Here is a 275,727-nt window from a genome sequence, read left to right as displayed (position 1 = left end):
GCCGTTGCGATCACTTAGGGAGTAATTATCAGATGGAAGATCTTCCTCTCTGTCTCTCCTCTTCGCTGTATATCTGCTTTTCCAATAGAAAAATAAATAAATCTTTTGAAAAATTGTGCTCATTACTTTCTATAAGAAAATGAGAAACATTGAAGAAAATATTTAGAAAAAAATGGTTACATGGGTCATGGGATTAGAAGTGAAGTTGATCTCTTTTTTAGATTCAGAGATGATTATGAAAGGTGTACATGAAAAATTCGACAGTCAACCAGAAAGATTGTATTCTTATCCTTGTCTCTGTTTTCAGTGACCTGGTCACTCAACCCTGACTGTTAAAAGCAAGGACTCCGTGCAATGACTCAGTGGCTAAATTGTTGCCTTGCATACATCAGGATCCCAAATGGGTGCCAGTTTGTATCCCAGTTGCTACACTGTCCACCCTAGGAAAGCAGTAGAGGATGGCCCAAAGCCTTGGGACCCTGCGTGCATTTGGGGGAGACCCAGAAGAAGCTCCTGCCTCCTGTCTTCTGATCAGCTCAGCTCTTGTCGTTGTGGCTACTTGGAGAGCGAACCAGCAGACAGAAAATTTTTGTATCTCCTTCTCTCTGTTCATCTGCCTGTCCAATAACAATAAATCTTTTAAAATAGTTTGAATAAACACAATTAGAGAAATTGTTAGTTCTCATATATCTGTCTTAAACTGTGCTCATTACTGGGCCCGGTGCAATAGTGTGGGCTTCAGATTAGCCTTTCCATTAAAAAAAAATTTTTTTTTTTAAGATTTATTTTATTTTTTCATTGGAAAGGCGATATACAGAGAGGAGAGACAGAGAGGAAGATCTTCCATGTGATGATTCACTCCCCAAGTGAGCGCAACGGCTGATGCTATGCCGATCTGAAGCCAGGAGCCTCTTCCGGGTCTCCCACACGGGTGCAGGGTCCCAAAGCTTTGGGCCGTCCTCCACTGCTTTCCTGGGCCACAAGCAGGGAGCTGGAAGGGAAGCGGGGCTGCTGGGATTAGGACCGGCGTCCATATGGGATCCCGGGTGTGCAAGGCGAGGACCTTTAACCACTTGCGCCACCGCGCAGGGCCCATCCAATAAAATTTTTTAAAAAATCTTTAAAATTGAAAACAAGGCCAGATCTTACATCCTGAATGCATGTTGAATCATCCTGTGTTTTCAGGCAGCACTAAATTTAACAAAAGCAAGCTTGAAGAGGCTGATTGTGACCTAATGAGTAAAGCTATTGCCTGAGGCTTCAGCAACCAGTATTGAGTGTAAGTTCCAGAACCAGCTCTTGACTTCCTATCCAACTTCCTCTTAATTGTGTCTGAGAAAACAGCAGAAGATGGCCCTAGTCCTTGGGCCCTCACACCCACAAAGGAAACCTGGTGGAAGGTCCTGGCTCATGGCTTTAGCCTGCTCCAATCCTCGCCATTGTGGCAATTTGGGGAGTGAAACAGCTGGTGGAAGATCTCATTATTTCCATGTCCAGCCCCTCTCTCTGTCACTCTGCCTTTCAAATAAATAAATAAATCTTAAAAAAAAAAAGCAAGCAGACTCACTGCAATGTGTGTACTTATATGTATATATGTATGTATATTAAAAATAAATGCAGGGCCCTGCACAATAGCCTAGTGGCTAAAGTCCTCACCTTGAATGCGCCAGGATCTCATATGGTCACTGGTTCTAATCCCAGCAGCTCCACTTCCTATCCAGCTCCCTGCTTGTGGCCTGGGAAAGCAGTCAAGGATGGCCCAAGGTCTTGGGTCCCTGCATCCAAATGGGAAACGCAGAAGAAGCTCCTGGCTCCTGCCTTCAGATTGGCTGAGCTCTGATTGACTTGTGACCACTTGGAGAGTGAATCAGAGGATGGAAGATCTTTCTCTGTGTATCACCTTGTCTCTGTATATATGCCTTTCCAGTAAAAATAATTAAATCTTGGGCCTGGCACGATAACGTAGTGGTTAAAGTCCTCACCTTACATGCGCCAGGATCCCATATGGGCACCAGTTCCAATCCCGGCAACCCCACTTCCCATCCAGCTCCCTGCTTGTGGCCTGGGAAAGCAGTCAAGGATGGCCCAAAGCCTTGGGACCCTGCACCTGCGTGGGAGACCTGAAAGAGCTCCTGGTTTCAAAATGGCTCAGCTCCAGCTGTAGCAGCCACTTGGGGAGTGAGCCATCGGACAGAAGATCTTCCTCTCTGTCTCTCTCCCTCTCTGTATATCTGCCTTTCTGATAAAAATAAATAAATATTTTTTAAAAATTAAATCTTAAAAAAAAGAAGAAGACACGAGAGACACAATCTCTCGGGCCCATGTGACAACACAAGGAGAACACAATTGGTGTTCACACAGCAGGAAGTACACCCTCGCTGGACCTAGTTATGCCAGGGCCTCCAGCCTCGGGTTTCAGCCTGCAAGATCTACCCAGGTACCATGTTACAGCAGCCGGCAGGGACTAAGACGCTGTGTTATTGCAATGTTCTTGATCCCAGTTTGATGTAAATGTACACGTCCTCATGCGAGTAGGATCATATTCTCTTGAAATTCCTACATTCGAGTCCTAACCCCAGGACCTTGGAATATGACTGTGTTGGATGATGGTGCCTTTACGAACATGATTAAATTAAAGGGAGGGCATGAGGGCGGGTCTGAATCTAATCCAGCTAGTGTCCCTAAAAGCAGTCACTTGGACACCCAGGGCATGTGGACACACTGAGACATAGAGTCAGAGAAACAGGGAGGAAAGCTGTGAGCCTGGAAGAGAGACCTCAGAGGAAGCTTAGCCACAGGGCGAGGATTGTGGTATAGCAGGATAGGCCAGCATCCCCTAGGGGGACTGGTTCCAGGCCTGGCTGATCTACATCTCATCCAGCTCCCTGCTAATGTGTCTCAGGAAGGCATTGGAAGATAGCCCAAATACTTGAGCCCCAGCCAACCACATAGGAGACCTAGATGAAGCTCGTGGCATCTGGCTTCAGCCTTGGCCCCAGCCCCCTCAGTGGCTTTGAGGCCATTTATGAATAAAAGATAGCCACACGTTGGTGTGGGACTTCTAGTCTGTGGATCTGTGAGGGAATACATTTCTGTTGTTTAAGCTGCCAAATCCATGATGCTGTGTACTGGTAGCCTAAGGAAATAAACGCACTCTATAGAGTTGGTTATTGCTTTTATGAAATGACGGTGTTAGCTATGGCTGTGCATACTGAGTCTCAGGATGGAGATGCATTTTTTTTTAAAGATTTATTTATTTTTATTGGAAAGGCAGATATACAGAGAACAGAGACAGAGAGGAAGATCTTCCGTCTGATGATTCACTCCCCAAACGGCTGCAATGACTGGAGCTGAGCCAATCTGAAGCCAGGAGCTCTTCCAGGTCTCCCACAAGGGTGCAGGGTCCCAAGGCTTTGGGCCGTCCTCGACTGCTTTCCCAGGCCACAAGCAGGGAGCTGGATGGGAAGTGGAGCTGGGATTAGAACTGGCGCCCATATGGGATCCCGGCGCATTCAAGGCGAGGACTTTAGCTGCTAGGCCACTGCGCCAGGCCCGGTTTGTGTGTGTGTGTGTGTGTGTGTGATGCATTTCTTATTGTGGGGTGCAGGTCAAAAAGTCTGACAAACACCAAGCTGCAAGAAGCAAATGATTCTGCCTATTGTTTTGCAACAATTGGACCAGAAGCTTCTACAAGGTCAATCTAGAGAAACTCTGGCCTCATGTTTCTCAGGGTCTGTTGGGAGAGAATATACTAAGGGGAAAGAAATGGCTTCTGTGGCTTGGAGTTCTGTGTGAGACAGGTCCAGGTGCAGGTGTACCCAAGTGGATAGATCCTAAGGGGATCCACTTGCACGGACATAAGTTCCCATTGTTTCCACCAATAGTTGCCTAGAAATTGCCAATTCCTTCTTTGATAAACTCCAACGTCAGATTTCTGTGGTCTCACCAGTAGCTGCAACCAGTGGAAATCACATGCAACTGTGCCTCCATAAGATGTCACAGCCACTGAAGGCCTGTTAGCAACTAGATTTCTTGATAAAGATTGCTGTTTAATCGGCCAAGCATGATAGCATAGTGATTAAAGTCCTCACCTTGAACGCACTGGGATCCCATATGGCATCCCATATGGGTGCCAGTTCTAATCCCGGCGGCTCCACTTCCCATCCAGCTCTCTGCTTGTGGCCTGGGAAAGCAGTTGAGGATGGCCCAAAACTTTGGGACCCTGTGCCCGCAGGGGAGACCCAGAACAGGCTCCTGGCTTTGGGTCGGCTCAGCTCCAGCTGTTCCTCAGAGGCTCAGACAGAACTGTAGACAGTATATCCAAGTGCACATGGAGGATAAAGCAGTTCATTGGAACCTGCAGAGGACACCTGTTGCACAACAGAGGATGGAGGACGGAACAAACTGATCATCTACCCCAGCCATGCGTTGGAAGTGAACATCTGGGCGAATGAGACTCTAAGGTAGACAATGTCAGCCAGTGGATACTGAAGAGCTTTCATCAAGCTTGGAATGGCGAGATTGGCAGCAATTCAGAACTGTTGACTATAAAAACCACTTGAGAAAGACCCTCGGAGCATGCTCTACATCGTGGACCTGGGATGGGTGAGAGATTGGGTGGGGCTTCTCTCTTTATCTCTTCACTTATCCCAGATCTAGAAAAAAAATAATAATAATGTGGAAACAATTTTCTTACCCACTGTCTTGTAGCCCTTGACCCTTTGTGCCCTGATCAACTATGTAAAGATTATAAAAATAAAGTAATAAATAATAAATAATAAGGCAGGGGAGGGTGGTGCAACAGCTAAATGCCTAAAATCCTCACTTGGAAGCACTGGCATCCTTAATGAGCACGGGTTTGAGTTCCAGCTGTTCCACTTTCCATCCAGCTCCCTGCTTGTGGCCTAGCAAAGCAATAGAGGATAGCTCAAAGCCTTAGGACCCTGAACCCACATGTGAGACTCCTGTCTCCTGGCTTTGGATCATCTCAACTCTGGCCATTGCGGTCATTTGGTGAGTGAACCAGCAGATGGAAGATGTTTGTCTCCTTCTTTCTGTAAATCTGATCTGCGTTTCTAATAAAAAAAAAATCTGAAAAAAACAAAACAAACAAAAAAAAAACTCTACTATTTCTTAAAAGAGAGAGAGAGATCCTGTACCTTATTTTTTTCTACAGTACCAATGGTTGCTTTTTGCTTTATTTTGCTTTATCACATTTATTATGCTACAAATCCAAGGAGAAGGGACCCCAGCAGCTGTGGCTCTCTTCCAATGCTTCTGGCCAAGTGGGCTGCTGTGGGCGCAGTAGGCTGGTGCTCTAGGGAGAACCAGGTGCCTTTCTTGCTCCCATCTTCTCTCTCATCTTCCTTCACTCAGTTCAGGGAGCTATCTTGGATCTTAGCGTGTTTAACATATACAAGAAGCATCTTGATTTTCTCAGTGAGAGTCTTGTCCTTAATGTTGCTCACTACAGTGCCCACAGCATGCTGGGTCATGGCTCAGACTCTGCCAGTTTGGTCATGGTGACATTCCTCTTTTATTTTTAAGTTTTTTGTTGTTGTTGTTTCTCATTTATCTGTAGGGCAGAGCCATGGAGAGAAAGATAGGGAACGACAGAGAGAAAGGTCTTCCATCTACTGGTTCACATGTAGCCGCAATGGCCAGAGCAGAGACAATCCGAAGCCAGGAGCCAGGAGCTTCTTCCAGACAGGTGCAGGGGTCCAAGCAATGGACCATTTCTGCTGCCTTTCTGGTACATTAGCAGTTAGCTAGACTGAAAGTAGAAGAGTAAGGATTTGAACCAGTGTCTCTATTTGGATGCTGGTATTTCATGCAGCAGTTTAGGCTGCTTGCAACAGTGGGGATTTGAACCAGTGTCTCTATGGGATGCCGGTGTTTCTTGCTGCAGTTTAGGCTGTTCTACCACAGCTTTGCCAGCGCAGTCCTCTTTGAGCAGTGCCCATTCCTGGATGTGTACAATGTCAGCTCTCATGTAGACGCTAATTACACAGCCAAGCCAGCAGCTTCAGAGAACGTGTGTCAGGTGCCTTTGCGCGTCTACTTTGTGCTCATCATCTTGGTAAGTCACTGGAAGACCAAGGCTCCTTGTGAAAGGAAACAGGGACAGTGATGAATTTGGATCTTTCCTCTAGCTAGTCCTTTGTGGTGTGGTGCTCTCTTCCAGCGCTGGGGGGAGGCCGAGAGCACAACTTCAGCTGGCCAGGCGTCCCATCCCCAGAGGCAGCAAACCCAGCTCTTCAGTGCGCTGTGTTGCTGAGCTGGGATGCGCAGCTCATGCACAAATGCTGCTTCTGCTTCTCCTGCTTCTTCTCCTGCTTCTTCTTCTTCTTCTTTCCATTTATGATACTTTCAATTTGTGATGGGATGCGCATCCCAAGTCAATGAATATCTCTGTATTATTTCTCTCTACTACCATCTCATTTTGAAATATTCCAAAAAACAGAAAAGATAGAAAGAATTATTTAATGAACAGCTTTGGTCTCCCCACCTAGAGTAACAACTTTTAGAGATTTATTTATTTCTTTGAAAGAATAGCAGAGAAGCAGAAACAGAAATCTGTCATCCCTTGGTTCACTCCCCAAATAACTGCACTGGCCAGGACTGGGCAGGCTGAAGTCAGGAGGCCGGAGCTACTGCCAGGTCTCCCATGCAAGTGCAGGTGGCCAAAGCACTTGTCTGTCTCATCTTCTGCTGCTTTTCCGGGCATATTAGCAGGGAACCAGATTGGAAATGAAGCAGCTGGGACTTGAACCGGTGCCTATATGGGATACTGACACTGCAGAGACTTAGACTGCCATGGTGCAGGTACAGATGCACCAGTTTTTAACATTTGGCACATCTGCTTCTTCTGGGCTTCTGCCTCTTCCCCACCAGGATGTGTGTGATTGGGGATGCTTTTGTATACCCATTGGAAAACAAATTCAGGTCCTCTAAAATATTTCAAGACGCATCCCCTAAGAATAGTCATCTTCTAGAAAAACATTAAGTTTGATGGGGATCTTCGGAGTCCCCAAGGACCCTGGGTTCTTGTTATTGATTTTGCCACCCAGGTGACATGCTTACAGGTAGATCATCAGCAGCAGGCAGCAGGTGCCAGGCTGTTGGTTCCAGCTGTCCCCAGGGCCAGTCATCAAGCCACAGCTGATTGGGAGGCCAGACTACCAGGATCCAGGCTCCCCAGACACAAACAATCCAGCCATCTTGCTATTTTCTGTTTTGAGTTTTATTCTTTCAAATAGGACACTCACAAGGTTTTCCTTTCTTTTTTTTTTTTTTTAGACTTTTTTTTATTGGAAAGTTAGATATACAGAGAGGAGGAGGGGCAGAGAGGAAAATCTTCTGTCAACTGATTCACTCTCCAAGCAGCTGCAATGGCTGGAGCTGCACTGATCCAAAACCAGGAGCCCAGAGCCTCCTCCGGGGCTTCCATGTGGGCGCAGGGACCCGAGTTCTTCCGCCATTCTCTAAGGCTTTTCCGGACAATAAGCAGGGAACTGGAAGGGAAGCAGGGCCAGGGGGACTAGAATCGGCACCCACATGGGCTCCCAGCGCATACAGGGCAAAGACTTTAGCTACTAGGCTACTGCACTGGGCCACTCACAAGGTTTTAAAGCATGCATAGGGCAAAGTGCTGCCCAGTCCTGCATCTCAGCTCTTCAGTTCCCCTCCCTGCAAGAAAATGATTCATGCCACATGGCTAAGTTGCAAGATTGCCCATGTGTTGACAAGCACATCTGTGTATAGAAATGTTGCCCTTTCATTTCACAAAGAGTGGCACATCACACACTGTTCTGCTTCTGGTTCCACTTGTATTTAAAAATATGCAACTAATTGGGGCCAGTACAGTGGTACACACGCTAATCCTCCACCCTGTGGCGCCAGCATCCAATATGGGTCCCAGGCTGCGTGCCAGCAGTTACACTTCTCAGCTAGCTCCCTGCCTGTGGCCTGGGAAAGCAGCAGAGGACAGCCCAAAACCTTGGGTCCCTGTAGGAGACCTAGAAGAGATTCCTGGCTCCCATCTTCCTACCAGCTCAGATTCCCATGTAGAACCGGGCAGATTCCTAACGGCCCACACAGCAGTGTCATAATGCAGCATGGGATCTGTATTGGCACACGTTCCTGCTACCATGTCAATTTCCAACCAAGGTGGCCAAGTTTCCCAGTTACCATGGGTCCATCAGGAGTTGTCTCAGGTTTGAGTTTTTTTAAAAGTTGATCTATTTGGGCCCGGCCCGGCGCGGTGGCGCAAGTGGTTAAAGGTCCTCGCCTTGCACGCCCGGGATCCCAAGTAGGTGCTGGTTCTAATCCCGGCAGCCCTGCTTCCCTTCCAGCTCCCTGCCTGTGGCCTGGGAAAGCAGTCGAGGACGGCCCAGAGTTTTGGGAAACTGCACCCATGTGGGAGACCCGGAAGAGGCTCCTGGCTTCGGATCGGCATAGTATCGGCCCGTTGCGCTCACTTGGGGAGTGAATCATCGGACGGAAGATCTTCCTCTCTGTCTCTCCTCTCTGTATATCCACCTTTCCAATTAAAAAATAATAAAAATAAATCTTTAAAAAAAAGTTGATCTATTTTTATTGGAAAATCATATATGCAGAGAGAAGGAGAGACATAAAGAACTTTTGTCTGATGGTTCACTCCCAAAGTGGCTGCAATGGTCAGAGCTGAGCCAATCCGAAGCCAGGAGCCAGGAGCTCTTCTGGGTCTCCCAGGTGGGTGCACGGTCCCAGGGCATTGGACTATCCTTCACCATTCTCCCAGACCAGAAGCAGGTAACTGGATGGGAAGTGGAATAGCCAGAACATGAATTAGTGCCCATATGGGATCCTGGCACATTCAGGAGAGGATTTAGCCACTAGGCTATTGCACCGGAACTGATGGTCTCAGTTTTGAAACCCACATGTTTCCACATGCTGGTCCAGGATTATACCTGCTGACACAGAAGTATGGGTTCGTATTGCCCTACCTGATGATTTTTTATTTTTATTTTTTATTTTATTATTTTTTTAAGATTTATTTTTATTATTTTTTATTGGAAAGGCGGATGTATAGAGAGGAGAGACAGAGAGGAAGATCTTCTATCCGATGATTCACTCCCCAAGTGAGCGCAACGGCCGATGCTATGCCGATCCAAAGCCTGGAGCCTCTTCCGGGTCTCCCGCGCGGGTGCAGGGTCCCAAAGCTTTGGGCTGTCCTCGACTGCTTTCCTAGGCCACAGGCAGGGAGCTGGAAGGGAAGCGGGGCTGCAGGGATTAGAACCGGCACCCATATGGGATCCCGGGTGTGCAAGGCGAGGACCTTTAACCACTTGCGCCACCGCGCCGGGCCCCCTGATGATTTTTTTAAAAGATGTATTTATTTGTATTTGAATGGAAGATTTTTACAGAGAGAGATGAAGATATGGAGGTTTTGCAATCAGCTGCCTCACTCCCCAAATGTTTGCCATGACCAGGGTTGAGCTGATCCCAAGCTGAGATTCAGGAACTTATTTCTACCCTACTACACAGGTGCAGGGTCCCGTCGACCATTGCCCAATGTTTTACCAGGCCGTTAGAGGCCATTAGCAGAGAACTGGATGAGAAGTAGAGCAGTTGCTGGCTGGTAGGGTACACATTAATTGGAAGCTGGAGTCGGGAACTAGAGTGGGTATCAAATTCATATGGACACGAACCAGCGCCCATTTGGAATGCTGGTGCTTGAAAGTGAAGAGTTAGCCAGTTGAGCCATTGTGCTAGGCCCATGAACAAATTATTTTTTCCAGAGAGAATACATGAATGAGCAATATGCTTACAAAAAGGACCTGGAATGGTAGACCAGTGGCTAAAGCCCTTGCCTTGCACGTACAGAGATTCCACATGGACATTGGCTCATGTCCCAGCTGCCCCACTTCCCTTCCAGATCTCTGGAAAAGTATCAAAGACAGCCCAAAACCTTGGGACTGCGTCTGCAAGGGAGATGCAATGGAAGCTCCTGCCTCCTGGCTTCAGATCGGCTCAGGTCCGGCCGTTGCGGTCACTTGGGCAGTGAATCAGTGGATGGAAGTTTGTTTTCTTTGTCTCTCCTTCTCTCTGTATATCTGACTTTCCAATAAAAAAAAATCTTAAAACTAAAAGACATACAATATCATTAATCATTAGACACGTTCAAGTCAAACCACAATGAGATATCATTTCAAATCTTGAGTGACTAAAGGAATAGGGGAAAATTACATGTGTTGATGGGAGGGCCTGGCATGATAGCCTAGAAGCTAAATCTTCACCTTGCATCTTCTGAGATTTCATATGGACACTGGCTCATATCCCGGCTGCTCCGCTTCCTATCCAGCTCCCAGCTTATGGCCTGGGAAAAAAGTAGAGGACAGCCTAGGACTTTGGGACCCTGTACCCATGTGGGGAGAACTTATGGCTTGGAATATCTTTGTCTCTGCTTCTCTCTGTGTATCTGTCTTCCCAATAAAAAGAAATCTTAACAGAAGTTTACAAAAACTCCAAATGTGTGTTTGTATATAAATAAGTGTTGGTGGGTAATTTGAAACTTCTTCTATTGCTGCTGCAAGTGTCAATTGGTCTAACCCCTTCTGATTGGTCTAACCCTAACCCTTTGCAAAGTCAGTTCCTGAGTCATCAAGCAACAGAAGGTCCATTCAGATATATCTCAGTGAGAAACGTAAATATAGGCTCTGTTGGACAGGTGTGGAATGACCTCTGAAGGGTTCCAAAGGCCAGGCCACTGCACTTGTGGGTAAATAAGAAAGCTGATATGTGGTGGGCTAGAGAGAGGGGAGAGCAGAGCCCATGTCTCGGTCAGGCCAAGGTGCCTACTCACGTAGGAGATCTGGGCTTGGCTGAGTAGCATCACCCACCTTGTGCATGCAACAGCTGGGGTGTGGGGCATGAATGGGAGAACTAGACTGCAGTACCTGCCTCTGAGTGTTGGGCCAGGAGGTGGGCCACATCAAGCTGGACTGCAACAACCACCCGCACATGAGAGACCATGATCTGAGGACAGGCAGATTCTGTAGGGCACTTGTGGGCTCACCCCTGGGGGACTGCAGCGCCCACCAGTGAGGGCTGGGTGTAGCAATGGGCTGAGACACGGAAGACTTCAGAACTCATTGATACAGAGCCAAGCCTGGGAGGGCGGCTGGGCTGCGTCAGGCTACAGCACCCCCCAACATGCAAAGGCTGGGTCTTGGTTAGGCCATGCCAAGCAGGGTTATGGCCCTTTCTGGCATGTGTGAGATATGGGACTGGGAGCAGGACTGATAGGGGAACTCGGGGCACTCCCCTACAAGGCTATAGTTCCCACTGGTAAGCATGAGAGCAAGGTCTGATAGGGAGGCCAAGTCAGCCAAGGCTGCAGCACTTGGCTGACTGAATCTAGGGGCAGGCTAGGCTAGGCTGCAGCACCTGTTGGCACAAACGTGATCCAGAACAGGGTGTAAGCTGTGCTGTACTAGGTTGTAGTACCCACTGGTTCACATGAGAGCCATGGCCAGGTGCAGATTGCCCTGAGCTAAGCTATAAGACCTGCTAGTGAGAGTTAAAGATTAAGAGCAGTCCAGGCCAGCCTAGGCTGCAGCATCCACAGGCAAGTGCCAACACTAACACCTGACCATGCCAGACTGGATCAAAACAACAGCCCACACACAAGATCCGGCGCTGGAAGCAGGCCTGGTAGGAGAACGTAGGAGATTCTCCAATGGATCGGTGCTTCTACTGGTAAGCATGAGAGCTGGGACTGGGTTGTACCAGGTGAGGCTAGACTGTGGAATCCACTAGCGTGTGTGGGAACCAGGATACATGCTGGCCAGCTGGACGGGGCTGCAGCACTCACTGGCAAGTGTTGAGACTGGCTGCTAGTCATGTCAGACTGGACTGCAATACCTCCTGACAAGTGCAAAATCAGGAGCTGGGAGAATGTCTGGGACAGGAACTACAGGCACTCCCCTGCTGGGTCTGTGGATGTACTGAGGTGGACTTGGTCAGTCAACAGACCCTTGAAAGATTTTCTCAATCCTGGTGCAATAAAGTCAACAACTTCTCAGAACTATCAATACCATTCAAATAGCACCGTGGGAACATTCTTCCCCACATCGGGGTCTCTATAGTGTCATAAAATGGCTGTCTTCCCATTCCTGGGTGCGGATGTAGTTTTTATTATGTTTTTTTTTTTTTTTTTTTTTTATTGGAAAGGCAGATATACAGAAAGGAGAGACAGAGAGGAAGATCCTCCGTCCGATGATTCACTCCCCAAGTGAGCCCAACGGCCGATGCTATGCTGATCCAAAGCCAGGAGCCTCTTCCAGGTCTCCCACGCGGGTGCAAGTTCCCAAAGCTTTGGGCCGTCCTTGACTGCTTTCCTGGGCCTCAGGCAGGGAGCTGGATGGGAAGCAGGGCTGCCGAGATTAAAACAGGCGCCCATATGGGATCCCGGGCGTGCAAGGTGAGGACCTTAACCACTTGCGCCACCGTGCTGGGCCTGCGGATGTAGTTTGAAAGCAAGGAGTGGGTCCCTTGCCTTCCCCACCATGGACACAAGAGGAAGGAGAAAAAAGACCGAAACATTTATCCCACCCACCTTCCTCTATACCTCAACCCTCCCCAGCCTAATTAGAGGCTCACAAGGGCAAGTATCCCTCTCAACTAAGTAAACAATATTGAAAATAAAAGTTAAAAGTTTTGAAAAGAAAATGCACACATACCGCAGCACCCAACCAACACATGTGAGAACCAGGAAGGGGGCCAGAGCTGACAGGGGAATAAGGGGTAATCCCCTTGTTGGATAGCTACTCCCACTGGAGAGCATGAGTTGGGACCAAACTAGTTAGGGCTGCAGCACCTGTGTGCCGCATATGGACCAGATCAGGGAAGAGTCAAGAAGGGTGGGCTATCCCTACTAGTGTCAACAAAACTGGAGGGGGTAAGAACAGTTGGGACTTAGCCGTAGCAGAAGTTGGTACTAGCGGCCATTACTGCAAGTCCAACCACAGGGCCACCTGGAGAGAGCAGAAACCGAGCATGCTAGTGACCTGGGAGGGAAATAGTGGGCCCCCCCTCTTGGATTAACACTCCCATGGGAGGACAAGACAACAACTAGGACAGGGGCTGGGGTGGCTAGACAGAAAGGCACTCAACAACATCTGTGAGATTAGGCAGTTGAACTGGTTGGATGGAACTAAGCTCCAATACCCCTCGACATTTATGAGAGCCCAACGGGATATGGGGCAGACTGAACTAGGTTGCTACACATGCTGGCAAATCAGGGCAGGGGTGGGCCAGGTGGGGGTTGTTGGGGATCGCTCCCACTAGGCTGCAGCTCCCAGTAGTTGATGTGATGGTCGAGTAAGTGATGAGCAGAACCAGGAAGGACTACAACACCCATTGATTCCACTGTAAGTCGAGGCTCAAGACGGAACCAACCCAGCAATTGCAGCCATCAGCTGAACGAGGACCACAGAAGGTCTCCCCAAGAAGCTGTTAAACTTATCTGGACTGTAAGATGCTGGGCTCTATGCTTGGTATATGCTTGCAATGAAAATTCTTAACTGAACTTGAACTGTGGTTACACAACAAGGTGGTGGAATCCACCATGGGCGGAGAGTTAGGGGAGGCATGGGGGGAATATCCCAGTACCTATAAAACGGTGCCACATAATATAATGTAATTAATAAAATTTTTTTAAAGATTTATTTTTATTATTATTATTTTCTCATTGGAAAGGCAGATGTACAGAGAGGAGAGACAGAGAGGAAGATCTTCTATCCGATGATTCACTCCCCAAGTGAGCGCAACGGGCCGATGCTATGCCGATCCGAAGCCAGGAGCCTCTTCTGGGTCTCCCACATGGGTGCAGGGTCCCAAAGCTTTGGGCCATCCTCGACTGCTTTCCCAGGCCACAGGCAGGGAGCTGGAAGGGAAGCAGGGCTGCCGGGATTAGAACCAGTGCCCATATGGGATCCCGGGCGTGTAAGGTGAGGACCTTAACCACTGTGCCACCACGCCGGGCCCTAATAAAATTTAAAAAAAAAAAGAAAATGCACACATAAAACAGAAAACATGCTCACACAAAAACTGTTTGAAAGATTTTTCTATTTTTTAAAGATTTATTTTTATTGGAAGGGTGGATATACATAGTGGAGGAGAGACAGAGAGGAAGATCCTCCATCTGATGATTCACCCCCCAAGTGACTGCAATGGCCAGTGCTGTGTCGATTTGGAGCCAGGAGTCAGGAACCTTCTCCACGTGTCCCATGTGAGTGCAGGGTCCCAGGGTTTTGGGCGGTCCTCCACTGCTTTCCCAGGCCACAGTGGTTGTATTAGCCTTCACTCCCACCAGCAGTGAAGGATTGAAGGAGAGTGCCTTTCTCCCTACATCCATGGCAGCAGGTGTTGTTAGTTAAGTTCTTTTTTTTTTTTGCTATTTAAAAAAATTGATTACATTGCATTATATGACAGTTTTATAGGCACTGGGATTTCCCCCCCCCTCCAAATTCCCTCCCATGGTGGATTCCTCCACCTTGTTGCATTACCACAGTTCAAATTCAGTTGAGATTCTTTCATTGCAAGCATCTACTGAGCATAAAGTCCAGCATCTTATTGTCCAGCTAAGTTCAACAGTTTCTTGGGGCGACCGTCTCTGGTCTGAAGGTAGAGCTGACAGAGTATCATCCCAATCAATTAAAAGCCCCGACATTACTTCAGTAACACTTTCTAACATTATGGAATTAGTTGACATGGTATTGAGTAACCAATGCAATAACAACCAGGTGTTGTTAGTTAAGTTCTGAATGTAGACCAGTCTCATTGGAGTTAGGTGATACTTCAACATGGTTTTCATGGCTAGAGAGCCTGAGCATCTTTTCATATGCCTGTTATCCATTTGAATCTGTTTTGAAAAATGTCTGTTCATTTCCTTTGCCCATTTTGATACAGATTTTTTTCTTTCTTTTTCTTTTTTCCCCATCGCTGGGTTTCTGAAGCTCTTTGTAAATCCTGGATATTAGTCCCCGATCACTTGTAGTGCACAAAAATTTTCTCCCATTCTGTTGCTTGCTTCTTCACTTTGTTAATTCCTTTGCTGTACAGAACCCTTTTACTTTGGTGTAGTCCCATTTGTTCATTTTGGATTTGATTGCCTTTGCTTTTGGAGTCTTCTAAGAAGTCTTTCCCTGTTCCTATATATTGGAGTGGGCAGCCTATGTTTTCCTTTAATAGTTTGATGGTTTCTGAGTGTTCATTTAGGTCCTTGATTCATTTAGAGCTGATTTTCGTATAATGTGACAGGTGTGGAACTTGCTTCCTAATTCTGCTATCCAGTTGTCCCAACAGCATTTGTTGAATAGACCAGGCTTTTTCCCTGGATTGTTTTCAGTTTTCTTGTCAAAGATTAGTTGATGCTACATGTGTGGATTCCCTTCTGGTGTTTCTATTCTGTTCCACTGGTCTTCTTACTGTTTTGATAACTGCTGCTCTGTAGTATGTCTTCAGGTTTGGAATTGTGACTCCTCCAGTTTGATTTCTATTTTTTAGGATATCTTTGGCTATTCATGGTCTTTTATGATTCTTGATGAACTTTTGTATTATCTTTTCTTTTGCTAAAAAGAATGTTGTTGGGATTTTGATTGGGATTGCATTGAATCTGTATATTACTCTGGTAATATGGTGATTTTGATTATGTTGATCCTGCCAATCCATGAACATGGTAAATGTCTCCATTTTTCAAGGTCTGCTTCTATTTCCCTTTTAATGCTTAATAGTTTTTGTCATAAAGGTCTTCCACATATTTAGTTAGCTTAATTCCTAGGTATTTAAGGTTCCTCTTCTCTATTTTAAAGGGGACTGTACTTACAATTTCTTTCTCATCCATGGAATTATTTGTGTACACTAATGCCATTGACTTGTGTTCATTAATTTTGTAGCCTGCTACCTTGCCAAAGTCTCTTATGAGTTACAGTAGTCTCTTGACTGAGTCTTTTGGTTCTCCTGTGTACAGAATAATGTTGTCTGCAAATAGAGATCATTTCAATTCCTCTTTTCTAATTTGTATTCCTTTAATTCCTTTTTTCTTGACTAATAGCTCTGCCAAGGACTTCCAATACTATATTGAAGAGTAGTGGTGACAGTGCCCCATACCTGCCTAGTTCCAGATTTTAGTGGAAGACTTCCAATCTTTCTCTATTTAATATGATGCTGGCATTGGGTTTTTAGCCTTTGTCTTGGCCTTTGTGTTTGGTTGCTGTAGCCTGGCCTGGCCAAGCTGGCCCACAGTCTCAACCCTCACTGGTGGGTGCTGGCACCTGGCTGTGCTCAGTCTGCTCCCATCCCTGGTTCATGCAAACCAGCAGGTGTGAAAACCTAGCCAGCCATCATATGTGCTCCAGCCTGCTTTCTGCACTTGCCAGTGAGTTAAGGTTTGCTCATCCCTGCCTGGTCCTTCACTTTCCAAAACCAACCCACACTTGCCAGCAGATGGAGCTACCTTGCTCAGCCTGCCCAGGCCTCAAGCCTGGACCGTGTGCTCATCAGAGGAAAGTAAGACCCACTAGGGGAGTTTCTCACGTTCCCGCACTTGGCCCACTTCCAGACACAGATCTCATGCATGCCAGCAGGTGCCAGGCTCTTGCCCAGCCCAGCCTGCCCCTCCGTCTTGGCCTTTGTATGAGCTGGTGAGTGTTGCAGCTCTGCCTGCTTCACACCCAGTTTTAGGATACACATGCGGGTGCTGCAGCCTGGACCTGCCCAGAATTTTTTTGGCCCCAGGATCTGTGAGTGTTGGTGGGTTCTATGGTCATACCTCGCTCAGCTCATCACCACCCCAATTCTTATGCTAACCAGCAGGACTTATATTTCCAGAGGGTTGGGCCCACATATCCCTCACAGAATGTACCCAAGGACCTGGTTCTCTCACATGCTAGTTAGTGTCAGCTCCCTGCTTTCCCAGGCCACAAGCTTGGGACAACCCAAAGCCTTGGGACCCTGCACCTGCATGGGAGACCCAGAAGAACTCCTGGCTCCTGGCTTTGGATCAGCGCAGCTCTGGCCATTGTGGTCACTTGGGGAGTCAATCATCGGAAGGAAGATCTTTCTCTCTGTCTCTCCTCCTCTCTGTATGTCTGTTTTTCCAATAAAAATCAATAAATCTTAAAAAAAAAAAGTCAGGCTAGGCCACGTCCCCTCTTCCCACCAGCCCAAAGCGGCCAGGGAAGTGGAGGTTTTGGTTCGCATGCCTAGCCCGAGCCAAGATGGTGCCTGCTGCTTTTAAGCAGTCAGGCTGGACTGCACACCCTTCCAAATTGTCAGCCCTACCAGCCACAAGCAGCTGGTGGAGGGAGGGGTCCCGTTTGCATGCCCAGCCCTCCCAGTCTGGGCCAAAATGGTGCTTTTAAGCAGTCAGGCTAGGCTGTCCCCTCCCCTCACCGCACATTTTTCATGAGACAGATTTAGAAGCATAGGCATTCCTCTCTTCCCCTCATCCTTCCTTATCTCTTCCCCTTATTATTTTTCCCAAATTATTACAATAGCATAATCATTCACGTCACAGTAGCAAGCTTAGCTTTCCCATTAAAAAAAAAAAAAGATGTATTTGATTTATATTGCACAGGCTTTCCGGGTACCTTAGGAGGGAGCTAGACTGGGAGCAGTGCAGCAGGGGCTTCCACCTGCACTCACATAGGATGCTGGCATTGCAGCGGGCAGCCCTACCCACTGCCACAAAACCTAGGGGGAATGGGACGCCCTGTCTTTTGTGGTTTATTTTGTTTTGTTTTAAGATTTTTTTTTAAAGTCTCTTGTTTTGCCAGGGAGACCCAGTTTCACTCAAATGTGCTGAGAACTATATTTAAATAAATGAAAATGAAAGGGAAAAAAAATAAAAGAAACAAAAAGGGAGCTTCCGGTTCTCTCGAACCGGAGTTCAGTAAACTCTGCCTACACTGCAATCTCCTCTGGGATACAATGCCGGCTTGTGCAGGATGCACTTTCTCAGCCTTTAGGGACGCAGCAGGCGTTCCACACAGTTGAATGTGTGGTCCTGTTTTCAAAATTCTTTAAGAACGCCACCAACAAAGAAATCTCACAGCCATAAAGCCATCACTGTTCTCTGAGTGTGTAATAGTAATCCTGCAGTGTGGGACCAGGATTCCTGGATGCTGAATGGTGAGGTTTCTGATCTCTCTCCCATGGCACCCCCACTCTCCGGTCAATAGAAGCAGGAAGCTTTAACAACCCAGATGATGGGCGCTGGTTCTAATCCTGGCAGCCCCGCTTCCCATCCAGCTCCCTGCCTGTGGCCCGGGAAAGCAGTCGAGGATGGCCCAAAGCTTTGGGACCCTGCACCCGCGCGGGAAACCCGGAAGAGGCTCCAGGCTTTGGATCGGCATAGCATCGGCCGTTGCGCTCACTTGGGGAGTGAATCATCGGATAGAAGATCTTCCTCTCTGTCTCTCCTCTCTGTATATCTGCCTTTCCAATAAAAATAAAATAAATCTTAAAAAAATAAAAAAACCAACACCCATGACTCTATTGGATTCACCCCACGTCTCCCTTCTTGGATCCCCCAGAAATCACAGAAACTTGGGTTCATCTGATTGCCAGCTGTGGGGAAAGGGGTGAATATAACAGAAGTCAGAGTGCTCACACATTAATCGGGAATGGCTACATGTCATACAAGGTGTCACCTGAGTGGTTGAGGTCACACCTTAACCATTCAGCTGGGGTCTTCTAAAGTGGACATACAGGGGTTTTGTGGGGTGTCAGTTATGGAGGCCCCAGTTATGGATGCTGGAGGAGTATCCCGCAAATGGAACCGTGTCTAGCCATGTCAATCATCAAGAACTGGGGTCCGTGCTGATGTTCCAGTGGGTTGTTGCAGTGGGTTATACCAGAGAACTAAAACACCACCTTCTACACTGGCATCCCATTTTGGAGTGCTGTTTTGAGTCCTAGCTGCTCTACTTCTGATCCAGCTCCCTGCAGAAGATGGCCCTAGAACTTTGGTCCTTGCACCCATGTGAGAGAATCAGATGGAGTATTGGGCTTCTGGCTTTTTCCTAGTCCAGACCTGGCTATTGTGGACATATAGGGAGCATTAGGGGAGTGAACAGGGAGATGATGGAAGATCAGAAGATTATCCCAACCCCTCTCCGCCCCATCTCTTTCTTCCTTCCCTTCCTTCTTTCTTTCTTCCTTCATCCCAGGGTCCCCAGTGTTGAACATGCTGTGAGGATTCTACTCACATGGTTTCAATCATTTAATTGCTCTGAAATGCTGTTGATCTCACTGATCCAAGGATGAGGAAATCTTTCCAAGGTCCATTGGCTGACGTAATCCATCTTAGAATCCCACTTTGCCCAGATATTTGCTGCCAATGCTTGGCTGGGGTAGTTGACCAATTGGTTCTGCCCTCCTTCCAGCGGTTCAGTTGGGGTGATCCCCAGAGAAACCTCATCTGAGGTGGTCTCAGACATGACTCTTGTGTGTGCTTGCCATTATGGGGTCTGGCTCTATAACCTATATCAGCGTTTGCACATACTGGTAGCTGCAATTGCTGGTTGGTTCTGTCTCTAGCCCCATCTCTTACATAAACCAGTGGATATTGTGACCTACACCAACCTGCTCAACACACTCGGCCTTCATAAGCACTAGTGGGAGCTGCAGACTAGTCAGAACAACCCCCAGTGATCCCCACCAGGCCCACCCCATAACCTGGTTCCTTTGCTTGCCAGTATGTACTGTAGACTGATCCAGTCTGTCCCACATCCCATTCAACTCTCCTACATGTCAATTAGCATTGAACCCTAGCTCAAGCCAATCAACACCACTATTCAGCCTTCATTCATGCTGGCGGCTGTCATCACCTGTCATGACAGGTCCACCCCAGCCCTGGTTCTGATGCCCACCATTGTATGTTGCAACCCATCAGAGAGATGCCCATAGTTTTCCTATTGGGCCCACTCCCAGTCCCTGATTATGCACTCTCCAGATCATTCTATAGTTAACCTGAAAGGATTTGTTGCCAGTTCTAGCACTTGTGAGCTGATGCTGCAGCCAAGCTCAACCAGCCTGCACTTATTCCATCTCATGCATGTACCAGTGTGTACAGTCGGTCCAGCCTGGCTCTCCCCATCACCTAGTTCAAATGAGGCACATAGGTGTTGTAGCCCTGTCTCACCTGGTCTGCCCCCAATCCATTGTCATGCTTCCTGTTGAAGCACTGGCCCAGCTGGGGAAACCCGCCACAGTCCTCCTACCGGGCTCATTCCTCGTCACCCGGGTCCATGTGTTCTGATGGGTGCTGAGCCCAATTTGCATACTCTGCTTCACTTTGGTTTTTGCTGGTGGTTCCTGAAGCCTTGTCTAACCCAGTCAGCTCCCAGTCCTGGGCCCTAGTGTAAACTGGTTGGTGTTGCAGTCGACCCAGCCTATCTAGCACTCATCCTGGTTCTCAGATCTGCTGGTGGGTGTTATCAACCATCCCAGCCTGACCCACACATGTATGTTGGCAGGTACCATAACCTGGTCTAGTCTGGGCTGCTCCCTGCCTTGCTTCTTGGGCTCACCTGCCGGTACTGCGTCATGACAGAAGAGTCCCCCAACTTCTTCTATTGGGTCTCTTCTCAATTGTGGATCTCGCACATACCAGTGGGTCCTTGGCCCAGGCTCTTAGTCCACCTCTTGTCCTAGGAGGTACAGTGGCCTTGCCCAATTGGACCACACCCTTTCTGGTTCCTCCTGCTTTGTGCTACAGTCCGGCCATACTCCGCTGCTTTCCCACACACATCAGCATGGAGCAGGATCAGAAGTGGAGCAGTCAAGAAATCAAGCCAATACTCCTATCAGATACTGATATTGCAGGCACACCTGATGTGCCACAATGCCAGCTCCGCCATTATGAGAAACATCTTGTGGTTAATTATATGTCAGCTCTAACTGCTTAATATGATCCATAAAATGATTAAGCCATAAAGTTGATGAATGTTCCACTAACACAATATCAAGTGGAAATCCCTATAGATTATGTACATGAGGCGGTGCCTGAAGACATCCTGAAGGGCATAGGTAAACAGCTTAGATTGTCACAGTGTGCACCCCCAGCATGATGACCTTTTGAGGAATTCTGTATGACCAATTACCAGAGAGAGACTGGGTTACAGATAGCTCTGCATGACGTTTGCTGAGTGCTAACCTTGCTCTTCATGTGTAAGAGAATATTTCCAAGGTACCTATAGGAGGTGGGTGTTTTGGGTGTTTTGCCTCAGTGGCTTGGGCTGTCCCTTGGATGCCTACAGCACATAATGGAGTGACTGGAATCAAATCCTGCTTCTGCTTCCAATACAGCTTCCTGCTGTTGTGTCTGGGAGGCAGCAGTTGATGGCCTGATGAAGTGAGCTCTTGTTCCTCATGTGCAGACCAGTATATGGCCTGGGCCAGACCTGGCCGTTGCAGGCATTCGGGGAATGAACCAACAGATGGAGGATCTCTTTGGCTGTCTCTCCCTCTCTTTTGTCACTCTGCTTTTCAACCTTAAATTAAAATAAAATAAAAAAACAACTGTAAGGGCAGGTGTTTAGCCTTGTGGTTTAAAGGCCCACATTCCACATTCACATTCTGCTCTGACTCCTGACCTGAGCTAATTGAGACTCTAAGAGACAGCAGTGATGGCTTGAGTAATTGAGTTGCTGCCACCCACCTGGGAGTCCTGTGACTGACAGCGACCCTTAGTACTTGCTTTGCCAGGCACAACAGCAGGGAACAAGATTGGAAGTGGAGCAGCCAAGACTTGAATCTGTACTCCAACGTGGGAATGCCAGTGTCACCAATGGTAGCTTAACCTATTGAACCACACACTTAGTCTCCTTCATGGTTTTTTCAATATGAGAGGAAGGGCTGTATGCAAGCTCTGCTTTCCAAGCAGTGGACCATGTCAGACAGTCTGTTGTTAACTTGTCAAGGTTACGGCTGCCTTGTGTAGCATTTTCTACACCACACAGGGCTAGAACTGCACCACGCAGCATCACCTCCCCTGTGTTTCTCCAGGATAGAATCTACTCACACACACACACACACACACACACACACACACACACACACACACACATACACACACGAATCTACTAATTAAAAGAATTTTTGGGCCCGGCGCAATGGCGCAGTGGTTAAGGTCCTCTCCTTGCATGCCCGGGATCCCATATGGGCGCTGGTTCTAATCCTGGCAGCCCCGCTTCCCTTCCAGCTCCCTGTGGCCTGGGAAAGCAGTCGAGGATGGCCCAAAGCTTTGGGACCCTGCACCCGTGCGGGAGACCCGGAAGAGGCTCCTGGCTTCGGATTGGCATAGCATCGGCCGTTGCAGTCACTTGGGGAGTGAACCATCGGACGGAAGATCTTCCTCTCTGTCTCTCCTCTCTGTATATCTGCCTTTCTAATAAAAATAAAATAAATCTTTTTAAAAAAAGAATTTTCACAATAGTTCAAACATTTTTATATTAAAGTAATCTTAGCTTGGGCACGATTGGCTAGTCTGTGCTTTGTAAGCACCAGGATCTCATGTGGGTTCTGGTTCATGTCCTGGATGCTCTATTTTCCCATCCAGCTTCCAACTTACGATTTGGGAGGGCAGCGGCAGATGGTCCAGAATCTTGGTACCCTGCAGCCACTTGGGAGATCGGAAAAAGCTCCTGGCTCTGGTTCAGCTCCGGCCATTGTGGCCATTTGGGGAGTGAACCAGTGGATGGAAGATCTTTCCTTCTGTCCTTGTCCCTGTAAATTTGCCTTTCCAATAAAAACAAATAATTTTTTGAAGAAAGGTCAGGCTTTCAAAAATTTGTGAAAAGAATAAAGCATTCTTATATACTGCATATTAGCACTATTTGTAATTTTGCCAAATTCTCCCTCATGTTGGTTATAACCAAAGTATAATGAACAAAATCAGAATATCTATAATGCTATAATATTTTAATGAAACGACATGACTTTATATTATCCATGTTTCAGAAGTCCTTTTTGTCTTAAGTTGTATCTATTTAGTTGAAAAGCAAAGTGTCAGAGAGGGAGAGAAACAGAGATAGATCTTCCACCTTCTAGTTCGTTCCCCAAATGGTCACAACAACCAGGGCTGGATCAAACTGAGACCAGAGGTCAGAACTTCCAGCCAGGCCTTTCATATGCGTGGCGGGGAGCCAAACACAGGAGCCTTCATTCATTGCCTTCCCAGGTGCATTAGCAGGGGGCTGAATCACAAGTGAAACAGGCAAGACTTGAACTCAGACTCAGATCTGGGTTGTCAGCACTGTGAGTGTAGGCTGAACCCACTATGCCAAAATGCCTACCCCTTCCTGGATGTTATCTCAAAATTCCTAGATTGAACTCAGAGCCCCACGTGGGGCTTTTGGTATTATTTTCCTCTTCCAGAACGCTTTTCCTTTTTCTAGTCTAATTTCCTTGTCTGTCATGGACTTGATGACTTGTAAAATGTCTGTATTTGGGTTTGTGGGATATGTCTTTATGAGCACTTTACAGTCATGTTGTTCTTTTCTGGAAAGCCCCCCGGGAGGTGCATCATGGTCACTTGGTGTACATCCTCTCAGCCGAGTGTCTCTGCTGTGAAATGGTCATTTTCCCTCTTGATGTGACATGACTACCTTGGGGGAACTACGTGGAGATTATGCTAATTCACTGTTGTGCCCACAGATTTTAGTTTCCCTTGGTTGATGTTGCCTGCAACAATTCCTGCTACAGTGTTGGCCAGCTAGTACTTTCACATTTCTTTTATTCCTAAATTGATGTTTGATGTTCTTCCCTAAGGAATGGTGGTCCCTTCTCTCCCATTAGTTTGTTTATTCCATACTGACTTATATCAATATGGAGACAAAGAGACTGACTTTATCTGGTGAGTCATTATCCTTTCCTATCATTATTTGTTTTTCAGATTGTTCCTGTGTTGGCCATTTAGAAATCTTTTGATTGCCAGTATGTCTTTTAATGTCTTCTCGTATTAATGCAAGAATTTTCGTATTTCATGTTATCAAAAGACATTCCAGTTTCATCTTGAATTTTCCCTTGCAGAAGATTTCAAGGGAAATCTGATCTCAGAACCCCAACCCTGAGGAGACTATGGCAGCCTGTGGATTCTGAAGAGGTTTCATCATGCTTGGAATGGCGAGATTGGCAGCAATTCAGAACTGTTGAACTATCAAAACTGCTTCAGCAGGACCCTCGGAGAGTGCCTTACATCGGGGACCTGGGATGGGTGGGAAGGTGGGTGGGTTTTTTTTTTTAGTTCCCCCCGACCCCAGAGACAGGGGGAAAAAAATGATACTAGTGTGGAAACAATGGTATTACCCACTTTCCTGTAGCCCTTGACTCTTTGTACCTAATCAACTAAGTAAGATCATTTTAAAAAATAAATTAATTAAAAAAATTATTTATTTATTTGATGGGCCTGGCATGATAACGTAGTGACTAAAGTTCTTGCCTTGAATGTGCCAGGATCCCATATGGGTGCCGGTTCTAATCCCGGCTGCCCTGCTTCCCCTCCATCTTAAAAAAAAAAAAAAATTATTTAATAATTTGAAAGGCAGAATTACAGACAAAGACACACACACACACACACACACACACACACACACACACACACAGATTTTCCATCCTCTTATTTACTTTCCCAATGGCCACAGTGGCCAGGGCTGAGCAAGGCCAAAAACAGGGTTCTGGAACGCCATCTAAGTCTCTGAAGTGGGTGAATGCAGGGTCCCAAGGCTTTGGACCATCTTCAACTGCTTTCCCAGGTCATAAGCAGAGAGCTGGACGGGCAGAGGAGCAGCCCGGACTAGAACCAGCACCCATATGGGATTCTGGTAGGTGCAAGGCGAGGACTTTAGCTGCTAGGCTACCATGCTCAGTCCCAAGGTTTAGCCTTGTGGTGCAAGACTAAGTTACCACCTATGATTGTATGCAAGACTACCACCTGTGAGTTTGGCATCCCATACTGAGGTGCTGGCACCATTACTGGCTGTTCCATTTCTGATCCAGCTCCCTGCTAATACTACTGGGAAAGTAGCAGAAAATGACCCAAATGCTTGGGCCACTGCTACCCTTTTGGGATATTCAGATAGAGTGTTCGAGGTGCCTGGACAAGTTCCAGCTGTTATAGCTATTGGCAGAGCAAATCAAATCCTCAATTTGTTTTTATTTCAAAGATTAATAGATTCATAAACCTCAAGCAAAGCTCATAAAAAGTTAGGGAGAAAATAAGTTATCATCAAATGATGCTGAAATGCCTACCTGTATGAATGACCTACACAAGTCACAAAAGGATTTGAAATGGCTAAGAGGCTTTAATATATAAAGGAACTACATAAAGCTTCTGGAAGAAAACCTTGGAAAATATTTTCAGAATTTTAGTATACGGCAAAGATTTTTTTATGCAGAACATAAAAAACAGTAACTGGAAAATTAGGAAACTGGTAAACTGCGCTTCATCAAAACGCAAAAGACATTCTAAGAAAGTGAAAGGGGAAATGGTGCCTAGCTGGCTATGATGGGAGTGCCAGGATCTGAATCTGCTCAGATATTTTCAAAAGCAATAAAGCTATCAGCGAGTTTGTTCCAAGGTTTCTGGAAGCATCTGCTTCCTGTATGAGAGAACAGCTGGTAATTTTTGTTTCATTCTTGTGCTTTTTTGGCAATGTTTACGCCAGAATTGTGAAGCTGGTTTAGAGATAGTGGATGTTATTGAGGCAGTATTTGTTTTGAAAGAGGGATGGACATGGGCACGGGGGCCTAGTGGCTAAAGTACTCGTCTTGGATGTGCCAGGATTCCATACGGGTGCCGGTTCTAATCCTGGCAGCCCCTCTTCCTGTCCAGCTCCCTGCTTGTGGCCTGGGAAAGCAGTCGAGGATGGCCCAAAGCCTTGGGACCCTGCACCCGTCTGGGAGACCCAGAAGAGCTCCTGGCTCCTGGCTTCGGATTGGCTCAGCTCCAGCCATCGTGTCTGCTTATGGAGTGAATCATCGGATGGAGGATCTTCCTCTCTGTCTCACCTCCTCTCTCTTTATATCTTGCGACGGACCGGCTCGGCCGGGAGCAATCAGTCCGACGGGAACAGGACCCCGGGACAGTGGGCAAGGATTCGGCGAGTGACAAACAGACACGACAATTCAAGGAAGTTGTATCTGAGTGCATTTTGCAAAAGCAAGGCATCAGTTTATATACAATAGATTATTGCAAAGGGACATTTTCTTTGTTTATACATGTGGTTACATTTCTACAAGCGATTATTCCAGGGAGGTAAGCAGGTGTGTTGAGCAAAGATTGTTCTCTAATAGCCTGGTGACAGTCTGCAGTTGCTATTTCTTGTGGATGCAGTTTGGCACCATTTGACTTTTAATCATTAAGCAGTTAGCTCTCATTGTGTTTTGTGCCTTACACTCGTTTTAATATTAACTTGCCTATATTTCTAGTTTTTCTTCCTGTATGGCTTTTTAAGCTATAGATTTCTACTACAATCTTCTTTTTAGGAATTCTCAAAAACAGTCCTAAATAGGTTCACTAAAGCTAGTAACTTGATAGTTTTTATCTCAGACTGCTTGCTATCCTTGTCCAATCTCCTGTCAGAAGGCTTCATAGAACTATAAAGGAACATTGAGCCTTTGCTGCACATAAATAGTATTATTCCAGTCATAAAGATAAGAGCAAAGAGAGTACAGCTAGGAACGCCAAGACCACTAGAGATGCAGCTGAATCCAGGAGGCATCCTTCCTTGAAGCTTCCGCCTCGGCCCGGTGATTTCTCACGCAGGCTCTACTGGAGGTGGCGTGACAATATCTGCCTTTCCAATAAATAAGTAAGTAAGTAAGTAAATAAATACATAATTCTATCTTTCTTTTAAAAAGCCTGGTCTGGTAACCTATTGGCTAAAGTCCTTGCCTTGCATATGCCAGCATCCCATATGGGTGCTCGTTAATATTCTGGGTGCTCTGCTTCTGGTATGGGAAAACAGTAGACCTAAAGCCTTGGGACCCTGCACCCTTGCAGGAGACCTGGCAGAAACTCCTGGCTTCAGATTGGTTCACTTGGGGAGTGAAACAGCAGATGAAAGATCTTTCTCTGTAAATCTGACTTTCCAATTAAAAAAAAAATAATAAGCAACTATGCTGTCATACTACTAGATTTAACACAAATTTTGCATTCACCAGTCTCAGAATGCCTGCCAGCTTCTGGCAGCACTGCAACAATTCCGTAGGTACTAGGCAGCCTAACCTGTTGCCTATAGCTGAAGCTGTTTTAATCTCAAAAAAGAATGTGGGGAGCTTGAACAACAGACACTTGAAAATCTGTAACTTCTACAGACTGACATGATGTGGTTTGGGGCTCCTAGGAAGTGATTCCGGAATTAAATGTCCTATTCAGATGTCCAGGACCTTCAGTGAGCCTGTCAGTTCCACACAGGCTGGCCCAGGCTGGTGTCCATGTGGCGAGAAACTTCAGGCTAGGACTGTAGACTGGAACATGGGCCTACAACCCACAGCGCACTGCTGCCTCCTTGGAATTCTGTGTGACCATATATCTTTATTTCATTCCCAGAACCTGCATGCCACTAACTCAGCAATGGAGAGTTCAGTCATTCCACTACCCGCCGAAACACCTGCCTTTACAACAGCCAAATCCCAACGCTGCCCTGCAGACTCATTGTATCCCATGGGCAGGTTTTGCTTTCCAGAGCTCACAGTTCTCAGCAAAGACGGCCTGTGATGTGTCTGTGTTTGATCTGTAGCACTCTTCTGCATTTACACATGCATGTGAGCCCTGTGCGCGATTGTGTATACTCTGATGTAACAGAAATTACAACACCATCTGGAACAGCAAATGGCTCTTGAAAGCCTTAGAAGACTGTGCCAGATGGAGGTTTTCATAAGACTCTTGTTCCTGACAGTCCAGTATCTAAAACATCCTGGAGCATGATAAAGAAACAATTCGTTCAGTGATTGTAACCCTGTGATTCAGGCTTTATCACTATAGTAGCTGGGAGAGGTGGTACAGGGAGGAGAAAGTTTTGTTCCTGTGTGCAGCTTGCAGGTTCCTCGTCTGAGAATGGATCAGGTCAGTGGATGGTGGAGGAAGAGCCACAGGAGGCAGAGAAAGAACAGAAGTGTAGCTCTGAAGCCACCATGATTTAATCATCAGGGTCTCCTGCCCTGAACACTTAATGCCATTCAATGACTTCACAAAGAAGTCTAATGACCACCTCCAGATGCCACACCTGGATCTTGTCTTTGCCTTTAATTCACTAGCCATGATCATTGAGCCATTAACCATGAATGTTAAGATTTTGGAGACAGGGCTAGCAAGGTGGCTCAACTGGCTAATTCTCTTCTTTAAGTGCCAATATCCCATAACAGCACCAATTCATATCCTGGCTGTTCCACTTCCCAACCCACTACTTGCTTACACCCAGGGAAGAGGCAGTGGAGCATGGCCCAAAGCCTTAGAACCCTGCACCCAGATGGGAGACCCAGAAGAAGCTCCTGGCTTCGGACTGGATCAGCTCTGGCTGTTGTGACTATTTGGTGAGTGAAACAGGAGATAGAAGATCTTTGTCTCCTTTTCTTTTTTTTTTTACATCAGCCTTTCCAACAAAAATGAATAAATCTTTTAAAAAAAAAAGTGTGTGTGTGGGGAGACAAGAAACAGAGATCAAATTCACATTAAATCAAATTCATTATCAAAGGGAGAAATAAAGAGGTGGCCATTTTCCCCAGGCCTAGATGGAATGACCATGTGGCAGGGACCTAGTCTTTCAACAGGCTGAACTGTCATACTCGGGGTCTGGCGGTGTTCCCAGGGGTAGAGGAATTACAAGAAAAACGGAGGAGTGGGTGCAGACGGACCAGTTTTTGTAGGCATTTTAACCCTGATAAATCCTGCTCTCTGGGGACATGCGGAGAATTGGGTAGGGACAGGTTACACCAGCGTTATGAAATGAAGTAGTGCCCCTGGGGGGAGAGTCTCTATTTATTATCCTAAGGACATAAGGTGCAAACTTGTGTTCTTGCTCCTTTCATCTAACACATGGATCTTTGGGGAACCATCCAAACTCATACATCTCCACTACAGGGAATATCAATGTAATTGACATATGTAAGCTTGCATCTGCATCAACAGCGTGATTAACAGAATAACTTCAAAGTGGTTCACACCTCCCCTGCTGGACCACCACTCCCACTGGAGAGCATGAGTTGGGATGGGGACAGAGCAGAACAGGCAGGGCTACAACACCTGTGGGTCCCATGTGCGCTGGATCAGGGAAAAGCCAGGCTGGGCTGACTGTTCCTACTGGTACATGCATAAATCAGAGTGGATGAGGATTGGTTGGGCTTTTGCCGTAGCATCAGCTGGCAGAGGCTGGTACAGGAGGCTAATTCTGTCAAATCAAACTGTAGAACCACCTGGGAGTTCATGATCCGGGAGTGGGAGTGGGCTAGGAGGGAAATAGTGGGCACCTCCCCCCTGGGTTGCCACTCCCTTTGGAGAGCATGAAAACCAGGATTGGGGCAGCAGCGGCTAGACAGAAGGGACCTGCTGGCATGTGTGTGGGCTGGATAGTGGGGCTGGTTGTGTTAAACTAAGCTTCAATGCCCATTGACTTGTAGGAGAGCTGAATGGGATGTGGGACAGACTGGACCAGTCTGCAGCACATACTGGCAAGCAAGGACTCAGGGCTGGTGATGGGCCTGGTGGGGGTTATTGTGGGTTGCTCCAACTAGGTTGCAGCTCCCACTGGTGTAGGTGAAGGCAGAGTGTGTGGTGGGCAGGATCAAGCTGCACTGCAACACCCATCGGTTCGTGTAGAAGAGAGCTAGAAACAGAACTCACCTAGCAATTGCAAGCACCAGAATAGTCAGCAGCTGATTGGGGTGACGGATTGTGCTGGGCCATGTACTGGTAGGCACACACAAGAATCAGATCTGGGATCTCCTCAGATGAGGTTTCTTTGGAGAGCCCTCCAACTGGACTGCTGATCTTAGAACCCCAACCATGAAACAGGTTCCGTGGTCTGACCATGGAGTGCATGTGTCAAATCTGAGCCTCCTCAGAGGTTCAGATGGAACAGTAGACAGTATATCCAAGTGCACATGGAGGATATAGCAGTCCATCGGAACCTGCAGAGGACACCTGGTAGCACAACAGAGGATGGAGGACAGAACAAATCAATCAGCTACTGTTGGTTATTTAAAACGGTGCTAGAGTTCTAGTTCTTAGGATATTACAATATTTTACACCCAGCTAATTCCCACAACCTGGTTCTTTATTCCTGGTTTCCATGGTACCTGGCCTTGGGACAAAATGCCCAAAAAGGTGTTACTGGTGAACTTCCTTAGTTTCTTTGTAATGATAAAGAGACCAGTCTGATACTACTTTGGCAACGGCCAGAGAACTATTTGGGCTGACAATTTAGGTGGAGAACTATTATGTTAACGTAGCCCTTGTCCCTTGGGGAAGCGTGTTCATGATATGTTAACTATGCACTTATTTCTTTCTTTTTTTTTTTTTAAAGATTTATTTTTATTATTATTTTTTTTTTATTGGAAAGGCGGATATACAGAGAGGAGAGACAGAGAGGAAGATCTTCCGTCCGATGATTCACTCCCCAAGTGAGCGCAAAGGGTATGCCGATCCGAAGCCAGGAGCCTCTTCCGGGTCTCCCACGCAGGTGCAGGGTCCCAAAGCTTTGGGCCGTCCTCGACTGCTTTCCCAGGCCACAGGCAGGGAGCTGGAAGGGAAGCGGGGCTGCCGGGATTAGAACTGGCGCCCATATGGGATCCCGGGCGTGCAAGGCGAGGACTTAACCACTTGCGCCACCGCGCCGGGCCCTATGCACTTATTTCTTGAGAGAAAGGTGTTCTGGTGTGGGCCCAGTGGCAGTATGGCCTAGTGGCTTAAGTCCTCGCCTTGAACACGCCAAAATCCCATACGGGTGCCGGTTCTAATCCCAGCAGCTCCACTTCCCATCCAGCTCCCTGTTCGTGGCCTGGGAAGGCAGTTGAGAATGGCCCAAAGCCTTGGGACCCTGCACGCATGTGGGAGACCCGGAAGAAGTTCCTAGATCCTGGCTTCGGATTGGCATAGCATCGGCCATTGCGTGGAGAAAATACCGTTTTATATTTGAGAAAACGATGATGACTTGGGGACCCAGAATACCCTAACTGCCTACTACCCAGTCTAACTCCTCTCACACTTCATGCCAAGCCAAAAAGTCTGTCAGTGAACATGCTTTCTCTGCTTCATGGTTGTCATGGAGACCATGCGGTTCTGCCTCCTAACCTTTGACCCCTTCCATCCCAGCAATCATCTGAATCTTGCCCAAACCAAACACCCTTTTAGGTGATGATAAGCTCAAGTTGCATGTCATTGATAATTCTGTCAAAAACAGAGAGCCTTCCCTGTGAAGCACTAACTATAATACACAAATAGGCTTCAAAAGTGTCTGCAAAAATGGGCTAAGAAGATAACATGAATTCTTATGAACTTTAAAAATATATTTTTATTTTATTTGAAAGGCAGAAAGGAGAGTCGGAGACAGACCTTCCATTTGCTGGATTACTCCCCAAAGGGCTGCAGTGCTTGTAGCTGGGCCAGTTTGAAGCCAGGAGCCAGGAGCTTCTTTGGGGTCTTTGATTCATTCATTCACTCCCCAAAGAACCAGAGCTGAGCTGATCGCAAGTTGGGAGCCAGGAGCTTTTCTACCAGGTCTCTCACACCATGAGCAGGGAGCTGGATAGGAAGTGGAAAAACTCAGATTTGAACTAGCACCTGCATGGGATGCCTGTGAAGAACTGCAGTTTCAAACTCCCAAGCATTTGTTTATGGCTCATTGCTGCTAAGAAACTGAGCTTGCAGACCAAAAGGCCTATGTGACCTTCAGCAGCCTATCTGACCTTTAGCACTGATGGGCCCAAATTCTCATGAATCAAGGCCCACCTAAGTCTGATTATCTCACAGGTGGCTCCAAGTAATTGAGTGGGTGCTTGCCCTAGTTGCTGGAGGCATGGGCTGTCCAGCCTAGATTAGCTAGGGAATGTGTGGTAATTCCCCTCACCTTGCAGACTATTTTGAATTTCCCCTTTTAAAGCTATTGTGAACTGCCCTTCTAAAAACCCTATGAATGAGCTGTATGGACTATGTTCCAGTAAGGGGTGTTGGTCAGCGACCTGCCTACTCTCAACCAAGAACCCAGGCTCAGATGTGCTGAGTTTCAATAATTCATCCTTGTGCACTTGGATCGATTTCAGATTCCTGATGATTTCTGCGGATCTCAAAATCTGGGCACAACAACTTCCACCATGAGATAGAAACCTTTAGCATAGATATCGGCAAAGATCTAAACATGCGTTATTTTTGGTGTTTAGATACTGTGTTTTTACTGAAATGCACATACATGTCATTAGAAAAGGCCCCAGAAATAGCTGCCAACACATTTTTGGCAAATATTCAAAGTTTTTTTTTTTTAATAGTAAGAAGCTACTCTTTAAAAAATAATAATTTATTTTAATTGGACAGTCGGATAAACAGAGAGGAGGAGAGACAGACAGGAAGATCTTCCGTCTGGTGATCTACTCCCCAAGTGGTTGCAACAGCTGTAGCTGTGCTGCTGTGAAGCAAGAAGCCAGGAACTTCTTCCTGGTCTCCCACACAGGTGCAGGGTCCCAAGGCTTTGGGTCGTCTTCCACTGCTTTCCCAGGCCACAAGCAGGGAGCTGGATGGGAAGCAGGGCTGCTGGGATTAGAACTGGCGCCCATATGGGATCCCGGTGTGTTCAAGCCACTAGGCCACACTGCCAGACCCAAGAGTAAGCATTTTTAAAATGAAATTATTTCATTTTTTATTTGAAAGGCAGAGTGACAGAGAGGAGAGACACAGAGATCTTGTATGTGCTGGTTCATGTCCCACATTGCTGCAACAGCTGACTATGGTTGAGCAGTTTGGGAGCTGAGGACCAGAAGCTTACTACAGGTCTCCCATGTTGGTGCAGGGGCTGAAAGGTTTAAGCAATCTTATGCAGGGCCCGTCTCCTAAGGGTTGACTCCACAGCTTATCTTGTTTCTCAAGAGGTGTAACAGGACATGCAATCTTGGGATGACACATTTAGCTCCTGGTGTAACCACAAGTTCCTGCTTCCTGATTGTCAAGTTATGCCCCTGGGGGATTTTAGGATGGCTGCTTGAGCATGGGATAATGCTGAGTGGAACTTGGCAGCATATAAAGGCAGCCTGAAATTTGAATACATGGCATTCTCCTTACACTAATGACCCAGTGTATGTTGTCTTCTTTTCAACCCTTGTCTCTGCTCAGCTCGGGATATACGGTGAAGTGGGCATTGCCGGCAATCTTACATTGCCTTCCCAAGTGATTAGCATAAAGTTGGATTGGAAGTGGAGTAAGTGGGACATGAACTGATTTATGAGCATGAGATGCTGGTGCTATAGGCAGAGGCTTGACCTACCATACCATGGTGCCAGCCCTGTAGACTAGAAATGAAAAAAAAAGAGTTTTCACTAAATCCTTGTATAATGGCTCAATTTTCACTTTGCAAGCACTGGAAATGTTTCCAATCACATATGATAGCACTCTGCAGAGTAAAAGTTTAGAAAAAGAAAAATCCAATTTTCTGAAAGACTCTCTACCACATGTATGCTGTAACTGAACAAACTTAATTATTTTAAAAATTATTTTCATTGGAAAGTGCGATAGAAAGAAGGAAGGACAGAGAGAAAGATCTTCCATCTGCTGGTTCACTCTCTAACTGGCTATAATGGCTGGAACTGAGCCCATCAGAGGGCAGTCCATGTAAGGCTTTTAGATCATCCTACTGCTGTCCAGGCCACAAGCAGGGAGCTGGATGGAAAGTACAGTAACTGGGATACAAACTGGCGCCATTATGGGATCATGATGCTTACAAAGGGAGAATTAGTCGATTGAGCCATTGTGTAAGGCCTGCCAACTTTGTTTTTTTCACAACACAATGCAGAATATAACAACTGAAAAAAGGAGACAACTGTGCAATGTAGGTTCTGTGATGTAAAGTTTATTTTTGTTGTGGGGTACGAGCGAGATCACACCAGACATGTCTAAAGTCTATTAAGGAGTCTTTATTAATCAAGTTTGATGATAATAGAGCACACTAGAAATAGCAAATCACAAGTCCATGTGGCGATCCAACCAATCATAATCCAACCAATCATAATCCCAAGAGGAACAAATGGCCATTACCCTGAAGTCCATCCATTAAACTGAAGACCTATGTCCCAGCTTCCCCAACAATATAAACTATCCTAAGAGAGACATGCAATGAATAATCTGGACACACTTACACAGCTGCAGACATTCACCTTTCCCTGGCTTCTCTGCCCACATTCCATCATGCTAGACCTCACCTCTCCTGGAACTCCTGATAGTACACAAACCAGAAATAACATTACTATATCCGTTGTCCCATCTCAGCAGTACACAGGGACCATGCTCAGAGTGTCCCCACAGGCCTACCTGCGGCAATGCCCACCCTGCTCAGCTGTTTTTCATTCCTTTATGGATCTACCACCTGAAGTGACTGAGAGGGTTGGATAACACATCACCTCACAACACTTCCTTCCAGAAAGGAAATTTCCTTCTTTGAAATGAATTTGGACTCCTTTCTCTCCAGCAAAGAACAAATGAAAACTCAGCAGCTCGCTATAGTATTTTTCAAGCTCTTTCAAAGGTATAGCTGTTAGGTTAACCAAAGGTTTTTTTTGTTTGTTTGTTTGTTTTGTTTTTAATTTTTGGTATTGACACCAGAGTTGTTTGTCATATAATTCAGGCTCAGTAAAAACCCTACTTTTCACATCTGGGTTTTGGCTTTTTAATTCACTGTGACATAACTGCTTACAATATACTGTCGAAGGAGATATATCTGTTTGTTGGGGCATAAAATGATCTTCACAGGGCCCTGCATTGCAAAGATATTTAAGACAGTGAGGTATATTTCCATGGACAAGGGATCCCAGCGAAATTACATCCATATAAACTAAACGAGCTCATCTAATTTAAAATCTTCCTTGTGTTTTCTGGAACGGAAATATGAAACGATAATCTTCAAGATAAACTCTACGAGGCTCAGAAATTCTCACTTCTCCTTTATTTTTCTTAGAGATTTATTTTTTGTTATTTTTATTGGAAATTCAGATATACAGCGAGGAGAGATAGACAGCATCTTCGGTCCAATGATTTACTTCCAATGGCCGGAGCTGAGCCGATCCGATCGGAAGCTAGGAGCCCAGAGCCTCCTCGGGCTCTCCCACATGCGTGCAGGGTCCCAAGGCTTTGGGCTGTCTTCCTCAGCTGGATGGGAAGTGGAGCAGGTGGAACTAGAACCAGCAGCCCTACGGGATCGCGGCGCGTGCAAGGCAAGGACTTCAAGCGCTAGGCCCCGGCGTTGGGTCCACTTGTCCTTCACTGTACATCAGGGTTCCAAACAGTAGCCAGAAGCCGAGGTGCATCCCACCCAGGACCGCGCAGAGAGGCGGGAGGTGGGACCTCCCGGGAGAAGATGGCGCCGCGCGACGCTCTGGCCCCGGCGAGCTCGGTGGCCGGAAGTCCTCCGCCCGGCGCCGTGGAGGAAGCGGAAGGCGAGGGGCGGCCGGCGGCTGGCTGCAGCTCCGGCGAGTCCGGCTCCGGAGGCGAGCCGCGGGAAAGGCGCGTGTCGGCCTCTCACTGGCGGCAGAGCCGCGGCCGCCCCGCCCCGTCCCGGCGCTCCGAGGGCACGCAGCGCCGCCGGGGATGGGCAGCGAGGGGCTCGCCGTGGCGCGGCGGGTGACAGGTACGCCCGGGGCGGGCGTGGGGAGGCCGCGTGCCCCGGGAGACGGCGCGGGGGGCGAGACGGGGCCGTGCCCCGGTCACCTTGAGCGTGCACCTGACTCGGTCTCCCCTCGGGCGAGCGCCTCGGGGTGGGGAGCACCTCCGAATCCCGGTGCAGGGAGCCGTGGGTCAGCGCCCTCAGACCGGCTTAAGTGCAAGCACTTTGCACGATCCTGGTTTGCAGATGGACCTGCCGCCTTTCCTTCTTCCCCAAACCCCTTCCCCCGATTTATGTTATAGGTCGTACTTGCCCCCTGCACGGAATTGGGGTGATGGCAACGTGGCTTGTCGTTTTCGTTTCATTTGGGAGATCTGTGTTGGCCCGGCACGGGATGTTCCGGTTTCACTTTTGAGTTGTGGGACCTGCCTGGAGAATACCAACCCGCGCGGATCAGGGCGCTGAAATTACCGCCCGTGCGTGGTGGTGGCTCTGCCGGCATCTGCGGCTGGTTTGTTGGCCATGCTTCGCCAGCTTGGAGAAAGGTTCCGATCTTGGGATCTGAAGCCTCGCTAGGGTGAATTTGTCTTGATGCACTTACCAAGTCAGGTTTTTCTTTTTTTGGTGCAACCTCATGCCCACTTAACTTGTACATTTGCAAGCCTTTGAAGGCATTTCCGATGGCTGTTGGATACTTCCATCAACCCAGCGCGATTGTAGCCTGATTGTAGCCTTTTCGTTGGGGTTGACTTACGATGCCTTCAGCTGAAACTTCCTCTGAAAGGAGTCAGTGTTACACTTTCTACAGTAGCATGGTGCCCTGAATACGAGGGGAAACTGTTGAAAGTTTTCTCTACTCTTTTGTGGCTAGTCACCCCTTAGCTGGAGTTAGAATTATGTGACTCACAGCCCACCCTTTGCTTAGAGGTGTAGGGGTGTGTGGTTGTAGGATTATGAGGTGAATTTCTCAAAAGCGTTTCCTAATGCCTTCTCGTTAATATCATACATTTGGGAACTTGGATGGCCAACATGTTTACCAAGGTGCAGATCACAAGCTGTTTTTTTTTTTTTTTTTTTTCTTTTGAGAGCGACTGTTGGCTACAGTCTTTAGTTTAAAAATGGAAGAAGAAATGGTTGGTGATAATCTAAGATTTTTATGCCCGTTTTCCAAAAAGTGGCAAAATATTTGACATGCATACTTTTTATTGACATTTTGGATACCTTTATTTAATTTTGGATGCCTTGTTTCAGATCAGGTAGCCAAGAGATAAACATAACTGGATCCTACTGAGAGCTGAAATGAACTGAGGAGTATTTTCTTTTTTTTAAAAAACATTTATTTTATTTTTATTGGAAAGGTAGATATACAGAGAGGAGAGACAGAGAGGAAGATCTTCCATCCGCTGATTCACTCCCCAAGTGAGCGCAACGGTCGCTGCTATGCCGATCCGAAGCCAGGAGCCTCTTCCGGGTCTCCCACGTGGGTGGAGGGTCCCAAAGCTTTGGGCCGTCCTTGACTGCTTTCCCGAGCCACAGGCAAGGAGCTGGATGGGAAGCGGGGCTGCCGGGATAGAACCGGCGCCCATATGGGATCCCGGGCGTTCAAGGCGAGGACCTTAACCACTGCGCCACAGTGACGGGCCCGAGTATTTTCTTTTTTTTTTTTTTTTAAAAAATTTTGTTGAAAAGACGGAGAGAGACAGAGAGGTGTTCCATCTGCTGGTTCATTCCCTAAATGGCCATAGTGAATGGAACTGGACCTGTTAGGAGCCAGGAACCAGGAGCCAGGAGCCAGGGGCCAGGGGCCAGGAGCCAGGAGCCAGGAGCCAGGAGCTGCTTCCAGGTCTCATGTGCATGCAGTGGTCTGAGTTCTTGAGCCATACTTCTGCTGCTTTCCCAGGATGTGTTAGCAGGGAGCTAGCTGGATCAGAAGTGGAGCAGCCGGGGACTCGAACTGACCCCCTTATGGGATACTGGCACCACAGGTGGAGGCGCAGTGTGCTCTGCTGGGCACTCGCCCTGGGAGTGTTTTCTGTTCACTGAACATGTTGCAGCATTATGCACATACTGTGTTCGTAGTTGTGTCTCAGACTAAAGACAGGTGAGCTCAGAGCGCTGAGGGATGCATACAATAAGATCTTCAAAGGAAAGATCACTTCAGGGATATGGTCCTCTGTGGTTTCTGCACAGCCTTGTCCTCTGGGACTCTGAGACTGCAGGGCAAGGAGGCAGAGCTGGTCTTGGCCACACAGCATTGTCCCAGGCTTGTGTCTGGCGGTGCTGGACCTGTTGGTTTCGTGTTACCCAGTGCAGGGAGACCTCGGGGTTAGTCCCAAGTACCTAGGATTTTCATTCTACGCTCTTAGCAGGCCTGATTTTTGGATGATGAAACTAACTCTTGCTGCCACATTCATTTTTTTTTTTTTATGTTTTCTTTTGTTCACCCCTTGGTAAATAAAGCCTATTTGTATTGTTTGGAAAGCCTTCTCCATTTCAGGCATCACACAGGGAATGGTGACCGGGACAGACAAAAGCCCTTATTGCTGAGCTCTCATTCAGTCCCCTAAGCTAATGTAAGGGTGATTCCGTTGGGCTTGTTGGCCTGGGGCCTGGTATCAGGTCCATGCCATTGGTTTTAGGTTGAAACCGTTTTCTCTCTCAGCCTTTTGTGTCCTGAGGTCTTGGCCTGGAGATGGTCCTTGGACTTGCATTGGGCCTCACGATAGAGCAGGTTGCTCTGCAGTACCACGTCTTACCTCTTCTACAGGTGGAGGACCCGGGAGAGAGAGCATGTCTTCTTGAACTTTACAAAGAGGCACGTGTAAGTTCCAGGCATTGTGGCACATCAGTTGCCCGATGGGCCCGGGGTACCGGCCTCTCCCAAACTTGCATCTTCTTAGTTTTGAAGTGGAGATGTTGCTGTTTCATCCGGCCCTGCAGCATATTTATAGAGAATCTGCTGGTTGCCAGGCACTGTGCCACTCACCGGGGTGAGCAAAGTGGATGTAGTTACTGTGCTCAGGGGCTTCAGTCTCCCGAGCGTTTCTGAGAAGGGTTCCATAACTTGAAACATGGAAAGCACCTGATGCCATGCTTGGCACAGACGCCTTGCTCAGTAAGTGCTGAGGTGACCCAGGGGACTTCTGTTGTGCTGTGGGCTCTCTCACCACTCCCAGCATGGCTGGAGCTTGCACACCCAGGCCGTTTCAGGATAGGTTATTAACACAGCCAGTAGGGTACTGCCTGGGCACAGTTCCCGTGTTCCCTGTCCAATTTAGAAACACAGTGACTTTTGGGAAGCGTTTTTTTTTTTTTTTCCTCCTAACCTTAGGGGATGCACATATATAATTTTTTTTCTGTGCCTATATGTGTATATATATCTTTATTTATTTATTTTTGATGATCTTTACATAGTTGATTAGGACTCAAAGGATCAAGGGCTACAGGAAAGTGGGTGAGACCATTGTTTCCACAGTCTCTTTTTTTTCCTTCTTGTATCTGGGAGAAGGGGTGAGACAGAGGGAGAAGCCACACCCAACCTCCCAGCCGTTCCTGGGTCTGGGTCAGATATACAGAGAGGAGGAGAGACAGAGAGGAAGATCTTCCGTCTGATGATTTACTCCCCAAGTGACTGCAACGACCAGTGCTGTGCTGATCCAGAGCCAGGAGCCAGGAACTTCCTCCAGGTCTCCCAAATGGGTACAGCGTCCTAAAGCGTTGGGCCATCCTTGACTGCTTTCCCAGGCCACAAGCAGGGAGCTGGATGGGAAGTGGAGCTGCTGAAATTAGTCCTGGCGCCCATATAGGATCCCAGTATGTTCAAGGCGAGGACTTTAGCTGCTAGGCCACTGCACCTGGCCCGCAAGTAAGTTGTTTTGATAGTTCAACAGTTCTTCATTACTGCCAGTCTTGCCATTCCAAGTCCAATGAAATGTCTCCAGAATCCACTGGCTGGCAGTCCGCCTTAGCATCTCCACTTGCCCAGGGATGCAAACATATTTTAAAGCCTTATTTTTGAGGCCATGTAATTGCTATAATATATCATTTAATAACTTAGAAGACAGTTTTTCTTCTTCTTTTTTTTTTTTTTTTAAAGAATTTATCTTTACTTGAAAGGAGAGTCTTTCATCCATTGGTTCACTCTCCAGATGTCTTCAGAAACCAGAACCAGGCCAGTCCGAAGCGAGGAGCTTCAAATGGATCTTGCACATGGGAATGAGGCCCACATACTTGAGCGATTTTTCACTGCTTTCCCCAGACTATTTGCAGGGAGTTGGATTGGAAGTAGAGCACCTGGGACTCATAAAGGTGCCCATATGAGATGTTGGCACCACAGGCAGAGGCTTAACTTATACGCCATGGAGCACTGGCCCCTGAACTTTCAAAACTTAAAAACTGCTTCCCGCACCCCCCCCCCCATTTGATGTAGCTTATTTTGCTTTTTGCCATCGTTCTCCAGGGATAGGGTATGTAGTGTAGCCTAGGAGGTTGGCACGTATGCTTAGGCTTTTTATTTTTTTCCAAAGAGGATACTAGCCAGCTGCATGACATTGGCTGCTGGTCCTCGGTGGAGGGTTCTGTACCTAGTGCTCCTAAGCACAGCAGTGGTGGCTCAGTGCTTCCCACCGTGGTCACCTCTGGGGGTTTCATTCAAATGGGTAGAGCTCGGATGCTGACTTTTTATGTTTTTTATTTTTTTATTTTTTAAAGATTTATTTTTATTATTTTTTTTATTTGAAAGGCGGATATACAGAGAGGAGAGACAGAGAGGAAGATCTTCTGTCCGATGATTCACTCCCCAAGTGAGCACAATGGCCGATGCTATGCCGATCCGAAGCCAGGAGCCTCTTCCGGGTCTCCCATGCGGGTGCAGGGTCCCAAAGCTTTGGGCCATCCTCAACTGCTTTCCCGGGCCACAGGCAGGGAGCTGGATGGGAAGCGGGGTTGCCGGGATGGAACCGGCGCCCGTATGGGATCCCGGGCGTTCAAGGCGAGGACCTTAAGCACTGCGCCACCGCGCCGGGCCCTGGATGCTGACTTTTTAGATAGCTCAGGGGGAAGCCTCGTTAGACTTGTGTTAGGCAGCCTGCAGGTATGAAAAATCCAGTGGGGAAAGCCTGCCCCCTCTGTGCTTTCCGCAGGGATCTTGGTGTGCTTAGAGAAGATAGTTATTATTATAGGAAAGGCAGATTTGCACAGAGGAGAGACAGATCTTCCATCTGCTGGGTCACTCCTCAAGTGGTTGCAATGTCTGGAGCTGAGTCAATCCAAAGCCAGGAGCCAGGAGCTTCTTCCAGGTCTCCCGTGTGGATGCAGGGTCCTAAGTCTTCGGGCCGTCCGCCACTGGCTTTCTAGGCTGCAAGCAGGGAGCTGGATGGGAGGTGGAGCAGCCAGAACGCGAACCTGCACTCAGTTAGGATCTCAGTGTGTGAAAGGCAAGAATTCAGCCACTGAGTCATTGCACTGGGTCCTTTTTATTGTCTTAAATTAATGAACATCTTGAACTTCCTTGAGAGAACACTCGCCTCTGCAGGCTTACTCTTCCAAGGCCTACCATGCCTGGGGCTGTGCCAGGCTGAAGTTAGGAGCTAAGCATTTCATCCAGGTCTCCCTTGTGGGTGGCAGGAACCCAGTTAGTAAGCCATCTCTGCTGCCTTCGAGAGTCAGTTATAGTGGGAAGTGAGAGAAACATGAGCTGAGAGTCGAACTTCAGAATTCCGAAATGGGCCACAGCCTCTCTCTCTGGTGTGTGAGTTGCAAGGCCAAATGCCCACTTCCTCTACAGTGTATCTCAGAGCTACATTTTAGACCTTGTATCAGTTTTCTGGGGCTGCTGCAATAAAGTGCCCCAAACTGGGTGACCTACAACTTGAATTTACTACTTCCTGCTTCTGACGGCTGCAAGTCCTGAGTCAAGGTGTGGCAAGGTATGGCAAGACACGTTTCTGACGCGTTTGGCTGGAGATCATTGCCTCTTCCAGCCTCTGGCAGCCACAGACATTTCTTAGCTTAAAGTGTAGTTTTAATGTCTGTATCAGTCTTCACCTGTTCATTTCCGCACATGGTTGTGTGCAAGCTGCTTTGCCACCAGGCGAGTCTGCTCCTGCTTTGTAGTGTGGATGCCCCTGGAAAGGAAGTAGTTCCCCTGTGGAAAACTGTGAAAATGAGCTTCGTGTGCCTGGTTACCTGTGGGTCATTTAGCAGGCATCTGTAGTAACTAGATACTCTGTGTGGTTGCAAAGGCTTATGAAAATGGGATTAAAAAATGTTTATGTTGGTGCAAAAGCAAGTTTTGAAATCTATGTGACAGGTCTTCAAAAAGTGCTTAAGAAATATACATTTGGAAGAAAGCATGCATTTCAGAAATATTTTGCACTCAAACTTAACCTTTTTTTTTTTTAAACATTTATTTATTTTTATTACAAAGTCAGATACACAGAGAGGAGAGACAGAGAGGAAGATCTTCTGTCCAATGATTCACTCCCCAAGTGAGCGCAACGGCCAGTGCCGATCCAGAGCCAGGAGCCAGGAACTTCCTCCAGGTCTCCCACGTGGGTGCAGGGTCCCAAGGCTTTGGGCTGTTCTTGACTGCTTTCCCAGGCCACAAGCAGGGAGCTGGATGGGAAGTGGAGCTGCTGGGATTAGAACCGGTGCCCCGTGGGATCCCGGTGTGTTCAAGGCGGGGACTTTAGCCGCTAGTCCACACTGCTGGGCCCTCAAACTTATATTTGAATCCCATTTTCCATAAACATTTTGAGATACTTTCTTAGTTCAAAGCATTTATTTCAGTTATTTTGTATCTCTGATTATTAAGACTATTGTTACTTTGTGTCTGCAAGTATTCAGGTTTGTAACATGACTTTGTTGCCAAACTCTGTTTCAGGGGCCTGCGGTAAGATGGGCCTTGTGCTTCTGCTCAGTGGACTGTGGCTATTTTCGTCAGTGAAGGCAGATTCAAAAGCCATCACCACCTCTCTGACCACAAAGTGGTCTTCCACGCCGTTGTTGTTAGAAGCCAGGTAAAAGGACTCATGGGGAAGTGGGGTACGTGGGAGCTGGCCTTGACGCTGGCCTAAGTACGCAGGAGCCTGAATCTCCCATGCCCGGGCTTTGCCTCCCTTTTCTCAGCAGTGAGAGGCCAATGCAAAAACAAAACCCAGGCCAGAAAGGGCCCCAGCCACAACTCAGAACCTCCCTGCAGACACCCACTGGATAAATGGGTTGAGCTCCACAAGGGTCAGTCTCCTCTGGGTGAGCTCTCCCAAGGTTGCTACGGTGTCTGTGTAGGGGGAGGCACCGAGAAGCTTCCTGTGTTGTGATAATGGGTGTTTTCAGAAACCTGTTTTTAGAGAAGTCACGCATTCCCAGGAACTGTTTCTTACTTTTGCCGTGTTTCTGTGTCCAGCTGTGGAGTAGAGTGAGTGTTAAGCAGTAACAGGGAAATCTTGCTTTGGCTAGGTAGGCCAGGACCCGCACCTGTAGCTTGCTTACATGCAGTGAATGATCACCATGGAGAAGCTCATTGGCTTATGCAGAGAATTCAGCTACACACATTGGCTTTTAGGAGTTTTAGACTATTGAATAAAGGAAAATTTATTTATTTATTTTAAAGGTTGATTTATTTTTATTGGAAAGTCAGATATACAGAGAGAGGAGGAGAGACAGAGAAGATCTTTCATCCATCTGTGGATTCACTACCTAAGTGGCTGCAGTGACCGGAGCTGAGCTGATCCATACCCGGGAACCTCCTCTGGGTCTCCCACGTGGGTGCAGGGTCCCAAGGCTTTGGGCCATCCTCCACTGCTTTCCCAGGCACAAGCAAGGAGCTGGATGGGAAGTGGAACAGCCGGGACTCACTGGATATGAGTCCTACAGACCTAAAGCTTAGCCTGCCCCCTAGTGAAGCCAGCCCCTGACAAATTGTGACAGTTGATAACAACTGCACGTATTTTTCCATTTGTCTTCACACACTCGTGGGCGTGTGCACTCACACACCACACCTCTGTAGGAGTATTTCGCTCCTAAAGACTTTTTTTTTTAGATTTATTTATTTTTATTGCAAAGTCATTTATATAGAGAGAGGAGGAGAGACAGAGAAGATCTTCTGTCCGATGATTCACTCCCCAAGTGAGCGCAACAGCCAGTGCTGTGCTGATCCGGAGCCAGGAGTCAGGAACTTCCTCCAGGTCTCCCATGTGGGTGCAGGGTCCTAAAGCTTTGGGCTGTCCTTGACTGCTTTCCCAGGCCACAAGCAGGGAGCTGGATGGGAAGCGGGGCTGCCGGGATTAGAAGTGGTACCTATATGGGATCCCGGTGCGTTCAGGGCGAGAACTTTAGCTGCTATGCTACTGCGCTGGGCCCTTAAGGAAATGAAGAATGACCCTTATTTTAGATTAAGAGCGTAAAGTTGAAAAGAAATGTTCAGATGGCAGTAGGCTCTAGGATTAGCATGGTTAGGTCACTGCTGATTTTAAACTAAAAACTTGTGATTTTGAAGATGTGGGTATATAAATGCCAAAGATTATAATATGCTGCCTTGTAGTATCCTAGCAGTCTTTGTAAGATTCACCTTTTACTCTGAGAGAACCTTAGCTTCTCATTTTTTGTTTGTGTGTTTGTCACGTCCTTCAGAAAACGAGTGAGCAGAAGTAGTCCTGGAATTACCTGTTCCTAATTCTGCTTCTAATCCTGATGGCAGTTTTGTTAATGGGTTTGATTAACTTTGTTTATGTTGGGACATACCTGTTTTTATTGTACTTTTATTATTATTACGGGTCTCTTAAAAGCTTTCAAACTAATAAATAAATCAACTATTAAACTTCAACAAGTTAATGTTTAAGAAGTTTTTAACAGCTTCTTACCGCTAGCAAAATCTATGTTATGCATCCTTGTGTGTAATTCATATTAAAAGTTGAGGCTCAACCGGGGACATTGGGAAACTTCCCAACTCTTCTTCAGTCTGTTTGGTACTATAGTTCCTTTTGAATGGTTTTATAATTAACTTTTCCCCTGACATTTCTCTCTTTTCACAGTGAATTTTTAGCAGAAGAGAGTCCAGAGAAATTTTGGAATTTTGTAGAAGCCAGTAAAAATATTGGATTATCAGATAATCACGGTAAAATTTGAAGCAAATGCTTTTTTGACTTTGGGATCTGGGAAGATATTAGGAAGCATTAGTGTCTTCTGGGATGTGTGGCGTGGCAGTAATGAAGAGCATTTTACTTTATAATGACCCGAGTTGTGGTGGCAGCCAGGAAGAGCCAGCTCAGCCGCAGTCATTGTTTTTGAAGCAGTGTATAATTGTGGTTGTAAGCAGTACGGTTAGTTCTTTCCTTCTTTGTTTCTGTTCTTTGGTTGTTCTAACTCGTTTAGTATTAACTTAATAAGCATCTGATGTGTCTGTGTTCCGCTGTGTTGTAAACTAACTAAATGATCCGTTACCTGTTGATTGTTGTCGCTAAGTCAGTGTCTTCCAGAATGTTCTCCATTATTTCTGCCAGCCACACACAGCCTGAGTGTCAAGACATCAGCCTGTGTCACTCACTTATACTTTCTCCTATGCTCTAAGACGCTTTCTAACCTAGGAAAACTTAATATAGGATGTGAACATTAGGAGTCAACAATGATACTGATAGGTTAAAACCTTTTCATATTACACTGACAAGTGCAAGTTCTGATTGAAGAGGAAATACTTGAAAATTGTCTCTGCTGTTAGTTTTAATACAGTCATTAACATTTTTTATTTCATTAATATTCTGATTTTAGAAAAATGTGCTGTTTTTTGAAAATCTGATCTATTTTTTCCTGAATAAAGGCTTTGAAAAGCTATTAAATTTTAGCTATGTAACTTAGTTATTAAAAAATCACTTTGCTTTGAAAAGAAATTTTTTTTTAAAGATTTACTCATTATTATTGCAAAGTCAGATATACAGAAAGGAGGAGAGACAGAGAGGAAATTATTCCATCTGATGATTCATCCCCTAAGCGGCCGCAATGGCTGGAGCCGAGCCCATCCGAAGCCAGGAGCCTACAGGCCAGAGCCTTCTCCAGGTCTCCCACGCGGGTGCAGGGTCCCAAGGCTTTGAGCCGTACTCAACTGCTTTCCCAGGCCACAAGCAGAGAGCTGGATGGGAAGTGGAGATGCTTTCAGGATTAGAACCAGCGCCCATATGGGATCCCAGTGCGTTCAGGGCAAGGACTTTAGCCGCTATGCCATGGTGCCAAGCCCACTTTGGAAATTTCATAGGACAGATTTGTCTGCGTTTTACAATGAAATTTGAAATGTGACATTCAAAATGAAATATGTTTAGTATAAATGATCTGTGTCCTGTGTTAAAGTTATGGGAGTATAAATTATTAGAAGTGATTATAAAAGTATCTTAAATGTTTACTTTTTAGAAATATTACTCATATTCAAACAACCAAAAATTGACATTGTTAACCTTCCACAACTTAAGGCTTGAAAATATGAAAATTAAAGGATAAAATTTATTTTTTTGTAAAAATTGTTGAAATCCATGTATATAAACTGTCTTTAAAATTTTTATGAAAAGATGTGTATTATGAATAAACTACATATAGATTTTAACTTTTGTTTTTTGAGAATTTATTTATTTTTATTGCAAAGTCAGATATACAGAGAGAAGGAGAGGCAGAGATGAAGATCTTCCATTCTCTGATTCACTGCTCAAGTAGCCGCAATGGCCGGAGCTGAGCCGATTTGAAGCCAGGAGCTTCTTCCTGGTCTTCCACATGGGTCCAGGATTCCAAAGCAATTGCTTTCCCAGGCCAGAAGCAGGGAGCTGGAAGGGAAATAGAACAAGTGGGGCATGAACTGGCACCCATATAGGATCCTGGGTGTGCAAATTGAAGACTTTAGCCATTAGGCTACTGGGCTGGGCCCTTCCAAATTTTTTCGCACCAAAATAAATTTACCTTACAATTCTATTACCCCACATGTAGAAGGTACTAAAATCAGTCGGTCAGGACCTCTCTGTGTATGGGACAGGCCAGAGACTAGCTGGAGGGGTTGGTGGACAGTTCGTCAGTCATTTAGTAAAAAGTGCGATAAGTGGAAAAGGTAGAATAGTGGATTTTGCAGCTGACTCCTTCTGGACAGAGGAGCAAGTGAAGGCATCTGGGTAAGGTGGGCATGGCTGTCTAGGGAGGCACGGTTTGAACAGGGGGCAGAGAAGCAGGGGTCTACCAGAGTGCCTTCTGTGAACACCGAGTGCTTGGCAGCAGCTCAAGTGACCCTGCTGCTCGAGTGCGGCCGTCGCTTAGCGTGGTGACACGCAGTCTGTCTTCCTGGATGAGACAGGCCTACTTACCATCTGAATTTCTTCCTTAACAGCTACTGATTATTCCTATTATCAGGCAGTGTTGGAAGCTGCATTTCGCTTTCTGTCACCTCTTCAGCAGAATTTGTTGAAATTTTGCCTGTCTCTGCATTCTTACTCGTCTACAATCCAAGCCTTCCAACAGGTAAGCGCAGCGCACCTGCAGGCCTCCGCGGGGAGTGTGACAACACGCCGGCTTAGATTGTGGCACTCCTGGGGTAGAATTACACCGCTGTCACTTGGTGGCCTCACATTTTTTTTAGGACTTAAGATTTGTCTTAAAAATCGTAAGCAAAACCCATGTTAAAGCCTACAAATCACAGATTTGTAAAAATGTATAATTTGCACGTATTTTCATCTAAGAGGACAAAGACTATCCACACAAAGGGGACAAGCAGAGTTTATGCGGCAGAGCCTGGGAGAGAGAACCTCAGTCTGGTGATCAGCCGCAGGTCTAAAGGTAGATGACACAGGCGGGGAGGAGTGCGAGGCAGCACTGCCGGGGTGCAGGCGGGCAGGGCAGTGATCTGGACTCTTACAGAAGGAGCAGCGCCGTGACTCTGCCCAGGTGGGAGAAGCATGCCTCCGTGTCTTCCCTCTCTTAGCTTCTGGTAGAGTTACCTGCTGTAGTTTTTTTTTTTCATGTTATTGCCTAAGAGGACATCACTACACCGTGGTTTGGTCTTGCTCAGTTCTGAAAAATTGATCTTTGACCGTTAGTCTTAATTGGCAAGTTCCCTTTCCATCTCTTTTTCTTTGTGTGACTCTGAACATTGGCATTGTAGATATTTTCACTGTCTGTATTTTTTTTTTTTAAGATTTTTTTATTTTTATCACAAAGTCAGATATACAGAGAGGAGGAGAAATAGAGACGAAGATCTTCCGGCAAATGATTCACTCCCCAAGTGAGCCCAACGGCCAGTGTTGTGCCGATCCGAAGCCAGGAGCCTCGGACCTCCTCCGGGTCTCCCACGCGGGTGCAGGATCCTAAAGCTTTGGGCCGTCCTCAACTGCTTTCCCAGGCCACAAGCAGGAAGCTGGATGGGAAGTGAAGCCTTGAGATTAGAACTGGCGCCCATATAGGCTCCTGGAGCGTTCAAGGCAAGGACTTTAGCCACTAGGCCATTGCGCTGGGCCCTCACTGTTGTATTTTGTTAATCACATATGCTTTAACTTATTCCTCCTTGTTTTTGCTGTTTTGGTTAAAAAAATGTTTCATTTCCTTCTTTGAAAAAGTTCGTAGAGAAAGAGACACAGACATGCAGAGAGGTTTTTCATAATGGTTGCAACATCTACAGCTGGGCCTGACCAAAGCCAGGAGCTTCTTCAGGGTCTCCCAGGTGGATGCAGGGGCCCAAGTGTTTGGGTCATCCTCTGTTCCTTTCCCAGGTGCATTAGCAGGGAGCTGGATCAGAAGTGGTGCTGCTGGGATTGGCAGTGGCACTCACATGAGATGCCGGTGTCAAAGATTGCAGCTTTACCCACCGTGCCGTTAGTGTGTGTTCTGTTTTCGGCACGTTGGTGCGGCTGGATCTAGAAGCCTGTTCGGAATTGCATCTCATGACTCTGGCAAGTTTTTATGTGATTCTGCTCTTATTTCCTGTAGGAAGCCCCTGATATCTGGTTTCTTGTATTTTCAGTGGAGCAGCCATTATTATTCTCTCCTGTTATTGCACAGTAGTGTCTCATTCTGTCATTTCTTGTTTGTTTCGGGGCCAGAGGTTCCAAGAGGCATCTCTCCTCTTTGGCATGGTTTGGTTGTAGTGTAGACACTGGAAGAAGGCACAGCATATGCTTGCTTCCTTGCCTGTATTGACCAGAGGTTTGAATGGGTTTGTTTCATTAACATCCTTTTAGTTTGGCCCTTTAATAATTTTTCCTCTCTGCTTTTTTTTTTAATGGTAAAATGTAAGTATATGTGACATAAAATTTACCACTGGAACCATTTGTAATTGTACAGTTTGATTTCATCAAGTATGTTCATGTCATACAACAATTATCGCCATTCATCTTCAGAATTGAAATTCTATACCCATAAAGCGGTGAGCCCCCCATTTTCCTTCTTCCCTTTACCCCTCTAGCAGTATCAGCCTGTTTGTGCCTTTGAGTCGTCTTTTTAGGTACCTCAGTCTAAGTAGACTTTTGCATGTAGCCGTTTGTGTCTATGTTATCTCACATAGCATGTTCTTATGCTTCAGCCATGTGTCGAACTCATTAGCGTTCTTCCCCGCACATTGGCAGAGAAGTAATGAGCATCTGGAACACACACGGGATCCCATGGCGGATTCTGGCACTGCAGGCGGAGGCTTAACTACAGTGCCAGCCCTACTCAGGTCTTCTTAAGATGACTGGTTTGCTTCACTCGCAGCATCTGCTCAGTAGTCTCAGTAGTAAAATGCTGCTGTCATCACTTACATTCCCTGGAAACTGTTCAAATCTTTTCTGCCTCTGAAAAAGATGACTATATTCTACCTGAAAATAGCACAGAAGTTTCTGTGACCCTGACTTCCCTTTTGCCGTTCTTTTGTCTTAGTTCTAGAGGTACTTCAGGTCTTAATTGCTCACTTGCCGTGCCTCACACAGTGTCCTCGGTTGGCTTTCCTGATGAGTACCCTCCCTCTGAAGACGTCAGGAAGGATTCCGGGGAAGAATACTGCCATTCCTTTTGCAATTGTTATGTCATAGTTCTGGTGTGTACTCTGTACTTGCAAAGTCTAGATACAAAGTCGTGGTTCCTGTTTTCTTTCCTTGCCTATATTAAGCACAGACTGTTTTCTTTCAGCGTAAGGTTGCTTTCCAGAAACCACTGATGATAGCCTTCAAGGTCTCTCGCTCTTTTTAGCCAGAGATGACATGGAACTTTCTTTGAAGGCGTAACGTATCAGATCGCGGTTTGATGCTGCTAGCTCTGTGCCAGTATGCTCAGGTGGGCAATGTATCCTTTTAGTGAAGTGCTTTCAGAGCAGCCTTGGGTCGGTGGCTCACACCCAGCTGGGAAGGCCCATGGCCCATGTCACAGTACCTGGTTTGACCTCCAATTGCAAAGTCCTGCTGGAGTATTCTTTGGCAGGCAGCAGATTATCATTGCAACCCACATGTGAGATCTTTTTTTTTTTTTTTTTAAGTTTTTAAAAATAATCTTACTTAGTTGATCGGTACAAAGGGTCAAGGGCTACAGGAAAGTGGGTAATACCATTGTTTCCACACTAGTATCATCATTTTCCCTCCTGTATCTGGGGTCAGAGGAAAAGCAAAAAAAAAAAAAAAAAAAAAAAAAAAGAAAGAAAAATACACAAAACCCACCCACCCTCCTACCCATCCCAGGTCCTCGATGTAAGCTCGCTCCGAGGGTCCTGCTCAAGTTTTGATAGTTCAACAGTTCTGCATTGCTGCCAATCTCGCCGTTCCAAGCATGATGAAATCTCTTCAGAATCCACTGGCTGAAATAGTCTCTTCATGGTTTGGGTTCTGAGATCAGCAGTTCAGTTAGAGGGATCCCCAAAGTAACTTCATCTGAGGTGATCCCAGGCCTGATTCTTGTGTGTGCTTGCCAGTGCAGAGTCTGGCACAGTCCATCACCCCAGTCAGCTGCTGCATATGCTGGTGCTTGCAATTGCTGGGTCAGTTCTGTTTCCAGCCCTGTCTTCCACGCGAACCGATGGCGTTTGCAGTCCAGCTTGATCCTGCCGACTTCATACTCTGCCTTCACGCAAACCAGTGGGCGCTTCAGCCTAGTCGGGGTGACTCCCCACAACCCCCAGCAAGCCCATCCCCACCCTGGTTCCCATGCTTGCCAGTGTTGTCTGTCCCACCCATATCTGAGATCTTAATGAAGCACTGGTCTTCTGGCTGGTTTGGTCTAACTTTGGCATTGTGGGCTTCATGGGGTGTGGACTAGCAGATGGAAGATCTTTCTCTCAGTGTCTGTTTGCTCTTTCACTGTCTTCCTCTCTGCTTTTCAAATACAATAACGAATACAAACATTGAAATCATCTTTTGTTTCAGGAATGTCTTCTTATGTTAGAGTTATGTTACCTTGTTTCTGAGCTTTTTGATTCTGACTAGGTAATCTTTTATGTTATATCATCTCTTTAATGCATTATAATTTGCTTGTTTTATCTGTGTTCTGTCTGTATAGGATCTCACTGGCTGTGACTACACTGCCCAGTATCGTAGCTTCAGGCCTTAAAAGGCTATTTAAATAAAAATTAACCAAGTTGTTGAAGTAAAAAGCTACCTTGTGGGGCCCAGCACGGTGGCTTAATGGTTAAGGTCCTCGCCTTGAATGCGCCAGGATCCCATATGGGCGCGGGTTCTAGTTCCAGCAGCTTTGCTTCCCATCCAGCTCCCTGCTTGTGGCCTGGGAAAGCAGTCAAGGACAGCCCAAAGCCTTGGGACCCTGCACCCGTGTGGGAGACCTGGAAAGAAATTCCTGGCTCCTGGCTTCGGATGGGTGCAGCACCAGCCGTTACAGTTGCTTGGGGAGTGACTCATCGGATGAAAGATCTTCCTTTCTGTCTCTCCTCTGTATATCTGACTTTCCAATGAAATAGAATAAATCTTTTTAAAAAAAAAAGCTGCCTCTTGTCCAGTGCTCAGCTGCCAGATGAGGGTTTCCATCACTGCTGTCAAGTCTCTTACCTAAATACTGGTCTGCTCATTGTCTTACTGTAGCTTGGTAGAGGATTTGGCATAGGCTTGTGCATGTTTTGATGTGAAGTTAGCTTTGCTTATATTTTAGAAGTGCAGTGTCAAGAAAATAAGGTGGCTTCCAAATTGATAGTTACTCACGGTTTCATTCAGACCCTATCTGCTGTTTGCCTCTCTGTCCTATCCAAGTTTTAGCTTGCTCTCAGCAGGTGTCTTCCTGTGAGTTTGGGGAGAGCAGAGTGCCAAACTCCCCCATCCCTGGTGAATTTTACTTGGGTGGCCCATGTTCAGCTGATTCTGATGTGAGCAGAGCTCGATGGCCGCCACACCTCTCAGTTAGCACCTGTTGCTTGGGGTTTTTCCTCCCTAGGGGTGCCTGTGCTGTCCGCTGCATCCCTGCCTGCCTCGTTGGTGTGTTGGGTGTAGGGGGGGTGTTCCTTTCTCCCCAGCCTTATCAGAAGTGCCATCTGTGTGGCCCTGAATCAAGACCAGCAGTGTGCCGAAGCTGTTGGTTTCAAACAGGAGCCTAAAGAAATGTCTTTCCATGGTCTGTTGGCCATTTCAGAACTTTGGAACATGTAGTGGCCAATTCATTGGAAAGAAACACCAGAATACGAGTTTTGGGGCTTGCTTTCAAGCTGCTGTTTTTGTAGGGGAACTGGGGGAGGTTGTAAACTATGTTGCTAGTTGCCATCTCCATGGAGTTCTGTTGACTTTTTGGTAGGAAGTGTAATGATGATATATTTAAAAATACCTTTTAATGCTACATATTTAAACATTATACATGATAAAAAGTTGTTTGGGATTTGTTTCAAAGTGTTCCCACGAGGTATGATGGGAAGATAAATAAGATGGGCCATGCTTGATAATCATAAGGTTTGTACTTTTCTAAAGTAATTTACCAAAAAGCAATTGAGGATGGCCCAAAACCTTGAGACCCTGCACCCGCCTGGGAGACCGAGAAGAGAGGTTCCTGGCTCCTGGCTTCGGATTGGCTAAGCTCTAGCCATTGCGGTTGCTTGGGGAGTGAACCATTGGATGGAAGATCTTCCTCTCTGTCTCTCCCGCTCTCTGTGTATCTGCCTTTCCAATAAAAATGAATAAATCTTAAACTAACTAAATAAATAATAGCAGTGCACACAGATTTACTTGTCATTATGTCCTTTACTTATCCTATTTTGCTTGACTTTCTCAAAATGCCTCTGATTAACATTACAAATTGACTTGTCCCTTTAGGTCTTGGTGTAAATAAATAAGTAACTCCACAAATAAACTGACATCCCATTCAGCCTTTTCCTAGAATGCCTTGCGTGCACTTTTGATCATTTTACTTTATTGTGTACATATTTTTTTGTTTTTTGACTTTTTTTTAAAAGATTTATTTATTTTTATTGGAAAAGTAGATTTACAATGAGAGGGAGAAACAGAGAGAAAGGAAGGTCTTCCATTTGCTGATTCACTTCCCTAATGGAAGCATCGGTCAGAGCTGAGCTGATCCACAGCCAGGAGCTTCTTTTTTTTTTTTTTTTTTTTTAGATTTATTTTTATTATTTTTTCATTGGAAAGGCGATATACAGAGAGACAGAGAGGAAGATCTTCCGTCCAATGATTCACTCCCCAAGTGAGCGCAACGGGCCGATACTATGCCGATCCGAAGCCAGGAGCCTCTTCCGGGTCTCCCACGCGGGTGCAGGTTCCCAAAGCCCTGGGCTGTCCTCGACTGCTTTCCCGGGCCACAGGCAGGGAGCTGGAAGGGAAGCAGGGCTGCCGGGATTAGAACCGGCGCCTATATGGGATCCCGGGCGTGCAAGGCGAGGACCTTTAACCACTTGCGCCACCGTGCCGGGCCCCAGGAGCTTCTTTTGAGTCGTAGGTGCGGGATCCCGAGGCTTTGGGCTGTCCTTATGTGTTTTCCCAGGCCAGAAGCAGGGAGCTGGAAGGAAAGTGGAACAGTGGGGACACAGACCAGTGCCCAAATGGGATCCCGGTGGTTGCAAGGCGAGGATTTAGCCACTGAGCCATCAAGCCAGTCCCTGCTTGGTTAATTTTAGACTCTATTATGTATTGCCATTTCCGTGAGGGGTTTCAAGTTAATTTTCGTGTTTGGATAAAGTTGAACATTGTTACACTTTGGGGTTTGAATTGGCATTTGTAAGCTTACTTTTCCATAAAGTGTGGCTTTTATTCTCTGGACTTCTTTTTCTGTTTTCTTAGTTAGAATTTCGATGAAACTTTCCACTTTAGCTCGTGGCTGACGGGAGTTACCCAGTGAAGTTAACACAAAGAGAACTCTGGCCTGAATGTTGGGTAGTTGTTCATGTCTGCCTTCGTTGCTGTTATTTGATTATATTCTGATCGCCTGTTTCGAATGTGCATGCCTTCATGGACCCCCTGGTTGTGTCGTGTGTGACAGATAGCGGCTGACGAGCTCCCGGCAGAAGGCTGCAGCTCCTTTTTCTCAGTGCACGGAGAGAAGACGTGTGATTTGGATGCCGTTGAGACTCTCCTGCCGACAGCGTCTGAAAGGTAGGCTGCACGTGTATTTAAGCGTCATGCCTCTTACACCTGCTGTGTTAACTCCGCCTTCTCCTTTTGCTTGTGTATCTTGTCATTTTGGGTGTAATGGACTCTGGAGCTGGGCACACTAGATTTGAATCTCAGCTCCATCTCATGGAACGAGAAGTGTTTCTTTTTCTCATCTCACTTCAGAGTGGAGGTGATAGGAACATGTAATATGATGGGTTATTGTCCAGTAACAACTATCTGAGATCAGATCTCATAGGCCTGTCGTTAGCTTTGGAGGGAATACTGTGTGTATTGAGGCCAGTGCCTGCAGTGATGATATTAATTGCAATGATCGCTCAGGATATTATTAGCTTCAGACAGAAGAGATCATTCAGACAATAAATACAAGCCTTATTTGGGTATTAAATTGGTAATTAACATGCCCACATTTTTTACCTAAACACAGAGTTCCCTAGTGAAGGGCTGGGATGGACCACTCCGTGCCGTGTGCTGCAGCAGCACGCCATCCTCACCTGCTCTGACACTCTGAGCAGCGTGCCGACCATCTGTTTGTTGCGTGGGTTTGCTCGTTCAGAAGCACTGATGCCTTTGTAGGTGGCTTAGGTCTGGAGTGAGCTTGTCTGCCTGGCGTCAGTGCTTCTTACCTAGGATGAGACCAGAAATGCACTGTCTGTTCTAGTCCTCTCAGGCTCAGGGTGTGGACACTGGTAAAGGGGCAGACAAAAGCAAAGGCATTGTAATCCTTAACAAACAAAAAGCATCCGTTAATGTGTTACAGTAACAATGCAGGCCTTCATGAAGAATGCTATCATGTCCTCTTCTGAGAGGTGGTAACTACTTTTAAATCTTTTCCATAGTTTTAAATTTATGAACGTAGGTAGGTTTATTTTTACAAGAGACATCTTTTCATTTAGTGCAAGTAGGTGTATCTCATTATCTTTAGCAGATGTGTAATAACTTATGTAAGTGTGTCTTGTGTTTAGTTTTAACTGATGATTTTTTAAGGTTTCTTTTCTCCTCTCTTTTTTCTTTTTTTTTGCTATTGTAATGTCTGCTCTGTGTCTTTACTTTCTGTTGAATATTATAGCAGAGATTAGTAGGTTGTAAAGTCTGTGACTTGTATCTTGAAAATAATTAAACCTCAAGAATTTTTTTTGAGATGTTTTATAAGTTGTTAGGCGGCCCAATGCAGTAGCTTAGTGGCTACAGTCCTTTTGCCTTGAAGGCACCGGCATCCCATATGGCCACCAGTTTGTGTCCCTTTAGCTCCACTTCCCAGGCAGCTCCCTGCCTGTGGCCCGGCAAAGCAGTCGAGGACGGCCCAAAGCTTTGGGATCCTGTACCCGCGCGGGAAACCCAGAAGAGGCTCCTGGCTTCGGATCGGCAAAGCATTGACCGTTGTGCTCACTTGGGGAGTGAATCATCGGACAGAGATCTTCCTTTCTGTCTCTCCTCTCTGTATATTCGATTATCCAATGAATGTTAAGTCCATTAATAGAAAGAGCATGTTAGTTACAATGTGAAGAGAAAGGAGACCTGACTGTAATTGGCAAGTTACAAATTTAAAGTTATCCATTATCTACTTTTATTTGTTGATTTTATTTATTTATTTATTTATTCTTACTATTTGTACCTAATATTTTCCAATGAAAGAATAACCACATTTCATTTATAAGGGAGAAAATAAGCAAACTGAAATTGTCATACTTCAGTTGGGTCCGTATTCGCTCTCTGGCTTTTTTTTTCTCTTCAGTAATTGGTAACAATGACCAATAGAAGTTTACTTTATGCTTGTTACATGTATTTGATTTGCTTAATATATCTTTTAAAAATCATGAAGAGGTACAGGGGGTTTCAAAAAGTTGGTGGAAAAGTGGGAGGAAAAACTGGATATTGTGGTGCCAAAGAGTGTGTAGTTCCCGGGAGCTTTTTTCAGAATAGGCTTTTCCACAAAGTTTTTGGTGCTCATGTGTGAAACCTGGACTTATCATTGATCTTACTAAGTACATCCTACCTAAGGCTGTGATACTTTTGATATTAAACTGCCTATAATCTTTACTTAAATAACCATAATAGTGCTTTTATATTTTGTATGATTTTCATGAAGCTGTTTTTCTGTTACCATTTTAATCTTGTCGTGTTTACTTTCCAGGCCCAAACCTTTTCTGTTCAAAGGAGATCACAGATACCCTTCCACTAACCCTGAGAGCCCTGTGGTGATTTTGTACTCTGAGATTGGCTCTGAGGAATTTTTTAATTTCCACCACCAGCTTATATCAAAGAGTGATGCAGGCAAAATCAACTATGTGTTGAGACATTATGTATCTGTAAGTATTGGCTGACTGTGCAACTGTTTTTTTATTTTTTAATTATATTTTTGGCAATCTTTACATGGTTAATTAGGGTAAAAAGATTCAGGGGCTACAGGAAAGTGGGTAAGACTATTCTTCCCACATTGTTTCCTTCATGTATCTGAGGTAAAGGGAGACATTGAGGGAGAAGCCCCACCCAGTCTCCCATCCACTCATCCCAGGTCCCTGATGTGGCGCATGCGCCGAGCGTCTTGCTCTTGTGGTTTTGATAATTCAGCAGTTATGAATTGCTGCAAGTCTCGAACTCCAAGCACTATGAGGTCGTTGAAGAATCCTCTGATTGACATAGTCCATCTCAGAGTCTCTGTTTGCCCCATTTCTCAGTGCCAACTTATGACTGAGGTGATTGATTGACTTGTTCTGTCCTCTGTCTTTTCATGGTTAGGGTTCTGAGTCCGGCTGTTCGACTGGGGAGATCCCTAAAGAAACTTTGTCTGAGGTGTTCCCAGACCAGATTCTTGTATGTACTAGCAAACACAGGGCCCAGCACAGTCCCTTGCCCCTATCAGCTGGTGGTTGCAATTGCTGGGTCGGTTCTGTTTTCACTCCTGACTTCCACCAGAACCAATGTCCAGCCTGGTTCTGCCCAGCACATACTCGGCCTTCACATAAAACCAGTGGGAGCTGCAGCCTATTTGGAGCAACCCACAATAACCCACACCAGGCACACCCCCTACCCTGGTTTGCCAGTATATACAGCAGTCTAGTCCAGTCTGTCCCACATCCCATTTGGCTCTCCTACATGTCAATGAGTATTAAAGCCTAGTTCCATCTAAATAGCTCAACTATCCAGCCCTCATGGATGTTGTTGGGTACCTACCTCTCTGTCTAGCCACCCCAGCTGCTGTCCTAGTTTTTGTACCCTCCCATGGGAGTGGTAACCCAAGAGGGAGGTGTCCACTATTTCCATCCTAGGCCACTCCCACTCCTGGATTATGACCTCTCCAGGTGGTTCTGCACTTTAACTTGACAGAATTAGCCCCCAGTGCCACTTCTGCCAGCTGGTGCTGTAACTAAGCCCAACCAACCCTCACCCACTCTAATTGTAGTTTGCACCAGTAGGAACAATCATCCCAGCCTGGCTTTTCCCTGATCTAGGCCACATGAGGCGCACAGGTGTTGTAGCCCTGCTTAGTCTGGTCTGGCCCCATCCCCGCTCATGCTCTTCAGTGGGAGCAGCTGTCCAGCAAGGGAACCCCCCCACCCATATCTCCCCTGCCGGTTCTGTCCCCTCCCTTCCCGGTTCTCATGTGTGCTGGTTGGGCGCTGCGGTCACATCCAGTACAGATAACCTCACCTTGGCATTCCGTAAAGTGTACTAGTTTTTGTTGTGACCGAACCTGGCTTGACCCACACTGTTCTGGTGCTTAGATTTGCCAGTGGATGATGTGATCTGATTCAGCCGGGTCTGCCCCCGACCCATGCCTAATGTATGTCAGTGGGAAACTTTCCATGGTCTGTTCTGGGCTGCTTCCTATCATGCTTCTTGCGCTTACCTGCCAAGTCTGTGTCCTGCCAGAGGAGTTGCCCAGGCTCTTCCTTCAGAACCTCTCCCAATGCCAGATTTCATGCATATTGGTGGGTGTGTGAGCCAGGCTTACTCGGTCCACCTTCTGTCCTAGCAGGAACAGTGGCCTTTGCTGGATGGCCTTTAACTCAATCTGGTTCTTACTGTTGGATGTTTCAGCCCAGCCACGGCTTGTCCATAGTCAGACACAGCTCACACATGACACAGTAGGGGCAGAGATCTAGCCTAGTCTGTTCTATATCTAGCCTTGATTTCATGAGCAACAGGTGGTGCTGGAGTCTAGCCCGACTTGGTGCGTCCAGTCCCAATCCACACTTGTGCCAAGGGAGACTACAACCATATCCTGATCGGAATGCAGCCTCCATTCCAGCCCCTGCGCCTCCTCCGTGGGACTCCCATCTGAGTCAGCGTGTCCTCTTAGCTCCCCAGCTGGGCCTGTTTCCAGCCATAGATTGCACGCATGCCAGTGGTTACTTTTTCTGTGATAATATCTGCTGTGTATTATGTGATCTTGTTGCGCCTGGGGAAGAGTCAGGTTTTAATGATGGATCCTTGGTTTGCTTGCAGAATCCCAGGAAGGAACCCGTGTATCTCTCTGGCTATGGTGTGGAATTGGCCATTAAGAGCACTGAATACAAAGCAAAGGATGATACTCAGGTGAAAGGTGAATTTGTAAAAATAAGAGCACCGTGTTCTCTTTCCGTTACATACAGGTTATAGGAGAATCTGTTTCTGTGATGAAAAGATTAGATTTAGGAATAAGATGGGCCCTTGTGGAATTCTTATTCTGTCACATTTTATGGGTGACTTTAAGCAAATTTTCAATGGTTTTTTTTTTCCCCTCTGTGGAATGAAGGCAATGATATATGCCTCTTCCAGTATTTGGAAGGAATAGATAATGAATTTAGCAATGAAATTGCGCAAAACTTTAATTAGCAATAGCTATTATTGATGTGGTTAATAGCCATTAATTTGCTACTCTAAGGTGAAATTAAACTCCTGTATTGCTAATGAACCGTTTTATTTATATTTTCTGTGCATAGAATGGTTTACTCTACTACCTGTTGTAATACTCCAGGATTTGAATTCATTTTCTCAACCGCAAGTTTTAGACTTTTATTTTCTTCTAGCTCATTTTAAGCGAATGGAATTACAAAGTAAATAGAAAAAAATCCAGTACCTCTGATTCTTTTTTTCTCAGTAATTTTATTTAGGATTACAAATTATGCATAATTTTGACATCATAAATTTTTTGTGTAGCTATTAATTTTGAAATTTTTAGCAATGAAAATTTTCCAAAATTAAGGAGAAAAAAATACATTTGTTTTCCTGGAACATAAGAAATGGTAGAACACATTCTGTTTGTTCAGAGAATCATTGTAAAATGCTTAACCTCTTCAATGACATTGTAATTTCATGTGTTTTTGCCTTGTTTTAGCATTGCTCAAACTTTATTTAGTGACATTTTAATTTCTCATCTGAGTGTTTAGCCTTGCATTTGGTGTGGTTTTACAGGAACTGAAGTAAACACCACGGTGATTGGTGAAAGTGACCCTATTGATGAAGTTCAGGGGTTTCTTTTTGGAAAATTAAGGTATGCCTCTCCTATGTATTTTGTGAAGTACCCTTAATGCATCACTGGGTGAGATTTATTTATTTTCATTGGAAAGGCAGATTTATAGAGAGAGGTGAGAGAATAAGAGATGTACTGCTCACTAGTTTACTCCCCAAATGGCTGCAATGGCCAGAGCTGAGCTGATCCAAAGCTATGAACCCGGAGGCTTCTTCCGGGTCTCCCTTGTGGATGCAGGGGCTCAAGCATTTGGGCCATCCCCCACTGCTTTCCCAGGTGCATCAGCAGAGAACTGAATCAGAAATGTAGCAGCCAGAGGCTTAACCATGACACTATTCCCCGGAAATGGTTTTATTCTCTTTAAACTTGTAGTGAATGAGACTGTCATGCATTGGTTTACTCTCCGTATGCCTACAATGCTCTATGCTTCAGGCTGAATCTAAGTTCTGGGAACTCAGTGCAGATTTCCCAGGTACAGTAGCAGGCAAGTGGAGTTGGGAACAGAGCTGGGTATCCATTCAGCTACTCCCGCATGGGACAAGTGATCCCAAATGGTGTCTTGACCAGCAGGCCAAGCATCGTAATGCCGACTGTTGTCTGAGTTACAGATCTCCTTGCTATTACATTTTATAAGTATAGTATGAAAAATGAAGATTTATTTCTTTGAAAGGCAGAATGAAAGAGAAAGAGATCTTCCATCTGCTGTTTATTCCGTAGATACTGGAATGGCTGGGCTTGGGTAGGCTGAAGCCAGCAGCTCAGAGCTGTCTTGGTCTCCCATGGCAGAGGCAGGGGCGCAAGTACTGGGTGACCTGCTGCTGCTATCCCAGGCACATCAACAGGAAGCCTGAGCAGGACCAGAGTAGCCAGGACCTGGACCAGTGCTCCCATGTAGGATGCCAGAGTCAGAAAGTGGCATGCTGAGCAGTAGTGTCGTAGTGCCAGCCTCGGAAGCCTGCTATTTTAGAATGATGCTGTCATTGCCTTTCTGTTCTCAATTTCCCTTTCTGGGAGTCTCAGTTAATGGGATATAGTTATGTATCAGTTTTTGATTGACATAATAGGAGAAATCAAATGTTTGACTTAACTTTTTCTGAAGCAAAAAGATGCGTTTTAAGTTCAAGTGTCATGATTGCTTGTGTCAGACATAGTCTGAAGGAAATGTAAAAGAGTTATACCTACTTTGATGCATGTTGAATTGAAATACATTTTATTAGAACTTGCTTTATATGAAAAGGGAAAATAAATGTCTTTATTGAATTTTAAAAATTCCTTAATTCCATAGCCATTTTATGAAAAAATTTAAAAACATTTATTTATTTGAAAGAGAAGGTTATAAACATATCATATATGTATTTTATTGGAATGGCAAATATACAGAGAGTAGGAGAGACAGAGAGGAAGGTCTTCCATCGCATGATTCACTCCCCACACAGCTGCAACGGCTGGTGAGTGGCAGAGTTACCCCAAGAAAAGGAGAAAGAGAGAGAGAGAGGTCTTTTACCCAGTTTCATTCCCTAAATGGCTGCAATGACTGGATTTGGTCTCACTTGAGCTGGGATTCCCACGGCTTTGACCGTCTCCTTCTGCTCTCCCTGGCCGTAGGCAGGCAGGGAGGTGGAGTGGAAGTGGAACAGTTTGGGTGATGAACCAGTTCCCCAAATGGAATGCTGACTACGGTGGGTGGTGTACAACCCTTCTGCTCCCGGAAAGTATTTTGTAGTTGAAGAGTCTTTTTGGTTTCTGCAGTTATTTCTTCCATGCTTTGAAAATTGTTAATTAAGACATAGGAAGTTTTTTTTTTTAAGATTTATTTATTAAATATTTGAGAGGTAAAGTTACAAAGAAGAGACAGAAAAAAGAGATCTTCCGTGTACTGGCTCAATCCCCAGATGGCAGTAAAAACTAGGACTGGGCCACGGAAAGCCAGGAGCTTCATCTGGGTCTCCCACATTGGGGGGCAGGGACCCGAAGGCCTGGACCATCTGCTGCTGCTTTCCTCGTGCATTGTCCTGGAGCTGGACTGAAGCAGAGCAGCAGGACTCAAGCCAGTCTCTGCATGCACTGCTGGCCTTCTACATGTGGCTTGGTTCATTGTGGCACCAGGCTGGTCCCACTCTTCTGACATTTTTATCATGAAGAGTTTGAAGGAAGCAACCGTAAATGGATAGGCTGGATGGTGAAGGGTTGAGCACACATTTTAATTTCCTGCTGGTGGCATTTAAGACATTTTGAGGTCCTGGCATTTACAAGAACAAAACTAATCTACCAACCAGCTGTGTAGTTCATCCAGCTTTCATAGCTCTGCCTTTGATGACCCATTTGGTTAGCTTTAAATGAAGTGCATTGTGTTTTAAGATCATACAAAACCAAATAACTGGAATTATATTTATGTAACTAAAAGGTTTATAAGCATTTAGCCTGAAAAATTTCATTTTACAACTGGCAACATTTTTCTCCTTTTTATTTTGAAAAGTTAAAACTTCAGAAAACTGAGCCTGGTGTGGTAGCCTAGCAGCTAAAGTACTCATCTTGAATACACCGGGATCCCATATGGCTATTTATTTATTTATTATTGGAAAGGCAGTTATACAGAGAGGAGGAGAGATAGAGAGGAAGATCTTCCATCCAATGATTCACTCCCCAAGTGGCCGGAACAGCTGGAGCTGAGCCAATCCGAAGCCAGGAGCCAGGAGCTTCTTCCAGGTCTCCTACACGGGTGCAGAGTCCCAAAGCTTTGGGCCGTCCTCAACTGCATTCCTAGGCCACAGGCAGGGAGCTGGATGGGAAGTAGGGCCGCCGGGATTAGAACCGACGCCCATATAGGATCCTGGTGCATTCAAGGTGAGGACTTTAACCTCTATGCTATCCCACCGGGCTCATCCCATATAGTTTGAATCATGAAGGACCCACTTCCCTTCCAGCTCCCTGCCTGTGGCCTGGGAAAGCAGCCGAGGACGGCCCAAAGCTTTGGGACCCTGAATCCATGTGGGGGACCTGGAGGATGCTCCTGGCTTCTCATTTGGATCTGCGCAGCTCCAGCCATTGCAGCCAGTTGAGGAGTGAAACATTGGGTGGAAGATCTTCCTCTCTGTCTCTCCTGCTCTCTGTATATCTGCCTTTCCAATGAAAATAAATGAATATTAAAAAAATTCTTTTCACAAAACAGTGGAGGGCCCGGCTTGATAACCTTATGGCTAAATCCTCACCTTGCATGCTTCAGGATCCCATATCCTGCACCTATGTGGAAAACCTGGAAGACGCTGCTGGCTCCTGGCTTCGGATTGGCTCAACTCTGGCCTTTGTAGCCACTTGCCAAGTGAAAGCTGAATGGAAGCGCTCTCTCTCTCTAAATCTGTCTTTCCAATTAAAAAAAACAAAAAAAAAAAACAAAAAGAAAAACTATGGAAAAAATAAGGTTACTTCAAAACGTTTGATATATGTAGGATTAAAAGATAAACTTGTTTTTGTACCAAAGTTTTTGATTTTCATGTATAGTTTTTTACATTCCATGCACTTTCCGAATACCACGCAGAAATGATTGTTGCTATCATACTTGCTTTTTTGTTCCCGATAACTGGTTATAACGTTATCTGTTTTTCTCCACACATAAGCCATCTTTCATTTAAAAAGCAACGATGAGGCCAGCATGGTGGAATAGCTGATAAAAGGCTAGTTGCAGTGCCCGTATCCCACAGGGCACAGAGGCGCTCACTCCTGTCCTGGTTTGCCAGTTCTGATGCAGTTCGCAGTGAAGGGGTACCCCGCATGTATAGGCCTGGGAAGAAGCTTTTGGCTCGCCCTGATTAAGTGGCCATCAGAGGAGTGATCTGTTTTTCTCACTGCCTCTTCCCCCTCTCCATGTAACACTGACTTTCAAATAAGCAAATGAATCTTAAGAAAGAAAATAAATTAGCATTAAAAAAGATAGGCAAGTGAAGCCCTGGAGGGGAAGTTGATATCTCCTTGGTTACCTGCTGTGTGTGTGTTATCACCATGCTTTTCCTCTTACTGGGATCACCACTGCAGTGGTGCTTTTCAAATATTTATTTATTTTTATTGGAAAACACAATACAAAGAGAGAAGGTGAAACAGAGGAGGAAAGCGCTTCCATACCTCAGTTTACACCCCAAATGGCCATCCCGGATGGAGCTGAGCCACACTGAAGCCAGGAGCCAGGAACCTGTTTCATGTGGATTCAGGACCTCAAGCCCTTGGGCCATCCTCAGCTGCCTTCCCAGGTTATAAGCAGGTGGCTGGATGGGAAGTGGAGCAGCCAGGACACAAGCCAGCGCCCATAATCACATGTTGGCATTTGGTGGTAGAGGATTAACCAGATTAGCCATCATATTTGCCAATAACTAATTTATCTTTTAAGTCCCTCAAATTTATGATTTTTTTTTTTAACTTACAGGGAAGAATACCCTTGGATTAGACAAGGGAAGTTAGAGTTGTTGCCAGCTTCCTTTTAAATTTGCTTTGGGAAAGAACGGATAGTGGAAAGAACTAACAGACTTTTTTTGAAATTTTTGTTTTTGAAATTTAATGTACGATTAATTCTGTATAGTCTGTAATTCCCCTCCTTCCAATTTCCTACCCCTGATTGATTTTTTTCCCATAATGTCACAACTCTTCATAAGTAGTCACAGTTGCACCAGTGTGCTATTTTAGTGTGCCCTGACATCGCTGGTACAGACAATGTCAGACAGTCCATCATCGCATTGTCTGCATATTGTATGATTTCATTCTTTTTAATAGTTGAGCAATATTCCATGGAGTAGATCGCAGTTTCTTTGACCACTCCTCTTTGGATTGGCATCTGGGTTGTTTCCATGTCTTTGCTATTGTAGACTGTGCTGCTGTTGTAAATATAAGATTATAGATCCAGTTCACATTGGTAGTTTTAATTTCTTTTGGGTCTATTCGTAGGAGCGGGATAGCCGAGCCTAATTGACTATTTCTTTCAGAGATCTGCACCCTGATCTGTCAGTGCAGCTGAAGGAACTCAGAAAGCATCTGGTGGAGAGCACCAATGAAATGGCGCCTTTGAAAGTCTGGCAGTTGCAAGGTAATAGTAGCGTAGAGACATCACTCGTCTGCTTTTGGGTCAAAGTTTGTGGTACTGAAAAATGTAGTGTTTGAATTTAGCTGTATCTAATCATGGGATGTCGCAGATTTTAAAGACATCCTTTGCCGTGATTAGTCAGGTTTGTGTACTCTGGTAGTGCTAGGGAAGAACAGCACATGCGTGCCAGGATTTTCTGTCTCAGGCTTGTAGCACTGAATACTTCTCAGTGCCTTCATGTTCCTGTATGTGCGCATTTCCTACGCTGCGTCTCAGTAGAGTGTTAAGGCACGATAATGTGCTGGAATGTATCTACTTCCTCCTTCATAGATTTCTCCCTCCCTGTCTGTGTTCCTGAAAGTGTTAATGTCATATTTTAGAAATAGAAATGAGGGAAAACAGTTTGGGCTTGATTTGTCCTCTGCTGATTGTGTTAGTGCGAACTGTAATGTTTTATTGGGGTGCTTCAGGAATGGTTTAATAAATGGGGATCTGTGAAGGGAAGACCATCTAAAATTAAACCATGGGTACTGTGCAGTGATTTCCATTTTGTTTTGTTTAGTGAAATGCCATTTTTATTTCAATTCATAAACAGATGAACATCTGAATTTAGTTCACTTTTCTTAGCTGAACTGCAAATATTTTCATAAGAAAGCAAAACCAACATGGATCCCTTTAAAACCTCTAGCTTCTCATTTGCTTTTCCATGTGCACCAAACAAGTATTTGGAAATTCCATTGTCTACTGGGAAATGTGAACAAAGTCAGGAGATAGCTTAGTGTTATTCTTCCACATTTTGATTTCTTAGGAACCCTAGTACATTTTCCTCATGTAATGACCTGCTTATATTCGGTGCTTTCCTGTATTCCTTATAAATTTCAGATCAAATGGTTAGTCTTATTAACCACACTTGTCATTAAGCACAATTTTTAGGGAGCTCATTATGCAGAGTTTCCAGTAATGCAACAAATATTATTCAAAATTTTTCAAAACAGTTCTCTTTACCATGTATCAGCTGTTGGTGCATAAAGTGAAGTGTGATGGTTCTCTCCACAAACACCCTGTTTGGAAGCATGAATGAATTTTGCAAAATAAAATACTGATTTATCAATACAGTGACACCAACAGGATGAGTTTTAATGTAGATTGAGTGCCCCCAAGGGCTGTTTCCTGCATGGTTCATCTCCTCAGTCGTTGTCCACACCACTCTGAGAAGTGGTAAGAATGTTTAGGCGTGGACTCCGGGCCAGCTTATCTCCTGTGTCATCAGAATGATCTGTTTGTCACGGGGCAGAGCCCCATGTTCCCCTGTCCTGTTAGCCCTGGGCCTCAGGAGAGTGGCCTCCTGGAGAGCCATGCTGGATCACAAGAGCTGCTTTCTAAGGCATCGTTACCATGAAAATGACGATAAATGAATGTGAATTTGTTTCTGCCTTTCATTGCGATAGGTGAATAACGCTCTACATTTTATCTGGCATTTTACAGATCTGAGTTTCCAGACTGCTGCTCGAATCTTGGCCGCTCCTGTTGAATTAGCTTTAGTGGTTATGAAGGATCTTAGTCAGAATTTCCCTACCAAAGCCAGGTAATACAAAGGTTTCAATTTATTCTTCTCTTTAATATAGTACCCATTTATCTTTGTGTTTACATGCCCAATGAGGTCAGTGAAATACAAAAGTGCTGAAAAACAGTACCTTGTTCCCCCCACTAATGTTCTACTGAGAGGGCAAGCCCAGTGTGTGGGGATGGTCCTAGTTGGTTCTTATTACTGCCAGTTACTAGATGTGTGATCTCTATAATTAAATGATCTCTTTTATCTGACCATGCCCATCAGTAGAGGGCATGGTAGATAAGTAGATGAGAAGGACAGTCTTGACTTTAACAACTCGGCAGCATACCAAATTTGCCAGTGTAACCCATCTAGGTGATGGGGCCTTGCTTCTTCAGGATGTAGGTGCTGAATTTTGATGAGTCAGCTGAGTGCTAGAGTCTTAACAACTTCCTAGTGGCAGAGGTTTTGAACTTTGTAACATCACTTTTGATTCTGTCATGTTTCTTTACATGTCGCAAATGCATGGCAAAATGGCTTAAAAGTTTTATTAGGAGTTAATTGAAATGGTTGATTTTTTTTTTTTTAACTTGCAATGCTGAATTGCAGAGGTTAGGGGAGGGAATAGATAAAATATAGAAAAATCTTTGAACGATAGGTTTACTCATCAAATTCCTAAAATATCCAAGACTAGGCCAGGATGAAGCCACAAGCCAAGAATTGCATTCTGATCTCTCATGTGCACGTCATGGGTCCATCAGAAATACTGGCCTCCTAATACAGCTTTCCCAGCTTGTGCTGAATTGGCAGGAAGCAGTATTGGGAGTGGCATATCAGTGACTGATGGGGTGTGGGGCCCCAGCAGTGGCTTAATTTGCTGTGCCATGATACCCACTACGTATAATTGTGCCCCCCTCTTTTTTTTCCCTTGAGAAATCTGCATATGATGTTTTGATTTCAGACTTGATATTTTGTAAACAAATTTGTTTTTTAACTTGTAAAGTCACTTATATTGATTACAAATCAGAGTAAATCCATGTTTGCCACATCGTAGTACTTAAACAGGACACTTTGCATCCTCTCTGAGTCGGACAGCAGCCTGCAGCCTCCTTTCTCTCTCATCCTGCGGTGTGTGAGTGTAAAGATGGTAAACAGGAGGACAGATGGAAGAAGGCACGGCTCCTGCCTCAGTGCTCCTGCAGCAGCCTTCCAGCAGTGCCGCGCCCCTCCTAGAGGGGGAAATGCATGCTTCACTTGTAAAGGTTTGACTTGTATGTAGTTTCTGGAGCAAGAGAGTCTTCTTCAAAGTAGGGAAAATGAAGATGAAGACATTTGTATCAAACATTAAGCAATTGATCATATTTTTGATCCTCAGGGCAATCACGAAAACTGCTGTGAGTTCAGAACTTCGAGCGGAAGTGGAAGAGAATCAAAAGGTATGAACAGGCGCAAAATACTGACCATTTTTCTGTGATCTGTCTTGAAACGTGAGGACGTCTGAGGTTAATCCTGTGGCGTTGAACAGTATAACCGTCAGAGATGGCAGCATTGTAGATTTCTGTAATGGTCACATTTTTAGCTTGTCATCAGAGTTGAATATAACTACAACTGGAAGCATGGAACAGTGCTACCCCTTGCTTCAGAAAAGGAACACTCCCTAAATGTGTGTCACCCCTGTTGTTCCATTCTTTGCCAAGGCAGCTCCTTGCAACTCTTGGCAGTTCCTCTTGCCATTACTTCTACCCTACTTGGATTGCAATCTAGTTGTGCATTGGCGTCTTGTTTTGAATGTGAAGTCTTTTACTTCCTTCCCACCCGTGTCCCTGCATTGCTCCTTACTGTCATTTTTCCTGTCTTACTATTTTATGTTGTGATTTTTTTTTCCAGTTTTGATCTGCTCTAATATCGGCTGGTAGCTTTTTATGCTGTTATACATCCTCATACTGTCCTTTAACCTCCTTTATTGGGGTCTGTTTTTGTTTTTTTCTTTCAGTGCAGCACATTCTTTATGAGAATTCATTTTCCTCTTCTGCTTGTATTGAAAGCTTGGTGGGGTATGCAAATTTAGAGTGCAAATTTAAAGAATTGAAGACACTGTTACCTTTGCTTGGGATTTTGGCTTCAATTATGAGTGGTCTGAAGCCTTTTTATGAAGTGTGTTTTACTGTCTGGAATTATATAGGATTTTTTTCTTTTTTCTTTTTTTTTTTTTTTTGCTACATGCTCATTGGAAGACGAAAGTCTCTGTACTGTTGGATAAGTGATGTGTCTCTTAAATGTGGAGAAACATTTTGTTTTGTTTTAGAAAAATTTCTAGAATTCTTTGCAGTTCTTCACCTTGATTCCTCTTTGCTAGGTAATCTTTGTTTTTGTTTTTTTTTAAAGATTGTATTATTTTGATTGAAAGTCAGAGTTACAATAGAGAGAAAAGGAGAGACAGAGGGACTACAACCATCTGTTGACTTACTCCCAAATGGCCACGGTGGCCAGAACTGGGCCTGTCCAAAGCCAAGAGCTGGGAACTGCTGCCAGGTCTCCCACATGGCTGCACCTGTGGACCTGCGCCATCCGCTGCGCCTTTCCTAGGTTGGTCGCTGTCCAGCGGCGATGGAGCCTGTGATAATGTGTGCAGACTACTGACTAATGGTCAGTAGCCCAAGTTTATTAACGACGTTAGACTTTTCAAAACTGAGGATCACCTAGGTATCAGGGAGGAGGGTTTGAGGCATTAACATTTCAACAGTAAGAGGGAGACTACCTTTCCTTGGTCTGTTAGCTCTTGTTTCCCTGTCTTTGAGGTTGGGAGGGGAGTGGGGGAAACACCTTCCCCTGTTCTGTGTATACAGTTGTTTTCATGCAAATGGTATCCAATCAGTTGTCCTCCTACATTGGGCTGTTAGCTGGGAGCTGGATCATCTGAGAATTAAACTGCTAGTGCTGCAGGCAGAAGACTACCCTCCTGTGCCACTACGCGGTCCACCATTTTTCTGTACTTCCATTAAGCTTGGTAGCTGTAAGATTTTTCTGTTTAGTTCTTTTGTTTGTTTTGGTTTTAAAATATTTTTATTGGAAAGGCACATTTACAGACAGAAGGAACGGCAAAGATCATCCGTCAGCTGGTTCACTCCCCAAGTGGCACAGTGGCTAGAGCTGAGTCAATCTGAAGCCAGAAACCAAGAACCAGGAGCTCCTGCTAGGCCCCCCATGAGCACGCGGGGTCCCAAGGCTTTTGACCATCCTCCACTGCTTTCTCAGGCCACAAGCAGAGAGGTAGAATGGCAGTGGAGCAGCCAGGACACAAATTGATGCCATATGGGATTCCAGCACTTGCAGGGGAGGATTAGCCAGTAAAGTCATTGCACAGGGTTCAGATTCTCCTTGTGATATCCGTACCTGCATTAGGAAACAGTTAAGACGATCGTGATAAAGCTGACAGAGGTTGGAAAGAAACAGGAGCAGTGTGCCCTGTTGAACTTGCAGTCTTCGGTTCAGTTAGGTCCTAAGAAGTGTGTGGGAGTACAAAGAAGGAAATATGAGTCCACCTCAGGTTGTCAAGATTTTTTTTTTTTAAGATTTGTTTATTTTCATTGGAAAGTCAGATACACTGCTGAGAGCAGGAGAGACAGAAAGATCTGCCCATTGACTTACTCCCCAAGTGGTCACAATGGCCAGAACTAATCCAATCTGAAATCAGGAGCCAGGAGGTTCCTCCGGGTCTCTTACTGGGGTACAGGGTCCCAAGGCTTTGGGCCATACTCTGCTGCTTTCCTGGGTCACAGCAGGGCTTCCAGGATTAGAATCATCGCCTATACAGGATTCTGGCACATGCAAAGCAAGGACTTTAGTTGCTAAGCTCCCACACTGGGCCCTAATAAAACCCAGAAATACTGTGGTTTTGGAAAATGTTTTCTCATTGCTTTTTTTTTGTTGTTGTTGTCGTTAAGATTAATTTTTATTTTTATTGGAAAGGCGGATATACAGAGGAGGAGAGACAGAGAGGAAGATCTTCTGTTCAGTGGTTCACTCCCCAAATGGCCGCAACAGCTGGAGCTGAGCTAATCCAAAGCCAGGAGCCAGGAACCTCTTCCGAGTCTCCCACACGGGTGCAGGGTCCCAAGGTTTTGGGCCATCCTCAACTGCTTTCCCAGACCACAGGCAGGGAGCTGGATGGGAAGTGGGGATGCTGGGATTAGAACCAGTGCCCATATGGGATCCTGGTGCATTCAAGGCAAGAACTTTAACCACTACACTGTTGCGCCGGGCTCTCTCATTGCTTTTTAATATATTATTTCTTTTATGTTTCAGTATTTTAAGGGAACTTTAGGCATACATCCTGGAGACTCAGCTATTTTCATCAATGGACTTCACATTGATTTAGATACACAAGACATATTCAGGTATGGATGATGCATCTGTTCTTTGTAACATATAGCCCCTTGTGGCATGTGCAGGTCACTGTTCCTATGGTGAGATGGAAATCCTGGTGGCTTGCCAGGCCCCACTGTGTGTGTGAAGGTTGGCTGAGCAGTGTGAGTGTTGCTGTCTGCTGTCGCAGTGTCCACTCAAGCTCGCAGTGTGTTTCAGGGATGCCCTGTTCACCACAGGAAGGGAGAAAGGAGCAGGCTCTAGGGCATCTGCACTCCAAGTAGTGGAGGCTTATTTATTTTTTTTTTTTTAAGATTTATTTATTTATTGGAAAGTCAGATATACAGAGAGGAGGAGAGACAGAGAGGAAGATCTTCCATCTGATGATTCACTCCCAAAGTGAGTGCAACGGCCGACGCTATGCTGATCCGAAGCCAGGATCCAGGAACTTCTTCTGGGCATCCCACATGGATTCAGGGTCCCAAAGCTTTGGGCCGTCCTCGACTGCTTTCTCAGGCCACAGGCAGGGAGCTCGATGGGAAGTGGAGCTGCTGGGATTAGAACCAGCGCCCATATGGGATCTCAGCTCGTTCAAGGCAAGAACCTTAGTCAGTAGGCTACACCGCCGGGCTCTATTTATGTATTTTTAAAAATTTATTTATTTTTTTGCTTAGGCAGATTTACAAACAGGAGAGACAGGAAGAAAGATCTTCTGTCCGTTGATTCACTCCCCAAGTGGCCACAACTGGCCAGAGCTGAAGCCAGGAGCCAGAAGCCTCAATTGGATCTCTCCTGTGGGTGCAGATTCCCAAGACTTCGGGTCTTTCTTGACCACCCTGCTAGGCCATAAGAAGGGAGCTGAATGGGAGGCGGGGCAGCCAGGGTACGCACCGGTGCCCATATGGGATCCTGGTGTAGGCAAGGTGAGGACTTCAGCCGGTGAGCTATCATACCAGGCCTAAAGGAACGTTATTTACAATGCCATATGTCATGTCCAGAAGGCGTTCTGCCCACAAGTATCATTGCATGCCCACCCTTTGGGTTATCCAAATGCAGTTTAAGATACACTTGCTCTATTTTATCTTCATTACCCCTGAATGAGCAGTCCCACAGAGCTCTGCTTTTGTGTTTAAAATTTAATCAACAGGGTTGGCACTGGCTACATCAGAATAAAGATAACAGGACGTGCTGATGCTTCCGAACAAGGCTCACTTCACTTCGGTTCCGTTGGCTGTTACGTGCCTAATTGCATTAACATGCCAGTGACAAGTTAGTAAAAGCAGACGTGTTTACTGTAAGATTGTGTATCTGTGCATATACACACGTTGCAGAGCCTGTGTACTCTGCGCTTGTTCCATGTAAATACTTTGCACTAATGGAGATAAAGAAACCAAATTTTACCTCCTGATGCATTTCATGCACCTGTCCTTCTACATCCCAGGCAAACACTGAATTCTTTTTCCTGCGGTTTACATGTATGTTGCATAGTGTCTTTGTAGATAGACACTGATATTGAATCCTATATCCTGTAACATCTTTTGCTGATTTATTAAAATTCATTTTCAGGTACTTATAGATTCATATGCAATTAAACAATACAGATTAATATTGGTTTTTATTTTTATTTTTTTATTTATTTTGATTGGAAAGGCAGACATGCAGAGAGGAGGAGAGACAGAGAGGAAGATCTTCCGTCCGATGGTTCACTCCCCAAGTGGATGCAAGGGCTAGAGCTGAGCCAATCCGAAGCCAGGAGCTCTTCTGGGTCTCCCATGCGGGTACAGGGCGCCACAGCTTTGGGCCGTCCTCAACTGCTTTCCCAGGCCACAGGCAGGGAGCTTGGTGAAAAACAGGGCCACCGGATTAGAATCAGCACCCATATGGGATTCCGGCACTTTCCAGGTGAGGACTTTAACCACTATGCTAATGCGCCAAGCCCGGATTAATACGGTTTTTAAAGCCATGCAGTAACAAAGTAAGGTTTATGTCATCCTTGTGCTAAGTGTTTAAACTTGGAGATACTTTGTGCATTCATTGGTAGGCATCGGTGAGCAGGTCCTAGGTGCTTTGTTCAGTGTGTTTTGATGGGATAAAGCAAAGGTTAGCTTCTGTTTTTTATTTCCCTGCTAATCTGATTTAGCATTTAGTTTGAACTGAGCGGATGTTTTTCATAGCAAGTGTTTTTTATCCTACTGAACACCTGTTTGTTTTCCCCCAGTCTTTTTGATACCTTGAGGAATGAAGCTCGAGTGATGGAGGGCCTGCACAGGCTGGGAATAGAGGGACATTCTCTGCACAAGATTTTGAAGCTGAACATCCAGCAGTCCGAGTCCGACTACGCGGTGGACATCAGGAGTCCTGCCATTACGGTGAGTTAGCTGAGCCGGCTAGGGGCTTGCTGCCTGGGGATGTTCTGTATGGTTTCCAGTTATTTTTTTCTTGGGGATTTCTTATTTCATTCTTTTATTGTGGTTGGAAGGTTCGCAGCCAGCCGCTGTGCACATATGTTGGATGGTCGAGTGTTTCCCAGTCGAGCTATTGAGGATAAAGTGGTTAGGACCGTTGTGATGCTCCAGGTCTCAGCTGAACATCCTGCGACAGTGTTTCTTCTGTGTTTCCTCAGTTGCCTACAGGCCTTGTCTGTTTTTTGTGACAACATGTATAGCTTAAAGCTATTTTTAACATTGTGAGTTTTTGATGAACTCTCTTTATGGAACTTTAGTTCTTGCCTGCTATATGATCCTCAGCGCCTGTCTATCAGCTGTCAGAGAGACCGGGTCATCTTGGAGAAAGTGAGATTGGAACAGAGCTGATGTGGCAGCACTCTGTAGGCACCCAGGCCTGGGTGCTGCATTGTACATAGGGTAGAGGAATTGCATTGAAAGAGAATGTAGATGATCACTATTGAAGACTTACTTGGTCAAACGCCTTCTGTGTACTTTGACAAACCATGCTGTGTCGTTTGTTCTTCCGTTAAAGATGCCCTTAATTATGATGCATAAGTATGTTTAGGTTACTGTTAAGAAAAAGTCACAACCATGTGACACATCTCACCATACTTAGTAATGATTTACATCAGTGTTAGCATTTGACCTTGCTGTGTGAGATCAGTTTGGAGGGGATATGGTGCTACATGTGACAAATCGCTGTTTATATCCCTCTGTAGTTCTGCTTCTTGCTTGCTGGTCATTCTTTATTGCGAGGTGATGTGCAGTCCCTCCACCCGGTCTCCCCTGTTACTTTATCTTTTTGTTCCCTAGTAAATAACGTAAACATTTGGATAATCCAGTATTCCCGCAGAATCTCTTTCGTCAGTTTCCCTTTTTAAAAAAATTGAAAGATTTAACTTAATTTTTATTTCAAAAACAGAGTTACAGAACGGGACTAGAATTGGCGCCCGTAAGGGATATCAGTGCTACAAGTCAAAGATTAGCCTGTTGACTCACTGTGCTGGTCCCAAGGACTTGAGTTTTTAAATTGATACGTCTCACATTGGTCTTGGTGGTTGCAAATATCTTCACCTGTTGCATTGTTTTAGTCACTTGTTTCTCTGCTTGATCTCTGTAAATGACCTTTAATCATGTGATTCTGCTTAACATAATTTAAAATGTTTGTTACTGTACATTTCACTAAAATGTTTGCCCCATGTTGTGTTGTTTTGTCTAGTGGGTTAACAACCTGGAGCTTGATAGCAGATACAGTTCATGGCCTTCTAACCTACAAGAGTTGCTTCGACCCACTTTTCCTGGCGTTATCCGGCAGATCAGAAGGAACTTGCATAACATGGTAAGGAAGCTGCCCCTTCCTGCCTTAGCTCTGAGCCCTCTCCCTTGCCTTCCCTACGTTAGTGTCCTGTGCAGGGTGTGTGCTTGTGGACCACCTGCTTCCCCTCCTGCGATGACCACATGTGCTCGGTATTCACAGTGGAAGCCTTTGGCATGTTCCAGTCATTTATAGGGCCGTGAGCCATCATAGCAGTGTGGCATTGTCCAGCAAGCGTGTGAACAGGTACTCCTCATCTTTGAGTTAGGGATTAGAATGTGCTGTCTGAAAAAAAGTTGTTTTTGTCTTTTTTTTTTTTTTTAATTTGAGAGATAGATTTTACAAAGAGAGAGGAGACAGAAGGTTTTTCATCTGCTGGTTTGTTCCTCAAATGGCTGCAAGGCCGGAGCTGAGCAGGTCTGAAGTCAGGGGCCTGGAGCTTCTTTCTGGGTTTTCTGCATGGGTTCAGGATCCCAAGGACTTAAGCCATCTGCTTCTGCTCTCCCAGGCTGTGCTCTTTGTGTTTCTTGTTGTGTTTTGTTTGTTTATTTCATTTTCATTGGAAAGTCAGATATACAGAGAGAAGAGTGACAGAGAAGAAGATCCTCCATCTGCTGATTCACTTCCCTTCTCCCCACAGGTTTTCATGGTTGACCCTACACATGAGAGCACGGCGGAGTTGATTAACACGGCTGAGATGTTCCTCAGTAATCATATACCTCTAAGGTAACACTGGTATTGTCTTAGGATGTATCCGCTGTCACTGAGATTTTTCTCATTCTAAAATGCATGTCTTGTGCTCCTGAGTTGGAGGGAAAGTAATACTTGGAATCATTAATGGAAGTTTGATTTTTCCTTGAAATAAGGTCACTGTTTTTTAGGACAATGAATTTGATTGTCAATGAACAGTAGCTTTTCACCATTGAAGTGTTAGTGAGTAGCCCCTGTCAACAGTTTGTGGTCTCAGCTTATTCGCCAGGAGAGGGAATTTTCATGAGTGGGTTTCCGTGTCACAGACCCTGTGGCAAAGTGAGCTTTGCCAGTTAGCTTTGTTACACTGCCGTGGGCTGACTTGTGTAGAGGCAGCAGACGCACGGTTCAGTTGATGCCAGCTCTCCTCACATGACACTGAACAGCTAGAAGAAACTTTTACAGATTTACATATAAGTGTTAAGACGTTTGAACTTGCCTTCTGAAAAGTTGTGGTCATTTTATATGTTGATGAGGTTTGAATTCTTAGGAAACTTGGAAACAAAACGAGCGTTAAACCAGCAAGCACTGCTGCATGTTTCCCGGCCAGCACTGAGCTAGCTGCTGAGGGTGATGGCTAAGCCATGTGGCTAGGGTCCTGGCAGAGAGAATCTCTGAGTGCTGTACACGCTTCAGCAAGGCATTTGACCGAGAACTTTTGTGCTGCTGTTCATCAGGTGCTTTAGGAATTGAATCACCTGAGAAGCTGAAGTTTCAGGGGGAAGTAGGAATTTGGGCATTGAGTAAAGCAAAGTTTGATGGCTTGGCAAAGCAGAGGTTTGGAGTTCAGTGAAGGTTTTCTTATATGACTGCCACTTGGCTGGATGCAGCACTCAGTCATCAGCCCCCGAGAGCTGTGTTGCAGGAAGTTGGTGAGAACCCCAGGCCTGCAGCCTGCTGTACTCACTGTGAGCTGTCGTAGGCCTACGTGGAGGTATTGGCCTAGGCTGTGGAGACCAGGCATACCTCTGATGAACTCTCCAGTAGTGCTTGCCATGAGACTGGACCCAGGAGAAGCTAAATTCTGCAATTTCTGGTCTAGCTAATAGAAAAAGTCTAATGTCTTTTTTCAAAACTGAAAATGTAAGGAGGGGAATTAGTTTATGATAAGAGTCTGATAGTCTAATTAGGTTGTGGCCCATTTGTTTATTTTCATAAGACTGTTTAGGCTGCTTCTGTCCATAGCATACATGTGCAGTTTTCATCATAAGAGGATTGTTTTTAAATCAATTTATTTATTTTTCTTTATTTTAACAATCTTTACATGGTTAATTAGGCACAAGGATCAAGAGCTATGGGAAAGTGGGTAAGACTATTCTTTCCACATCTACTTCTTTTTCTATATCTGGAGTAAATGAGGAGATAAAGGGAGAAGCCCCTGGCTGGAGTCAGAGCTCTGGACGTGGAGATGGCCCCAGCCTGGAACCTACCAGCAGCCAACAGACATAAGAGGGTTTTAAAAAACAAGGATAATTTTCATTTCAAACTGACCCTTTACTGCCACCTAGTCACATATGAAGACACTCTAAAAGTTTGTGGAAGATGGAGCTAAAAGATAAATCTGCTTTGTTTTTGAAATTCATTCAATTTTATAGTGCACATTTTGCGTGAACTTTAAACATTTTTATTTGAAACAGAAGCACAGAGAAGGAGATATAGATTTTTCTCTTGCTGGTTCGAACACCCCTTCCCCTCTGCCAAATTAATTCAGTGGTCAGGATTGGGCCAGGCCACAGGTTTTAGTCTCACACATAAGTGACAGGGACCTAAGGTCTTGAGCTGTCCTGCTTTCCAGGTTATACATGTAACGGATTCTGGAATCAAAAGTCATGCTGGAATGGGCTGTATGAGCACCTGTTCAAGTCTTAGCTGCTTCAGTTACGATTCATCTGCTTGATAATGTGCCCATACAAGCAGTGAAAGATGGCCCAAGTGATTGGGTTCCTGCCACCAGTGTGGCAGATGTCGCACAGCCATGGCCTTGGTGGCCATTTAGAGTGATCAGCAGATGGCAGGTCTCTGTTTCCCTATCTTTTTGTAATTCTTCGTTTCAAATATATAAATCTTAAAAAGGGGCGGGGGGCCCAGCATGGTAGCATAGTGCTTAAAGTCCTCGCTTTGCATGTGCCCGGATCCCATATGGGTGCCGGTTCTAGTCCTGGCAGCCCTGCTTCCCATCCAGCTCTCTGCTTATGGTCTGGGAAAGCAGTTGAGGATGACCCAAGGCCTTGGGGCCCTGTACCCGTGTGGGAGACCTGGAAGAAGCTCCTGGCTCCTGGCTTCGGATTGTTACAATCCTGTCCATCAGTTAATATTGGCACATGACTTGACTGAGCTGCATGGTCCATAGTTGGATTCATTGCTTGAGTTGTATATGTGTGGAGTTTGACAAAAGGATAATGTTTTACAAAAGGATCATGTTATTAAGTATCAGTATTCTAGATCCTCTATCTTAAAGACCCTCTCTGCTCCTTCTGTTTGTCCTTCTTTCCTTCCCCCAAAACTCCTGACAACCACAGATCTTTGTCACTGGCTCCGTAGTGCTGCCTTAACCAGAAAGTCACATAGTCAGAATCCTGCGATAGAGAACCTTCCAGATTGGCCTCTTTGACCTAAATATGTGTTTAAGATTTGTCATGTCTTTTTTTTTTTTTTGCTTGGTGGTTTATTTTCTCCTTTGTATCCATTCATCCATTATAAAGGGGCATGTGTCTGACCCAGTAGTGAGGACAGCAGAGGGTCCCTCACATCCCATACCAACGTGCCTGGGTTTGTGGCCCAGCTCCAGTCACCATCAAGCTTCCTGCTCTGGCACAGTCTGGAAAGTGGCAGGAGATGGCTCAAGTACTTGGGTCCTTGCTATCCATGAGGGAGACTGTGAGAGAATGCCAGGCCCCTTGCTCTGGCCTGATCCAGCAGTGGCTGTTGTGAGCAAACAGAAATTGATAATTGCTGAATAAATTCTTAAAAAATTAATTTTAGGGCCCGGTGCGATGGCACAGTGGTTAAGGTCCTCACCTTGCATGTCCGGGATCCCATATGGGCGCTGGTTCTAATCCCGGCGGCTGCGCTTCCCATCCAGCTCCCTGCCCTGTGGCCTGGGAAAGCAGTCGAGGATGACCCAAAGCTTTGGGACCCTGCACCCGTGTGGGAGACCCGGAAGAAGTTCCTGGCTTCTGGCTTCGGATCAGCATAGCATCGGCCGTTGCACTCACTTGGGGAGTGAATCATCGGTGGGGAGATCTTCCTCTCTGTATATCAGCCTTTCCAATAAAAATTTAAAAAAAAAAGAATTTTAAAGTTATACTTCAGTTGATATATTCATTGATTTTGGGAAACTATAGTACAAAAGTCTGTATGTGAATTTTTAAATATACATGAGATTGTGAGCTAAGTGCATGCTGAGTTTCACTAGAAGCTGCCAAAGTATCTTCTAAAAGGCTGTACCATTTTGCATTCTCAGCAGGCGTGGGAACAAGGATTTGATACCCTATCCAGTGTTTGGTGTTATGAGTACCTATTTCTGTTTTGGTCGATACATAGCAATGTGCTACTGTTTTCACGTGTAATTCCTTGATGGTGTACTATCCTTCAGAGTCTTTTCATGTGTTTATTTGCATCTGTTTTAGGTTTTTTTGGTGATGTGTCTGTTGAGATCTGTTGCCTATATTTTAGTTTCATTGGTTGGTTCTTGCCTTGGTGCTTTAGGAGCTGTTGAAAAATGTTGGGATACTAGACCTTCTTCAGATAGCTGTCTTTAGAGATTTTCTGCCAGTTTGTGGTTTGTCTTCTCATCATATTAGCAATGGTTTTTGTAGATGTGAAGTTTTAACATTAATCAAATCCCACTGTTTTTTTTTTTTCCTTCCATGGATTGGGCCTTGGGATCTCTGTGTCATTCACAGACCCAGGGTCACCTACATTTTCTTCTCTGTTGCAACTTCTTGGAATTTTATAGTGTTGTATTTCACATCTAGGTCTGTTATCTACTTGAGTTAATTTTTTGCGAAGGGCAGAAGGTGGGTATTTAGATAGGTTATTTTGCATGTGCATGTCCAGTTCTGGCACCATTTGTTGGAAAGACTGTCTCTAGTGAATTGCTTTTGCTGCACGATGATGGCTCGGGGCTTTCTGAAAGACTTTCCAACCAGTCCATAGAAGTGATGTCTGGGTTTTGCTTCTTTGTTTGAAACTTTAGATTCTAAGAAACTTTAACCTTGATTGTAAGGTTTCACCATAGGATAGATATTTTGTTCCTTACCCCTGTGATTCTCTTGTTGCTTATATGATGACTCAAAATTCCCTTGTTTCTGTTTAACAGTCTGAGAATTTTTGTTTTCGCCAATTTTTGTTTAAAGCTATATGATAAAATTCCCACTTCAAATGATAGCAGTGCCGTATGTGTCAGTAGAGGATTCTTTTCTTGATGTGCACACTGTTGCTAGGCCAGTGCAGTGGGCCTTTGCGAGCCTGCTGTTGGACAGGTGGTGTGGGTTTCCCTTTGCTGATTGCTGCTGGACAAGTGCAGAGGGCCCTAGTGCGCCTGCCGTTTGACCGGAGGTGACCTTTGCTGACCTTGCTGGAGGAAGATGCTTCTTGCAGGAGCAGAGTTTCCCTCCGACTGAGCAGGGGTTGCCGTAGGGGTTGCCATTCCTCGTAACCAGTTGCGTTCTTTGAGAAGTTTCTTTTTCTTCTTTCCTCACCCCCTCCAGAATTGGTTTTATCTTTGTGGTTAATGACTCTGAAGATGTTGATGGGATGCAAGATGCCGGCGTGGCTGTTCTGAGAGCGTATAACTATGTCGTGCAAGAAGTGGATCGGTATCATGCCTTCCAAACTCTGACACATGTATGTTGTTGTCCTCAATGGCAAAGCATTCTTTTACTCTAACTTACTCTAAAAAGTAGTGTGTGGTAAGCAGACTGACTCATTATTTCTGTGAAAAGGAAAAGTAGAAGTTGTGCATAGATCCTCAATGTGTTTTGTATTTCAGGATTGACTTTACTTGAAATTGACACATTAGTATTAACGGTCAGTTGCTGGGGTTTCAGCAAACCCCATGGAGCCCTCCAGCTGAGTCGTGGCTGTTTTTTATTGATTTGAGATCAGTAAGTAAGGTCTTTTGTGCAGATGAGACATTGTCTACTTTTTTTTTCTCCCCTCTTTTGAAACTGTCATATTTTGTAGAACTTCTTTTAATATCCAAGTTATAAGATTTGATATGATTTTTTTTCCCATTTTTTTACTGTCAACTTTAAAATGCCCTGATTTGTGTGTGACTTGCTCAAGTTCAAAAAAGAATTCTTGTCTTATTGTTTTTTTTTTCTTCCTGTTTTTATGTATACTCTGCTTTAGAGTTATTTCGTTTTAAGGACCCTTTCTAAAGGTATTGATTTTTACTATTTTTACCCCTAGATGTGATGTTAGTCTGCTGATTTTTTTTTTAATTATGCTTGCTGGTTAGGGATTGGTTATTGATTGATTCATTTTTTATTAGAATTTGCATATTTCTCAGAGTATGTTTCCTGAAGGCCTTCTACTACGTGGCAGACCGCGTAGCGGTATGAGGGGTGCAGTGTGTAGTAACACCTCACCCCATCCTCTGAGAGCCGCAGCACGTGTGGGCATGTGCACAAGCAGCTGGGGTCATGCACACGGTGAGACAAGAGCGGTCCACGCACCCACCCCATTAGCACAAGCTGGGAGTGGCAGTAGGCATTTTTTTTTTTTGGAGTGAGAAATTGTGCCCTTCAAGCCCATGACTAGTGGGAGTCAGTGGAACCTGGCTGCAAATGAGGTGGTGATGACAAATGGTTAGGGCGGTTGCTACAGAGGACTGAGGGCCAGACAGCAGAGGGGCTGCTCGGTCCTGGACACCATTGTGGGCTAGGCAGCAGGGATGTCCACAGGATAGGGCAAAAGATCCTCTACTGCACCGTGGAGATGGAGCAGAGGGTGAAGGAAGTGACAGGGCTTTGGTTGATGAATTGTTGGGAAGATCTCCAGAATAGACAAGGAAGACGTTAGTTAGCAGTGACTCGGAATAATCAGTATGTTAATTTGACTTTAAAAACCTTGTCGCTCATAGATATGTGTATGAAGGAAGGGATTATTATGTAAGCTTTCATTCTTTCCTGTTTTTATTATGAAAGTAATATATCCTCTCTCTGAGAAAAACTAAGTAAATGCTTATTAAAGGCGGACACCATTAAAGGGTTGCCTGGTATCCTTCTCTAGGATATAACTATACATATGCACACGTTGTTATTTTTAATAGTTTCTTTTATTTTTTTAAAAGAGATTATGCCATACATACTTTAGGACTCCTTCCCTCACTGAATATCATGGATTTTTGTTCTTAGTTTAAGAATTTTAAGTAGTCCTGTTTTTCTTAATGCGTGTTTGCTTTGGGGACTTAACATGGTTTTGACCTAATTTGGGATTTTTTTTTTTTTAATCTGTGTGAGAAAGGGAAAGCCCAGGACTGGGCAGAGGCCAGAGCTGGGGACTGGGGACAGGATCCAGGTCTTCCATAGGGGAGGGGTCGGAGACTCGAGCACTGGAGCCGTCATATGCTGCCCTCCCGTTGTTATGCATTAGCAGGAAGCTGGAGCTCCGAATATGCAGTGAGTCCTAGTTGGTGTCTTAGCCTGTAGGCCAAACACCCTCTGCTCAGATCATTTTCAGAAAATTAGTGTCAATTCTTGAGAGGATATCTTGATGAAATATCTGAAAAAAAAAAAAAAAAAGAACTGGCTAACATGTTTCTTAATTTTTACAAAAAATCGGCATGTTTTCCCATACATTCAAAAATCTTTGGTAATGAACATGTTGACAACGATTTTAAAGTAAATCTGGTTTTCCCCTCACTCAGATCTATAATAAAGTGAGGACTGGAGAAAAAGTGAAAGTGGAACACGTGGTCAGTGTCCTGGAGAAGAAATATCCGTATGTGGAAGTGAACAGCATTTTGGGAATTGACTCTGCGTACGATCAAAGTCGCAAGGTAAGAGATTTTTCTAACAGTCTACTGTCCCTAACTCTCCTTGTTTTGTTTTGTTTTTGTTGATTATTGTGCTTACAAAGTGTATCATCATTTAACATCTAAAGCTTTGGAAAACAGATCACTTTTTAAAGATTTATTCATTTTTATTGGAAAGGCAGATTTACACAGAAAAAGATCTCCTATCTGCTGCTTCACTCCCCAGTGGCCAATGGCTAGAGCTGGACCTGTCTAAAGCCAGGAACCAGGAGCTTCCTCCAGGTCTCCCACACGGGTGCAGGGTCCCAAGGCATTGGGCCGTCCTCGACAGCTTTCCCAGGCCACGAGCAGGGTGCTGGATGGGAAGCAGGGCAGCCAGGACACAAACTTGCCTGCAGGTGGGATCCTAATGCTTTCAGGGGGAAGATTAGTTAATGAAGCCATTGCACTAGGCCCTGATTATTGTCATTTTGTTTTGCGTTGTGCTCATTGGGCCAGAGCGAAGATTTTCAAATATATTAAAATTGTGTTTTGAGAACATTTGTAAAGTAGTTGGGATTTCAAAAATTTTTCCATTGATGCAAGGAAGTGTCTGGGACCAACCTCTAGGCCTCTTCGGCTGTGTCTCATTCCGTCTCAATTAAATCTGTGTGATCATTTGTTACCATGGTGAGGTCTGGCTGTGACTGGTGTTAGTTGCCCAGTTGCAATCTTTTTCTGCTTCTACTATCTTAAACAACGGTCATTATAAACAGTTCTACAATTTTCAGTAAAGTTAAATGGCTAGGTTCTTTTTTTTTTAAAGATTTATTTTTATTATTTTTATTTATTGGAAAGGCGGATATACAGAGAGGAGAGACAGAGAGGAAGATCTTCCATCCAATGATTTGTTCCCCAAGTGAGTGCAATGGCCGATACTATGCCAATCCGAAGCCAGGAGCCTCTTCCGGGTCTCCCACGCGGGTGCAGGGTCCCAAAGCTTTGGGCCATCCTCCACTGCTTTCCTGGGCCACAGGCAGGGAGCTGGAAGGGAAGCAGGGCTGCCAGGATTAGAACCGGTGCCCATATGGGATCCCGGGCGTGCAAGGCGAGGACCTTAACCACTTGCGCCACTGCGCCGGGCCCTCAAATAGCTAGGTTCTTAACTAGAATTTTGAGAGCACTATTCTTTACATTGCAAGTGGTGAGAATGGTTTTGGAATTTGGAAAGCTGATCTGAGGAACAGTGCCCATGTTCATAGTCAGGGAGAGTGACCAGCTCCATTTTATCACCCCACCATTTGCCTGTTGAGTAACTGCTTTGGTCATTTGGAAGGAAAAAGATTGGGATTTGTGTATGTTGGAGCAGTTTGGGGGCACTGTTTGCCCACCAGCCTGCTTTATTTTGCACAGGTGCAGCTTCTCTCTTAGAGGTAGGGGTGTAGATATTTCAGCTCAGGCTTTTCTGCCTAAGGGCACTGTCGCTGATAGCCAGCTGCAACTTTTTAAGTGAAATCAATTAGAATTAAATATTTAGTTGTTGAGTTCTACTAGCTTGATTCCACTTGCTCCGTTGCCACATGGTTTTTATTTGATACTGTGCTAGATAGCGCAGATTGAAGTTTTCCATCACTAGAGAAAGCTCTGCTGCACACGACTACCCACAGTAGATGTAACTCCATTTTGGTAACCTAAACTACACACCTGATAATACACATACAACACATGCACCGCTTCTTAATATTCGGGGTTTTGTCATCTAATAAAAACTCAGTAATTCAGTGTCAGATATGCCCAGTAAATGTATTAACTTTATTAGTGATTTTCTCTCTTGCTGTTTTTTTTTTTTATTGTTTGAGATTGTTTGTTTATTTCAAAGGCAGAGTTACAGAAAGAGAAAGGAAGAAAGAGCTAGAGAGACAGGTCTTTGATCCACTGGTTCACTGCTCAGATGGCTGCAATTGCTGGAGCTGGATCAGTCGGAAACCAGGAGCTTCTGGGTTTCCACGAGGGGTGCAAAGATCCAGGCACTAGGGCCATCTCCTGCTGCTTTCCAGGCAAATTAGCAGGGAGCTGGATTGGAAGAGGAGCAGCTGGGCCTTGAACCAGCACCCATGTAGAATTCTGGCACTGCGAGTGGAGGCTTTATATTATATGCCACAGTATCCTCTCCCCCACACCTTTTTTTTTTTTTAAAGAAATATATTTAGTTATTTCTTCTTTACCGTTACTTCAGTTAATTTTTCTTCTCTGGAACAAGCATGTATAGTTATATTTTGTCTCACTAGTTTTATGAAGAGCAAATACATGGTGTTTCTGTGCTCCATTGTGCTTTAGGAAGCAAGAAGCTACTATGAGCAGACTGGAGTCGGTCCACTTCCTGTCATCCTATTCAATGGGATGCCCCTTGAAAGAGAACACCTCGATCCTGATGAGTTGGAGACCATCACCATGCACAAAATCCTGGAGACCACAAACTTCTTCCAAAGAGCTGTGTACTTGGTAAGTGGCATTTCAAGCGTGTTGTTTTGAAACACACACACACACATACACACACACATATATACATACACACACACCTATTTGAAAGATAGAGAAGAAGGGAGAGGAGGAAAGAGGGAGAGATAAAAGCATCTAATGACTGCTGGTTGACTCCCCAAATAGCCAGAATGACCACGGTTTGGCAAGTCCAAAACCAGGAGCTCCAGGTCTCCTATGTGAGTAGTAAGCACAGGCACTTGGGCCTTCTTGCACTGCTTTCCCAGACGTCTTAGCAGGGAGCCGGACTGGACGCGGAGCAGCTAGACCTTGAAGCGATACCTGTATGGGATGCCGGTTTGGCAGACGGGCCTGACTGCTGTGCCATAACGCTGACCCTCAAGGCTGGTTTGGAACGAGAATACTTTGTTTTTGTAGCCTCTTGTAGTAAGCAGTAAGATTACTTTAGCATTACTGTTCTTTATTGTCGTTAACTATTGGTTAGATTCCTAGCAAGTCCTATTAGTTTGAAAATAATCATAAAACTTCTGTATTTAGAATTGAGATAATTGATTTTAGATTTAAGATGAAACATTTAAGAATTGTAAATTTCACTGATCATTGTATTGGTAAGGAATTTTGACTTTAGAAAGACTCATTGTTTTTATATACGGAAGTTAATGTATATGTAGTTCATGTGTTAGTCACATACCGTGAAACTCTTCTTTGTGAAATTTTTTTTATGATTTTTAAAAAATTTCCATATTGTTTCCTTCATGTATCTGAGGTAAAGGGAGATATTAAGGGAGAAGCCCCACCCAGTTTCCCACCCACCCAAGGTACCGGATGTCGGGCATGCTCCGAGATTTTTTCTCAAGTGCTTTTGATGGTTCCTTTGTGAATATTTTTGAGCTGTGTGGGTGGTTCATATGCCTGTTATTGGTTCATCTTGTCATGGGAGAAATAGCTCAAACAATACCTGATGGAGTTTCGTAGGCTTGAATGTGTGTATTTCATTCAGTTCTATCTTTCTCAAGAAAATGAATTTAAATTTGTTTTTATTCTAAATCTTGTGCTTACCTGCAGGGTTCCATAGTTATTGGCAGTTGGCTAAAGATTACCTTTTAGAAGTACAACTTTTTTTGTTTTGTAGATGTTGTTTACATAGTTGATCAGGGTGGGAAGGATCCAGGGTTTGGGAAAAGTGGGTGTGATCATTGTTTTTAAGCTTTTTGTATCTTCTTCCCATTTCTGGCCGGAGGGGGTCACATAAGGAGACAGGCCGTACCTAGCCTCCCACCATCCCAGTCCCTGAGGATGGGGCAAGGCCACCCGATATCACCCCAGATCACAGTGGTGCATGTTCTGTAGTTCTGCCCAGGAAGATGCAATAGTTTTGAAATGCTGTCAGTCTTGCTGCTCAGTGGATGAGGAAACCCTTCCACTGTCCATTGGCTGACACATCGACCTTATAGTCTCCAATCACACAAATATTTGCTGTGATCATTTGGCTAGGGTAGTTTTCCATATGTTCCGTTTTCCATTCTCTGCTATGGTACCAGATGTCTTCTGCAAGCTCCAGTGAGCTACCATGTCCTCCATGTGCACCATGATCTGCTGTCCAGAGTAGTACAACCATTGTTATAATAAGTTACATGAAAGGAAAGAATGAATGTTCAATGAGTTCATCTTTTCTCAGTGTAACTCTGACTTGAAAGCCTGGAGTGATTTTTATTATACCATCTGTGAATTGTTGGAGAGAAGAGTTGGTTGTCTCCATTAGAAAGCAGCACAGGATGCATTGCCGCTTATGTTGAGGCTTGCATAATTTTGAAGAGCTTGTTCACTTCTGGAGAAGCATGCTGCTGTGTGGAGTGGATCTGTGATGGATGCGTGTTCACTCTGTGTTAGCTCACGGCTTTCAGTTACCCGTCCTCTCATTGCCTCCACGCCCTCATCTTTATGGTGAATGTCAGGAGCCCATGCTGTGGTGCAGCAGGTAAAACCGACCTGTGGTATCAGCATCCCATATGAGTGCCAGTTTGCGACTTGGCTGCTTCACTTCCCATCCACTTCTCTGCTAACACATTAGAATATAGCAGCAGAGGATGGCTCAAGTGCTTGGGCCACTGCACCCACATGAGGGATCTTGAAGCTCCGGGCTCCAGGGTTTGGCCTGATCCGGTCGTGTTTATTGTAGCCATTTGTAGAATGAACCAGTAGATGGAAAATGTCTCTATAGCTCTGTTTTTCAAATAAATAAGCAATTTTTTTTTTCCTAAGCAATCAGTTCTGTGCTTGGTAATGACAGTGGCCTGCAAGCATGGAAACTTCTGTTCTAAGATGGTATTGAGCAGAAGTTGCGTTTTTAGTTTCTGATGAGTTGTTATTGAATACGCCTTCTCAGTGTCTCCTGGTTTTTTCCCCCTATAGGGTGAACTACCCCACGATCAAGATGTGGTGGAGTATCTCATGAATCAGCCAAATGTTGTTCCTCGAATCAATTCCAGGATTTTGATGGCTGAGCGAGTGTATCTGGACTTAACAGCAAGTAGTAAGGAACATTTCAGAAATAATTTTGGTTCTTTGTTGTTGTTGTTGTTTGGTTTTTGTTTTCTTGTTTTGTTTTGTTTTTGTGTGTGTGAGTATGTGTGTGTGTGTGTGCACTTCAAAATCGTTGCCATTTGTTAGATTGCAGTGTTCGGAAGGTAATGCCAGAGTAAGATACAATCTTGTAAACTTGCTTCCCCTGAGTTCATAAGATGTGGGGGGCCTGGCACAATGGCTCAAGTGATTAATCTTTCACCTTCAAGCACTGGGATCCCATATATGCACCAGTTTGTGTTTCTGCTGCTCCTCTTCCATCCAGATCCATGCTTATGGCTTAGGAAAGCAGTCAAGGATTGCCAAAAGCCTTGGGACCTTGCACCCATGTGGGAGACTCAGAAGAAGCTCCTGCTTCCTAGCTTCAGATTGACTCAGCTCCAGCCATTGTGGCCACTTGGGGAGTGAACCAGCAGTTGAAAGATCTTTCTGTCTCTCCTCTCCATAAATCTACCTTTCAAATAAAATGAATCAATCTCAGGAAAAAGATTTTAAATGTATGTATATGTGTGTGTGTGTATACATATGTGTATATGTATATATTTAGTTAGTTAGTTGAAAGACAGAATTAGAGAGGGATAGACAAAATTAGTAAGACAAAGATACTCTGTCTGTTTCATCCCTAAAAGGCTATGTCATCTGGGGCTGAGCTGGACTGGTGCTGGGAGCTTCATCTGGATCTCCCGTGTACCTGGCAGGGAACTAAGCACTTGTGCCAGCCTCTGCTGCTTTCTCAAGTATATTATCGGGGAGCTTGATTGGAAGTGGAGTAGCCAAGACTTGGACTGGCACTCTTACATGGGATTCTGGCACTGTAGGTAACAGCATAGACTACTGCAATGCAACATTAACTCCTGACACCCCCTTAAAACCATTGAGTCTCAAGTTCACTGCCACAAACTCCCAGAAATAAGCTGGAGCTGTCGTCACTTGTCCATGACTCACTCTGGGGAATTTGAAACCAAGTGTGTTTGTTTGTTGTAGTTGAGTGTTATGGATAGACATATATCTTTATAGTTATTTTATGATACTATTTCTATCTAATTTATGTAAAATTAATTTCTTTGAGCCAATAAAAATAGCTTTATGTTTTTATGTATACACATAAACATACACATGAAAATGTAAATGGGGATGTATGCTTATGTTTGAAAAAGAAATGTTTCTTCACAATTAGGTGTTAGCTTTTTGCTGGAAGTCTTAATAAATCAAAGCAAGGTATATTATTACTCCTTGTCCTAGGGTTTTGTTACTGTTCATCATTTCAGATTGTACGTGTGAGTAAAGAGCATGCTGGTCCCCAGTGTGGCAGTAATGAGCTGTGAGACAGTGAAGCTTGTTCTCTGACCTGGTGCAGCTGTCAGAGTCGCAGGCTTGCACCCTGGGGGCCAAGTGGTGACAGTACCACTGCCCAGGCTTCTCTGACCTTAGCCATTTGGGATTCTCCTGGAAAGACACTCATTTTTTATGACCATGATACTGTCTCATTTCCTCCATATCATGTTATGGAGTATGTCTGTCTGACTCACTGTTGAGTGAAAGGATACTTGGATAAAGCAGCTGCACAAATGCGGAGATGGATGGTAGGCAAGTGTGCCTAGCAGACAGTGATAGGAGTGGCACCTGTTGTTGGGTGCAGTGATGCTTGCTGTTGGGAAGATTGCTGCAGGCAGAGGACCACTTATCCTGCACTAGAAGCTGTTCTATAGCTAGGAAGTAATTACTGGGTAGGTTGGAGCAAGGGCATGACTTGATGGAACTGAATTTGTAGCATAAGTGATCTAAACAGAAGTGGTTAGAGTGTTGTCCTTGGAACCTAACTGGAAAAGATAGACATCTGAAAAAAAGTGAAGAAGTCCTTTTATTTTTGTTAAGTTTAAAAAATATTTTGTAACCTGGTGTTGTGGTATAGCAAATTAAGCTAGCTTATGTTTAGAATACTTCCACTCTAAAGTGGAACCCCTGCTAACACTTGAGGGCAGTGCCTGGGTTCTTGGTCACTCATATGGGAGACCCAGGTAAGTCTTCTCACTCCTGGCTCTTTCAGGCATTTGGGGAGTGAGCCAGCAGATGAAAGATCTTTGTCTTTCTTTGCCTTTTGAATTAAGAAGTTAAAAAAAAACTGGAAAACAATAGTGTGAAAGTCATGGAAAAAAAGAAACAGAGTTCTCATATTTTCTGTCTCTTTCATTCTCCTCTTCCAGTGTAATAAGGGAAAATTGACTCTCATGGGTGATCCCAGGAGAGAAGGAATGAGTTAAAGATCCTTTTAAGAGGTTTTTTATTTAGTTGTAAAATGATAGGAATGGGATTGTATGGTCATCACTGTGTGAGAGATCTATGTTGTTCATTAACTGTGCTTTAAAATTTTTTATTAATATAATTTTAATGTATTTTTAATATAATTCTAATTAATATCATTTTAATTAATATTTATTAAATGCATTTCTTACATTTTATGGATACTGTTCTAATGGAGTAGGGTTCATGTTCCAGTTATCACAGAATTTATTTAACTTTTTTTTAGTAATATTTATTTGAAAGGCATAATGCCAGAAAGAGGGAGAGAGATCGTCTAACAATTGGCTTCCTTTAGCTGGGCCAGGCTGAAGCCAGGAGCCTGGGATGCCTTCTGGGTTTCCAGTGTATGTGGCTGCAGCATCTTCTGCTTTCCCAGGCACTTTAGCAGGGAATTGGATTGGAAGAGAAGCGGCTGGGGCCCATAACAGCATTCTGATAGGGGATGCCAGGATCATAAGTGGCAGCTTCACCCACTGTACCATGATGCCAGCTCCACTCACCAATTTTTATAAATGTTAGATTGTGGTTAAGTCTGCTAAGCAGCTGAGCACGTTAGACTGAAATGTAGCGTATTAATTATATACCAACTTCAACTTTGTTCCCTTAGATAATTTTTATGTGGATGATTATGCTAGATTTACTGTCTTGGATTCCCAAGGAAAGACTGCTGCAATAGCCAACAGTATGAACTATCTAACAAAGAAAGGTAATCCACTTGGGACCTATCTTGGAATTAACTGTTTTTAATATTTGGGAATATGTTTATATCTGTTGGGGAAATAAATTCCTTAGTTTCTTTTATTCTTGTAGTGCTTTGAAAGTACTGTTTGTTTAAAAGTCAACTCTTTATATTGTGTTAAATTTATTTTAGTTATTTAAATCAACCTACAAAATCAGTCATGATTCAATGTGGGAGACATTTATAATTTAGAATTGGGGTAATGGCTCAGGGAGCCTATAAAACTGACACATAATGCAGTGTAATTAATAAAATATATATATATTTTTAAAAAAAGGATTGGGCTAATGGGCTGAAAGTATGACTTGGCTTCCTTCATCGGGGCAATATTAAGATTATACTCGGTTTTATAACATACGCCTGGTTCTAAAAAGCTTGGTGTATTTTTAAAGCTGATGTTATCTGGGGTTACACTGTTGGACTAAGATGCTGTGAGATGATGCCTTGTCAGGTGCAGACCGATTCTGCTGTGTGTTGGACTTTCAAAGGCCTGCGAGCTGTCAGGGAAGCCACCTGTGTGGGTCCTAGCTGTGATCTCCCAGAAAGGACATCTGGTTTTTGGGTACAGGAACCAGGAATTCCTTCATCTGGTTCCTCAGAGATAATTATTTCCAAGGGGCCCTGGAGTCATGTGGTAACACTGAGAAAACCAGGGAGCAGACAGATGCATACATCATGTTAGTCATAATTTAAACTTTTAACTTGCTTAGTGGGCATTAATTACAGAAATGACACTTTCTTTTCTTTTACTCTTTACCCTGTCCAGGAATGTCCTCCAAGGAAATCTATGGTAACTTAAAACTTCAGAATGTTCTGTTCTTTTTCTTCATCACTTTATGTGGCTTTGGGGATCACTATTACTCGGAATTCCCTGACTCTTAATTGTGAGGCTTCTGGAACCTGTGGGTAACCAGTTGACTCCATCAGTGCCTAATCCTTTTGTATAATTGCTTGCCAAGAATTAACTTTGCAGAAAGTTACAAATTAGCATGATTAAGGACTATCATATGTTACCCACATTTTCAGAACTCTTTGTACTTGCAGGTATATACCTAGATTAGAAGGACTAATTGGTGCATGTTTCTAGTCTCTAATTAAGCCACTTGGAACACTGTCCCATTTTTCCTATCCTTAGAGAAGTTTTCACTATTTTTACCTTGGATCTTTATTAAACTTGTCATTGTCCTTATTGATTTATTTGCATGGTTTGCAAAAACTAACTTAGTTTAACAATACCATTGAAACAGACAAAGTATGTTTATCCTCTAGCTCAGTTTGCTGTGTTTATTTTTCTACAGATGAGTCTTTCATTCGGCCAGTGACTTTCTGGATTGTTGGGGATTTTGATAGCGCTTCTGGGAGGCGATTGCTGCACGATGCTATCAAACATCAGGCAAGTATCTACGCTGCATTCTGTGTCTCCTTCAGGACAGCTGTGCTGCTGTAGTTGTTCTGGTGTGCAATGGGAATCCTGCTTTCTTCGTATTCAGGGAAAAGATTGTTGTGTCTTCAGAGGTTTTTCAGCTTGTGTGGAAGAGATGGGCTTGAGGAGGACGGGGACAAGAACAACTTTGTCATTCTGCCCCTACATTCTTGATGTCCCAGGTGGGGCCAGAGGACGAGGTTACGATGCATATGACAGTCTCTTTGAAGTGATCTTCCCTTTGAGGATGCGCTTGTTTCATGGCGTTCCTTACCTTCATCCCATGTGGTTGGCAGGATCTCCAGTCTGTAGGCCATCTCACAGCCTTGTCAGGCATTTTAGTAGGGAACTGGACTGTTGGTGGAACAGCTGGGACTCAAATCCCAAACTCTGACAACAAATTCTAGTGCTGCCAGATGGTGACTTAACTTGCTGTACCACGAGGCTGGTCCAATAAGCTTATCTTTTTGTTCCATTTTTCTATGAAATTTTTAAAGGACTGTCATATTCTTAATAAAAGCCTCTTTGTTGGTTTGATGGATTCCATATGCTTTCTCCTGTGTTGAGTCCTGCCTTTGTGCAAGGAGAGATTTCATTTCTACCTGGAATCTGGAAAAGCATGTGAGTGAAGAAAGGTTCAAGCAGTCTGAAAAGTGGCTCCACTTCCCATTCAGCTCCTTGCTTTTGGCCTGGGAAAGCAATGGATGATGGCCCAAAGTCTTGGGATCCTGTGTGAAGCTCCTGGCTTCAGACTTGCTCAGCTCTTGCTGATGTGGCAACTTGACGGGTGAACCAGCAGACAGAAGATCTTTCTCTATGTAAATGTGCCCTTCCAGTAAAAGTAAATAAATACTTTTATAAAAGTGTGAGGCAAGACATGTGCTGAATGAATATAAAATAAATACACTGCAGAGAGAACTTGGAGGGTCTATAATCTGCCAGGGTGGTAAGAAATGAAGTTGGGAGAAAAATTGGCTGGACTAAGTTCTTACAGGTTTTTCTGACGGCTTGAATGAAGTTCTAGAGTTTTATTCTGAATGCAGAAGCCAAAGTCTTATAAGAGATGTTATTTGCTGCTTACAGAATGTAACTGATGCCAGTACTGCTTTTAAAGTTTTGAAACTTTTCATTTTCCACCTAGAAATCCAGTAACAATGTAAGGATAAGCATAATCAATAATCCCAGTGCAGAAATAAGCCACAAGGACACTCAGATCGCCAGAGCAATCTGGGCAGCCCTCCAGACACAGAGCTCCAACGTGGCCAAGAACTTCATCACCAAAATGGCCAAGCAGGAGACCGCAGAGGCACTGGCCACCGGAGCAGACATCACGCAGTTCTCAGTCGGGGTACGTCTGGCTCTGTGTGTTCCAGAAGGTAGCCCCACCCTCCTTAACACAGACAGTCACTCCCTCGGGTGCATATTTCTCTTTCAGCATTTTAAGATGGTTTCTGAGTCTCAGGAATTTCGCTTGTTGTTTTTTAATTTAGAGGATTCTTTCCAAGAAATAATTGTGTCACATTTTAATGTCAAACTTACCTACATTTCGAGTTAGAGGCAAAAAGGCAACAATTTTCTGTGTTTTACACACAAAGGCATTTAATGCACTTTTTTTTAAAAGACAAGTAATTTTAATTGGTTTCGAGAATAATTTAGAAATTTAAGCCACTTACAGCTTAGAGGTTTACATGCTTTTGATGTTTTTCCAGTATAAGCGCAAGTTCACTGATGTAATTCCGAGAATGTTTTCTAATTTGAATGTCACTGACAGGATTATGTGTAATTCTGAACTTTCAGTTAGAATAAAACAGGAGCCACTTGAACTCAGCAAGATTTTGAATGTGGAAAGCTTCGGGTGTTTGCTATAGCCACAATGAGATGGCCATATTTGAGTTACCTGGATTTGAGTCATGTCCCTGCTCCCTCTTCCTGCTAGTGTATGACCTGCCTGGGAGGCAGTGATGAAAGCTCACGTACTCGTGTCCCTGCCACTCTGGGGCAAGGCCTGGGTTGAATTCCTTGGCTGGCTTTAGCTGGGCCCAAGGGGAGTCAGCCAGAAAATAGGGCTCCCCCAGTGTTTCTCCCTGTCAGGTAGGTAGGTAGGTAGATTGGTAGTTTTAAAAAAATAAAATGCAGAATAAAGGTACCATGAAAGACTCTGCCATTTGAACATGTCACAAGAGAAAATGGAAATAAGAAATGAACCGTTTTGTAATGGAGGAAGATTAAATTGTGAGAGCTGAGATGTCATGATGACTGAAAATTTGTAATTACTTTCCACTAAAAGAGCATTTTATGGTTTGTTCATTATGATTATTCGTTCATATGGTCTGTTAATAACAGCTACTTTTCCTTAATAATGATTGCTTTCCTAGGGCATGGATTTCAGTCTTTTTAACGAGGTCTTTGAGTCTTCCAAAATGGATTTCATTTTGTCTCATGCCGTGTACTGCAGGGATGTCCTGAAGCTGAAGAAGGGACAGAGGGCAGTGATCAGCAATGGAAGGGTGAGGATCTGCCAAGCTGCCACACGCTTGGCTTCACTTAGTTCCGGGAGCAGTGTTTGCAGCCTTCTCCTCTGCAGCTAGTAAACTCTTCCAACAGAGCCACTCTGTTTGCAAAGGTGATTAGGGCTTGCCAAGTGTCGGGGACATTTCTGCCCCTTTATTTCCCTGGAAGTGTGCTTTGGACACACCAGTCCCGGTGTGGAGCCTTCTTGCTGTTTGTGTCCTGCTGTCAGGGGAGGTGGTGAGAGTGTGGGACCTTCCAGAACACAAACCCGTCTCACCTTTAACCACGTTGGTGGGATTTTGTTGTTTACACTCAGTGAGAATGAAAACTACATTGCTAGTTTATATTATGTCAGTTTACCACGGTAAAATGACATCAAGTGGACAAAACTATGTTCTACTTATGCGATAGGTAGAGCTTTCTTTTTAAATTAGTTTTATTGAGGCGTGTACCTGTCTCAGTTCTTTGGGGGAGGTTTGGGGTGTAGGATAGACCACCCAGGACTGCTGGCACCTAGTGACTGCAGATGCTGTCCACACTAACCATCTGCTCTTTTCCTCCCAGATCATTGGACCGCTGGAAGAAAGTGAACTCTTTAATCAAGATGATTTCCACCTTCTGGAAAATATCATCTTAAAAACCTCAGGACAGAAGATAAAGTCTCACATTCAGCATCTTCGAGTAGAAGAAGATGTGTAAGTCTTGCTGTAGAGGACGCTAACTAGTCCGTGCCCTGACATTCATGTTAATTGGACTTTCCTCATTGGTCAAAGGTGTGATCGTGTATGGTCACATTCAGCTGCTGTTCTAGGACTTTTGGCTTCCAGCTTTATTCTGTAATGATATTAGCTCTTGAAATGTTTAGCTTACGTTGCTGCTGAAACAAGCTAATTAGCTTAGGTGGCTGCTATTGAAAGCACTGAATTATTTCTCTCCATTTTTAATTAATTTTTTTAACTATTGGTCCTGGAAAATTTCAAACTCATACGTAAGAGAAGGACCAATTTACTTATTACATGGGATCCTTACATAAAGACAGATTTCCTTCATTGTTTAGTTCTTTAAGTTCGCTCAGGAAGGGGAAGTGAATGTTTCCTTTTCTTGACTTACTAAAACAAAATTCCGAGTTGTTTATCTTGCATCCTCTAAAAGGGTGATGATGATTTTTTTTTGCTTGCTGTTGATTTTGTTAATTTCTTCAGTGTTTTTCATGAGCTTTTGTATTTTACTTGACTTACTGGAAGAAATGGACTTGAATGGTCTATATCCTTGCTGAGTAACTAGAGCCTATCAGTTATATGCACCTAGATTCTGTGTTAAAGGCCAAATGAATGGGCTGCCCTGTTTTACATTCCCATCAACAATGTATTCCCATTTTTGTTCTCCCCGGTCATTGTAATGGGAATGAAGTCATGTCACAGTGTGGTTTGGTTTGTGTTTCCTTAGTGAAGGGTGATGTTAAGCATCTTTTTATTGGGACATTGACCATTTCTCTCTCTCTCTCTCTCTTTTAAACTTTAAAAAGGTTTATTTGGGCCTGGCATGATGACTTCATTGGCTAAATCCTCATCTTGTATTCACTGAGATCCCATATTATGCTGGTTCATGTCCAAGCTTCTCCACTTCCCATACAGCTCCCTGCTTGTGGCCTGGGAAAGCAGTCGAGGACGGCCCAAAGCCTTGGGACCCTGCACCTGCGTGGGAGACCCAGAAGCAGCTCCTGGCTACTGGCTCCTGGCTTTGGATCAGCTCAGCTCCGGCTGTTTCGGCCACTTGGGGAATGAACTGGTGTATAGAAGATCTTTGTCTCTGCCTCTCCTTCTCTCTGAAAATCTGCCTTTCTAATAAAAATAAATAAATCTTCTAAATAAAATGAAAAAATAGAGATTTATTTATTTATTTGAAAAGCAGAGTTAGAGAGACAGACAGAATAAGAGATCTTCTATCCACTGGTTCACTCTTCAGATGGCTTCAATGGCCAGGGTTGTGCCAGGCTAGAGCTAGGAAACTATATCTTCTTCCAGGTTCCCCTGCTCAGTGCAAGGGCATGCTGCTCTCCCAGGCACATTAGCAGGGAGCTGAATCAGAAATGAAGCAGCCAGGTATCAAACTAACATCTGAAATGCCGATGCACAGGTTTGTCCATGGTGCTGCAGTGCCAGCCCCTCTGCCTTTCAAATAAATGCCTGACTCTTAAAAACTAAAAGCAGGAGCCAGTGCTGTGGCATTGCAGGTTAAGCTGCTGGAAGAAATCTTTATGTAACTCTGCTTTTCAAATAAGTAAATTCATCTTTACAAACCCAAGAAGAAAGAAAGACAGAATTAAGAAAAAAAAGAGACAAACCATCTGCTAGTTTACTTCTCAAATGGCAGTAGTGGCTAGGACTAAGCCGGGTCAAAGCCAGGAGCCAGAAACGCCCCATTGTGTCTCCCAAGTGGGTGGTGGGGTTCAAGCACTTGGACCATCTTCCCCAGGTGCTATAGGAGGGTGCTGGATCAGAAGTGGAGCAGCCAGGCCTTCAATTGGCATTCATTTGGGATACCAGTGTGACAGGTGGCAGCTTAACTTACTGCAGCATAGCTTATCATACCCATAAGTGCTCTTGCAGAATTCTTATTCGGGATGTTGTCTGTTCAACCGATTAGAGCGTTTCATTCAGGTTCAGGGTTTGGTTCAAAATCTTCCTTGATTGATAAGAAGCTTTGGAAGGTGTAGAGAAAACAAATACTTTTCTAAATTATTTACTGCGGTATGGGTTATAAAATTGGGGTGGGAAACAACATAAAGGTTTTTACGTCTGTGTGGATGTTCCCAGAAATATATCACAGTTATTTAAATGTATTGATACATCCCTGTACTTAACTGACAAACAAAAAATTTTTATGCTTTTAAGTGAAAAGGTAGGTTACCAAGAAATATACTCCTACTTTTGTCTTTGGGTATACATCCTAAAATATAGCATTATTGATCACGATGTCAGAGCTTGTTTCTAAATAGTATCTGTAATCTTCATTTCCCATTTACATGTTTTTCTGAATTACAACAGTATTGCTGCAGTGATCATAGAAAGTAATGAGTTCCAGCTCTCTCTGCCTCTCAAGTAAAGAAATGGACTTATTTGAATTATGTGAGGAAGAATGCAAATGTTAGTGACAGTCCATAATGGGCAAGCCCTGCATTGGGCGCTGCATGCTTGGCCAGCTCAGTGAGTGGAAGAGCCATGCAGGGTAGGTGCCAAGAAGGAACTTACACGTGGTTGTGTAGCGAGGCACTTACAAACTCAGTACTTTTCTCATGCCTGTCAGCTCTGAGCTAGCGCCTCGCTGGCATGCCGCCCTGGGCCTGATGGCAGGTCTAGTGAAGACTGGCCAGCGTGAGGATGAAAAGCTGCTACCCCTTGACCAACCCTCATCTTCCAGGGCAAGTGATCTGGTGATGAAGGTGGACGCACTCCTGTCAGCTCAGCCAAAAGGAGAAGCACGAGTTGAGTACCAGCTTTTTGAAGACAAACACAGGTAGGGAAGGGAATTAATGTTGAATTTGTGTATGTTCTTGAATATTAAGCTAGATTTGCCTTTGTGTCAGTATTTTTGTTTTTATTTTCCTGTAAGACAATGTGTATACGATGCAGTGGAAGTGGAAAATATTTAATGTTAATGTATGCATTCATGTTCATATGCAAAATTCAAGTGCAAACATACTTTAGAAAGTTTAGGAAAATTGATAATTCAATTCAAAGATTTGTTTTATTGAAATAACCTTACATTTTAATTTGACATTATGCAAACTTTTTTTCCTTTTTTTTAATTATATGTTTGACAATCATTGCATAGTTAATTAGGGTAAAAAGGTTCAAGGGCTACAGGAAAGTAGGTAAGACTATTCTTTCCATATTGTTTCCTTCATGTATCTGAGGTAAACGGGGATGTTAAGGTAGAAGTCCCACCCAGTCTCCCACCCATCCCAGGTCCCTGATTTGGGGCATTCTCCGAGGGTCTTGCTCAAGTGGTTTTGATAGTTCAGCAGTTATGGATTGCTGCCAGTCTCGCCACTCCAAGCATGATGAGGTTGCTGAAGAATTCACTGATTGACATAGTCCATCTTAAAGTCTCCGTTTGCCCAGTTTTTCAGTGCCAACATATGGCTGAGATGCTTGATTGACTTATTTTTGAGTCTTTAATTCAGAAATTTCGAGCCCAGAAATAGTTGTAAGTTAAAAAAAAAAAACACCCAGGTATGGGTGTCTTTATTCTGGACCATCAGTTGTTGGCACATTTGTGCTGTTTATAACATTTGTGTGCAGTCGCACACATGTGGGTGTGCGTTCATTACATCTTTGAATTTGAGCACACACTCTTCTTCACCATTTGATAATGCCCTGTAGACCTAAGCCTGCTCTAGGTCTCAAGACTAAGACACACACCTCCCATGCAGCCCACGGGAAATCCAGCTGACAACAGTGTTTACACATCGACGCAATTCACCTTTTTCCAGTGTCTGAATAGGAACCTCTTACAGCTGTTTTGAGGTGTGTTTTGTTCAGTTCACAGATTACAACAATTCTGTTTCTTTCTTGGTCTTTAGAAGATATCCTCTGTCCTGCTTTTCAGTCATTTATCTTTTATGCTGTTAACATTTTTGGATTCAAGACAGTGGTCCTTGGCGTGCCCCGCAGCTTGGCCTTTTCCTCGTGCCTAGACCTGGCTGGGTTCTAGGGAGATCCCGCACTGTTATGATGGGTAGCCCTTGCCTTGTCTGGCAGGTGTGCTTGTGTCTCATGTTGTGTCCCACTGGGCTTGGTCTGGTGTGTGGGTTGGTTTGGTGGCTTTGTCACAGCCAGTCCTGGTGGCAGTATGGTTTGTGAGTACAGACCCTTTGATGTCTGTAGGCTGGGATGCAGACCTGCTGCTGGCACTGCTCTGTCTTCTGATTCGGCAGGTCACCAGTGGCAGCCATTTCTGTGGCTCCTGCCCGACCCTTTCTGAATTAGCACATGCAACCTTCCCAGCCACCCTCCAGCTGCTGTAAGAAAGTAACTCATTAATTACACAACAAGCATGTCCTGAGTGACTTGCCTCATGGCCAAGTTAGTGAGACCAGAGCAAAAGAACATCCTTGTTCCACGAGACTCCATAAGTATTTAATGATTAAAGTGCCCTAATTGCAGATACTATCAGGGTAAAAATTACATTGTGCATAGAGTTATTCTTAATGGGGTTGTGTTGGTGAAAAGAGCAATGATTACATTCAAATCAGAAGTTCCTCATGGAAAGATCTGAGCTGTCTGTGCATATACCCCAGATCTTGCAGTGCTCTGAGCTGTGAGGAGCAGCCCAGCAGCAGGGGACAGCCTAGGAGCTTGTGGGGAGTGACAGCCCTTGGCCCTGTTACTGTATCAGCATAGATCTCCCTCGGTGATTCCTGTGAGCATTATCCTTGGTGAATGCGTCCGAGCCTCCAGTGCTTTTGATTTTAGTCTGGTCATTTCTGTAGCCAGCATAAATTGATTGGTTGAAGCAGTGATTTGTTTTTGAATTAAGCTGAGCCCCTGCCATCGGGGATTGCATGTTGGTAAATGTGCACTCCCCCAGACAGCTTAGATGAGCAGATAGAAGCCTAAGCAGCTGCCAGTGTCCACTTTACTAAGAACAGATGAAATACGTACCGGTAATGCTGCTGAGAACGTGGTGCACATTTCCATTGGCTTGTAAATTGGCTTAGTTCTTCAGGAAATGTGATCCACATACATATTAGCCACAAAAGTATTCAGATCCTGTGGTTCCATAATCTCATGTCTTCATATTCTCTTTCTCTTTCTATGAAGAAATTTCCAGATAAAGAGAAAGCTAGGAAAGCTAGTTATACAAATTGCTTGCAGACCAAAAGTCTTCTAAATGTCTAATAAGAAAGAATAGCTTAGGTTAACTGTGGCACAATCACTTGCTTAATAAAATATTCCTTACTAATAATGTGTAACACATAAAAATATTTGAGTATCTTTCCACTAAAGTAGTAAAAAAGGAACAAAGTTGGCTTAAAGTTGCTTTTATTTTATGCCTGCAGTTACCTTTTGTAGAATCATCTGAAAAAGATTATGTAAAATTGCAGTGAAGTGATTGGACTAGGATAATGATATTTGATATTTCCTCTTTCTGTTTTGTGGGTTTTCTCGAATGCTCTTATTTTCCCTTTATCATTTTTTAAAGATTGCACCCTTCTTGCCAAGGAATAAAAGTCGGCATGATATTCAGTACCTGTCAGGAGCTTTTAGCAGTTATTGCCTGAATGTAATTTCAAACTGCTTTTCTGTCCTCATCCAAATCTTTCAAGCCATTCACGTGAGCTCCCATTATTAGGGTTTTGGTGACTTTGGGATATGTCTAATCAATGTAGCTGGCCACCGTTGCACCCTAGCTGATCTAGATCTAGAATGTTCTGAGGTGCTAAAAGGCCTGATGGGATCCTGTGGATAAGGCGTGGGCCACTCACGCTTACTTTTTTTTTTTTTTTGCCCCTCTGTCCTCCACAGTGCGATCAAGCTGCGGCCCACAGAAGGGGAAACGTACTTCGACGTCCTGGCTGTCATCGACCCTGCCACCCGAGAGGCGCAGAGGCTCACCCCGCTGCTCCTGGTAGGGATGGCTGCGCAGAGGTCTGCATTGTCTCTGGCGGCGTTACGAGCCCCGAGATTCGGCAGGGCCTCCCAGGCAGCTCGGCACTCTATACGTCAACAGTGGCTCTAAGGACACTGGGCTCAGTGTCACTGGCTGCCTCGTGGTTTTGAAAACTCAGTAACATCCTCACTCTAGAGCAAAAATAACTGCATTAAGGTGATCTGTGCTGTAGCTATGAGGCATTTTTGGGTGGTGTCTTATCATTCAGGTATGCAAAAGACAGTACTATTTCAATTCATAAAAAAGAACTCTGGCAAAAACATAAGCGCTTGCCAGTTCTTTCAGTTGAGCTTTTTTAAGCTTGTGTGTGTGTGTGTGTACACATGTTGTTGTTAAAGTGTAGTCACCTAGCCTTTTTTCAGTGTTCTGATACTTTATTTGGGAGTGGCGGTGATGAGCCCTGACATTGTCTTTTGCAAACAGATGTCCATTTTCTGTTGCTTTCCTGAAACTGTGCGTGAAACTGTGTGTATGGGAGGATCAACCATCTGCACTTGCTTACTTCATGGCGGTTTGTTTTTGACCAAGTCATCATACTCACAAGCATGGATTTCACATTTTTCATGCCAAAATTGGCTTATCTTTAAATTACGCTTTTCACTAGCTCTTGAAAGAACTCTTGATTAGAAATGATTGAAGTCCTTGACTAGTAATGATTTCTAGAAAGTTCTTCAGTGTATACTTTATGGTACTAATTGTTAATGCTTTTTTAAATTGAAGCAATGCTCTTCCTTAATTAAGTGTAAAGCCATAATTTTGGAAGAGAAAATGTAACTATTTTGCCACCTGGTTTGTCCTTTTAGGTTTTGGTACAGCTGGTAAACATGAATCTAAGAGTGTTTATGAACTGCCAGTCTAAACTCTCCGACATGCCTTTGAAAAGGTAAAGCGCTGTTTACCTTTTAAGAAAAAACAATTCTGAATCCAAAAGCTGATACTTGAAGATCAAGTGGGTTCATAGGTAGACATCAAGTTTGAAGAGATCATTTAGTACAAGTTCGGTTTCCCCATTTTTTTTCTTTTTTCTTCTGAAAACATTTTACGGCCACAGGAGCATTTGGGGGCCTTCACCCCAGGCTGCCTATCTTTGTACTTTTCATCTCCAGAGTCCTTTCAAATTGGAATACACGGATTAGAGCAATGTGGCTTAAGCTCCCGGGTTCGTGTCTTCAAAGGGAGGATGGCTTTATGGTGTGAGGAGTTTCGGAGTAGCCACCTAGGGAAACATAAAAAGGCTCAACATTGGGCATGTCACGCTTGTTGCAGTGGGCATTTCCTTACCATGCCACCTTCTGCAAGTGTTTGCTAATGTCTGAGGGTTCCCAGCTCCCCCTCCCTTCTCCTCATAGGTGCAGTGTTTGCACAGATCACCCGCGGGGTTTTTAGCCTGGGCCCAAGAACCTGTCTTTGTGGGTTTTCCCCCCAATATTTATTTATTTTTATTGGAAAGTCAGATATACAGAGGAAGAGAGACAGAGAGGAAAATTCTCCATCCCGATTCACTCCCCAAGTGGCCACAGTGGCCGGAGGTGAGCTGATCCAAAGCCAGGAGCCAAGAGCTTCTTCTAGGTCTCCCATGTGGGTGAGGACGGCTTTGGGCCGTCCTCGACTGCTTTCCCAGGCCACAAGCAGGGAACTGGGTTGGAAGTAGGGCCTCTGAGATACAAACCAGTGCCGATACGGGCTCCCAGCGCATGCAAGACAAGGACTTTGGCCACTAGACTACTGCACCATGCCCAGTGGTCTTGGTTTTTTAAGAGAATAATGACTTCTCCCTGATGGGATGAGAGTTCCCCAGGAACTTTTTGGGGCACGTGACCCTGACAGCTGCTACCCATGTGAGGCAGTGGTCTCCCCTCAGTTCTAGCCCTTCTGTTATTGGTCCCACAATAACCACAGGACACATGATCAGGTTGAAAGATGTTTTGGGGAACGGAAGGGGAGTCCTGGATATCTGGGTTGTTGAAACAGTCATTTGTTTTTCGCTGTGGCTGCTGGTAAGCGCCAGGACCACGGTCACACAGAAGCTCCTCTGACACATCCCTTTTGATTGCAGCTTCTACCGTTACGTCTTAGAACCAGAGATTGCCTTCACCTCAGACAAGAGCTTTGCTAAAGGTCCAATAGCGAAGTTTCTGGATATGCCACAGTCACCGCTGTTCACGCTGAATCTGAACACACCCGAGAGCTGGATGGTTGAATCTGTCAGAACGCCCTACGATCTTGACAATATTTATTTGGAGGAGGTAAGATGGACCTTATTGTGTATGAAGCCATTTGTGATGCAGTGGTGGCCGGCTCAGACCGGATAGGTGGGCCTCTTAAGGCATCTGTGTCTCAGTCTGATGTACCTGTTACACTAAGAGCTGTATTCAGTTAGGATTCATATACCATGAACTTTCCCCTGGTCTTTAAAGGTTGATTTTTTATTTATTTGAGAGGCAATGTGACAGAGAGAGGAGAGAGACAGAAAGCACTCTTCTAATCCACTGGTCCATTCCCCAAATGACTTCAAGAACCAGAGCTAGGCCAGGCTTAAAGCAAGAGCCAGGAATTCCATCCTTTTCTCTCAGATGGGTGGCAGGGTTTGTCATCTACTGCCTTTTCCAGCAGCTAGCGGGAAGGTAGATTAGAAGGGAAGCAGCCATTGCTCCTCAGTCTTCTGGCTGAGTTTAAGCGAGAAAGAGACATAGCCACGATGCCAGTATTGTGATGCAGTATTGCATAGCAAATGGCTATGCTTAACATGCTGCACTGCAATGCTAGCTAACCTCTTTTAAACTGTACAGATTAAAGGTTCTAGTACATTCTGAGAGTTGTGCAACCAGCACTCTTACCTAATTTTATAATATCTTTGTCACCTCCAGAAGAAACTCCATCCTGTTAGGAGTCACTTCCCATTTCCTTGATCCCAGGCAAGCACTCATCTCGTCTCCATCCTTGTGTAAATACACATTCTTACATTGAAGATTCTCACATAGAGAATCCTACGCTATGTTGGCTCTTGTGACTCACTTTCACTTAACAGGTTGTTTTCAAGATTCAGACGTGTTAGTACTTTATTTTAATATTTTTTATTGTCTGTGGAGTTTTTTGTTTGTTTGTTTTTGTTTTTTTTAAGTTGTATTTACTTGAAAGGCTGGGTGACACAGAGGAAGAGATCTTCCATCCACTGGTTCACTCCCAGTACGTTCACAACCAGCAGGGCTGGGTCACACTAGGTCTCCCGTGTGTGTCAGGTGCCCAAGTACCTGGTCCATCTTCCCTTGTATTCCTAAATACGTTAGCCGGGAGCTGGATTGGAAGCAGGGCAGCTAGAACTCGAGCCTGTGCTGCAGTATGGGATGTCAGTGTCCACAGGGGACAACTTAACCATCTGTGCCACAACACCTGTCTGTTGGGTTTTTTAAAATTAATATTTAAAAATTTTTAACTAACACATAGTAATTGTATATGTTTGTGGGATTCAATATAACATTTAAATTCATTCCTACAAAAACTGATAAGATCTGCACAATGAGTATTTCCATCACCTCAAATGTTACTTATTTCTTTGTGTTGGGAACATTAAAAGTCATTTCTGGGGCCCCGTGGCGTGGCCTAGGGGCTGAAGTCCTCGCCTTGAATGCGCCAGGATCCCATATGAGTACCAGTTCTAATCCTGGCAGCTCCACTGCCTGTCCAGCTCCCTGCTTGTAGTCTGGGAAAGCAGTCGAGGACGGCCCAAAGCTTTGGGTCTCTGCACCCACATGGGAAACCTGGAAGAAGTTCCTGACTCCTGGCTTTGGATCAGCACAGCACCAGCTGTTGTGGTCATTTGGGGAGTGAATCATTGTACAGAATCTTTGTCATCCTTTCTGTATATCTGACTTTCCAATAAAAAAAATAAAAATAAATTAAAAAAAAAAAAGTCATTTCTGCCGGGGAGTTTGAAATAAACAACCGCAGTTAATCTGCTGTACTGTAGACTCTTAGAAGTTATTCTTCGTGGGGCAGGCATTTAGCTTAGAAGTGGAGGTGCCTGCATCCCACGTCAGAGTACCAGAGGGCTCTTCGCTCCAGCTTTCTCCCAGTTCACATGCTGAGAGTCAATGGTAATTACTGCAGGTCCCTATCACCAGCAGGCAAGACTGCTGTGCGTCTCCAGTTTCTGGCCTTGGCCAAGCCCAGCCCAGCCCATTCCTGGCTTTTGTGGGCGTTTGGAAAGTAAATAGGTAGATGCCTATGTTCATTGCTTGGTGCCTATCTTTAAAAAGGTGACAGTGGGCACCGCTGTACTCATTAACCGAGTCTTTTCGCCATCTCCTCTCCTAGGACCTTCTCAGGCTTTGGAAACTGCTACTTTTTTCATTTTCACAAATGATTAATAGCCGTATTTGTTGTTCCATATCTCATTTACTTCACCTACCATAATCTCCAAGTCCATTCATGTGGTCACAAATGACAGATTGTCTATAGTTGAATAATGTGTTCACATGCTGCATTTTCTTTATCCATTCATGAAAAAACATTTAGGTTGTTTCTTTCCTTTTTTTTCTTTACTATTATGAACACTTTCGCTATAATCCTGGTGCTTTTGTACCATTGCACAAACACAGACATCTTTATTAACCGTCACCACAGCCGAGGTGCAGTACATTTCATTCACCCCCAAAAGTTAACTTACCACCTCTTTGCAGGCAGCTTGCACCTTCCCCTGGTTCCAAGAAGCAACTGAAATGTTTTCTCTCATGGTATAGTTTTGTCTTTTCTTGAATATTCTCTCTTTTTTTTTAAAAAAAAGATTTATTTATTTTTATTGGTAATTCAGATTTAAGAGAAGGAGAGACAGAAAGAAAGGTCAAAAAGTCTTTGGTCTGCTGATTTACTCCCCAGATGGCCACAACGGCCAAAACAGCTGATCCAAAGCCAAGAGCCTCTTCTAGGTCTCCCACATGGGCACAGGGTCCCAAAGCTTTGGGCTGTCCTCGACTGCTTTCCCAGGCTACAAGCAGGGAGCTGGATGGGAAGTGGAGCTGCCGGGATTAGAACCGGTGCCCATATGGGATCCCATCACATGCAAGATCCATTAGGCTACCATACTAGACCTGAAAATTCTTGAAGTATATGGTATATGTGTCTTTTCTGTCTGCTTTATTCATTTTGTGGAGTGCTTCTCAGATGCATCTGTGTTGGTGCAGAGTCTTCAAGTAATTCCATCTCAATATTGCAGGTGGACAGCATAGTAGCTGCTGAGTATGAGCTGGAGTACCTGTTACTGGAAGGTCATTGCTATGACGTCACCACAGGTCAACCCCCCCGAGGACTGCAGTTTACATTAGGAACTTCAGCCAATCCTGTCGTCGTGGATACCATTGTCATGGCCAATCTGGTAAATAAGCACTTCATCGGATGGTATTGTGGTCATTTGCATACCATAGTTTATCGTGAAACAGTTGGCATGCTGAACCATAACGTGAGATTAAAAATTCATAATTGATTTGATTCATTTTTAAAAATCGCTAATTCAGTTCAATTTGTGGATCAAAATTAAGTTAACCCAAAAATAATGTAATGTCTACTCTAACTGAATGGACCTGTTAGAAATTAATTGCTCCTGATCTAAAAGCTTTGTTTTTCTGCTCTGCAGCTTCATAGCTGATTCATGAAGCACACCTAGATTCTTTTTGAATGTCTATTTATGTATTGTTATTACTTTGGAAGGCAGAGTGTAACAGAGAGGTGTGGGAGAGATATCTTCTATCCTGTCTACAGATTTGCTTCTCAGATACCTAAAATACGCAGGGCTGCAGCAGGCCAAAGCTAGGAGCCCATAATTCCATCCCAGTCTCCCACGTGGGCGGCAGGGGTCCCAGCACTTGAGCAGTCAGCTGCTGCCTCTTGGGGTGCAGCAGGGAAGGCTGGATCTGAGGCAGTGCAGCCGGGACGTGATTATCCCAGGCCATACATAGAGGTCCTGGGGTGCTGAGCAGTGGCTTATGCTGTTCCCCAACACCTGCCCCTCTTTAATTCTTCGCTGGTAGGCGGACTTCTTGATTTGATTGGCGTGTGCTTTGCTAGAATTTCCAGGATACATGAATACACCAAACTTTTGTTTTTGACTGAAAATGAAGGCGCTGTTCCTCGGAAAACAGCATTTCGATGTTTTGAAGAGACCTAACATCTGGCTTTTCTTGTGGCAGGGCTATTTCCAGCTGAAAGCCAAGCCGGGAGCCTGGTTCCTCAGGCTGCGGAAGGGGCGCTCGGAGGATATCTACAGGATCTACAGGTAGGGGCGCGAGCTGCGGGTGCATTGCTTCAGGACCTTTCGAACTTAGGATCAGATCTAATTGAAAGCAATCCTGTTGGGTAGCTGAGGAACACGGCTTCATAAATCTGTGTGGAACGAGGCAGTGTTTTTCCAGTAAATCAAATACAGAATATTTATTATGGTAAAATTGGATCATGAGAGATAGAAATAAGATGTGAAATCCATGCGTAGTTTTTTCATAATTGCATTTTAACGCCCATAGGAACTGATCTCTCGATTCCATTTTTCATGCATTTTTCTAAAGGACCCTTGAGTTGCCAGGCTTTATTCTTCAGTGACTCCTTTGCATGGCTGGAATGAAATCATGTATTCACTGTAATGCAGACCATAGGCAGGTGAAAAGTTTAATTTTGGGGGAAAAAAAGGAAAAAAGCAAACTTGTCTACTGAAAGTACGTGTCTTGATCTGGAAGCTTTATGGTTGGTCTGCAGGATCTTGACAAATTCTTTGTAAAACTTGCCAGCAGGAGCCAGTTTACTACACGTGCTTATCAGCTGAAGTTCAGTGTCAGTTCTGATCACCACGGTGTAAGTTAGTTTTAAGCCGTGTGAGGTCTTCCCTGGGAATTTTCTGGGGAACGCTTCTCATTGGAGATGGTTTGAGACACTGCTTTGTGTGTCCTTTCCTTTGCTCCTGTCCTGCACGAAAGCAAGGCGCCAGAGATCGTTTTTCTATTGGATTTTGCACCATAACAGCATCGGCATGGTAAACAGGAGACATTTCTCCACATTTTGCCTCTAACCTCTCTTTGTGCCCTTGCTCCCCAGTCTTCCCCCTTCCCTTAGCGTGGGCTGATGCTCCCACGTTTAATGTCTCTGGTTCCTGTCCTCCTGTGCTTGCCAGTCTTGGGAGTTTGTGTTACTTTGGGTTCCGCCCCTGTTAGAATCTTACTCTTGCCTGAGAACTCTGTTTTGCTGGATGACAGCAGATGCAGAGAACTCGTATTATTCCTGTGACTTTGGACCCTGGTGTGTGATGGGGAAGTGTTATTTGTGAGTTTCCTGCCTCTGCCCCGGTCTGCCTGCACATAGAGCTGAGGGTCAGCCCCGGCTGACTGTGTGTCTCTAGGCAGAAGGGGACAGTAGATTCCTTCACAGTGCCCCGCCCAGTGAAGAGTAGATGTGTTGTGGTTCCAGGGAGGTCGCAGAGATCCTTCCCCATCACTGTCCTTCATGGAAGGCACCTCGCCTGGCTCAGATCTGAGGGCCTGCACGGTTGTTCAGTGTTTGTTAGGGGTGTCCCATGCCTGAGAGCATCCCACTCTGATGGATCACTTGACAAGGATCTCTTAGGGAACTTAGGCACCCACTTCCCGTGAAATTCAGGATTGGGACAAGTGCTTCCGTGAAGCTTCAAGTGGCTTCCTCCGGGTGGCAAACAATGTTTGGTTCTGAAAGCATCCTTTACCAGGAGGAAGGTGAACAAGCATGGCAGTTGTCGTGCCTCTTGACTGCCTTGCGAGAACTGGGATTTGTAGTATGTCTCCTGTTTTTCTCTCCAAGCCACGATGGTACCGATTCTCCTCCTGACGCTGATGAGGTTGTCGTCATCCTCAACAACTTCAAAAGTAAAATTATTAAAGTGAAGGTGAGTTTGTTACCCCGAGGCACTCACTTGCTTACTGCTGGCAAACTTAGCCGCTTTTTGTCATTAGGCAGTCACTGTGTAGACTCAGATCTTGAACGCAGCCCCCGGTTCCCTTTGGAGCTTACCATTGCAGTTACAGGAGTGCCGCTCTGAGTGTCTCCTTGGATGCCCGTGGCTTTCTGGAACTTGGAGGTCACACCTGCAGAGGACCTCAGCCGGAAGAAGTCCCGTTTCATGTGCAGTGCTCTCAGTTCACAGTGTTGTGGAGCTAGTTACTCTCCAAATAAGTAATGAAATGATAGTCTTCTTTGATTTCTGCTCACTTTGGCTTTTTCTTAGCATTTGCAAGTTTTTAGAGTGCCATAAATTCACATAAAATGTACTGCAGGATAAATGGTGCTTATACATAATAAACCCCGAAGTCGGCCATGCTAGGGTGAGCGGAAAATGGTTCCTGTGCTTTCAGCAGTGAGCCTGTGTCGGTGCCAGGACATCCTTCAGATTCTGACCCGAAGTGCTTCCTTCCTCTCAGCGCTTCTGGTTTAACTCACAGTTTAATTTCATGTCCTTCATCCATCTACTTGGCAAGTTGTAGATGGCTGCTGTCTCATGAAGAGGTTGTAACTCTTGGCCTGAAGTTCCGATGGGAACATTCTGCTGACAGTGTCCGGGGCCTGGGTCGGATTGTGTGACAGTGCCTTGTGTCAGCAGCATGCGCAGTGTGCGTCTGACTTGCCTGTTAGACCTACGTGGGGGAATGAGCCCATGACATGTGATTGCAGGTTCAGAAGAAGGCGGACATGGTGAACGAAGACCTGCTGAGCGATGGGACAAGTGAGAATGAATCTGGATTTTGGGACTCCTTCAAATGGTAAATTGGCAGCATAAAGAGAAGCCACGTTTTTAAGGGAAGTTTGAGACATATCTCAGTATTGTCTTCTCCTTTTTAATATAATGATGCTGCCTAGGCTTTTAGCCTTCTGCTTTTGTACAGCAAATCTCCCACTTACGTTTGAAGTAGATGAGTGCTTTCACCCGCGGCTGCCTAAGGCGGCTGCTCTCTCCTCGCGGTGAAGCGACTTCTGTTCCCGACTTCCCCGTTGTACATACTGTGTATAGTATCGATTCCCAAAAGAGCACAATGCCTCGGCGTGAGTGTCGTCATCTCTGGGCACGGTGCTGCCGGCCCGGGCCCTCACGGTGCATAAGGGTCTCAAAGCCAGCTACGGCTGCATCCCCCCAAGCAGGGTGGGAAGAGGCGAGCAGCATCTCTGGCCTGCTCCTGAAAGCGCTGCCTCTACCTGCTTTTCATGCCGCCTTACTCTCACCTTTGTTACCACAGGGGCTTCACAGGAGGACAGAAGACGGAGGATGTGAAACCAGATAAAGACGACATAATTAATATTTTCTCTGTTGCGTCCGGTCACCTCTATGAAAGATTTCTTCGGTTAGTCTTGTTGATCTCTTCAGTGTGCTTGAATGATTTTGTCACACAGCTCCTTCGTAGAGAGAAAAGGTTTTGTGGAATTCTGCCCTCTGTGCCTGTGGTGTATGCTTGAACCTGTGTGGGCGTGGTGCCTGGCTTGCCTGATGGGTCTCTTTTTGTCTGTTCAATGCCAGGGAGTTGAGCTGTGCAGTGCGTGCTCTGTGTGTGTATTTCGAGGATACAGACCTTTGCTGTCGCCACGCACGTGTTGTGGATGGGGTCTCCTCCCCCCAGACATTGTTTAAAATTAGGGAAAATGAGAAAGTAGAGAGCAGGCAGACCTGTGGCCCCCTTCACTGTCTCCTGCTGCTTCTTGGGGGCTTTAGAGCCAGGAGATTCAGTCTTTATGTAAGGACGTTCCTGACTCACACAGACTGAGGCCCAGAGCATGAGGGCCTGGCCTGCATTCTCACAGGTGGAGCCAGGAGCCGCGCGCTTGGGCTGGGTGACGTGCTGGCAGTCAAGGGGAAGGCACATGTGAGGGCCTTGTGGTGCTAGGAAGGCTCAACTCTGAGGAGACACCATTTATTTTCAGTGTTTGTTTATTTATTCCTGTGTAGTTGGAAGGGGGAAAGACAGGTATCCCAGCTGCTGCTTCCCTTCCCGAATGCCCACAGCAGCTGAGGCTGGGTGAAGCTGAGGCCAGGGGTCAGGAATTCCATGTCCTGCTGTCCCCATGATGTGCTGGCCGAAAGCTGGTTCAGAAGTGCCGTTCCCGGCACTTGGGCTGGCCCCCCCAGGACTTCCCACACGGTGCCTAACCCCTCTGCACTCCCCCGAGGGATGTTTTTGCCTGGAGTCAGTTCTTCTCATCTCCATTATAGTGACTTTTCACTCTTCGCTACAATGCTAATAAGAGAAACAATAATCAAAATGCCACTTTGTTCCTTTTAGCTCTCCTGTTTCCAAGAATAATATTTAGCCTAACATAATGACAGTAGTAATTACTGGACTTAATTAGATCCCTTCATTTCAACACTTTTTTGGTTTGTTTTCATAGGGGAGAATCCTGAGCTTGTACCTTCGCCTCTGCTAGCTCTCTCTACCAGGCCTCTTTGTCCACGCAGTAGGAGGCAGTAAACTTACATGCCCGTTCCTCAGTACGTGGCTTGGGGTGGGTGGTTACGTACAACCTCCAGCATTTTGTACTGTAGTCTAGATAAAGGAACGAGTGAGTCGAGCGTTGTGGTGTAGTGGGTTAAGCTGCCTCATGGCACACCTGCATCCCTGAAACAAGTACCACTTCAAGTCGGATGATGACTCTGGATGAGCAGGTGATGGTCCAGGTGCTTGAATTCCTGCCACTCATATGGGAGTCTTGAATGGAGTTTCTTGCTCCTAGGGTCAGCTTGGCCCAGTCCTGGCTGTTGTGGGCATTTGGGAAGTGAAAATCAGCAGATAGAGAATCCCTGTCTCTGTCTCCCTCTCTGCCGCTCTACCTTTCAAATAAATATAAAAGTCTTTTGTGGGCTGGCATTAATTGTAGCAAGCTGATTTTCTGCCGGCAAAACTGGCATCCCATATGGGTGCCAGTTCAAGTCCTGCCGGGTTCACTGCTGACGCAGCTCTGCTAGCACACCAGGGCAAGCAGTAGAAGATGGCGTGTGCACTTGGGGCCCTGCCATGTGGGAGACCCTGAAGATGGCCCAGGCTCCTGGTTTCAGCCTAGCCCAGCCCTAGGCCTTTGTGCCCATTTGGAGCGTAAACCAGCAGCTGTAAGATTCTCTCTGCCTCGCCTCTTCTCTTTAATTCTGCCTTTCAAATTAAATAAATAAATGAATCTTTTTTTTTTTAAGGTTTATTTATTTTTGTTGGAAAGTCAAATATATAGAGAGAGGAGGAGAGATAGACAAGAAGCTCTTCCATCCGATGATTCATTCCCCAAGAGACTGCAATGGCCAGAGCTGCACTGATCCAAATCCGGAAGTCAGGAACCTCCTCTGGGTCTCCCACGCGGGCACAGGGTCCCAAGGCTTTGGGCTGTCCTCTACTGCTTTCCCAGGCCACAAGCAGGGAGCTGGATGGGAAGCGGGACTTGAAGGGATTCGAACCGGTGTCCATATGGGATCTCGATGCATTCAAGGCGAGCACTTTAGCTGTTAGGTCACCATGCTGGGCCCAATAAATAAATCTTGTTCTAAAAAAAAATCTTTGGGAGTCTGGTGCGATAGCTCCGTGGCTAAATCCTCATATTCCAAGTGCCAGGGTCCCATGTGGATGACCATTTGTGTCCCATGTGCTCCACTTCTGTTCCAGCTGCCTGCCTTTGGCCTGGGGAAACAGTAGAGGATGGCCCAAAGCCGCAGGACCATGCGTCTGCGTGGGAGACTGGGAAAGCTCAGCTCTGGCCGTTATGGCCTTTTGGAAAACCTTTCTCTCTTCTCTGTAAATCTAATCTACCTTCCCAATAAAAATAAATAAATCTTTAAAAGAAAATCTTTGGGGGAAGAAAAAGCAGATTTCACAACAGAATTATTTATGGGTGATAAAGGCCCCTTCTGTCCCATTCACCGACACCTGATTGAACAGAAGTAAGGGCCCCGCCTAGTCGAGCCGTCCTTTGGCTCAGCCTTGACGTTGTGCTTGTTGCGTTGACCGTATTTACTGCTGACAGTAATGCCCAGCAGGATTTGTTACCATCTGCTTTTCACTTGGCAGTATAATGATGCTGTCCGTGCTGAAGAACACCAAGACTCCTGTGAAGTTCTGGTTCCTGAAGAATTATCTGTCCCCTACGTTCAAGGTTGGTTTCTCAGGGAACACAATGGCATTAAGGAGAGGTTTGGTTTTTTGTTGTTGTTGTTGTTTTGTTTTTTGTGTGTGTGTGTGTGATAGATACGTAGGTACTTGCTGCTTTCTGTTTGTTCATTTGCCTTAATTTTATTGCCTATATCTATGTTGGTTATGCTTCCAGTTTGTTTTATGATAACAGTCATTGTAAAACCAAGCCAAAATTACTGACCTGTTTGAAGCTTGGATAGGGTGAAGAGAGATCATCTGTATTGTTTTTTGTTTGTTTTTGAAGCGAATTTTTGATGGAGTAATGTTCCCTTCGTTTAGAAAACTCAGTGCCAGCTTTCGTTGAGGAGAGTGACTGGTTTGATCGTGAACCACTAACTCCTGGCGATGTAATGATTCATCCACGTAAAACAAGAGCAACAGCCTTGCAGAGACTGTGGCTTCATTTACGTCAGCCAGAATTTGTCATCTGCAGTGATTTCTGTGTATTCTCCCTCCGCCCCATAACATTTAGTAAACAACTCTTAATGAATTCATGAACAAATCTGCCAGGTGACTGATACATTGCCAGTTCCCTGAAGGTGCTTGTATTAGAATCTGAAAGCCATACTCATTATTGGCATCAAATTTGTCTAGAACTTTGACTTTGCCATGTTGTTTCTTGGACTGACCCTAGCCTTGAGGACGTCTCATAATCAGACTCAAAAATGGTTAAATGGACTTGGAAGTGACACACAGAGAGCTATACATCTAAAAGCTTTTGCGTAGAAAGACTTGTATCATTTCCCGTGCCAGTTCTTTTGGTGGCTGCATTTGACATGGGTCTTAATTGTGGGGATTGCCTTACATTACGATGCCAGTTTTCTTAATGAGAGCAAATCGTTGTTTGTTTTGTTCCCCATATCTCAAAATAGGAGTTTATCCCTTACATGGCACGCAAGTACAATTTCCAGTATGAACTTGTGCAGTACAAATGGCCCAGGTGGCTTCACCAGCAGACGGAGAAGCAGCGCATCATCTGGGGTTACAAGATCCTCTTCCTGGATGTGCTCTTCCCACTCGCGGTCGACAAATTCCTGTTTGTGGATGCTGATCAGGTGAGCTCTGAAATGGGCTGGGTTTTCCTAGTTGTAATAAAGGTAGCAGCTTTCCCGTTCTTTTTTTTTTCACAAGGCATTTTTTCCATTTGTGGAAATGACCAGTTTGAAAATATAGGCACCAGCGTAGTCGCAGAGCAGGTTAAGCTGTTGCCCGCAGCATCAGCATCCCATTTCAGAGGCGCCGTCAGAGTTCTGGCTGCTCTGCTTCTGACCTTCTGCTCATGTGCCTGTGAAGGCAGCAGAAGATGGCCCCTGTATCCGGGCTGCTGCCACGCATGTGGGAGACACAGAGTTCCTGCATCCTGGCTTCGGGCTGACTCAGCCCTGGTCATTGCAGCCACTTAGAGAGTGACTCAACAGATTTTTTTCACTGTGCCTTTCAAAGTAAGTTTTTTTTGTAAAAACATAAGGAAGAACATCACTCAAGATAGGATCACTTTAATTTTGTATTGCGTATTTGTCATTTTCATTATCGTAACAAAATTATCATAGCATTATATACTCAACCAGGAAGCATCCTTTCCTGCTTCCGGTATGTCCACATCTAATCTTGGTTGAGTACATAGCCACTGTTTCCCCTGTTCACTTACATGATCCAACTCTGTGACCCTGTGACAGGAGTACTGTCATTCCCATTTGCAAACAAGGACATTGAACTTCCTCCTAGGCTAGGTTTTACTTGTTAGTCGGCAGAACCAGCTGTGCGGGGGATCCAGGCTGGGCTGGCCTTCTTTCCCACCGTGCTGCCTGAAGGGAGCTGCTGCCCCGGAGCTCTCTGCATGGCTGCTCACCAATGCCTTGTGCTGTTCTTTCCTCCAGATTGTGCGGACAGATCTGAAGGAGTTGAGGGATTTCAATTTGGACGGTGCCCCTTACGGCTACACTCCTTTCTGTGACAGTCGAAGAGAAATGGATGGCTACAGGTTCTGGAAGTCGGGGTACTGGGCCAGTCATTTAGCTGGGCGAAAATATCACATCAGGTACTGAGAAAGGGGTATGCCTCATGATGCTGTGCTGTCTTAACTTTTGAGATGTTTACACTGTGAATAAGTAATACATTATGTTAGTCAAAAGTAAAAAAATTGTATTTTAAAATGTTAAGTTTGGGTTTTGCGGTAGGCATTTAGCCCCGCTGTTAAGATACCTATATCCCATCCAAAATATCATATACGGGGAGAAAAAGATCCTAGTCCTACCTTGCTTCTACTCAGTCTCACCCCTGTATCAGGTGTATTCTCTGGTTTATTTACGGTCTGTCCTTGCATAAGCAGCTATGAGTGCATGTTCTTTTTTGCTCAGAATGTAGCATGCTATTTACATTGATTTGCTATTATTTTTTCTTAGTGTCTAAACGCATGGAATATCAATATATGGGGAAGGACTTGTGTTGCTTTTTACAATTGCTTAGTATTCTAGTATGTGAGTATTATTTATAATGATTTGTAATATGTTATCTATCGAATACACGGTGGTAGTTAGTTATATGCAGTTCAAGTGTGTTTTTTAGGTCTGTTCCTGGAAGTGAAACTCAGGTCACATAGTGGATGTGTTTGTTTATGTTTCTCGTGAGCACTCACTCCTCTTCTCTGGGAAAGGCATGCTCTGAATGATTTGGAAGTAAGGAGACTGGTGGAATGCAGGAGGGCACTAGGAAGTGTTCCTGGAAGCCTGGGGCTGAAACTGCGAATTCATGGGGCCGACCTGGTGGCATAGCTAGTCAAGCCAGCATCTGCCACACTGGCATCCCATATGGGTGCCGGTCCAAAATCCATCTGCTCCATTTCCTATCCAGCTCCCTGCTGATGTATCTGGAAAAGCAGCAGAAGATGTTGCAAGTGCTTGGGTCCCTGCACCCATGTGGGAGGCCTTCAAGAAGTCCCTGGCTCTTGGCTTCAGGCTGGCATAGCTCCAGCCATTGTGGCCATTTGGGGAATAAACCAGCAGATGGAAAATCTGTCTTTCTCTCTCCATAACTTTGCCTTTCAAGTAATAAATTACAAGTTGATTTTTATGCCTTTTTTTTTTTTTGGAAATTTATGCCTAAGTTGCTTTTTTTTTTTTTCTTCATAATATATATTTTTCATGTTTATTTAGAGCATTATTTTTGGCACCAGAATAAACTTTTCTTTTTGTCAGAAACATTTATTTTTTATTGAAAAGTGAGATTTACAGAGAAAAGGAGAGACAAAGAGAAAGATCCTCCATTGGCTGGTTTACTCCCCAAAGTGGCCATAACAGCCAGAGCTGAGCCAGTCTGAAGCCAGGTGCAGAGTCCCAAGGCTTTGGACCATCCTTTACTGCTTTTTTACTGTGGAGCAGCTGGGACACAAACCATTACCCATAGGGGATCCGGAAACGTTCAAGGCGAGAACTTTAGCCGCTAGGCTACCACACTGGACCCTCATATTTTCTTAAAAAAAAAAAAAGCTGTTACTGATTTTGAGGTCAGAGATGCTGGGTATTCCGTCTATTGTTCAGTCTTCAAATGCCCACGGTGACCCCAATTCGGGGCCTAAGCCAGCAGCTAGGAATGTAACCCACGTCTCCCAGGTGGGTAGGGGGAGCCCAGCGTCTTGCTCCATCACCTGCTGCCTTCCAGTTTCCACAGTGTTGGGGAGTGGAGTCAGGGATGAAGCCTGGGGACTCCAGTGTGGGCTACGGAATCTGAGCTGCTGGGCCAAATCTACACCTGATCTCAGCCAAAAGGCTGAGAAGCGATTGCTGGGCCAAATCTGCCACAGAGCTTTTGAAGTACCTTCCTACAAGCAGAAGTGTTGGCGATCGGGGACTTCAGTGTCACATTTATATTCCCTGTCAAAAAGAATTGATAACACTGGGTTTTTCTACCACAACTTTGACTAATAGTTATTTTTTTTTTGCGGCTGAATCCACTGCATTTGTTGCACTGCATTGTCCTTTGGAGTACAGTTCAATAAGGAGCAGTGACAAATGTTAGCTTCTGGTGGCAGAGTATGGATTTTGCAGTAACCTCTTAAACACCTTTGAAGTCCTGCATGGCCGTGAGCTGCTGTGGGGCTACGTCTCAACTTCTCCAAGACAAGCCAGAGCACTTGGCAGGTGGCCTGTTGCGTGCCGTGGCGGAGTTAGCTTTTTCTGCCATGACCCATGACTGCTCATAACAAATGTGTCTTCCCCGTTCAGTGCACTGTATGTCGTGGACCTGAAGAAGTTTAGGAAAATAGCTGCCGGTGACAGACTCAGGGGACAGTACCAAGGGCTCAGCCAGGATCCCAACAGCCTTTCAAATCTTGATCAAGTAAGTGGCCATTCTTCATGGTTAGCACCTTGCAGCAACAAAGATACAATGTTGTGTCGGAAAATGAAGCATGGTAGTCTCCGGAAGTCTTGTTTCTTTATGGAAATGGGTGTGTGTTTGCTAGTGTAAGAGAGGTTTTTCTTTTTTAAAGATTTATTTTATTTTTTATTGGAAAGGCGGATATACAGAGAGGTGAGACAGAGAGGAAGATCTTCCGTCCGATGATTCATTCCCCAAGCGGCCGCAATGGCTGAAGCTGAGCCAATCCGAAGCCAGGAGCCTATTCCGGGTCTCCCACACAGTGCTGGGTCCCAAAGCTTTGCTCTGTCCTCGACTGCTTTCCCAGGCCACAGGCAGGGAGCTGGATGGGAAGTGGAGCTGCCGGGATTAGAACTAGCGTCCATATGGGACCTTAACCACTACACCATTGCACCAGGCCCAAGAGACTTTAAAAAAAAAAAATTATTTACTTTATTTGAAAGGCAAAGTTGCAGAGAGAAGGAGAGACAGAGATCTCCATCCGCTGTAGAATTTGTACATACCTCTTACTCAGACTAAAGAAATTCCTCTTATTATTCCTCTTATTCCTAGCTTGCTTCTTTGATTAAAATCATCTGGGGGTCAGCGTTGTGGCACTGTGGGGTAGGTCTCTGCCTGCACAAATAGCAACATCCCATACCCGAGTGCTGATTTGTGTGCTGACTCTTACTTCCCATTCAGTTTCCTGCAATTGCAACAGTGGATGTGCCTGCCACCCATGTTGGAGACATTGGTGGGGCTCCTGGCTCCTGATTGCAGCCTGGCCCAGCTCTCACTGTTGCAGCTATCTGAGGATGAAACTAGCGGATAGGAGACACCTCTCTCTGTCTCCCTCCCTGTTATCTTGCATTTCAACTAAAGAAGTCTTTAAAAGTAAAATCAGAAACTGCCATTGTGCTGTAACAGGTTAAGCCACCGCTCGCAGCACTGGCATCCCGTATGGGCACCAGCTCGAATCCCTGCTGCTCTACTTGGGTCATGCCTAGCAATATGTTGTTATACTTTTTCTTTTCTTCTTCTGCTTCTTGTTTTTTTTTGGTCTGCTTCTTTTAATTACTGGAGAGTTGTTAGAAATCTTTTTTCATCTTATGAAATCTGTGTCGTGTAATTCTGTCCAGTTTTTCCTTACATCTTTTGCTGACTATATCAATGCCTGCAAATTGTGGAGTTACATATACTTAGCATAAGTTGTTCTTTTATTGTGTTCATGATATTTTTCTGCTCCATTTTTTTTTCCCCTTCTGGACCCTGACATGTACTTGCCGCAACATTACTGCCACTGCGTGGCCTGGTTTTTCATGGAATGCATTTCCATGAATTGTTGTTGAAGATCCTTGTGTTCAGTTGTCTCAGCAGTCAACAGGAATATTTTTCTTATCATCGCTCTTACAGATGTTTGAGTGCAACTAGTTCTGCGCTTTTCACAGATGTTTGTTGCTTATCATGGTCCAGTGTTTTGTCTAAATTTTGAGGTTTCAGACAACTCTGTACATGAATTTTCTCACTTCTTTTAAGCTTTTGGCGAGGGCCGTTTCAGGGCTGAGCACCCTTGGTGGGCTGTGGTTTGCCAGGAGCAGCTAACATCACCAGTTTACTGTGCCGTTATTTAAAACCTCTCCCAGAACATTAGTTCCACATGTTTCATTTCCTTGGCCAAACAGGATTTGCCGAACAACATGATCCATCAGGTGCCAATTAAATCACTTCCTCAAGAATGGCTTTGGTGTGAAACGTGGTGTGATGACGCCTCTAAGAAAAAGGCAAAGACAATTGATTTGGTGAGTGACCCATGTCGCTCCTCCGCAGAGACAGCTGCACAGATTAAGAGTGACCCACAGCCATCTCGTTTACCTCACCCACCTCAGGGACTGGCCCATGGGCTGTGGAGCATCTTCCAGTAGGTCTGAACTGGCTTTTGTGCCTGCAGCAGGGAGCCCAGCAGGGCCTGATGGGACTGTTCCCACTGCCTCCAGTCGACCTCGCTACCCCCGCCTGCTGCGTAACTTCCCCAGGGTGTGGGGGCTTGTCCTCCCCGCCGTCCTGGTGCTCCTGCTCGCCCATCACTCGCTCCCTCGTCATTGTCCTTTCTGTGCAGTTAGGGCTCGCTTCCCAAGGACCAGGAACGCCTTTGAATTCCACGTAGCATGCCCTTGCTTCTGTCCCGCTGAGGTGTGTGTTCCTCTGCTTGTCCCAGTGCAACAATCCCATGACCAAGGAGCCCAAGCTGCAAGCAGCCGTGCGGATCGTCCCCGAGTGGCAGGACTACGATCAGGAAATCAAGCAGCTGCAGGTGCGCTTCCAGGAGGAGAAGGAGGCAGGAACCCTGTACCAGGAAGAGACGCCTGAGCAGCCCCAAGAAGGTAGGCGCGCCCTCCCCCCACCCGTGGGGAGCGTTTGTTCACTGTCACGGGTTCTATTTGCGGCAGAATAAGGAGCAGAGACACAGGAGGCTAACGCTCCGTCTGGAAGCTGACCCTGCTGGTCTGCGCCAGTGTCGGCTCCTTTCCCTCCGTGACTCCGCTTCCCCTGTTGCGCTGGGAGGGAGAAGGAGCACCTTAATTGTAGTGGTTCTTACGGTTCACGGGTTTTCAGGTTTGTCAGTAAAACTGTCGAGGCACTGGGGGGCAGGTGTGCTGAGACCACGACAAAGTCTGTATTGACTGGGAAGAGTCCTTCCCCCAGCACACACTGGGATGGGCGTGAAGTGCATTGCATTTAAGCTAAGGACAGAAAAGACCTAAGTCTTCTGGTCTGTTCCTACTGTGTAGAGCTCACAGTAGTGGGCACTTGAAAACACTAGTAGCCTACGAACGGACTTCGTACTAACAAGCTGTGCTCTGGATTTTGAGCCTTGTTGTCCTTGAAACTCTTTCCAAAAAAATTAAGGCAACACATGGATTCTTAATACCAGGTTAAATATCTCAGCTAGGAAATTCTATGCTCACCATAAAAGTGAATTCAAATTTATTGAAATCTAAAGAATTCCTGAAATAGGGGAGCAGAGTGTGGCCACCCGGCTCAGTAAGAGGAAAGCGTGAGTAACAGGTCAGCCCTCCAGGGCACAGTCACTCACGGCCTAGAGTGTGGCTCGGCTGTACAGAGAAAAGCAGACATGTCGGCGATGCCATTTTGGAGGAGAAGGTGATGGGGCTGTTGTCATGACACCGGGCTAACACTGTGTAAGAGCAGCACGTCTGGGACTGGTGCTGGCACGCTGGTCACATTGCCGCTTGGCAGTGCCGGCACGCTGGTCACATTGCCGCTTGGCACTGCCGGCACGCTGGTCACATTGCCGCTTGGCACTGCCGGCAACCCTTATGGGCTCCTGTTCGAGTCCTGGCTGCTCCACTTCTGATCCAGCTCCCTGCGGATGTAGCTGGGAAGCCAGTGGAGGATGACCCCAGTGCTTGGGCCCCTGCACACCTGGGAATCCCAGATGGGAATCCCTGGGCTCCTGAGTGACCAGAGGATGGACAGTCTCTGTCCCACTCTGTAACTCTTTCAACTAAACAGTCTACTCAATAATTAGCAAGTTGTTCATAACAATTGAGTTTTTAAATGATTTCACCTGTCTGCCAAGAAGAGTCTTTAAAATGTTTATAACCTCAGAAGTTCCTCTTCTACAGATTTATCCTTAAAAAACAAAATGAGTGCTTGATAAAGAGTTATATGCATGTAGACACTTGTTTTACTATTATATATATGTCAGAAGCATTGAAAGCCATTTAAACACCCAGGGATGAGCTACCGTGAGGCCAAGGAGATGGTTTGCCGGCTGAGAAGTGAGGAACAGACTCCCAACTGGAGCCACAGGCATGGTCGCTCCAGGGGATGTTGCTCCCGTGAAAGCAGCCAGCTGGGGCTGCAGGTTGCAGGATGCTTCAGTGTCTGGAAATAGAAAGCCGTCTCCTCCATTTAGGTTTTTGCCTTTAAAACATATAAGAGCAGGTAGTGCGTCCAGGGTCGCAGTGAGGAGGCCGGTTGAGACACCTGCATCTCTGTCAGTTTGCAGTCCCCGCTCTGCTCCTGATCCCAACCTCTCGCCCAAGGGCAGCCCGCAGCACAGCTGTGGTGTGGTGGCTCGCAGGTAGGTGGGCTGGCCCCCTGGGCGAGACCTGCGTTGTGTTCCCAGCTCCCCGCTGGCCTAGCCCCATCCCAGCTCTCGAGGGCATTTTTATGGAGCAAACAGAGGGTAGGTTTTTAATCCCTGTCACTCTCTGTTCAATTGACTAATTCTTTAGTTTTTGAAGTAAGATTCTAAGCCTGAAAACACCAAACCAAAAAAAAATTTTTTTTTTCAAGATGTATTGTTTTCAATAGAAAGGCAGAGAGGAAAGACAGAAAGAAACATCTTTCATCAACTGGTTCACTCCCCAAGTGATTGTAACAGCTGGAGCTGAGCTGAGCTGAAGCCAGGAACTTCTTCTGGGGTCTCCCGCGTGGCTGCAAGGTCCCAAGGCTTTGGCTTGTCCTCCATTGATTTCCCAAGCCACAGGCAGGAAGCTGGATGGGAAGTAGAGCAGCCAGGACACAAACTGGTGCCCATATGGGGTCCCAGTGGATACGAGAGGAGGATTTAGCCACTGAGCCATTGCACTGGGCCCAAACCAAACGTTTTTCAAAGGCTGAAATGGGAATGGGGGTCCAAACAGTGGGCTGCCGCCGTGAAGTGTGGGCACCCGGGCTGTGGTGCCTGGGTAACCTGTTTTCTTGCCTGCGGTTCTCTTTTCCCATAGGACTTCAGAATCATGAAGAATTATGATGTCTGCAGGAGGATAGGAAACGACGCCCTTTGAAAGACAGTTTTTATACTAAATGCTAGTTTTCTGATCTGTCTATACAACTGCTGATGAACTGGCGGCACAGCCACGCCACCCCCTTTTGATTCTGAACATTTGATTTTGACTTCTGCACACCAGTGGGCGCCGGCTCTCTGGGGGTAAGCTCTGCCGGATTTGTACCTCAGAGGAAGATAAGTGGCTGCTCTTCGGGGACTCTGCCCAGAGCCATCTTCTTGTTGGAAGTGGCAACACAGCCGCAGCCAGAAGAGTCTTGCGGTGCCCACACCTGTGGGCATACAGACCAGCCCGAGATGTCACGTTCTTCCGTACCTCAGTTTACCCACAACCTGAGCTGCACTGCCCAGGCCTCCGCCCCTCCCCACTTGGGGTCTGGCCGGCAGCAGCTTCGTCCAAGGCCTGCGTGCCAGCATGCCCCTGCCTTGTACCTCCCACACATTAGGATTATCGATTGTTTCATCAGAACCCAACCAACAATCATGTGTCTTCAGGGTTGGCTCGGTGCAGTTGCTAAGCAAATGAATTCTGGGATGGGATGGGATAGGATAGGATGGGATGGGGTGGGGTGTGGTTGGGGGCCCCTAGAAATTATATCAGGGGTAGGAGGGCTCTGGGGGTCCAGGGGCGGGAAGGGCAGGCCAGAGGTTGGCTGTTCTCTCAGCCATCACTGCTAGATGGCAGTCAGAACTGAAGAGCAATTGGTATTCACCTAGTGTAGTGGGCATTCTAGGGGACTGTTTTGTAAACAGCTTTGGTGTTTGTGGAAGTCTGCCTTTTCTTCTCACTTACCGGCTGCAGCCATACTGTGAGCCACAAGGGTGGGGTGTGGTGGCGTGGCAGGAGGTGGAGGCTCGGCAGCTCCCCTCTCCCTGCCCGCCTCTCTCAGACCCACGGCTGGCCGGCTGGTCGGTCAGTGCGGGCTTTTCTCCGCAGAAGGCGGACTCCCACATCCCAGCCCAAGAGGGAATCTTGACTGGAGCTCAGCGGTCCCTCCTGGCTCCTCTGTCCTGGCTCTGTGGACATTGCCCACCCCGGTTTTGATGTCCCATGGCCGCACTCTGGAGTTCTGCCAAGCTGTGTTCTTTCCAGGGGTGGCAGAGGCCCCATTGCCCTGGCTCCGTCCCTGCCCAGGCTGCTAGGCTACAGCAGCACAAGCACCGGTGGGGCACTGCACTCACCTCTCAGTGCCCAGAGGCCAGTGGCTTGTTCTGTTTTAATATTTTACCTGCATTTTAAAAATGCAAGCAGTGGGTGCAGATAGCTAGCCAGCTAAGTCCTCACCCTTCTAAGCCAGTTACTAAACTGGTGTGCAGTCTTTTTTTAAATAAATCAGAATCTCATCACTAATACCAAGTAATTTATTTTCCCCATATTCAAATGCGGAAGTTTGTTTAGGAACCTCCCCAGTAGGTCTGGAGGAATACTTAGGTTTCCCAAGTCCATTAAAAACCCAAAGCTCAGAAGAGGATGAGGCACGTGTTTTGGTCCTTCCCGCTCTCCCCGTCCTCCCATGTGGCTGCTGGGCACAGAGGCTGTGGCACTGCGTCCCCTGCCTGCCTGCCCCACACCAGTAAGAGTAGCTAAGGGTGATGGGATTGGCCGAATAAAATATATTTGTTCCAACTTGACCTACGCATTTGATCAAGTCTCAGAGAGAAGGCCGCGGCCACTGTCCCAGGTTATCATCTGGTTGTTAAACAGGAACTCTCAAGCTACTGGGGCGTGCTTTCAAAACACTGGCTTTGTTGGGGTGTGGGACCGACCCTTCTCTATCTCCCCAAGTGCGTCTTGTTCTTTGTAAGGAGGGAGCAGAGTCAGCCATGTCCCATGTCTGGGAGGTGTGTCCTGGCCACTCCTTGCTGTGTGCCTCAGCGGGTGTCCAGCACTCAGCTGGGTTCTGAAGTGATCCGGGCTTCCTGTGTCGCGTCTTGCTTCCTGTGAGTGATAACCTTTCAGCGAACCATGTGCCCTTGGAAATGATGCTGTGCTCCCATCCAGTCTTGATCAGCTGTGCGTGTGTGTGTATATATACACGCACGCGCACGTGTGCTGGATGCTTGTACCCTGAGAGAGATGGCCTGTCGCTTCTCTGTAGGGTTAGAAAAGTTGTGAGCTGTTGGAGTGGCGCGCGTCTGTGGTGTCACGGAAGGCCCGTGTGCCGTGGGAGCGCTACGTGGGAGAGCAGATATGAGCCATGTCTGCTGGATTCCCCCCCGCCGCCCTTGCGGAGCTTCGCTTCCTTGGCTCTCCTCGGTCCTCTCGTGTTCCTGCCTCTGAGCAGCTCAGACCTGCTGGCAGGGCCCGGATCCTCAGCTCTAGAAAAGGGCTGAGAGCTGGGGCTTGTCCTGCAGGTGCGGGGAGACTGGCCATGAAGCACTAGAACCCCGTTAGCCAGGGACCGTAGCTTACCTGAACCACTGCTTAGGGACAGGCCAGATACCATGCCCAACAGCAGGAATGAAGTCAGACCTTTGAAAGCATCCTTTTAAAAGAACAATTCGATACAGAAGTTACAATCTGGGAATTCTGATAGCCTGGAGTGTCTGGTTTTGCAGAACTGTGATGTACTGGTTGAGCCACCTGATGGGACTTGTCTCAGCAGTGAACATGGCAAATAAAAACTGGAGAGCCAACCGGTGCAGTTATTTATACTTCACCCTGTTGTATCATCTTAGAGATTGATTTTCTAAGGACTTGATTTTGTGGGGACATCTTTGTGAGCCGATCAGAGTTAATAAACATAGCTCATCACATGTATTGATTGTGAGGTGGTATCTTATCTTTTCTCTTTTTTTAAGTTGAAATGTTTGTGTCCTCCACCTTGACTGCAAGGGAAAGCTCTTAGTCGGGGCTGTGCTTATGTCGCGTTTCTTGCTGTCTTTGGCTTCTATCCCATTTGTATGCCTACGTGTGGACAGTGGCCGCAGCAGTGGGTGAGTGCCGGGGGGAGTCGGTGAGTCTACACAGCTTCTACAAACAAACCACCATGTCAGCTTTGAGCCGCTGCGTGCTCCCCAGCAGTACTTCTGCAGTTTAAACTCCAAGGTCATGAGTGGGTGCACCAAGCCAGACGCCCTCTCTCGAGTCGTCCGCAGTGGCCTAGTAATGAAGAGGCCAGATATGAGAGAGTCAGAAAATGTGTCCACTGCACAGTGGGCACAATGGTCAGAGCTGAGCTGGTCTGAAGTAAGACTTTCTCTGATTCTCCTACATGGGTGTCAGGAACCAAACCCCGGGGTCATAGGCAGGGAGCAGCCAGGACACAAACTGGTGCCCACGAGGGATGCAGGTGCTTCAGGCAGGGAATGAGCTTGCTCTGCCACCATACCAGTCCTGCAAACTCTTCTTTAGGGCTGTCTTAGCTGTCATTGTGCCCCACTGAATGCAGCCCAGCCATCGGGGGGTTCCAGTGCCCACAGAATCTCTGCAAACAATAAAGCAGTTCCTGGGATGGTGAGGAACATGAAGTCCGCTTGATACAACCAACATCTGTTGTTAAAACCAGCAGATGGGTTGTTTTGCAAAGTCAGAGCTCAAGAGGGCCAGCAGGAGTGACAGAGAGAGCATAATGGGCCAGCAAGGGCTTCAACTGAAGCCTTGCCCTTCCCTGGGGCTGTGCTAGGCAGATTCCCCGTGCCCTTCTTGCACGCGGCAGAGCAGGCAGCATCACTCTACACAGTGCCCCGGCAGTGTCAAGGTGAGGACAGGCACAGGCAGCCCAGCCTTCTGCCTGGGATACAGAGGGTGCCATGGCCTGCAATGAAGACCCTGGCACCTGATACTCCACATGCACTGGGCATAGTGGCCCAGTGTCCTGAGTGCAGTGGAATTGGAGATCCCGGACTTTGTCAGAACAAACATTATTTTTCAAAGATCTATTTTAGGTGCTGGTGTAAGGTGTAAGGCTGTTACTTACAGTGCTGGCATCCACATGGATATTGGTTCCAGGCCTAGCTGTTTTATTTCTAGTCCAGCTCCCTCCCTGTGGCCTGGGAAAGCAGCAGAAAAAGGCTCAAATCCTTGGGACCTTGCCCCCATGTGGGAGACTTGGAAGAAGTTTCTGGCTCCTGGCTTCAGGTCGACTCGGCTCCGGCTGTTGTGGCCACTTGGGGAGTGAATCATCGGACAGAAGATCTTTCTCTCGCTCTCTCCTCTCTATATCTGACTTTGCAGTAACAATAAATAAATCTTAAAGAAAGAAAGAAAGCACCATGTAAGCATTTCCAAGTGGTGATGGTGGGTATTGGGTCCGACTTGGTTGTCCGTAACATCTGAATATCTGATGACAGTCTGCCCTTGGCAGAGGGGCAACCTGTTGCCCATCATCAATCACACAGCGGTATGCCCAGCGGCTGCTGGTGGTGTGGCTGGCGGCTGAGCAACTGGAAGGCAAAGGTGGCCGCCTCTGCACCGGGGCCAGGAGGAAGCCGCAGAGCCCTGGCTGACAGGCAGCGTTCCATGAGGCCTGGGGGGGAACACTGGGCAGGCATCAGTGGATGCGGCAGAGTCTGTAATGAATATCCCGGCACATTGGAGGGAAGTAGGAGCTTCCTAATGAGAACTCGGGGGAATGCAGGCCCTGGGGGAGAGGGCTACACCATGGAAGACCCCACCCTCGTAAAGCCTCATAAAGTCCAGTGGTAACTGCTTGTGGAACCAGACCATGGAGTGTGGGGGTCCACACTGATTCAGAATGCTTGGCAGGTGGGTACCAACAGGGGATGCAAGGGATACTGGCAAGTGTTACAGCCAGGAAAAATAGTTAATAAAACATTCCAGGGTGACTTAACAGACTAATTGTGCTGTAGTGCCAGCATCCCATGTGGGCACCAGTTCGAGTCCTGACTGGTCCACTTCTGACTCAGCTCCCTGGGAAAGCAATGGAGGACAACCCAGGTCCCTGGGATCCTGCATACATGTGGGTGACCCAGAAGAGGCTCCTGGCTCCTGGCTTTGGGTCAACTGTTTTCTCAAGGTGACCCCAGCATCCACAATGGTCTTTGCATTGGCAGTTTCTGTTGTCTGCTTCCAGTAACAGGTTCCCCGGATGTCACCAGAGATTTCTTGTTGAAGCCTGGCCTGGTGGCTGTGAGTTTAGCAGAGTTTAGATCCTGTTAAAATGCTTTTTTTTTTTTTTAATAAAAATTTTTTTAAAGATTTATTTACTTTTATGCAAAGTCAGATATACAGAGAGGAGGAGAGACAGAGAGGAAGATCTTCTGTCCGATGATTCACTTCCCAAGTGAGCACAACAGCCTGTGCTGCGCCGATCCGAAGCCAGGAGCCTGGAACTTCCTCCGGGTCTCCCACATGTGTGCAGGGTCCCAGGTGCCCATGTGGGGTCCCAGCGCATTCAAGGTGAGGACTTCAGCTGCTAGGCTACCGCGCCGGGCATGAAATGCTGTGGTTTTAAACCATCAGTGATTCTGGTCCTGGCCTACTATTAAATATTGAAAAAAGAATTGAAGTAAGGAAAGGGGGCGAGGGGGAGTGGGGGAAAGAAGAGACAGCCAGCTATGGCTCTACTCCCACTTTCCCCAAATGCCCACAAGGGTGGACCAGGGGCTGGCACCAATGTCCTGCGTTGGCCTTGTGGGTAGGTGGCAGGCACCTGACTCGTTGATCCAACACCCAACGTGTGCATTAGCAGGCTGCTGCGCTGCGAGCCCATCCTTGAACCCCGGGAGATGCGGCAGATGTTCCAGCTGCTTAACCTCCTGAGCCAATCCCTTCCCCCACCCCAGCCACAGGGCACGCATTTCCCACTGGACCGTGTCCACACCCCAGAGTGAAAACGTGGTGGTTGGGGGAGGTTAAGCGTTGAGAGTGGCTCTGTTGGAGCTGTCCCAGGCGCAGGAAGTCTCAAGCTGGACATACCCTAGGCGGTGTCTCCAGCGGGAAAAACTTCATAGGTTGGCAAGGAGGAAGAGGACTGTGCAAACACAACCAAAGAAGGGTCTCCTGGCCAATCCCTTGGCTCTGGCTGTGTTCCCACGCCAGTGCCGTGTGCACGCGCATTTCCCACGAAGGAACCTTGCAGGCGGGCTAAACTTCCCACGCTGAGAGCCTGTGTGAACAGGAGGTTCTCATGCTAGAATTCTGTGCACGCTCATAAGTTCTCATTGCTGGAACCCACCTCTAGTTTTCACAGTGCGCGCGCAGGTTCCCACACTGGGAGCCCGTGCGAGCGTATGGGTTTTCACGCTCGAATTCTGTCCACGCACACACGCATGCAAGTTCTCACTCTGGAACACTGTGCACGCGGCTAGCTCTCACGGTGCAATCCCGTGCTAACATGAGGTTCTCCTGCTGGAATTGTAGGCACGCGTGCATTTCCCACGCTGGAATCCCGCGCGTGCCTATGGTTCTTCACGCAGGGAGCCCGTGTGCGCACGTCTGCCGATAACAAGCTCTGAGGACCCTGTTGCACACAGCCTGTGCAGTGCTCCCGCACCCGGCCTTGGCACTGGCGTGCTCTGCCGCCAGCTCGCCGCACAGGCCGGCCGCGGGCCCCGTCGATCTCAGCACCCCGCACAGGCGCACAGGCCGCCTGCCCCACAGGCCCCCGGAGGCGCACAGGAGCTGCCCCTGCTCTGGGCTGCCTGCAGGGTTGCTGGGCCCCAGGGAGGCACCTGCCTTGCCAGCCCGTCTGTAGTAGGTCTGGTTCACCCGCGTTCCTGTTATTCCCGTTCGCTTGTCCATCTGCTGTGCGCATCAACCCTTATCTGCGTTTTTCTGGCTCCTCTGTGACAGTAGCTTCCAATTTGGGAACCTGCTGAGTGCAGGATTGCGTGTGAGGTGTTGATTTCAGGAATTCTTGATCCCGGGTGAGTTTGAGGTCTTCTGGCACACCTGGCAGTCCTAAACCACAGTCTGTGGGCTCGTGTCTCTGACTTAGAAAACAGCCATCTCACAGATATTTCAAAATATGTGTGGAGGGTATCGCTGTGGTGTAGTTGGCGACACCTGTTGCGTGGGTGCTGGTTCGAGGCCTGGCTGTTCCATTTCTCATCAACTCCCTGCTTATGGCTTGGGAAAGCAGTGGAGAATGGCCCAACCTTGGGACGCCAAAATGACTGAAGTCCGCGAAGAGGCTACTGGCTTTGGATGGGTTGTTCGGTGGTTAATTGGGGAATGATCCAGCAGATATCTTTGCGTTTCTCTCTCTCCCTCTCTCTCTTTCTCTCTCTCTCTCCCTCCTACCATCTCTTTAACTCTGTATTTCAAATAAAAATAAATAATTTTCTAAAGATAAAAGAACGGACCTTATTTAAGGTAGAGATTTTTTAAATCTAAAATTTAACTTTTTTAATTCTTAGAGGATTTTTTCAAAGATTTATTTTATTTTTTTATTGCAAAATCAGATATACAGAGAGGAGGAGGAGAGACAGAGGAAGATCTTGCATCCAGTGATTCAATCCCCAAGTGAACGCAATGGCCGGTGCTGTGCCGATCTGAAGTCAGGAATCAAGAAATTTCCTCCAGGTTTCCCACAAGGGTGCAGGGTCCCAAAGCTTTAAGCCGTCCTTGACTGCTTTCCCAGGCCACAAGCAGGGAGCTGGATGGGAAGTGGAGCTGCCAGGACTAGAACTGGCGCCCATATGGGATCCCCGGTGCGTTCAAGTCGAGGACCCTAACCGCTAGGCCACCATGCCAGGCCCTCATCTTAGAATCTTTAGTATAAAGTACCTGATAGTAATTTTAGCTTCACGAAAAGAGTTTACAGTATAAGTGACTGTTAGCTAAGATCATTGTGGCCATTTGGAGAGTGGAGTAGCACATGGAAGGTCTCTCTATGTAACTGACTTTCCGAGTAAAATACATAAATATTCACACCCACATGGAGAGAGAGTCATCTGTGGATCAGCTCCTGCCCCCAAATGACCACAGCAACGGGCTGGGCCACACCTGAGCCAGGATCTGCCATGTGGGTGCAGGCACCCTCCCCCTGCCTTTTGCAGTGTCTCAGCAGGGAGCTGGATCAGAGTGGAGTAGCTGGGACTCCAATCAGTGCTTTCACGTGCGATGCTGGTGTCACAGCCAGGAGACTTACTGCACAGCACCAGAACACGGGCCCCCTCGCTTATCCTTTAATCCTATTTCTCATAAGTTCTGTTTTAGAAGTCCATGTACAGGGCCCAGCAGTGTGGCATAGCAGCTAAAGTCCTTGCCTTGAACGCGCCGGGATCCCATATGGGCGCCAGTTCTAATCCCGGCAGCTCCACTTCCCATCCAGCTCCCTGCTTGTGGCCTGGGAAAGCAGTCAAGGACAGCCCAAAGCCACAGGACCCTGCACCTGTGTGGGGGACCTGGAAGAAGTTCCTGGATCCTGGCTTTGGATTGGCATAGCATCGGCCGTTGCGCTCACTTGGGGAGTGAATCATCGGATGGAAGATTTTTATCTCTGTCTCTCCTCTTTTCTGTATACCTGACTTTCCAATAAATAAATAATCCATGTACAGATGTGTTCATGGTAAAACAGGATTAAGCACGTGTTGTAGAATCTAGAGGCACGAGGCCACTAGCGGGAGTACCCAAGGAAGGTGAGGGACTTGGACGGGCAAGGCTTGGCTGGGTGGCCTGGGGTCACCGTCGTTTGAAGGCTCTTCTGGGCTACAGGAAGCTGTTTCCGAGGTGCAGCACTGGGGTGGTCTTGTGGGTCTGTAGTGGGGCTACCCGCTTACCTTCTCAATCACAGCGGGTGCCATCCCAGCTGGGGCTGGGTGGGTGTAGGAGCAGCCAGAGGTACCAGGGCAGTCAGTGTGTGCGTCTTGTGCAAGCTGGGGGCCAGAGCTGGGCCACAGACTGTGCAACTTCAATGCCTTTGACATGTCCTCTGTGACACAGTCACTCTCAAGAGGGTCTTGAGCAAAGAGGTAACCTGGCTTGGCATGGCTGGTTTTTTTCCCCCCCAAGAATTTTTAAAAGATTTATTTATTTTCATTAGAAAGGCAGAGTTTACAAAGGAGAAACAAAGAGAAAGATCTTCCATCTGCTGGTTTACTCCCCAAGTGGCCGCAACAGCTGGAGCTGAGCTGATCCAAAACCAGGAGCCAGGAGCCTCTTCAGGGTCTCCCACGTGGGTACAGGGTCCCAAGACTTTTAGCAAGCCAGTGGACGGTAGCCCTGAATGAATTGCTCATAGATGTCCGGATTGTTGTCACTGCCTTCAGCTTAGGACTAGCCAGAGTGCTCCAAGGAAGTGCTTCTGCCCAGCCCTGTGGTCAGCACCCCTGGCTTCGCTGGCTTGCCTTCCCCTGCGTGCCTTTAGGAGTCTTCTCAGCTGGGCAGGGGCGCCCCCTCGTGGTGGCAACTGAGTTAACAATGCTGGCTTCTTTTCTTGATTGGCCTTTGTTTATTTCCACCACTGGGGATTATGAATGCCAGAACAAAATGTCAAAAGAATTTCTCGGGAGAAGAGGAAAATGCTAGAAGTCAGGTGCTCAGATCCTCATAAAGGAACAGTATCTAAGAAGGAATGAGAGAAGGTGAAAGAAGAGTTATTTTTTTTTAAGGTTTATTTTTATTGAAAACTCAGATATTTAGAAACAAGGAGAGTCGGAGAGGAAGATCTTCCATCTGCTGATTCACTCCCCAAGCAGCTGCAATGGCCTGAACTGAGCCATTCGAATGCAGGTTCCAGAAGCTTCTTCTGGGTCTCCCACGTGGGTGCAGGATCCCAAGGCCTTGGACCGTCCTCAAGTGCTCTCCCAGGTCACAGGCAGGGAGCTGAATCAGAAGTGGGGCTGCTGGGATTAGAACCGGTACCCATATGGGATCCCAGTGCGTGCAAGGCAAGGACTTAAGCCACTAGCCTACCATGCGAGGCCCTGTAAGGCTTTTTATTTATCTTTCATTTTTATTAATTATTTTTGATGATTTTTACATAGTTGATTAGGTGTTAAGGGTCAAGGGCTACATTAAGGTGGGTGAGATCACCATTTCCACATTCTCTTTTTTCCCTTCCTGTATCTGGGGGAAGGAGGAGACAAGGGGAGAAGCCACACCCAGCCTGCCAACCACCTCCATATCCTGGGATGGTGGACAGCCACCTGACGCCATTCCCAGGTCCCTGATGTGGGGCAATCCGAGGGTCCTGCTCAAGAGGTTTTGATAGTTCAATAGTTCTGATTTACTGCCGATCTCGCCACTCCAAGCACGATGAACTCTGTCCAGAATCCATTGATTGACATAGTCCACCTTAGTCCACTTGCCCAGATTTTCACTGCCCACACATGCCTGGGGTAGTTGATCGATTTGTTCTGTCCTCCATCCTCTGTTGTGGTACAGGTGTCCTCTGCAGGCTCCAGTGTCCGGCTATATCCTCCATGTGCACCTGGATATGCTGTCCACTGCTCATCTAAGCCACTGAGCAGGCCCAGCTCTGACACATGCACTCCACGGCCAGACCATGGAACCTGCAATTCTCTCCATGGTTGGGGTTCTGGGTCCAGCAACTTAGTTAGCCAGTATTTTGTTGCATCCCCTCTTTGGTATTCATCCAAGAGATACAAAAGCAAACGTCCACTTAAAGAATCCAACAACAGCTTGACCTGTAAGTAGGTGAAAATTCAAAGCAATAGGAAACCGGGCATGCAGGCTGGTCCCCTTGTGGGACCCAGGAATGCAGAAGAAGGAAGTGGCACAGGTGGCTCCCAGTGCTAAAGGGCTCTGCTCTGCCCAGGTAGCTGTAGCTTGGTAGACACAGTGCTGCCAGGGGTGCACCCAGCAGCACCTTTTGCAGGGACACAGGCCTCGATGACCCGCGTCTACCAGGAAGTATGTGTGTGCTGGTGGATGTGATGACCCGGCTTGCCCCACACCCAAATCTTGGCTGCAGCCTGGACTAGTCAGCCTATTCCCACCCCCAGTTCCTATGAATATCAGTGAGTTCCATGGTCATGCCTAGCTCGGCCTGTCACCTCTCCCAGCTCCTGAACAAACCGGTGGGTATTGTAGTCCCACAGGGGTGGGCCCACATATCTCCCACAGAATTTGCGCCCAGGCCTGGTTATCTCATGTGCCAATCAGTGTCGAACATGACCCATCCCTTGTCCCGATGCTTATGGCTGGGTACTTGTAGTCTAGCCCCGCCAAGCAGGACCCTCAGCTGTAGCTTTTGCATGTGCCTGTAGTGGTGGATGTGAATTAGCCCAGCTCAGGTCTCTCACGTAGGCAGGAGCATTGGTAAGATTCAGTAAGATCCTCTGGTTTCCTTCCTTGACACCTATGGGTCTTAAACCGATCGATTACTTCCAAGTCGACTACTAGGCAGTCAGTGGAAGTTCTCCAAGAAATCCTTGCTCCTCTTGCGACATACTCCCTCAGTGGTCCCCTCCTCCCACACATCCCCATACCCGCTTCCCTGAGCAATCCACACCACTCACACCTGCCAGTGCGTGAGCTCCCAAGCCCAGTTTTCCGGTGGGATGGCATGCTTGCCTGGAGTCCCCAGGCCTGGTCCACAGGTGTGGGTCTGTCGGCCAGTCTGGGGCTTTCTGAGAAGTCAGGAGAGAGATGACAGAGATGGAGATAGAGGGACTGGCCAGATTAAGGGGGAAAAAAAAGATTTCTTTATTTTGAATGGAAAGGCAGATTTACAGAGAGAAGGAGAGGAGAGAGAAAACTCCTCCATCCACTGATTCATTCTCCAAGTGGTTGCAACACCTGGAGTGGAGGGGATCCATCCACAGCCAGGGGCTTCTTCCGGGTCTCCCATGCGGGTGCAGGGTCCCAAAGCTTTGGGCCGTCCTCGACTGCTTTCCCAGGCTACAGGCAGGGAGCTGGATGGGAAGCGAGGTGGCCAGGATTAGAACTGGCGCCCATATGAGATCCCGGAGCTTGGAGATGAGGGATTAGGCGACTGAGTCACCACGCTGGGCCCAGGCCAGGTCAATTTCAATGTACACAATAGAGGAGATTCCCCTGGCTTAGTTCAGAAAGGCAACCCCTGTTTCCCATTATTGTTTCTGTCAGTCCTCTCTCACAGGACCAATATGTTCTTTGTTCCCTGCTTTCTTCAGCTCCGTGGCCCCTAACTTGTTCTCCGCTGCTCTGTGCACTTGCCGTGGTCCGTCCTTGGATGCTGGTCAGTGCTGTGTGGATTCCGACCCGAGGCTCTTGTCTGACCTGGTCCTAGGCCTGGGAGCGGGGATCCTGGAGGCCCTCGCAGGTAAGGGGGGCCACGGGGTCTTCTGTAGCCATTTAGAGGAGAAGCTCCTGCCAAGTGGCAGTGGGAGCAGTAAACAGATGGCACCTCTTCTCAATGATGTGAGGAGAGCTATCATGGCCCTCTTTGCAGGGCAAACAAGACACGTCGCTGTGCCCACGGTGGGGCTGTGCCTCACCACGGCCTGAACTGTCGGCCCTGGTCAGAACCAGTACTTAGGGTACTGGGTCATGCTAACTGGGCCATGTTCACGGTCGTGTGTCCTCTGCGCGGGCAGTGATGAAGCTGGGGCAGAGCCTCTCCTGCTGGTCCTTCCCATGAAGCATGGCAGCTGGCCAGGGGTGGCTGAGCATGCTCAGGGGTGGGGCCACAGGCCCACTCTTGGACCCAGTTAAGGCCCTTGTGTGAAAGTCACCCGCCATCCTTCCGTGGGCTTCCTCGTCTGGAGGGTCCCCAGCATCTGGTGCACGCCCCTAGGCAGGGAGAGGGGCTTGGGGTTCCTCCATTCCAGGTTGTCCAGAAGACAGGCTCCTGTCTGTGCTGCCACGCAGGGCACCAGTAGACAGTCAGGCCTCTGGGAGCCTACCTCTGGGTGCGTGTGTGTGGTACAGGGAGCGGAGGCCCCGCCCTCTTGAGAAGGGCTGTGAAGAGAAGGACAGTGCATGGTCCACGGGGCAAGGACTGGCTGAGGCTCTAGGCAGCAGGCCCATCAGGGAAGGAGGGGCCGGGAGCTGATGGGGTGGGGTGCACAGAAGATGGCAGGAAAGGGGGTGAGGGCTGGCTGTGGCTCAGACTGTCTTCCTGGTGAGCCTCAATCCCACCTTTGTCGATTGCTATCGCCACGGTGGTCTCCGACCTGGCTGTCCACCTGCTAAAGGGGAACAGTGGCCTTCAGGCGCACAGGGACACAGGGAAGTGGAGGACATCTTGGTCATGGGCTTCCCACAAGGGAGGCACAGGTTGAGGGCTGGCTTGCACCCCCAAACAGCATCTCCAGGGAAGGGCTTGTGGAGGGGCCAGAGCTCAGGAGACCTACACATGTCTTGCCTGGATTTGTGCAGGAGACCCTCTGGGCAGGGTAGGTGGGTGGTGGGGAGTGGGCAGGGCCTCTCCTGGCTTTGGGGGATGGAGAACTAAAGCTTGGGAAGTGCCAGCAGCCAGGAAAATCACACACCTGCCTGGTATTCAGGCCCGGAATGCTGAACAGAGTCATAGCATCAGGAGACAGATCTGGAGGGAGACACCTGACCTGTATCACCCAGTGGACCTCGACGCCTGGCCAGGGGAGGGGGGAGAGGAGTGAGCAAGGCATGAGAGCGGGTCATACACGTGGGTATAGATGGTGCAAGGTCGGGAGATGGCAGGAAGAGAGTGGGATTTTATTACTACGGACCTGCAAGAAGTTTGTGCAAAGTGTTGTTAGGAAAAGCTATGCACAGATTCCAATTTTTTTGTAATGGCATCCCAATTTACTTTTAATTCCATTTGGCCATGAACTTTAAAATAGTTCTCTTGAGAAAGTGAAAGACAGCTCCCATTCACTACTTTACTTTCTGAAAACCTGCAACAGCCCCTGGCGGGGTTGGAAGCTGGGAACTTTGAGACACCCATCTCATAGAAGTCTTCACGAGGGCCCGGTGCGGTCACCTAACAGTCAAGTCCTCACCTTGAACGTACCGGGATCCCATATGGGCTCCGGTTCTAATCCTGGCAGCACCACTTCCCATCCAGCTCCCTGCTTGTGGCCTGGGAAAGCAGTGGAGGACGGCCCAAAGCCTTGGGACCCTGCACCAGTGTGGGAGACCTGGAGGAGGTTCCCGGTTTTAGAACGGCTCAGCTCTGGCTGTTGCAGCTATTTGGGGAGTGAACCAGCAGACAGAAGCTCCCTTTTCTATAACACAACCTTTCCAGTGGATTAAAAAAAAAAAGAGGGTAATATTAACATTATCATCCCCAGAGATGACCGAGAGTCCAGTTCTTTTAGCCTCTAGAGATCCAAGTGTGAGTGGGGGTGGGGAAAGAGCCCACTGAGGGCGACCTGAGGACCCTCAGCACCCGTCCCTACCTTCACTGGTGTCACCTCCCTACACGGTGGAATGACTGGTTCAGGGACGATGGAGACGGCTGTCCTCCTGCTCGGACCCCCAGGCATGTTGCTTGCCCTCTGCCGGCCATGCTGGCGTGTCCCCGCCAGGCCCCCACCGCCCACCGGCCAGCTGGACCACCACACACCACAGCACACCAGCGCGCCTTTTCAGGTTTATTTCATCTGCTAACATTCATTCTCAATCTAGACTGAAAAAACAAAAAACAAAAAAAAACAACTGGAGGATTATAACTCGCCTTGCCATCATCGATTTTTTTGTATGAATGACCCAAAGATTTCTTCTCATCACTTTTTTTTTTTTTAATAAGAAGCTATAAATAAATAAAGCTTTAAACGCTCCCGGGGCTTGAGTGAGAAGCGTTCCAGTTGCCAAAAAAGTTCACAGACTTCGTTGCTCCAGACAGCTCTCCCTCCCCACTCCCGGCTTCTCCTTGCCGGAGGGGATGTTGGCAGGCCCGGCTCATGTGGCTTTGCCTCTGGCACCTTGGCCTGGGAAGGTCCTAGGCTCAGGGTTGGCGTGCCAGCCTGTGGCGTTCTTGGAGAGGCTGCAGGCGGACGCACCTGGCCACTGGCCAAGACCCCGGCCGGGACACAAGTTTCGGTGAGTTGGAATAGCGGGGCGAAAGTGAAAACATATCCCGCTGGGTACAAAATGGTTCTCTTGCATGTATGGCCTGTGTGAGGGGGGGTGCCCTCAGCTAGCAGGGCCTGTGTAGAACCCCAAAGCTCCCCAGAACACATCCCACCCTCCCGTTAAAGACTCTGACCACCTTTTTAAAGGAGCCACTCTGTGTACTTGCCTGGGGGCCAACTGCCCAGCCGTGGGCTCTACAGTGCCACGTGGGCAGGGAGGAAAGCATTCCAGAACCCCCTTGCTCCCACACTCTGCCGTAAGAGCCAAGCCACCCCGACTCCTCCATGGCTCCCTCCTGACCTCAGGTGCAGCCAGGGGCATGGAGGGGGACTCCATCCAGCTTCGGGGTCAGGGACATGCACTTGTTCTGGGGGCTCCACCCAGCGGGGGAGATGCTGGCCTGGACTAGAGCGCACTGGACGGGTGCTTACAACGGATATACAACATGGCTTGTAGTAGGGCCAGGGGCCAGCCCGTGGGGCTGCTGGGAACAGCTAACAAACCCCAGGGGAACAGAAGGAAGAACGGGGCAGGGGTGATCCCAGCCTCTCCCCCAACCCTTCTGTCCCCTGACCTGGTATACCCCACACGATTACTCCCAAAAGGTCTGCTGGTGGGGTGCACCCAGGGGTGGCATGTCTGGCCACAGCATCCCCCTGCCTGCCCAGGTCAGGGGGAGAAGTCCAGGAGGTCTGTTTTTTGTCTAGTTTCTTTTGAAGGTGGCTGAAGGGGGTGGTGGTTCCCCGGCTACGGGAGCCCTGAGGTCCCCAGAGGGCAGGGGCGGTGCTGGTTGGGGTGGAAGTGAATAGAAACAAGTGCGTGCATAGTTGCTGGGAGACTGGCTCCGGGCCTAGCACCTCCACCTCCAACCAGACAGCGGGGGGGACCGCCGGCCAGAGAATCCCTGTCTGGTCCAGCCCCAGCAGGAATTCTTTTTCCTAGCACTTCCCTCTGGGTCCCCAGCCTGGAGCCAGCCATGAAGCCTCCCCCCGTGGTTAGGCCCAGGCTGTATGCGCACATGCGTCAGTCCGTCCCTTCCTGCAAGATGGAGGGCGCCCTGACCCCCGCTGCAGCCACTACTACCACTTCTCGATGATGTGGCTCATGTAGTCCTCGGTGGGCACGCGGCCCGGCTCGTCGGCGTCGTCCCGCGGCAGCGCCTCCTTGGCCCGGTGCAGCAGCCGCTCCTCGCGGCTCTTGAGGCGCTGTTCGCGGCGCTCCAGCTGCCGCTTGTACTGGTAGCGCTGCTGGAAGAGGTCCTTGGCGTAGTCGTAGAGCTGCATGTCCAGGTCGTTGAGCTCTTCAATGCGCCGGATCGTGTCCTCGTCCACCTCCACGCCCCCCGCGCGCGTGCTGTTGTACTGCATGAAGGGCCGGATGAACTTGAGGTTGAACGTCCGCTCGAACAGGTACTGCGTCTTGCGTTGGAACTCGGTCAGGCCGAAGAAGGCCATGCCGCGCAGGTTCTTCTTGGCGCTGTCCAGGAGCAGCTGTGCGCGCTTGCCCTCGGGGATGAAGGACAGGTTGTAGCAGCCCACCAGGCTCAGATCGGCCAGCATGCGCACCTGCCGGTTGTTGGCCAGGTTGTAGGGGCAGTCCATGAACTCCTGCAGCGTGCAGCCCGACCAGTCCGTGCCTTCGTAGCACGGCGGCAGTTCCTCGGGCGTGGGCGTGCGCCCGTCGCACATGTGCAGCGACGTCTTCCACGTGGCCCCGCGCTGCACGTGGCGCCACTCGCTCAGGTAGCGCGACACGGGGTCCCGCAGCAGTGTGATGTAGTAGAACTTCCTGCGGGGTACAAGGGAAGAGGGGAGGTTACGGGGTGTGTGTGCAGCTCAGGGCAGGGTCCCACATCCATCGTGCCTCGAGCTCTCGACGCAAGGTCACTTCTTTAGTTGGACACCCACACGGTGGCCTGAACGCAAGTGGCCACACCTGCCACGCGCAGCTCCTGGAGGATGGGGGCTCCCCAACTTTGACCTGCTGGGGGACAGACAGCCTTGGAGCTGCAGCTCCTAGGGGCGCTCCAGAGCAGAGGCGTCGGCCAGGTTCTCCTCACCCCAAACCATAATTATACCAGGAATCCTCTCCCGCTGGGCAAAGGGTTGCCCAGGAAGGGCTGGCCTCGTCTCCCTCCCATCCCTCCTGGGGAACTCCCCTTGCAGACGGCGAGACGGATCCACATCTACCCCCTTCCCCACCTTGCTAAGTTTCAGCTAGAACACTGTTCATCTGCCACCCTCCTGTTGGCCTGGGGTGAAGACCCCTCAGCTACCCCACCCCCAGGAGGTACTTCTTGGTGTCTGCTGGCACCTGCACATCTCCCAAGAGATAAGGAGATCCCAGGGCTGGGCAGGCTGTCTACTTAGGGCAGAGGTGGCAAAGGTTCAGGGGTTGGCATTGTGGCACAGAGCATTAAGTGCTACCTGTATCCATATGGGTGCCAGTTTAAGTCCCAGCTGCTCCACTTCTGATCAAGCTTCCTGCTGATGTGCCTGAAGTGCCGGGTCCCCTGCACCCACGTGGGAGACTCAGAAGGTCCTGGCTCCTGACATGGCCCCGGCCCAGCCCCAGCTACTGGAGTCCTTTGGGAAGTGAACCAGTGGATGGAAGATCTCTCAAAAACGAATCAATCTTGGAAAACAAAAGCAAAACAAAAAACGGATGGGAGGGAAGAGTGGCAGGATACCACTGGAGGCCAGCCCAGGCAATGGGAACACAGCCTGGAAAGCAGAGGGTGGCAGTGTGGCAGCTCCTTCCACAGAGGACATGTAGGAGCTAGCTGATGACCCGGGGGAACAGACTGCAAGGAAGACAGCCAAGGAGCAAATGGGGCAGCTGTTACCCACCTGGGCTCTTCAGGCCTCTGCCCCCAAGGTGCCTGGGACCCACACCCCCTTGGAAGCCATCTGGGGCCTTGCTGTCAGTGCCCAGGGCCAGTCTGAAGGGGGAGCAGGGCTGCCTCCTGTAAAGCTTGGGGTGGCATATGTCCTCTCTGGCATCCCTTAGCCCCCTGCATCTGTGGATGGTCAGCAGCTCCTGGCACACCAAGTCCCCTGGGAGAAATGACACATCACAGAAAGTGCAGCAGGTCCCACCCAGGAGCCACATCTCCCCAACACCAGCTGCTTTCTCCCAATGCTGCACTCTGCCCCCTGTAGCCCTGCAGCTGGGACACTCCGTGCTGCTCCGTGCCTGGTGCGATGCAGGGACGGACACTGCCAGAAGCCTGTCTGGGGACCTAGGGGGTTGCAGACAGGTCGTGGGGGGATATGCCCCGTTATCAGATGATGTGAGCAACTTCCATGTTCTGCCTGCACTTGGAGGATCCTTGCTTAATGAGGCATGCTTTTGGCCATCCGCAGGAGTTCAGGTTACTTGCCCCAAACGCTCTGCCACAGCCCGATCCTGGACAGGGAGGGACCACTGGTTTCCCAGTGCTGAGACTCTGAGACACGCTGGGAGACAGCAGAGTGGGGTCCTGCTTAGCTCCTCCCACACCCATGTACCCTGCACCCTGTGCTCCTGCCTGGCTCACTGCACTGTCTCCCACAAGTTGTGGGCACCCCCTCACCCCGCTCTTCTGGCCCTGCTGCATGCGCACAGGGTCATCTCTGCTGGTCTCCAGCCTGAGCTAACACAAACCCTCTGCCCTACCACGCGTGTTGATGGCTGGTTGATGGCTGCATACAGGTGTTCTGGTTTATGTGTGTGGAGTCACTTGCAGCTGCTCCCTCAGAACCCCAGGACAGGGCAGGTGGTCGGGAAAGCCATCCCTGCTAGTGGGACACCTTCAGTCCCCCTGCAGGTTTACCAGCTGCACCCAAAGATCTTCTGCCTCCAATCTAGGGCTTCTTCCAGTTGTCTGGGAGAGGGGTGTGGGGAAGGGGGCAGGGGGATGTGGGCTGGAAGGACGGCTTACCCCTGCCTGACTGGCTTAGAAGGGGACTTTGAGAGTTGTGCTTCTGGAGAAAGGCCCTGCCAGTGAGGCAGGTGGCTGCCTGGGATGAGGGGAGGAACATAGCCATGTGCCCACTGTCCGGATGGCAGGTGGGGCCACAATACGACCACAAAGCCACCAGCAATTCCTGCCCAGGCTCAACTGACCCCACTCTGCCTCAGCAGTCTCTGCTGCCCCGTATCTGAGGGCTCCAGTCCTGGTCTCTTGGGACAGGGCCTGATTCTATGTCCACTCGTGGGACCTGGGTAGACTTTGAGGCTCCCTCCCAGCTCTGGTTGTTGTGGATCATTTAAGGATTGAGCCAAGAAAAAAGTGTGCTGTGCTGCAGCAGGAATGGGGGAGGAGCGCCCCCATGTGGCCCTGTGGAGAGCAGCAGGTGGCGAGACCCAAGGGCAGGGCCTCCAGGACCGTGGCCAGAGCTGGCAGCTGGCCCGGGGCTGCTGCGGCTTCTCCCTGCTGGGTGGCAAACAAAGATGGGTGGAGAGGGGAGTTGGACCTCTTCGCTTCCTGTACTGAACTGATCCCTTGGGGTCTGCAAACACTGCAGTGTGGCTGTTCATGGGAAGGCGGGCAGCTGGGGGCGGTGAGTGTCCATGCCGTGGGGGCCCTCTGCACCTGTAGGGGTCGGTGAGCCAGGCACCTGCCACAGCACAACCATCCCCGTCCCTCTGCCTGGTCTGCCCTTCCTGGGCCTGCCCTCTGTGGCACGCTTTGGTTGGAGGCCAGCATGCAGGGCTGCCCTACTTTGGGCAAATGGTAAGTGAAAGCTGCCCGCCTCAGCACACTGCTCTTTCTAGGGAGCCCCGAGCTGACTGAGGCCTCCTAAGGCCCGGAATGGTGGTGGTGGTGCTGGGGTGCCGGGGACCCAGGTTCGCCTGTGGCTGCTTGGTGCCCAGGAAGGGCCGTGCTGCACCTTCTCTGTTCAGAACAGCTCCCACCACATCGGGGGGCTGTGGATCCTGTTCTCAGACATGGCTGTGGTAGAGGCAAGGCCAGGAAGACACAGAACCTGCTTGTGAGGCCAGCAGCCTAGGATGGGCCATCAGTCACAGCTGCCTGGATAGTGTGGCAGCCTCGGGCAGGCCCACACACCTGTCTCTGCTTTCCATCAACCTGTACATTCTCGCCTACCCTCAATACTGTCCGTCCCATATGCTCACTGCATCCACAGCCAGACCGCCAGCTGTCACTCTACCCCGTCTGTTCTGAGTGGAGGCTCAGGGCAGGGCGTGGCGCAAGGACCAGACCCTTCTCTAGACCTGGCGTGTCATTCTGGAGGTGCTGAGGGGTGGCTCCAGACCCAGGGACATGGGCATAGTCTGCACACTCCCAGGGGGCCCCATCTACTCTCTCCCCATCCAGCAGAAAGTGGACCATCCTTTGCACTGACACCTGGAATTTGCACATAGCAGGTGTCCACCTAGTGTCCCGAGTACTGCTTCCTGGGGTTTTTCTGGAAAGAGGGCGAGAGAAACAAGTGAACATGGGAGTATTTGCACCTAACTCACCAAGACAGAAACGGCTGGCAAAGCATCAGCAATGAAATGTGGGACTGACCTCAGCAGAGAAAAGGGGACAGCAGACTGACTGTTGGAATAGGACCCAGCTTTCCTATGGCCTTGCCTCGTGCTAGAAGCCCGTGGAGCAATGTCTTCAAGATTCAGTGGGAGATGACCAACGAGATCTCATGCCCAGCCCAACTTGGCAAAGCAAGTGAAGGTGGAGGAGAGAAGACCCCTTTTCAGGCAAATGCTTGGCAAGTCCGTCACCTGCAAATTCTGCTTGAGGAAGATGCTGGAAAATGTATCTGGTTTGGTAGAAAACAACGACAAGAAAGCAGGGGATAGGAACCCCAGATCCAAGGGAGACCCCAGATGTCAGGAGCCTGGGTGCAGGGTCATTTGTCGCAGGAAAGAGGGCACGGACTGTCACCTCACTTAACAGTATTGTAGGGATGTGGCAGCTTTAGAATTGTCTGGACAAAGTAAAGTCCATGAATACAGAAAATAAAGCAAATGAAAAGCCATTATCAACTCCAGGAAAAACCAAAAGTTACAGGCAAAAGGAAAGGGTTGCATACCACCAGGCTCAGAATCAAACAGGAGTTCTGGAGACAACTGCATTGTCAACAATGGCTACCGACTGAACACCTGGGCTTTCAGACTACGGCGAGGGTGGGCTGGGTAAGGGGAAGGACGCATGACCTTCTGAACACCTGGGCTTTCAGACTACGGTGAGGATGGGCTGGGTAAGGGGAAGGACGCATGAGAACTCTTGATTTTCATCTTCCAAAACAGCGAGTACAGAGGCAATGTTTAAATCAATAATCCAGGAAACACTGTCAATTATTTATAAATATGGAGGTAAATACCTAAAGAATATTGAAAACTACAGCAAATGGTTTGGGAAGTTGGAAAGGAAAAGCAAATGTTAGTGTTTTGTCATTGAGTTGCGTTGAAAAATCAAACGCAAAAACAAATCACTGAGTACACTGGCCAGAGGTGCATGGAGGGATGCTAAGGGGATGGCATGCAGAACCACACGTGAGGGGAATGATGGGCCACATCCAGCTGAGGATGGGATGGCAGCAAGACGGGGGCGCAACCAGCTGAGGATGGGATGGCAGCAACCGCTCAGGGGGCGTGTGGAGGGGACGGTGTCACGTGGGGTGAGTGTATGTTACGGCAGGTAAAGGACAGCTCCCCACTGCAAGAAGTCAACAGGGTGCCTAAGATGCACAAGCCAGAGCAAATCAACACTTGACCGGGAGTGAGGCTTGCTGTCCAGGCAGCTCCCGGCAGTGAACAAAACCCACGAGAGCGTTTGCCAGGGTTCCACCTGCACATGCTGCAGGATGGCGCGTTCGTGTCACAGCCTTGGTGGGCTCTGAGAACGACCCCTGGCTATGATCGTGTCTTCATTGCTAGGGTGGGTGGCAGGTGTGCAAGTGGTTCCTGTTATGGCTCATGCCTGCAGGGACCCGGGGGGGGGTCCCCAACATTTCACAACTGAGCACCTGCAGGACACAAGCCTTCCCCAAGCTGCCCACTGCCCCCTCCTCACCCTCTTCCTACCTGCTGCAGCGAGCAGGTGTCTGGGAAGGGGGAGCATCTCCCGTTTGGGGTGGGGAGGGCAGACAGTTTCCAGTACTGCCTGACGCCTGTGGTTTGGTAACTAACAGTGCATTAATGATGACCCTGACCACTCTGTGGTCTCCTTAGAAGGGAACGACAGCCCCTGCCGAGCCCAAGCATCCAGCCGGTGGTTGGCTTCACTGTCCAGGAGAGCCTGGGGGTGCCAAGCAGGATGGCTCCAATCAAATGGGCTCCCCTTCACTGCTGCCTGCTCAGAAGCAGGGGCCAGGACCCCGCTAGGGGAGCTTGGCTGGTAACTGACAGTTTCTAAGGGGATAGGCGTACGGCACCTCTGGCGAGGCTGGTGTTAATGGCACACTGGCCCACAGCATGCTGGTAACAATGGCATTTGGCGTGTGACTCCACAGGACTCAGCACTGTCCCTGAGGGGGTCACAGAAGAAGCCCTTCCTCTGGTCTTCCCCACAGCTTCCACTCAGGGTCCCCCATGGATGGGTCTGCTTGTGGGAGCAGCAGCTTATGGGGCACTTCTTGAAATGCCACTGCAGCTGTGGGCACAAGTGTCCAGAGTAAAAAATTCCCGTGGCTTTCAAAGCTCTGTCCCCTCACTGCTTAGGGCTTCTCGGAGCATTGGTTTGGGGTCTCCTGCCATTGATGTAGGGGTCTCTCCTTCCCGAGTCTGATGAATGGGAACAATGGCAGGTCACTGGGGATATCAGCTTGTGCCCACCCTGCACAGCCAAATGGTCGCTTGCATTTCCCCATCAGGCTGCTGCAGCCAGCACGTGGAGGAAGTGCCCTCTGCAGACAGAAGAGGGAACCTCAGATGCCAACTGCTCAGTTTCCTATTGTCCAGGGGGAAGTGAGTTTGAAACACCCAGGATCTGCTTCCTTCAGCTTTCTCTGCATCTAGAAACCCAAGTCCTGCCCCCAGCCCGATCCGGCCGAGTACCCTGAAGCCCTGTGGTCACGTGCCAGACACACTGCCTTCCTCAGGCTTGCCTTGCATGAGCCCTGGGCCTGAGCAGGGGCGTACCATCCACAAGGCTCCGTCCGACCAGATCCTGAGACCCAAGCAGCCAGTGCCTGTATAGCCATGTCTTGTGTGTCAGCTGTGACAGTGGGACTGATGGCCACAGGTTCTGATGTCACGCTCTGCCCCAGGGACGGGCTCCAGGGCCAGGGGTCACCCTCTATCCCTGCAGTGCCTGTGTTCACCCAGGGCTGTGTGCTCTCCCTGCCCACCACACTCTGGGGACAATGCTAACACCATCAAAGTTGGATCCAGCCATGCTCCAGGGGGTCCCCAGGAGCCAGAGGAGGAGACTCCCCTTCAGGATGAAGTCAGGTGTACTGGGAGGAACTTAAGCCCAGGTGAACCTGCCTCCAGCAGGCCTTTTGGGGTTGCTGCCTGGGTCTTTCACACACAAACGAAACTGTATCATTTGGAGGAGAGAGAGTGCCCCAGTCAGCCTGGCTCCTTAGCAACAAGATCGAAGCTGAATTTGGCTCCAAGTCCCACCAGGAAGTGGTGCGCAGCTCGCCAGATCCACGAGGGCCAAAGCTGGCTGGGAGAGACGGAGGAGGGGGAACAGCAGGAAGACAGTGCAAGCATGGAGGGATGCCTGGGTCACTGCTGACGGCTTCCCCGCTGGGCTCAGGCCCACACTGCCTGCTCTGCTCCCTGCACCTGCCCTGGCATCTGACAGGGTCCTCCTGTCTGCTAACTCCATCTGTGTCCAGCCAGGGGTTTCATGCTAGTGGGGGTCAGGTGCCGTGTGGGCCCAGACTTTGTGGGCTCTGTGCAGCCTGGGGAGCTGCTGACAAGGGAGCCCTCAGCAGCTGAGGTCCCAGTTACAGAGATGGGGTAACAGCACTAGAGAGGGTGACCAGCTGACCCCAGGCAAGCTGCCCCGCCCCAGGCTCTTCCCTGCACCCCCCATCCCCTGCCAGGGGGCTGGGCTGGACACAGGATCCCTTGCAGCAAGGGAACTTGGGTAGGATTTGTTAGCTGGGGCCTGGCTGACCTCCCAACCCTGCTCCCCTGCTTCCAGTCAATGTGGGGTCTTGCTGATCTCCAGGTGAGTAGACAATGTCCAAAGGGCAAAGCAGCACCCCCTGGCCCCCTTTTCCCCTGAGACAGGCTTTAGGAAGGTGCGGCAAAGGAAGGCCCTGAAGAGGAAGCAGCCCAGGAGGTCATTTGTGGCCAGGGGCAGCCATGTGACCAATTTTGGACGCCAGAATTTACACAGCAACACTGTCCCTTGCCCTGCTCTCCTCTGGCCACCTGGGATGTGGGTGTGACTGCGGACTGCAGGCAGTCATTTTGGGCCACATGGCAGAAGCCCTGGCTTTCTGAGCAGGGGGCAGCAAGAGGGAGAGCATGGGTCCCCGTTGTTTTCCTGCAGCTGCACCACACAGGCTGGGCTCCGAGTCAGAGGGCCAGAAACTGCTGTGTTATTGTGACCCTTGGACCTGATCCATCAATCAAGGGCCTGGGCACCCAGGACTGGGACCCAGCGGGCTGCCATGCTGGGGGAGCCTGGGAAGTGTCGCCTGCGGTGACAAGCAAACTCACTGACTCCACCAAACCCTTGGTGCTTTATCTGGTCCTGCTGGCCACGCATGGGTACCAGTGGGTTCCATTCTGCAGACGGGGGCATCGAGGCCAGAGTGAAGGCAGAGGATCGTGATCCTGCCAGCCTCAGGGCGGGCCCGGCTGCCTAGCAAATGCATGGTGGTGGTGTTTTAGCTCCAGTGTGGACGAAAGCCACAAGCCATTTCCTCCAAGTCACAGTGACTCGCCAGCCACATGCAGGCTGACAGCTCTGGGGCCTGAGCATGGCACCTGGAGCCTGTGACCGTCCCTGGGCAGCACAGGGCGGAGCCAGGTGCTGGACTTTGGTCTGACCCTGGTGCTGGGCGCGCCTCCTCCCTCTGGCCTCCTGGACAGGCACCCCTGCGTCTCTCCTAGCCCTGTGGCCTGGTGGCAGATGGCTGGCGCCTTGGGGGAAGCTACAATGACAACTTGGCCAGAGTTCTGACAGTGTGTGTGTGTCTCCTGCCGGGAGGCCAGATGGCCAAAGACCTGGGGGCAGGGGGAGGGGTGCAGGCTCAGGGCTGCCCTCTGCCCCTTCCTACCCATAGCCCAGAGTCTGGCTCCCAGGCAGAGGTGGGGGGTAGAGGAGGAGGAGGAGGGAGGGGGAGGGTTGGGGTGGGAGGAATTCAGGGCAGAAGCTTGCAGCCCCAGCAGCTCCCCACCTGGAGGGGGCGTGGGGACCCAATGCTGACTACCCTCCCTGTCTTCCAGCTCAGTTCCACCTGCAGCTGCTTCTACTGTCAACAAGACCAGCTGTCAGGCCCGGTGCCATGGCTCGGTGGCTAAGTCCTCACCTTGCAAGCACCAGGACCTAATGTGGGTACCAGTTTGTATCCTGGCTGCTCCACTTCCCATCCAGCTCTCTGTTTGTGGCCTGGGAAAGCAGTTGAAGACAGCCCAAAGCCTTGGGACCCTGTACTTGTATGGGAGACCCGGAAGAAGCTCCCGGTTCCTGGCTTTGGACTGGCTCAGCTCAGGCTGCTGTGGCCACTTGGGGAATGAATCAGTGGATGGAAGCTCTTTCCTCTCCGCAAATCTGACTTTACAATAAAAATCTTAAAAAAACACATAAAAGTGACTGGCTGTCCTGGCATTCTGAAGGCACCGGGCCTACTTGGTGCCAGTGGGGAGGGGTTGGGGTTCTCAGTGGCTCCTCCCTTGTGATGAGATGGGGCCTGGGGTTCTGCCCACAATTCGGGTATCTAGCCGGTCGCATCAGCAGCACTCATGCCTCTGTCTCCTGCAAGGCGTAGGGTCCAGGCACCCTGAGGAGGTGAAGGGGAGCAAGCCCTGTCCCCGGGGGGCGTCACTGGTGCAGCCCAGCAGTTACAGTCCCCATAGGCAGGCCCTCCTTAGCTTCCGTCTCTCCCGAGACCACCGTCCTCAGATCACTGCCGCCTGCCCGGGTGCCATCTCTCCTTCCACTGAGGTCCCTGCCGCTCTATACACTAACTCCCCATTCCCAGGCAGCACATGGGGACAGCAGAGCCCAGCAGAACACCTCCGGCTCCAGGCCTCCTCACACCTCCTACCTGCCTGTATGGCAGCTCGGCTCACCAGGACACACCTGATGTCTGCGGCTTCCGGAAGCAGCGGGTATGCAGGGCGCACATGGGGGCATGGTTGTAGCACAGGGCATGGGGGCGTCCCTGCCCCTTGCACCCAGGGCCATTCCCTCTCTGTCGCCTGACCTCAGCTCCTGCTATAAAAAGGCTGATCCCCGTGTCAGGGGAGCCGTGCCAGGGTCAGAGCTGTCCAACCAGATGCCCAGGGATGGGGAGGCCGTCCTCCCCCACAGCGTCCCTACCACACTAAAACCCTGCCTGAAGGCTCACACACTCCCACCCAGAGCCCGCAGGGGGAGCTGTTTCCTCCCAAAACAGTTGGTTCCCCTTGAGGAGGCAGAAGGGGCCGATGCAAGGTGGCCGAGTTGGCCGGAGGGACAGGCAGGGCCCCCTCTAACGGAGAACTGCCTGCCGCCCCTCAGCTGACCCAGGGCAGTGCGGAGGGAGGGATCCGAGCGCAGGGGCCGTAGCCTCACTCGGAGCATCCTTGAGGAGAGGAAACGCGCCCTCGGTCTCAAGGACCCACATTGTTATCCAGTGGTGGGAGAAACGGAAATTTCCACCCTTGTTTGAAAACACCCAGCCGGCCTGCCCTGAGAAATAGGCCTTCGGGTGGGGTGAGGTCTCTGCCGCCCGGCAGCCCTCAGCGGAAACAACACTGGCTGCTAAGCGCGCCAGGCCTCCTGCCAGCCAAGCTGCACCCGCACAAGATGGAGAAACTGAGGCACGCTTGGCCTGAGCCCTGCCTCCAGCCTGAGGCCCCGTCTCCTGTGGAAGTGCAGGTCACGCCCCCACCTGCCTTCTCCAAGGAGGTGGGGGCGGGGTGCTGTGGGGAGGATGTCAGTGGCAGTGCTGGTCCTGGGTGGCCAGGAGCGGGGCTTGGGGGTCCCCACCTCCGCACCACCTCTTTTTCTGCCCCTCCCCAGCTCCTGCCTGCTCTTCCGGGCAATGCTCTGGCCAGGTCACCGGGGGCCCTGAGGGGTACTCACTCACATTCCACACCCCCACCCCGCCTGGCACTCGTTGGCTTCCAGACAGCCGGCGGGCACGAAGATGGCCCTTGCGCTGGAGCACACACACACACACACACTAGCAGTTGGCAGCACTAGGGCGGGGATTTGTTGCATGGCCACAGTAGCCTGTCTCTTCTGCCCAGGCCTGGGCAGGGCGACACGGAGGCCTACAAATTGGGTTGGGGTGGTGTCGGCATCAGGCCTTGCCAGGGTGTGCAGCTCAGCCAGCCCAGTGCCAGCTCTGTGGCCCACACTCCGCGTGCCCCTTCCAGCTTGGAGAGCGCTCAGGGGCTGCCTCCAGGGGGCGGGTCTGCTAACTCCATGGCAACAGGGAAGGACGGCCCTCTGGGTGACTGTGCCAGGACCCAGGGGCATGGATGCCACCGCCAGATGCCAACCGCCAGAGGAAGCGGGGGCAGAGACACAGTATACAGCAGGAGTCTGGCACCACAGTTTTATAGAACCCAGTGTGGCTTAGAAACCTGACTGATGAGCAGAGAACAAGTGGGTACATGATCAGATTGGACCTTCTTGCAGGAGGTGTGGGAGTCAAGGGGGAGGTCTTTTGGCCTGTCCCCAGGGCCGCCGTCCTCCAGCTGGTGGCTGGCTCCACAGCCCCTCATCAACCCCCTTGGGCAGGAGCCTACAGAAATGGCACCAGGCTCTTTCCCTGGTGGTCACACCCGCCCCCTCGGGCACACACCCAGGGGAGGCCACGAGGTGGCTACATGCTTGCCCAGACAGCTCATTGTGGAGACAAGTGAGTCTGTGCCCCAGTTAGCCACGGTGCCCCACTTCTGCTGTCCTGTGGCTTTGCTGATCTGGCTGTGCTTCTAGCTGACATGCCGGGCAAGTTGTCACCTGAATGGGGATAATGGCTTTTCCCTGAGCCAGGGTGGGAGCCTGGCAGGCATCCTCCCGCCTTAGTCCTACGACTGTTGCAGCCATTACCGCCTCTTCAGCCATAGCTTGCCCGACACCAGCTGTGCCTGACTTCCCAGGTTTTAATAGGTACCCGAGGGCATTTTGTTGGGGGCGCTCTTGTCAGCATAGGTCTTCTGCGTGCCCAGCACCGTGGCACAGAGCAGAACAGCCAGCGTGGCTGAGACAGGTCCTTCAAGGATGCCTCTAGCATCTGCTTCTTCCAGCAGCGTGCCCGGCTCAGGAGGAGGGGGAGGGACCCAGGGAAAGGAGAGAAAATGGAGGGAAGGGACTTACCTGTGAGCACCAACCACAGGTCAGAGGTGCCAGGAGAACATGCAAGAGAAAGGAGAGAGAAGCTGTCAGCCAAACAGCTCACACACACAAAAAAAAACAGGAACAGTCCCCGCCCTCTCAAAAAGTAAAATCAAAGTGTTAACTCCACGTTTCTGCGGGTTGCTGAACACCTGCAGGTCGGTTTCCAACTTGTGCTAAAAAGTACACGTGCGCACACACGCAGCTGTGCGTAGCCCTCTACCGGCAGACACGAGCGTACGGAGGGGGAGCGAGAACACACGTGCCCAAGCAGGTGTACAACAGCCAAACGCCAGCACTTGGCGAACCCAGCAGCGAAGAGGCTTCCCTCTGCCTCGACTGTCTGCAGTGTGACCTTTTCCAGATTACAAAGTGTGTGTGTGTGTGTATGGGGGGGCGGATCCCCACAATGAAAATGCCCAGCTTTTTCTACCAACATTTTAAAAGGAACAGGTTGTCCAGTCTGGTGCAAGCTCTTCTCGGTATCTATCAGTCAAGGGGCTGACTAGTTTCTGACCAGTATCTCAAGGTTCCAACCTATAGTAAGACCATCCGACTTACAAGGATCCTCACCTCAAACCTCAGGTCTGAATGCCATCCTACGTACACGAAGCACTTGTTCATGATGCTCTCCGTAAGGTAGAGAGACAGGAGGGCTCCCCTTCCCAGACCCAGCGCATGGAGGCTTCTCCAAAGAGGAAGCTGCGTTTCCTCCCATGAGAGGACTGGATGGATGGCCACGCCAAGATGAGACACGAGAAAGGCACCACTGTCCAGCACAACCTCCTCTCTTTCGGTCCTGGCGCCAGGGACAGTGTCTGCTCACTCTTCTGCCATTGTGCTGGCTTCCACAGACTGTGGTTAGCCTGGCTTGGAGGGGGTAGGGCAGTGGCGCTGGGCCTCCAGGGATGCTGGCTGAGCTCAACAGGTGCGTCAGCCTGGGTGACTGGCTTCCGAGCAAGCGAGCAAATGGGGCTCCAGGGAGAAAAGCCCTGGCTGCAACACTCGGAGCCACGGGGGGTGCTGAGGCCCTGCCTGGGGCCAGGTGTGCCTCTGGGGAGTCGCAGAACAGGCTGTGTGCCCCCGCCTGGCACGGCAGGGTGGCGCCAGCACTGCCGTCTCCATTGGAAGCAGGCCCCGTCACAGGACAGGTGGTAGAGCAGGTATAGGAAATCTGGGGGGCCCTCCCACTGGGTGTACACTCACTCCCCCATCGGCAGTCCCCCACCCCTCCTCCCTCCTTCTCTGCCAAGGCTGTGGGGGGCAGAGGGGTATGGTCTGGGCCTTGAAGGCCCCTGCATGCTAGCAGAGGAGTGCTGGGAAATGAAGTACCCTGCAGGGAACTGCAGCCCAGGTCTGAGGTGCTCAGTGGGCTGCAGGTCAGGGTACACGGCCCAGGCAGGGGCCAGCTGTGACTCACCGGGCACGTGGGGGGAGGGTTGCCATCAGCTGACGGGCTCCCATTGCGCCGGGCAGTTTGACTCACCCTGGAGGTGACAGGGAGGGCAGCCTCGGGTGGAGGTGGGGCCGGGGCCTGGCTCTCACCTGGCCTTGCCAGCTGCAGCCCAGCCAGCACCTGCTGGGTTGTTGCTCAAGGACCAGGGGGTAAGCAGGTGTGCAAGTCAGCTGCAGAAGCTGACCTGGCACCCATATCTAGCCTTGGGTGTGGTACATGGTACAGTCCCTCTTCACTCCCTGACCAGCCTGGTCTGTGGGGGGCAGAACCAGGCCTGCGATGACGCTGACCAACCAACCGATCAGCTCACAGTAAAGCCAACTGGTCAGGGGCTCCACAAAGCCAGCAGTGAAGTGATTCACGGCGGCCACCAAGCATCGGGGTCCCCCATGGGCACAGCACAGGGCAGATCAGAGTGGCCGCTTCCTGTCCTCCCACTCCCAAGAGAGGGGGCCTCCCTGAGGCTGAGGAAGAGCAGCTGCAGCTGCCTTGGGTCCCCAGGGACCCCCAGGGCCCAGGCGTGCACCTTCTCTCCTTCCTCTGGTACTTGCCTTGGGCCTAGCAGGATTCAATCAGCTAGCCTGGGAGGCAGGAGGCTGAGTAAGAAGTGGGGGGGTCTGCTATACCAGCAGGACCTGTGGCCCCCGGGGTGGGGGGTCCCCAGACTGCAGACTGCCCAGGCAGAGCTGAACATCATCATCACGAGGCGTGGCCGTCACACCTGCCCCTGCACCCACACCCCTGTGTGCAGCTGTGTGTGTGTCCGCAGTGTGGAGACCACCCAGGGGCTGCAAGGGTCCAGCTGGGACTCCCTGAATGTGGCTGGGACTGTCTCTTGGCCTCTTGCTTGTAACTCATCTCTTCAGCCAAGGCTGGAAGACCGGGGTAAGAAGAGCAAGGCGGGAGGGCGGTGTGTGTTCGTGAGGATCCCCCTTGCCCTGCCCTGCCCAGTGACTGGCCATCACAGCGCCCTCCTCCCAGCTCACAGAACGGAGGCAGGCCCGCCTCCCTTCGCCTTTTACCTAGACTGAAGCTTGGTTTCTACCTTTCCAAGGAGGAACATTTACTGTATCCCGGGCATGGGGACTCTTGGTAGAACAGCTCTCTGGGCTCTGACAGCCCCCACACATCCCACTGAGCCTGGCTCTTCCCTCCAGTGTGGTGGGGCCTCCAGGGGCCACCCTTCCCATCGCCCAGGCTGTTCCTGCAGTGATAACAGCTCTTCCGTGAAAACCCATTTCCTCTAATAGCTGGGCCCCTTCTTCAGGCTCGGCGGGAGGAGTGGCCTGGCCACCAAGTGGAAAATTGCCCAGCTCTTAAAAGGGGATGGGTGGGGGAAGGAATTCCAAATGGGAGGAAACAGCCCAAAGTGCCAACCACTTGTAAGGAGAAAAGGGGATTCTTGCTGCAGATCGCTTTCTGAGTCACCGTGGGCTCTGCAGCTGGGAGGGTCTCTGCGGGAGGACGTGTGTGTGTGTGTGTGTGTGTGTGTGTGTGTGTGTGTGTGCATGTGCATAGTGTGTCTGCATACGTGTTTGGGCATGCGTGGGTGCGTGCATGTATGTTGGTCGTGCCCTGGGCTGCCCTAGAAGCTCCCCTAGGTGTGTTATGTGTGTGCTGTATTTGTATGTGGGTGCCCTGTGCAAGCATCCGGTCTGAGGCTGACCCAGCTCAGCAGCAGCAGGGGACGGCTAGGCACAGTGGCAGACGCAGCCATGTGGCCCGTTCCTCCCCTGGGGCTGGTAAAAGGTCAGAGCCACCCTGCCAGCCTGTGCTTCTCCTGGTGTCCCAGCACAGGCTGGGTCCTCTGCTGCGGCAAGTCAGGACCCAGTCAGAAGGCGTTGCTTTGAACTCATGAAGGTGGTTTTATGCCTCAGCGTCCCCCACTGCACGTGCAAATTAAGGCAGGTGCTGTCAGCTGGGCCCATGCTTCCAGCTGCTGCTGCCACCTTGGAGGGCCTTTGAGAGCTGGGTAAGGGGAGGAGGCATGGTCTCTGGTCCCATAACGTGCCCCAGGCCACGGATGTTGGTGCTGGCAGCTTGCAAGGGCCAGGCTGGGCTGGGTCTGCTATCAAGGCTGAGTTTGTGTGTATGGTCATATGTACTATGCATGCCTGCACCTGTGCAGCCTCTTCCATGAAGCTTCCGGCTAAGAACAACCCATGTCCCACACTCCTACATCCCTGTATGGCTCCTCGAGGCACGGGTGATGGGTGCAGGTCCCTCTCAGCCTCCCCTAACACCTTGCTCCCCCCCCCCCTGTAGCCCCACCCGGGCTGCCTTTCCTGTCACCTCCTTGGCAGCAGCAATGGACTTCCTAAATGTCCCCAGGTAGCCACTGGCCACATCCCCTGTGACAGTAGCTCCTGAGGGGGCCTCCTGTGTGTGGGACGCAGGCCCAGCCTCCCAGACTCCAGCTTTGGCTCTCAGCAACCTACTGTGCATATAAGGTCCTCCCTGGGCTCCCCGCCCCCACTACTCCGGAGGCCATTGTGCCTGTGTCCCTGAAGCACTGATGGACTCCTTCTCTGATCCCTGGAAGCCAGGCCCACAGGTGGCAGCAGTCCAGGGAGCTAGCTCACTTCACCTTACGGAAGGGGGCTGGGGTACTGGTGAGCACCGGCTGCTCCCCTGAGCTCAGGAGGGGCCCAGTCCACCCCACGGCGCAAGCACACACAGGCCCTGTCACAGTGCCCTAGCTCACTGCTCAAAGATCAGTGTCTGTGCAAGTGGGGGAAGGATGAGGGTGTGGGCTCCCCAGCCACCTGGGGGACCAGACAGGACTGTGGTGTCCACGCCAGGCAGCTCCAGGTCTGCGGTGGACATGCTGTGTGCCACGAGTGCACACTGACTCACCCTGCTGACCGCACAGCAGCTGCTAGTAGCACAGGGGGCAAGGTCTAGGCTGCACCTGCTCGGGGAGGGCCTGTCCTGTGCCCTTCTGACCCCAGAGCTTTCTGATTCACCCTGAGCTGTCTGTCCTCATCTCACTCTGCAAGGGGCAGAAACAAAGAACAGCAAATGAGGGCGCCCAGGAGTTGGGACCTTGCCTGGATGGTGGAAGGACAGGCCTATAGGAGTAAGACTCGGGGTACCAGCATCCTCTCTCCTGCTGACACATGGCACGGGCAGCACGGGCTCTCCAGTACCTGGTTCTCCGTGCTGTCCTGCCTCCGTCCAGGACAAATGCAAAGAGCCGCCCAGCACTCACCCCAGGTCTTCTGCAAGACATAGAGAACGGAGGACTCAAGCCATCATTAGCGGCCTCCCAGGGTGCTGGAACCAGGAGGCTGGACTTGAACTCGGGTGCTCTCATATGGGACCTGGGTGTCCCCACTGGTGGCTTAACCCCTAAGCCCGCTCCGTCTGTTAAGGAGGACATCAGGTGGAGGCCTAAAAATTAGCGACTGAGGTTCCCTTGGAGCCACTGCTACTCTGGGTGACTGGCTAGGGAGTTTGTCATTGCTTATAGCGAGGTCCTGGTTTAAAGGCCACTGTGATGGCTAATTTTAGGTGTCAGCTAGAGGGAGAAAGGAAGACAGGTGTTACAAGCGATATGTCTGGTGGGGGGAGGGGGGTTGGCGCTGATTTCCAAAGAGCTGGGAGTCCCTGAGCGTGGTCAGCATGGTGGGTGAAGGGAACTGGCAGGGACCCAGAGGTGGAGAAAAGGGAGTTTGTTGTCCTTGCTGGAGCTGGAACCCCCATCTCCATATGCCCTGGGAGGTCCAGGCTCCAGGGCGTTGCACCAGCCAGCAGTACCCTAAGCTCTCCCTGACTCAGGTTACACCAACAGCTCCCCACATGTGGTCTGAGCTCTGCTCTGGGCTTTCTTGATCCTGTGGCCCTGGCCACAGGTGTCTGCTCCTGTGTCTTAGGGCAAAGCAAGAGTCCCATAGTACAGAGGTCAGTTTGCAGACGGGAAGGTGTTGAAGTCTCCCCTAAGCCCTTTTATTCTGGGCTCTTGTGTCCTCTACTACCTGCCCTGTTCTATGCCCCAACTGAATCTGGCAGTCCTGCCTGCTAACCCTCCTGTCCTGGAAAAGGGAATCCAACGCTCCTCCCCGAGAACTTGCCTGAGCGTGGCTGGCCCACGAGGCCGGCCCAGATCTGCTGGCTCACCTGGCTGCAGAGGTGGGACAGGAAGGGGAGAGAGGAGCCAGCAGCCCCCACCTTCCGCCTGGTGCCCCGGTGGCTGCGGGACAAGGGGATGTGCCTCCCTCCAGCGTCTGGGTGACGCCAGAAGCTCCAAAGGGGACAGCAGCTGCTCTACCTCCCCTCCCCCCAGCTCCACCTGCCCCTGATCCTCCAGGGAGCCCACACCATCAGACACGAGAACTCTACTATTTCCGGCCAGGCGCCACGGTTGGCTACATGCCGAGGCTGGGCTGGCGCTGGCTTGGGGCCCTCTCCCAGGACCCCCACACCACCCTGGGCTCCGTGGCAAGCCTGCTTTCCCCCTCCCCATCCCAGGCAGACAGCCTGGTGGGCAAGGAGCCCATTCAACTATGCATCTCTGCAGCTCCTCACTAGGGGACAGATCCCCACCCCCCGACCCCCCTGTTTGCTGCCCACCTTGCCGCTTCCCCAGGAGGAGCCCTGCTAGCCCCACAGCCAGCTGGGTGGCAGTCTCTTCTGCTTCAGAGAGGCAGTGATGGATGGTTCCTTCTGTTTGGACCAAGCCCGTGGGGGTGGGGCGGCAGGCCTGGCCTGGAGCAGACGCTTCCATAAACAAACCCGGGCCAAACTGTGGGGGTGCCAGGAGTTTGGTCCATGTGGGGGCAGCTGGGCACCAGCCGGAGGCACAGACAGCCAGTGTTGTCCCTGTGATGGGGTGGGGAGAGACTGAGGCATAACAGGTGGGGCCAACCACCTGGGGTGGAGTGACATTGACAAAGGCTGGCCCCAGCTCGGAAAGGGGCCACGGGAGGTGGGGCTTCCTGTGACTTCAAACGGTATTGAGTGCAAATTCTGGCTGGAATCTCTCTTCCACTCCAGGCCCTGAGGATCCTGGGGAGCAGGCATGTGGCTGTGAGCTGGCCTCATCTGGCTGCTTGGGCTTGGTTGGCCACTGGGGATGGCCTCGGAGGAAGTCCCCGGGGAGTCCACACTGCCAGAAGGACAGCCGATCAGCCGGCCATCTGTCCACTCACCGAATCTTCTAGCCCCGGGTTCAGCTGTGGGCAGGCATGATCCTCCCGTGTATGTAATGGGCCAGAGGGCAGGGCTGGCCTGGGGTGGACAGACACTTGGGAGGGCGTGCTGAAGGGCAGGTGAACCAGTACAAGGGACACAAACCCTTGGGGGACTGTGGCTAGGGAGCTGGGAGTAGCTCACCTGCAAATGAACACAGCCATCAGCCCTGTGTACCTGCCCCAGTCATCTAGCGGGACGGGGTGGGTTAACCCCTGTGTGCCTGGGAAGGAGGGGCGGCCATGTGCAGGCAGGGTTTCTGCTAGCTGCTCCAGGACAGAGCAGCAGGGCAAGGTGCTAGGTCTAGGCAACCCCGCAGTGTGAGCTGGCAGCTGATGAATTCACCTGCCTGTTATACACTAACATGGGCACATCTCAGCAACGAGGCCAGGGCTGGTGGAAGCGAAGGCAGCAGGCGGCAGAGGGTTAAGCGCAGTCAGCCGCAAGTGCCAGCGAGCTGCTCAGATCAGCACTGGAGCTGCTCAGATCAGCACTGCGGTGGAGGTACAGAGTGGGGCTTGCCTAGGCACAGGAAGCGGGAGGGAACTGGGAGCTGCCTGGGGGCTGCTGTGAGGGTGAGGGACTTGCATCTGTCCCCAAGGGGAGCTCCTTTCCTCCTCACAGGAGCAGTCAAGCACAGCCCTGCCAGCATCAAGGGGCTCTTTCCTTCCTGCCTGCTCTGCACTGCAGCCAGCAGCCCAAAGCTGAAGCTTTATCAGGACAGGACAGGCCACAGCCTGGGCTGAGCAGGAGGCCCTCAGGGCTGACGCCCAGCACGTCCCAGGCTGGTGTGAACAAGTGACAGGAGCCCACCTGCTGAGACAGGTTGCTCTGATCCAACCTGCTGGCGCTGGAGGCAGCAACAACAAGCGCTTGACATCGGTGCTGTGGCTTACTGGGTTATGCAGCTGTCTGCAACCCCAGCATCTCATGTGGACTCCGGTCTGAGTGCTGCTTACTCCACTTCTGATGCAGCTCCTTGTTAACAGTTTCAGAAAACCCGCAGAGGATGGCCCAAGTGCTTGGGGCCCTGCACCCTATATATAGACCAGGAAAAAGCTCCTGGCTCCTGGTTTCAACCCAGTTCAGGCCTGACCAATGTGGTCATCTGGGGAATGAATGAGTGGATGGTAGATCTCTGTTTCTCGCTAACTCTGCCTTTCAAATAAATAAATACATCCTCAAAAAGAGAGAGAGCGAGCGAGAGCGCGCGGATGCGATGACCTCCAGGGCTGGGGATCGACCCCAGGGCTCTCCTGAAGGAAGCAGCCCCTCCCACAGGGCACAGGCAGCCCTGGGGTACCCAGGGTACAGATGAGGAAATCAAGCTACGGATCCTGTGAGAGGCGAGACGGAGTCGGTCCGAGCCTAGACCCCTGCCTCCCTGAGACCCCTGGAGGCTTGGGGCAGTTCCCAGCCACCGTGCCTCCACTGTGCTCACCTGCCCTCCTCACAGCTTGCCCGTCCTGCCCTCACGTGCCATGCAGGACAATGTGGGGGCTTATGGATCTGAGTCCAGCAGAGCCCCGGCCTCCCACTGCTCCATGACATGGGCAAAAGCAGGCCAAGTGTCAGGGTGGGGAGCAGGGCCAGGCTGGACTCAGGGTGCAGGTGCAGATCCTGAGCCGGCAGCCAGCTTTTCCCAAGGGGGCAGGCGGTCTGGACCCTGCCTGGAGGGCTGGGCCTTCCCTCCTCCTCCAGGGAGAAAAGCCCTGTCCTGGGGGAGATAAAAACTCCTGCCTCTTACCAGGGACCAGCACGTGACCCAGGCTTTGTAACTGCAGAGTGTTAATCTCTGCTGACGATTGCCGATTAGCTCTGACGCGCCCTGGTGGGCCTTCTGAAGATCTTCCATGTAAACATGCGGAGGCGGCCGCGGCTCTGTGGCTCCAGGAGCCTGCATACAGCCGGCCAACGCTGGGCTGCCGGGCTGCCAGGAGGGCGCCTCTCACCGACGCCCCCAAACACCATTGCCCCGGCCCCAGCTGCCATGGTCCAGCTGCCTGAGGGGAGCCCCTGATGCTACAGGGAAAGGCCCGGGCGAGTCATCCCTCTGGGGCAGGAGGCGGGTGGTAAAGGGATTGCCCTGGCTGAGCAGCCTCCTCCCTCTGCCCGCCAGGAAGATATTGGGTGACAAGCACCCCACTCTGCATTTGGGGTGCAGAAGGCACACGTCCACCAGGCCCTCTCCACCAGCCTTGTATGGTGCTGTCCCCAGCTACGGCTCTTGGATGCTGACTGGGCATCCAGAGCTTGAATTCTTGTGTGTGTACACACACACACACACACACACACACACACACACACACACACACACGTCTGGCCCCAGGCCTCCCCAGCTCTTCACCCTTGGGACTTTTTCTTCCCCTGCATGGCAGACTTCTCCCCCTACCCGGTGAAGCCAAAACAAACAGTACAATCTCATTAGGAAGTACCAGAGCCAAGTGGCTTCCTGAACAGCCAAGAATAAGGGCCTTGAGAAAGGGGGTGAGAGGCAGGAGACCCCGCCTCCTCCCCCTCCCCCAGGAAGCCTGATGCTCGCCAGCTAATCTGACCACAGGGGGTCCACGGTGAAGTGCCTGCGTGTGCCCGCTTGGTCCTGACCTGCTGAGTCAGGCAGGGATGCAATACAGGGCTGGGGGCCACGTGCTCTGATGTCACCAGTCTTTGCCTTTCTCATCCGGGAAACGGAGCCGTGGGCATATGCGGGCATCCAGGCAATGCCAAGGGCTTAGTCCAAAGACCTCTCGCAAGTGCCCGGTGGGTACCCAGGGGATGAGGACCCCCCTCTTCTCCCTATGTTGGCCTCTTCATTTGCCCTCCAGGGACTGCGGTCCCTTCTTCAGACCCCAGGCATCCCCTGTATGGTTGAGAGTTCCCGGCATACGGCCATTCCTAGTCACCAGTCCCGACAGGCACATAGGTCAGGAGCAGCCACGGTGAGCGACTGCTGCCGAAACAGAACGCTTTTCTTCTGAACGGTGACATGCTAGACAATGAGGGTGTGTCGTGGCACAGCTATGGGGACGCGCCAACGTCCCAGGTGGAACACCTGGGCGGAGAGGCTTGGAGTGGGAGGCAGCCTCTATAAAGTACCTGAACAGCGACAAGCAGAACAAACAGCCACGCCCCTTGGGGTTCCCAAAGGAAACTGGAACCTGGGCACGAGCGGGTCCACGGTGGCCCTGAGGATGGCCGGGGGTCCCTCACGCTATGGCTGCCATTAGAGGGGAGAGCAGCCTTGCATGGGGAAGAGGAAGAGGCCGTGGCTGTTTATCTTCCTCCTCCACCACCCAGCACAGACCCAACCCCCGTAAGGACAGCAACAAGGCAACTGTGTGGGGGAGGCAGACTCTTGGGGAGCCCTCCCCTGGCTTGTAGCACCCCGGGTCCAGTGTGGCTACTCACCCTCCACCCCTGGCTGCCAAAGGTGAGAGAGCAACCCAGACCCACACCATGGCCGTGGCCTCCTAGGCCTCTGGGTCCCGGCCACCCAGCAGGCAAGGCTCTAGGCCGAGGCCAGACCCGACTACGGCCCTGTGGACACGCCTCCGGGTGCACCTCCAGTGCCACAGCAGGGTCAGCAGGCAGAGCCCGAGGACCCCTGGGAGACCCTGCAGTCAGCAAACCACGCGGGAGGAGCCTGCTTACAAAGAGGCGGCTTTCCCAGAGCCTTGCTGTGTTTTAGCGAAACCCAAATGCAGAACACCTTGAGTTCAAGAGTCCCTCACCCACCTCGACCCAAGGTCTTCTCGGGCTGTGTATACTAAGCTCTCTTCCTGCCCTAGTTCTGGGGCCTGTCTGCCTGCCCGCCTGGTGGCCTCAGGCACCGGCTCTGGGTAACCGCTGTCCTTGTGGCCAATAGTGGTCTGTTTATAGGTGTCAAGGCAGGCAGGTTGGATGTTGCCACAAGCGCAGGGCCACAGCTGCTGCAGAAAACCTGCCCCCGCCCCCACAAGAGCCCCTGGGGGTCTCAGGCCTGCTCTCAACCTTGACCCACAAGGAAAGGTGGCACAGAGCCCAGACACTCTGGGGGCATCAGGAAGGCAGTACCAGAGCCAAGGAAATGTGGCTGTGCCAGAGTGGCACAGCACCCCAGGGCATGTTCAGGACCAGGAAGCCAGGAAAGGCTTCCTGGATGAAGGGATGCCTGAGCAAAGACCAGAGGGAGAGAGGCCTGTGGGACAGTGAGTGGACACACAGGAAGCTGTGGGTCCCGCGAGGCCCCACAGCACGGACACCAGGGCTCCATGGTGCCATCCGTCCTGCTAGGCGGCACTGCCTGGGGTGGGCGAGGCAAGGCCTTGACTGCGTCTCCCTCTGGGCCACCCTTGGGAGTAAGGCGGCACACGGAGCACCAGGAGCAGCCACTCGGCGGGAAGCTGGCGGCTTGAGGCGGCTCCCACAGGAACCCCAGAGGGCCTGGCCGATGCCCTGCCTGCCTTGGCCAGCGCTACCAGCTGTCAGAAGTGTCAAACCTTTTCCAGGAAGGCACCCGACAACCTGTCCCTTTTTGTCACCGAGAGGCTTGGTTCCAGGCAGAGCCCGATGCTCCCCAAGGCCCTGCGGCCTGCACGGCTCTGGGGACAGAGAGGAGGGAGAGACGGACGCAGTGCCCAGAGCCAGCCTGCCGGCCCCGGGGGTCACCAGCCAGATGGTCACCCCAACCTCTGCACACGAGGGTGACCACAAAACGCCACTCACCACCCTGCACCCCAAGTTGCTGTGTCCCTGGGGGCACTCCGGAGATGCTGCCTGGCTGGCTAGGCTCAGCCAGGGGGAACCTCGGAGTGGCTAGGCTATAGCCCAAGAAGCCCTGATCACCTGGCCACGCGAGAAAGCTCATCAAACAGGCAATCCAGCGAATCCCCAGAACGGAAAGGAATGAAGAAGGGAGAGGAGGCAGAGTGCGGAGCGGGCTGCTACCACTGCCTAGCGGGCCAGCCCACTGCAACAGCCAGGGGGGTGCAGCAGCCTTGGAACCTGCCCCCTACGCTGCTGGGCAAACAGGGGTCTGGCTCGTCCCCCCACCCTCCTCCAACTGGGGGCCTGGGCTGGCCCTTGTGCGCACACCTGGCACCCACCTGCCTCACCCTGTCCTGCCACTGCTGGCTGGCTCGGGCTGGGGAAGGGCGGCAGGTTAGGATGGGCAACTCGCGCCACTTCGGGCAGGCCAGGGCCTCTCTCTCCTAAGGGTCCCCGAGGGAGGCAGGGCTGCAGGCTGGACATCTTGGCCACTGATGGGGCTCTCTACCGCCAGCTCCCTCTGCCAGACAACCCCAGGATCTCCTTCCCGGTTGCCCTCAGGCACTGAACTACCCTCCCAGTCCAGCTCTCAGTCTCTGGCCAGAAGGCAGGGTGGTGGCAGTGGCCCTCAGGAGCCCAGCTCTGTGGGGCACCCAGCAGCAGATCTGAGTGGGGAGGGGTGGGGGGTCCCCGCGCTTGCAAAGCAGAAAGCAATGCTTCAAAGAACTTGGATGGACAGCATGGTCAGCACCAAGTTTGGAACGTGACCTCTGGGGCCGGGAGCTGCTGGTGGGAGAATGGATGGGTGGGGTGGCGGGGGGGGGGGGGGGGACCTAGCCAAATGCAAGCGGGAAGAAGCCCCAGCTGGAGGGCAACCCCCCTTTCTCCACAGACCGAGGGGTAAGAAAAACCAAAAGCCAGACCCTTGAGTGCGGGCAAGAGGGCAACCCCAAGCAGCGCCTTGCCTCCCCGCCGCGGGCACCCCTACACCACCCCAGCCTGTGTGCAGACTCAGTCCTGAGGCACACCAGGCCAAGAAACAAAAGGCAAGCAGAGGAGCTGACTCGGGCCCTTCCGTGGGGGCCATCGGGGCACCAGGGACCAGGAGCACAAACCATCCCAAGTTTCATCCTGCCAGCCAGTGATCCTGGGGGTCCTTGCCAGGAAGGGCTCCCCAGGGAAGCTGCTCCAGTGCCCCCTGCCCACACAGGCTGGCTCTGAGCCCCCAACTCCCATAGTTAAGGGAGCACCTGGAAAGGAGCCGGTATGAAGGGTCCTCCCCCTTCCCTGTCGCCTCCAGGGCTGCACAGGTGCCCACCAACCCGCAGCTGGGCCCACCTGGCTGGTGCGGGTCCTGGGGAAGAATGGCACTCTTCGCTAAAGGTGGCTTTTGTTCCCCCTCCTAAAGGCCGGGGAGGCTACAGCGCTGCCTCCTCCCCACCCCCAGCCTCAGGTCACACGGAGCCTTTGTTCTACCTGCGCACACCGGGGCAGGCCTCTCTCCACGCCCCCAGCCTTTGGGGGGCATTACAGGTGCACCGACACCTCACTTCTCTCAATTGCGCTTTGGGTACCAGACAGCGGCGGGAAGCCGGCACTCCACGGGCAGAAGTGGGGGTCACACGTACATTCCAGAAGTGCCCCCGGCCGGCAGGTAGACCCGCGGGAGCAGGCAGGTTGGCCCTCCTCCCCACCCAGAGTGCACAGAGGTGAGAGAGACCTGACCTGCGGGACCCAAGACAGCAGCCAGGCCGGAGAGCTTGGCGATGAGAGCTGCCTCAAAGAGCAGGGCTGGCGGCGCAGCGGATGAACCGTGGTCATCGGGCACCCCGCAGGTCAGAAGGGGCGGCGAGCACAGCAGCCCAGCGAGGGCTGGCTCTGGCCGGCTCAGTGAGGAGCGAGAGTGCGCTGGGGCCTCTCCCGTTCTCTCCTCGCGCCCCGCCAACCAGGGACCCCCCTCCCCGTCCGCAACGATGCCGTCCCGCGGGCGTCGGGCGCTCACCTGGGGGTGCGCATCGTGGCGGGGTCACGGCGGTCCAGGACGCCCGGGACGCAGTTGGTGAGTTCGGTCCAGTCGGCGTGCAGTCCGCAGCTCCAGCCCGTGGAGAAGCGGGAGAAGAGCCAGGTCTCGCGGCGGTTGGGTCGGTAACAGGTGCACTTCTTTTGGCCGGGCCGGCAGTCGCAGGGCACCTCGAGGCGCACGTTCTGCACTAGGTGGCGGCCGAAGGTGGTGCCGCCCGTCTTCTGGATGTGCAGGAAGACGATCACGTCGTCGCCCTTCATGTCGAAGCGCAGCGAGCGCTCCAGCTCGCGCACCGGGAAGTAGTACTTCTTCTCGTAGTGCGGGTCGGGCGTGGGGAACAGGTCCAGGTCGTCGGGCGGCGCGCGGCCGCCGGGCGCGCCCAGGCTCAGCCCCGGGCCCGCGTACTGGTACAGGATGAGCATAAAGCACGCCGAGCCCGCCACCACCAGCACGAACTTGCTGGCGCGCTCAACCATGGTCCTGCCGCCGGCGCGCCGCCGCCGCATGTGTCACCATCGCCGGCCACCCCGGCGCGGGGCGCGCGCGGGGCCCGGAGGGCGGGGGGCGCAGCGGCAGCAGCAGCAGCAGCAGCAGCCGCCGCCACCGTCGCCGTCGCCCCCGCTCCGGCCCGGCCCGGCTACTCGGCGCCCAGGCCGCCCTCCGCGGCGCGGGCCCCGGCCCTCCGCGGCGCCATGGCTGCTGCGCCCCGCCGCGCTCCCCCCGGCTCCTGGCTGCCCGCCGCGCTCCCCCGGCTCCTGGCTGCCCCGGCTCCCCGGGAGCCCGACCTCCGCCGCGCCGCTCCGCTCCGGCCTCGCCGCCCCCCGGCTGCCCCGCGCGCGCGCGCCCCCCGCGCCCCGGCCCCGCTCCGCTCCGCGCCGACCACGCTCTGCGCCGCCCCGCGCGCCGCCGCGTCTCCGCAGTCCGCCGCCCCGCCCCCGGCCCCGCCCCGGCCCCGCCCCCGCCGCGCCGCCGCTTGCCGTCGCCGCCCGCGCGCCTCCGAGGCCCCGCCTGCCGCCCCTCGGGGTGCCGGAGACACCCCCCAAACGCGCCCCTGGTCCAGGCCGGGTGTCCGCGGGGCGCCGGGCGGCTGGCAGCCCGCACAGGCCCGGCGGGGCAGCCGGGGAGCTTGGCGCCGGTGCGCGGGTGGCACCCAGGGCCGAGGGGGTGGCGCTGCGGTCTGCGCGCTCTGCTCCGCGGGTCCTGGCCCCGGGCGGCCTCCCCCGCCGCCGCCTCCTCCTCCTCCTCCTCCTCCTCCTCCTCCTCCGGAGGAAGGGCCTTGACCTTGCGGGCTGTGCGCCCTGGAGTTCCGGACGCCTGGGGCTGTCCTGGAAGGGACCGGGGGCCCTGGGGCGCGCAGCCGAGGGAGCCTGCAGGAACCGGCCCGCGGCCCGGGGGGCCAGGGGCTGGAGCTGAGTGTGCCAAGGGGCCGCTTCCCGCACAGTCCCTCCTGGTGTGAATTTTAGCCTCCCCCCCCCCCCTTTTTAAGTTAATTACACTCCAATGACAAAGTTGTTTTTATAAGACCTAGCGGTAGGATTTAACAGCTGAGAGTCCAGAAGCAATTCCGAGTTGTTGGCCTGCCTGGGCTGGAGTCCCTGGGCCTCCGCGTGCGCCCGCGCCGGTGCGCGCTGGGGCGGGAGGGGGTGTCCCTCCGGGCTGCTGGACCCCGAGTCCTGGCCAGGCACCTGGCACCCGGCGCACTGGCTGCAGGGGGAGGCAGGTGCAGCGCGGGTGGACCCCCGCGACCTCCGGCCAGAGTGAGCTCCGAGACCGAGTCCAGCTGCTGGCTCTGGGTTCCAACGTGTGCGCCTGGCCCTGCCTGGCCGTGCTTGGGTTTAGTTCTGTTTTTGCTTGTGGGAGCAGAGAGGGGAGACTGGGCAGAGAGAGATGGGGAGGTGGATGGTGTTTGTTGCATTGCTAACATAAATCTATCTGTGTATCTAACAGAAGCACCCCAGCAAGCCCCTGGGGACAGGAAGGGTGCTGGTACCCCCTAGATCCCACCCAGGGTGGACCGGAGACTGTTCAAGGTTCTGCGGGGTAGGGCAGGCAGGGCTGGGGCTGTGTTCAGGACGGTTTGGGCCCCACAGCCCTTGGGGAAGGGGGTCTTAGGGGAGTGCAGCGCTCCAAGGACCTGCCCCTGCGTTGGTTCAGGCGTCCCCAGTGACGCTGACCTTCTGCTAGGAGGCCTGGGGAGGCTTCCTGCTTGGGCAGGGAGGCAGCAGGACAGACCCTACAAGCAGAGCGGTCCTGGGGAGGAGCCCTCCAGATGTCCTGAACCCCCCCCACCCCGGGGCACATTGGTCCTGCCAAGTGCTACTCCTTACCCGGGGCTGTCCATGTGCCATTTCCAACCCAAACCTGCAGGGGTATCCAACTTACAGAGGGGAAAACTGAGGCTCAGAAAGGCCAAGCCCCTGGTGTGGGCACCTGCTGCCCTGTTGCCCTGGCTGCAGCGGGCAGGCAGGGAGTTGAACCCAGTTCCAGGCCTGGGCGGCCCGAGGTGCCCCTGTGTGCCAGCTCTGGGCATCAGGGAGCAGGCGCCACGGCCTCCCTCCCGCGCGCCCTCGGCGTCCGAGAACCAGCAGATCAACCGCGGCGCCCCGCCCTCGGGGGGCTGCAGTGCCGCGGGGCGGACGCGCGGGGGCAGCACTGCGGCCCGCCGCTCGCCGAGCGCCCCGCGCCTTGACATTGCAAAATTGGGGGATTTTCCACGCTCGCTTCCCCTGGCTCGTTCTCGGCCGGCCTGCGCATTGTTGTGTCCGAGCGGGCACTGGAGGAGGAGGAGGAGGAAGGAGAGCAGGAGGAGGAAGCGGGGGATGGCAGCTGCTCCTGGGCTCAGAGCCCACCCCGGCGGGTTGGGGGGCGGGGGCACAAACTTTTAAAGGGGCTGAGTGGGGGGCTGCCGGCGGGGCTCACGACCGCCTCCCCAGCTCTCCCTGCCTTTCACCTGCTCCCGCGTCTCCTGAGCCCACAAGCCCTCTCCTCCAGGGAGCCTACCAGCCAGCTGCTTCCCCGCGAGGGGCTGTCCTCGTGGGAGCGCATGACCCCCTCGGGCTGCTCCCCACCGCACCCTGCCCTCTCCCTTCTCCCCAGGAATATGTAAATATTCTCAGGGTTGCAGGCCCCAGGCCCCCTGCATCACCTGCAGCGCTGGCTGGCCTTGTGCGTGGTGGGCAGGCCAGGTGTGAGCAGCTGGCCCTCTGTTCCTGCCCCGCCCTCCGAGTGGATGTGGGGAGCTTGCTGGAGTCACCCCCTCTTCTCTCTGCATCTTTGCTGTGCCCCACGCCCTCGTTTCTTGGGTGGGGAGAAGGGTGATGGGATTCTGAGCACGGCCCCTGCCTCCCACCTGCTCCCAGGAATTGAGGTTTGTGGCTTGACTATGCACCCCCTTGGGGCTGGACACTCGCCCGCTGTCCCCTCTGTGTCTCCTGGCCCGCTCTCCGCCACCCCCCTCCATGTCCTTGTTGGGAGTGCTGCTCTCACCCCCCACCCCAACCCCCCGCCCTTGGCCGTGTTTCCTGGGAGGGGTTGTTTGGCAGGGCAGTGCCCGGCTGGGCAGGGCAGGGCAGGTCCTGGCAGCTCGGTGAGGAGTGGCTGGGCTTAGCGTGGCCCGGGGGCCTTGGCTGGAGCTTCTGCAGGGCTGCTGGGAGGGAGCGCGTGGAGGAGGAGGAGGAGGGAGGTGTGGGCCCTGGGCCTTGACTCCGGCCTCCTGGCAGCCCCTGCCGATGGCTGGGGTGGGGGTGGGGCTGTGCCAGGCACTGTGCTTCAGCCCTCCCTGAGTGGCCAGCTCTCAGGCTCTGCGGTCCTTCCTTCACCTCCCAGCTCTCACCTGTCCCCAGCCCAGGCGGAGCTCATTTTGCTTTGGGGACATCCCAGAGTGGGGGTGGGGGAGGCAGGTCCTGGCCCAAGGGCTCTGAGTGGCAATGGGGGGCAGGTGGGCCTGCGGGCCAGGCAGGAGGCCGCAGCACCTGATTTCATGGAGAGGTGGCAGCTGTGGCCAGCGGGAGGGTGGCCCTGAGGCAGCCTAGCCAGATCCCTGGGCCTGTGACGGTGCTGGCCGCAGGGCTGGCCCATGGGGTGGGGGCTGCCTCTGTGGCAGCTCCTCTTTTATTGATGCCCCCCTCCTGCCCCCAGGGAGGCAAGATCAGCCGCCAAGGTCATGGAGCCAGCTGCCTCCAGAGCATCTGCGGTCTGCAAGGCTAGGGGCGTGTGTAGGGGGAAGCGAGGGAGCGGAGAGTGTGGGAGCCCAGCCCTGTGCCGTCCCTGGGGCACCATGGCTGGGCAAGCGCCTCTGAGTAGGAGGATTGGCTTTTGGGTGATGGAGGGGGCACAGGACCCTCCTTGGACCCTCAGATTTGGGTCCTGGAGATGCCCTCCGCTTGGGGGAGGGGTGCCTAGGAAGAGGGTTTTGGCTTTAACCACATCGAAACTAAGAAGGGCACTGTCGGGAGCCAGGGTGCGTGTTCCTTGCTGAGCTCTGTTGCACCAGCAAGTGGCTCCTGGGCTGTGGACAGAGCGCCAGGCTCAGGGCTGAGTGAGGCCGCGGACCGGCAGCACATCCATGCCTGTCTGCAGGGCGGCACCGCATCACCAGCTGCTCCTGCCATGTGCTGGGCCCTCCCACGGCTGGTCTCCCCAGTGCTGCTGGGTCATCTCTGTGCTGTGGGTATCATGCCCCCATTTCACAGGTGGGGAGGCTGAGGCTGAGCCAGAGCCAGCAGCCCAGCTGGGTGAGGATACCTGGGCCCTGCTAATGAGCGCCTGGTCTCGGGGTTTGTAATTTCTATGTACCCACCTGCTTCCCCCTTCGGCCCTCAGCTCACAGCATCTGCCCCTTTTCTATGGGTGTGATGTGTCTCTGTATCCTGCCGGCTCCTGGTGCTCCCAGAGGCGCCACTGGCTTGGGCGGGCGGTGTGAGTTTGAATTTCTGGCCCCGTGGACTTCGGGACGCAGGCTTTGCACCTGGCCAGGCCAGCGGTGTTGGCCTGGCCTCGTGGTCCCTGGGTGTCACCAGCAGGGAAAGACACAGCAGCCTGCTCCCTCAGGCAGCCCTGGGTCCCTTTTGTGACAGACATGAGGTCCCAAGGCTTGTGTGCTCCCAGTGGGGACACAGAACTTGGCGGAATCTGGGTTGGCCCCCCAGGGCTGAGATACCGCCATGACCGCTGGGTCTGGGGCAGTCGCAGCTCTGCTCAGCCTCAGCATGGCCACATAGCGTTGATTCCCCCGAACTCCCAAAGGAGTCAGAATTCTGCAAGGGCACCAGTGTCCCTTGTGGATGCTGGGGAGGTGGCAGGCGGCCCCCATACCAACCTCTGCATTGTGTGAATGTCAGCTCTTGCTCAAGCTCAGGCATGCAAGGGATCTCTGGCCGTGATTGGATCAGGCAAGGATCGGGTCAGGTTTTGTGTGCTGCGTGTACTTGGGCAGGGCTGGGCTTTGAAAGCCAACATGCAAGGTTGCAGTTCAGGTGGAGACAAGGGAGGGCGTGGAGACCCCATTTCTCCCTGCTCCTTGTCTTTGTGCCTGCTGCTGACCTCGGCCTTGAATCATGGTAGGGCACCTGCCACAGCCCCAGGAGGGAGGGTGAGAGGTGCAAGGGGAAACTGGGGTGCTGGAAGACCCAGAGCAGTGGGACCCTCACAGCCCGACCCAGCAGGAGGTGGCCGTCCAGGAGGGCCACCTGGATGGCGCCTGTAAGGATGGGCTGGAGTTCACCAACATCCTGTGTGGGCACTGATTTGGGTCCCGGCTGCTCCACTTCTTTTTCTTTTTTAAGATTTATTTTTCTTTTAATTACAAAGATACACAGAGAGAAGGAAAGACAGAGAGGAAGATCTTCCGTCCGATGATTCACTCCCCAAGTGACTGCAACAGCCGGTTCTGTGCTGATCAGGAGCCGGGAGGCAGGAACCTCCTCCAGGTCTCCCACACAGGTGCAGGATCCCAAGGCCTTGGGCCGTCCTCGACTGTCCTCCCAGGCCACAAGCAGAGAGCTGGATGGGAAGTGGAGCTGCCAGGATTAGAACTGGCTCCCATATGGGATCCCGGCGCGTTCAAGGCGAAGACTTTAGCTGCTAGGCCGCGCTGCTGGGCCCTGCCCCTCTTCTGATCCAGCCCCCTGCTAATGTACCTGGGAGAGCAGCCAGACCTGATTCTTGTGTGTGCCTGCCAATACTGGCTCTGACAGTCCGTTGCACACACTGGTAGTTGCAATTGCTGGGTCAGTTCTGTCTCCAGCCCTGTCCTCTGTGTAAACCAATGAGTGTTAGAGTCCAGCCTGATCCTACCCACTGCGTACTCGGCCCTCACACAAACCTGTGGCAACTGCAGACGTGTTGGAACGAGTTGCAATAAAGCCCCACCAGACCTGCCCCCTGCCTTGGTTCCTGGCTTGCCAGTGTGTACAGCAGACTGGTCCGGTCTGTCCCACATCCTGTTCAGCTTTCTTACATGTCAATGGGCATTGAAGCCCAAATCAACCCAACCAGCCCCACTATCCAGTCCACACGTGTGCCAGCAGGTGCTACTCTCTGTCTAGCCATGCCTGCCCCAGTCCTGGTTCTCACGCTCACCAGTGGGAGTGGCAACACAAGAGGGTGGTGCCCGCTGTTTCCCTAATGAGCCCACTCCCAGATCTTGCACTCTCCAAGATGGCGCTGTAGTTTAACTTGACAGAATTAGCCCCCCTGTGCCAGCATCTGCCAGCGATGCTGAGGCAAAGCCTAACCAACCCTCACCCATTCTGATTAATGCATGTACCAGTAGGAACAGTCAACCCAGTCTTGCTTTTCGCTGATCCAGCTCACATGAGGCCCACGGGTGTTGTAGCCTTGCCCGACTTTGTCTGCCCCCATCCTGGCTCTTATGTTCCACCAGCAGGGGAGCTGCATGCAGCCCCCCCAAACACACCCTACGGGTCTCATGTGTGCTGGTTGGGTGCTGCGGCCCAGTCTGGCATGGCCTGCCTCACCTTGGCATTTGCCAGTGGGTGTTGTAGCCCGGCCCGGCCCAGCCCACCCCCAATTTCAGCTCAGGTTGGTGGGGGCTACAGCCTAGCCCAGCTCAGCTAGTCCCCAGTCCCGACCCTCCTGTGAACTAGTTTGTGTTGCGCCCCTACCCGGCCTGATCCACACTCTATTCTGGTGCTCAGATTCGCCAGTGAGTGATATGAACTGGCCCAGCCTGCTTTGCCCCCCACCTGTGCCAAATGTATGCTGGCAGGTGCTGTAACCTGGCCTGGTCTGGGCTGCTGCCTGTTGTGGTTCTTGTGCTCACTTGCATGGACTGTGTCCCGACAGGGGAGTTCCCCAGCTCCTCCATCAGAACCTTGCCAGTGCCAGATCTCATGACCATCAGTGGCTCCTGGGCCAGCCCTACTTAGTACACTTCCTGTCCTAACATAAACAGTGGCCTTTCCTGAGTGACTTTCAACCCATTCTGGTTCTTACGGTTGGATGTTGTAGCTTAACCAAGCCTGGTCCATTTCCTGACACAGCTCACATATGGCTCAGCAGAGACCTGACCTAGTCTGTTCTACATCTACCCTGGTTTTCAAGAGCACCAGTTGGTGCTGGAGTCTAGCCCAGTCTGGTACACCACAGACCCAGTCCACACTTGCGCCAAGGGACACTGCTGCCATGTCCAAACCAGGTAGCAGCTCCCATTCTGGTCCTTGCACTCACCAGTGGGAACCACAGGCCAGCCAGGGCATCTTAGTTCCCCAACCAGGGTTCTTCCCAGCCATAGCTCGCACGCATAAGGAATAGGCCTGGTGGGGGTTGTTGCAGGTTGCTTCTACTACCAGGCTGAAGGTCCACTGGTTTTTGTGAAAGCCAAGTGTGTGCTGGGCAGAATCAGGCTGGACTGCAATACCCATTGGTTATGCGGAAGAAACAGCTGGAAATAGAATTGACCCAGCAACCACTAGTATATGCATAAACTGATTGGGGTGATAGACTCTGCCGGACCCTATACCGGCAGGCACACACAAGAATATGGTTTAGGATCACCTCAGACGAAGTTTCTTTGGGGATTCCCTCCAACTGAATTGCTAATCTCAGAACCCCAACCATGAAGAGAATTGCAGGTTCCATGGTCTGACTGTGGAGTGCAGGTATCAGAGCTGGGGCTTCTTGAGGCTCAGATGGAGCAATGAACAGTATACCCAGGTGCACATGGAGGATATGGCAGTACACTGGACCCTCAGAGGTCACCTGGCACCACAACAGAGGACGGAGGACAGAACAGATCAATCAACTACCCCAGCCATGTGTTGGCAGTGAAAATCCGGGCAAACAGAGACGCTAAGGTGGACTATGTCAGCCAGTGGATTCTGGAGAGATTTCATCGTGCTTGGAATGGTGAGATTGGCAGCAATTCAGAACTGTTGAACTGTTAAAACCCCTTGAGCAGTGCCCTCGGAGCATGCCTCATATCGGGGACCCTGGGATGGGTGGGAGGCTGGGTGGGGCTTCTCCTTTTATCTCCCTGCTTACCCTAAATACAGAAAAAAAAAAAAAAAGCAATAATGTGGAAACAATGGTCTTACCCACTTTCCTGTAGGCCTTGACCCTTTGTGCCCTAATCAACTATGTAAAGATTATCAAAACAAAATAATTACCAAAAAAAAAAAATAAAGTGGGTTTTTCTTTGGTAATTATTTTGTCAACCCTGGAAAGGGATTTAACATACAAGAGAGGAGGGAATTAGTGTAAGGAGGAAAATGACAACCACTTCTTATTCAGCTATCTAAAATGAAGCATGAGTGATATTTTTATTTGTTTCTGGTCTTTGTTTTTTCCTTCATACATTTTAATGGGGCCATTGAGAACAGACCCTCCATATGACATTGTATAAGACTGTATCCCAAGCGTGCTTGCAAATTATTAAGGAAAACGTAATCAATAAGACGTTAGACTATTTACCATATCCAGTTTGAAATACATCGTGAGTTACTTCATGGTTAGTTTATTGTTGCAACTTTAGCTATTTTGAGAGTATTTTAAAACTTGCTGCTACCAGATCCTTCTAGTTGGGTGTTGGTTTTGTGAACCCCAGGGGCAGGGGGATATGGCAGGGCTTGGGTCTCCTGGCCTGGGTGCTGGGGGCCTACTACTACTTGGATGTCGGTTTTGTGAGCTCCAGGGGTGGGGGTGTTGGTGGGGATCGGATCACCTGACCTGGGTCCGGAGGCCCACCTTCTAGGTGGGTGTCAGGTTCATGAGTTAGAGGGTTGGGGGATTCAATGAGACTCAGATCGCCTGGCCTGGGCCACAGAGTCTACCAGCAAGGCGGGTGCCGGGTTTATGATCACCAGGGGTGGGGGAATCTGGCGGGACTTGGGTCTCCTGTCCTGGGTCCTGGGTCCTACCTTCTAGGTAGGTGCCAGGTTTGGGAGCCCCAGGGAAGAGGGATCCGGGGATGCTTGGAACGCTTGGCCTGGGTACTTAGACTTGCATGCAATAACACATCCTACTTAATAAAAAAGGTGGAGCAGTGGACACGGGCCCTGTTGTAAAAGGAGAATATGGCAGCTCATTTGGTGCTATAGCAGAAGGAGAACAGAACAAATTGGACAACTACCCCCAAACAAATGATGACAGCAAAAATTCTAGGTGAACAGAGCCGATGGGCATTAGGAGGGCGAGCTCATCCCTGGCTAGCTGTGTACTCGATTTTGAAACAATTCTCCAAAGTCATCCCACAGGGAACGCTCACGACCAATGAAAGAGCATTCTAGTTGCTCCATGCCCTCACTAACATCCAATGTTGTCATTTTAAAAATTTGTTTATAAGATGAGGCAATCGCAGACACACATGGGCCCTGTTCGGGGTTGGAGTGGGCCAAGAGAATTGCTTCTGCCTTTTTAAAAAAAATATATTTATTTATTTTGGGGACTGATGCAATGGCTTAACGGCTATATCCCCACCTTTCAAAGCTGAGATCTCATATGTATGCCCGTTCATGTCCCACCTACTCTACTGCTTGTGGCCTGGGAAAGCAGTCGAGGAAGGCCCAATGCCTTGGGGCCCTGCATCCACATAGGAAACCCAGAAGAAGCTCCTGTCTTCAGGCTTCGAATTGGCTCAGCTTCAACTATTGCAGCCGCTTGGAGAGTGAATCTGCAGACAGAAGCTCTACTGTTCTCCCAGGCCACAAGCGGGGTGCTGGATGGGAAGTGGAACAGGCAGGACATGAACCGGCACCCGTGTGGGATTCTGGCACCCACAAGCCGATGAATTAGTTATTGAAGCATTGTGCTGGGTCCCTCTGCCTTTCAAATAAAAAAGAAGTAAGTACAATATTCAAAAAAGGAAAACATGTAGAGAGGGTGGCCATACTGTATGGATGGGATTGTGGGAGGGACAGATGATGTAGGATTTTCCTGGTCTGCCCGTACCAGACCCTCAGGGCTAAGCCATCACCTGCTTCCTTCCCCATCCTGAGGAGACATCCGAAAGGCAGATTTCACAGGGGCGGGGGGAGGAGGAAAGGCAGAGTGGAGAGAGAGAGAGAGAGATCTTTCATCTGCTGATTCACTTCCTAAATGGCCACAACAGCCAGAGCTGAGCCAATTCCAAACCAAGAGCTTCTCTTTGAGTCTTCCATGTGGATGCAGGGGGCCTAAGGACTTGTTCCTTCCTCTGCTGCCTCCCTAATTCATAAACAAGGAGCTGGATCAAAAGTGGAGCAAACGAGGCTTGAACTGGCGCCTATATGGAATGCTGGCATGGCAGGCAGAGGATTAATTTGCTACACCACTGCGCAAGCCTCTTTTCCACACTTTTGAACTGCCCAGGTGTTTCAGGTAGAAAGGCAATAGTGGCACGGATGGAGTCCTTGGCTGAGTGGGACTACACCTGCACACTCCCTGGGAGGTGGCAGTTCCGCTGTCCTCAGTTTACCAAGGAGACTACTGGGTAAGCTGGTGACTGGAATGCCACAGGTGTAAGGCCTGGAACACTTCCTCCCCGCTTCCCGTCTCCCCCTTGCTCAGGCCTGCTGCTAGCTTCGTGGGAGGATGTGGTCCACAGAGGGGTGAGACCAGGCCATCCTGGAGAGGCAGGTTAGCTGCTCTGGACGCTGCTGGTCAGTCCCAGAGTCTGGCTGCAGGTGAATATTGGGATCCAGCAGCTGCAAGCCTACAGCCTAACCAGGCCTTGTCCCTGCCAGGGACGCACTTGTGGTTGGAGAGTGAGCCAGGAAATGGAAGATCTCTTTTGCTCTCTCTGTCTCTCTTCCTTTCAAATAAATAAATACATCTTTTGATAAAGGAAATAGCAAAAATTTGGGTTTAGTGGCTTTACACACTCAAACCTGGAAGTCGTCAAATCTTTCCTAATAGACTTTCACCTTTTCAGCAGGTGGATTTTTCTCTTTGAACATCCTTTGCCCTGGGATGCCTTGGAAAGCGTTTGTCCTGCACTTTCTATAAAACCAAGCTGCCATTTCATGAGCCAATGGTTCAGTGCTTAATTCTGGGCTGGCTTCTTGCTCTTCCATATCTCAAAGGAACCTTAGATTGGATGTTGAAACTTACCAAGGGCTGCAGCCTTTACAGCACAGATGGCCTTTCCCACCACGAGGGAGGCTCTGAACCAAAAGTTCTGGAAACTTCTGGTGACTTCCATTCCCTCCCCCAAAATCTTCAAAAACCTCATGACCTGATTCTGGTCCAGATACTTGAACCATCTTATGCTACAATCCCAGGTGCACTGGTGTGGAGGTGGAACAGCATTGGGCATCTGGACGCTGGCTTCACAGGTGGCGGCTTAACCCTGCTTGTCAGAGTACCAGCTCTCGCCGTCTCTCTGTCAGGCTGCAGTCTGCTTCCTTGCCAAGTACATAGTTTTTTCAGGGTGTCCCCTCCCACCAGGGACGAATCTCCAACCCCCCACTCTTCCCTCCCACACAGACACACAGCTCTAAGCCCAAGGGTGGAGGGTTAGTTGCCCTTCTGCCTCCCTGCTCCACCCAGCGTTTGACCCACCGGCTCCTGCTTTGCACACGGATTGCCACGATTCTCTCCCTCCTTGACCCCTGCCATTCACCTTCACGTCTTTTTAAACTCGGTTATGTAGGTAGGAAGGCATTTGCTATATTTGATCCCGTGTCTGGCACAGTCACAGAAGAGGCAGGTTGTACAGAAAGAGTTAGCACTAGAGACATGCCTGCACTAATACTTGACCTGTGTCCCTCACCATGCAAACAAGGGCAAAAGCCCTGGTGTCCCTGGGTGACAGCGACACGAAACGCCGGGGCGGGACTGGCCGAGACTTCTCGTCTAGCACTCATTCAGTGGACGGCAATGTAAGTGAACCTTCAGTCATGTTGCATTAGGAATTGATCCTATACGTTAGCGTAGCCTTTACTAAGCCACATGAAAAGATCGTTTTGTAGCAAAGCAAAGCAGAAAAGTGTTCTTGACGCAAGTTTGGTAAAAGTAATAATGGAAAAGGCGATGTCGTTGGGGTGACAGCTATGTACGTAGCCAATTTTATTCGGAAAAATAAAGCAGTGCAAGGAAAATATGTGAGAAGGAGATGCTAAAACCATCAAAGGTATCCTCTTGCAGTAGGTTTCCCTTTTCTATGTATCAAGTTCCCCTCTATATTTTTATTCAGAAATATTAATTTATTTGAAAGTTACATATGTACACACATATGTATCGAGAGAGACAGAAAGAGAGAAATCCTCCACATGTTGGTTCTCTTCTGCAATAGCCACACTGCTTCCTGCTGGGCCTGTGCGAAGCCAGGACCCTGGCGCTTCATTCAGGACCCTCCCACGGGCATGGGGGTCCAAGCATTTGGGCCATCCTCTGCCGCTGCCTCAGGCACAGGCATCAGAAAGGAGCTAAATGAGAAGCAGGGCGGTTGGGACTCAAATTGGAACCCGTGGGGGGATGCCCGTATCATGGGTGATGGCTCTGCCCACTATGCCACAGCGTTGGTCCCTATAGTGTTTACTAATTAATCAATTAATGGGCAGGTAGAGTGACAGTGAGAGAAAGACAGAGAGAGTAGAGATGTTATCTATCTCTCAGTTCACTTCCCAAATAGCTGCCGAGGCGTTAGGAGCTTCACCTGACTCTCCTGTATAGTTTGTAGAGTCCCAAACGCTCGGGCCATCTTCCGCTGCTTTCCCAGGCACATTGGCAGAGCTGGATCAGAAGCGAGCTTCACTTGAACCAGTGGCATCCCTCCATATAGGAAGCCAGTGTTGCCGGAGGCACCTTAACCCGCTGTGCCACAACAGGCCCCTCCCTCTGTAATGTTCCATACATTTTATAACCTATAAAAATAGAGAACACAGATGACTTTTGTGATAGAAGGCAAAAGCAGCTGAATCACCGCTGGTGCAGAGGCCCCCTGGGAAGACCCGTGCTTATTGTCTCTGTTCACCCTGTCCGTCACACCAGAGGTGCTCCCTCACGTACCGGGGCCTGGGTCTGCTCAGGCCAAGTAGGGATGGCTGCTGGAGTTCTGTGTGATTGATCCAGCTCCTGCTTCCTGCGTCTGTTCACTGTTGGGTTTATCAGAGCTGCTGGCCCCGGGTGCTGGGGGTTACGCTGGGCAGAGCAGCCAGGGGTCTGCCTCCATTTGGATCTCAGTCTGGGGGTGGGTATAGGTGAGGGGCACCGGGGGGGGGGGGGGCGCGGACAGCTGCCTGCAGAAGACGCATAAGGGGGCCTGAAAGGGTGTGAGATGGGACCCTGGGTGGGACAGAGGGCAGGGATCCTGGGAAGGGATGGAGCTAGCTAGGCCGTGGCCAGGAGTGAAGGCTTGGAGTGCTGTGGTCAGGCAAGGTGTGGCCTGCTGGTGTGCCCAGGGAGATCTGACCCTGCTGGCCACCATGGCAGCTTTTGGAAGAAAGAGGCAAGGGCAGATCCAGATGCTGGGGCCGCGGCAGCAGCAGGCTGGCCTGATGCCCGGGTCCCCCAGGTCCCGGTGTGGCTGATGGGATGGGCAAGTCTACTATGACCTTTGGGAGACCTTTTCTGTGCCTCCAAGCAGACAGGTGCGTTTTCATGAGAAAGGTAGCCTGTTGTACATGTTGCGAGGCTCTTTGTCCTTGGCAGGCACAATGAAGCTGGCGTCTGCTTTATTTTGAATTTTTCCAGCTTTGTCACAGGTCACGGTGTGGAGGAATAAACATGCATGAACTGGTGTGTGTGGTTATAAGAATGGCAGTGTGTGTGTGTGTGTGTGTGTGTGTGTGTGTGTGTGTGTGTGTGTATACCCAGAGCTGTTTCCAGGCTCCAGGGGAAGTATGTGGCAGGTGCAGGTCTCTGTGACCCTGTGGGAAAGACCCACGTTCCTGTGTGTGAGGTGCAGCCAGCCTAGAGCAGGTGGGAAGTGATGCCAGGTGAGGCTGGGAAACTGTTTCTGACTTGATTCTCTTACCGGTGACCGTGGCAGTGATGCCAAGGGGGATATTTTTATAGGATGTTTAGAACACTGATGAGTCAGTTTTCTAGTAGAAGGTGTGGGGCCAGGGTTGTGGCACACCCGGTTAAGCTGCCGCCTATGAAGCTGGCATCCCATATGAGTGCTTGTTGGAGTCCCACTTGCTGCATATGTCTGCTCTAGCTCCTTGCTAACGTGGCTAGAAAAGCAGCAGATGTTGGCACCGGTGCTTGGGTCTCTGCCACTAAAGTAGGAGACCTGGGTGGAGTTCTAGGCTCCTAGTGGTTTCAGCATGGCCCTGGCCTGGCTGCTGCAGCCGAGTGGATGGAAGATTTCTCTGTCTTTCCTCTCTCTGCCACTTTGCCTTTCACATCAATAATTGGTACATCTTTCAAAAAATATGTATTTATTTGTATTGAAAGGCAGATTTATAGAGAGAAGGGGAGACAAAGAGAGAAAGATTTTTCATCTGCTGGTGTACTGCCGAAATGGCCCCAACAGCTCTGAAGCCAGGAATCCCTTTTAGGTCTCCCATGTTGAGTACAGGTACCAAAGGCATTGGACTATATCCTCCATTGCTTTCTCACGCCATAAACAGGGAACTGGATGGGAAGTGGAGCAGCTGGAACACGAACCAGTGCTTGTATGGGATGCAGGTGCTTGAAGATGGAGAATTTTCCCGTTGAGTCACAGTACCACCCCCCAAATAAAGTAAATCTTTAAAAAACAAAAGTGCTCAGGTGCAGGGTCCTTGCTCTCAACCCTTCTCTAACGCTTGTGGGAGGACCATGTCACCCTCCCCAGGCCCCTGCAGAGAAAAAAACTCTGGGGTGCTCTGTGTTTTTTCAAGTGGAGGAAAGCAAGGAAACCAGGCTTTCAAGAGAACCCGCTATGTGTCGGAGGGGCCAGGAAGTTAGGATGGAATGGCAGGGAGAGTCACAAGGTCTGACACAGCCCCTCCCAGGAGGCAGCAAGTTCCAAGAGAGATTGCTTTGTGGCCAAAGCAGGTTGGCACCCACTGTTTAGGATATGCTTTCTGGATTTGTGACAAAGCTGGCCAAACCGTAGGAAAACAGATGCATTTTAATAGTAGGTGATAAATGTTTGAGTATCTAAATGGGGGGAAAACCCAAGCCAAAGCAAACCTTGACCCCTTACCTCACACCATTCACAAAAGAATTCAAACCTATGGGCCCAGCGCTGTAGCCTAGCGGCTAAAGTCCTCACCTTGCATGTGCCAGGATCCCATATGGGCGCCGGTTCTAATCCTGGTGACCCTGCTTTCCATCCAGCTCCCTGTTTGTGGCCTGGGAAAACCTTGAGACCCTGCACCGGCATGGGAGGCCTGGGGGAGGCTCCAGGTTCCTGGCTTCAGATTGGCTCAGCTCCAGCCGTTGCAGCCACCTGGGGAGTGAATCAATGGAAGGAAGATCTTCCTTTCTGTTTCTCCTCCTCTCTGTATATCTGACTTTCCAATAAAAATAAGTAAATCATAAAAAAAAAATCAAATCTAGGTGGATTTGGACAAAGACAAAATAATATGGATTTGGAAGATAGTATAGATCTTGAAATAAGGGCCAATAACCAGAGAGGAGGAGCCAGTGAGTGGCCGTGTGTGTGTGTGTGTGTGTGTGTGTGTGTGTGTGTGTGTACCTTGCATGTTGTCTTTTTAGCTGCCTTAAAAAAGATTTATTGTATTTTAAATGGAAGACAGATTTAGAGAGAAGGAGATACAGAGAAAAACATCTTCCATCTGCTGCTTCACTCTGCAAGTGATGACAATGGCTGGAGCTGAGCTGGTCTGAAGCCAAAGCCAGGAGCTTCTTCTGGGTCTCCCACGCGGCTGCAGGGTCCCAAGGCTTTGGGCTGTCTTTGACTGCTTTCCCAGGCCACAAGCAGGGAGCTGGATGGGAAGTGGAGCAGCTGGGATACAAATCAGTGCCCATGTGGGATCCTGGCACTTACAAGGCAAGGATTTAGCCACTGAGCCATCGTGCAGGGCACACCGGTGCACGTTTGCGTGTGTGAAGGCGTGCGTATGGATTTGGTACATGGAGGTGGCTCATGCAGTTCTAGGGTTGGCCAAGCAGGACTGATGTCCATAGAGCCGGCAGGCTGCCAGGGGACCACACGACTGTTGGAGCACAGCTCAGGGAACAGGGAATGCCTAAGCTCTTTCCTAACGGCCTCCTAGCCGATGTGAGTCAGGCTCATCTGGGAAACCGCCCTCTCCACTGTTCCGAAGTCAACTGATGTGTGATTGCACGCACATCTAAATCCTTTCGGACAACACACGGGCTTGTCTGAGCAGGAAGGCGTGGGCATGCTCAGGAGGCACCCTTACCGGCGGCCAGCGGAGGGTCACTCAGGGGACAGTGGTGCGGTCTCCCCAGGATGACACAGCTACATGCCATTCCAGGAAGAACATCGCTTCATGCCTTGCGGGTAGGGGAAGGATTTTTTATAGGCAGGATGTGAAAACACCAATCATCAAGCCAGAGACTGATCAACCGGGCTGCATGAAAATGAAGAATGTCTATTCGTCCCGGGAGTCGAGCGTGGGACATCGTCATTGTAGCACGTGCTACTGACGCACATGCAGGATTTGTAAAGGCTGCTTCACAGATCAGCAAGGAAAGTACTATACAATAGGATATTGTGAAAGACTTGGTGAGGTACTTGTCCAAAAAGTTAATCCTTAAGGATGAGTAAACTCATGCCACAATGTTCTTCCTCACTTACTGGAAAATGCAAATGAATGTTGCCATGAGATACCCGTGAGAGTCTTTTTTATTTTTTAACTTTTATTGGAAAGGCAGATTTATAGAGAGAAGGAGATAGAGAAAGATCTTTCATTTGCTGGTTCATTCCCCAAGTGGCTGCAATAGCTGGAGCTGAGCCGATTTGAAGCATCCACCTCTGCGTCTCCCAAGCAGGTGCAGGATCCCAAAGCTTTGGGCCATCCTCGACTGATTTCCCAGGCCACAAGGCAGGGAGGGAGCTGGATGGGAAGTGGGGCTGCTGGGTCATGAACTAGCACCTTAAAGGATGCTGCCACTTGCAAGTCAAGGATTTAGCCACTGAACCACCCTGCTGGATCTACACACAGACTTCTGAATCAAGTTTACCTTTAATGTTTTCTAATGAACACCACAATTCAAATAAGATGCTCTTTTTAATTAAAGATTCTTTAGGAGACTGGCACAGTAACCCATCAGACTAATCTGCCTTGCAGTGCTGCCATCCCAAATGGGTACCGGTTTAACTCCCGGTTGCTCCACTTCTGATCCAGCTCTTTGCTCATGACCTAGGAAAACAGTGAAAGATGGTCCCAGTGCCAGTTCTTCTGCACCCATGTAGGTGACAGCAAAAAGCTCCTGACTCCTGGCTTTGGATTGGCTCAGCTCCAGCCACTGCAATCATCTGGGGAGTGAACCAGTAGATAGAAGACCTCTCTGTCTCACCTTCTGATAAATCTGCCTTTCAAATAATTAAAAAAAAATGCAATGGATAAGATTTCCAATTGCTTTTTAAAATTATTCATTTACTGGCAAAGCAGGGGGAAAAGAGAGGAGAGAGGCAGAGACACACGGAGGTCTTCTACCTGCCAGTTCATTCCCCTCATGTCTGTAGCTGCCAGCTCTGGAGCTGGTTGAAGACAGGAACCAGGATCTTACTCCTGGTCTCCCATAGGCGTGCAGGGGCCCAAGCAATTGGGCTACCTTCTGCTGTCTTCCCAGGGAGCTGCATGGGAAGTGGAACAGCTGGGACTGGAGCTGGTATTCTGATACCAGGTGCTGCCTCACAATGGCTTACCCCCTGCACCACAACACTGGGCCCCTGGGTGTGTTCTGGGTAGGTTGTTTCCCAGCCATGAGCAGAGACCAGTGCCTCCCTTGGCTGTCTAGGGCGGTCCACGACCTTTGTCGGTGAGTAGCTTGAGTTCAGTTTTCTCCCTTTGCCCTGGCTGTGACCTCTGTGAATGTATCCGTTGTTCACAACAAGCACCTGTGTTCCCATGGCAATGTTCCGTTCTTTCCAAATTCATGATTCTTTACAGTCCCTCCATCTCTGTCTCTGGGTATTTTTTTAGGCTGACAGTTCCCACTTAGACAACAAGCTCACACCCGTGTTAGTGGCCAAGGCCTGTGCATGCCCCATGCTGTTGGGGTCAACCTAGGTCACTTCCTAGAGGGTAGGGCCATTGAAGGTCCTGGCATCTGGGTCCACCGCACTCCTGCCACTCCTGGCACTGGGAGAGAGAACTTGAGGCTGGCTGCACGTGAGCTAGAAGCCGTGCCTCATTCCCCCTTCCACCTGTCAAAGCGAGGGGGACTGCGGTGACCATCTCATTTAAAGAAAAAAAGATTTATTTATTTTTATTGGAAAAGCAGATATACAGAGCAGAAGAGAGACAGAAAGGAAGATCTTCTGACCGATGGTTCACTCCCCAAGTGGCCACAACGGCTAGCGCTAAGCTGATCTGAAACTAGGAGCCAGGAGCTTCTTCTGGGTCTCCCATGCAGCTGCAGAGTCCCAAGGCTTTGGGTCGTCCTTGACTGCTTTCCCAGGCCACAGGCAGGGAGCTGGATGGGAAGCGGGGCTGCCGGGACACGAACCAGCGCCCATATGGGATCCTGGCACTTGCAAGACTAGGATTTTAGCTGCTACGCTATCACACTGGTCCCCAACCATCTCATTTTTGGGTTCTGTCTTAGCTGCCACAGGTCATGGAAAGCACATGCCATTTATCTTTTTTGACACTGGCTTACTTTATCAGTTAAGTATAGTGGCTTCCAGTTGTATCTATTCTATCACAAAAGACAGAATTTATTCTTTCTTAGGATGAAGCAGTATTCCATAGTGGATATGTACTATGTTTTGGGGGACAGGTTTGAGTTCCGGCTGCTCCACTTCTGATCCAGTTCCCTGCTCACGTGCCTGGGAAAGCAGCGGAAGATAGTTGAAAAGGAGAGAGAGAGAGTGGAAGAGGTTTTACATCTGCTAAGTCTTTGAATCTTACGTAACCACGTGGGAGATGCAGAAGAAGCTCTAGGCTCCTGGCTTTGGATGAACCCAGTTCCAACTGTGGAGGCCATTCCAAAAGTGGACCTGTGGATGTAAGATCTCTCTCTCTGCCCTCTCTCTGAAGCTCTACCTAAGAGAGGGGAAGAGGACTGGGAGGGAGGAATGAGGGATTGTCTTTCTGGACTGTGCCTATGGTGTGCATGAACTCTGTTCTCTTTATATTAATAAGAGAGCAAGCAAGAAAGAAAAAAAAAAAGGCATCCTGGTGGTCTGTAGCTGCTGCCACTCGGCAGGGGCATGGCTGTCATTCTCACTGCTGCCCTGAGATCAGCTTGAGTGACACAAGCGCGGTGCCAGGGCCTCAGTTTACCCAACGCCTGGTCCCGGCCCATGCCCACCAGGAATGTGGAAACCCTGTCCCAGCATTGTCAGACCTCCTGGCGCCGCCGTGTTCCTGCCCGATGACCTTGGAGCACTGCCTAGTCTGGTGAAGTTTGTGCTCTCTCAAGGGTAACACAGAAGCTGGGGGGAGGGGTTGAGAGCCTTTGAGGAGACCTGTGGGAGCAGGGGTGAAGGGGGCAACCCTGAACGCTGACGGACGGATGCCAGCTCCAGCACGACCCCCAGCAGTCACTCATGCCCCTGCTCGGTGATGCGTTTCCCTCTCTTCCCACGGCTGACTGTGCTCCTACAGGTGAAAAAAATGTGATTTAAAAAAAAACTTTTTTTTTAAATTTTATACAGAGAGGAGGAGAGACAGAGAGAAAAGACCATCCGTCCGATGGTCCGCTCCCCAAGCTGCTGCAACAGTCAGAACCAAGCCGATCTGAAAGCCAGGAGCCAGGAGCCTCCTCCAGATCTCCCACGAGGATGCAGGGTCTCAAGGCCTTGGGCCGTCCTCCACTGCTTTCCCAGACCACAAGCAGGGAGCTGGATGGGAAGCGGGGCTGCCGGGATTAGAATTGGCTCCCATGTGGGATCCCAGCGCACTCAAGGTGAGGACTTTAACTGCTAAGCCACAAAGCTGGGCCCAAAACACAATTTATTTTTTAGCAGGCACTGGAAACAGACTGCCTTCTTCTCTCTGGCGCAAGGGGCAGCGTCTGGAAGCACTTGCCCAGGGGTTCCCATTTGAGCTGGATTTTCAGGGAGGGCTGGGGGAAGTGTTGTCTGCAGCTGGGAGTTCAGCCTGGCCTCACGCCACACGTCCCAGGGGGACACAAAGCAAGCCTGGGCATGCAGTCTCGGGTGTCCCAGGAGCAGGGCCTGGGAGCCTGGAAGCATTGAGAGAAAGTGAGACAGGCAAGCACCAGACCTCCTGGCCCCCCTGAGACAGGAAGCCCCAGCAGCTGGGAGTTTCCAGCTGGGTGATGACAAGGAATTTACACCCACGCCGCCAAAGCTCAGTACAGAGCACCCCCGGGGCACGGGGTGTCTGGCCTCCTCCCTGGTGCCTTTGCAGCCGCTTGCACAAGCTGGGTTCTGGTCCTGCCTCCCGGCCCTCTACAATCACTCTCCTTGGCTGCTTCCTCGCCTGCCTCCTCGCTGTGCTTCTGCTGCTGCGGTTTGCAGCTGGACACAGGTTTACTTTGCTGGAAGACCCTGAGGTGTTTCCGTGGAGTCCCAACTCTTAAAGCCACAGCCAGCTGGTGTCACTGTGCAGAAAAAGCACTTAGGGCAGTGAGGTGCAGGCTCAGGGTGGTCTCTGGACCAGAAGCTCCCTTCTCCCTACCGCTGAAGGTTAATTTCAGGGTCAAGGAGTCAAGTTAAGTCTTACCCAGTTTCTTCATGGGAATATTTCCCCTTTGCCCATTGGCCTTTAAAGCGCCAGGCTCAGCACGTCCCTCGTTAGCTGGGCACGGAGGGTATGGGCAGATGCTGGCTGCTTTTGCCAGCAAGCAGTGCCTTTCGCAGGGAGTGCCCAGGGTCTCTGTGCCAACCCTGTAGTGGAGGCACTGCCTCTCCAGTGCCCCGGGAGCATGGAGCCCTCTCTTCCCAGTCATTCTGGTCACCTGTTCAGTCGTCTTGTCTTGGGGTCAGAATGCCTACAAAATACCCAAGTGCTGCATCTCCTGTGGTCTGATGGCACCCAAGGGTTCTTCGTTCAGGGGCAGTGTTGTGGTTTCCAGATGGTTTCAGCTCACGACCCTTTTATGCTCTTAAAATCACAGGAGACCCAGGGAGCTCCTGTCTCAGGTTCTTCAATCCAGGGCGAGGCAAGCTGACATCCTGTCTTCAGGTCCGGCAGTGAGAGCTGTGTGCACCTCTCCCAACTCCAACGTGGCTGCTGTGACAATATTCACACCATGGAAATGAGCAGATGCTTCGTATCGGAAGTTGCCAGCACGCTGGGGTTATGTCTAGCTGTGTTTGCTGTAATGGCATTTAGAATTATAAACTCTGCCAAACATAGGACTGCGCATCGGCGCATGTTTCGGCAGCCACCGGAGTGACAATGCATCAACAGACAGGCCCCAAACTCCTGGATATATTTGCAAGAGAATGAGAACGGAAGAGGTTAATGCTGCTTCCATATGGTGATAAAATCAATGGTGTGTTGGGGGGGTATGGCAGAACAAAGGGACAGGAGCAGTGCAACGATGGCTCAACAGATTCGTCTATCTGCAAGTGCCTGGGATCCCTTACGGGCACTGATTTGTACCCTGACGCTGGTTCCATAGGTGGAGGCTTAACCTACTGTGTCACGGAACTGACCTCTCTTTAGGAACTAGTTGTGGTGGGCTTCAGCTGGTCTGGTATAACGTCAGACTTGGAATTTCCCTACCCTTTCTGAATCCTTCTGGACAATACTGGCCGTCATCGAAGTTTTATCTGTTGGAAAAGCAAATAACTTGTCGTGTTCCATGATTAGACTCATGCATGGCCAGCTGCCTCACTCCTTCAATTCAACAAATTCCTTTGGATAAGTGGCTAATCCCAGAAGGTGAGCCAGGACACTTAGGGCTAAGAGGGAGTTGAGAGAGATTGGGTCCCCAGGAGACCCTAAAATGGGGGACCCTGGTGTGGGGGTGTTTGAACCAGCCAGTCTTGGCACGTTATGGCAGTCCTCCGAGTTAGTGCAGCATTTTAACAAGGGTGATAAGCCTGACAGTGGTGGAGGCAAGAGGGGCCTCGGTGGAAGCGGGGAGCATGCAGGTGGGACACGTGGGTCCTTTTCCAGTGTACTGCTGTGTCTGGGATCCCCTAAAGTAGGAAGAGGAGTGGGGAGCAGGCAGGGTAGAGTCTGGCCTCTGACTGTTGGTCAGGAGGTCTGAGGTTTCTGTGTTGTAATCCAGTGTATCCTCAACTCCAGAACAGGCCTCTCCCTGCAGGAAGAGCCCCCAGCCCCTAGGTCGGAACTCCCCCTGGGTGCTTCCTTTCCAGGAAGCTATGCCTAGAACTACCAGCTGCCATGCTGTGGTCCTGGGGGCCCTAGAAGTGCCCAGAGATTGCCCAGATGAGAGGAAAAAGGAGACACTTGTGGATCTGAAGCACTTCCTTCCAGGTAAGGGTTCCTCCTGAGCTGGTGGGCCTAGCCTAGACCTGGGGGAGTGGGGTAGGGTGGGCAGGGGGCATCCAAACAGGAGCTGCCCAGGATGCTCCCCACTGTCTGCTGTCCCCTATTTGCCCCTGTCTGACACCTCCCTAGCCCCATCTGCCTGGCCTCTTTAAGATGGAACCTTCTGGAAGATCCTGAGCCTGGGGTGGTCCCCACCTCCCTACTCCAGAGGTCCGCATCCTCAGGGGTGTGTATGTGTTGGGAGACTACTGGCGTCCTTGGAGCTGGCCCAGGAGGCAGATGAGCTGCCCTAGGGAGGGGGAGAGAGAGTTGGGCTGGTGCTGGGGTGTAAGCTCCCCCTGTCTGCAGGAGGAGGAGGAGGGGGGCGGGTGGGGGAGGGTGCTATTGGGCTTTCTTTCCCAGACAGCCCTGAGGCCGGGGGCCCCTCTCTCCGTCTCCCAGAAGGCTGGGGGAGCAGGCCGAGGCCTGAGCCCCGGCACATTTTTGGAATTCCAAGCATGTCTGCTTGCTTTCCCGGCCCCGGGCTGAGGGGAGCAGGAGGGGGAGAGTGGGGGCAGTCGGGAGCTGCTGGCTCCAGGAGCCGTCTAGGTCCCGCCCCAAGGGTCTGGGGTGGGGGCGGGGGCGGGGGCGGGGGCAGGGTCGCTCCCAAAATGCTGCCAGATGAAGAAATCTGCTGCATTCAGCCCTGCGCCCATCCCCACCAGCCTCTGCTTGGGTAGGAGCGCCCTCCCTCGGGATTTTGGTCCTAGCACACTGGGTCCTGGGAGACAGTCCCTTAGCGACTGTAATGTCACAGGAAGTCCTTTCCAAGGGTTTTTTTTTTCTTTTAAGGACTGTTTTGCCTTTCTCTTAAATTTTGGTTTCCATTCTTCTTGTGGGGATCTGGTGAGCCCTCCCCACCGCCCATTCTTGCTGGTTCCCCTTCACCAGGACCTGGGGTGGGAGGGTAGCAAGCAGCATCTTACATTTCTTCTTGTACAATTTGCTGTTTCCCTCTGCCAAGTCTCTCTGGATGGGTGTGCATGGCTGAGACGGCTGGGGAGACAGGCTGGGTTACCATGCATGCAATGGGTGTGTCTGCCTGGCAGCCTCGGGGTTGAGAGAGAAAGATCTGCTTTAATCTTGCTTTGGCTTCAGTGCCGTCCCACGGGTATGCTGGCCACAGACAAGAGAAAGACGGCCAGGACCCATGGCTCTTCCAAGGCACCAGGCTTTGGGTTTTTTTTTTGTTTCCCTAGAATGCTGTTCTGGGTGTCCTCTGTCCCCTTCCCCCGCCTCCAGGGAGCTGGAGTAGCAGATAGTGCTGCTCCCACTGGCCCATGGCTGGTCCAGTGCCCTGGACACTGGTATGTTCTCCATCTGTAGAGGCTGCAGGGTGTGTGTGTGTAGCTGTATACTGCCACCCCCAATGTACATGTCCCTGCCCACTCCGAGCCACTGTGGAATCCTCTGATGAGTGACTGTGCTGTGGGCACCCTGCCCGCCCCAGGTGCAGTAACTTGAAAGTGTACTTGAAGGTGCACTTGAAGGGTCAGGTGTAGAACACACAGTTCTTGAGTCAGAGGAGCTGGGGCTTCCAGAAAGGATTTAGGTTCTGTCCTCACCATAGCTTGAACCTCCCAGAATGCAGCATCACCAACCAAGACCTTTGTCTTCTGTAAGCCACTTAGCCTTGAGCACCCAATACAGAGCATGGCACCTTGGTGTCCCCAGACCCCATAGGGGACACCCTTCCCAGCTTCTGGGGAACCTCTTGGCTCCACTGAAGCCACGCTTGGCCCAGCACCTTTAGGATACCATGTGGCCACTCCTTCCTGGCCGGGTTCCCTAGTCCTAGCCTGTGGAGGGGTGTCTTTCAGGCGCACCCCTTGGCTGAGAGGGGTGTGTAGGGATTGCCTCGGTTGTCTTCTGCTGACCAACAAGGGGGACCATTCTCCGGCAGCCATAAGCTATTTTTCTCATGAGTTGGAGCTGGGCCTGGCAGATGCCAATCCTGGCTGGGACTTGGTGCTTCTTTCCAAGATGGAAGCTCATCTTGGGCCACGGCCCCCCTCTCCACAAGGGGCTCTCCATGGGCTACTTTTTTTCCGCTTTAAAGCTTTATTTATTTGAAAGGCAGAGAGGGGCGTTGGGAGGGAGAGCACTTCCATCCATTGGTTCATTCCCCAAATGGCCTCAATGGCTACAGCAGAGCTGATCCAAAGCCAGAAGCCAAGGATGTCTTATAGGTCTTCCACATGAGTGCAGGGGCCCAAGGGCTTGAGCCATCCTCTGCTGCTTTCCCAGGTCGTAAGTAGAGAGCTGGCTCAGAAGCTGGGCTGCTGGGACATGAACCAGCATTCATATGGGATGCTTGGGTCACAGGCTTGGAGATGGGGACCTCAGTCTACCTTTTCATGGTGAGTAGAAAGGTGACGGTAACTGAGAGGAAATACACCTTCCATGGGAACAGGAGTGAGGCAGGTGGCAATGGCAGTGTTAAAGGCTTTCTGGGCAGGTGATCCCAGCTCCTGATCCAGGTGCCCCAGGGAGACACAGGTGGCTCCAGTGACACCCTGGGCAGGGAGAGGGGCCTCCTGTGTGAGATGGACAGAGAGGGCCCCACCTGCCCAGGGCCAGGTCACAGGACTCAGAGGGCACAAGAGGGATCTCTGGGTGGTTGGCGGTGGGCACTGGCCTGGGGACGGGAGAGAGTAATCCAAGGCTTGGTGCTTTTCTGGATCAGGGGCTGAGCTGCTCCCACAGGGCTGCCTCCCACAGCAGAGAGAAGCCGGAGAGGGAGCTGAAGTGTACTCCAGCTGGAGAGGAGGTGGACAGTGCTGATGGCACACACGCTTATGTGGGCACCTATGTGGGCATATGTGTGGGCACTGCGTGGGCACATGTGCACCTACCTCTGTGGGCATCTGTGAGCACCTGCAGGGGCACCTGTGTGGGCATCTTTTGGGTACCCATATGATGACCTGCACAGGCACCTGTGTGAGCACTTATGTGTGCCTCTCTTTGCTGGGGCCTCCAATTTTGGGTGTAACCCTTCTGAGCCAGTGTGGGTACCACCACTGCTGCGGTATCCCCTCTCTCTGCCAGGACTCTGCTCAGGATGTGTGAGAGGTCATGGATCCCCACGAGGGCTAGGCTGTGAGGGTCCCCTCCTTCTTCCACCACATCTTGTTGTAACAGCCTGAAGCCCTGGTGTGCCCTCCCTTCCCACCCCCAATCACCAGAGGGCTCGGGGTGCTCCTTGCAGCTGCTGTACCTGGGACGCCCCCTCTCTGTTCATGAGCATGACCTGTTCAGGTGTCTAGTATTTGAGGTGAGGGATGTTGTGTAGGTCAGTCCTTGTACCTCCCTCGCCAACCCCAAATCCAGCCTACCCCACCCCCTAAACCCAGGGTTTCCCCCATACTCATTCCAGGTAGCTGCAGCCCTCCATTGAGTACACGGCTTGCCTGGGGGCTTCCCATAGGTCAGAGCTGAGACAGACCCCAACTCACTCCCATGGACCAGGGTGCTGTTCCTTCTGCCTTCCGCACCTGGCTTTTGCTGCTCCCCTGCACCTGAGGCCAGAGTCCACCAGTTTTAAAAAGCATGCCAGACTGTATCGCCTCCAGAACCTTCCTATCTGAGCCCCAACCCCTGGAGGGATGGCCGTGAATGCTGGGGGGGTCCCCATTGGGAGCTGCTGTGTGAAGGGGCTTAGGTTGGGGTGGTGTTTGTGGAGGAGCCATACACAGCTGTGACCAACCCTGTGATGAGTTCAGGTCTGTCCCCAGGATGCGGCTAGGGTCTGCAGCCTGGTCTCCACTCTGGCTGGCCTCTATCCACGCAGCTCACGACATTAGCCCTCCTGGAATCCAGGAGCTTTTTCCACCTGGAATTTCAATGTGGTTTTCATCTCCCTCCTTGCAATTTCCTCCTGCCTTTCCTGACTTCCCTCTGGAATTTAATTGATCGCCATGCAACCTCCTTTCTAAAGTCCACTCTGCAGGCGTTTCTGTTCACAAAGTCTCTGCTTAGCCCTGTCTCAGAAACAGACTCGGAGGAGATGTGTGAGTCTGTGTGTGTGTGTGTAGAGGGTGGAAGCCATAGGAGCTGGCCTGAAGCCTCCCAGCCTCTTGTCCTGTCATGGCCCAGGAACACCAGGGCTATAAGTCCCAGGGTCCCTTGCAACACTGTGAAGTCCACGTGACTGGGCTGTGTCCAATGGGATGATAATAGAGCCTGGGGCTAGCCCACCATCATTAGAGTGCAGGGTCCTTTGAGGTTAGTGGCCCCGTTCGTGGCAGGAGCCGGGATCTGTGAGTCTGGGCAGAGCCACAGATCAGAACATTAGCCCATTAGCCTTGGGTTAGCGTGTGAATAAGAAACAAACTTTTGGGATTCTTGTCAGATGTTTCTGTTGTTGCAACAGAGCACGCTGGTTATACCAAGGCCTGATTTTGCTCATGTGCAAAACGAGAAGGCAGAAATGGGTGTTAGGGACTGGGAAGGTGGCCTTCCAGGGAGGTGACAGGTGGCACTTCTCAGTCATGAACCCACAGCCTGGATCCTGACCCGCCAGCTTTTGTGTCCCACAGCTGCTGATAGCAGATGAGCGTCAGTCCTCCGTCCTGTTGGCTGGGGTCATCCTCTGTGCTTTCAATCATCCATGGGATTGGGGGCAGGGTATAGGAGATACAAGTCAGACAGGTAACTTCCAGGCACTTTAGTGGTTCTGTGCTGATGACCAGCACACTGGGGTCTCAGCCCCAACTCATCCCTGTGTCTGATCCTCTGCAATGGGGTGGGGAGGAGCCTGAGTCTTATAATATCAGGATCCCTTTTGTGCCCATGGCAGGCATCACTAGTCCACCACAGCACCTTCTCAGTTCTCCTGTGCCTGAGGCAGGCATCATCAGTCCACCGCGGAGCATTTGAAACCGACCGGCAACTTCAGAATCCTCTTCAACCTGCTGCTCCAGGCTCTGATCATCTGGCTGCAGGTGGCACATGTTAAAGTTAGGAGTTTGCTGGAGGCTGGGAAGGGTCTTCTGTATTTACATCCTTCAGGTCTTGTACCTCACTTGCTGGTAGTGGAGCAGGGCCTGGCCTGTTTCCCAGGTTTCACAAAAGGACCACAATTCTCATCTTGGCAGGAGCATATTGTGAGGAAACAATTGCTCTTTGTCCTAGCTGCCTCATACACAGTGACACAGGTGGGGTGGGAGCCCTGGCTGCCACAGGGGGGCATGGCAAGGTTAGTAAATGTTGCTAACACCTGGGGTGTTTGTCCCCAGCCCAAATCTGCCCCAAACACTTAAAAAAATTGTTTTTAAAAATTTTTATTTGAAAGCAGATTTTATAAAGAGAGAAGGAGAGACAAAGAAAGAGTTCTTGCATCCTGTTTCCCTTCCCAAAGGGCCACAGAGCCAGAGCTGAGCTGATCTGAAGCCAGGAGCCAGGAGCTTTCTCCGGGTCTCCCACGTGGCTGCAGGGGCTCCTCAGATGCTTTTCCAGGTCACAAGCAGGGGACCGGATCAGAAAAACAGCTGGGACGTGAACCAGTATCTGTATGGATGCTGGCACCGCAGGGTAGAGAGTTAGCTGGCCCCCAAACACTTGTTTTAAAGAAGTCCACAGTTATGTTGAGGAGAGAGAGCGAGATCACATAAGCAGATTCACATCCCCAATGCTCACAGCAGCAATGAGCGGGCCACACCCGAACTCCATCTGGGCCTCCTCCATGGGTGTCAGGGACCCTGGGACTTGAGCTGTCCCAGGGCGGGCAGTGCATCATCAGGAAGCTAAAGTTAGGAGTGTAGCTGAGGCTGGGAGAGAAGCAGACAGGCAGAGAGGAAGGGCCTCAGGCACCCCTCCCCAGCTCTTCTCTAAGCCCCCGCAGGCCCTTTGACCCTAGGGTGCTTGGACGTGGGGGGAGGAGCAGCAGAGAGCGGGCCGGCGCCCTGACGCTAGCCTGGGCAGCGCTGCCCGGGCTGTGATCCACGCAGGGGAAGGCTGAGGCTGTACTCGGTCGAGCATTGTTCCGGGAACGGGCGGGCCCGGCTTTTTATGTGGCTTCCCTGGGAACTCAGACAAGTCCCTGCTCCCCGCCGAGCTGTCCGGCTGCCTCTCCCGCAGGCCCTTAGCGCGCCGCTCGCACAGCCAGACAAAGCCAAAGCGGCCCATTGTTCGCTCTCCTCTCTCGGCTTGGACACGGCAGGGGCGGGCGGCTTCGGACAAGCCGGGTGGAGGAGGACGGCAAGCGGGGATGCTGGCTGCTAGTCAGCCCACTGGCCGTGGGGGAGCAGCCCCTGGCCCGCAGGCTGGCGTGGGCTCCGGTGAGCCAGCTGACCCCGCCGACCCGCCCGCCAGGGCCCAGCCCGAGCAGACCGTGGGAAAAGGCCTCCGGAGGCGCCAAGGAGGGACGGCCATTGTCCTGTGCGTGCCTCCCACCCCGTAAATCCTTCTGTCGGGGCGGGGAGGGGGTTGGTGGTGGCAGGGAGATGGATGGGACTACGGGGAGGTGGGGAGCTACCCCTGCTTGAAGTGTGGACCCCTCCATGTCAAGCGGAACCCTTGTAGAGACACTCTTGTGGCTGACCCCGGTGAAGGAGGACAGTGGCAGGTTTACCCTCCCAGGTGACCTGGAGGGTGGGAAGTGTGGGGGTCGAGTAGCTGGAGGCCACGGTGCCCTGCTGGCTCAGCCTGGTCCAGGCGGCTCTGAATGCAGTAGCATTTATCTTCCTGCAACCGCGCAGGCTGCCCCCACGGACAAGGTCAAGGGGCAGAGAGAGAGAGAGGAGAAGCGACCCCCCTCTCCACCCTCCAAGTCTGAGAGCAAGCCCCACCTTGCCCTGTGTGCCATGCCCGGAATGAAAAAGCGGAACGTGGAGAATGCGGGACCTCCCCCTCCAACCCCCGGGGCAGGCGCAGGGCTTAGCCCTGCAGGACAGACAGGTAGGCGCAGGCAGCAGGGCCGTCTGCTTTCTGGGCCTGCCTATCCGGCACTACTGCCCTGCCCCGCCTGCTGGGACCATGCCGCAAGCGTGGCCTCCGTGAAATCGGAATGTCGGCTTGCCCACGCAGCCTCCGCCAACGGAGTCCCCACTGCCCACACGGGCTGCAGCTTTCCAGGGAAGCTGTGACTCCTCCCCCTACCAGCTCAGCGGCGCTGGAGTTCTGACAGGTGGCTTCTTGGTGCCGATGCTAGAGCGGCCTTGTCAGTGGGCACGACACAGATCCAGGCCTGTGGACACCCACTCTCCTCTTGCCATCTCCAGATTTGCAAGGCTTGGATGGGCTCCCAGTCTGGGGGACAGGTGGCCTGGGTGTGTGCTGCTGTCCTTGACAGCGATGCCCCACTCCAGTCGACCACCTGAAGTGAGGAGTGAGCCGCGGTCTGGCAGCTCTACTCTCTGCGGAGACTGGCATGGGGGACTCCACACATGCGAGTTAGAAAGTGTGACAGTGCCAGGAACAAGTGTGTCCACTCCCACCACCCAAACCTGCCGTCTCTCACGTCACGGCCGGCAGGGAGGATGTGGGTGCAGGGGCTGTCAGGTCTGAATCTGAAACTCCTCTCTGCCTGGTGACCTTGAAAGGCCTCCGTGTGTCCAGCTGAGAAATGGGGGCACAAAAGGTTCAGGATGTCCTCCAGGGATACCTGGTGGGCCTACGCGTATCTCTGTGTTTCTATGAGAGTTGTTTCATTTGTTTAATTGAAAAGGCAGAGTTACAAAGAGAAGGAGGGACGGAGAGAGATCTTCTACCTGCTGGTTCACTTCCCAAATGGTTGCTGTGGTCACAGCTGAGCAGGTCCAAAGCCAGGAGCCAAAAGCTGCTTCCTGTGAGTGCAGGGGCTTAACGACTTGGCCCATCCTCCACTGCTTTCCCAGGCCACAAGCGGAGAGAGCTGGATCCAGGAATGGAGCAGCCAGGACTCGAACTGGCGTCCATACCGCCATAGAGGTGCCAGCTTTTCTGTGTTGTTTTCTGAGAATGCTTAACGTGTGTCAGGATGCGGGTGCTGGTGCTGCTCTGGTGTCTGTCACCCAGGCATCCACGGGTGCCCTATGGCAGGGTCACGAGCCAGTTGCAGAGGGAGGCCACTTAGATTCCCGCCAGGAGCAAGGGGGGCTGTGCTGGACCTCCAGGGGCCCCAGGGCTGTCGCCCACTCCCCCATCACCATATCCCACAAGGAGGGCCCAAGTGGTATTCCAAGGACAGCCACCTGCTCCAGTGTTTGCTCTGCCTGATGCTCTCAGGTGGCTGGGAACCATGGTGCAGGTGCTGCTCCCGGAGCCCATGCTGCCACCCCATCAGCCTCTCTCTCTGCTGTCTGCCAAAGCCAATTTCAGATTCATGGCGCCCACCCAGGATGTGGGGTGGCCTTTGTCACCCTTGGGCATTTAGGATCTTGACTTTGGGCTAGTAGGAAGGACTTTATTTTAGGGGTGAGGGAGAACAGAATGGAGGATGGGATCAGGAGAGTCAGAAGTGAATCTGCTGGGATGGAGGGCAGGGGTTTGAAGTCAGGTTTTGTTCTGTCTGTGCACTGGGCAGTGCAGTCACTTCTCATGCAGCTTGGTGGGGGCAGTGCAGATCACCAGGAGCACCCTGTAAGGTGGGTGGGGGATGGGCAGATGGGCCCCTTGGTGTATCTCACGGTGCAGTGTGTTGAAGCAGTCTGGAGGGTGGCCCCAGGGGCAGGGCTTTGAATATGGTCCACCTGTGTCCGTGTCATTGGGCCTGGGGACTGAGTGGGTTCCATCAGGCCTCAGTGTCCTAGACAGGCTGTAGACCACAGGCAGTTCTCTGCGTGCCTCCTTCCTTCAGCTGTGCACTTTGTTCTTTGGTTTCTATGATTGACATGAGATGAACAGGGCCATGGGCTTGCAGTGGGACCACAGACCCACTCAGGTTCCTTGGTCCCAGGGTGCTGGGGTCCCGAGAGCCACCTGTGCCCCAGGCTTCTTAGGAGGATCTCCAGAATCGCGCTTCCTCTTTGCACTCCCTTACTGACTATGTGCCTGTTTTACTTCCTGACATGAACCACTCCACAGAGGCCCTGCCCACAGGTCAGCACATATCAACTAGACTCTTGAGGCCCTGCCAGAGCCCAGGACCTTTTTCTCCATGTGTCCACGAAGGACCACCAGAGCTCCCTGTCTCAGTGGTCACCACCCGATGTGGCCTCTGGCCTCCTGCTCAATGATTACACAGAGTGAAGAAGCAGACAGGGCAGCCCTTGTGTGCAGAAAGCCTTCCAGGTCTGCCTCCCTGCCCTGGCTCCATCTTCAGCGTCTGCTCCTGGGCTGAGCGCACCCTCCTGGGCCGCCTCCGCTTGAGGTTCAGACTCCTGCTGGACTCAAGCCTGCTGCAGCTCTGCTTTCTTCCCAGCTGTGGGGCTTGGCCTTCCCCAAGCATCATTCTCTCCTTTCACCTGTTCTTCCTTTTTTTTAAAAAGATTTATTTTTATTGTTTTATTTATTGGAAAGGCAGATATACAGAGAGGAGAGACAGAGAGGAAGATCTTCCATCCGATGATTCACTCCCCAAGTGAGCGCAATGGCCGATGCTATGCCGATCCGAAGCCAGGAGCCTCTTCCGGGTCTCCCAAATGGGTGCAGGGTCCCAAAGCCTTGGGCCGTCCTAGACTGCTTTCCCAGGCCACAGGCAGGGAGCTGGAAGGGAAGCGGGGCTGCTGGGATTAGAACCGGCGCCCATATGGGATCCCAGGTGTGCAAGGTGAGGACCTTAATGACTTGCGCCACCGCGCCGGGCCCTCTTCCTTTTTTTTCTTAAAGACAGAGAGGAAGATCTTCCATCTGCTAATTCACTCCCCAAGTGGCTGCAATAGCCAGAGCTCAGTAGATCTGAAACCGGGAGTCAGGAGCCAGAGGCTTCTTCCAGGTCTCCCATGTGGGTTCAGAGTCCCAAAGCCTTGGGCCGTCCTTGACTGCTTTTCCAGGCCACAGACAGGAGCTGGATGGGAAACAGTGTGGCCAGGACTAGAACTGGTGCCCATATGGGATCCCAGTGGTGTTCAAGGCGAGGATTTTAGCTGCTAGGCTACAGCAATGGTCCCTGCACCTGCTCTCCTAGCCAGACATTCCGTGTGCATTGCTCTGGCTGGTGGGAACTGGGGGAGGCTCTGCTGTCCTCCTTCCTGAAACACTTTTAAAATAACTTCCTCCCCATGGTGTGCTCTTTGGGAGCTGTTGCCCATCTTTAGTGCTGGGACAGGAGGCCATATTCCCTACCTCTCTCCCCCTCAGTGGCTGCTGAGCTCCATCCCTGGAGCAAGTCATGTGGTTGCCATACGAACTTGGAGTTCCCCCTTGTGGGCTCCAGCACTGTCCTCTTCTCCCTACTTTCCACAGAACTCTTGTCCAGTCTCTGCAGTACCCGTGGGCAGACCAAGCAAGGATCAGGGAGACACAAATCCAACGTGTAGCACGTTCATGGCTGCGTGGCTAGCAGAGGCATGACACGCGCATGAGTCGTGTGAACAGCAGCTAGGGAATGCTGGGCAGCTGGCCCACTGATGGACCCAAAGTCTGCCCAGGCCACAGCCTTTCCTCCCAGAGATGCTTGGGGTCCTGAGAGCCATTACTCCCCTCTGAGGCCCCTGGTGTAGGCCAGGCCTGCTGACTGGGGAGCAGAAGGCAGCCTGTCCCTGCTGCTGGCTGCTGTGATGGAAAGGAGGGGCCAGGTTGTTCCTCACTCATCTGGCTCTTGGAGGAGTCAGGCTCCAAGCAGGCTCCAAGCACCCCTGTGAGGGGTGAGGCCCAGCAGAGTGGTCAGGCATCTACCAGCTTCTGGACCCCTTGGTGCTGTCCCCATCCATGCCTGAGGCTGCCCTGGCAGCATGTGGAGCCTTCAGTCTCCTGGTGTTGTGGGCGGGGGGGGGGGGGGGGGGGCGTGAGGCCGAGCCAGGTGGGCGGGGAGTGGGGTGAGCAGGTGGTGCTGCGGTTTGCAGCTCTGAGTTCTGGTCCATGGTGTGGGGCGGTGGGTAGTTGGAACACACGAAGTCGTTTTTTTTTTTTTTTTTTTAAGATTTATTTATTTATTGGAAAGTCAGATATATAGAGAGGAGGAGAGACAGAGAGGAAGATCTTCCCTCCGATGATTCACTCCCCAAGTGAGCGCAACAGCCGATTCGGCGTGTTCAAGGTGAGGACTTTAGCCGCTAGGCCACGCTGCAGGGCCCGGAACACACGAAGTCTTTCGGTCTCAACCTTTCTTCTCTGTTCCCCTGGGCTGTGAGGCTGGCCCTCGTCTGCATCGCACACTCTCACCTGCTTCCCTCTTTGGCTGCTGTGGGCAGAACCTTAGCCTCAGCAACCACTCCGGGCAGGGAGGATATCGCGGGCAGGTGCCTTGGGTGCAGGAAGGCTCACCCACCCACGGTGGCGGCTCTGTCTGCATCCCAAGGAATTTTGGGGAGAGGAACAGATGGTGGTGGCTGGGCGACATTTCCTTGACTGTGTGTCAATATTTGAGAGGTTTTATGACTTGGCAGTGCCAGGTTTTAGAATGCATTAAGTGGCTAATGGAAATATTAAAATGGAATTAATTTAACTAAATAAATAAAGCTGGCAGGGCTGGTACGATTTGGTGGGAAGTTACGAAGTATGTTTCAGGAAAGCCTTGGGAAGGAACTCAGCCAGCCACACCGCACGGGGCACTCCCTGGGCTCCAGGACCTGGACTAGCATCAGGCAGACACTTGGCTGGCCTGGGCAGGTCTTTCCTGAGCATCCCCAGCCTACCAGGGAAGACTGGAGCTGACGCTTTGGGGTCTGGGAGAGGCCGGACCCTGCAACGGAGGCGGGACCTCATACAGCTGTCATACCTGCTGTATCCAGTGTCTGAATCAGGGTCTGGCTGGGGGAGATTGAAAACAGAATACTTGGTCCTGCTCCTGTTCCCCAGGCAGCTCACACTCAGGGAGGGAAGCAGGTAGTAAAACTTAAGATGAAGAATTTTTAAATGAAAGTTGATTTGGTTCCTATTTGTCTTAATTTGAGAGACACACGGAAGTGATTTTTTAAAAAAAGATTTATTTATTTTTATTGCAAAGTCAGAGATACAGAGAGGAGGAGAGACAGACAGATCTGTGCGATGATTCACTCCCCAAGTGACTGCAAAGGCTGGAGTTGTGCCGATCTGAAGTCAGGAACTCTTTTGGGTCTTCCGCACGGGTGTAGGGTTCCAACGCTTTGGGCCGTCCTCGACTGCTTTCCTGGGCCACAGGCAGGGAGCTGGATGGGAAGCGGTGTGGTTGCCAGAATTAGAACTGGCATCCATATGGGATCCTGGCACATAGAAGTGATTCTGTTTTTTTTTTTTTAAAAGATTTATTTTATTTTTATTGGAAAGGCGGATATGCAGAGAGGAGAGACAGAGAGGAAGATCTTCTGTCCGATGATTCACTCCTTAAGTGAGTGCAAGGGTCGATGCTACGCCGACCAGAAGCCAGGAGCCTCTTCCGGGGTGCAGGGTCCCAAAGCTTTGGGCCGTCCTCCACTGCTTTCCCGGGCCACAAGCAGGGAGCTGGATGGGAAGAGGGGCCACTGGGATTAGAACCGGCACCCATATGGGATCCCGGGTGCGCAAGGCGAGGACCTTAACCACTGCGCCACCGCACCGGGCCCCGTAGAAGTGATTCTTAACTGCCTTATGGTCCTGCCCTTTTTTTTTTTTTTTAAGATTTATTTATTTCTTGGAAAGTCAGATTTATAGAGAGGAGGAGAGACAGACAGAAAGATCTTCTGTCTACTGGTTGACTCCCCGAGTGACCACAACGGCTGGCATTGAATTGATCTCAAGCCAGGAGCCAGGAGCTTCCTTTCTGTCTCCCACCTGTGTGCAGGGTCCCAAGGCTTTGGGCTGTCCTCGACTGCCTTCTCAGGCCACAAGCAGGGAGCTGGGTGGGAAGTGGAGCAGCTGGGACATGAATCGGCATCCATATGGGATCCCAGTGCACGCAAGGCGAGGGCTTCAACCATTAGACTATTGTGCTGGGTCTGGTACTGCCTTTTAACACCAGAAATTTCACCACTTAGAAGTCTTTAGGATTTTCTAAGCTGGAGTCCGAAGTAGAGCTGGGGCAGAACCCAGCCACTCGGAGAAGACATGTGGGCTCTCGGATCAGTGCCTTCCCCACCGAGTCGAACGCTCACCCTGACTGCCGATTTCACGTCTGAGCACAATGAGGACACTTCTGGAAGTTGTAGGGCCTGAGACATCACGCTGTGAGTGTCCTGCTGAAAGAATCAAGAGGCTTCATTCCAGAGGAAGATGAACTCAGGACACATCTTCTCTGGAGACGCATCAGTGTGAGGGATTCTGGGCTCAGCGAGCTTGAGTCAGCCGCCCCGAGGTCTCACAGAGAGCAGGTGGCACTGCCGGAACTTCAAATCAGAACCGTGTGGCTGCAAACGAGCTTCGATCCCATCACCCATAGCTCCTCACGAGACAGAGCCACAGCTCTTGCCCCACCTGCAGGTGTCTGTCACCACCGCCGCCCAGCAGCGGCGACACTAAAAATGAACAAGACATACTTCTGAGGGTCCGGAAAAAGCCGGCAACCAGACGTCTCACTGCCAAAAGCGGCTGCGCTTAAAACCTCTCCGCTGCGCCTGTACCCATTGGTCTAAGCTTTCCTACCCACTTCTTCCGCCACCCTTCTTCCCATACTCTCTGCTTCATTCCCCAGTCTCCCTCCTGGTCGCGCCCAGTCTCCTCATCGCCACTAGTCTCCTCGTCGCCCCTAATCCTCTGTCATCCGTCGCCTAGCTTTTACCGCTACTTTTATATCATTCTCCACCAATCACGTCTCCCCGTGGGTCACTTGACGCTACGTGATAGGCCAGTAATCGCAGCAGGGGGACATTTAGCCTATCCCTGTGACTTCCTGTTTACCTGCTGGTGAGACCAGCTCCGCCTCCTGGCCTTGGGCCAGCCGCCATCTTGCAATGCCTCCTCCCAGTCCCAGGAGCGGCTTTAGCACCCTGCTCCCCTCAGGTGTCAGAGCTACGGTCAGCTGTCCAGCAGGTGGGTGCAGGCCCTTGCCTCGGTAAGACTTGGAGGAAGTTCCAAGTTCCGGTGACAGGCTGGGGAAGCCCTGTACCACACTGAAGACAGACCTGGAGAACTTGGGTTCCTGGCACCTGCCTTGTGAAGCACCAGACTGACTGCGGGGGGAGGGTGAGGACAACCGAGATAGCTGTGGAAGGGGGCTGACAGCAGAAGGGAGGGGAGGACGGCTTCCTAGCTGGGTAAGGTGCGGGGTGGGATGGACCAGGAACAGAAGCAGGCAGATGAGCAGATTCCCAACACATTACAGCCTCTTGCTCGCTCGGCAGGGCTCAGCCCCAGCCTGGCCCGTAGTTGTCATTCTCAGGGCTTGACAGCTGCCTGCAGACTCCAGGGAATCATCGGGATTCCTTGCAGGGCTTAAAAATCTGAAGTGTTTTGCAGTGTTTGGGCTGTGCCAAAGGATGCCACTGACTTGGAAGGGAGCAAGCAACAGGATTTGTTTCCGTATATTCTTAGCGGTTCAGGATTCAGAGCTTGGGGGCCTGGCACAGTTGAGCTCAGCTGAGGGCATGGAGGCCTCTGTGGCACCATTTCTACTGCAAGGGTCACCTCCACAAGCTTATCTCCTTGAAATACTCCCGGCTGGGATCAGAGCTTTCCTGTGCAGATTTGGGGCGTGTACATCCAGCCAGCCATGCTATGCACGCGTAAACCACAGGCAGCTTTAGGTTGGAGCTGTTGCAGTACTGTGATGCTCAACTACACCTATAGAATTGCACCTGTGCTTCTCCCACCACCCTCTGGTCGCACTTCCGTCTTGGCACTGCTAGTGTCACTGGTTCCTGCCTGTCACATGCCCCTTTGTATGTGTCCAAGCAGGCTTCTCTCCTATTCCGGGCTTGAGCCAACTTCCTCCAGTGATGGTATGCCAGTGTGACTGCCTGTTGCCTATTGTCTCTTGTCCATGGTGTGTGTCCCAGTGGCAGGCACTGGTTGCCTGCATTGGTGAGGGCAGCCCAGTATTGCTGGGGCCTGGGCATCTCCGGAGGACGGGACATGTGGTTCCTGGTACTGTGGTTTCAGTAGGGTTTAGCCGCTAATCCCATGTAGGTGCTTCAAACTCCAATGGCACCGTGAATGAATGGCACCGTGAGAATGGAAACTTAATACAATGAAGGTGTTTAGGAGGATGGCCTTGCTGGGGGGGGGGGGGGAAGGGGGCACCCTTGAGACATTGGCAATTAGTTCCCAGAAAAGGTTTGATTACAAAAGCCTAATCCCTCTTTCTTCCCCTCTGCTCCACTGTCACCATTACCAGTGGGCCACCTGGTCTTAGACTGTGAGCCTCCATAACAAAGCTAAACACATTTTTTCCTCTTTTTATCACATTATTTGTTTGAAAGGTGACATTACACACACGCACACGCATACATACACACATGAGAGAGAGATATCTTCCATCTGCTGGTTCACTCTCCAAGTGGCTGCAATGACTGGAGCTGGGCCAGTCCTAAGTCAGGAGCGAGGTGTTCCATTTAGTTCTCCCACCTGGATCAGGGGCCCAAGAACCTGGGATATTTTCCCAGGCCATTAGCAGGGAGCTGGATGGGAAGTGGAACAGCTGGGACTGGAACTGACACACCTGTGGGAGTCACAAGAACAACTTCACTAGCTAAGCCACAGTGTCACCCACACAATGGGAGTTCTTTGTCACGGTGACAAAAGCTTGCTAGGATACCCCGGGTGTGGATGCACCCTGACTTCCTGTGTTGGGATCAAGGAGCCCCTGCCCCCAGGCGGCTCCTGGGTGCTGGGGGGACCCCCTGGGTGTTGGAGAGGCTGTGGCCCATCTTCCTTCTCCGTGAGCGTGGGAAAACCGTGCTGGTCACCGTGTGGGGCTGTCATCTGGGGTCTTGGGGCTGGGAGAGAATTTGCTTTCTGGGCTGGCTTAAGCCCTGGAATTAAAGTGTGTCGCGTATTCTTGGCTCAGATGAAGCTTCCTTCTCCTTGAGAAGCGAGCGCTTGGGATGGCTTGGAGGAGGTTTTGAGAGCAGCTCTATGGATTTCTCAGAAATGCTGAGAAAAACATGTTTTTAATGATGTGAGTGTAAATTAATAAGAAACAAATGCATGGGGTTTTCTTTCCCGGATTGTGAAGATTCAAAAAAAAAAAAAAAAGCAATAAGAAGGGTCTGTGGGGGAATTGCATGTTTGTGGTGTGTGTGTGTGTGTGTGTGTTGTCCTTTTTGGGAGGGTAGCTGGCTTCTTCTGCAGTTGCTGGCTTACCTTGCTTTTGCTCTATGCATATGCACAGGCCTGGGCTGGCTGTGCCTCGAGGGCCTCCCCCAATTCTCCAGGGAGTCCCTATCTAAGGAAGCTGCTGTCACCCAGGTCCTCATGTCACTGTACATGTCGACTTGAGTGACAGGAGAAGCCTCCCAGGGAGACTGTCCTTTCTCTGCCCCCGAGTCTCCCCCCCTCCCGCTCCCGCCAGGAACTGGAAGTTGGTGACTTCCCTATTGGCCTCCCTCAGCGTTCTCTGTGTCTGCCGCCTCGTTCATTCCCTGGCTGTGTGTTGAATGCAGCTTATGGGAAAGGACATGAGAGATGCCCGTGCAGACCTGCTCAGCTTTTAGCAAACAGACCTAAGATAAAGTTCCTTTCAGTCAGTGACAAGCCTGGTCATTTTGCAAAGGCAAGAGTTGCAGACAGGTAACTCAGCCCCTGGAGGCGGTCAAGGAATAGCAGGTGCTGCCACTGCTTCCAGGGGAACCCCTGGATGGGTGCTTACCTGAGATGTCATATAGCCAGTTAAACTGCCCAGCATCCCATAGCGGAACCCCAGCTCAAGTCCCAGCTGCTCCACTTGCAATCCAGCTCCCTGCTAATGTGTCTGGGAAAGCAGCAGAGAGGATGGTTCAGGTATTTGCTCCCCTGCCACCCACGTGGGAGACCCGGATGAAACCTGCCTGTTGTGGCCATTGGGGGTGGAAGGTCTCTCTGCTGCTCCTCCTTTCAAACAAATCTAAAAAGAATTCTTTCATTAAAAAAAAGTGTTAAATGAGCTACTGTGATCTAGTATGCATGGTGACTTTTTCAATGAATTTCAGTGCCATGATTCTTTTATCTCTGAGATCTGATGATCATAATTAGAATAGACTTTTTCTTGCTTAGTGATCTGAGCAGCTGGTTGTTCATAAGCTTTTTGAGGGGGGATACATTATCTTTTAGTAAGGTGGGGTATCCCCAAAACAAACCCGGAAGTCCACAGTGCTCCACAGTCTGGGACTTTCTTAGTGCATTAAACCACAAATGGAACCTTTCTTACTATGAAACTTTGGTTTCAGGCACAAAATCACTAGAAATACTGGGTAAATTACCCCCGGGCCATGTGTCTATAAAACATTAATGAACTTCAGCTTTAGATTTGGCTGCTATTCCCAAGATGTCTCATTATGTACATGCAAATATTCCAAAAGCAGAAAAATTTTAACTTTGAAACAATTTCTAGTCCCAAGGACTGGTCATCCAGTCTGGGTCTCCATTCACGTCTTCCCATGTGAATGCCGGGGCTCAAGGACTTGGGTCTTCTTTAGTGGCTTTCCCAGGTGCATTTGCAGGAGCTAGATTAGAAGTGGAGCAGCTGGGATTGGAATTGGTGCTCCGGTGCAGATGCCAGCATTGTAAGTGGTGGCTTAACCTGCTATTCCAGAATGCTAGAAAAAAAAAATTTAGGCATACTTACAATGGTTACCACATTCATCTGTACGTCTTGGAGTGATGCATCTGTCTGTGGCATCCTCCGTCTCTCACCTGTGGCAGGGGGCTTTCCTTGTGTGTTTTGTAATTTTCCACTGTGAGCTTCTCTTCGCAGTGCTGTTACTGGTGAGGATCAGTGGATGATTCATTCTTCCAGGTTCAGTTTCTGCTTTTGCCAGTTGCCCCAGGAATGCCACTTGGCCTGTCACTTTTCTTAAGAATTCCTTAGGTGTGAGACTAATGTGACTTTAAAACACCCGGAACTACCTGAGTTTCAAGTTCTCAGGAGAGATTTTTTTTTTTTTAAACTCTGTTATTTAGTGTCAACCAAGATAAAATTAACCTGGGAACAAAGAAGAGCTACATTAATTCAGGGTTTATTAGGATCTCAATCAGAGAGACACAATTCAGGCAGCCTAGAATAGGCTTTCAGAGGTTTTATAAGGTGGTGGCTCTTTTATAACTTCAGTTGCAAGGGGTGACAGCTCTCTGGGAAAGATGGTGGTCCATGCTACCAGAACTTGCAGGAGGGAGACAGGACACAGTCTCTTAGAACGTCACAACATCTGGCGAGTCTTGATCTGCAGGGAGGTCCCTGTCAGCGCACACCTGGGTGGGTCCTTATACATGGCTCCCTTCCAAAGCTTGCCTCTGAGGTCTAATGGCAGCTTGGCACGTTCGTGTCAGCTGCTGACCCCATGCACTGTTTCTCTTCGATGATGTTGCTGGGCCCCAGAGACCACGAGCAAGAGATAAGCTTCTCTGAGCTGTCCTGTGTCCTGCAAGCTTCCCCACCTCTGGATCCCACTCCCACTCCTCATCCCACCTAGAGTGGGCCTTCTACTCTTGCCAGTACGCTAACCGTCTTCTGTCTCCTTTTGTGCCATCCCTTTGTCCCCCTAGTTCTTTCTCTTTTTTTCTTCTTTTTCTTCCTTCTTTCCTCCCCCCCCCCTCCCTTCCTTCTTTCCTTCTTAATTTCTTTCCTAAAGATTTGCTTATTTTTATTGGAAAGTCAGGTTCACAGAGAGGGGAGACAGAGAGAAAGAGCTTCTGTCCACGGGTTCACTTCCTAAGTAGCTGCAATGGCTGGAGCTGAGCCGCAGCCGATCCAGAATTAGGTGCCAGCAGGGACCAGGTCATGTGGCCTGGAGTGCCCAGCCAGGCACCTTTGGGGGCTTAGGGGTATGGGCTTCTAGGGAGTCTGGGGGATGGCACACATAGGGGTGTGCAGGGACCTAGAGGCTTATATCCAAGGGAAGAATGACCTCTGAGGGACTTGTCAATATGTATTGACAAGCCTCCTCAGTGGCTTAAACAGAGCAGGGGTTGGCATGCCCAGATGCACATAGAAGCTATGGCACATGAACAAGTGACACTCTCTTCCAGTTGCTGCAATCGGGGCACGGTCAGCACTGTCCACCTACCAAACCAGCCACAGAGGAAGCTGCTATGGGGTCTGATTATAGCGGGTCAACCTCCAACCAGAGAGGCCTGGCCAGGGGGACTCTCCTCTCTCTTCCAAGTGCCCAGACCTGGTTTTCTGGCTTTTGGAGAGGGTGGCATGCCAATGCAAGTGTAAGGACCTTAGAGGAGTAGCTTTGTTACAAGAATTGTGACGGTCAAGAATTCTTTCATACTGCTAACGATGACCTTGCTGAAGGTTTTGGGTGGGAACTGCGTATTTGCATCCTCTGCATGTTCTACAGTTGGATCCCTGCGCACATCAGAGCTGTCATGTGAGGGTTCCCAGTAGAGGACCTGTTTCCTCCTCTCCCTCTCCCCCTTGCCCCGAGCCAAGGTCACTGGGCATGCCTTGGACTTGGGCAAGTGGCCGGTACCCCTGAAACCATGGGATTAAAATACCAGACCAGTAAGGGTGGCTCGGTGCCAGACGAAGGCTATTGAATGAAAGAAAATGGAATGATAATTCCAGGAAGTTATTACTGCCTGTGAATGAGTTGTACTTGCTTCCTGGGTGTGGTGGATGCTCTGTGTCAGAAGCAATGAGCCGTGTTACAGGCAGGAAGAAAGGGAGGGAGTGAGGGTCACCAGGTCACGGAGCAATGCAGGATCCGCCAGGACCCCCAAGCACCCATGTCCCTCTACAAGTGCACCTGCTCTTTCCAGCAGGTGGAATTGAAGCTGCCCCTAGGGGCAGGTGTTGGGGCTCAATGCCCACATTACAGCCTTCCATTCCAGTCTCTGGTGGGGCAGGGTGCTACCTTCCCCATGGTGTGCACACCTGACCACGTTCTGGCCCATTTCTCTCCATCAAGCATCTTTGTGCAGGAGGTGAAATCACCGAAACTCACTGGCATTTCGCCCTGGGGCCTAGCTTACCCATTGTTTTAACAAGTAGTCTTGGGAAAAGTCAGGAGGGAGCGTGGAAGACCCTGAGTGCAGGTCTGCCAGCCAAGACCGTAGAATGTGGCCCTGCCCCTGCTTTAGTACCAGTGGCTGAAAGACCAGGGGCTGGGGCATCCTCTCATGCGCTTTGTTCCTGCCCAGGGAGGGGAGGCTCAGCTAGCAATGGCCACCAGGGGGATCTCCATCAGGGGTGAGTGGATATAGACCCAGGTAGACCTCTCTGGGACAGGTGACCGAGGAGGTGGACCAGGCAGCCCGTCCTCAGCCCTTGATCTAGGGACACTGTGGGAGTGGTTTCCTACCTGCTTATCTGGCATCTTGGACACTCTTCTGTGACACACTTCTTCATTTTCTAAGTGGACCACTTGTTATCTTCAATGTTGGGTTTTAGAAGCGTGTGTGTGTGTGTATATATATATATATATATATAAAGTTTAGTAAATTTCACATATGTGTTATAAACTGTCCTAGCTTTTATGAATTATAGAGAAAGGGTGTTCTTTATATATTCTAGATGCAAGTGGTATATCAGGGATGTGGTTTGCAAGCATTTGATCCCTGTCCCGTTTGTCTTTTGGATCCTCTTAGCAGGGTCACTCGCAGAGTAGAAGCTTTAAATGTTGATGCAGTCCTCCAGGGTATCAATAGTTCTCTTTTAAGGATCTTACTTTTGGTGTCATGCCCGGGAAATAGGCACCAAACCCTACACCCTGAAGATTTTCTTTTGAAAGTTTCATGTTTGGCATTGAAAACTATTTTGAGTTAATTTGTGCAAAAGGTCTTGATTCCTGTAGTCACTTGAGTTCCAAAATAGGATGGAGTGATTATTCTATTTTTCTTCTTCTTTTTTTCTTGCTTTGTCTTTCTCCCACTCCCCTCTAGCTTCCTTATTCCCTGAGAGAGAGAGAGAGAGAGAGAGAGAGAAAGAAAGAGAGAGAATTCTGTTGGCTCACTCCCTAAATGCCCACAGTGGCTAGAGCTGCACTAGGCTGGAGCTGGGAGCCAGGAACTCTGACCAGGCTTTCACTGTGAGTGGTGAAGGGGACCCAGCTGCTTGAACCATCACCTGCTGCCTTCCAGATGTGTACTAAGAAGCTGGCATTGGGAACTGAGCCAGGATTTCAACCCAACACTCTTAACCAATGAGTCAAATGTCGGCCTCTATTCCTCTCCTTCAGACTGTATTAGGTATTCTAGTTCCTTTGTCACTGTGTGTCAATGTTGTGATAATCTTGTCTGTATCTTCATAATTTCTTGCTGGGATTCTGATGGAAGCTGTACTGAAACCCTCCATCAATTGGGGGAGAATTAGTATCTTTACTAAATCGCATCAATGTATCAATGCATAAACTGTATCTCCCCACCTGTATAAATTTTGATTTCTTTTATCGGTGTTTGGCAATTTCCAGCTATAAGTCACCTATACATGGTATGTAGGTCTACATGTACCTCCTTGTCATGTTTGGCACAGCTATAAATGTTATCGTGTGTGTTTTAAGATTTATTTGTTTTTATTGGAAAGTCATATAAACAGAGAGGAGGAGAGACAGAGAGGAAGATCTTCCGTCTGATGGTTCACTCCCCAAGTGGCTGCAACGGCTAGAGCTGAGCCAATTTGAAGCCAGGAGCCAGGAGCTTCTTCTGGGTCTCCCATGCCGGTGCAGGGTCCCAAGGCTTTGAGCTGTCCTCGATTGCTTTCCCAGGCCACAAGCAAGGAGCTGGTTGGGAAGCAGGGCTGCCGGGATTAGAACTGGTGCCAATATGGGATCCTGGGGCGTGTGCAAGGCAAAAAACTTTAACCACTATGTTATCGCGTCAAGCCCTGTTATTGTGTTTTTTCACTTTGGTTTCCATGGGTTCATTGCTGGGATGCACAAAGAGAGTTAACATTTGTACCTGGATTTCTAGTCTGTAACGTGGCTGAAGCCACTTGTTAGTTCCAGGAGCTATCTCGGGATTTCTTGCCATTTTTGTACATGGACCATTATGTCCTCTGCTAAGAATTGTATTTCCTCCTCTCTGGTCTGCGTGCCTTTTCTGCTCTCTCCCTTTCCTGCCCCTCCTCTCCCCCTCCTCACTATCTTGCCCTTCCCTTTTCTTCTTGCTTGTTTTGTGGACATGGAATAAGATGTTGAATAGCAGCGGTGAGCGATGGCTCTTGGCTTGTTCAGTCTCAAGGGGGATTTTAGTCGGTAAGCTTCACGTTATCTGCAGGTTTTTCACAGATAACCTAAGGCATTCCCCTTTATCTCCGTGCCCCCTCATTTCCTGAGTTTTTATCATGAGCAGCCGTTACTGGATTCTGGCAAGCGACTTTTCCGCATTACTGATACATGATCATGTGTTAATTTTTTTGTTTGTTTGGTGAAAGGCAGATTTAGGAGCCGGTCTTGTGGTGCAGTAAGTTGAGCTATCACCTACAATGCTGACAGCCTGCATGAGCAATGCTTAAGTTCTGGCCATTCCATTTCTCATTTCAGCTCCCTGCTAACGTGCCTGCAAAGACAGCAGAAGCTGGCCCAAGCACTTGGGCCTCTGACACCCAGGTGAAACTGGGGTGGAGTTCTTGGCTCCTGGGCATGGAGGTCATTTGCGGAATGAAACGGTGGTTGGAAAGTCTGTCTTTATAACTCTGCCTTTCAGATCAGTAACTCAATAATAAAATACATATTTTTAAAAATAAGCAAACAGGGCCCGGTGCGGTGGCGCAAGTGGTTAAGGTCCTCACCTTGCACGCCCGGGATCCCATATGGGCGCCGGTTCTAATCCCGGCAGCCCCGCTTCCCACCCAGCTCCCTGCCTGTGGCCTGGGAAAGCAGTCGAGGACGGCCCAAGGCTTTGGGACCCTGCACCCGCGTGGGAGACCCGGAAGAGGCTCCTGGCTTCGGATCGGCATAGCATTGGCCGTTGTGCTCACTTGGGGAGTGAATCATCAGACGGAAGATCTTCCTCTCTGTCTCTCCTCTCTGTATATCCTCCTTTCCAATAAAAAAAAATAATAAAATAAATCTTAAAAAAAATAAGCAAACATTGATTCATTGAAAGGCAGAACAACAGTGAGAACATGGCTTTTTTTCTTTAGTCTGCTAATGCAGTGGGTTCTGCTGATTGATTTTTAAATATTTGCAGGAAGCCTTGCAATGGCTTGAACACTTGCTGCTTGGTCATGAGGTGTAATCGTTTTTATTTGTTGTTGATATGGGGGCAAGGAGACAGTTCCCTGCATCCTCTGGAAGAAGCTGACATAAACAGATCTAGTAGGAGAAAATGTCCACAAATCTACTGTCACACACCTGGAGAGAATCTTAGCATGGCTTAAAATCATAGGCAGGTAATTACCTGCAGCTCAGTGTGATTCAGATGTGTACACAGGGGGACTTTAAAGAGTTCATAAAAACAGAACCAGAGGATAAAAATGAAAATATGAATTTCATGTCTGCATAGATGCTCCATCCAGGACCAGATGCCTTCTCTTGATGATGCCAGATAAGCCAAGTCTGGTCTCGGAGAACAAGGGGCCTGGGAATTCTACCATGTCGGAGCAGTTTTTTTTTTTAAGGATTATGTAGGCAATCCTAGTTTCTTTCTTTCTTTTTCTTTCTTTCGTTCTTTCTCTCTCTCTCTCTCTCTTTTTTTTTTTAAAAAGATTTATTTATTTATTGGAAAGTCAGATATACAGAGAAGAGGTGAGTCAGAGAGGAAGATCTTCTGTCCGATGATTCACTCCCCCAGTGAGCGCAACGCCGATGCTATGCCGATCCGAAGCCAGGAGCCAGGAACTTCTTCCAGGTATCTTACACGGTGCAGGCTCCCAAAGCTTTGGGCCACCCTCAACTGCTTTCCCAGGCCACAAGCAGGGAGCTGGATGGGAAGTGGAGCTGCCGGGATTAGAGCCGGTGCCCATATGGGATCCCGGAGCGTTCAAGGCAAGGACTTTTAGCCACTAGGCCACGCCGCCGGGCCCATCAGTGTAGTTTTTAAAAAATATTATGGGGCCCAGCGCGATGGCGCAGTGGTTAAGGTCCTCGCCTTGAACGCTCGGGATCCCATATGGGTGCTGGTTCTAATCCTGGGGGCCCCGCTTCCCACCCAGCTCCCTGCCTGTGGCCCGGGAAAGCAGTCGAGGACGGCCCAAGGCCTTGGGACCCTGCACCCGCGTGGGATACCTGGAAGAGGTTCCTGGCTTCGGATCGGCATAGCATTGGCCGTTGCACTCACTTGGGGAGTGAATCATCGAATGGAAGATCTTCCTCTCTGTCTCTCCTCTCTGTATATCCGCCTTTCCAATAAAAATAAAATAAATCTTTTAAAAAAAATTATGAGCTGAAGAGACACGGATAATCTTTAAAGATTATGTTTTTAAAAGATTTGGTTATTTTTATTTGAAATGTAGAGTTGCAGAGAGGAGAGACAGAGATCTGCCATCCGCTGGTTAACTCTCAAATGGCCACAATGGCCAGAGCTGAGCTGATCCAAAGCCAGGAACCAGGAGCTTCTACTGGGTCTCTCATGTGGGTGCAGAGGCCCAAGGACTTGGACCATCTTGCACTGCTTTTGCAGGTCATGAGCAGGAAGCTGTATTGAAAGTGGAGCAACCATAATGTAAACTGATAGCCATGTAGCATGCTTGTAGGATGCCACGTTGTTGCAGTTCTCTGGGCCAGAAATGAGTTCACTCCCAGCTCAGTGCATGCACAGTCCTGTCCATAGCCCTTGCCTCCTTAAACAAAATGGTGCCCAATACAGCCCTAGGGAGTGGACTGGGTTTTGAAATCCACCCTGTCCCACACTGCTTGTCTGAGATCTGCTGCTCTGTCTCTTTTACTGGTCAAATCAAACAGACCAGCAGGACGGGCAGTTCTTTCTTTGGGTTCGCCGCCTGAGCTCCCAGTAGATGTCCCTTCCCACCGGGTTGCTGGCAGAGTTCTGGCTGCCGGTGGAGTTTGTTGAATGCCACTGGGGTATCAGTCACTGCAACACCACCCCGTTGTTTTTGCTGCTTTCCTGTGTCTGTTAGTCTCCAGGTGCCCCTCTGCTGTTGTTCTGTCCTCTCCTTTTTCCTGGAATGTGCCCTCTCTGGTTTTCACTGGCTGATATTTCTGTCTGTTTAAACGTGTCCTTTCCCTATTCCGCCATCTTGATTCCCCATATAGACAGACTGTGGCTTAAGCCACTACACCAGAGCATCAATTCTCGCTTCTGGATCTCAGTCCCTCATTTGGAGGATTGTTTTCTGTAGCTGATCTGGACACAGTGGTGTCCACTTGTATTGCATATGAGTTTTACTTCACTTTTAACTTCTCGCTCACAACTGTAGGTGCTGAACTAATTATGGACGGTCACGGCGTTGCCTATCATCTCTGTTGGTAATCACCTGTCCTCCTCAGTTAGGGCATGTGCAAGACTTTCTCGTTTGTGAGTCGATGTGGAGGTTATGCCCACGTGGGCCATGCCTTCATGATGTCACCGTTCTTCCACCCAGGCCTCATGTAGATGTGATGCGTGCTCTTGCATCTGTGTTACTCTGATAAAGGGTCTTTTCAAACTGATACTGTATCCTTCTGTGTGCTTCCCACTAGATCCTGTTCTGACTGGTTGTCACAGGTGAGAACAGGGTTGTTTTGGTGCAGATATGGGTTGAAATCCATGCACAGTTTTTGACAGTATGTATTTTCCACAAACTTTCACAGACCCTGGTTTCTGTATTGAGCAGGGAGCACCTGGGGATTTGCAACCAAGTTTCTGAGAAACTCAAGGGGGCTTGGAGAACATGCAGGGGTCTGGGATAAAGTCCTTTGGGCCAGCAGAGCGTGTCAGGACCTGGAGATGGTTCTCCCTGGAAGCAAAACACAGCACAAGGTGCATGGACAGATGTCCAGGAGAAGTTGCCAGACTTGACTTCCCTCTTTCTTCCTAAGACAGGCATTTAGTCTGCAGTGGCCAAGGGAATTAGCAAGAACACTGAAGACAATTGTGGTCTTCTCTGTGTGAATATGGATGAGTGGCAAGGGAGCTCTGGGGAGCTCTGTGTGGAAGGGGGACAATCCAGGCAGAGGTCAGAGGGACGTAGGCTTGAGGGAGAGTCTCAGGCAGGTGATGGTTTTGGTCTTGGGACGTTGTTTTCCAATGCCAGTGCTGAGTTCTAGTACTAATGTTGTGTTAGGTCTTTTTGCATCTGTGCTAATGGCAGAGGTTGGATTGTAGTTTTATTACCCTTTCGGGGATAGTTGTGCCTTGATATTTGGGGGTAGGGTTTCAGGACAACCTCCTTTCCTGAAAACCAAAATCCACAGATACTCAAATCCCTTATGTAAGATGGTATGGTATTTTCATAGGACCTATGAGACATCTTATACACTGAATTGAAAATATATTTATTAAGCCGGCACAGTGACTCAACAGGCTAATTCTCTACCTGCATGTGCTGGAATCTCATATGAGTACTGGTTTGTGTTCCAGCTGTTCCACTCTGGATCCAGCTCCCTGCTTATGACCTTGGAATGCATCAGAGGATGGCCCAAGGCCTTGGGCCCCTGCACCTGTGTGGGAGATCGGGCACAAGCTTTTGGCTCCTGGGTGCAGATCAGCTCAGCTCTGGCCATTGTAGCATTTGGGAGTGCACCAGTGGATCTTTCTTTCTATTTCTCTCCTTCTCTTTACAAATCTACCTTTCCAATAAAAAAGAAAATGCATTTATCAATTTCATTTGTTTTATAGAGGAGGGATAGTAAGAGAAAGTTTCCATCCAGTGGTTCAATCCCCGAATGCTCACAGTGCATTGAGAACTCAATCCAGTTCTCCCATGTGAAGGACAGGGACCCAGTTACAGGAGCCGTCACTTGCTGCCTCCCAGGGTGCACATTAGCAAGAAACTGGCACTGGGAGGAAGATGGGACATGCAACCAGGCACTGGGATACGGGATGCCACTGTCAACTCAGCTCCTAGGTGAAACCCCGGCTCCTTCTGTATACTCAGGAGGATAGAATCCTTGCGATACTTAACGCGTTGTGCCAGGAGCGTTGTGCTTTTAGGGAGAGGGCGATAGGACAGGGTCTGTGCAGGTGCGCTGATGGCCCCAGTGGGGCTGTCACTGCCGGAGTCGCGGAGTTCTTTGTTCCTCTTGTGTTGGCACCAGATTAGTACTGGATCTAGACAAATCGGGATCAGTTCCCTGCCCTCTGTTTTCTGGAAATGATTGTGTAGAACTGACATTCCTTCTTCTGCAAGTATTTGGTACAATTCTCTGGGGAAGCCATCTGGGCCTGGCAGTTTCCTTCCTGGGAGCTTTTCAGTGACAAACTCGGGTTTTTAAGTGTGAGTTATTCAAATGATTGATTTCATCTTGAGTGAACTGTGGCCGTCCGTGGTTTTGAGGAAGTGGTCTGTTTGATCTGTTTTATGTAATTATGCCTGTGGATCTGTTCCTTCCTATCTAATTACCTTTGTTCTTGATTATCTTTGCCATGTCTGTGAGTGCTGGTCCCTGTATGAACAGCCACTGTTAAAATCCTCTGATTGGAAATTCCTATCTTCTCTCTATCAATACAGGTATGTTTGTCAATTTTGTTCAGTTTTTAAAGAACTAGCTGTTTCGTTGATTTTTCTTTATTTTTTTCCATTTCATTAATTTTTGCTTTTAGATTTTCTTTTCTTTTTTCCCAGATTTATTTTGTGTACCTGAAGGGAAGTTGAGTGAGAGATATCTTCCATTGACTGATTCACTCTCCATATGGTCACAATGGTTGAGGCTGGGCCAGGCGGAAGCCAGGAACCAGGAGCTCCATCGGGGTCTCCCACGGAGGTGGAAGGGACCCCAATATTCTGGCATTCTTCTCTTGTCTTGGCAGGTGCGTTAGCCAGGAGCTGGGCTAGAAGTGGACCAGCTATGACTGAGATGTTGTCACTGGCCCTGGTACTTGTTTGGTTTGGTTTTGCTTGTGGGTTTATTTTTGCCTTACTTTTTCTAGATTCTTCTTGAGAGATGCTCAATTAGTTAATCTGAATTTGTTTTTTCTGATGTGAACATTCAGTGTTGTAAATATTAGAACCTGTTGGCATCAACATTGTGTCGGCTTGCGTGAAATATAGAGAAATGCCTCCCTTTATTTCTCCCTGACTCATCTTCACCCTCCTGGACTTGGAATGCAGTTGTCTCGAAGGTTTTCCCCTGCCTACGAGGAGAACCACATCATGGAGACAGTGTTGGTGGCACAGAGAGTTAAACCTCTGCTCGTGATGCCGGCATCCCATCTGAGTTCCGGTTCAAGTCCCTGCTGCTGAACTTCTGATTCAGCTCCATGCTGATACGCCTGGGAAAGCAATGGAGAATGGCCCATGTGCTCAGGTCCCTGCACCCACGTAGGAGTGCCCAGAGGAAGTGCCTGCCTCCTGGCATTGGCCTGACCCAGGCCCAGTCTTGATGTTGTTTTGGAAAGTGATCCAGTAGATAGAAAATCTTTCTCTGTCATTCAAAAAAAAAAAATTGAATACGTATTTTAAAAAAGAGAACCACATCAGATAATGATATATTTTTGTCTCTGCCTTAAGTAACTTGGACAATTCTAGCATTTCAGTATTTACCCATATGTATATATATATTTTTTTTTTCAGCAATTCTTCTTGATTTGATGAGTTTCCTTCTTTGCTTTTTCTGTTTCAAGACTTTTCTTTACCCTGCTCTTAGAGTTGATCTGCTGGGACAAGTTTTCTTAATTTGCCTGAAGCCTGTTTTTGCTGCACGCAGGTTTCTGGCTGATGGTGACTACTCAGCACTTGAACTAGTCTAGCTTCCGCTGCCCTTGGGTGTTTTATTCTTTATGGTAAATGTCTTATCTGTGTGGATGCTTTCAAGGTGTTTATGGGCCTTTAGTGTTTCAGGGGTCTGATTATGCGGCACAGGGCATGGCTTCATCCTGGTTGGAGTTTGTTTATTCAAATGCACTGGCTTTTGACTTAAGCAGGTTCATGGACATTTTGGTCATTCTTCTGAATAATATTTCATTCCCCTCTTCCCTGCCTCCTTGAAATCTGATGACACAAATGTTTGATCTTTCGTTATAGCCACATTGATTTTCTTTTAAGGTCTATTTTCTCCATTGGTTAAGATTGGACAATTTCTATTTTATCTTCAAGCTCACCAAGTCTTCATCTGTCCTCTACTTTCTATTTTTAATCATTCAGAGGAATTTTTAAGTTTGGTCTTTGTATTTTTTTAGTATAAAAAAATTCCATTTGTTTATTTTCTTTTTATTTATTTTTTAGATTTAAAGATATTTCAAAAAGTTCATGGACAACGAAATTAAAAGGTAAGCTGGTATTGGTACAGAAGTGTTTTGAGATTCATGCATGCAAAAGGTCTTGAAGTAGTTTGTGGAAAATGGTCATTATGATAAAGCTATGTGGGCCGGCATTGTGGCACAGCAGGTTAAGATGGCCGGCATCCCAGACCATAGTGCTGGTTCAAGGAGTCTCTGCTGCTCTGTTTCCAAACTAGCTCCCTGCCAATGCACCCGAGAAAGCAGCAGAAGATGGCAGAAGTCCTCGGACCCCTTTTACACACATGAGAAGAGATCCTAATGGAGTTACAGGCTCCTGGCTCCGGTCTGGCTCAGCTCTGGCTGTTGTAGTCACCTGGGAAGTAAAGCAGCAGGCGGGAGATCCTCTCTCTGCCTTTCAAGTAATAAAAATAAATCACATACTTTGTGGTGCTGAGGGTTAAACTGCTGCTTGAGCTGCCTGGGTTCCCATCAGAGGGCCACCATGAGTCCCAGCTACTCTGCTTTGGATCCAGTGTGTCTGGAAAGGCAGTGGGTGATGGCCCCTGCACCTGGGCTGCTGCCACCAGTGGGGCAGATCCAGATGGTGTTTCTTGCTCCTGGCTTTGGCTTTGGCTCAGACCTGGCTGCTGTGGAGTACAGAATGAACCAGTCAGTACATGTAAAATCTCTATCTCTTTATTTGTCACTCTGGCAAATAAAAAAATTGTTCAAAAAATTGTTGACTCTACATAAGCACATTTAACTCTTTCCCATCCAATATTTTGAACTTCCTTCATATTCTGCATTTTAAGCCTATTTATTCATTTTTATGTATTTGAAAAGCAGCGTGAGAGGAGGACAGGGAGGGAGAGAGAGAGAGATTGATTTTCCATCTATTGGTTTACCGCTAAAATATCAACAACAGCCAGGGCCAGACCAGTCCAAAAACCAGGAACCCAGAACGCCAGCTGAATCTCCTGTGTGGGTGGCAGGAACCCGGGACTGGAGTTGTTTTCTGCTGCATCCCAGGATGCACTGGCTGGGAGCTTGATCAGCATGCTGAGGCCTGCTGCCATCTCAGGAACTAAGAAATGGGATACAGGTGTTCCGAGTAACAGCCGACCCTACTCTGCCATAAGGCCCACCCTTCGTGCTCTTTTTCTCTAGGGGTAGGTTTTCTATGTTTTTGTCCCCAATGTGTTTGTAATTGCATTTTTTTTTTGCAGTGTCTTTGTGGTATTTTTATTATGGCTGTTTCAGTCTTTTTCAGCATCTGCGTCCCATTAGGGTGATTAGCTCTTCTCACTTGAGTTGTGATTTCCTTGGTTTGTGGTAGAATGACTGATTTGCACTGGTACCCGGGGTGTTGGCTGTGTTGTGAGACTCCTGGACATATTTATATCTCTGGAAGCTGCTTGGTAGTTGTGGGTGGAAGTGGCCTTCAGGGTCTGTGTTTTGGCTTCCCTGGACCCCCTGGGTAGGGGAGAGATTCCTCATCCTTGCTGATAGGGGGTGGGATGGGGCCACCATGTATATAGACACCAGTTCAAGTCCTGGCTGTTCCACTTCCCATCCAGCTCCTTGCTTGTGGGCCTGGGAAAACAGTGGTGTATAGCCCAAGGGTTTGACGCCCTGCACCCATGTGGGACACCTGGAAGAAGATTCTGGCTCCTAGCTTTGTATCAGCCTAGTTCTGGCCATTGCAGTCATTTGGGGAGTGAACCAGAGGAGGGAAGATCTCTCTAAGTCTCTCATTCACTCTTTCTTTGTAACTCGGACTTTCAAATCAATCAATCAATCAATCTTACCTACCAACCGACCGACCCACCCACTCACCCACCAACCAACCAGCCAGCCAGAAGGTAGGATGGGTACCTGCAGAATGCTTTCTTCGTGGTGTCTCCTGACACTGTGGAGTGTGTGGTGGAGGAACCTAGTGTCCTGGGCGGTGACACTGTGTAGTGACACAAGTCCCATCCTACACGGTGCCTCCTCCAACCCTGCTCTGGCATGGAAAGGGGGCCAGGTGCAGGTGGAAATCCAGGATGCTGACACCCCTGCTTCCTGCCTCCGGAATGCCCTGGCTGGTGGAGGGAGACTTTCACTCCAGGTGTGGGTGATGTCCCAGGTCCCCACTCAGCTTTCGCTGGAAGGAGTGGAGTGGAATCTCAGTGTTGCCTTTTTGGCCAGAGCAGGACCCATGTTGTGGATCAGCTTCCTGGATGGCCAGGCTGACTGGTGGCAGGAGGGAGCCGGGTTAGGTGAGTGGGCGGGTCCAAAGTTTTGCTGAACAGTGCCTGGGGACACTGCCCGGTTCATGCACACCCACGCTGGGGAGAGATGCAGTGACTTCACATGGCTTGTGGGACAATCAGAACTGAAGGTGACTTCATTTGCCTACAAAGAGTTAGGAACTTCTTTGTTTCGTCTGTGAGTGTCCTCTAGACCCCTCCTAGAGGCTGTGGTGGGGGTTCCACTAGCTGGTCAGCTGCTGTCTTCTCTCCACCTTCCTGCAGCTTCCTGGTCTTTAGGTGTTGTGTCTGAGGCCATAGCTGTGCTTTGTAGAGCAACAGGGAGCAGCATGTCTGCTCCACCTTGCTTGGACCTGGCATGCAGGGCGCCGGACAGAATGAATGTCCCTGTTACTTCCATCTGGGAGGAGGAGATGGCGCACAGTCAGCAGGTGCTTCTGCTGGGCCAGCTCAGGTTGGAAGGTATCCTTCCTTCTCCTCACTATGGGAGGGGGCGGGGCCTGGCTCCTGGACTCTCCCAGGATGCTGAGGGAGCCTTCTGTTACATCCAGGGCCATGAGTTGCTTCGGCACACCTGCCCCATCTGGCTCTATTCTTGTGGAATCTTTCCAGGATGAGTCCTGGTGCTATGGCGTCCACTTGGCTCTTCACCTGCCTGAGTGCCCCAGACACAGAGAACACTCTGAGGTCCTTGTCACACTGTGTCATTTCCTTTCTTTTGATTTCCCCATGCTCAGCCCAAGCTCTGTCCCTTCTGAGCTGTGTTTGAGCTGACATGAACTGGGTAGGAGGCCCTGGGGTGGGACTGTGTGTGCAGGGGGTGGTGGTAGCGGTGGTGGGGGTATGGTGCTACTAGGGGTTCAGGGTTGGGCATCAGGGCCTGTGGCAGACCACATCCTGACAGCCCACAAAGAATGACTGTCATCGGGATAACTTCAAGGCAGTTGCCACATCTCAGATTCCAAAGGTGGGATCCCAGGGAAACGAGTGGAATTCAGGCAAAGGAAGTACGGTCTTGGGCTTAGGTTACCTGAGTGGTTTGCACTTGCAGTGGATATTGGCGTCTGACCCAAAGAAGCTCTCCCCCATTTGTAGACGATCTTTGAATGGGCTTGTGGAATGGCTATGGTCATTGGGTAGAGTGAGGAACTGGCCCAAACAGGACAGGAGGCCTGCCTTTTCCCCTTCCATGTGACCCCAGGGTGATGTCTTGTCCTCTGCGGCTCTTGCTGTCCTCATTGGCCATCCTAGGCATTCGGACTTGCAGGCATCACATCCAAGGTTCTGATGAGTCATGAACCTGACTCCCATTTAAAATTCTTCAGTGGCTGCTTGCAAACTCTGGGAGGACCCTCTGGTGGGGGTGGGCTCCTTCCTGTCTTCCTTGGCTGCCTCTCCTGGCTTCATCCAGTTTTTACCAGCCACACTTGTGATGCCCAGCGTGGATGGGGCTCTATCACACTCCAGACTGTGTTCAAATGCTTCCAGGCTTGGAATGCCCTCCCCAGGTTGCTCTCTGCTAACTTCTGCCTCTGGCTCATGACCAGCAGGTGCCTCCTTCCTGCTTGTTACCTCCCCCTCCTCCTCAAGCTCTGTGGCCTCTCGGGGGTACTGCTTCCTTCCTGGAGGAGGTGGCAGCCCCCTTGGTGGGCTGGGAGGGTGCCATGTGGTTCATCAGGGACCAGGGAGAGCAGAGTAGAATGAGGACCCATCCCTGCACCTCCTGTATCCTTGTCAGATCCCCAGGGAGCTCTCTGCCCTTTGAAAGTCTGGCCTGGGACCAGCATGGCCCTTGTCCTGTCTAGGATGTCACAGAGAGTGATGGGGTGTTGGCTGGTTGCACAGTGGTGGTGGGACCTTCCGACTGACCCGACACAGTGGGATGAGGGAGGAAAAGGGGCGTTGGGCTGGGAATGTGGCTGGGAATGTGGAGGCTGGTTAGCACGGTGGAGCGGGGAGGCGAACATAGGAGCAGGTGGCAGTGGGGGTTTTCTGAGATGAGAGGGGTGATGGGGACTTGATTTGAAAGAAAGACATCATCCCTGCCCCCCACCCCCAACCCACCCCCTGGGAGTGAGTAAGTCTCATTGCTCTGACAGCTCCTCCCCCTGCTGTTTTGTACAATGTACGATTTCTTTGCATAACAGACAGAATAATCTCATTTTCTCACTGGCTACACAGCTTAGCTTTCAATCAATTATCCCCAACTACATTAAAAAAATTCTCCATGTCACATCTCGGCCTGCTCAGGGCTCAGTTTTTCCTGTCAAGGAATTTGCAAATCAATTGCTTTCTCAGTACTTTCCACAAATTGCTTTCCCGTGCCTGTGATGTCACCCGCGGTTAATGCATGCCTCATAAATAATGCATCAGGAAGTGGCAGAGTCCCCCCCACCCCCACTTGGGATGAACGGAAGGAGCCCGAGTCTTCCTGGGACCGTCCGCATCTTGGTCTGGGCCTCTGGGCCTGGCCCGGTATCGGGTGCTGGGCGCAGGATGGCTGATGCAGCAGCTGGCTTTGGCCCCTGTGTGGCCGATGGTGTAAGGCCTTTCCTCTTCCTGCTTGTCCCTTTCTGCAGGGATGTCTGGGGACAGCACAGGTGCCTGAAGTCTGCATGACACCACTAAGGAGGAGCTCAGCCTGTGTGTGTGTGTCTGTGTGTGTGTGTGTGTGTGTGTGTGTGTGTGTGTGTGTGTTGGGGAGGCAGCTATTCTCACTGTGGCTTGGTGGGGAGGGAACACCTTTAGGGAGTGCCTGGGAAGCAGAGACCTTTCCCATAATGGGCCGAGGCCCCATCCCAAGGGTCCCATGGCTCTGGGTTTTCCAATTTACTGCTGTATCACCACTCTGCATGCAGGTGACCCTGGAGTGGTCTCTGGACTCAAGGCAGAGATGTGACCTTGGTTTCAGGGCTGTGCACTTTCGGCATACAGGCACATGTGTGCATACACAAACAATGTGTATAGGCACAGGTCCACACACAGACATGTGTGCTCACTCGTGTTCACATGTGCACATATGATCCTCATGTGTGTCCTGAAGCTCTGTGTTCCGGAGGTTCAGGCAGCACCTGACCTGGCCTTAGAGGTGGGGATCCTGGAGGGGGTGCTGGCTTCGCTGGCTGAAGTTAATGCTATTGCTTCAGTATCTGTTCCTTGTGTATATGTGTGCCCATGTGTATGTGGCCACATGTGAGGATGTGTGTACACACATGAGCATGTGTCCTTGTGTGAGTATACACAGGTGACCACATGTATACATACATGTGGGTGAGCACGGTAGTCTATTTGTACATATGTGGATGTGTGCATCCATGTGTATCCATGCATGAGCACACATTCATGTGTGCATTATGTGTGTGCATGTACACACAGCATGCATGCGACCATACATGAGCATTGTGCCATGTATGCACATGAGTTTCCTATGTGCACACATGTATACTTGTGTATGTGAACACGAGTGAGCACACATGTCCTGTAGGCATTATTTATGCACACATGTGCCTGTATGTGTAAGTGCATGTATGGTCAGTCCATGAGTGAGACGGGGTAGGCAGTGCAGTGGATGCTGATGCCCTGCACAGGGGACCTGCAGGCTACAGGAAGGCATTGTCTGGCGTTGGGGTTGCCCTGGCTGGGATATGAGGTCCCACTATCTGGGTGACACTCTTGCAACTCAGCTGTTGTTGCCCTGGGCTTGGGATGGCATGCAGGATCTGACGGGGACACTGGTGCTGCCCAGCCACTTGTCCCCGACCTGAGCCAAGATCCCTGCGTTTCCTAGTGGGCCTTGCAAGAGTCTATTGGCACGGGGAGGCAGCTAGAGAGCCCTGTTGTCCTGGAGGAGACCTGCTCGGAGCAGCAGCTCCTTGCTCCCCAGGTCCCGCCCACACCCGTCCCTCATGTTCCTCCTTAGGTGTCCATGTTTTGACATCTGATCACATCCAGCTTCATACTCAGGGTCACATGTGTACCAAGCACTGATTATCTCCTGTGTTCCAAAATAGAGCCAGCATAGTGCCATGCATATGCTTCACTGGACTTTGTCTCTTCCCCCCACCCCTCTCCAGCAAACCCCAGTAGGTAGGTTTTAGTTTCTGTTCATGTATTCAGCCAACCACTTCTCCCACGTGATCAAGAACTTTGTGTGAGTCGGGCATTGCCAGCCCTGACTGTGCCCTCAAGCACCCTCAGGTCACATGCAAGGCCCTAAGTGAGGAGTGGATGGGTGAAGCGCTAAGTGAGTCTGGGGTGAGGGTGGGGGTTGGAGGCCACTTGGCTGGTTTGTGAAGCCTGCCTGGGCTGATTGAGGTGGCAAAGGGTGTGGTGTTAGTAGCGGGTATTTGGTGACATGCTTTGAGGAAGTGCCCCGATGCTACTATGGTCTGAATAGAAGTTGGCTCCTATGCTTAAACATGTGTTTGAATTTTGAAGATGTGATTAATGGCAATGAGAGGGCAGAAGCTTAATCCAAAGACAGTTCCTGGGAGGCAGGCAGAGAAGGCTTTTGGGGTGTACGTGCCCTGGGAGGGGATTCGCATGGTGCTGCTGCATGAAAGCTCACCTGGCCCTGGCCTCCTCTCTTTGGGGTATGCTGTGGGGAGCCTTCCTCCACCTGAGCTTGGGGCTGCCCATGAACACTGCCATCACTAGATGTCTGCTAACCAATGGAGCCACCTGCTCTGGCACTGAGAAGCTTCCAGAACCCAAATCCCCTTTGCTTGGCATTCAAACAGCCTTTGTTTATAGCAGAGGAGCCCTTTTGCCTTCATAAAGCTAGTAGGCCTGGATAATTCAAGGTAGTCAGGAAAAGTTGAGCCAGTGTGCTGCATTTGGAACCAAGGGTCCCTGAAGGGAAAGGAAATGGGGAGAGGTGAGCTCGGGGTGTTTGCGATTAGCTTTGATGCCAGGGTGGGTTTATTCTGCAGGATTTTCGGCTGTTGGAAAGACCTTGCTCACTGCAATAGCGTGAGTTGGTAGCAGGAGGCAGAACTGAAGCAAGGGGACTGACAGGAGGCAGCCAGCACGTACTGGGTTAGGTCCAAGGGGGTCTGGCTGAAGGAGGATGGTCTGGGGGCAGGCTCATTGTCAGTGCTTGCCCAGCTACTCTTGGGAGTGATGTCCATGGTCCGTGACTGCCCTCCATGGCTGCCCTCACTTCTGGCTTCCCAGTTGCCTAAATCTTGCCTCCTGGCTAGTGTGTGCATGCTGATGTGTGGCTCCCCTGCTATTATAGCCACATTCAGCAAAGGCAGCTCTATTCCTGAAATCCAGTTTAGGCTATTTCCATTTGTCATCTCTTTTTATTTTAGGTAATGTATTTATTTCCTAACACAAGACACATTTTTATATGTCCAATGTAGGATGTATAGTTTAGATTTTTTTTTTAAAAGAAGATACATTTATTTATTTGAAAGATCGGGGGAGATCTCCTATCTGCTAGCTTGCTCCCCAAAAGCCTACATCCAGCTGGGGCTGGGCCAGGTTGAAGCCCCAGGAACAAAGAACTCCACCCAGGTCTCCCAGTGTACTTGGGCCATTCTCTGCTGCCTCCCAGACACGTTGGCCGGAAGCTGTGTTGGAAGTTTGGAATTGCCAGGACCTGAACCAGCACTCTAATATTGCAAGTGGGTATATCAAATGATGACTTAATCCACCGTGCCTTAGTGCCCAGCCGGGGCAAGCAGATGTTAAACAGTGACTCCTTGATCTACTGCCTGCTGGGGGGTGGCGGGTATACCAGCAGCCCTTTATGGGAAGTATGAGGACCTGTGCAGACAGGTGTCTCCTTTAGGTGGTCTCCCAAGCCGTAAGTGACTCCTCCCAGGTGAGAGACAAAGCTGAGTTTGGTGAGCAGCCCAGAGAGAAGGTATTCGCTACAATGCACGAGCCCCCTAAGCTGGTGAGCAGGTACAGTCCCGACATTGGCTTGGTCCCCACCCTGGTCCTCCCTGTGTGCTACATAGACCCAGACTGCCAGCGTTTTCCTCCAGCTACTGGGAGGTCTGGGAAGGTCCGGATGCTTGTGGCAATAAATGTCAATCACTAAATGGAAGAAGGGGAAAGGTAGAGGAATCTCCAGTGTGGGACATTCTGGGTCTTCTTTCAGTGCCTCTTTGTTGTTGGTAATGGGATATGGGTTGGAGTGGAGGTGGGAGAGCAGCGAGTAGAATAGATGGGATTCCTGCTCCCCTGAGGTGGCTTGTCCCATGATGCTGGATGACCAGGCATTCAGGCCACAACTAGGCAGAGTTCCCCCACTGTCCGTGTGTTAGATGTGAACCTCAGAGAAGCTGTGGTTCCTGGTGGGAGGGCAAGCGGATGTGTGGTAAAAAATGAGATGGTATAAACCAAACTTAGTTTAAGAGCTTAGAGGGCCCTGAAGAGAGCCACAGGAATTGAAGGGAGAGGCAGGCACCTTGGTCCTAGAATCATCTGGTCTGCCCTTTGTGGTCCCGCACTCACATGTTGCAACATCTTGGTATCTCCAGGCAGTTCTGGGTTTTGGTTGGTGGGAGGTGTGATGCTTGGTGTGTGTGTGTGTGTATGTGTGTGTTCATCAGCCATAGAAGCGCTGGTGCAGCTTGTGTGTTCAGATGCGAAGCCTGGTGCTTCCCCATGGCGTTCCTGTTGGAGTCCCAGTGAAGTGGTCAACTTTAGAGTGAAGGGTGAGGATTTGTAGGGTCAGCCCTTACACTCCTAAGGGGCCACTGAGGAATCTGGGCTAAGGCTGGTGGGTTGGGTTTGGTGCTTTCCAATCACTCAGCAGCATTAGATCTGGGAGGTCAGCCTGGCACCTGCTGGTAGATGGGCGGCAGGGGTGGAGGCGTCTGTGCCACAGGTGGTGGAGAGCAAGCTTCCCTGGGAGGTTACTGTGGTAACCAAAGGAGGCGGGGGCAGGTTGTGCACTTTAAGATCAGAGTGGTTACATCTTTGCCTGCTGGAGAAGGGGCGTTGCTTGCTGCTTCTCAGGCTGGCCATGGGACTCAAGACTCCAGGGCTGCATGAGGGATCTGGCAATGGTGGAAGGGGCAGGGTGGCCTTTGAGAATCCTTGCTCCTGCTTCCTGGCCTCCTTCTGTTAGGAGAAAATCAGCTGCTAAAATTGCTCTGCACGCAGGTGCTGGAGGTGGAGGGCAAGGCTGAGGAGCTTGCTGAGCCCCCCTGTGGGTGTTATCCTTGTACCCCAACAATCCCGTGAGGCAAGCAGCGCCATCTTCTGGAGAAGGCAATTTTCCCAAAACCAGGGACTTCAACAACCCGCATCCAGTTATTCAGCTGATCCTGCTGGGTGGATCTTCTGGTGGGCCTGGCTAGCTTAGTCTCAGCTGGGTCTGTTCACACGTTTGTGGTCAGTGGCTTGTCAGCTGGGCGCCCATGGCTTTGTTCCCGAGCTGGGAAGCACGCCTGCCATTGGCAAGGTGCTGGGGACTGGGCCATGCCTCTCCCAAGGAGGCCAGCCTGGTTTTATTTGTTCCCACAGCAAAGGCGGGTTCTCAGAGCAGCAGAATGGAGCTGCAAGGTGGCCTGGGTGTGGCTCAGTGTGGATACTTTGTCATGTCTGCCACATGTTGTCCATCCAAGCAAGTCCCTGCCCAGAACTGTGGGAAATACTACAAAGAATAGTGGGAGTTTTTTTTTTTTAAACACTTATTTTAATTTGAAAGGCAGACTTACAGAGAGTAGTTGAGAGAGAGAGAGAGAGAGAGAGAGAGAGAGAGAGAGAGAGAACAGTCGATCTTCTGTTTGCTGGTTCACTCCTCAAATGGATGCAATGGCTGGAGCTGAGCCGATCTTAAGGCAGAAGGCAAAAGCTTCTTGAGTCTCCCACATGGGTGCAGGGTCCCGAGGCTTAGGACCACCCTCTGATGCTTTCTCAGGCCACAGTCGGGGAGCTGGATGGGAAATGGAGCAGGTGAAACTACAACCAGCAGCCATACGGTATGCCTGCACTGTAGGGTGAGGGTTAGCTTGTTGAGCCATTGTGCTAGCTCACAGTGAGAGCTTGTTAAAGCAAACATTTACTTGTTTTTCATCTATTTGAAAGGCAGAGGGTGTGTGTGTGTGTGTGAGAGAGAGAGAGAGAGAGAGAGACAGACAGACAGACAGACAGACACACACACACACACACACACACACACAGAGGAATAGAAAGACCTACTATTCCACAAAGGCCTGCAGCAGCCAGGGTTGGGCCAGGTGGAATTCAGGAGCCAGGAATTCTCTCCTGGTTTCCTGTGTGGGTAGTTGGGACCCAAGGGCTTGGGGTCATCATCTGGGTCACCTTAGCAGGAAACTGGATTGGAAGTTCAGAGAAGCTGTGACTCCAGCCAGCATTCCGATATAGGATATGGATACCCCAAGTGATGGTTTAACCTGTTGAACTGCAATGCTGCCTCTGGGGCACATTTTTAAAAAAGATTTATGTATTTTTATTGGAAAGGCAGAGTTAGAGAGAGAGAGAGAGAGAGAGAGAGAGAGAGAGAGAGAGAGAGATCTTTCATTTGTTGGTTCATTCTCTGAGTGGTCATAGCTGGGCTGGCCAAAGCCAGGAGCCAAGAGCTTCTTCTGGCTCTCCCATGTGGGTGCAGGATCCTAAGGACTTGCACCAATCCCCTACTGCTTTCCCAGGCCACAGGCAGGGAGCTGGATGGGAAGTGGAGCAGCCGGGACACCAACTGCAGCCCACATGGGATGCTGTGCTTTGTAGGAGAAGATTAAGCAGTTGAGTCATTGTGCCAGACTGTGGGCATTTTTATAATCTGGCCCAGGAGGGAACTGATGTTCGGAGACTTTTGTCCTCCTTCCAGAGCTCCACACCGGGCCCTGGAACCAGCCTGTGCTGTCTGGGGGCTGTGCGCCACCTGGGCAGGGCAGTCTCTGCTGGCCAAGTGGGGAGAGTAACATTCGACTGCCACACACAGCAGCGAAGACCCATGGCGGGTGGAGCTTGGAGGGGTTTTTAAATTGCTTTATATGAGGGTACTTGAAGCAGTTAGTGGAAAATTACAGAAATTCTGAACTCTATGCATAGTTTTTATAATAATCTGCGTTTTCCATGAACTTGTGAGGCTGTTGGGTGGGCCTCGGTTGTGGGGGCTGGGCACCGTGGGGCGCGGTGGGTCCCCTAAGGGAGAAGCCTCCAGCTTTGCTTGGGCTGCCTCTCCCACTGCCCCTGTCTCTCTCTGCCTATTTCCTGTGTGTCTCCATTTTCACTCGTCCGCCTTTCTGGTACCCTATTGGGGCTGTGTGGACATGTGTGTGTGTTCTGTGCTTCCCTATTTTGCAGATAATGAGGTTTAAAAGGATACATTATGTCAAATGAGTTTCCGTTGGCAATGCTCACAGCTCTCATTTGCTTCTGTATTTCTCAGTGCTTTGCTGATCTGGCGATTTCTGGATGAATCAGTTGCAAATAATGTCTGTGGCCTATGGTGGCAGCTGGACACATGACCCTCCAGGGACATGGGCATCCAGGGACACCCCTGCCTGACACCTCCTCCATCCCTACAGTGTCCTTGGTGGGCTTGCCTCACAACTTTTGTCCAAATCAATATAGCCGGTGTTTCTGTAACGATGGTAAATCGTATTTATGACCTGGCAAAGTAGGTGATGCTAACATTCCTGGGCTCGAGTGCCCATTCCTCTTTATTTGGCTTTCCACGCAGCATCTGTGTCGGCTTCCAGATGCTTCGGCAGGTCATGGATGTGTGGATCGGTCTTACTTTCCTAATGTTCTGTCAGCCTCCTGGGTACACCTTTGCTCCAGCCCCTGCCTGCTGCTGCCCTGTCCATCAGGCGTGGGATGCCCTAGGGACTCTGACTTTCTTTTCTGCCTTACAGGCTCTTTGGTCAGGCTTACCCCTGTCCCGCCCCCAGTAGCTTCCTAAGAACAGGTCCATAGTGGTGGGAGTGGGAACTGCAGGATCCTTGCACATCTGAAAATGGTCTCCCTTAAACAGACTCTGCAAACGATGATTCAGGGGCAAAAATACGCCAGGGAAGCGGGGACCCCAGTGGCAACCCCGATTCCTGTCTCACATGCAGACAACTTCAGTGTGAAAAGCAAGGATTCTTAAAGAAATTCAAGCAGGAAAGAACCTGTGCAGCATCAGCAGTGAGACCGTGCAAGCCCACTCAAATTCTTTTAGCCAAAATCAGGAAACCACACCTTCAAGCTGGAGGGACCGGGGAACAGCTTGCCTATTTCCTAACTGGTTGAGAGACCACCAATGTGAGAGTCTTCCTGCAGGTTCCCGCCCAGACAAGGAGAAGACAGGGAACGCTTAAACCCAGGGCGCTTCAGTGTCTTTCCCTCTGGCCTTTCAAGAGGCACCCCAACTCCCGGCTTCCTTCCCAGAGGTGCTTCCTCCTTCCTTCCTCTTTTCCCATTTTCTGGTTTACTTTGCAAAGAAAGCTTCTGTGTGTAAGCAATTCTCCATTTTTGTTTATTTATTTTTAAAGATTTATTCTATTTTTATCACATAGTCAGATATACAGAGAGGAGGAGAAACAGAAAGGAAGATCTTCCATCTGATGATTCACTCCCCACGTGACCTCAACGGCCGGTGCTGTGCCGATCTGAAGCCAGGAGCTAGGAACTTCTTCCGGGTCTCCCATGCAGGTGCAGAGACCCAAGGCTTTGAGCCATTCTTGACTGCTTTGCCAGGTCACAAACAGGGAGCTGGACGGGAAGTGGAGCTGCCGGGATTAGAACCGGCGCCTATATGGGATCCTGGCGTATTCAAGGCAAGGACTTTAGCTGCCAGGCCACTGCGCCAGACCCCATTTTTATACCAAGCTGAGGAAAGAACCTAGAGAGATTTTCTGGTAACAAGGAGGGGGGCTGCAAGAGCAGAAAGACCTGAAGCAATGCAAATGGTTTTTGTTTGTTTGTTTGTTTGTTTTTTTAAAGTTGAAAGTCAGATATACCTAGAGAATGAGAGACAGAGAGGAAGATCTTTTGTCTGCTGATGATTCACTCCCCAAGTGGTGCCAACGGCCAAAGCTAAGCTGATCTGAAGCCAGGAGCCAGAAGCCTCTTCTGGTCTCCCACGCAGGTGCAGGGTCCCAAGGCTTGGGCTGTCCTCGACTGCTTTCCCAGGCCACAAGCAGGGAGCTGGTGGGGCCGCTGGGATATGAATGGGTGCTCATAATGGGATGCCGGGTGTGCAAGGTGTGGACTTCAGCCACTAGGCTACTGCAGCAAGGTCCCAGGTGGCGTGCTTTAAGTGCCAAGGCTAAGGATCAACAAGAGAGTAGGGACAAGGCCCATCAGAAGGCCCCAACTGTAATCCTGTGTAGCTTGCTCTTGATAGAACGCAAAGCTATCGCAAGGGTGTGGCTGGCAACTTCTTCTTTCCCTTTTCACAATAAGCTTAAAAACTCGGATGGGTGGGCAGGCACTTTTCCTTGCTGAAAGTGCCTTCTGGGCAGAAGCCAATGTTCTCTTGTTCCAACGGAGATGGCCCTGACCACCTATAAAGCCCATCCAACTGTGAGCCCCCAGAGCGGAAATGACCTCACACAGGCTCTTGAGCCTTTTGGACTTTGCAACGATGCCCTTACGGACTGCAGGCATTGCAGATGGTGGCTTAACTTGCTATGTCGCAATGCTGGCCCCAGTGTTTGAATTCTTGATTCAACAACCGAGGACTCTTTTTTTTTTTCCCCCCTTGATCATCGAAGGCATTGCTGCACTCTCATCCAGCGTTGAAGGGTGGGAAGACTTGTACTTGTTTTGCAGGCACTTCCTCTCCGGTCCCTGGGAGGCCCTGTAGCTCCCTGGCATTCTAAAGTGTTCTGACAATGCGTGTGTGGGTCTAGGATGTCCGTCCCCCAGAGTACAGGCCACTCGTGGAGGTCACGAGCGGGGAATGGTAAGAACATCTTTGTGATAATCTCTCCTCGTCTCAACTTCTTCCTGCCTGGGTATCTCCGAGTCAGATAGCAAGTCCTGTGACTTGACCTGCTTCGCCTTCTTATCGATCTCGTCTTCTGTTCCTTTGGCTCTCTGCTCCTTGCCTTGCCTCTTTGTGTTCTGCTTTCTGTCTTTTTGCCTCCACTTACTAGTGTGGTAATCTCCATTTCTGAGAGCAAGCCATGTTACTTACCATCCGGCCCCATGGCTCCTCTCTCCGCAATCTGATGGTATTTTTTTTTTTTTTTTTAAAGAAAAGAGTTATTTTTGAGAGAGAGTTGTAGAGGGAGAGAGAGATGCAGAGAGATCTTCCATTCACTGTTTCACTCCCCAAATGGCTGCGATGGCTAGAACTGAGCCAGTCCAAAGTTGGGAACCAGGAGTTTCTTCTGGATCTTCCATGTGGATGCGGGGACCCAAGGACTTGGGCCATTCTCTGCTGCTTTCCCAGGCCACCAACAGGGAGCTGGATTGGAAGTGGAGCAGCTGGGACTTGAACTGCCACCCATATGAAACTCTGATGGCACAGGCAGATGATTAGCCCACTGTGCCACTGTTTGGCCCCCGATGGTATTTATTCCCTTCCCTTCCCTTCCCTTCCCCTCCCTTCCCTTCCCTTCCCTTCCCTTCCCTTCCCTTCCCTTCCCTTCCCTTCCCTTCCCTTCCCTTCCCTTCCCTTCCCTTCCCTTCCCTTCCCTTCCCTTCCCTTTCTTCTTATTTCTCTTTTTTCTTTCTCTTTCTCCCTTTCTTTCTCTCTGTCAGCATGCCCGCCTTCCTCCTACCTCTGATGGTCTTGGTTTCTTTTTCTTTGCTGAGGATCTCCTCAAATGTTTGCTGGTGTGGCCCATCATTCCTATTTAAGAAGGAGGCACTGGGCCCGGTGTGGTAGCCTAGCAGGTATTACCTTGCAAGTGCCAGGATCCCATATGGGCGCCGATTCATGTCCCAGCTGCTTCACTTAACATCCAGCTCCCTGCTTGTGGCCGGGAAACACCGTCGAGGACAGCCCAAAGCCTTGGACCCTGCAGCCGCATGGGAGACCCGGAAGAGGTTCTGGGCTCCTGGCTTTGGATCTACACAGCTCTGGCTGTTGTGGCCGCTTGGGGAGTTAACCAGTGGATAGAAGATCTTTCTCTATGTCTCTCCTTCTCTCTGTATATCTAATTTTCCAATAAAAATATGTCATTAAAAAAAAATGAAGCAGGCACTGCAGGAGGCCGGGATCCTGGCTGAGGATGGGCCTTACCAGCACTGTAGAGTTCTTGGGATGATGGCTTTGTCCGAGGTCTCCTTTCTGCACAGCAGCCCCCTAGGTTGCTCCTGGGGCCAGGTGAGGCCCGAGGGCTGTGGTTCTGTGGCTTCAGCAATGCTACCCCAACTGTGTGCAGTGATTACAGCAGGACAGGGCCTAAACTGAGAGTTTGAAATCTGGTCTGTCCTGTGAGCAGGAGGGACCCAGTCATTTGAGCTGTCACTACTGCCTGCAGGGATTACATTAGCAAGCGACGGGAACCAGAGCTGAGCACCAAACCTGAAATGTTGTTCACTTAGTGTCGCATTGTGTGTGTGTGTGTGTGAGAGAGAGGCGATAACATGTGTGAGTGATCCATCCTGTAGAAAATTCCAGAAGTAAATGAATCAGAATTTTTTTTTCCCCAAGAAATTGCTACTTTCTCTTTTCCATTTTATTCGAAAGGTGGAGAGACAATGAGACAGACCGGATGATATCTTTTCTCTACTGGTTCTTTCCTTTAACACCTATAATAGCCAGGTCTGGGCCCGGTTGACACCAGGAGCCTGGAACTCAAGCTGGGTCTCCCACATGGATGGTAGGGACCCATCCCAACCACTCTCAGGGAGAACATTAGCAGAAAGTTGGAGTGGAAGTGGAGGAGCTGGGAGTTGAACCTAGTGCTCCGATTCAGGATGCTGGAATCCTCTTGAGTGGTGGCTTGGCAACTGGGCCATACGCTCATCCCAGCTCACGACTTTGAATTTGTGCATGAATCTGAAGGTTCCTGCCATCTTGCTAAACACTGCTGGGATCTGAGTCACTCCTGGGTCCAGCGTGTCCTTGCTGCAGCCACCATTCACCTGTTCATGCCTTGGTAGGCCCCTTGTTGAGCTCACTGCCCTCCACACTATCACGGAGCCTGTGTTCAAGTTACCCTCACATTCCTTGGTATCAGCACCTCCCCCGCCCCCCGGTGGAGCACAGTGACCCTGGGCATTCCCAGCTCGAGCTATGCCCAAGAGCAGCCCCAGAGTGCTGCTGATTTCTTTCTTTCTTTCTTTCTTTCTTTCTTTCTTTCTTTCTTTCTTTCTTTCTTTCTTTCTTTCTTTCTTTCTTTCTTTCTTTCTTTCTCTCTTTTCCTCTTTCTTTCTCTCTTTCTTTCTTTCTTTCTTTCTTTCTTTCTTTCTTTCTTTCTTTCTTTCTCTCTTTTCCTCTTTCTTTCTCTCTTTCTTTTTCTTTTTTAATGATTTATTTATTTTTACTGGAACATCACATATACAGAGAGGAGGAGAGACAGAGAGGAAGATCTTTTGTCTGCTGATTCACTCCCCAAGTGACCTCAAAGCCAGTGCTGCGCTGATCTGAAGCCAGGAGCCAGTAGCTTCTTCCAGGTCCCTCATGTGGGTGCAGGGTCCCAAGGCTTTGGGCCGTCCTCGACTGCTTTCCCAGGCCACAGGCAGGGAGCTGGATGGGAAGCGGGGTCACTGGGATTATAACCGGTGTCCATATGGGATCCTAGCACATTCAAGGTGAGGACTTTAGCTGCTAGGCCACCGCACTGGGCCTGCTGCTTCACTTTAATGAAGGAAAATATATTGTCTGTTGAGGTTGCTGAGATCTACCTTAAGGTACTGTTGTTACTTACTGTGCCTAATTAGACAATGCTGTTGTATGTGACGTGTCTGAACGCACTCAGGACCACCTGAGGTTTGAGGCATCCTCTGGGGTGTTGGCTTGTGTCCCTGAATGGCGGTGGTGGTAGTGGTGGTGACCATACTTAATGAGCCAGGAGTAACCATCTCTGAACTTTCTCTTTTCATCATATCTATTGATTTGAAAGGCAAAATTACAGAGAAAGAAGGAGAGACAAAGAATGAAGGAGAGCCTCCACCCACGGATTCATTCTCCCAGTGATCCTAGAAGCTGCATCTGAGTCTCCCTCATGGGTGCAGGGACCCAAGTACTTGGGCCATCTTCTGTTGCTTTCCCAGCACGTTACCAGGGAGCTGGATCGGAAGTGAAGCAACCGGTTCTGGTCCTGGCCTCCACATAAAATGCTGGCACTCAGGCAGGGTTTAACCCTCTCCGCCACAGCACCCACCCCACCTCTGCGCTTCTTCAGGTTGTTTGTTCAACATGAGCTTACCACAGTCTCCTATGTGCCAGACCTTGTCGTTCAGACAAGCCTGGCGGGTGCCCCCACGCACCAGACAGCCTCTTGGCAGAGGTTCAGGAGGTTGCCGTGCATCCTCCCAGCTCTGAGATGCTTTGGGGAATCAGTGGGGTGAGGCGCGGCTTGGAGCTGGACTGTCCTGCATGCAGTAGCTGGGATTCCGCTGCGGGGATCAGGGAAGGCAGCCCCCGTCACTGCCTGTGGCTGCTTGCCAGGGCTGCTCACTCTACCTCCAGAGTAGCTGTCTTCACTTTGCGGGCGGCAGTGCCATCTTGCCACGGAAGAAATGGGAAATTGAAGGCTCACAGATTCCAAATCCCCTAATGGGGCAGAAACATACAAGAAGCCATCGTCCCCCGAAGACTATTAAGTTCCGAGTGTTGGTAGAGGTGGAGGGCACTGGAAAGCAGGAGAGACGCCCGCTCCCCTGCCGGCTGCCTGTACCGGCCTCGTGCGTCCCCCCAACAACCGATAACTGTGCTTGGGCTCTGGAGGGCAAGCCCCGCGTGTGCGTGTGTGCAAGCGTGCGTGGCTGCCTGGCCGCGATAGAGCAAACCTTCTGCTCCTAGCAAACTGATAGCAGGAGGGTCAGCGGCCGCTGGCTCCTGGGCTTGATTCCCAATCACTGAGCAAGTCCCTGGTGCCTTACGCAATCAACATGATTAACTTGGGGGTGGGTTTCTGAGTCTTGCGCAGGGCGCAAGACTCACAGCGGCTGCCGGACAGTTAATTTGATCAGAGGTTGCGATTTCCTCCACTGGCCTCCATGTCCGGGGCAGATAACATGGAGGGAGGGTGATGATGCTTAATTAGCGCTCTAATTCTTGCATGGGCTAATTAGCATATAGATGAGGGCACCTCTCCCAGGGCCTCGCCTCATGTCTGTGCTGGGGGTGGAGGTGGGAATGTGCGGGTGGGAGCTGAGCTCCAGGGTGACCTCACAAGCCCCGCCCTTACTTCATTTTTGGTCACTTATCTTTGAAATTTTATGGTGATGGAAACATTTTACAAGAGACTTCCTCGCCTAGCTGGTTACTGTTATTTTTCAAATTAATTAGTTGGAAAGGTGGGGAGAGAAGGAGAGAGAGGGAAGGAAGGAAGGAGGAGAAAGCGAGGATCTTCATTTACTGGTTCCCTTGCAACATTCCTGCAACAGTCGGGGTGGGTCAGGCGAAAGCCAGGAGGATCCTGGAGGATCTAGGTTTCCTCTGTGGGTGTCAGGGACACCCGTCACCTGTTGCCTCACAGTGTGCGTACTTTAGCAGGAGGCTGGATCGGAAGCCGAATCGGGGAGCTTGAACCAGGCAGTGCGACATGGGACGTGGGCCTCTCCAGAGAGTGACTCAACCACCACACCATGAGCCCCGTTCTACCCTTAAACAGGCCCCACTGTCTGAGTCGGTTTCTTTCTAGTCTAACAGAATATTGCAAACTGGGTAATTCATAAACAAGAGGGATTTCTTTGGTTTGTGATTCTGGAGGCTGTTAAGTTCCAGGCTGCTGGGCTGTGTCTGGCGGGGGTCTTGTGTAGTGTCACCCCATAGCTGAAGGTACTGTCATGCTGTATGCAGAGAGAGTGCAAGAGGGAGAGTGAGCAATTGAGAACTTGCCTTGATAAAGGATGCAATTCTGTGCTAAGCACGAGCAGTCCACACTCTGGCACAGAAAGTTAAGCTGCCATGACACCAGCATCCCATATGGAGCACTGCTTTGAGTCCCGGCTAATGTGCCTGGGAAGGCCACAGAACAGGACCACAAGTGCTAGGACCACTGCACCCACGAGGGAGATCCAGATGGAATAACTGGACCCTGTCTTGAGCTTGCCTCAGTCCTGGCCTCTTCTAGCCGTTTGTGGGAATTGTTGCAGGGTGTTCGAGAGATCATGCCAGACAAGTCCAGGATGTACTAAGCAGTCTTTATTGACCAAGCTTGGTGAGGGCAGTGCCCATCACTCGAGGAACCACCAGCAGGTTCAGAGTCCCACCTTTCTAATTACCAGTTGCAGGGACTAGGCAAACCATTCATCCAGTGATAACAGCAATCCACAAATGAAAAGTCACAGTGGCCATCCAGTCTGAATCCAAACCCTGAGAGGAACAAATGGTCATTACCGTGAAGTCCATCCGTTAAACTGAAGACCTATGTCCCAGCTTCCCCAGCAATGTAAGTTATCTTAAAAGCAAACAACCTGGACACATTTACAGTGCTGCAAACATTCACCTTTTCCTGGGTTCTCTGTCCACGTTCCATTATTGTTAGGCCTCACCTCTCCTGGAACTCTTGAAAGTACACAAATTGGAAATACAGAGCATCTTAGATTTGCATCTTTGCTGAACAAAGGGCGAGAAATACTGACACACAGGGGCCATGTTCAGGGGTTACCTTACAGACACCCGGGGGCCTTGTTCAGACACAACCTCTGTTCTCAGAGGCAGGATGCCAGAGCTCAAGCGGGTGCTCAGGGGTCCAGGAGTTAGAGTGCAAGAGCTACAGAAAAAAATGACCAAGAGAGGGAGCCCCTTCGTATCATCATGGGCCTTTCTGGGGTCTTGAAAGGGGAGTAGTTATGCAGTAACACAATATCACCCCCTCTTAGGTTCTAGGTGACGATAGGTTAGCATCATTTGACTCATAGCCGGGCCTATGTTGGGGAGTTGTGGCTTTCAAGCTGTTGATCCTGTACTAGCTGCCTAAGACCATAACAGAATGAACCAGTGGATAAAAGATTCTCTGTCTCTCTTTGTTGCTCTGCCTTTCAAATAAAGACATTAAACTTAATTTTTTTTTTTAAAAAAAAGCTTCTGTCTCTTGACAGTGTTGGACAGGCTACTTGATTCCCACCACATGAGCAGTGAGGAATACATTTAAGCCACAGCAAAGCTCTACAAGTGAGTTTTTTGGCCACCTGCCCCGATAGTGGGGCAGGAGAGGGATGAGGTAGTGCTAACCTGGGGAAGGGATCTGTGGGTTCTGACTGTTCCAGGGCTTCAAGATGAAATCCTAGGGCTGCTTGGGTTCCTGAGTGTTGGGACTGGGTCCAGGGCAGCTACCCTGACCCTGAAGAATCTACCCTGACCCACCTGGCTGTGGCCAATGCCCTCTTCCCTTCCCTCACCTTTCCTTCCCTTCCTTCCTTTCTCTTTGTTCTCTCTCTTCTTATTTCTTTTTTAAAGATTTATTTATTTTTATGGGAAAGGCAGATTTATGGAGAGACAGAGAGGAAATGTCTTCCATCTGCTGCTTTACTCCCCAAATGACCTCAATGTCCTAAGCTGAACCTATCCAAAGCCAGGAGCCAGGAGCTTCTTTGGGTCTTTCACATGGGTGTAGGGTTCCAAGGCTTTGGGCCATTCTCTACTGCTTTCCCAGGCCACAAGCAGGGAACTGGATGGGGCATAGAGCAGCCGTGACATGAACTGGTGCTATATTGGATCCCATGCTTGGAGGTAGAGGATTAATGAATTGAACCATCTGGGCCCAGATGTGATATTTTCTAGTAACAGTTGGTGCAGGTTATTGGCTTCCAGTTGCTGACCCCAGATAGGGGATGGTAGAGGGGCCTGAATGGCCGTGACCTTCCTGAGACCCTGAAGGCCAGAACGAAGCCTAGAGTCCAACATGACATCTTGGTATATGTGCTGCTGAACCGAGCGCCCAACATGACATCTTAGAGACCTGAGTATGGGGAAGAATGTTCTGATGGTGCTGCCGCGGTGGCCCTGATAGTTCTAAGATGTCGTCAACTCCATTGCCCCAGAGTTGAGAAAATCTTTCCAAGGTCTGTTGGTTGACAAAGTCCACCTTAGTGCGTCCACAGGACACTGGAACCTTCTTGACAAGCCAGGGGCCCTCTTGTTGGTAGCTCTTCCTCTACCAGTTCCAAACCCTGGAGTCTGTGGGTGGGAGAAAGAGAGAGGAAGATCTTCCATTCGATGATTCACTCCCCAGGTGACCACCGTGGCCGGAGCTGTGCTGGGCTGAAGTCAGGAGCCAAGAACCTCCTCCACGTCCCCGAGGAGGGTGCAGGGTCCCAATGTCCTGGGCCATCCTCGACTGCTTTCCCAGATCACAAGCAGTGTGCTGGATGGGAAGTGGGGCTGCCGGGACTAGAACCAGCGCTCACATGGGATCCTGGCATGTTCAAGGTAAGGACCTTAGCTGCTAGGCCACCACGCAGGGCCCTGATACGGTGTCTTATGACGGTAAGTCTTCAAATGTTGATACAGTCTTGCATGCCTGGTATAAATCCCACGTGCCCATGGTGCGCAGTGTGTGATTAGATTATTTTCTAGCTTTGTTGAGTGTGTCTGCTTCCAGGTCTGAGAGAGACACTGGACTGCAGCTTTCTCTTTGGTGTTGGCTTCAGGGCAATATTGGCTTCATGAAATAAGTTGAGAAGTACTCCCTTCTCTTTTACTTTCTGAATATCAATCTGTATTTGATAGTACTCTCCAGTGACACCATCTGGTCTTGATATTTCCTTTTTGTGGAGCTTTAAATTATGAATTTGATTTATTTGATGGTTATAGGACTATTTAGAGCATCTGTTTCATCTTGATGAGTGTTGGTGCTTTGTAGCTTTCAGTGGATGGGTTCACTTCTATGTTGTCAAGTTCATGGGTGTGATGTTGTCCATGGTGCCTCCTTGCTATTTCCTTGTGACTGTAGAGGCTGTAGTGATATTGGTGTTTTTTTTTTTTTTCAAATATAAGCAATGCCTAAATTGTGCTATCACATGAATGTTGTGGGTTTTTTTTTTTTGCTATAATTTATGTGCCTTTAAAATTACTTTTCATGGGGCTGTTGTTATGATACAGTGTGTTGTGGCAGGGCACCACTTGTGGTGGCTGCTGTTTTATGTCCCAGTTGCTCCACTTCCGATCCAGTTTCCTGCTGGTGGCCTTGGAAAGGCAATGAAAGATGGCCCACGAGTGTGGGACCCTGCCATCTGTGTGGGAGATCCTAACTGGGCTTCTAGCTTCTGGTTGTTTCAGTTATCTGGGGAGTGAATCAGAGGCTGGAGGATCTCTGAACCTCCTTCAAAGAAATAAATAAATCTGAAAAAGTGAGATTGCTTTTGAGACTCCCCCTTTGAACTGTGGATTACTTAGAAATGTGTTTAGCAATGCACTCCTGTATGAAGTCTTTCTTGTCTTGATTTCATCGTGTGTTGAAGAATCCACTGTGGTTTTCATTCTCTCCAGCTGGTTCAGATTTGTTTTGTGGGTGAGGATATGGTTTTATCTGGTAAGTGTTCCAGGGCTATTGAAATAATGTAAGTTTTCTAATTTTAAAAAAGGATTTATTTTATTGTATTTTAAATTTTTTTTTATTTGAAAGGCAGAATCCTAGAAAGGGAAGGACATACGGAGAGAAACAGATCTTCCATCAGTAGGTTCATTCTCCAGATGGCCACGTGGCTGGAGCTGGGCCAGTATAAAGCCAGGAGCCCAGAGCTTTTTCTGGGTCTCCCATGTGGGTGCAGGGGCCAAGGGCTTGGGATATTCTCTACTGCTCTCCCAGGCACATTGACAGGGAGCTGGATGGGAAGTGGAGCCACCTGGACTCACACCAGTGCCCATAGGGTGTGCTGGTGTTGCAGGCTGAGACTTAGTCTGCTCTTCCATGGCACTGGCTGCAACACTCTGTTGGTTTTGGGAGAAGAGCTCTCCATCTGTCAGTTAAATCTTCCTGATTGTGTTACTCACAGCCCTGTATTCTTGTAGGCTTGCTGAAAGAGAAGTTACATTTATCTGTTTTCTATTGCTGATGACACAATACTTCAGTCTCTTGCACTCGCAGTTCTGGTACAGTTGAGAGGCCACACCTCGCTGGCAGAGCCCGGAGCACCGGGCATGCATGGCCTCCACCTTTCAGAAGACCCCAGAAACAGAATCGGCTCTCTGGCACCCCCTAGATGGGCTGTCCCTGTACAACCCAGGGTTTCCTGCCACAAGACCCTATGGGAGGAAGTACCGTCCTTAAGGGATGCCTGCACGAGGGGCTTACCCCTTTGTCTCCGCTGGAGAAAGATCTGGGCAAGCCTGGCTGAACAACACCCTCCTGGTCCAGGCACACATCTTTACCACCACATACTTCACGGAATATAAAAGCCCACAGCTCTTTCCCATTTCTCAGGGTCTTTATTTTCTTGTCCCCACATTTGTGCAGTCATGGGGACTTCAGCGCAGATATTGCTCCATCCCCAAAACAGCCTTGTGCCTTCATCTGTCAGATGGAAGGGGACCTCTGGGGTAGCCCAGGGTGACCCAGAAGACCCTCTCAAGGCATGCTGTCCTGGGTGGGAGCCAAGAGTCTCTCACGTTGCATGGTTAGATGATGCTGGGTCCCACCTCTGGGCCTGGGGAACTTTCCTTGGGGGCTGTGAGCTGAGGGGGATGGGGTTGCAAGTGGGATTGAGAGGCAGGCAGTCAGGCAAGGCTAGGAGGCTGGTGCACTTCCCTGATTGAGTTCAGGACCCCTGAGGACATATCTGCTGGGCTTCAGGGTAAGAAGGGGGTAGGAATTTGCCCTTGCTTGCCACAGGTTGTGGGCAAATACTTATGCAAGAAATGGGAACACCCTGTGTATGGAGGGTGTGTGGCTCAGTAGGGTATGGACAGCTTGGATGGTAGTGAGAGATGGGAGATGCAGGGGGCTGGGCCTGTTCCTCCTGCGCACGCGCGCGCACACACACACAAGCAAGCGAGTGGGGAGGCTGGGCTGTGTGCCCTGGCTGTGTCTGCAGGTCATATGAGCAGCTCTCATTCATCCCACTCATTCCCGCCTTCCTGGGTTAGGTCGGCCGGGGTTGAAGCATCACAGCAGATCGACATAATTGGCTTCACCAGCATCCAGGCACACAGGGCCCTTTTCCCCTGCAGGCGACCCCTCCAACCTCTTCTGCCTCCTCCTGCTGCTGGAGGCAGAGCCCCTTGCCACGCATGCTCCGTGCCTTGCCAGCTGCGGGCTCTGTCTCTGGACTAAGCCAGCAGCAGCTTCCGATTACAGGAGCTGTAGCAGTTCTGACCTGTTGCTCCTCTCCTGTGTCCCTGGTACTCATTGCCGTCTCCACACGCGTGGTACCTGTGCCACGAGCTGGCTGGGCACTGAGGCCTGCAGTGTGTAGAGTGTGACTGTGTACTGAGGCGTCGTTTTTCTGCTGGTCTCCAAAGCTGCTCCTAGTGCAGGTTGTCAGGGGGAGAAGTCTCAGCATTGGAGGGAAGACATCCACTTGGTAACAGGTCCAGTCTGCAGCACATCAAGAAAAAAAAATATATTCTTTCCTTTTTCTCTTTTTCCTTCTGGCAAGTGGCGGTGATTCAGTCTGTGGTTCCAATTAGGACATATGGCAGAGCTACCCCCGTCTCCGCCGCCATGCGCTGGCAGCCAAATTTAGTCGGGAGAGGCGTGCAAGTCTCTGAGGGTAATCAGGCTGGCAGCTGCCTCTCCAGAGCGCCTACAGCGTGGGGTGGTATTTGCACGGTGGCCTTTGTGGCCTTGTTTGTTCCCTGGTGACACTGGGGTACAGGCACCCAAGTCTGATGCCGCTGGTTCTGGCTGGAATAGGGATGGCGGGGTTGGGAGCTCTGGGTACCGAAAGGGCTTGTTGGAGAGATGGAAGAGGAAGCCGTGGCTGGGGGAGGTGAGATGGGGCCTCCGGTGTGCAGAAGAGCTCCAGTCATCCTGCCTGAGGGACAGTCACCCCCACCCACCTAGGACAGAACCTCTGCCTCAGGCTGCTTGTTTCTTGGGAGGTGGAGAACGTGGGCTGCAGGTAGGGATCTATGGCCACATGGTCACTGGGGCCCTGCAGAGCTGCCCCTGGAGAGGTTGAGGCCTGAGCCGATGACCCGCGCTGCTCTGCTGGCTGCATGGTGAGTCCTTCCCCCTCCGCACTTTTTTTTAATCTTTTCAAAGATTTATTTTTATTGAAAAGCAGATTGACAGAGAGGAGGAGAGACAGAGAGGAAGATCTTCCATCTGCTGATTCACTCCTCAGGTGGTTGCAGTGGCCAAAGCTTAGCCGATCTGAAGCCAGGAGGCAGGAGCTTCTTCCGGGTCTCCCACACAGGTGCAGGGTCCCAAGGCTTTGGGCCATCCTCAACTGTTTTGCCAGGCCACAAGCAGGGAGCTGGATGGGAAGTGGAGCAGCCAGGACATGAACTGGTGGGAATCCCGGAGCTGGCAAGGTGAGGCTTTAGCCACTGAGCCATTGTGCTGGACCCACCCTTGTCCCACTTCTAGATGTGGATTGAGGGAGATGAGTCTTTAGAGCTGGCATTTGATTTCCTGGGCTCCAGGCTCAGTCACATAAGGTCTGGGAGTCTTCCAGCATTTTCAAGAGGAGTCAGAAGTCTGCATTTCATGTGCTGTTTGCTGTTTTAAATGTTGGTAACCTGGGGCTAGCATTGTGGCACAGCACGTTAAGTTGCTTACCTGAAATACCAGCATCCCATATCAGAGTACTATGTTAAGTCCCAGCTACTCTGTTTCTGATCCAGCTCCCTGCTAATGCGCATGGAAAAGCAGTGCCAGATGGTGCCAGTGCTGGGGCCCCTGCACCCTCGCGGGAGACCCTGATGGAGTCCCAGCTCCTGGCTTCGGCTCCTGGCTATTGTGGCCATTTGGAAGTGAAATAACACATGAAAGATCTCTCTCTCTCTCTCTCTCTCTCTCTCTCTCTCACTCTCACCCTCCTCTGTCATCATGTATTTCAAATGATGTGAAAATGTTTTGATAAAATGTTGATAGCTAATTGGGAACTGAACATCACTGAACCCACTGTACATCAAGACAATTCTACCAGTGAGCTGTGTGTTGGGTGTCATTTTGTGCTTCTGGTCAACCGATGGCCGTGGAGGCCAGAGGAGAGGCACGGAGGGCATGGGTTCTGTCTCATCCCTTCTTGGCTGCTTGCCGGCTGGGCACGGGCCTGCCTGGTCCTCGAAGGTGCTCAGGAACAGTTTCTGAGGAGGTGAGGCTCTTTGCACCCTCCTTAAGACCCTGGGTTGCCGTGGCTGCGGTCCATTTAGTGTGTCAAGAAGTCTGCAGGTGTCTGAGAGTGCACGAGAGCATGTGAGTGCGAGTGCAAGCCGTGCGTGTGACTGTCATGCGTGTATCTGGGAGAGGCAGTGTGTGCCTGTGGGCAGGCTTGAAGGTGCTGGAGACAGCGCATGCCTCAGTACTCAGCCAGCCGTCTCTAGCATCCGAATTAAGCAACAACCCAGCTCCTCTCTCAACTACCTGATTCCTGGTTGGATCCTAGGATTCCCTCCTTTCCTCTCTGGATTGTCCTCCATGTAGTGAGGGAGACAGCCTTGCCTCAGTCCTGGAGTCAGCCACAGTGTGGAATCCCACCAGCTTGGGTTGGACCTGTGACTCCTGGGTCTCAAAGCTGTGCCACCCCTACATTTTTAGAGCTAACATGGACAGAGGCCCTGGGACTATGAGTACAAGGACATCTCCATTGACAATGGGCAGGCACGAGACGACCCCCACCTCCACCTCGCCATGGTGCCCTCTGTTACATCAGCAGCCGAATCAGCTGGTCTCTTCCCACCCTGATTCCCAGCCCTTCCAGGGAGCAGAAGCTGGAAGCCACTGGATCCTGGGGCTGTTTGCAAAGTGGCCATAGCCTAGCAGAATAATCAATCTCTTTTTCTAGTTCCCATGCGGTCATGTGTCGTGTTTGGGAAAAGGCTTTTTCGGGCTGCTTCCAATTAGCAAGAACTGTGTCAGCAAACTATGACCAAGAAGAAACAAAACAAAGCTGGAAAGGCAGTCCAGGTCCCAGCGAGCGGCTGGGTGAGCTCAATCATATGGCTTCCATTCTGATGACGATGACTTATCTTCCCCCGAATCCTCCCATTGTTGGCATCGTGGCAACTAAAGTTAGCTTTGGCTCAAAAATAAAAAATTCAGGCTTGAGGCAGGCAGTGAGGGAGCTGCTTGATGACTGACAACAGAATTGTGGGAGCCTCCCTGTTGCTGCCTCCTGGGTGGCCGCAAGGAGTAGGTGGCCACCCCGGTGGCCAGCAGCCCAGAGCTGGGACAGGTCTCTGGGAGTTGGGGACTCGAGCCGTCCTGGGAACCACACATGCTCTTCAAGGCTGTTGTACCCTGAATTATGACTTTCCCAAGTCTCGGCCCCTGGGACGTCAGAATGTGACACAGGGGCCACTCGGGTTCAAATGAGGTTGGATAAGACTTGGGGTTCAAATCCTTTTAGATCAGGATTCAGACACAATGAGAAGCCAGAGCTGAGGACTGGGGCCTGGCATCAATTCTTTCCTGCTGTTGGATGGAGCCAGCCCTTCCTTGGAGGTCTAGAACCGAGAGATGATGCACCTGTTGGTGGCACCTGGCCACAGCAGGCCAATCTCATGGATTCATGCTGGTCAGGGCCAGGCGCCTGGAGCAGTGGGAATCCTGACCAGGTTGATGCCAGTGGCACTCTTGATCACACACCTGCCCCTGCTATCCCTCAACGCCCTCGCTGTGGTCTCTGTTCTTCTTGACTTTGTGAATATGTGGGTCTGTGGGGACCGCTGGGAGTGATGCTCCAGCCAGGTCTTTGCTTTCCCCACTTCAGTGTCTCAAGAATGAGAAATCTTCCCCCATCCTAAAACCAATTCCAGGGTTGTGATGGGAGAGTCCTGCTGTGCTGAGTCTATGCTGGTCAATATGTAGTGGCTTGCCTGACCAGGAACACTTGGACCCACTCTTCATTCATGTCCATGCTGCCCTGCCCCTGGAGCTGGAAGTAACGGCTGAGGCAGGGTACGGGGTCCCAAGGGAGCAAGCTCAGAGGTGCCACGCTTGTTGCAGAATTGGGGGTCCTAGCAGGAGCCTAGAGAGATGGCGGTGGCAGTGGCTGCAGCCACTTGTGGAGGACAAAGACTGGGGCATAACAGCCTTATCCAGATGAAGGGGAGGCACAGTGCCTGGGAGGCAGAGAGCAGCTGAGGACAGAGAGGGACATGTTGGGGGGGGGGAGAGCACCAGGCTGTGGTGGCCTTCAGAGGTGCTCCCTGGTCCGAGGGAGCTAGGCCCTGATTCTCCCACTTTAGGCAGCCACAAGGAAAAGGGGGTGGTTCTGTAGCTGGGTCAGGTTCTGTGGGGTTAGGCAGTTCTACCTACAGCCTGGAGACCCCTTAGCTTTTCTGTCTTGTCCTTTCCTCTTCCTGCAGGCCCCTCTCCACCATACCCCTTACTCAGCATCCCAGCAGGTGTCTCAAATGCTGACGCACAAGCCAGATCAGTCCTTGCCTAACATCTGCTCCTACTGCCCTTTCCCCTGCCTCTCCAGAGATGCCCTGGGCAAGTGTCCCAGGGCTTGCATCCTGTCCTGCCTCAGGCACAGCCCTTTATGACTGTTGCAGCTGGTGCACCTGTCACAATCTCGTTGCTCCTGAGGGTGTCCCACTGCCTCAGGTTTGCTGCGGTCAGGGTGGCTCCTGGCTGGACCAGTCAAGTTTCAGGCAGTGGGGAGTAGGGCCTGTGGTTAAGCTAAGTGGAGCAGCAGGCAGCAAGGTGACAATGATGGGTCAGCCAAGGAGCACCTGCTGCCAGAGCCTGGAGAGCAGCCCATGCCCTGAGCACCTTGTCACCTGCAGCGTCTGCTCCTGCCTTGCGCTTCCTAAGCCCTGGATGTGTTTCAGGAGGGCCTATGCCAGGACCACAGCTGGGCTGCTGTGTCCCAAGGCCTGTTGGCATCCGGGGAACTCTTTGTTAGCCACTGGTGGGGCAGGCAGGTACTGTCTCACTATGTGCCCTTCGTGGGCTGTGTGTTCTCTGTTTTGAATTTACCTGGGGGCCTGTTGGGATGTTTGCCATCTGCCAAGACAGCAGGGATCCTCAGTGAGTGACAGACTGCTCACAGGGGGACCCTTGGGCAAGACAGGGCCCTGTGGGGGACAGTTTATCCCAGGAGGAAGCCCCTGGGTGAGGGATAGTTACTGGGTCTCCTCTAGTGGCCAAGGTGAGTATGGAGAGTGTACGTGTGGTGGTGATGGGGCTGGAGGCTGTCTTGGGGCATACTGGGGCCTGTAGACCTTGCTTCCCCCTGGACAGAGGCCACTCGGGCTGCACTGATGTCCTCTGCATACTTACGTGACTCTACAGGGGGAGGTGTGGTGATCTAGGGGGAATGAATAGCACCTATTCATTCACGATCTATTCACGGGAATGAATAGCATCACCAGTCCCCATCCCTTCCCTTTTGCTTGTCAATGTTAAGTTTAGAAAGAAAAAGACTGGAAGGAAATACAGTAGTAGGGGACCAGGGAGTGTAAGAGTTCTTTCGTTTTTGTTGTAAAGTCTTCTGGACGGTGTGGGTTTCTATCTTGCTGCTAGAGATGGAAGCTCTTGGGAAAGTAAGGAGGAAAGGGTGACCCGTGGGTGTATCAGTGTGAGGTGAGTGCTCAGCTCATGTGTTCCCTCATCTCACCCCACAGTCAAGCCAAGAGTGCCCTCGGGTGGAGCCTGTGCAGAGCCCACGGGCCACTGAGAGGGATGTAGTTCGTTCTCAGCAGTCCAGGGTACAGGGCTCGGTGGCTGGGGCTGGTGAGAAGGCATGCAGCGCTACTGTGAGCAGGCTTATTGAACATGTGTATGAACACAGCACAGGGCTGTCCAGGAGGTCGTAGCACATTCAGCATCCGTGTCCCTGGGTGCCCATCCCCAGCTCCTGCATCCACGGATCTTCCATCCATCGATTTCATCCTGTCAGCCAGCACTGGACCAGGACAAAGCCGGGAACCTGGAATGCCTTTCGAGTCTCTCATTGGGACATCAGGAGCCCAAGCAACCTGGTCATGTTTTGTTGCTTTTCTAAGTTACTAAAATAGCAGGGAGCTAGATCGAAAGTGGAGCAGTCTGGACTCGAACTTGTACTCACACGGGATGCTAGCATCACAGGTAGCAGTTTAATTCACTGTGCCACAATGATGGCTTCAAGATTTATTTAAAATCGGAGCAACAGAGAGACAAGAAACAGGAGAGAAAAATCTCGCATTTGGTGGTTCACTCTTCAACAACCACAATAGTTGGGCTGGGTCAGAAGTCTGGAACTCCACGCAAGTCTCCTTGGTTGGCAGGAATGCAAGTCCTTGGACTCTCTTCTGTTGCCTCCTCAGGTGCATTAGCAGGAAGGAAGTTTGGAAGTAGAGCAGCCGGGAGTCAAACGAACACTTGGGGATGGAATTCTGGCATAGCAAAAGGCAACTTAATTCACTGCACTGTAACACGGAGTCCCACTATGAAGTTTGCAAAGATTCCTTGCACCATGAATTTGAATATGTACTTATTATCTTTTGCAGAAAACAAATTCTTTTTTTAAAGATTTATTTTTATTATTTTTTTATTGGAAAGGCGGATATACAGCCCCCAAGTGAGCGCAACGGCTGATGCTATGCCGATCCGAAGCCAGGAGCCTCTTCCGGGTCTCCCACGGGGGTGCAGGGTCCCAAGGCTTTGGACCGTTCTTGACTGCTTTCCCGGGCCACAGGCAGGGAGCTGGAAGGGAAGCGGGGCTGCCGGGATAGAACCGGCGCCCATATGGGATCCCGGGCGTGCAAGGCAAGGACCTTAACCACTTGCGCCACCGCGCCGGGGCCCTAGAAAACAAATTCTTAATTTTATTTCTTGACAATCTTGTGAAGCATCCCTATAGTTGGACATCTGTGGATTCTGGTTCTGGAGAATTCTAGAACCAGAGATGACTGTAAAAAGCAGGTTACACAGTGGACATTTAACACAGCATCTAAGATAATGTGTAATATGCCTGCAACCCTATATGGGAATGTCTGGGTTCAAGTTCTTGGCTCTGCTCCTAACCAGCTTCCTTCTACTATGCCTCGTGGGAGGTAGAAGGTGATAGTCCAAGTCGTTGGGTCCCTGCCGTTCACATATGAGTCCTGGGTTAAGCTCCTGGCCTCTGGCTTTGGCCTGGCCCTGCTGCACCTGTAACAGGCATTTGGGAGGTAACACAGAAGATGGGAGATCTCTGTCATCCATCTCTCTCTGCCTTTCCAATTTAAAACCAAAGAAGAAGAAAACACCTGCATTTTGAAGCATACCTCTTCCTGTTATTTTGCTTTCCAGGAAGTACAAGTTAGGTAGGCCTAGAGGGTGAGAGCATAGAGGTGGGGCCTGAGGTGCTGAGGAAGAGGCTCAGAAGGGCTTGGAAGCAAATCCAAGGGTGGAAGAGTCAGAGAAGCATGTCTGGGTTCCTGGAACGAGGCCAAGTGGGCAGGAACCTGTCCCAGCTCCCTGGGCACCTGGGCAGGTGGCTGCTGGCCACTGGCACCTGCTTCAGTCTGCAGGTTGGCTGGATTGAGTCTAGCAAGAGATGGATCAAGCCTTAATGTCTACCATCTCATGTACAAAGTGGGTAGTGACTCTGGGGTGGCAGAAGCCTCAACCTAATGCCATGCGATAGGGTTCTGCCAGGCGCATCACCTACTACTGCTCCAGCAGTGCTGGCTTCTCATGTGGGCTGCACAGGCACGCAGACAGGGGCTGTGGGCTCGTGCCTGGTGCCTGGCTGGGGGCCGGGGCTGCTGCTGCTCATGAGATGAGTGCAGAATGACCAAAGGCACCGTGTCAGAGGCCTCGACTGACACTTGTTTGTGATGACCGAGGCTGGCACTGCGTTAGCAGGGAGCTGGGTCAGAAGTGAGGCAGTGTGGACTTGAACTAGTGTCCCTATGGGATGCCAGTGTCACAGGTGTTGGCTTCATCTGGCTCCAAGGCTAGCATTGTAGGACAAAGCAGTGAGAGTGGTCCAGGGGGGTCATGCTGACTACCAGGAGCTTCTTTTCCTCTACCTGGACACCCTCCATGGCTCCCCCAGCTTAGAAGGGCTTCCCTGGTCTACCTCAGCCAGGAATGTGTGAGAATGAAATCACTATCCCCTGGGTTCTAATTCCTGCCCCCTCTCTGACCCATCACTCAGAGCCTCTGCTCATCACAATATTGGCCACCATGCAGGATGCTGCCCCATGCCTAGTCTCTAGGGAGGTCGCCCAGATGCAGGCTTCTTGTATAGCTCATGTGTCATGCCCAGCCCCAGAAGATGCAGGGTTTATGTGGTAGTGGGGCTCCCAGTACCCCAGTGGTCCCCATCTGGCTGGGCCTCTCCCCTTCTTCTGCTCAGACTGAGAGCTGGCACAAGGGCCAGGATGCATCCGTTTGCCCCCTTGTACCAGCCAGTGTCCCCAAACACAGCCCTGGTGGGGGGATGCTGAGGACAGCTGCCCGGGGCAGCGGTGGTGGCACCAGGCGTGGCACCGGGCTGCAGGCTCTCATTCCCAGCTCTCTACTTCCCAACCATGCTCAGTGTCTTTGTGCTTGGGTGGATCTGTTGTGGGGTGTGAGTGAGAGCATGCCAGACAAGTCTAGGATGTAATAAGGAGTCTTTATTAATCAGGCTTGGTGATGGCAGGGCCCAATAGGCATTAACAAATGGCAAGTCCATATGGCAATACACTCTGATTTGAAATCCTGAGAGGAGCAAATGGTCATTACCCTGTAGTCTATCCATTACACCAAAGACCTATGTCCTAGCTTCCCCAACAATATAAGTTATCCTAAGAGACATGCAACAAATAACCTGGGCACACTTACAAAGCTGCAGACATTCACCTTTCCCTGGCTTCTCTGCCCACACCCCATTGCTGCCAGGCCTCACATCTCCTGGAACTCTTGAAAGTACAGAGTTTAGAAATACAAAGCATCTTAGCATTTTCATCTTCACTGACTTGCCCAAGCAGTGAACAGAATACAGACGTGCAGGGATCATGCTCAGGTACCTGTCCTCAGAGTCTGTCCACAGGAAGCCAGAGAGCAAGCAGGTAGTGGGGAGGCCAAGAGTCAGAATGTGAGAGGGACAGAAACATGTGACCCAGGCCCTCCTTATCATGGGCCTTTCTGGGGGCTTGCAAAGGGAGTGGTTATACAACCACACAATACTACCCCCTCTCAGGTTCCAGGTGACGATAGGTGAGCTTCACAGGTGGGCAGAAAGAACCACAGAGGTGGGGGTCGTGTGACTTTCAAGCTTGCGAACTTGAAGTAACTGCCAAAGACCACTTAAGCTCTGACTTAATTGTTAACCAAAGTGGTCAGTGGAGCTTGACCTCTCCCTCAGGCCAACAGGAGGCCCCTTGGATTCCTTCTTCCTCTCTCGAGACCAGCAGCATTTGGGATGACAATTCTCATACTCCAGCCTGGGCCAGGATCCCAGCCAGAAGCCAGTGTTGTGCCCAGATTTTGAGATCCCCAGAAATGCCCAGGAGTCTGAAGTTGATCCAAGTGCACAAGGATGGTTTTTTCAAGCTCAGCACATCCGAGCCTGGGTTCTTGGTTGAAAGCAGGCAGCTGGCTGACCGACCTGCCAGCCAGCCGACTGGGACCAACACACCTTACTGGGAGTGTGGCCCCAAACAACACATTCATAGGATTTTTAGATGGGCAGTCCACAATAGCTTGGAAAGGGTTAATTTACAATAGTCTACAAGGTGAGGGGAAATTGCACACATTCCCTACCTATCTTAGCAGGACAACCCATGCCTCCAGCAACTAGGGCAAGCACCCACTCAATTACTTGGAGCCACCTGTGAGATAATCAGACTTAGGTGGGCCTTGATTCATGAGAATTGGGGCCCATCAGTGCTAAAGGTCACATAGGCTGCTAAAGGTCACATAGGCCTTTTGGCCTGCAAGCTCGCTTAGTTTCTTAGTAGCAATGAGCCATGAAGAAATGGTTGGGATTCTGAAACTGAGGTTCTTCATCAAGGAACCAGGAGCCGGGAGCCAGGAGCCAGGAGCCAGAAGCAAGGAACCAGGAATTTAATCTAGCTAGACCATGTGGTAGCAAATGTCCAAATACTTGTGCCTCCCAGGATGCGTTAGCAGGGAGCTGGTATCAGGAGGTGAGCAGAGACTCTAATCAGATTCCTGCTCTATGTGCTCTATGCTGCTCTATGGGTATCTGGACTGGCATAGTGCATCAAGTATGTGTGCCCTGCACACTCCTTGCTGACCCGAGCTTGAGGTCAAGGGGCATATGCTGCTGCCATGACGGAGGTTCACTGAAACCACCCACCCTTCCTCCACTAGAAGGCTGGGGCCACAACCAGGCTGAACTGCTGCACTGCAGGGGTGCTGGTGGTGTGGGCCTTCTGCATGGCTTCCCGGCGTCACACATGAAGCTACAGCTGCCCTCTCTGAAAGGTGCTGGCCCTCAGCAGTGTACAAACACACTGCCTGACTTGTCCCTGGCTACATACCTGGCGGGTGGCAGAGCCCGTCTCTAATCTAAGCAGTATGGCTGCAGGGCCTGGCTGAGCCAGCTGCAAGGAAGCTGCTTGCTGTTCCTAGATGTTGCCTCACCCCTCGTCAGGCAGGTGGACCTTCTGGGACTGCTTTGTGGTGTTCCGGGAAGTTCTGCCTAAGAGGTGTGGTGTGGGCGGCCCAGCCATCAGGCAGCCCTTTCCTCGGAAGGGAAGTCTGATTTCCCCCAGGCTTGAGGTAGCAGTTCCGAGAAAGGGCGGGCCCCTTCTGGGAAGGAAGGAGAAGAAGGAGGCTGGAGCCTGCGCAGTGGGGTCAGGTGAGGAGAGCCTGTGATGCCGGGAAGAGCGTATTGATTTCCTCCATTTAAAACCCGACTTCGGTGGAATCATTCACAATGCATCCCACCTCCCCCTTCCTAGCCCTGACAAGTCTGATTGGCGTCACTGTCAGGAAGATGGAACTGCAGCAGGCAAAGGCAGACCCCTTGTGGAAGGCATGCAAAGGGGCATGGGCCCCAGTCCGACATGTTCTAGAGACATGCAAAGGGCTGGTGCCATGTCCTGGAGAGGTTCGTGTACTGTGTGTAGGTCATGAGAAATGGCTACCCAACACAGGTATAGGTGTGGACTGGGGAAGCCCAGAGGCACTGAGGGAGCGATAGGGAGGGTGGCCACCCAGAAAGGGAGCATCTCAGGAGTAGAGTGGCCTCGCAGAGGGACGTAGGGCCCAAGGCTCAGCCACGCGGGGACCAGTGTGGCTGGGACTCAAGGGTAAAGGCAGGTTGGGGAGAATCTGGACATGATGGGTGGCACTGGGTGTGCAACTTGTACAGGTACCCTGTACCTGGTGGCTGTGGGCTCATGGTGGGAGGATGGCTGAGAGTGGGAGCTACTTGTGCCAAGCATGCTGGGACAGAGCCAGGGCCTCCTGTTGTACCCCAGCTCAGTACACACCTAGAATTCTCCCATCGTCCTGGAGGAGACACAGCACCAGCTCTGCCCTGCTATCCTGGCTGTCACCCTGTGGCTGAGGGCCACGGGGTCAGCTCAGAGCTTCCTACTTAGCATCTGGGGTGGGGGGAGTTGAGAGACCACTGCTCCGGTCAGTATCTCACATGTTCCTTAGATGAGAGCAGGTGGGCCCGTTTCCATGGAACCCTCGCTGAGCGTGCCTGGTTCCTGCTGCTACCGGCTGGAGACTTGGGGCAGCGGCTGGAGAAGCCTTGCCTGAGACCCTTGTGATGGTAATGACGCTGGGTTGAGGAAGAGGCTGAGACAGGTTGGGGTTGTGACTTGTGTCGCATACAAGTGACCCACTCAGGGATCCTGCCAGAGTTCTCCACAGGTGTGAACTGAGCCATGCTGCAGAAGGCAGTTCTCAGAGGGTCGCAGTGTTGTGAGTTACTGGGGGACAATCCTGCTCCTTGTCAGCCCCTGTCTCAGACTTCTGGGGCAGAAAAGGAGCAGGGAGCTTGTGGGAAGCTGTGCCCCCATCACCAGGGCCTGTGTGGAGGTGGTGGGGGACACAGGGGCCCAGGATGGTGGCCTGAGCTGGACTGGGAAAAACTAAAGAGATTTAACTAGCACTGATGTTTTTGCATCGTGGCCAGGGCGCATGACCGTGGCTTTTCCAGGATGGAGGGCCAGTTGAGTGGCCAAAGCACCTGGGGGATGGTCCTGGGGCAGTTCTGCTGCTTGGCGCGCCCTCTGCTGAGGGGTGACACTGCCCAGAGGCCACCACTCAGGGTTCTGCTTCCTGGAATCGTTGCTAAACTCCAAAGGATAGTTTCTGTGTCACTCCCGGATGGCAGAAGAAGGGGCCATGCATGTCTAGCAAGCTGCAAGGCTCTGCCGATGAGGAGCGCCCTTCTGCAGAAAGCGGGTACCTGGAGCCTGATGACAGCTGAAGCTGGCCCCTCAGCTTCTGACCTCTGCCTCTCCCAGGACACCCTCAGCGCCTCTGTGGAGAGTTGATCACAGGCTCCGGGGAGCCGCTTCTAATGGGAAAACATGTCTAACTGAATCTAATCCATTTCTTTCCCATACATATTTCATGGACTTGCTCTCTGTGTAATTTAATTATCACTGTTGTTAGTGCTAATGCCTGGTCGGTTGCAGCACTGCTTCCCCAGACCCTTGGAACCATGTACCGTGTTCTGAGGAGGAGGAGCCCAGAGCATGGAACCATCTCCATGACAACAGGATGCCATTGTACTTCCTGGTGATCTGTTGTTATCTTGAAGGCTCTGACTGTGTTGTTGGTGCTCATAAACAAGTCTAAATAGCACCCTGGTGAGACTGAGGCTGTTCTATCCATTTTACCGATGGATTGGCAACATTTCAGGGAACTCAATGCCTACCCTGGGGTGGGGGAGGGTAGAGGATACAGAAGATGGTGGCGTGGATATGTGTGCCCAGGGTCTCCCCCTGGGTCCCTGCTAAGGGAACTGGGCAGACAGATGCCCAGTGAGAATGCACCTGCCAAGGCACGAAGACTGTGCCCCCCTCTGAGACTCTTGTACCAGCCCAAGGCTAGCCCTGATACTGATAGGTGATACCAGCCCACACCTATTTCCCAAGCCCAGGAAGTCCCCCTGAGTCAGTCCTCCCATTTCTGCATACAGTTCGTCAGAAGGGAGACACTTCACCCCCAGTCCCAGCACTTGCCGAGAGTTACCAGGATGATGCTTGAGATGTTGTTCTGAAAGTGGAGACCTGGAGATGGCTGGGAGGATGGTGGCCTTTGGGTTGGGTGCTTGGGTGGGTGAGCATGGAGCTGGTGTCAACGATCTTCACTTTCATTATTTTAAAAATGTGCCTATATTTGCAAGGCAGAGTTATAGAGAGAGAGAAGAAGAGGAGGAGGAGAAGGAAGAGGAGGAGAGGAGAAGGAAAAAGAGGAGAAAGAGGAGGCAGAGGAGAAGGAGGCAGAGGAGAAGGAGGAGGCAGAGGAAAGAGAGGAGGAGGAAGAAGAGGAAGAGAAAGAATAGGAGGAGAAAGAGGAAGAAGAAAGAAGAAGGAGAAGAAGGGAGCAGGGAGCTGGGTTGGAAATGGAGCAGTTGGAACTTGAGTATGGCCAGAGGTCATCGGGACTTGAGGGTTTGCCCCTGCTCAATGCTGTGACTGTGGGGGTGGAATCCTGAGAGAGGCTTGAGGACTGCCACAGTTGTGTCTCCCTCAGGCCAGTGCTCTGCCGTGTCGGGGTGCTCAGGAAGGAAGACTCCTTCAGAAGTGGGCCGCATGCCTCTGAATTGCCTGTCCTCCAGCATCAGACACACTTGGGTCTTAGGAGTCACCCAGTCTGGATGCTCTGTTCCTGAAGCAGAGAACAGAGCAGCATCACCTGCTGGGAGCATTTCCAGCCCCTCTCTCTGGGGGAGGCCTCTTCTCTAGGCTTTCCAGATCTCACTCCAGGACCTACTTCCTTTTCCCACACACGGTGTGCTACCTGGCTCTGCCACACAGGATCTCGGCTGAGCACTGGTCCTGCGCAGCCTGTCCTGGCTCCCTGGGTGCGGCTGGTCCCTTCTCCTGCCCTGCCTCAACATGCGTTTGTCCTCTGGAAGCTATATGTCTGGTCCCCAAAGCTTCCTGGCACTGGCCAGCCATGGGGGGCTATGCAGAGATGGGGTGCTGGGCTCTCTGAACCTGTTCCGCTGTTCCTGGCAGGTCCCCCAAAGCAAGGTCTCACATACCGAGGGCCTGTAAGCACTCATCACAGAGCAAAGCTTGTCAGTGGGTTGTTAGCTATAGCCAGGGTCACAGCTGAGTTACCTAACTTTGCAGTTCAACACTCCCTTGCCAACAAAGACCCTCATCACTTGTCAGGGTACCTGACTGCTGTGTACCATGCACGAGGCTCTCTTCTGACACAACTTATGCCTGTTGGGGAATAGCAGGTCTGTGTTATCACACGTAACCGGACACAGGCATTGCACAAGGGCACCAGCACACACCTGCAGAGAGGCCCTAGCAGCAGGCCAGGGAAGAGCCTTCCTGGAGCGGGGCACAGAAACGGTTCTTGTCCACACTGATGGGGCTGCTGGCTGTGTGGGAGTTGAGAAGGAGAAAATTGTAGAGACAGTTGGTATCTTCCTGCAGGATGTCCCAAGGTCAGGGTCTGGTCCTTTTCTCCAGGGCGCTCCTAAGCCAGCCACCAGCCTTCCACTCGAGACCTGAGGGGTTGGGCTGCAATTATACTTATCTGGAAAGTGAAGTAACCAGAAAGAATTGTTTCTTTGATTTTGGGTGCAAATATCAGGTTTCCTAATGTGCAAAGATTAATCGGCTCAGGCTAGGTGACTGTAGAGTTCAACCTCATAACAGGGAAGTCCCAGAAAGAAGGTGCTGGTTCTAAATGACCAGATGTCACGTCATGAAGCCTCTCAGCCACATGAAGAGTTATGTTAGCTGATGAGACATAAGCATGAAAGACAATAAGTGTCTTGTTGTTTGTATGCTTAGTGTTAATGGATATTGCAATAAATTGAGCAAGACTTGGCTCTTTGATCTCAGGTAGATACTTGAGCTCTGAAGTCTTTTTTTTAATTAAAGATTTATTTTTGTTTATTTGAAAGGCAAGATAGATAGATAGGCAGAAGGTGGGAGATAATGAGACAGAGAAAGAGAGGAAGGGAGGGAGCAAGCTCTTTCATCTGGTGGTTCACTCTTTAAATGGCTATAAGAAGCAGACACCAGGGGACTGCACCTCCAGTCAAGTCTTCCACATGGGTGTAGAGGCCCAAGCACTTGGGCCTGCTTCTGCTGTTTCGTAGGCATATTAGCAGGAAAAGCTATGTGTGGATTTCGAAGGTTTATGTGTGTGTGTGTGTGTGTGGAAATAAACCATTATCTTGGGTTTCCATTTCTCCATGAACTTTCATGACAAGGTCATGATTTAACAGCAGTGGCTCTAGCCATTGGTGCTGTGGTTGAGCTGGGTGTAAATTTGTGTGTTGGTCACCAGCCTCTGTTTTCTCTGTGCTCCTCTGGCCTTGACTTCTTGCTCATGACCTGGCTGGAGTTGTGTTCAGGATCGTTCTTGGGCTTGCTGAGCTGGTAAAGCCCCCTGCAAGGGATGTGTCCATTCACTACACTTCCTTTACCAATCTCACAGGGTGTTGGCCTCCCGTGGTGCAGGGCAGAGGGCAGAGGCCTGTAGCATCCCAGTACCCAGGTGTGGCCTCAGTGGACCTACAGAGGGCCCTGTTCTGGTAGCTGCTCCAAGAGGCTGGGAAGTACAAGTGAGGGAGAGCCAGGGCTAGACCTGTACTGAGAAGGGGACAAGCAAGCAGTGTGCTGGACTCCCCTCCTCTGACAGCCTCTGAGAGTTCTTTGCTTCTTTCTACCCTCTTTCCCCATCTCAGATGGACAGCCCATTTTTAGATGCTGCTGTCCCTCCTTGCCTGGCTCACTTCCCACTCATTCTCACTCACCTGAAGCCTGGAGAAAAGTGCTTTGGTTTCTGGGGACTGGGGCTAGCATGAGTGTTTGTGGGCACTGGGGACACAGGGGGTGCTCGGGCTGGCAGTTCTGGGAGCTCCAGAGGTGCTGTGGCTTGAACGGAGCCAGAGGTGATTGTGCCTGGGACCAAAGTTCAGCTGTCGATTTTGGGGTTATATTCTGGCAGGTGTGGAAGCAGGGCCAGAGGGCATTGGATTTAGATACCAGGTGCGAAAGGAAGAGAGCAGGCAATGATGTTGCTTGAGCCTTTTGTGGCATCAGGGCCCGAGCAACTGAAAGAATGGAGCTCCCATTACCCAAGGTGCTGGGAGAATCAGGTTTGGAGGGGAAAGACCATCAAACTGGACACGTGGGGCAAGTGTGGAGGGTGAGTGGGCACACAAAGCTGGTGTTTGGATGTGAGGTGGGAATGTGGGGCTGGAGACTGCATGAAGTGCTGCCCGTCATCTATAGTCTCTCTTGGCTTGTGGCTTCTGCTGGGCTTCCGCTTGGTAACAGGGCTGTGCACAGCTGTACACGCTGGGATGGGGGTAGCTTGTCTGCAGGCTCAGGTGCTGGAAGCTGGTCCCCAGTGTGATGCTGTTGGGGTCCAGCAGGAGGAGAATAGGTCATGGGGACTCTGACTCAGGAAAGCCTTAACATGGTCTCATGGGAATGGGCCAAGTGCATGAGCCTTCCCTTACTCCATCCATTCTCTGATTTCCTGGGCACCTGCTCCTTCCTTGGTGATGACACCTGTCACAAGTAGATGGTGGTTGCAGGCTCTGGAGCCTCCAGTACAGTGACCCAAAGAGGCCTCTACCCTTTTGAAGTCTCTGGTCTCAGGTATTTCATTAGAACATCATGAAATGAACCAAGATATGCAATTTGCTTTGCTTCGTACTTCTCTATGGTCTGGTGAGACCTCCATCAACTTGTCCCTGGTACTTTGAATGATCGTATGTGTTTAATACCCAGCATTTGGCTACTATAGATACTTTCAATGAGACCCTTGTGGGATTGCAGGCATGCCAATTTCTCTGGGATATGCATTTATAGGTACAGTTTCTAAGTCATCAGGTAAACTTATGTTGGGGTTCTGTTAGATTAAGTCCAACTGCTTTCTAGAGCACTCACATCAGACTTATGAGCTAAAATGAACTTCTTGACAATGGACCTGGACTGTGATCTTGCATTGTTAGCAATAGAGGCAGCTCTGGACAAGCACATCCTTATTATTATTAAGTGTGGCATCTCTTACTGATTCAATACAGATCATTGGAGGATATTAGCAGCAATAAACAAGACATGGACTCCCAAAACTACAAAGATCAATAAAACCTGGAAGAAACATGGAAGAAACAAGGAAGAAAGTGTGAGAGGAAGTAACAAGTCCTGCCCCTTACATTGGAGGAGTCAGGAGACGCTGCCTGGGCTGTGTAGAGATGAGAAGTGTCTCAAAAGGCAAATTGAAAGCCATTTGGAGCAGTGGCTCACGAGGTTGATCTTCCTGGCATTTCATATAGGTTTATGGTTCCATATAGCTATATGGCTCTGGTTCCAGCTGCTCCACTTCTGATCCAGCTCTCTACTGATGGCCTGGGAAAGTGGTGGAGGATGACTCATTTCCTCGGGCCCCTGTACCCATGAGGGAGACTTGAAAGAAGCTCCCGGTTTTGGATATGCTCAACCCTGGCTTGTTGTGGCCATCTGGGAAGTGAACCAGTGGATGGAGGAGTCTCTCTGGCTCTCTTTCTCTCTATACATCTGCCTCTCATATAAAAATAAGTAAGCCTTTTTAAAGAAACAAAACTCTTGTTCAGCTCTCTTAGTCCTGCCTCTCTGCACAGGAGCTAAAACCATGCTGGGGCAGCATTCTTGGGAGGGTGGGTGTGATGGTGAGTAGGAGCAGGTGGCGTTATCTTAGGGTATGAAAGGTAGTGATGTGTGTGTACAAGAAGTCCGGCAGCTTGCGTAGACCGATGTTCAGTGGAAGGCTAGCTGGAAAAATCCCTCACTGTCCTGCTGCACCCTAGGGTTGGAGCACCAGGCACTGTCCAGGCACTTGTGAGAGGCAGAGTCCTGGCTAGCACATGCCTCCTGTGCCCCTCTCAGTCACAGCAGGCCCACAAGCCAGCATCAGCATCTGTGAGTGCGAAACACAGGAGCAGCACAGCCAGTGGGACAAACTACTAACAAGCTTTCTCAGTGATGTCATCAGCAGGTGACTTAACAGATGGCACATCAGACTGAGAAGCCATTCTCTGTTTTGTGCCCATTGGAACGCTTACCAAGAGACTTCATTCATTAGGCAAAAAGGCAAGAAAAAGGTCTGGTCAATTCACTGAGTAGAAATCTCACATGTCAGCATTTTCATGCAGTATGGCAAGCATGGAGATTAACAACTGAAGGGGAAAAAACCCAAACCCTCCATCCATGGACAATGTGCAACTATTTCCAACACAACTTTTGAGTCAAGCAGGACTTTGAAACTGCCACGGTTGAGTGCTAAAGTCACAGCCATGTGAAAATCCTCCATTACCAAGATCTCTCAGACCTGCCAAGGTCAAAATGAAAGGAATGCCCAACCCCAAATGTTTTACAGAGTCGGGCAGAAAAGAAGGGACATAGATGAAGGTTTCAATTCAAGTTCAAAAAGGAAAACATACAATTAAGGAAAACAGGATGAAAGAACAGCAGAACTTCTTCTTCTTTTTCTTTTCTTTTCTTTTTTTGGCAAATCATCAACCAAAGAAGGGAGGCCCTAGCCAGTGGCCTGGTGGTGCCAGTCCTAGCGTGTTGTGCCAGGGTACACGTGATGGGTGGCATTGCAGGGAGTATGGTCCCCCACAGGAACATCTAACATTAGTGTGCAAGTCCTCACTGCCAGGGGAAGCTCCATTCCTTCATTTTCCAGCAGCTCTCCTGGAATACAAGTGACTGGTATGCAGTTGATCCAGGGACAGGATCAGACTCATTGTTATTGGTATAACGAAATCTGCATGGCTTTGGAGACGTGACTATTTTTGGAGATACGTTGCATGTCCAACCTGATAATTCTCAGGCATGACACCGTCATGGTGGAGGAGTAGGAGATGATAGAGGCACAGAGGGCAAGGAAGGGAGCTGGGAAGTGTCTCGGACACGCATTCCAAGGGAGCGGAGAGATTGTTAAATATCCTTAGACTCAGTGACTTCCCAGATGAGGAGAAATGCCCAAAATTTATCCCAGAATTCAGAGAAAATCTGACGGTAAGAACAATCCTGGGGCTGATGAAGAGTACTCCACAAAATGGTAGATTAAAATAATTTTTTCTTATTTATTTGGAAGGTAATGTTAACTAGAGAGAGAGATTGAGAGAGATCTTCTGTTCTTTCCAACAATAGAGAATTGAAGCTTGGTAGAACGAGAGTGAGGAAATGCTACTGAAATGAGTTGGCATCAGTGCGAACTAGACGGTTATGAATGCCGTACCTTGTGCAGTGTTTTGCTTTGGTTTGGATACTGGTTTGGGTGTTCCATACAGCCCCACATGTTAGTAGGGACTTGGTCCTAGAAGCTGATGAGGGGATCAAGGGGACACTTAAGCCAATCATAACATCTAAAGATGAGTTCTGGGCTCTGGTGATCTGCGATGGGGGCTTCATAGAGATGTTGTGATTGCAAGAGTGAGCACGCTCCCTGTCGCTCTCCGTTTCCTGGCATACTGTGTGATCCTCTCCAAGCATTTCTAGGTTGTGCCTGACTGTCCAAAGCTGTGAGCCCACGTCATCCTTCTTCCTTTACAAGTAGCTTCTCTCAGCTACTGTAGTGACAGTGGCAAAAAAAGTTGACAAATGCATGTATTACCAGTGATCTTTAAGTTACCCAGTGAGTTAATAGCTGAGAAGTGTGAAGAAAAGAAGATGAAGAGGAAATCAAGATGGCACACTAGGGGGAAAAAAAAAAAACAGCACACAAATTAAGGCAGGATTGGAAGACTTGAGAAAAAGTGGTACAATGCATGTGAAAAAAAAAAAAAAACCCTAGCAAAATAGCAGAGGTAAATCCTTCATTATCAGTAACTAGGAGTAAATAGTTAAATGTCTGCCAATGAGGTAAGGGTTCCAAAGTAGAATTTAAAAGGAAAGAATCTAAGCCAGTTAGGTGTTGGTCATGGTGGGCGCTTTCTAGACCCAGGGACGGAACAGTTCTAGAATGCACAAGCTAATCCAGTAAAGTTGCAGAACACAAGATCTGTGCGCAGAAATCAGTTGTGACTTGATGGAGTGGCAGTGAATAACACAACAAAGAGTTAAGAAAACTGCTGCATTGACAACCTCATTCAACAGAGTATGCTGCCCAAGAATGGATTTAATCAAGGTGAAAAGATTTCTACCATCAAAACTGTAAAACATTGGTGAAAGAAATTTTAGAAAACCTAGATAATTGGAAATGATTAAGGTGAACGCACAGGAATTCATAATGCTGTTAAGATGGCAAAACCTTTCAAAGTCATGTGTGGATTCAGGGTAATTTGTATCCAAATTCCAGAGATCTTTCCTGAACAGATGGAAAAACTTACCCTCAATTGCATATGAAATTGCAAGGGATGCGTGTTGGCCCAATCAATACGGAAAAAGGGAATCAAAATGGAAGCTAGAAGTCTCGTACTTCTGGATGGCAAAACGAAGTACAAAGCTTCAAAACAATCCAAGGTTTCAGGGTAGGCAGATGCTAAGAGAGATCTGGGGTCTTTTTTTATTTTAAAGATTTATTTTATTTTCAGTGGAAAGTCAGAGAAGAGGAGAGACAGAGAAGAAGATCCTCCAACCGATGATTCACTCCCCAAGTGTCCGCCACAGCCACAGCCAGAGCAGCACCAGTCTGAAGCCAGGAGTCCAGAGTCCCCTCTGTGTCTCCCACTTAGGTGCAGGGTCCCAAGGCTTTGGGCTGTCCTCTACTGTTTTCCCAGGGCACAGGCAGGGAACTGATGGGAAGCGGGGCCACCAGGACAGGAACTGGCGACCATATGGGATCCCAATGTGTGCAAGGTGAGGACCCCAGCCTCTAGGCTACCGCGCAATGGACCTGGGGTCTTGTAGGTTTCATTGTGGGAAGCCGCCAAGAGGGACTTGGGGTCTTGTACATTGTTCAGGGTGGGCAGATGCTAAGATGGCCTGTTGTCTTGTAGGTTTCAAAGTGGACAGCCGCTAAGAGGGACCTGGGATCTTGCAGGTTTCAGGGTGGGCAGAGGCTAAAAGGGCTGGTGTCTTGTAGATTTGAGGATGGGCAGAGGCAAAGGGGGACCTGGTATCCCGTACATTCTTCATGGTAGTTTTGGGAAGCCTCACCCTATACTTCAGGCTGGTCTGTTGCAGGGGACTCTGTCCCCTGCCGGAGAGATCCCATTGCTGGTGCTTTCCTGCCCAGGTAGCTGGTTGGGCTCATTCTCCCATGCTCATTCTCAAAGATCCCCTGGAACGAGGTGCATTTGGATCCAACACAGTGTTCCTCTGGGTCCTTGCCTGGTGTTGCCCCTGGGACATCAGAGGGGCCTTTCCTCTGAGCAATGTGACTCAGAAATCCCAACAGATGGCCCTTGCTTCACATCTCAGGAATTAGAGGTGGTGTGTGTCTGTGTGTGTGGTGGTGGTGGAGGGTCTGGTTCCACCTTGGTATAGTTTGGATGTGCCCTTAAAGGCTAAGTTTTAGAAACTTGGTTCTCAAAACCTTGTGTTAATGGCTAATGGAGTAATACTGATGGTTAGTGGATTAATGTTGATGGTTAATGGATTAGTATGGATAGCTGATAGATTAACTACTGATGGTTGTTGAGTTAATGCTGATGGTTAATAGGTTAGTATTGATAGTTATAGGGTTAATTACTGACGGTTGATGGACTGAGGGTGGAGATTAATTCAAAGTATGGTGTTTGAAGGTGAGGGTTCAGGGAAGCAATTCGTAGGATCAGAATCCCCGTGGGGGCTTGATAGAGTCTCCTGGACATGAAGCACAAGCTGGGACCCTGTCTCTGCTTCCACGCTAGCCTTGAGATCCTTGCGTGCAGCCTGCCATCCAATGCTCTCCTCATTGCCTGGTCTTGGACTGTGAAGCTGCAAAATCATGTGTAATAACCCTTCTTCCCTCCCCCATCCCACCCCTGCCCCAGGTTTTTTCTGCAGTGGTAAAGGCTGAGGCACACACAGCCCCACCAAAGGCTGGGGTCTCATTGACCTATAAGCAAAAGGTTCCAGGGTCCAGTATGATGGCCCAACTAGCTAATCCTCTGCCTCTAAATACAGCATCCCATATGGGCACTGCTTTGTGTCCTGGCTGCTTTATGTCCAGGCCTGAGAAAGCAGTGGAGGGTGGCCAAAGACCTTGGATCCTGTACCCTGCTCCTGGCTTCAGATCAGTTCAACCCTGGCAGCCTCATCTACCTGGGTATACCTTGAGCCCCATTTTCTTATCAGCAGCTCTTTTTTCACTGTGCTCTTCTTTGAGAGGCACTCATGGCCACAACATCCCAAACAACACTGTGCTTGCCTTATGGTTGCTGAACCAGAGTGCAGCTTATGCTTGCTGTCCGCGGGTCATGAGCAGGCGAACTCCTTGTCCACCTGGTGCTTACTGAGTCTCCGGGTTGTGCACAGTGCTGGGCTCCTGCCAGGAGCTCAGTGGTGCTGTGAAAGGGGTGGTATGGCGGGAAGCATTCTCCCCCTGCCCCAACCAACAAGCCATGGCTCCCCTATCATTTCACTATATGGTGGCCACAGAGGGTTCCATCTGTGGTGTGGCTCTAAGAAGACTCACATCACCTCTACCCTTGCAAGTCCAAATGCACACCCTTGACAATAAGTCTGCCAAGTCTTAGTGGACTATCCTCTGTTCCCCACTGGTCAGCTGAGCCCTTCTGGCTCTCACCAATGGCCTGGAGTAACCCCTCCCTGTTTATGTGGCAAACACCTGTGCAGGCTTCCATTCAGGCTGAGCTGAATGTGTTCTCTGTGGAGATGCCTTTGCAGCCTACCTGCTCATGTGATGCTTTTCGAGCATCTTGAGCTCAGCTGTGTGGAGATGTGTGGAAACCATTGGCTCCCCTGGGCCAGCGGACTCTTGGGAGCATGCCACATCCCACCTGAGGAGGACCTGGCATAGAGAAGGGGGTCAGTGGGCTGCCTGAGTTGGATGTGACTGCATCCCTCTCTTTTCCCTGCCCCTATGTCAGGTTTCTATTTTGTCTCTCTTCTGTTGTGTGCACGAGCTTGTCTAGCTAATGGAAAAAAAAACCAAAAAAAAAAAAAAAAACAAAACAAAAACTAAACACCCATCTTCTCTATATGTTCCTTGCACCCCACTCCCCTGCAGCTGTCAGGCTTCCAGATGTTCCTTACTGTGGTATTAGCACAACTCATTCATGACACATGGGCTGGCAGAATACAAATTGATTTTCTGAAATTGTGCTGATGGCTGAGGTTCGCTTCACGCACCGGCTAAACCGTGCAAAAACAACACAACCACACTTCGTGCAATGTTGGGCAACTTTTGGCCCAGGGGGCTCGGCTGCATGAGAGCCAAAGGCATCTGGGGATGGGTTCCCAAGGGAGCTATCATGAGACAGAACCTGTGGCCCACGTAATCTTGGGATGTACTTTAGTCCAGTTACTGCTGTGGGCAGGGAGAGGCCTTGGGGAGTGTAGAGTGGCGCCTCTTTCAGAGTGCATGATGTGCAACTGCAAGAAAGCTACTATTCCATGAGCATTCTCATTCATATGATGCAGACAGTGGGTGTGATCCCCTAGTATTTAGAAGGATGCCTCAGACAGTGCAAGAAGAGTTGGTGGGTCTCCCTGGGCAACTGGGTGGAGATGGGGAGAAAAGGTTTCATGCCTATGAGCTACGGAGCCTTCAGCTGCTGTGTCTTGTGTGATGGGTAGAAACTGGGCAAGCTCCCCCAGAGCCTACAGCCCTGGGGGCCTGTTTGCGGACCTCAGGGAAGACTGGTGCAGAAGCCAATCAAGACAGGGACACTGCTATTCCTGCTGCTGCCACAAGTGTCGCTGTTGAACACAAGCTTTGCCTGGCACGGTGGATGCTGTTGGAGGCCTTGATGAGGGTCTTGCTCCAGGTGCCCACGCAGGCTGCCCAGTACTCCACACACGATGATTGGTGCATGGCGGCCGGCCTTTTTATGGGAGCTGGCTCTCTTCTCTTCCCACTGGGCATGTTCCCCGAGCATCCAAGATCCTTCAGGATGGTGTAGTGTCCAAGTTGCACAAGATGTTTATCTGTGTATCACCTGAATTTATTGCTGGGAGATGCAGCGGGCAGCTGGTGGAGGAGACCGCATCAGGGCAAGTTGGACTTGGTCCCTCAGGCCCTTGATCTGCCCATGAGTCTGAGATGGAAAGATCTGTGGTCAGCCCAGGGATCCTGATAAATCATTGTCCCGAAGTCCTAGGATGTCGGAGTGGGTGGCCCTTAGAGATGGTCCTAGTTAGACCTTTCCTGTCCGACATCCCTCCCACCCATCCCCCACCTCAGGGTGGAGACCAATCAGGAAGTGGGCCCAGACACTAGACGGTAAGAGTTGGGGCTGGGTTGGGTGCTTCAGGCCTTTGCCAGAGAGGTCAAGGCCCCTCCTCAGCCAACATAATGTGATTTTTAAGAATAAGACAATGCAAGTCGTGGTGAAGGAAGACTAAGTAGCTTGGGCAAGCAGCTGGGAACAGGTTGATAAAATAGCAAGCAGTGTCTGGGCCCAAGCCTGCCAGCTCCTGCTTTGAGCCACTCCTCCCTACGCCCGGCTCCAGAGCAAACTTTGTTTTGGGGGAATCCCTGGGTTTTATTCTGGCTACAAGCTGGGCACATGTGTCAGAAAGCATCTGATTCAAGTTGGTGGATGGAGGCATTTGATCCCTTTGGCTTTGAACTGTGTCTTTACTAGGCTCACCACTTCCTGATTTCAAAGTTGGTTCCTTTGAGATTGCCAGCTTGGTCATAGATCACTTACAGGGTGGAACACCGTCCCTTTCTCTCCCATGCCTCTCCTTTCTTCCTCCGTTATTCATACATCTCCCTCCTTCTCCCCCAGTGCCTGAAAGAAGCTACAGATGGAAGTCTGGGTCCTGAGCTTGCTGCAGTGGGAAACCCCAAGCGTCTGAGGGAATTCAATAAACTCATTGAAAATGGATTCAGTTTTAGACTTGTTTTGGTGTGAATGTTTCTAAACATCCATGCACAGAGCTGTTGCGGTGGCATAGCTGGTATCCCACATGGGTGCCGGTTCTTGTCCTGGCTGCTCTACTTCTAAACCAACTCCCTGCTAATGTACATGGAAAAGCAGTGGAGGGTGTCTCAAGGCCTTGGGCCCCTTCACCCACATGGAAGAACCGAAAGACGCTCCTGGCTTCTGGCTGCAGCCATTGTTGTCGTTTGGGGAGTGTCAGCAGATGGAAGGTCTCTCTGTGTCTCTTCCGTCAATTCCCAGTAATTCTGACTTTCAAGCAAAATTTAAATAATTTCATCCCTACATATTTTCTTTTTTTTTTCCTTAGAATTTCATTGCAGAACTCTTCAAGGTAAGTCAGAAAACTGAAAAGCCAAGCAACACGAGGGTTTAAGTACAGCAAGAAACACAGAGAACAACAGAGGAAGACAGGTGGTTTCCCAGTGCATTCTCCTCACAGCAGTTTCACATCAGCATCACACTTGTTTCAAGCATCACTATCCAACTCCATTCACTGGGCCGGGGCCCTCTTGCTGGTGGTGAAAAGTCTGCCTCTCACTTGATGCACTCCCTACACTTGGGAGTTCATGCGCCAATCTTTTCCTTTTCTAAAAACAAATTCTTATCTTATTTGTTTTAAGGCAGAGTGATGGAGATGGGAGAGAGAGAGAATGAGGTTTTCCATTCTTTGCGATTTACCCCCCAAGGGGCAACAATGGCCTGGACTAGATTAGGGGAACTGGAATCCCAGAACTTGTCCCATGTAGGTGACGGGACCCAAGCACTTAGGTTATCTTCTGCTGCTTTCCCGAGCACATTCGCAGGGAGTAGGACTGGAAGTGGAGCAGCTGGGTCTTGAACCAGTGCTCATGTGGGATGCTGACTTCATAGGAGGTGGGTTCATCCACTGCACCATAGCATCAGCTTGGTAATTTCTTCATCCTATGCACTTGCCTTGAATTTTCTAAAGTATCCCCATGTGAGGCTATAATCATCTAACAATGAATCAGGCAGTCGTTAAAAACATGTTTGTGGAGAAACATTCAGGGAATGCAAAGTGGAAAGAAGCAGAATATATACATATGGAACTCTTGAAACGAAACACGAAAATGCACCGCATGGTTAATAGTGGTGGTTTTTAAATAGAGCAATCTGGTGTGATTTACATTTTCTTTATACTTTCCTGTATTTTCAAATTTCTTTCATGGATTATGTATTACTTCCATTTTAATGCTTATGCTATCCTTATAATGAAACAAACAAAATCTTGAGACATTCTCGGACCGCGACAGCCCATCTGTGTTCCGACGTGACGCTGCCCAAGTGTGATAGGACGTGGATGGAATTCATTTCCCCTTGTGGCCAGAAGTTGCATTATTTTGTGAGAAGGCAAAGTGCGTTTCGATCAATGAAAACTAGGCCCCACCTCCCATTTCTCCTCCTGATTTCAGTTTGGAGAACTGGGTTGAACCACACAGATTCACCAAGGTACTTCCTGGAGGGGCAGCTGGAAACACACTTGGCCTTCATTCAAAGAATGTATCTGAGGGCCCAGTGCAATGGCTAAACTGGCTAATCCTCTACCTGCAAGTGCCAGGATTCCATAAGGGCACCGGTTCGTTTCCCAGCTGCTCCACTTCCCATCCTGCTCCTTGCTTGTGGCCTGGGAAAACAGTAGAGGGTGAGCCTAGTCCTTAGGACTCTTCATCCGTGTGGCAGCTCTGAGGAGGCTCCTGGCTCCTGGCTTTGAAGAGGCTTAGCTCTGGCTGTTGCAGTCATTTGGCGCATGAACCAGAAGATGGAAGCTCTTTCTTGGTGTATCTTTTTTTTTTTTTCTAAATCTGCTTTTCGAAATAAAATAAATAAATCTTTTACAAATGTACCTGAACATTTTTAAACATTCCCCTCCAATGGTGTGGGAACCTTACCCAATTTAGGCATTGTAGTCAGACAAACTGATATTAAGATCTCATCTCAGCTCTTGGCCTAGAATGAGTCACTTGATTTTCCTCATCCACTAAGTGGGAGTGCCCCATCCTGACCATGCCCCTGCAGGTGCCTGGGCCACAGGAGGGGTCTGACCAGCAGGTGTTCTTTCCATGACTTGCGAAGCAAGCCTTCCAGGTGGGGTGTCTGGAGCTCTCCCTCTTCTTGCTTCTCTTGCTCTGACTGAATTCACCCTGGCGGATGGCTCCTCCAGCTGTAGGGTGAGGCACCTGGGTGCTCCTGGTGCCGAATGTCACAAAAAGGAGGGGTCTGAGGGTGCCTAATGAGGGGCACAGGAAAGGAGTCAGAGCCGAGGAAGACACAGATGGGTGTGAAGAAGAGAAAATGGCAAAGGCATACTTTAAAAGATGCTATAAATGCACATTTCTCTCATTTTCTCTCCTAACTGAATTAAAGGGTGATTGTACTAAACACCACACTTATAGCTGAAGAAATGTAATGCACTTGTCAGTAACAATGGAATGAAGGTGGCAGTTGGGAGACAGGTGGCACTGAGTTAAGGAAATGACCATTGCTAGTAAAGTAGTAATTATAGCAGTTTATTATTGGGTTTGTAACATTAATGGATATAATAGGCATAGTAATGTCATAGAAAGAGGAAGGAAAGAGAACAGAGCTGTACAAGAATAAGGTATTTATGCCTCATTGGAATTAGACAGGTATAAATTGGAATCTGATTCTGGTGAGTTAAGATACACACAGAAATCACTAAAAATGTAACTCAAAAGTGTAATGAAGAACGACCAAAGAGTTAAGACTACCATAGGAAATACTCAACACAAAAGAAGTGGCAGAGAAGAGCTGGGAAGATGAAGAAAGAACTGAGGTTCATAGAACACCAAAAGTAAAATGGAAAGTCTCAACTGGGTCAGTTTTAGGATCAAAGGAATGGATTTAACAGTCCAGTTAACAAAAATAGACTACACAAAAAAGCACGATTCGGGATTATTTATTTTCATTGGAAAGATATACAGAGAGAAGGAGAGACAGAGAGAAAGATCTTCCATCCTTTAGTTCAGTCCTCAAATGGCCACACTGGCCAGAGCTGAGCTGATTTAAAGTCAGGAGCTGGGAGCTTCTTCTTGGACTCCCATTTGCGTGCAGGGTCCCAAGGCCTTGGGCCAATTTCTACTGCTTTTCCGGGCCATAAGCAGGGAGCGGGGTGGGAAGTAGGGCTTCCCTGGGACATGAACTGGCACTCGTATGGGATCCGGTACTTGGAGGTAGAAGATGAGCCAATTAAGCCATCATACCAGGCCCCCAAACATGGTTCAATCAAATGTCGTCCAAAAGAGATGCTCTTAGAGTCAAAGGCACAAAGTGAATGTAAGAGTATGAAAAAAAGGTATATCATATAATATGACCCATAAGAAAACTGGTGTGACCATATTAATACCAGCTGAAAAAGACTTTAAAATAAAACATGCTGCTAGAGATGAAGAGAAACATACAGGATGCTGGTAAGATTAATTAATCTGGAAGATAGGATGTGGTTAACACATATGCGCCTAATGATAGAGTACCAAGACATGAAGCAAAAGCTCAAATCAATATTAAATAGACAAATCAGCAATAATAGCTGCAGATGTAGGTAACTCATTTTCTTTTTTCTTTAAAGATTTATTTTATTTTTTTTATTGGAAAGGCAGATATACAGAGAGGAGAGACAGAGAGGAAGATCTTCCGTCCGATGATTCACTCCCCAAGTGAGCGCAACGGCTGATGCTATGCCGATCCGAAGCCAGGAGCCTCTTCTGGGTCTCCCACGCGGGTGCAGGTTCCCAAAGCTTTGGGCCGTCCTCGACTGCCTTCCCAGGCGACAGGCAGGGAGCTGGAAGGGAAGCGGGGCTGCTGGGATTAGAACCGGTGCCCATATGGGATCCCGGGCGTGCAAGGCGAGGACCTTAACCACTTGCACCACTGCACCGGGCCCTAGGTAACTCATTTTCAACCGTGTGTCAGAGTACATGTAAGTTTAACAAGGAAATGGAAAACTAACCAACAGTAAGCCAAGCTGACTTACCTGACAGAGCACTCTATCCAACACCTGGGTTGGATATACCTGGTACACCTGGGTTGTTTTCCATGGTATACCCAAGACCATAAAACGAACCTCAATACATTTAAGATGGCAGGAATGGCACAAAATGTAGTCTCCAGTTATAATGGAATAAGGTTAGAAACTAGCATCAGAAAACAAATATATGGAGATTAGACTGTGCACTCCGAGTAATCATAAGAAGAAATAGAAAACAAAATGAGAAAATTCTTTGAGGAGAATGATGGACACATCCTAAATTATGAAATTCAGTAAAAGCATTTAGAGGGACATCATTAGCCATAAAGGTAATATTCAGAAGAAAGAACAATGCCAAATGAAAGACCTATCCTTTCATTTTAAGACCCTAGAGAAAAAAATCGCAATCTTCTTTGACCCTAAAGAAAGAAGCAGAAAAGAAATAGTAGAAATTGGGTTTGGGGCCCGACACGGTGGCGCAAGTGGTTAAAAGTCCTCGCCTTGCACGCCCGGGATCCCATATGGGCGCCGGTTCTAATCCCGCCAGCCCCGCTTCCCTTCCAGCTCCCTGCCTGTGGCCCCGGGAAAGCAGTCGAGGACGGCCCAAAGCTTTGGGACCCTGCACCCGCGTGGGAGACCCGGAAGAGGCTCCTGGCTCCGGATCGGCATAGTATCGGCCCGTTGCGCTCACTTGGGGAGTGAATCATCGGACGGAAGATCTTCCTCTCTGTCTCTCCTCTCTGTATATCTGCCTTTCCAATGAAAAAATAATAAAAATAAATCTTAAAAAAAAAAAAAAAAAAAGAAATTGGGTTTGGAGTGGCAGCCTAGCAGCTGAAGTCCTTTCCTTGCACCTGCCAGGATCCCATATGGGCACTGGTTCTAATCCCAGCGGTCCTGCTTTCCATCCAACTTCCTGCCTGTGGCCTGGGAAAGCAGTTGAGGACGGCCCAAAGCCTTGGGACCCTGCACCCATGTGGGAGACCCAGAAGAGGCTCCTGGCTCTTGACTTCAGATCGGTTCAGCCCTGGTCATTGTGGCCAACTTGGTAGGGAATCAGTGGGCAGAAGATCTCTCTCTGTCTCTCCTCTTCTCTGCATATCTACCTTTCCAATAAAAATAAGTCTTTTTTTAAAAAAAAAAGAAATAGTGGAAATTAAGTAATGAAACAAAATAGAAGGATTCAATGAAATCAAACAATCCACAAAACTGATATGCTTTTAACTAGGCTAAGCAAGGAGACACGAATGATGACAATTGCTGGAATCAGATTGATGGAGGAGACGTTGCTACCAACATTAGAGAAATAAAAAGGATTACAATGGAACAGTTTGAGTAGTTTCATGCCAAAAATGAGATGATTAAGACGAAATGTACACATTTCCAGAGAGATGCAAATTGTTAGTACTGATTTGGGAAATAGAAACCCAATAGATGTGTTAAAAAAAAAATAAAGACATTCAATTACTAATAAAATTTATTCACAAAAAAGCCAAGGTCCAAGACTCCGGAATTCTACCCTAAAAGAATTAAAACTAAGTTTTTACAAATCCTTTTATGAGATGGAAGAGAAGCGAACAAGCTCATTTTGAGTTCAGTGCTACCTTGGAACAAGGACATCACCAGAAGATCGCACTAATATTTCTTTTTTAAAAATAATTATTTATTTTTATTTGGAGAGCAGATTTTACAAAGAGAGCTATATCAGATGTGGAGCAGCTGGGACATGAACGGGTGCCCATATGTTATACGGGCACTGTTAGGCAGAAGATTAGCTTGCTATGCCACCATGTTGGGCCCTGGACTAATATTTCTTATGAATAAAAGTTCAGTCCTTAACAGAATGCAGCCAAACTAAATGCAGAAACATTTAAAAGAATTATAAACTGTGACCAAAGGTTGGTTTAATATATGAGTATACTGCAATAATCGATACAGAAAAACATTTGGTAAATACAACTTTCATTATAGAAACAGCAAACTAGGAATGCAAGCAAGCTTCCAACCTAATGAAGGGCATCTATGAAAAAGCCTGTTTCCATCTTATTTGATGGTGAATGTGTCCCAAAGACCAGGAGTAGAAAAATAATGTCTGCTCTTGGTACTCCTATGTAGCAGTATGTGGACGGTGTGGAGGGCATTCGGCTCAGAAAAACAAGGAAACTACATCGGAAAAGAAGAAATAAAATATTTATACTCATGGATGACATGACCTGCTTAAAAAAAATCTTAAAGGATGTAAGATATCCACTAAAAAAAAAAACCCATAATAACTATAATAATCTAAGTCACCAAGAATATAAAAGTCAGGAGCGGGCCTGGCATGGTAGTCTAGTACCTAAAGTCCTCACCTTGCATGCGCCAGGATCCCATATGGGACTGGTTGGTGTTTCAGCTGCTCTGCTTCCCTTCCAATTCCCTTCCTTTGGCCTGGGAAAGCAGTGGACTATGGCCCAAATATTTGGAACCCTGAACTGGCATAGGAGACCCAGAAGAGGCTCTTGGCTCCTGGCTTTGGATTGGCTCAGCTTCGGCTGTTGCAACCACTTGGGTAGTGAACCAGTGGATGGAAGATCTTTCTCTCTGTATCTCCTTCGCTCCATAAATCTGACTTTCCAATAAAAAATTAAATAAATCTTAAAAATAAAACCCAGTCAGGTGTATTTCTATGCATTTGTAATAAATTACCCAAAAAGAGAAATTAAGAAGTCAATTCCACTTAAATAGAATTCAATGAAAAGAGATCTGGAGGTTCTCCAAATAGTTAAGCACAGAGTGCAGTTTATGACTCAGTAATTCTGCTTCCAGGTAGCAGCCCGGGAGAGCTGAAAGCAAACGTCAGCACAAAATCGCAAATGTTCATAGCAGCCTTATTTATAACAACTGGAAAGTGGAAACAGCACAAATATTTGCCAACTGCTGGAATGAATAACTTAAATATGGCATACCCATATCATATTTAAACAGCATCCATGTTCAAATAGCATCACACTAAATAAAACACTCTGGAATACATTTAGCAAAAACCAATGCGAAATGTTTACTCTGCAAAGTACAAAGCACTGAGAAGAAAATAATATTGCTAAAGTAGCAACTCCCCCCCCCCCCCAGTTGATCTACAGATTCAGGGTTGTCTAGTGGAATACCAACTGTTTTCTTTGTTGATAGAGACAGGTAATTTAAAAGTTTGCATGTAATTATAAAGAGTCTCCGATTAGCCAAAACAGGCTTAAGAAAAAAGTTCAAGAACACACCCATTTCTAATTTCAAAATTGACTACAAAACAGTGCTCATGAAGATAGTGGGGTCCAGCACAAGGAAAGGCGTGCGGATCGTAAGATCAGGATCAGAGATGAGAGATAAACCCACATCTCCATGGTCAACTGAGGGAGAGGAGAGAAGAAAAAATAGAGGGAGAGGGAGAGACAGGTCGTCCATTTGCAGGTCCACTCCCCAGATGGCCAGATGGCCACTTTTCCCTGGCTGGTCCAGGCTGAAGCTAGGAGCCAGGTGTGTCATCTGAGAAAAGCAGTGGAAGGTAGCCCAAGTATTTGGACCCCTGGTAGCACTTTCGAAGACCCACATGAAGCTCTGGTTCTGAGCCCACTCTTGGCAGTAGCAGCCATGTAGGGAGTGAATCAGTGGATGGAAAATCTCCCCCTCTCTCTCTCTTGCTCTATAACTCTGCCTTTCAAATAAATAAATCTTAAAACAAAATAAAACAAAGACAAACCGAAAAGCTGAAACTGCGTAAGTGTTCAAAGAGAACATCTTCATGATCTTGGGCTTTGAAAAGGATTCTTAAATAGGACATCAAAAGCACAAGCAGCTGATGAAAAAGTAGATAAAGTGGGTTTTATAGAAATTAAAATGCTTGTGCTTCAAAGAAGCGAAGCACAGTTCACAGAATGGGAGAAACCATTTGCAAGGCTATAATCTGACAGGAGACTTACTTCTAAAGAAGTCTTACAGTTCAATGGCATCTCAGTTAAGAAACGGGCAGACAATCTGGGTGAATGTGTTTTCAAGGAAGACCCATGAGTGCCTGATAACGCACACAAAGGTCTCCTTTGTGAGAACTTGTTAAAACAAACAAATAGGAAAAGAGAAATAAGGAGCAAGGGTGCTAAAGGTCTCTCTTTGATGTCAGTCACCAAGTCCTTAATTTTAGCTGTGCAGAAGCATGGCTCCACACGGGGTGGCATCTGTGATCTGTATGGAATAGCATTTGAGCTGAATTTGAGATGAATGCCACCAAATGTCACTGAAAATGAGAGCAACCTCCAAGATGGTGGTGGTCACAGGGTGGGGAGGTTGGGAGTGAAGAGAGGTGAGTGAGTCGTGGCTGCTAGTCCCAGGATCCCCTCAACCAGGTCCATCTGCTTGTACACTGTGATGTCCCAGGTGGCACAGGTGCAAGTGGACGAGACCCCAAGAAAGGTAAGTTGCAAGTGCTCCGTTTTGTGTGTAATTAACCTAATATTACATGTTAACTGTTTACACCACTTAATTCCTCACAACTGCTGTGTTTAACTATTTGCTTATTCAATTCCTGAAAATGGAATCATTGGATGTCTGGAGCCAGAATGGAAGCCTGTTCCAGGACCTCACTGAGCTACCTGGGGCACCTTGGCTCCCTACCCTGTACTTCCCTATACAGTCTGTAAGATGGTGGTGGACAGCAACTGCCTCTCCGGGTGGATACCAAGGCTGCGTGTCCAGACCCACAGCCCCTGTGAGTGTTGGGAGTGCAGCTTCTGGCAGATGGAACCTCAACAATTCCAGGGTTCTTCCTGCATCAAGTCAGGGATGCCAGAGACAGACTCTGTGGCAGGGAAGTAGGTACAGGTGGTAGTATCCAGGAGGGCAGTGAGGGGGTGGGAGATGTTGGCTTGGGTGAGATTGCCACACAGGATGCCAGTGGTGTAGCCAAGTGAAAGGACCTCCACATTTCAGGCCTTGGCTTGGCACTGCTCTTCCTTGTACCTGGGTTGTTCAGTGCCCATCACTGGTGGGCTCCCCCCTCCTCATTTTCTTGGGGGTCCAAACATCTGTCTCACAGAGTAGAGAGTGACCTCTGCCTCCAACAGCTTTGTCCCCATCCTGTGTCTCTTTGGGGACATCAGATTGTCACTGCCAACCTACGGGGTGGACAGACTATCCTGGCACGGTTGGCTGCTTGTTCTGTTGCAGACAGTCTCAGCATGTGAAGAGACTGAGGTCCTATTTGCTGCTGCACAGGAGAAGTGCCCCTCTGGAGCCGCAGTAAGCATGAGCCTCGCGACCTCTGGGGTCTGCCACATAGCCCCTGGTGCTGTAGTTTCTCTCTCTGTGAAATGGGAATGATCCTGGTATCTGCTGTGAGGAGGTTTGACTTTGGGAGTTCGCTGGATGGCTTGCTGGGAGGCACTGGACAGGCACCTGGGATGTGCTGGGAATTGCAGAGGTGGGCACGTATCCTCTGTCCAGTCACCTGCCCAGGCTGCCACCAGACACCTCATACCCAGGGGAGCAGAGGCTGAGGTGTGCTTGAGCCAGTCTGTGGGAGCAGGTCAACGCATCCTGTGGCTCCCTGCCTCCTCCTCAGGTCCCTGCTCGATGGCCTTTCCCAGCAATACCCTGCACTCCATGAGGTAATAAAACTCCACTCC

At 49.8% G+C, this 275,727-nt stretch overlaps 3 protein-coding genes and 1 non-coding gene across 6 annotated transcripts; 3 read left to right on the top strand and 1 right to left on the bottom strand.

Moving 5' to 3' along the window:
* The first annotated feature begins 35,714 nt into the window (after positions 1 to 35,714).
* Positions 35,715 to 125,107, top strand: UGGT1 (UDP-glucose glycoprotein glucosyltransferase 1). 3 transcript variants are annotated; one of them, XM_040979147.1, is made up of 41 exons: positions 35,715 to 35,870; positions 42,730 to 42,865; positions 44,879 to 44,961; positions 47,200 to 47,330; positions 54,249 to 54,361; positions 56,514 to 56,688; positions 58,829 to 58,925; positions 59,777 to 59,855; positions 64,802 to 64,902; positions 66,385 to 66,484; positions 67,824 to 67,884; positions 70,754 to 70,845; positions 73,032 to 73,182; positions 74,480 to 74,599; positions 75,216 to 75,301; positions 80,038 to 80,173; positions 82,200 to 82,331; positions 84,624 to 84,788; positions 87,198 to 87,318; positions 90,277 to 90,375; positions 91,175 to 91,198; positions 91,707 to 91,801; positions 92,973 to 93,179; positions 94,207 to 94,338; positions 94,907 to 95,037; positions 97,763 to 97,858; positions 100,873 to 100,975; positions 101,821 to 101,900; positions 103,074 to 103,263; positions 106,230 to 106,388; positions 107,200 to 107,285; positions 108,830 to 108,914; positions 109,697 to 109,785; positions 110,257 to 110,361; positions 113,059 to 113,143; positions 114,054 to 114,236; positions 115,059 to 115,219; positions 117,402 to 117,516; positions 119,217 to 119,333; positions 119,750 to 119,915; positions 122,292 to 125,107. In XM_040979147.1, the coding sequence occupies exons 1-41, from the start codon at positions 35,831 to 35,833 to the stop codon at positions 122,315 to 122,317; spliced, it is 4,653 nt and encodes a 1,550-aa protein (XP_040835081.1). In that variant the 5' UTR covers positions 35,715 to 35,830; the 3' UTR covers positions 122,318 to 125,107. The 3 variants fall into 3 exon arrangements, with proteins under 3 accessions (XP_040835081.1, XP_040835082.1, XP_040835083.1); XM_040979148.1 differs by lacking the exon at positions 91,175 to 91,198; XM_040979149.1 differs by lacking the exons at positions 35,715 to 35,870; positions 42,730 to 42,865; positions 44,879 to 44,961; ... (1 more) ...; positions 54,249 to 54,361; positions 56,514 to 56,688 and having other exon boundaries at positions 58,837 to 58,918.
* On the top strand, positions 52,307 to 52,444 carry LOC121155725. The gene has a single exon (XR_005883712.1). It is a non-coding gene; the product is annotated as a small nucleolar RNA SNORA2/SNORA34 family (small nucleolar RNA).
* Positions 125,108 to 136,770: 11,663 nt separating the features above from the next.
* On the bottom strand, positions 136,771 to 164,796 carry HS6ST1 (heparan sulfate 6-O-sulfotransferase 1). Its single transcript, XM_040979146.1, has 2 exons — positions 164,127 to 164,796; positions 136,771 to 139,052 (listed from the first exon to the last, which is right to left on the bottom strand). The coding sequence occupies exons 1-2, from the start codon at positions 164,651 to 164,653 to the stop codon at positions 138,344 to 138,346; spliced, it is 1,236 nt and encodes a 411-aa protein (XP_040835080.1). The 5' UTR covers positions 164,654 to 164,796; the 3' UTR covers positions 136,771 to 138,343.
* On the top strand, positions 164,652 to 165,610 carry LOC121155708 (basic proline-rich protein-like). Its single transcript, XM_040979169.1, has 2 exons — positions 164,652 to 165,282; positions 165,480 to 165,610. Exons 1-2 carry the CDS (start codon positions 164,652 to 164,654, stop codon positions 165,608 to 165,610), a joined length of 762 nt encoding a protein of 253 aa, XP_040835103.1.
* Positions 165,611 to 275,727: the final 110,117 nt, after the last annotated feature.

This window comes from Ochotona curzoniae, unplaced genomic scaffold (assembly GCF_017591425.1).
Source record: "Ochotona curzoniae isolate NIBS_2020 unplaced genomic scaffold, NIBS_Ocur_1.0 contig_3037, whole genome shotgun sequence".
Classification (NCBI taxonomy): Eukaryota; Metazoa; Chordata; class Mammalia; order Lagomorpha; family Ochotonidae; genus Ochotona; species Ochotona curzoniae.
The sequence above is the reverse complement of the archived record's forward strand: the minus strand, read 5'-3'. Positions and strand labels throughout refer to the sequence as shown.

Coding starts and splice junctions, on each gene's coding strand:
- UGGT1 (XM_040979147.1), top strand. CDS start 35,831: ATGGGCAGCGAGGGGCTCGCCGTGGCGCGGCGGGTGACAG. Junction 75,302..80,037: donor AGTAATCATATACCTCTAAG/GTAACACTGGTA, acceptor CACCCCCTCCAG/AATTGGTTTTATCTTTGTGG. Junction 82,332..84,623: donor CGTACGATCAAAGTCGCAAG/GTAAGAGATTTT, acceptor ATTGTGCTTTAG/GAAGCAAGAAGCTACTATGA.
- LOC121155708 (XM_040979169.1), top strand. CDS start 164,652: ATGTGTCACCATCGCCGGCCACCCCGGCGCGGGGCGCGCGCGGGGCCC. Junction 165,283..165,479: donor AGCCGGGGAGCTTGGCGCCG/GTGCGCGGGTGG, acceptor CTGTCCTGGAAG/GGACCGGGGGCCCTGGGGCG.
- HS6ST1 (XM_040979146.1), bottom strand. CDS start 164,653: ATGCGGCGGCGGCGCGCCGGCGGCAGGACCATGGTTGAGCGCGCCAGC. Junction 139,053..164,126: donor GCCACGATGCGCACCCCCAG/GTGAGCGCCCGA, acceptor TGTACCCCGCAG/GAAGTTCTACTACATCACAC.